General features: G+C 35.5%; 33 protein-coding genes, 3 long non-coding RNA genes, 2 other non-coding genes and 11 pseudogenes across 65 annotated transcripts; 28 read left to right on the top strand and 21 right to left on the bottom strand.

Annotated features, from left to right (window-relative positions):
* The first annotated feature begins 606 nt into the window (after nucleotides 1–606).
* Nucleotides 607–2736, top strand: LOC104718794 (uncharacterized). The gene is made up of 2 exons (XM_010436599.2): nucleotides 607–911; nucleotides 1542–2736. Exons 1-2 carry the CDS (start codon nucleotides 668–670, stop codon nucleotides 2612–2614), a joined length of 1317 nt encoding a protein of 438 aa, XP_010434901.1. The 5' UTR covers nucleotides 607–667; the 3' UTR covers nucleotides 2615–2736.
* Nucleotides 2737–6510: 3774 nt separating this feature from the next.
* Nucleotides 6511–7285, top strand: LOC147936045 (RING-H2 finger protein ATL17 pseudogene; annotated as a pseudogene). Its single transcript, XR_015568040.1, has one exon. The product of XR_015568040.1 is annotated as an RING-H2 finger protein ATL17 pseudogene (transcript).
* Nucleotides 7286–8331: 1046 nt separating this feature from the next.
* LOC147936044 (RING-H2 finger protein ATL17 pseudogene) lies at nucleotides 8332–9868 on the top strand (annotated as a pseudogene).
* Nucleotides 9869–10184: 316 nt separating this feature from the next.
* Nucleotides 10185–10946, top strand: LOC104720331 (RING-H2 finger protein ATL2 pseudogene; annotated as a pseudogene).
* Nucleotides 10947–12748: 1802 nt separating this feature from the next.
* LOC104720330 (RING-H2 finger protein ATL2 pseudogene) lies at nucleotides 12749–13556 on the top strand (annotated as a pseudogene).
* A 1087-nt stretch (nucleotides 13557–14643) lies between these two features.
* Nucleotides 14644–15348, top strand: LOC147936043 (RING-H2 finger protein ATL17 pseudogene; annotated as a pseudogene).
* Nucleotides 15349–18089: 2741 nt separating this feature from the next.
* On the bottom strand, nucleotides 18090–21235 carry LOC104718793 (putative pectinesterase/pectinesterase inhibitor 43). The gene is made up of 4 exons (XM_010436598.2): nucleotides 20215–21235; nucleotides 19265–19982; nucleotides 18715–19099; nucleotides 18090–18623 (listed from the first exon to the last, which is right to left on the bottom strand). Exons 1-4 carry the CDS (start codon nucleotides 20884–20886, stop codon nucleotides 18323–18325), a joined length of 2076 nt encoding a protein of 691 aa, XP_010434900.1. The 5' UTR covers nucleotides 20887–21235; the 3' UTR covers nucleotides 18090–18322.
* Nucleotides 21236–21904: 669 nt separating this feature from the next.
* Nucleotides 21905–22717, bottom strand: LOC104718792 (uncharacterized). Its single transcript, XM_010436597.3, has one exon. The coding sequence runs from the start codon at nucleotides 22617–22619 to the stop codon at nucleotides 22209–22211; it is 411 nt and encodes a 136-aa protein (XP_010434899.1). The 5' UTR covers nucleotides 22620–22717; the 3' UTR covers nucleotides 21905–22208.
* Nucleotides 22718–25937: 3220 nt separating this feature from the next.
* LOC104718791 (uncharacterized) lies at nucleotides 25938–26469 on the bottom strand. Its single transcript, XM_010436596.3, has one exon. It carries the CDS (start codon nucleotides 26367–26369, stop codon nucleotides 26097–26099), a length of 273 nt encoding a protein of 90 aa, XP_010434898.1. The 5' UTR covers nucleotides 26370–26469; the 3' UTR covers nucleotides 25938–26096.
* A 3591-nt stretch (nucleotides 26470–30060) lies between these two features.
* Nucleotides 30061–30775, top strand: LOC104718790 (uncharacterized). Its single transcript, XM_010436594.2, has one exon. The coding sequence runs from the start codon at nucleotides 30130–30132 to the stop codon at nucleotides 30367–30369; it is 240 nt and encodes a 79-aa protein (XP_010434896.1). The 5' UTR covers nucleotides 30061–30129; the 3' UTR covers nucleotides 30370–30775.
* Nucleotides 30776–32158: 1383 nt separating this feature from the next.
* LOC104718789 (uncharacterized) lies at nucleotides 32159–33238 on the top strand. Its single transcript, XR_756455.3, has 2 exons — nucleotides 32159–32356; nucleotides 32977–33238. It is a non-coding gene; the product is annotated as an uncharacterized LOC104718789 (long non-coding RNA).
* Nucleotides 33239–36008: 2770 nt separating this feature from the next.
* LOC147936042 (uncharacterized) lies at nucleotides 36009–36499 on the bottom strand. Its single transcript, XM_087468228.1, has 2 exons — nucleotides 36433–36499; nucleotides 36009–36321 (listed from the first exon to the last, which is right to left on the bottom strand). The coding sequence occupies exons 1-2, from the start codon at nucleotides 36497–36499 to the stop codon at nucleotides 36092–36094; spliced, it is 297 nt and encodes a 98-aa protein (XP_087324354.1). The 3' UTR covers nucleotides 36009–36091.
* An 11017-nt stretch (nucleotides 36500–47516) lies between these two features.
* LOC147936041 (large ribosomal subunit protein eL19z-like) lies at nucleotides 47517–48429 on the top strand. Its single transcript, XM_087468376.1, has 3 exons — nucleotides 47517–47580; nucleotides 47781–48022; nucleotides 48133–48429. Exons 1-3 carry the CDS (start codon nucleotides 47517–47519, stop codon nucleotides 48172–48174), a joined length of 348 nt encoding a protein of 115 aa, XP_087324502.1. The 3' UTR covers nucleotides 48175–48429.
* A 4922-nt stretch (nucleotides 48430–53351) lies between these two features.
* On the bottom strand, nucleotides 53352–54301 carry LOC147936040 (uncharacterized). The gene is made up of 2 exons (XM_087468567.1): nucleotides 53833–54301; nucleotides 53352–53692 (listed from the first exon to the last, which is right to left on the bottom strand). Exons 1-2 carry the CDS (start codon nucleotides 54299–54301, stop codon nucleotides 53352–53354), a joined length of 810 nt encoding a protein of 269 aa, XP_087324693.1.
* Nucleotides 54302–54542: 241 nt separating this feature from the next.
* LOC104720328 (uncharacterized) lies at nucleotides 54543–59446 on the bottom strand. Its single transcript, XM_087468566.1, has 11 exons — nucleotides 59238–59446; nucleotides 58448–58506; nucleotides 58205–58336; nucleotides 57951–58136; nucleotides 57650–57850; nucleotides 57475–57589; nucleotides 56357–57282; nucleotides 55897–56270; nucleotides 55731–55843; nucleotides 55150–55661; nucleotides 54543–54844 (listed from the first exon to the last, which is right to left on the bottom strand). Exons 1-11 carry the CDS (start codon nucleotides 59444–59446, stop codon nucleotides 54543–54545), a joined length of 3129 nt encoding a protein of 1042 aa, XP_087324692.1.
* An 872-nt stretch (nucleotides 59447–60318) lies between these two features.
* LOC104720327 (replication protein A 70 kDa DNA-binding subunit A-like) lies at nucleotides 60319–62597 on the bottom strand. The gene is made up of 10 exons (XM_087468565.1): nucleotides 62469–62597; nucleotides 62252–62363; nucleotides 62096–62158; nucleotides 61930–62026; nucleotides 61712–61836; nucleotides 61551–61635; nucleotides 61323–61458; nucleotides 61044–61139; nucleotides 60598–60666; nucleotides 60319–60504 (listed from the first exon to the last, which is right to left on the bottom strand). Exons 1-10 carry the CDS (start codon nucleotides 62595–62597, stop codon nucleotides 60319–60321), a joined length of 1098 nt encoding a protein of 365 aa, XP_087324691.1.
* A 22033-nt stretch (nucleotides 62598–84630) lies between these two features.
* On the top strand, nucleotides 84631–86546 carry LOC104718788 (TNF receptor-associated factor homolog 1a-like; annotated as a pseudogene). Its single transcript, XR_015568103.1, has 6 exons — nucleotides 84631–84694; nucleotides 85028–85093; nucleotides 85181–85260; nucleotides 85334–85458; nucleotides 85626–86159; nucleotides 86257–86546. The product of XR_015568103.1 is annotated as a TNF receptor-associated factor homolog 1a-like (transcript).
* An 878-nt stretch (nucleotides 86547–87424) lies between these two features.
* Nucleotides 87425–89749, top strand: LOC104718787 (uncharacterized; annotated as a pseudogene). The gene has a single exon (XR_015568983.1). The product of XR_015568983.1 is annotated as an uncharacterized LOC104718787 (transcript).
* On the top strand, nucleotides 89583–91656 carry LOC104718785 (uncharacterized). Its single transcript, XM_010436593.3, has 8 exons — nucleotides 89583–90099; nucleotides 90170–90300; nucleotides 90477–90554; nucleotides 90648–90692; nucleotides 90796–90840; nucleotides 90932–90983; nucleotides 91068–91164; nucleotides 91400–91656. Exons 1-8 carry the CDS (start codon nucleotides 89805–89807, stop codon nucleotides 91563–91565), a joined length of 909 nt encoding a protein of 302 aa, XP_010434895.1. The 5' UTR covers nucleotides 89583–89804; the 3' UTR covers nucleotides 91566–91656.
* A 616-nt stretch (nucleotides 91657–92272) lies between these two features.
* Nucleotides 92273–96645, bottom strand: LOC104718784 (uncharacterized). The gene is made up of 7 exons (XM_087470016.1): nucleotides 96067–96645; nucleotides 95443–95640; nucleotides 94707–94979; nucleotides 94175–94277; nucleotides 93905–94023; nucleotides 93316–93492; nucleotides 92273–93154 (listed from the first exon to the last, which is right to left on the bottom strand). The coding sequence occupies exons 1-7, from the start codon at nucleotides 96355–96357 to the stop codon at nucleotides 92393–92395; spliced, it is 1923 nt and encodes a 640-aa protein (XP_087326142.1). The 5' UTR covers nucleotides 96358–96645; the 3' UTR covers nucleotides 92273–92392.
* A 13495-nt stretch (nucleotides 96646–110140) lies between these two features.
* On the bottom strand, nucleotides 110141–114379 carry LOC104718782 (uncharacterized; annotated as a pseudogene). Its single transcript, XR_015569170.1, has 21 exons — nucleotides 114273–114379; nucleotides 114065–114138; nucleotides 113944–113994; nucleotides 113817–113852; nucleotides 113640–113707; nucleotides 113430–113547; nucleotides 113245–113336; nucleotides 113124–113147; nucleotides 112950–113016; nucleotides 112727–112776; nucleotides 112532–112646; nucleotides 112303–112389; nucleotides 112054–112121; nucleotides 111742–111978; nucleotides 111603–111626; nucleotides 111408–111495; nucleotides 111213–111280; nucleotides 111007–111124; nucleotides 110805–110896; nucleotides 110678–110701; nucleotides 110141–110574 (listed from the first exon to the last, which is right to left on the bottom strand). The product of XR_015569170.1 is annotated as an uncharacterized LOC104718782 (transcript).
* A 1606-nt stretch (nucleotides 114380–115985) lies between these two features.
* On the bottom strand, nucleotides 115986–117666 carry LOC147936039 (uncharacterized). 2 transcript variants are annotated; one of them, XM_087470203.1, is made up of 3 exons: nucleotides 117384–117666; nucleotides 116572–117269; nucleotides 115986–116463 (listed from the first exon to the last, which is right to left on the bottom strand). In XM_087470203.1, exons 1-3 carry the CDS (start codon nucleotides 117438–117440, stop codon nucleotides 116160–116162), a joined length of 1059 nt encoding a protein of 352 aa, XP_087326329.1. In that variant the 5' UTR covers nucleotides 117441–117666; the 3' UTR covers nucleotides 115986–116159. The 2 variants fall into 2 exon arrangements, with proteins under 2 accessions (XP_087326329.1, XP_087326330.1); XM_087470204.1 differs by having other exon boundaries at nucleotides 115986–116468; nucleotides 117384–117618.
* A 378-nt stretch (nucleotides 117667–118044) lies between these two features.
* On the bottom strand, nucleotides 118045–118662 carry LOC104720323 (glutathione S-transferase T3-like). Its single transcript, XM_087468564.1, has one exon. The coding sequence runs from the start codon at nucleotides 118660–118662 to the stop codon at nucleotides 118045–118047; it is 618 nt and encodes a 205-aa protein (XP_087324690.1).
* A 2239-nt stretch (nucleotides 118663–120901) lies between these two features.
* On the top strand, nucleotides 120902–122383 carry LOC104718779 (uncharacterized). The gene is made up of 2 exons (XR_015568015.1): nucleotides 120902–121110; nucleotides 121212–122383. It is a non-coding gene; the product is annotated as an uncharacterized LOC104718779 (transcript).
* Nucleotides 122384–123246: 863 nt separating this feature from the next.
* LOC147936038 (uncharacterized) lies at nucleotides 123247–124652 on the bottom strand. The gene is made up of 3 exons (XM_087468563.1): nucleotides 124646–124652; nucleotides 124148–124551; nucleotides 123247–124059 (listed from the first exon to the last, which is right to left on the bottom strand). The coding sequence occupies exons 1-3, from the start codon at nucleotides 124650–124652 to the stop codon at nucleotides 123247–123249; spliced, it is 1224 nt and encodes a 407-aa protein (XP_087324689.1).
* Nucleotides 124653–145179: 20527 nt separating this feature from the next.
* On the top strand, nucleotides 145180–153174 carry LOC104718778 (topless-related protein 2-like). Its single transcript, XM_087468405.1, has 25 exons — nucleotides 145180–145563; nucleotides 145650–145829; nucleotides 146042–146155; nucleotides 146248–146406; nucleotides 146865–147039; nucleotides 147141–147273; nucleotides 147507–147622; nucleotides 147942–148074; nucleotides 148169–148278; nucleotides 148492–148561; nucleotides 148640–148710; nucleotides 148792–148887; nucleotides 148986–149078; nucleotides 149272–149399; nucleotides 149675–149909; nucleotides 150026–150184; nucleotides 150273–150368; nucleotides 150703–150852; nucleotides 150954–151064; nucleotides 151202–151378; nucleotides 151555–151683; nucleotides 151871–151966; nucleotides 152053–152235; nucleotides 152509–152684; nucleotides 152784–153174. Exons 1-25 carry the CDS (start codon nucleotides 145484–145486, stop codon nucleotides 152989–152991), a joined length of 3378 nt encoding a protein of 1125 aa, XP_087324531.1. The 5' UTR covers nucleotides 145180–145483; the 3' UTR covers nucleotides 152992–153174.
* A 719-nt stretch (nucleotides 153175–153893) lies between these two features.
* LOC104718777 (putative disease resistance RPP8-like protein 2) lies at nucleotides 153894–156527 on the top strand (annotated as a pseudogene). Its single transcript, XR_015568174.1, has 3 exons — nucleotides 153894–154800; nucleotides 154896–155042; nucleotides 155246–156527. The product of XR_015568174.1 is annotated as a putative disease resistance RPP8-like protein 2 (transcript).
* LOC147936037 (uncharacterized) lies at nucleotides 154747–157127 on the bottom strand. Of its 3 annotated transcripts, XR_015568176.1 has the most exons (6): nucleotides 156990–157127; nucleotides 156587–156903; nucleotides 155913–156460; nucleotides 155638–155786; nucleotides 155440–155519; nucleotides 154747–155083 (listed from the first exon to the last, which is right to left on the bottom strand). It is a non-coding gene; the product is annotated as an uncharacterized LOC147936037 (long non-coding RNA). The 3 variants fall into 3 exon arrangements; XR_015568175.1 differs by lacking the exon at nucleotides 154747–155083 and having other exon boundaries at nucleotides 155435–155519; XR_015568177.1 differs by lacking the exons at nucleotides 154747–155083; nucleotides 155638–155786 and having other exon boundaries at nucleotides 155255–155519; nucleotides 155967–156460.
* Nucleotides 157128–157358: 231 nt separating this feature from the next.
* On the top strand, nucleotides 157359–160899 carry LOC104718776 (uncharacterized). 2 transcript variants are annotated; one of them, XM_087468407.1, is made up of 7 exons: nucleotides 158349–158775; nucleotides 159037–159248; nucleotides 159537–159597; nucleotides 159718–159946; nucleotides 160088–160173; nucleotides 160266–160357; nucleotides 160445–160899. In XM_087468407.1, exons 4-7 carry the CDS (start codon nucleotides 159758–159760, stop codon nucleotides 160687–160689), a joined length of 612 nt encoding a protein of 203 aa, XP_087324533.1. In that variant the 5' UTR covers nucleotides 158349–158775; nucleotides 159037–159248; nucleotides 159537–159597; nucleotides 159718–159757; the 3' UTR covers nucleotides 160690–160899. The 2 variants fall into 2 exon arrangements, with proteins under 2 accessions (XP_010434887.1, XP_087324533.1); XM_010436585.3 differs by lacking the exon at nucleotides 159537–159597 and having other exon boundaries at nucleotides 157359–158775.
* A 148-nt stretch (nucleotides 160900–161047) lies between these two features.
* TRNAT-AGU (transfer RNA threonine (anticodon AGU)) lies at nucleotides 161048–161121 on the top strand. The gene has a single exon. It is a non-coding gene; the product is annotated as a tRNA-Thr (tRNA).
* Nucleotides 161122–165468: 4347 nt separating this feature from the next.
* LOC104718774 (two-component response regulator ARR2) lies at nucleotides 165469–169178 on the top strand. Its single transcript, XM_010436584.2, has 6 exons — nucleotides 165469–166218; nucleotides 166689–166841; nucleotides 166933–167340; nucleotides 167431–167507; nucleotides 167591–168760; nucleotides 168860–169178. Exons 1-6 carry the CDS (start codon nucleotides 166074–166076, stop codon nucleotides 168926–168928), a joined length of 2022 nt encoding a protein of 673 aa, XP_010434886.1. The 5' UTR covers nucleotides 165469–166073; the 3' UTR covers nucleotides 168929–169178.
* A 168-nt stretch (nucleotides 169179–169346) lies between these two features.
* Nucleotides 169347–172516, bottom strand: LOC104718773 (COBRA-like protein 7). Its single transcript, XM_010436583.3, has 2 exons — nucleotides 171682–172516; nucleotides 169347–171050 (listed from the first exon to the last, which is right to left on the bottom strand). Exons 1-2 carry the CDS (start codon nucleotides 172244–172246, stop codon nucleotides 169624–169626), a joined length of 1992 nt encoding a protein of 663 aa, XP_010434885.2. The 5' UTR covers nucleotides 172247–172516; the 3' UTR covers nucleotides 169347–169623.
* A 1026-nt stretch (nucleotides 172517–173542) lies between these two features.
* LOC104718772 (L-arabinokinase) lies at nucleotides 173543–180994 on the top strand. The gene is made up of 29 exons (XM_010436582.3): nucleotides 173543–174311; nucleotides 174422–174529; nucleotides 174628–174696; nucleotides 174802–174885; nucleotides 175013–175089; nucleotides 175214–175280; nucleotides 175423–175480; nucleotides 175587–175654; nucleotides 175735–175797; nucleotides 176011–176064; nucleotides 176163–176265; nucleotides 176350–176459; nucleotides 176561–176680; nucleotides 176808–176864; nucleotides 177017–177192; nucleotides 177269–177437; nucleotides 177725–177808; nucleotides 178053–178178; nucleotides 178294–178424; nucleotides 178494–178575; nucleotides 178815–178902; nucleotides 179035–179078; nucleotides 179161–179256; nucleotides 179390–179466; nucleotides 179592–179792; nucleotides 179902–180067; nucleotides 180206–180277; nucleotides 180407–180607; nucleotides 180729–180994. Exons 1-29 carry the CDS (start codon nucleotides 174207–174209, stop codon nucleotides 180840–180842), a joined length of 2970 nt encoding a protein of 989 aa, XP_010434884.2. The 5' UTR covers nucleotides 173543–174206; the 3' UTR covers nucleotides 180843–180994.
* Nucleotides 180995–182403: 1409 nt separating this feature from the next.
* Nucleotides 182404–183432, top strand: LOC104718771 (uncharacterized). The gene has a single exon (XM_010436581.3). It carries the CDS (start codon nucleotides 182597–182599, stop codon nucleotides 183092–183094), a length of 498 nt encoding a protein of 165 aa, XP_010434883.1. The 5' UTR covers nucleotides 182404–182596; the 3' UTR covers nucleotides 183095–183432.
* A 1988-nt stretch (nucleotides 183433–185420) lies between these two features.
* On the bottom strand, nucleotides 185421–186957 carry LOC104718770 (GATA transcription factor 17). The gene is made up of 3 exons (XM_010436580.3): nucleotides 186705–186957; nucleotides 186446–186616; nucleotides 185421–186017 (listed from the first exon to the last, which is right to left on the bottom strand). Exons 2-3 carry the CDS (start codon nucleotides 186614–186616, stop codon nucleotides 185628–185630), a joined length of 561 nt encoding a protein of 186 aa, XP_010434882.1. The 5' UTR covers nucleotides 186705–186957; the 3' UTR covers nucleotides 185421–185627.
* Nucleotides 186958–187571: 614 nt separating this feature from the next.
* On the bottom strand, nucleotides 187572–192186 carry LOC104718769 (importin subunit alpha-2). 2 transcript variants are annotated; one of them, XM_087469408.1, is made up of 11 exons: nucleotides 191599–192186; nucleotides 191383–191479; nucleotides 191195–191286; nucleotides 190972–191103; nucleotides 190690–190875; nucleotides 190444–190607; nucleotides 190266–190344; nucleotides 189789–189917; nucleotides 189516–189643; nucleotides 189032–189406; nucleotides 187572–188143 (listed from the first exon to the last, which is right to left on the bottom strand). In XM_087469408.1, exons 1-10 carry the CDS (start codon nucleotides 191821–191823, stop codon nucleotides 189034–189036), a joined length of 1605 nt encoding a protein of 534 aa, XP_087325534.1. In that variant the 5' UTR covers nucleotides 191824–192186; the 3' UTR covers nucleotides 187572–188143; nucleotides 189032–189033. The 2 variants fall into 2 exon arrangements, with proteins under 2 accessions (XP_087325534.1, XP_010434881.2); XM_010436579.3 differs by lacking the exon at nucleotides 187572–188143 and adding an exon at nucleotides 188485–188879.
* Nucleotides 192183–196042, bottom strand: LOC104718768 (AMSH-like ubiquitin thioesterase 3). Its single transcript, XM_087469409.1, is given in 14 exon segments — nucleotides 192183–192644; nucleotides 192736–192798; nucleotides 192944–192998; nucleotides 193001–193018; nucleotides 193121–193183; nucleotides 193299–193388; nucleotides 193674–194001; nucleotides 194091–194137; nucleotides 194258–194363; nucleotides 194771–194865; nucleotides 194977–195171; nucleotides 195270–195345; nucleotides 195432–195496; nucleotides 195811–196042. Coding segments are annotated over 13 exon segments (1275 nt in total). The 5' UTR covers nucleotides 195910–196042; the 3' UTR covers nucleotides 192183–192644; nucleotides 192736–192760.
* A 2151-nt stretch (nucleotides 196043–198193) lies between these two features.
* LOC104789343 (uncharacterized protein At2g29880 pseudogene) lies at nucleotides 198194–199218 on the top strand (annotated as a pseudogene).
* Nucleotides 199219–207082: 7864 nt separating this feature from the next.
* Nucleotides 207083–209476, bottom strand: LOC104718767 (uncharacterized). Its single transcript, XM_010436576.2, has 7 exons — nucleotides 209218–209476; nucleotides 209005–209077; nucleotides 207945–208007; nucleotides 207793–207840; nucleotides 207609–207671; nucleotides 207446–207508; nucleotides 207083–207289 (listed from the first exon to the last, which is right to left on the bottom strand). The coding sequence occupies exons 2-7, from the start codon at nucleotides 209059–209061 to the stop codon at nucleotides 207272–207274; spliced, it is 312 nt and encodes a 103-aa protein (XP_010434878.1). The 5' UTR covers nucleotides 209062–209077; nucleotides 209218–209476; the 3' UTR covers nucleotides 207083–207271.
* Nucleotides 209477–211562: 2086 nt separating this feature from the next.
* Nucleotides 211563–212908, bottom strand: LOC104718763 (uncharacterized). 2 transcript variants are annotated; one of them, XR_015568634.1, is made up of 4 exons: nucleotides 212533–212908; nucleotides 212175–212429; nucleotides 211815–212089; nucleotides 211563–211726 (listed from the first exon to the last, which is right to left on the bottom strand). XR_015568634.1 is itself a non-coding variant. In XM_010436574.3 (3 exons), exons 1-2 carry the CDS (start codon nucleotides 212906–212908, stop codon nucleotides 211852–211854), a joined length of 954 nt encoding a protein of 317 aa, XP_010434876.2. In that variant the 3' UTR covers nucleotides 211563–211726; nucleotides 211815–211851. The 2 variants fall into 2 exon arrangements, 1 of the variants encoding a protein (XP_010434876.2); XM_010436574.3 differs by having other exon boundaries at nucleotides 211815–212429.
* On the bottom strand, nucleotides 212788–215448 carry LOC104720320 (replication protein A 70 kDa DNA-binding subunit D-like). The gene is made up of 10 exons (XM_087469407.1): nucleotides 215308–215448; nucleotides 214968–215232; nucleotides 214770–214866; nucleotides 214573–214697; nucleotides 214396–214480; nucleotides 214180–214309; nucleotides 213891–214084; nucleotides 213681–213804; nucleotides 213388–213600; nucleotides 212788–213297 (listed from the first exon to the last, which is right to left on the bottom strand). The coding sequence occupies exons 1-10, from the start codon at nucleotides 215446–215448 to the stop codon at nucleotides 212965–212967; spliced, it is 1707 nt and encodes a 568-aa protein (XP_087325533.1). The 3' UTR covers nucleotides 212788–212964.
* On the top strand, nucleotides 213981–216145 carry LOC147936036 (uncharacterized). Of its 6 annotated transcripts, none has more exons than XR_015568639.1 (6): nucleotides 213981–214123; nucleotides 214272–214345; nucleotides 214430–214469; nucleotides 214555–214676; nucleotides 215352–215456; nucleotides 215936–216145. It is a non-coding gene; the product is annotated as an uncharacterized LOC147936036 (long non-coding RNA). The 6 variants fall into 6 exon arrangements; XR_015568638.1 differs by having other exon boundaries at nucleotides 215673–216145; XR_015568636.1 differs by having other exon boundaries at nucleotides 214551–214676.
* A 10210-nt stretch (nucleotides 216146–226355) lies between these two features.
* LOC147936035 (calmodulin-binding transcription activator 5) lies at nucleotides 226356–231975 on the top strand. Of its 4 annotated transcripts, none has more exons than XM_087470103.1 (13): nucleotides 226356–226809; nucleotides 227330–227455; nucleotides 227582–227697; nucleotides 227803–227891; nucleotides 228010–228055; nucleotides 228232–228346; nucleotides 228460–228588; nucleotides 228727–228785; nucleotides 228868–229287; nucleotides 229682–230382; nucleotides 230480–231029; nucleotides 231137–231433; nucleotides 231566–231975. In XM_087470103.1, the coding sequence occupies exons 1-13, from the start codon at nucleotides 226746–226748 to the stop codon at nucleotides 231617–231619; spliced, it is 2766 nt and encodes a 921-aa protein (XP_087326229.1). In that variant the 5' UTR covers nucleotides 226356–226745; the 3' UTR covers nucleotides 231620–231975. The 4 variants fall into 4 exon arrangements, with proteins under 4 accessions (XP_087326229.1, XP_087326231.1, XP_087326230.1 ...); XM_087470105.1 differs by having other exon boundaries at nucleotides 226392–226809; nucleotides 228469–228588; XM_087470104.1 differs by having other exon boundaries at nucleotides 226438–226809; nucleotides 228730–228785.
* A 676-nt stretch (nucleotides 231976–232651) lies between these two features.
* On the top strand, nucleotides 232652–238271 carry LOC104723510 (calmodulin-binding transcription activator 5). 4 transcript variants are annotated; one of them, XM_087470098.1, is made up of 13 exons: nucleotides 232652–233105; nucleotides 233626–233751; nucleotides 233878–233993; nucleotides 234099–234187; nucleotides 234306–234351; nucleotides 234528–234642; nucleotides 234756–234884; nucleotides 235023–235081; nucleotides 235164–235583; nucleotides 235978–236678; nucleotides 236776–237325; nucleotides 237433–237729; nucleotides 237862–238271. In XM_087470098.1, exons 1-13 carry the CDS (start codon nucleotides 233042–233044, stop codon nucleotides 237913–237915), a joined length of 2766 nt encoding a protein of 921 aa, XP_087326224.1. In that variant the 5' UTR covers nucleotides 232652–233041; the 3' UTR covers nucleotides 237916–238271. The 4 variants fall into 4 exon arrangements, with proteins under 4 accessions (XP_087326224.1, XP_087326227.1, XP_087326226.1 ...); XM_087470101.1 differs by having other exon boundaries at nucleotides 232688–233105; nucleotides 234765–234884; XM_087470100.1 differs by having other exon boundaries at nucleotides 232734–233105; nucleotides 235026–235081.
* Nucleotides 238272–238947: 676 nt separating this feature from the next.
* LOC104718762 (calmodulin-binding transcription activator 5) lies at nucleotides 238948–244567 on the top strand. Of its 4 annotated transcripts, none has more exons than XM_010436573.3 (13): nucleotides 238948–239401; nucleotides 239922–240047; nucleotides 240174–240289; nucleotides 240395–240483; nucleotides 240602–240647; nucleotides 240824–240938; nucleotides 241052–241180; nucleotides 241319–241377; nucleotides 241460–241879; nucleotides 242274–242974; nucleotides 243072–243621; nucleotides 243729–244025; nucleotides 244158–244567. In XM_010436573.3, exons 1-13 carry the CDS (start codon nucleotides 239338–239340, stop codon nucleotides 244209–244211), a joined length of 2766 nt encoding a protein of 921 aa, XP_010434875.2. In that variant the 5' UTR covers nucleotides 238948–239337; the 3' UTR covers nucleotides 244212–244567. The 4 variants fall into 4 exon arrangements, with proteins under 4 accessions (XP_010434875.2, XP_087325530.1, XP_087325529.1 ...); XM_087469404.1 differs by having other exon boundaries at nucleotides 238984–239401; nucleotides 241061–241180; XM_087469403.1 differs by having other exon boundaries at nucleotides 239030–239401; nucleotides 241322–241377.
* An 817-nt stretch (nucleotides 244568–245384) lies between these two features.
* Nucleotides 245385–249319, bottom strand: LOC104718761 (dihydrolipoyl dehydrogenase 2, chloroplastic). Its single transcript, XM_010436569.3, has 15 exons — nucleotides 248837–249319; nucleotides 248421–248567; nucleotides 248164–248298; nucleotides 247965–248067; nucleotides 247726–247850; nucleotides 247424–247549; nucleotides 247256–247336; nucleotides 246919–246981; nucleotides 246731–246805; nucleotides 246570–246648; nucleotides 246328–246428; nucleotides 246128–246241; nucleotides 245930–246043; nucleotides 245775–245846; nucleotides 245385–245650 (listed from the first exon to the last, which is right to left on the bottom strand). Exons 1-15 carry the CDS (start codon nucleotides 249143–249145, stop codon nucleotides 245600–245602), a joined length of 1695 nt encoding a protein of 564 aa, XP_010434871.1. The 5' UTR covers nucleotides 249146–249319; the 3' UTR covers nucleotides 245385–245599.
* Nucleotides 249320–249515: 196 nt separating this feature from the next.
* Nucleotides 249516–250935, top strand: LOC104718760 (outer envelope pore protein 16-2, chloroplastic). Of its 2 annotated transcripts, none has more exons than XM_010436568.3 (7): nucleotides 249516–249704; nucleotides 249811–249862; nucleotides 249961–250026; nucleotides 250119–250147; nucleotides 250286–250319; nucleotides 250427–250497; nucleotides 250606–250935. In XM_010436568.3, exons 1-7 carry the CDS (start codon nucleotides 249582–249584, stop codon nucleotides 250750–250752), a joined length of 522 nt encoding a protein of 173 aa, XP_010434870.2. In that variant the 5' UTR covers nucleotides 249516–249581; the 3' UTR covers nucleotides 250753–250935. The 2 variants fall into 2 exon arrangements, with proteins under 2 accessions (XP_010434870.2, XP_010434869.2); XM_010436567.3 differs by having other exon boundaries at nucleotides 249518–249704; nucleotides 249955–250026.
* Nucleotides 250936–256517: 5582 nt separating this feature from the next.
* LOC104718758 (uncharacterized) lies at nucleotides 256518–259263 on the top strand. Of its 2 annotated transcripts, XM_087468487.1 has the most exons (6): nucleotides 256572–256703; nucleotides 256856–256951; nucleotides 257052–257725; nucleotides 257819–257944; nucleotides 258042–258421; nucleotides 258534–259263. In XM_087468487.1, the coding sequence occupies exons 3-6, from the start codon at nucleotides 257329–257331 to the stop codon at nucleotides 259053–259055; spliced, it is 1425 nt and encodes a 474-aa protein (XP_087324613.1). In that variant the 5' UTR covers nucleotides 256572–256703; nucleotides 256856–256951; nucleotides 257052–257328; the 3' UTR covers nucleotides 259056–259263. The 2 variants fall into 2 exon arrangements, with proteins under 2 accessions (XP_087324612.1, XP_087324613.1); XM_087468486.1 differs by having other exon boundaries at nucleotides 256518–256703; nucleotides 257052–257944.
* Nucleotides 259264–274292: 15029 nt separating this feature from the next.
* Nucleotides 274293–275128, top strand: LOC104720319 (transcription factor bHLH147 pseudogene; annotated as a pseudogene).
* The last annotated feature ends 4524 nt before the right edge of the window (nucleotides 275129–279652 follow it).

The raw sequence follows: 279652 nt of genomic DNA, 5'->3' as shown, positions 1-279652 counted from the left end.
ATTACAAGAATTTGAATTTTGAGTTTGACTCAGATTATATAGAATAATTATTTATCAGATTTCAGCAACTGTTATAAAATAACTAAAATGTATCACTTTGATATATTATAGACCCCCATGAGAAGTTCTGTCAACATAGCCTTTAAAAATATAAAGTAATAATTAACCCTTGAAGTTGAACCCTAAGTCTTGTTTTTATAAATCAATAGTTTATCAATCAATATTTTATGACAATATATATATATATATATATATATATATATATATATATATATATATATATATATTTTAATATATTATGAATTATGGAACTATTTTGGAGTTATATAATAAATGATGTTGTATTTTTGAATGCTGCTTAGTTAAACAAAGAATAAATTAGGTAGATAAATATTCTTAAGAAAATTTGGTGTACTTCCCTTTTTTATTCTTAAATTATTAGGTTAAAATACATGTAGTTAAGTTACAACAATTTATTCGTTGAGGAGTCTTTATCATCTATATTAGACAAGCATATTATTCTTTGAGTATCCTCTTCATGATAACAAAGAATAATGATGTCATATTCTTTATAAAAAGGTATACATTATCAAGAAGTTTTTTTATAGAACTTTGTAAAATAAAAAAATTTAGACAATACTAAAAGTAAAAGAAATTGTTGTCATTAATGGAGATACTCGACAAAATGTATACACTAATCCGCACACGTGGGTTAAAATGTGACGGTTGCAATCTTGGTAAAGATTACCATAGTGATGGTTATCGTTGCTTTCATTCTGGAGTATTCTTTCACAAAGAGTGTGCCAATTCCGACCTAGAGATTAACAACCTCTATCATCCCCAACATTCTTTGCATATCAAGGTGGTTGCTGAAAATGAAGATGTATATGGAGAATGCAAGGTTTGTAGAGGTAACTTGCCAAAATTGTACTACTATTGTTCAATATGTGATTTTTCCATCGATTTGTTATGTGCGAAAAAAGAAGTTATAATAACGATTGAGGATCTAAAGGCCCACGAACATTGTTTGTCTCTTGTTCCAAAGATGATTATATTTACTTGTCATCTATGTGGACTGCTTGATGACCGGTTCCCTTATGCATGTAAATTATGTGATTTGAACTTTCACAAAGAATGTGCAGAATCAACACCAGAGATTATCTATTCTTGTCATCCTAAACATATCCTTAAACGTCTCACACATGTTTCGAATTACACCAATGAAAACTGTTGTTTGTGTGAAAATAAACTTTATAACGTGTTTTATCACTGTTATATTTGCAATTTTAGCGTGGATATCAATTGTGCAAAGAGTCCACCACCTTTTATTCTTGTCCATCCTAAGGGTCATGAGCATTCACTCACTCTTATGCCGCAACGGAGTTTTGTTTGTAATGCTTGTGGAATAGAAGACAATCCAAATCCATATGTTTGTCTTCCTTGCAATTTCATGATCCATAAAAATTGTATTGATATGCCACGCGTTATAAAGATTAATCGTCATGATCACCGTTTATATTATAATAGTTTTCTGGATGTAGGAGATTGGAAATGTGGAGTGTGTCATAAAATGATGATATGGACATTTGGGGCTTATACTTGTTTGAAATGTCCAAATCTTGCTATTCATTTAAGATGTGCCACAAGGTTTGGGATTTGGGATGGAACTGAACTTGAAGGCATACCAGAACATATTTTAGAGGTTAAATCATATGAGCCGACCGAAGAAGGAACTATAACGCATTTCAGTCACGTAGATCATACTTTAAAGCTCAATGAGGAAAACAATACAAATGATAAATGCAGGTGGTGTAAAGCATGCTTATATCCCATATTTTTTAGCTCGTTCTATAGTTGCGTGAAATGTGATGATTACATCCTTCATAAAAAATGTGCTTTTCTCCCAAAGAAAAAGGTAGATTCTTTCTACAAGATGTCGATTACTCTAATCACAGTACCTAAATGGAATGATGGAATATTTGTTTGCAATGCTTGTCAATACGTTTTTCAAGGTTTTCGTTATGAAAGTGATGATGGTAATATTATTTTGGATGTGCGATGTGGTTCTATTGTAGATTCTTCTGTTCATGAAAGTCATCCGCTTCATTTGTTATACATAACCTACTCAACAGAAGACAAAATTTGTAATGGTTGTGGAGATAAGGCAACTATGGTATTAAGTTGTGAAGACTGTGGATATTTTTTAGATATTAAATGTTCTATTTTGCCAAAAATGGTCAAACACAAAAACGATAAAGATCATTTTCTATTTCTATGTTACGGAGAAAAAACAAGTGAGCGGTATTGGTGCGAGATATGCGAAGAAGAACTAGATCCAGGGAAATGGTTTTATTTATGTGAACATTGTGGCCTCACTTTTCATATAAAATGTACACTCGGAGATTTCATATGGATGAAACCGAAAGATGAGGATGATTCATCACGAGTTTTTGTGATCTCTAACAATCGTATAACTCGACCAATTTGTTACGTTTGTGATTCTCGCTGTCAATTCTCATCCATACTGCATTTTTTAGGAGAAATATTTTGTTCTGTAAGGTGCATTAAAAAGAAGTTTATGGATGAGTCTATGATTGAGCTTGCTAATGATTAAACTGAAGTGAATTTGCAGCAAACTCATCATTGATACTTTATTCCACCTCAAACACAAAACATGTAAAATTATATTTCTTATTTAAAAAAAAATATATTAATAAAAGATTTATTTTTACAATAGTTAATTTAAATAACTATTATCTTCTAACTTTGTACATTTTCTTTGTTAAAGTATATATTGTGCCTTATTTGTTATCATATATTTATCTTCATATTAGATCTAGAATATATATATTTAATTAATATATTTTGAGTATATCTACTTTAGTATTGCCAAGTTCGGGAACACGTCGTTGGCGATTACTTTCAGTGACAAACAAATATATAACAATGGTGGTAAAATACATAGGGAAATGAAAAGAAAAAACTGCCACCGGCGATGACTTTTGATGTTGCTGATTATGAAACACCATTGCTAGTTTTTTAGCGAATGATCTTTATTAAAGAAGCAAAACAGTAGCTAAAATTAATTAAAAGAGATGATTCACTTTTTTCTTTTATTTATTTATTATTTTTTTCAACCAAACATTAAACTAGAAAATAACTCCAAGATTGGTTGCCCAAACCGGAGGATAAGAGTTTACAAAAAAAGTCTCAGAAGATAAAGATTTCGAAGAACGAGTCAGACAATCTGCCCGTATGTTTGACGTCCGTGGAATCCTTGACAGCTGGAAGGATGGGAAGGATGGTCGGAGTACGTTGAAGTCGTCCAAAAGGTTGGAGAAAGCGGGCCATTCATCAGGAGACTGCACCATCGCCACTAATTCTGCGCAATCCGTCTCGAAGCTCTGACAATCAACCCCCGCCGTCAGTAAGAAATCCATCGCCCAAATCAAAACTTGAAACTCTGAATGTAGAGGGGAAGGACTGCAACGTTGACTCCGTGCTCCCAGTAGTTGCGTGGTATCCTCACTATTACAAAACCACCAGCCCAAACCTACTAGAGGATCTGACGCTTTCCAAGAACCATCAACCTGACACCAGGGTGAAGGATCCCGAGACTCCGCAGGCAGGGGATCTAGGGCAGCCAAATAGAAAGACTTAGCCTCTTCCCATAACAATCTATCATTGTCCGCCTGATTAATAACCTCGGTTGGTACTGCCTCACATCCCTGAAAAACCTTTTTATTTCTATCTTTCCAAATTGACCACACAATCCATGGTAAACGAAGACGTATATTCGGATCGTTCGCCTGAGATGACACCCGCCAAAATATAAAATCTAGATTCGTGTATATGCAACCAGAAGGAAAATCCCCAGAAGTTAAGTCAACGGAAGATAAATCCCAGATCCGACGGGAATGGGAACACTCAAATAGTGCGTGATTGATAGCCTCCACCTCCAAATCACAGCATTTACATAGAGTATCGCACCAAACACTCCGATAAGCAAATCGTTCCATCACTGAAAGAGAACTAGAGGCAATTTGCCAGAAAAAATGCTAAACCTTCGAGGAAATCTTCAGTTTCCAAGTCTGTGATCGTTCCATTCACTTTTTGCCTTTAGTTCTGTACTTTTGCAAGAAGTTGTCAGCGACACCTTTACGAACATAGCTATAAATAAAATTTTGATCATTCTTATTGAAGAAGAGAACGGAATCTTATTTTGAATTTTTAACAAAATTTAGTGTGTATGTGTATATATTATTATTGAAAGCTAAGTCTTAAAAAGCATAGAACAAAAAAAACAAAAAAAAATGTCTTAAAAAAAAGCTTGTGGGGAATAATCTTGTGAACCATGAAAATTAAGAGTTTTATTAGACATCAAATACACTAGTTTCCAAAGCTGGTAAACACGCAAATATGATGAAGCATCATTTTCTGATTCCATGTTGTGGACGAAACTAATGGTTATCTAAATAAACATGGCCGATTGAATCCAAGATTATGACCACATTATGATTATGGTTTTTAAGAATTCTAAAATAATTAAATGTTCATTCTAAATTTTATAGAATATAGAGAAAAAATAAGAATATGTTTCCTAACAGTTTTAGAACATGAGTAAATGTTAGAAAATGTATTCTAATTTTTGTAAAACAAAGAGAAAAATACAGAATATATATATTCCACATTTCATAAAAATTGGAATTTTAAACATCATCTAACAAATATAACATATAAATTTTTGTATAAGATGAAGAGTGTGTAGAAAACATAATCTAAATTTTGTAAAACAAGTACAGTGTATAGAATACACATTCTAAATTTTAGAAGGTATATTCTAAACTTCGTTGATGAAGTTTTATCCATCCAAAATGATAACCAAAAAATCAGATTTATGACATTACATGTATACTCATCTCTTTTATATCATTTTATATGAATTATTGTTAATTTCCTTTGATTTTTTAAAAAAAAATTAATATCAAGAGTAGTTTAGGAATAGTTGAAATTTATTCATAAAATGCATAGATAGACAATTTTTAAATATTTATCCTTATTTCAAAATTTTTCTCAAATTATTAGATTAATATTAACCAAGTTTTTTTATATAAGTTTTATTAGAAATCTAATCAAAGTAAAACAAACCAAACTAATCTCTCTTTTGATAATTATGCATCAGAGATATTCATTTGTTGGTACGAGAGAAGTTTATTTGATGGGCATGCGCTCCTAATTTTACACCTAAAAGCGCCAAGTGCAATGTGAAGGGCATGCGCTCCAGATTTTACATCTAAAAGCGCCAAGGTGCATGTTTTGCACCTAATCTCTTCTTGTTATGTATTCTTTTCCATTGTCAACTCTTAGCTTTTTTTTTTTTGTGTGACAGAAGTTTAGGTCTCGGGCATGCGCTCCCGATGTCTTACTAAAATAAGTGTGAATTTACTTAGATGTTCATTTATGTATCAAATTTCAGTTACGACTGCTACAAAATAATTAATATTCATATATAGATAATGATTTTTGTCAACATAGAGATAAAAAAAATTTGAACTATTAATTTTGACAACCCTAATTATTATGATGTACCTAAACATTAAAGCCTTGAACCTCAAGCTTTCTTTTTATCAATCAACAACTAAAATGATGGATTATGTATATTTTATTTTATATTTTTAGTTTTAAAATTAATTGAAACTTATATAAAAAATGATATTATATTTAAAAGTTTAAAATCCAAAACTTAATTAGGGTCTTCTAGAATGTAGCATCCTCAAAAAAAAATTCAATCAAACATGCACAAAATGAGTGAAGTAAATCAAAGGCTCCAACTAGTAACCAAAATTTAGGAAAAGAATGAGGAAGAATATGATATTCCTCTTCATTCCTCAAAATTTTTACCATTTACAAAGAATATTATTTCATCATCATTCTTCTACATTCCTCATAAAATGAGGAACACTAGACCAAAAATGTTCCTCCCCAAAATTGATAAGGAACAAATAGAACAAAAAAAAGAATTAATATTAAATTTCGTTTTTTATTTTAAAATAAATAAAAAATTATGTTTATTAATAATATTTTAATTTTAGAATACAATAATATTCATATTTTTCACAGTGTATTGGCAGAAAAATATACTTTATACAAAATTTCATATTAAATTAATTTGAAAGCTTTATTTGAAAATTGTATGAATAGTAAAATAAAATTAAAAAATGTGTATACCGTAAATAAAAACTAAAAATATTTTAAATTATATTTCATTTTAAAATCAAATGTAAAATTTATTTTATATACATTAAAAGTAGTATTAGTATTTTATTGACTGATTTATTTAATATTTAATATATTTTTAAAAATATTGTTATTATTTGGTTACCAGTTATTATTTTGTTCTTTCTCTGTATCTTTTCCTTTCATTCCTCAAAAATTGTTTATTCCGTTCCTCATTGTTCTTTTTATTCATTTTCCTTTTGTTCTTCTAATGGTTACCAGTAGAAGCCAAAGTTGGTGCCTTAAAAAAACGTGAAGTAAAGCACCCTCTCTCTCTCTCTCTCTCTCTCTCTCTCCATAACACCACCATAATCTTCCTTTACTTCTCTTCATTTACCCAACACTCCAAACTCCAAACCCAAAACAATGAGTTTTCGCAACCCGAATCTAGTGAGCACATCCAGTACCGATTCAGATCCTATGAGTTTTGTCATAAACAGTAAAATCATACTCACCGCCACAATCATAATCTTATTCATCGTCCTTTTTATGATCTTTCTTCACCATTACTCTCGCCGCTCCAATCTTAGTCGTCACGTCGCCGACCCTTCCACCAACGCCGTCGTCACCACTCCAGGTGGCCTTAACCCTTCTGTCATCAAATCTCTTCCTGAATTCACATTCTCTGCCGCAACCGCAGAAACCTCTATGGAATGTAGGGTTTGCCTTTCGGAGCTCGAGGATAACGAAACATGTCGGGTTTTGCCAAAATGCAATCATACGTTTCACATTGACTGTATTGATATGTGGTTTCATTCTCATTCCACATGTCCTCTCTGCCGATCACTCGTGGAGCCTTTCGCCAGAGGAGTTAAATCGATGGCAGAGGAAGTCTCGGTCTCCCGGTGAGGACCAAAGTTCGCGACCTTATTTATTGAACGTGTGTTTATTGTGATTGCCATATATATATCAATGGTATCAATTTATGTATGTTCTTTTTTTTTTTAAAAGTTTATTAGACTTTTTAGGAGTTTCAGATGCATGCAAATAAAAGAAAATACTTTCTCGATTTCTTCTAAAACATATTAATTACTCTAGTTACAAGATCTAGTTTTGACGCATTAAGCGTTTGCTTTGCTTGTCAACACATTTTTCAATGTCTCGTGTATAGAAGTGATAATTCATGGTTCTATCTACAAGGAGTTTTTTTGGTTGATTAGTAGTAATCAATTAGTATCTCCATCAAATTTTATCCATTAAAACAATTAAAAAACATATTTATGACATTATAAGTATCCTCGTCTATTTTTCATCATTGTTGTTAATTTCCTTTGATTTATTTTTAAAAATCTAATATATATAAGGGGTAGTTTAGGAATAGTTGACATTTACTCGTAAAATTCATAGATATACAAATGTTTAAATATTTATCCTTCTTTCCAACTTTTCCTCATATTATTAGATTAATAGTAACAAAGTTTTTTGATATAAGTTTTATTAAAAATCTAAGCAAAGTAAAACAAACCAAAATAATCTCTCTTTTGATAACTATGCATCATAGATATTCATTGGTTGGTGAGAGAAAAGTTTATATGAAGGGCATGCGTTCCGGATTTTACACCTAAAACCGCCATGGTGCTTGCTTTACACCTAATCTCTTCTTGTTTTGTATTCTTTTCTATTGTCAACTCTTAGCTTTTTTTTTTGGTGTGAGAGAATTTTAGGTGTCGGGCATGCGCTCCAGGTGTCTACTAAAATCAGTGTGAATTTACTTAGATGTTCATTTATGTATCAAATTTCAGTTATGATTGTTACAAAAGAAATAATATCTATATATAGATGATGATTTTTGTCAACAAAGACATAAAATTTTTGAACTATTAATTTTGACAACCTTAATTATTATGATGTACCTAATCATTAAAGCCTTGAACCTCAAGCTTTCTTTTTATCAATCAACAACTAAATGATGGATTATGTATATTTTATTTTATATTTTAGTTTTAAAATTAATTGAAACTTATATAAAAAATGATATTATAATTAAAATTTTAAAACCCAAAACTTAGTTAAGGTCTTCTAGAATGTAGCATCCGAAAAAAAATCAATCAAACATGCACAAAAAGAGTAAAGTAAGTCAACGTTTGTGTCTTAAAAAAACATGAAGTAAAACACCCTCTCCCTCTCTCTCACTCGCCATAAACCACCATCATCTTCCTTCAGTTCTCTTCATTAACCCAACACTCACAACATCAAATCCAAAACAATGAGTTTTTGCAACCCGAATCCAATGAGCACATCCAGTACCGATTCGGATCCTATATATGAGTTTTTTCATAAACAGCAACATCATACTCACCACCACAACCATTCACAGTGGCCTTAACCCTTCCGTCATCAAATCTCTTCCTGAATTTACATTCTCCGCCGCAACCGCACAAACCGCTATGGAATGTAGGGTTTGCCTCTCGAAGCTTGAGGATAATGAAAGATGTCGGGTTTTGCCAAACTGCAACCATTCGTTTCATATTGAATATATTGATATGTGGTTTCATTCTCATTCCACTTGTCCTCTTTTCCGATCATTTGTGGAGCCTTTCGTCGGAGGAGTTAAATCGATGGCAGAGGAAGTCACAGTCTCCCGGTGAAGACCGAAGTTCACGACCAGATTTGTTGAATGTGTCTTTATTGTGACTGCCACGTGGACGTATATCAATGGTACAAATTTATGTATGTTCTTTCTTTTTCTCAGTTTATTAGACTTTTTAGGAGTTTAAGATGCATGCAAGTAAAAGAAAGTACTTTCTCGATTTCTTCTAAAACATATTAATTACTCTAGTTACAAAATCTAGTTTTGACGCATTAAGAGTTTGCTTTGCTTGCCAACACATTTTTCAATGTCTCTTGTACAAAAGTGATAATTCATGGTTCTATCTACAAGGATTTTTTTTGGTTGATTAGTAGTAATCAATTAGTATCTCCTAAACAAGTAGATAGCACTTGTATGGATTTTTTCGATTGATTAGTAGTAATTAATTAGTATCTCCATCAAATTTTATCCATCAAAACGATTAAAAAAACATATTTATGACATTATAAGTATCCTCGTCCATTTTTCATCATTGCTGTTAATTTCCTTTAATTTATTTTTTAAAATCTAATATATATAAGGGGTAGTTCAGGAATAGTTGACATTTATTCGTAAAATGCATAGATAGATTAGTGTTTAAATATTTATCTTTATTTCCAAATTTTCCTCAAATTATTATATTAATAGTAACAAAGTTTTTTGATGTAAAAGTTTTACTAGAAATCTAAGCGAAGTAAAACAAATCAAACTAATCTCTATTTTGATAATTATGCATCATAGATATTCATTTGTTGGTGCGAAAAAATTTTATGTGAAGGGCATGCTCTCCAGATTTTACACCTTAAAGCGCCAAGGTGTATGCTTTGCACCTAATCTCTTCTTGTTTTGTAGTTTTTTCTACTGTCAACTCTTACCTTTTTTTTTGTTGTGAGAAAAATTTAGGTGTCGGGCATGCGCTCCGGGTGTCTTACTAATATCAATGTGAATTTATTTAGGTGTTCATTTATGTATCAAATTTCAGTTAAGGCTGTGACAAAATAAATAATATCCATGTATAGATAATGATTTTTGTCAACATAGACATAAAAATTTTGAACTATTAATTTTGACAACCCTAATTATTATGATGCACCTAAACATTAAAGTCTTGAACCTCAAGCTTTCTTTTTATCAATCAACAACTAAATTATGGATTACGTATATTTTATTTTCTATTTTCAGTTTTAAAATTTATTGAAACTTATGTAAAAAATGATGTTATAATTAAAATTTTAAAACCCAAAGCTTAATTAGGGTCTTCTAGAATGTAACATCCTCGAAAGAAAATCAATCAAACATGCACAAAATGAGTCAAGTAGGTCAACGTTTGTGTCTTTAAAAAACTTGAAGTAAAGCACCCACTCTCTCTCTCTCTCTAATTCGCCATAAAACCACCATCATCTTCCTTTACTTCTCTTCATTCACCCAACAATCCAAACCCCAAACCCAAAACAATGAGTTTTCGCAACCCGAATCCAGTGAGCACATCCAGTACCGATTCAGATCCTATGAGTTTTGTCATAAACAACAAAATCATACTCACTGCCACAATCATAATCTTATTCATTGTCCTTTTTATGATCTTTCTTCACCGTAACTCTCGCCGCTCCAATCTCAGTCGTCACGTCGCCGACCCTTCCACCACTGCCATAGTCACCATTCATTGTGGCCTTAACCCTACCGTCATCAAATCTCTTCCTGAATTCACATTCTCCGCCGCAACTGCACAAACCGCTATGGAATGTAGGGTTTGCCTCTCGGAGCTCGAGGATAACGAAACATGTCGGGTTTTGCCAAACTGCAACCATACGTTTCACATTGACTTTATTGATTTGTGGTTTCATTCTCATTCCACTTGTTCTCTCTGCCGATCACTCGTGGAGCCTTTCGGCGGAGGAGTTAAATCGATGGCAGAGGAAGTCTCGGTCTCCTGGTGAGGACCTAAGGTCACGACCTCATTTGTTGAATGTGTGTTTATTGTGACTTACATGTGGAAGTATATCAATGGTATAAATTTATGTATGTTCTTTCTTTTTTTCTCAGTTTATTAGACTTTTTAGGAGTTTAAGATCCATGCAAGTAAAAGAAAATATTTTCTCGATTTCTTCTAAAACATATTAATTACTCTACTTACGAGATCTAGTTTTGACGCATTAAGCGTTTGCTTTGCTTGTCAACACATTTTTCAATGTCTCTTGTACAGAAGTGATAATTCATGGTTCTATCTACAAGAATTTTTTTTGGTTGATTAGTATTAATCAATTAGTATCTCCTAAACAAGTAGATAGCACTCGAATGGATTTTTCGATTGATTATTAGTAATCAATTAGTATCTCTATCAAATTTTATCCATCAAAACGATTAAAAAAACATATTTATGACATTATAAGTATCCTCGTCTATTTTTCATCATTGTTGTTAATTTCTTTTGATTTATTTTTAAAAATCTAATATATATAAGAGGTATTTTAGGAATAGTTGACATTTTTTCGTAAAATGCATAGATAGACAAATGTTTAAATATTTCTCCTTATTTCCAAACTATCCTCAAATTATTAGATTAAGAGTAACAAAGTTTTTTGGATATAAGTTTTATTAGAAATCTAAGCAAAGTAAAAAAAACAAAACTAATCTTTCTTTTGAGAATTATGCATCAGAGATATTCATTTGTTGGTGCAAGAGAAGTTTATGTGAAGGGCATGCGCTCCAGATTTTACATCTAAAAGCGCCAAGGTGCATGTGTTTGCACCTAATCTCTTCTTGTTATGTATTCTTTTCCATTGTCAACTCTTAGCTTTTTTTTTTTGTGTGACAGAAGTTTAGGTCTCGGGCATGCGCTCCCGATGTCTTACTAAAATAAGTGTGAATTTACTTAGATGTTCATTTATGTATCAAATTTCAGTTACGACTGTTACAAAATAAATAATATTCATATATAGATAATGATTTTTGTCAACATAGAGATAAAAAAAATTTGAACTATTAATTTTGACAACCCTAATTATTATGATGTACCTAAACATTAAAGCCTTGAACCTCAAGCTTTCTTTTTATCAATCAACAACTAAAATGATGGATTATGTATATTTTATTTTATATTTTTAGTTTTAAAATTAATTGAAACTTATATAAAAAATGATATTATATTTAAAAGTTTAAAATCCAAAACTTAATTAGGGTCTTCTAGAATGTAGCATCCTCAAAAAAAAATTCAATCAAACATGCACAAAATGAGTGAAGTAAATCAAAGGCTCCAACTAGTAACCAAAATTTAGGAAAAGAATGAGGAAGAATATGATATTCCTCTTCATTCCTCAAAATTTTTACCATTTACAAAGAATATTATTTCATCATCATTCTTCTACATTCCTCATAAAATGAGGAACACTAGACCAAAAATGTTCCTCCCCAAAATTGATAAGGAACAAATAGAACAAAAAAAAGAATTAATATTAAATTTCGTTTTTTTATTTTAAAATAAATAAAAAATTATGTTTATTAATAATATTTTAATTTTAGAATACAATAATATTCATATTTTTCACAGTGTATTGGCAGAAAAATATACTTTATACAAAATTTCATATTAAATTAATTTGAAAGCTTTATTTGAAAATTGTATGAATAGTAAAATAAAATTAAAAAATGTGTATACCGTAAATAAAAACTAAAAATATTTTAAATTATATTTCATTTTAAAATCAAATGTAAAATTTATTTTATATACATTAAAAGTAGTATTAGTATTTTATTGACTGATTTATTTAATATTTAATATATTTTTAAAAATATTGTTATTATTTGGTTACCAGTTATTATTTTGTTCTTTCTCTGCATCTTTTCCTTTCATTCCTCAAAAATTGTTTATTCCGTTTCTCATTGTTCTTTTTATTCATTTTCCTTTTGTTCTTCTAATGGTTACCAGTAGAAGCCAAAGTTGGTGCCTTAAAAAAACGTGAAGTAAAGCACCCCCTCTCTCTCTCTCTCTCTCTCTCTCTCCATAACACCACCATAATCTTCCTTTACTTCTCTTCATTTACCCAACACTCCAAACTCCAAACCCAAAACAATGAGTTTTCGCAACCCGAATCTAGTGAGCACATCCAGTACCGATTCAGATCCTATGAGTTTTGTCATAAACAGTAAAATCATACTCACCGCCACAATCATAATCTTATTCATCTTTCTTTTTATGATCTTTCTTCACCATTACTCTCGCCGCTCCAATCTTAGTCGTCACGTCGCCGACCCTTCCACCAACGCCGTCGTCACCACTCACGGTGGCCTTAACCCTTCTGTCATCAAATCTCTTCCTGAATTCACATTCTCTGCCGCAACCGCAGAAACCTCTATGGAATGTAGGGTTTGCCTTTCGGAGCTTGAGGATAACGAAACATGTCGGGTTTTGCCAAAATGCAACCATACGTTTCACATTGACTGTATTGATATGTGGTTTCATTCTCATTCCACATGTCCTCTCTGCCGATCACTCGTGGAGCCTTTCGCCAGAGGAGTTAAATCGATGGCAGAGGAAGTCTCGGTCTCCCGGTGAGGACCAAAGTTCGCGACCTTATTTATTGAACGTGTGTTTATTGTGATTGCCATATATATATCAATGGTATCAATTTATGTATGTTCTTTATTTTTTTAAAGTTTATTAGACTTTTTAGGAGTTTCAGATGCATGCAAATAAAAGAAAATACTTTCTCGATTTCTTCTAAAACATATTAATTACTCTAGTTACAAGATCTAGTTTTGACGCATTAAGCGTTTGCTTTGCTTGTCAACACATTTTTCAATGTCTCGTGTATAGAAGTGATAATTCATGGTTCTATCTACAAGGAGTTTTTTTGGTTGATTAGTAGTAATCAATTAGTATCTCCATCAAATTTTATCCATTAAAACAATTAAAAAACATATTTATGACATTATAAGTATCCTCGTCTATTTTTCATCATTGTTGTTAATTTCCTTTGATTTATTTTTAAAAATCTAATATATATAAGGGGTAGTTTAGGAATAGTTGACATTTACTCGTAAAATTCATAGATATACAAATGTTTAAATATTTATCCTTCTTTCCAACTTTTCCTCATATTATTAGATTAATAGTAACAAAGTTTTTTGATATAAGTTTTATTAAAAATCTAAGCAAAGTAAAACAAACCAAAATAATCTCTCTTTTGATAACTATGCATCATAGATATTCATTGGTGGTGAGAGAAAAGTTTATATGAAGGGCATGCGTTCCGGATTTTACACCTAAAACCGCCATGGTGCTTGCTTTACACCTAATCTCTTCTTGTTTTGTATTCTTTTCTATTGTCAACTCTTAGCTTTTTTTTTTTGGTGTGAGAGAATTTTAGGTGTCGGGCATGCGCTCCAGGTGTCTACTAAAATCAGTGTGAATTTACTTAGATATTCATTTATGTATCAAATTTCAGTTACGATTGTTACAAAAGAAATAATATCTATATATAGATGATGATTTTTGTCAACAAAGACATAAAATTTTTGAACTATTAATTTTGACAACCTTAATTATTATGATGTACCTAATCATTAAAGCCTTGAACCTCAAGCTTTCTTTTTATCAATCAACAACTAAATGATGGATTATGTATATTTTATTTTATATTTTAGTTTTAAAATTAATTGAAACTTATATAAAAAATGATATTATAATTAAAATTTTAAAACCCAAAACTTAGTTAAGGTCTTCTAGAATGTAGCATCCGAAAAAAAATCAATCAAACATGCACAAAAAGAGTAAAGTAAGTCAACGTTTGTGTCTTTAAAAAACATGAAGTAAAACACCCTCTCCCTCTCTCTCACTCGCCATAAACCACCATCATCTTCCTTCAGTTCTCTTCATTAACCCAACACTCACAACATCAAATCCAAAACAATGAGTTTTTGCAACCCGAATCCAATGAGCATATCCAGTACCGGTTCGGATCCTATATATGAGTTTTTTCATAAACAGCAACATCATACTCACCACCACAACCATTCACAGTGGCCTTAACCCTTCCGTCATCAAATCTTTTCTTGAATTCACATTCTTCGCCACAACCGCACAAACTGCTATGGAATGTAGGGTTTGCCTTTCGGAGATCGAGGATAAAGAAACATGTTGCGTTTTGCCAAACTGCAACCATACGTTTCACATTGACTGTACTGATATGTGGTTTCATTCTCATTCCACTTGTCCTCTCTGCCGATCACTCGTGGAGCCTTTTGTCGGATGAGTTAAATCAATGGGGGAGGAAGTTGCGATCTCCCAGTGAAGATCGAAGTTCACTACCTAATTTCTTGAACGTGTGTTTATTTTGACTGCCACGTGTACGTGTATTAATGGTCTCAATTTATGTATGTTTTTTTCCTTCGTTTATTAGACTTTTAAGAGTTTAAGATGCATGCAAGTAAAAGAAAATACTTTTTCGATTTCTTCTAAAACATATTGATTACTCTAGTTACGAGATCTAGTTTTGACGCATTAAACGTTTGTTTTGCTTGTCAACACATTTTTCAATGTGTCGTGTACATTTGTGATAATGCATGGTTCTATCTACATAAATTAGTAGTAATCAATTAGTATCTCCTAAGCGCAATAACGGACCTAGGATGATATTTTACTCATGTCAAGCAGAACAATTTTTTTTTGATGAATCCAATTTTTTTTCTCATAACAAAAAAGAAATTTTTGAAATTTAGAGAGGTCAACTGACCCCCCCTTTCATGTGAATATGTCCGGTCCAGCCTAAGCGAGTAGATAAAACTTGTATCTAGTAGTAGTAGTATAACTTTCTAGATTTAATTAGAAAATAGACACTTTTTCATAGAATAATTTGTAAACTAGACACTTTATAAAATATATTTGTAAAATTAGCACTTTTATCTCTCTTCTCTAATACAACTCTCTATTAGAGAGACGTTTTAGTAAATTACCCATTTAACGTTTTGTGTAAACATAAATATCCCACAAAAAAGTATTTATACAATCATACATTTTTTCTTTCTTTTTCTTCTTTTCCTCATTAACTTTTTATCTTGATTTTGTTATTAATTTATACAAAATAATTATAGAAATTTCTCAAAATACTACAATTAAGTTTTTCCTAAAATAACACATTTTAATTATTATTTTTAAAAAGCCACATAAGTTTTATTTCCAAAAATATCAAAAACACAAAAAATTATTTTAATGGATGTAGAATTTTATTTATTTATCCTAGATGGTACATCAATCTCAGATGATACACTAAACTAATTTGGTACATCCCAACCTAGATGGTACACCAAACTCATATTGTATACCAAACCTAAATGGTACACCAAAATAACATTATTTGACACACTACAATATTTTAAATAAATTTTTAGAATTTTTTTAGGTTTGGGTTCTATATTTTACATTTAGCATATAGTTTTGAAAGGGTAGAGTTTAATATTTAGAGTGTAGGGTTTAATTTTGAAAATTTAATTAGATGGTACACCAAACCCAAATGGTACACAAAAACCAGATAGTACACTAAAACCAAATTGTACAACCAACCCAGATGATACACCAAAATAAAAGTATTTCACACGTTACAATTTTTAAATTAATATTTAGATTTTTTTTAATGTTTGGGTTCTCTAATTTATATTTAGGATATTGTTTTGAAGGTTAGTATTTAGAGTTTAGGAATTAATTTTAAAAATTGAATTTGGTACACCAAACTTGAATTGTAAACAAAACCCAAATGGTACAGTAAACCCAAATGGCACACCAAACTCATATGGTACACTAGAACCAGAAGATACACTAGAGTCACATAGTACACTAGCCCCAGATGGTACACTAAACGTAGATGTTATACTAGAATTAAATGGTACATCAGACCCAGATGGTACACCAGAGGCATATTGTACATCAAACCTATTGTACACTAAAACCAGATGGTACACCAAACATTGATTGTATACTAAACCCAGATGGTACCTTTAACCCAGATGATATATCAAACCTAAATGGTACACCAAAATAGTGTTATTTGACACATTACAATATTTTAAAATAATTTTTTGAAATATTTTTTTAGGTTTGGGTTTTAACCAAAAAAAAAAAATATTTGGGTTTTCTATTTTACACTTAATATATAATTTGAGGAGTATGGTTTTAGTATCTAGAATTTAGGGTTTAATCTGTTTTTAGAATTTTAGTGTGCTAAATTTGAAAATAAAATTTATTTGAAGAATTATCTTAATTTAAGTGGACCATGAAACATTAGCTTTTTGATCGAGTACCTTAAAATCAGGTACCACACACACAAAATTTCTAGAAGATAGATATCGTACATTGGATTTTTTTTATGTCATATTTCATCTCTTATTTCATCTAAAACTGAGATCACAAATAACACTATCTTTTTATGTTTTATGATACATGGTCATGGGTATATTGGTCTTTTTATTTGTTTTTATCTTATACTTTCTCGCACAAACACTCTATCTCACAAAGCTAAAAAATGCATATTCTTAAAATTTCTAACCAAAACTTTCTACTTTTCTTAATTAGAAATTTAGATATTTTCATTCAATAATTTGTAAAATAGTCACTTTATAGGATATATTTCTAAAATATGCACTTTTCTCTCTCTTCTCTAGTACAACTCTCTATAAGAGACATTTGAGTAAATGACCCATTTAATTTTTTGTGCAAACATAAATATCGCACAGAAAGTATTTATACAATCATACATGATAATAATGCATAGTTCTATCTACATGAAATAGTAGTAATCAGTTAGTATATCCTAAGCAATAATGGACCAAGGATGGTATTTTATCCAGATAAGCATAATAATGTTTTTTTGATGAATTCAAATTATTTTTCTCATGACAAACAAGAAATTTTTGAAATTTGGGGAGTTCATCTGACCCCTTTTCATGTGAATAGGTCCATCCAAGCGAGTAGATAACACTTTTCTTTAGTAGTAGAACTTTCTATATAAAAGTGTTAGTTATAATTGTGCTTGATTAATAAAATAAGAAAGAAACAGAGTTTGCGCTTAGAAAAGAAAAAATAAGTTTAACCAAACGTTTTTTGTTTGTGATAGACTTTGATCAACGAACGTTAGGGTTTGGTCAATCTAATGGTTTACAATAAAATTCCGAATTTTCAGTCGCCTAAACATTATTTTCTAGATCTATCGTGTCTACGTCGAAACACCACACGTGAAAGATTCACACAGTTTAATTTTATCCTTTGATTTGTAGCATCGAATAATTAATAAAATTAAAAAAAAAACATTTTCAATAAATACAAATATAAAAAGCACTATGTTTTTGTCACCTATATTATATACTTTCCCACCAAAAATACTATATAGAAATCTTGTTTCTCCAGATTTATATATATACACTACCAAACACAATTACACAAACCACTTTACCATAAGAAAGAGTGAGATGATATAATGACATGTATGCTCAGTTAGCATTGTACGGTATACGCGTTTGTGGGATCCATGTGTTGCCACGTAGGAAATTCCCTGGAGCGAACTCCCTTGCGGCTCTAGGAGAGATCCGTCGGATACCTCTCCACTTAACCCGGCGAGCTTGACCGGAACCACGACCTCTGTTACGGTACTCAGTGTAGTACAACGTGTTGAGTGCAAACGTCTCGTTCCATTTCAACCAACCTTCTGGGTCTATCACATCATCAATCTCTGTGTTCATTATGATTGTCCTCGAATACTCTTTCCATGGCCGTCCCAAAAATGCTCTGTTCCTGTATATACATATAGGTCCATATAAACAACGGTTCTTTAATTAAAATCATATATGGTTAAAGTACTTGACTAAATATTAATAATAGTTACTTGGCTTTGACGGGAAGATATGACGCATCACCGATTATACGACTATTGTGGATAACAATTCCAGTCGTCTCACGCCGGTCTTTTCGTCCTTGGGCTGTGACGATACATTGTTGGTTATCCATGGGACGGCGGATGACAAATACGCAGTTCTGAAAAACTGCCTTAGCATCACCAAAGACGAAATCAATGGTCCCTGAGATGCGGCAGTCACGGTAGAATTGACGATGGGTATGGACGTAAAGCGTGTCTTGGTAACCATTCATATGACAGTTGAAGAACAGGGCAAAATCCGCCGAAACTCGAAGTGCGACAGCTTGATGGCGTGCTGCTCCTGCCGTGTTCTCGAACCCTATGTCCTTTGCCATGAAATAGTCCCCATTCACCGCTTCAAACACCATCAAAAAGTTATATAAGAATCAACCCATTCACCTACTTACTACGGATTATATTTAAAACGAAAGTTTATAAACATTTTTGATAGTTTAGATTAGATCAATAATAGATAAATTATATTAACACCTATGTAAAATGTTAAATCTATATAATTTACCAACGGTGGCAGTGCGGAAGGTGCCAACTCGGTTTGGTAAGAAGGCAATGTCTCCAGTGATAATCGTCTTTGTTGGTCCGTCTCCGACAAACATGACGTTAAGCATTTTTTTGGTTACCTCTACTTTTTCCTTGTAGACACCTTGCTTTATGTGAATCACAAACTTCCTTTTGTTTTTCATTGGTACCATTGCCAATGCTTGTGCGATTGTCTTGAACTTACCACTCCCATCCTTTGCAACAACAACGTTCGCTCTGATACTATTACTAGGTCTACGTGCAAGAAGCCTCCGCGAATGAAGTGTCACCCACGGTGGGAACTCTCCTTCCTCTGATAAGTGTCGATCGTTTGAAGAATCAAATTTTCTAAGGTGATTTAGTTTTCGAAGAGGATCCAACGGTCGAATTAAGGAAGAATCTGAATTTTGAGGAGGACCTAATGGTAGACTCTCGGTAGAAGTTGATTTTTGAGAAGGAACCTCGGAAGTAGCCAATGGTTGATTCTCGGATGATGTCGATTTTTGAGGAGAAGTTTGGGAAGATTCCAACGGCCGAGTCTCGGAAGAATCTAACGGTCTGTTATTTGATGGTGGATTCTCAGAAGAGTCCATTGTTGCTGGAGTATTTTCAGAATCCAAACTTGGAGGCGGATCTTGGGAAGAACCCAACGATTCGTCATGCGAAGAACGCGAACCCAAAATGCCGAGTCTGCCCCTTGACTGTTGGAGACATAAAATCCAGTGTGTATCAGTATAACACATTCGTAGGAAAAATAAGTTAAAAGAAAGTTTCACTATAAAAGTTATAAAACCCAACTCTATATATATATTTTTTTTATTCAAAGTTTTTATTTATTAAAAATAAAATGTAACCGAAAAAAAACCATTGAACTAAAAGAATGATATTGGAAATAAAGGTTGTTATGATAAAGTGTGACGTGAATGTACGTACCCCAAGAAATGGAATTGGAATACGGAAAGCCTTCAATAAATTATCAAGATTTGAGGCAATCGCTAATCCATTGCTAGTGAGATGCTGCCCTTTCCTCAGGACTCTCTCCATCATCATGGCCGCTTCGCTATCGATCCCTTCAAATCCATCAATGCACGTCTGTTGGTATGTGATTGATCCGCTAAGCCACACACAAAGATCCTCAACGAAGTCTGGCAATCTAGTGAACAAAAATCCCCTAAATCTATCCCTTGTTTTTCGAAGATCATCAATTGCATCATCCATTAGCTCTCGACAAGTATTAAGCGCCTCCCTTGTGTGCATATCCGCATCCGCTCTTTTCTTTAGATCAATCAACCCCCTGTCGATTCCACTTCGAATCGACAAGATAGCAAGGTCGAACGCACCTCTTATTAGACTTCGGGGATCAGGCGACCTCACAGTTGCGAGACTCGATGTGCAATCTTCTTTGTAATCGGTGGAGGCACATATAATACTTACTGCAGTCTTTGTTATCACCAGCTTGCTTTCACGGTGAATCTCTTCTGTTTTTCTACTCGGGATGCTGCCATCATCGGCCTCAACACAAATGACCGTTGCTATAATGAGAACCGCGACGCCTAACACGACATACTTCTTCATCTTGTTTGAATAATTCCATCCATTACACATTCTTTCTTTTTTCCCGGAGATTTTTTTTGGGATTTTTTAGAATATCAATTGCCAAATCTGAGTTGGTTTCCAAGTCCTACTTATATGTGGAAGAAGGAAGGAAAGTTACATATTTACCGTTAAAAAAACATGAGGCAGTAATTAGATTCTCAAAGAGATTTGAAATTTGTTTCCAGTGGTTTTTGCTTTACTTGCGGGAAAATTAAAGCAACGGTTTATAGAATTTTACGTCTCCAACAGTCAAAGAACTTAATCATGAAAACATATTATTTTGTATGGTTCCAACTTCGAATCATAGAGCGGCTCTATGTTGGAACCATACAAAAAAAATAGTAAAATACAACGGTTTATAGGATCCATTTTACAAGAACTTAATCAACTTATATAGCAGATTCTTTCTTAATTTGCTAAACAAATAGGAAAAATGATTATTGACTATATTACTATTTTGAGGTTCCACAATACATTTTATATGTTGCATTGTTGCTATGTTCACCATTTTATCTTTTGCTGTCATTCTTTGTTTTATTACTATCGGATTGTATATATAATTTTATCAATATTTTTTTGTTTAAAATTAAAATGTTTCAAAGTATTTTGTTAAAAGGTCTTAAAACATTAATAAAAATATTTCGTTTATGTATATATACACTAATATTTAAAAATATTTCGTTTATGTATATATACACTAATATTTAAAAAATATTTTTAGCAAAAAAAATGTTTAGATATTCCCTTATACCATCTCCAATGGTTTTTCCTATTTTTTTTCTCTATAATAGAGATCTTTATAATAGATGTGAGTTTTACTCCAACCACCTCTATTCTCATATCTAAAATAGAGTTCCTCTATAAATAGAGTTCCTCTATAAATAGAGGAAAAAATAGCAATCTCTATTTTAGAAATGAAAATAAAAGTGGATTGAAGTAAAATTCACATCTATTGTAGAAGAAAAAAATAGAGGACCATTGGAGATGCTCTTACAAAAAGGTCAAATATTATAAGTCTCTTTGGAGCTTGTTTAAGCTTTTTTTAATACTTTCTTATTAATGCTTACAAAAAGTAGAGACACATTACACATATGTATACATGGCACGATTACATTTTACATTACATAAGCTTCAACATAAACTATTTCTAAATACATAACAGACACACACACACACACTTGGTTGTGATCAAAAGCTTATTCCAAGTCAAACCCGTTACAGCAAGCTTTAGCAACTGTGTCGGTCTGCACATTCCAAAGCAGAGATAAAAATTATCACACTTACTTACAAACTCACCATGCATCTTCAACATAACTTGAGGTTTACACCGCTTATTTACGAAATTGCTTTATAAGCACCCCTCCATAGAGTTGGGCAGCCTCGTCGCAGTTAATAACTCTTCCTTTCGGCCTCTCAAACTGGTCGGGATTGCCAACAAAAGGACGGGCACCACCGAAGTATTGAATATTAGCAGTGGGGTGAGAGACAACAGGTTCTTTCATAGTTGACTCAGGTGAGTACATATACATAGCTCGACTACAACTAATACTAGTACTAGTCGCCTCTTTTACGGTATAAACTTTTGGACCACTATATTTGTAAGCATTTTGGCTAAAACGAGAAGGGGAATCGTCTTTAGGATCATATGGTTTAGTGGTTTGTTTAGGGGACTTACCATACACCTTATCAATCATTTCAAAAGCCTTTTGAGCAATCCTTGTATTCCTATCGTTTTGAGCCATTAATTACCACTGAAGCACAAAGAAGAGAAGAGAGAAGTTTTGTAATTAGTGTATTATCCTCGTTTCTTTGGGTTTTTAGTTGATAAGGAGAAGAAGGCCAATGCCGTTTATATAGAACCAGTATATTCTTTATAACAAGATCATATCGTTACTTTTCTATCCACTTGTAGACTTGTAGTTTCTTATGAACACTCGTTTAATTTTTTATTTTTTGGTAAGAAAACACTCGTTTTCTTTTATTGTATCCAGTATTTAATATGAAGTTGTAAGTTCTGATATATTCCTTGTGAATAATATCGATCGATACGTGTAAGCATCACAAAAGATGGTATCAACTTTAAATAATTATTCATATCAAAGAATTTAAATAATCATTATTCCCTCAATAATGTGTAATGTATCTTCGTCAAAAGCCATGGGCGGTTTGACGGTCTGCCCTATCAGTTCCTTTCATTCCCATATATTTATATCAAAAATATATATGCAGATTAGTTAGGATAAAATTCACTAGAAATGTCAGGTTGAATCGAGAGACAATATCGTTATGGTCAGAGTCGTGCGGACGTGAGAGAAAAAGAAGCGGTCGCCTATGGCATCTATTTTTGATATAAATCATGGATATTTATTTAGGATAAAAGACCATATATAGTTTAGTGTCACAGAGATTAATCAAATTATATAATATAGGCTTGCAAGTTAACTTAGAACGTTAAAAATCTCAAAGTATAAAAGAGAGCTTAGAAATAAAATATGGACTTCTAGAATCAAATATCAAACATCGGCTTCTAATATGTTAATCATGAGATTAAAAAAACAGACACAGAAAGTTAGTTAATTAAGCAATTATATTAGGGCTACAAAGAGATTTGCTTAATTCTTGACTTTCATTTTTTGTCGTAACATCTTTCATTCCAAGATAATATAGTGACAAAGCTTTTCTTTCAACGTTCTCACCAAATCATTTCTTTTAAGTAAAAACTGATCATTTATCATTTTTTCATCATTTTTTTTTCTAAAATTGCAAGTAAACGAAGGTGTATGATTTTTTAGGCTTCTGGTTATGGTGTCGGTCACATCATTTACGTTTGTTTATATTGGTCACCATGCAAGTTTCAATTTTTTGTATAGGTACTTGTATATTAATTTAGTACGGATACATTAATTTAGTCTAGAATTTTTTATTTGAAAAGATACAGTAAAATCATTATAAACTAAAAATAATATAGAAACTAAAATATTTTTTAATTTATAATAACTATTAATTTATCAAATATCAATTTATATATATTTAACTGTAGTCTCCAAAGCTTTCGGATGCACGCTGTTGTCAAAACAAAAAAAAAAAAAGCTTTCGGATGCAATATTTCTCCGCACTTATAACCCTTTTTATATCCTCTGATATAGAGCTAATTACGAATACCTGATAAATGCTCTTTTCTAATTCAAACATATGAATAGCCTAGAGTATCATCTTTGAGAATCGACAGATTTGATATTTAATCTCTTATATATTAAAAGAGAAACATTCTCACACAAAATGTCAATGTGTCGCATTCACAGAATTCTGGACACTATTTCCTTTATTTGTTATCAGTTTTTTATAATATTTACATTTATATACCATTGTATTTTTCCAAAAATACAATTAACCCCTAAATTTTTTTTTTATTCTCTTTCTAACTTAATTATATCCTTTAATTACATTTTCATAAATCTTTAAGATAAATTTTAAAAACTCTTTGTTCATATGATATGATAATACAAGATTTATATTACAATAATTCTCACGGATTAAATTTTAATTATTATATACTACACAATTGAATTTTAGATTTCAAGTACCGATACATATAATAAATTTTGTGAATACAAATTACGTAAAAACATTTAATAATTATTTTATATCGCATTAGCGGATTGTTACCTAGTTTTAAGTAAAAGGAAAGCCTCATGAGTAACCACTCCCCACTGAAATTAGAAACTAAACCGATACAACAATCGAAATGATCTCCGCACCCAAAGGAGTAAAGTCATCTCTCACATCAATTCTCTTTGACGTTTCCAGATTGACCAGATATGCGAATCAGCACATCGGTCCAGTCTTAAACCGTCTCAAACCCTCATAAACATTTCTTATATTACTCGTCGAATATATAAATAATTATTTCATGTATAATTATTTAAAAGAAGAAAGGTGATCACTTTATTTTAGAAGCTTGGTTACAAGCAATTTTACAGGGTTTGTTTATATAAAGTTACATGTTCATCCTTATAGATGTTTTCCGGACCCCCAAATTTTTTTTTTTTTTTTTGGACCCCCAAATTAGATTATAGACTTATATGTTTAACCGGAATTGTTTGAATATATATCATCAATTCATCATCGATCACCCGTAGTGGATCAAGAAACGTTTTTTTTATTATAGATAATTAAAAGTAAATTGTCTTTGAATATAAATATATTTTTTTCTTGTAAAATAGAGTTGTTACTTTGTTGGAATTGCCTTTAACCAAATCAATCAGAGGAATTGCCTCTAACCAAACCGTTGTAATGTCTAACTTTGCAGCTTTTACATCGAAATTCGATTTCACTCTGTATTAACACACAGATTTGACTATATAAGTCGAGATTTGTGAATCTAAAAAAAAAAAAAATGCATTTGATCCATCCTAGTCATCTACGAAGACAACTTCTTAGATTTATGTTAAAATAAATTAAACTTTATGCATATGCGAGCCGGCCTGAAAGGAAGTAGTAGATTACACGCATTGGAGCCACACAAAAATGCAGCGATTTATGGCACTTACAGAACTCGATCAATTAAAATTGCAACACATTGGAATAAATAATTAATTCTCTATATTCATGGTTCCACAAGACCACAATACATTAATATTTAATATATTACTTTTTGCAGCATCGACTTATTTTTGCTTTCATTACCCTTTATTTTTTATTTCTGTTAATATTATATATATATATGAATAATTGCGTCAAATTTCATTATTAAAATGTCTTAAAACATAAAAGAGGTATATTTCTTTAATAGGGAATTCCTCTAGTATATATATATATATATATATATATATAGAAATTACCTCCAAAAAGGGTCGAATATTTTTTGTCTGCTTGACGTCTCTAAAAATATTAGGCCAGCTTGGTGCATATATGTCATGCTTATTCAAGTCTTTTGATACATGCTTATTTATTTTTACCAAAGATTCAAGACACGTACATATTTTTACAAAGAGTCAAGACACATATGTTTACATTATACAAGCTTCAACATATAGTACTTCTATAACAGACACAAACACTTGTTCGTGATCTAAAGCTTATTCTAACTCAAAACCGTTACAATAAGCTTTAGCATATGTGTTGGTCTGCACTTTTTTTCTAAAGCAGAAATAAAGATTACCACACTTATTTACAAACTCACCATGCATCTTCAAACATAACTTGTAAGTTTATACCGCTTATTTACGATTACGAAATTCCTTTACAAGCACCCCTCCATAGAGTCTGACCGCCTCGTCGCAGGTAATAGCCCGTCCTTTCTGCCTCTCAGACCGGTTGGGATTGCCAACAAAAGGACGGGCACCGCCAAAGGATTGAATATGCTCCGGGTAAGAAACAACAGGTTCTCTTATATTTGACTCAGGTGGGAATAGATAAGGAAGGTACGTATCGAGCATTTCAAAGCCCTTTTGAGCGACCCATCTATTCTTATCATTTTGAGCCATTGCCATCGAAGCTGAAAGAAGCGAAGAAACTTTAAAGGTGTTTTGTTTTAGTGTGTTATCTTTGTGTCTTTCGTTCTAGTGTGTGATTTGGGATAGATATCTCTTTAATCATTTATATAGCATGTGCAAATCGTCCCAATGCCCATACTCCTTTACAAATAGCTTTTCTTACTTTATTTAGTGAAATTGTGATTAAGAATTATCCACTTGTATATTTCCATATGAACACTCCTCTTCATTTTGTTTTATTCTATTTAATATAAAGTTCAAAGTCTGATATATTCCTTGTTGAAAATATGATACGTGTATCATCTCAAACATGGAATCAAATTTATTATTCCCTCACAAAGGTCATGAACGGTTTGACAGTCAGCCCGATCCTTTTTTTCTTTTTTCTTGGACAAATCATTTCATTCCATATATTAGATACTCATATAGTCATATTATAATCTTTTTCTGAAGTGGTTATTAAAATATTGTAACACAGTTTAACGAACCAATTCTGAGTAATATAATTTTATACAGTTTTTTTTTGTTTAACCATTTCAGAAAATGGATTATAACATTTTTTTTGTTTTTCGTTTAACAAAAAATAATTTTTAATATTTCAATTTTGAGTAAACAGACAAAAAATTCAGAATTGTATTTCAATTTTTGAGTAAACAAACAAAAAACAAAAACAATCGTATTTCAATTTTGTTTAAACACAAAAACTGTAAAACATTTCAGTTCTGAGTTAATTTTATAAAATTGTTAACCAAAAAAAATGTTACTTATTATAAAAATCAATAAATATGCATGTAGTTAGCATCAAATTCAATATTTGAACTCAATTGTGAAGACCATCGCCCTATACTTAATAGTTTTATTCCATATGTTGTCACTTGTCAGCAGTAAATAATTACATCATTTCGGTGTGAACTACGTCTCATACAGTCATACAAACCGAAGAAAATCAAAGTCTGTCAAATAGAAAAACACTATTTGCCTACTTTTAAAAAATCTAATATCTTTTTTTTCCAAAAAAAAAATCTATTTTATATATACAGAACCCACCAATTTGTGCTTAAAGCAATCAATGTTCAACAGAAAAAAAAACCTTCAAAACAGCTTTTGTAAAAATCTTCATGAAGCTAGACATAATGATATAACTGAATTTTTTTAATAACACTCACAACAACAAAGAAAAAACAAAATCTATTCAAAAATAGGTTAATGATAAGACTTTCCTTTTTATGTCAAGAACATGTAACTATTGAAAATAAATACTCTAGATGATCTGAAGACAAAGTTTCCCTATTATCACAAACCACTCAAACAATATGAAAAACAATTTGGCTAATTTTTTCTTTTTCTTTCCACCGTTTGTTTTACTGATTAAGTATAAGACATATATGAATGTCTTTTACTTTGAGTCAATCTTGTACCCTGTTATCAAAAAAAAAAAAAACAAAATGTCTTTTACTTTTCTTTCCTTTAATTGAGATCTTTATGATTGTTTACACGTGTGGGCTTAAATAAAATTTAGTCTTTTTCCAAAAAATTTAATTTTGTTTAATAAATGAATCTTTCCGCCTTTGTCTTAGAAAAAGTTTACAGTGATTCAAATATCTTGAATTATAAAATCGTTTTTTATTTTTTATTTATTTTATTTTTGTTTTTTTGTTAAAGCATAGATTTGGATTCGATCGGGACGAAGATTGATATCTTGCTCGAAGTTATATTATACAAGTTCTTCAACGAAAAAAAATAATATATTGTAAACTTCTTTTCTAGAGAGACTGATTCCTACAAAGTTAAGGGTCCAAGAATTTAACGTTGTTTAATAATGAATCTTTCATCCTTTTCCTGTTAAAAGTATATATATATATATATATATATATATATATATATATATATTCAAATATCTCAAATTATATAATTAAGTTTTAGATTCAGGAGGAAGATTTTTTTTTTGGTCGGAGGAAGATTGGTATCTTGTTAAAACTTATAAGTTCTGTATTAAAAAAAAAAAGATAATGCTATATACCAAGTTAAAAAAATCTTTTATAGAGAGACTGATTTCTTTTGAATTTAACAATGTATTCAAAAGCTATGGCTTTTTAAATTTAACAACTCACCGTCGTTCACTGGATCGTGGATATGATTTATTTGTAGTACATGACGAGTTTTGTGTCAGTTCGTTTACAGTCTATTGCTTTCAGATTCTTCCTTAAACCCTTGGTTTTGTTCATTTTCATTTTCGATGTATAGCTTCCAAGCTCTTATCATTCTCTGTCATAGCTTTCCTCCTATTTCCTTTTTTAAAACTTGTTTATAGATAAAACATCAAACACAAACTTTTTTTACATTCATGGTCAAAGCGATAAATTATGTGTTTTATAGGTTATGGTTTCGAAATTTTTCATCAATTTGATCATCTTTTTCAGGTGCGGCATCGAAACAATGGTTTTTTTTTTTTCCCTTGCAATAGAACTAGGTGGTCAGACGAATTATATAATTACAATTCTCACGATTTTTAAAAAAATATTATTCTTAAATCACACTCCTAAATATATCATACCATTGAATTTATTTGAAACCCAAATTTACTCACACATAAAGGTCCACCTCAAAAAAAAAAAAAAAATAAGGGTTTAAAAGCAAGAAAAATCAGATCTGGTAAAATTCTCCAACCCGGAATTAATTAAGTGAAATCATTGGTTTTATGAATTAATGTATAAATAAGAATTATATCCTTACAAAACATGGTTCATGATAATATCATTACGATAAGAATTATAATATCTAAAAACTGGCATCCTTGGATATATTCTGAGAACAAAAAGTCTATGAAAAGAGATAAAGAGGAATAATAATAGAGTAGAATACGATGCTAAAAGAGAAGAAATAATAGAGAATATAACGAATACCAAATCCTTACCGACTTTTCTCTTTTTCTCCAAGCAGTGTCGCTTTAACCTCCGGAAGCAGATCCCATATCCCTTCTCTCCCACGATTTCTCGAGATTTTTTTATACTCTAAGCATACATGATATGTTAATTGATACTTTACTTACGTACATTAAAATATACATACTTCCATTACACGTTATCATGCATATATGATATTTATATATTTTTTCCTCACAAATCATGTTAAAAGTCATAAATATATTGCTACCAGCTTGGTCTTGTCTTAGAAGAGTCTTCGTGGTTCTGGCCAGTACTATTTGTTTAGGCTTAAAGAAAAATCAAGATCTTGTTCTCTCCAACTCATATAATGTATATATATACCTAATGTTTCGCCGAATCCATCAAAACCAGTACCCTTAAAGATTTAGTGCGAAGGGCCGGGCTCTTTAAAATCCTATCTCAATCGACCAGCTACAAATCTGCCAAACTAATACGGACCAAACTAGCGTATTGCAACATTCCTAAGAAAACCATGTAAAATTATTTTGGTAATTTGATTTTCAATATGACTTAACTTTGAATTTTAAACTCTGACGAGTTTGTACATCTACTGATTAGATTTTCAAAATTCTCCATCAACACATCAATAAACAAATTCGAAGAATATTAAATTAAGTTGTAGTACAATTTTGTGAAAATCGTATTATTAATTTAATGTTAATATTATCATGTCCGAAAGACAATTACACCCTCAGGACTCTATCTATATAAAATCCACTAACTTTGTTGTTTTTTCTAACCACCCAAAACAACAAAATCAATACATTTCTTAATCTCTCTCTCTCTCTCTCTTACTTAGTCTTTCTACTACTATGGAACTTGCTCGAAAGGACCGGCATGCGATGATAGCAGGAGATGGGTTACAAAAGCACAACAGAAACACTTCCATGTCAAATCCTAATATTCCTTATCCTTGTAATACCAACCTCTCTTCTCTCTATACCCAAAATAGTTCTTACATCTACTACGGTCCACAAGTACGTACCGTCAAAGAGTCCATAACGTCTTCCACCAGTGCCACCTTTTTGGTATATCAATATTCAACGAGCTAGTTCAAGCAGCCGTTTTTGCGCAACTAAAAAATATGTTTCTTCTCTCTTGCTTAAACCAAACGCAAGCAATAAGCCTCAACGTTCTAGTTAAGGGATGAAGAAGTTAGTATGGCCAAAGATGTGAGGCTCTTTTACAGTTTTTTTTTTCTTTCTAAATTAGATATGGTGTTAGTGGATACAGACCGGTTCAAACTTTACTCCCGTGAGAGTTTTGTTGTAATAATATCAACTTGGATTTGTGTCTGTTTGTAACATGTGAAATGTACATACAGTAGAACCTCTATAAATTAATACTCGGTAAATTAATAACCTCTATAAATTAATAAATTTCTCCGGTTCCAAGTTGGGACTAGTGTAATTTTGGATACTATTCGATAAAATAATAAATTAATAATTTTTTTGAAAATCCCATGTAAAAATATGGTCTCATCAATATCATAAATTAATAATCAAATAAACTAGTATATATATATATCTAAGAAATATATATATATATATACATATATATATATACATATATATCTAAGAAATATATATATATATATATATATATCTAAGAAAATCTAGTGAAATATAAATCTATTGTTGTTTGTTTGTTCTTGAATTTGCATTCTTGTTGGAGAGCATCTCTAATATTTCTGACTGCATCAAAAACTTATGGTGTTGTCTTCTCAAATCTTATCCAAAAATTGTAGAGAGTTTTTGACGCGATAATTGCTTCCTTACGTGTAACTGGTTGTAAAGGTACCGTCGTATCTTTTTCAACTACATCATCACCTTGAAAAATAGTAGTAGCAATTTCTTCTAAACTCTGAAATTCTGATAAAAAATTCTCTTTATAAATTAATATTTTATTAATTTATCGGTAAATTAATAATTATTAATTTATCGATAAATTAAAACCTCTATAAATTAATAAAATTTCATGGTCCTGACCTTATTAATTTATAGAGGTTCTACTGTATGTAACCTGATCATTATATATTTATGTTTATATTTTAAATTAGTAAATTTTCGATTAGGTAGGAACCTAACAAAATTACCTACACAAATAAGGAAAAATTCCAGTAACAAAACTCACAAAGTATATATGTATATAACAATTTCCAAAATATACACGAACAATACAAGTTTTCTAAGGAACTATACAACTTTATGTGTACAGACAGTAGTCTAGTTGTATTTGTATACAAAAACTAGTGATCATACGTCTAACACTTGCAAGTTTACGACCGCTAATGACCGCTTATATTCTGTTAAAATGTTTGATGTGACATTACAGTTATTTTTTTAATGATAATTTTTTTAAATACTGTAGTAATTGATATTTAAATATAAAAGTTCAACATTCTCAGCGTATTTTCTTATGGCTCTAAAGAAGAAGAATCTTTATAGGCATAATTTGCTATCCGTTTACAGTGATGGAATGATGATGATATGATGAAAAGAGCCGTTTGGTATTGATGTCCATATCTGCTACAATTAAGATGTTTAGTTCGGTAGAAGAGGGCAGAAGTTCTCTTATTAAAATTGGTGCCAAGGTACAAAAGGGTCGGGCTACAAAAGACTTAACGAGCTGTTCTAATGACAAGCTAACAAACGACAAGCTTCGAGCTCGTCAATGTTTACAAGTTATAAGTGAGATCGTCCTATTCTTCCCTTTTTTCTCTTCGATACGGATATTGTAGGTCCGTATTTATAGGTAACTGTGTCGGTTCATCTCCGAAAGGACTATAATGCCCTCCCTTAGATTTGTTATTATTGGGCCCTTTCTTGGATTGGGCCTTTTGTGGGAGTGAACATCCACCCCCAACATTTGGGTCATGAAATTGGAAGAGTAAAGGCAAATAATCTCTTCTTTCATCCGTCTTGAGCATCATATAGACAAACAATGGTTACCAACTGCAAAGTCGGTGAACCTAATCGGCAATTTTGGGATTCCAAATTTGAGAGTTTAGTGAAACGCTGCTCTAATATGCTTCTCCTGGTACGATTCTACCTGTTTTCGTTTGTAGTTCTTGAAGAATTAGGGTTGTTTGATGTGATTAATATTAGGTTTATCTAAGTTAAGATTTGGTGTTAGGAAAATTAAAATTCTTCGAATCAATAAGCAGTCTCTTTCTTCGTTCATAGTCATGATTGAAACGATTTCTACCACAATTTCTTTGTTTTTGTTGGAAGATTGTATAACTTTTGGGTGTGTGTTAAGCTAAAGCTAAAGCCATCGTTTCTTTGTTTTTGTTAGCAGATTGTAAAAGTTTTGGTTGTGTATTACTGTCATATTTGAATTGAATTTGATATGGTTGTATGTTTGGATATGTTTTTGATCACAGTTTTGTGTTTGTTCTTGATCAATCTTCATGTCTGTTTCAGTTTCTATACTTTGGGTTTATCATTTAGTTTGTGTAACATGCTTCTGTAATCTGAGAAGATTAGTTGTATGTTTGTGTTCTTGAATGAGTGTATGTGTTCTAAAATGAGTTATGTTCTTTTAAACCATGAATCTTGAATCAGAGTTATGTATCAATGATTAACTTTGATAGCTTTGAGTTTAACTTTGAATTTTCAAGCTTTGTTGTGAGATTATGGTTTGCTGTTTTGCTGCAGATCAAAGGCGACAAAATTGGCTGATGCATATGGTTTGTGTTTATGTTTTCTGTTTCAATCAGTTTTGGCAAGTTGACAAGTAAAAGAAGATGATAAGTTGACTTGTAAAAGAAGATGGCATGAAGACAAGTTAAAGAAGGTGGCAAGTTGTATCTTCTTTTGGTTGATTTTGCTTTATTGTTCAGTTTGTTTAATTATGACAAGTTAAACAAATTTGAATTTTCCAAATAATATTTCAATTTTTTTAAGAAACTTTTTACCATTGAAGTTTTTCACTATTGGAGATGATCTTAACTTCTCTGAAGGAGGTATTTCACTATTAAAAATATAATTAAGAGAAAAGAAGAGAGAAATTAGAATAATGATCAGAACCGTTTTTGAAACTAGATCACTCACTAGAGACTCTTGGGGACATATGTGCATCTGTGTTTGGTTTCGTTTATTTTCTATTTAAAATTTAGTTCTTAATTATATCGAAAATATTAATATTTTAGTTCTCGTATACTGTTCGACACAAAAAGAAATTATCATATATTCTGAAGAGGTTCCGTTCTATTGTTCTAAAGTGATGGAGATGCTCTAAGGTTGTTATTTTATTTTTGACTTCGCAACATACATATTTTTTAGTCTAAGCTTCCATACTTGTATTAACTTTTACAGCATCCATTTTACAGAGATACTGTTTTGAGAAGCAAATGATATATACACTAGAAGAAAACAGCGCTTAAGCGACTACATTAGTCGCCTAGTATTTGTAATAATAAGAGTTATGACTAATTAGCGACTATATCATGTAGTCGTGACTCGAGAGTCGCTAATTGTTATAATCGTAAAATCAGTCACACTTTTGCGACTACTTTATGACTATATACGTGTTGTCACAGAGTACTCATCATGTAGTCGTAACTTATAGTGACTATTTTGCGACTATAGTGTGATTAAGAAACCTGGACAAATCCGTTGTTTAATGTGGTCGGGAAATAGTCGTATAACTTTTGCGACTAATTTATGACTATATACCTGTCGTCACAGAGTTGTCATAATTTAGTCGTAACTTATAGTGACTATTTTGCGACTATAGTGGGATTAAGAAACTGGACAAATCCGTTGGTTAATGTGGTCGGGAAATAGTCATATAAGTTTTGGTGATGTTTTGGTGACTAATGTTTTCAGAAATTGGATATAGAATATTCTAATTCTTCTTTGTTCAATTTCGACCATGTCAACCAAACCAAAAAAATGATTCTAATTTGCAAACCAAAAGCAACACATAATATGAAATACTAAAATACATTGTACTTGAAGAAGTTATTATATTTTCCAAAAGGAGTAGAACATAAACTTAAAGTTGCCATTGAGTTCTTCAAAAAAAAATATTTAATTAAGTAAGACATAGAGAAACGTATGAAGTTGAAGTTGGATCTTCTTGTTAAACAGGCTCTATGGTTGTCTCTTTAGCTGAATGGGCTGTCAAGAACTGCTAGAACCGTGGATCACATTCCCGCAGAAACTGCTCCACCAAGTCGAAATGGTCAATCTTGTCCTTCTGCCCAGCAATAACTTCGGATTGCTGAGCAATTTCTGCATCACACCTCAACATATGAGCAGCCTGCTCCTCTATCATGCGTTGAGCTTCCTTCAACTGTATGAGACAAAAACAGTATGATTTTAATTGCGTTTGCAAAAATATCACGATTGAGTTAATTTTTAGATGAAACAGGCAAATATACTAATTAGTACACATACTGTAGTATGCACATATATATATAATCCAACTAGAGATTTTTTTTAAATCAACTCACTTTGTAGATTTGAATATTTAGATACGTGCAAAATTAATTATCAAGTATAAGAGTCACAAACTTACACATATAAAAAAAAAAATTCGAGAGAAGTCACGCGAGTGAGATCCACGCTCGGCGATTTCTCTCTCCAAAAACTTCTTCTTCTTATCACAACCACTTGCTCCGTCGGAGGGGTTCTTCGTTGATTCCGGCGACGATGAGAACCCAGTGGCTCATGGTGCTTCATCCTAAACCGCTGCAACAACCAGGTAAAACTTTCATATCAAAATCAAGGGAGAAGTGGAGAGGAGAAGCTTCTGCGAGACACTGTCGGTGAGAGCTCCACCGCCGGGTGTAGCGACGCAGAACAGAAGAAGGAGATCCACGGCTAGAATGAATGGGGATGGTGGTTAGATCTGAAGACTTGAGATTCTAGAGGTTTCGTTGCGCCGTTGTTTGATGGGGGAAGTCGTCTGCGGCAAGGCGGAGCTAAGCCACCGTTGAAGGTTTCTAGATCTACTCCCTACCGCTATTTCCCTTTCATGACAAAGCTTGGATCTCCTCGACAAAGACAAGCTCGTTTATCTTCTTCCTCCTCAACTACGGCTCTACGGTGGCGGGATGGCAACAGATCTTGGATCACCATCTCCGTTCGACTCGCGGCGTTCAGGCACATTGGAGGTCCTGTTCTGGTGTGTATTCGCAACCTGTGGACGACGGCTCTGAATATGTTCTTCATTCAGAGATTAGGGTTTCCTGTAACCGGTTAAGGAAATCGGGTCGGTTTAGTTTTTGTAGTTTTGTCTGGTTTATTGTATTCGGTTTGGGCCTTAATGGAATTGTAATGAGCCTAAATCCGGAAATAGCACATTGGGCAATTATTTATATAAATTGAATACCCTTTTAACAAAAAAAAAAATATAAGAGTCACGATCGATATTTGTCGTTAACTCGTTTTTTACAACGATAACAAAAAGAACTTTTCTATTCTTGGTGTGTAGGACATGCATTATTGCGTGCTCATTGACGTGTTTCATTGCGCATGCCATACATGTTTTAATGTTTACATTATTACATTTAATAGAAAAGCATATCATATTATATTACACCACAACATTATAGTTTCAGCTTAGAGTAGTTTCAGCTTATATCACTTCATCTGAATACATAACAGACCCAACAGTTGGTAGTGATCTAAACCTTATTTAAGTAACAAACACTTATGTCTTGGTTTGTACTTTTTCCGAAGGCAGAAATATAAACTATCATACTTGTTATCACTTAGTATATTTCATCGATCTTTAGCTTGCATAGCTTGCGTTTTACCCCACTTAAGTACGAAACTCCTTTATAAGCACCCCTCCATAGCGCTGGACGGCCTCATCACAGCTAATAGCCCGTTCTTTCGGCCTCTCAAAGCGGTCAACATGACCAACAAAAGGACGGGCGCCACTGAAGAATTGAATACGATCCGTAGGATGATAAACAATCGATTTTACTATAGTTGACTCATTTGAAGATTGATATATGACTCGGCGAGCAGTAATAGTACTAGTTGACTCTATCACCGTATAAAATTTGGGACCAACATATTCGTAGGAATTTTGGTTAAACTGAATAGGAAACTCGTTTTCAGGAACATATGGTTTAGGGGTTATTTTTTGGGACTTACCATACACGTTATCGACTATTTCAAAAGCCTTTTGGGCGATTCTTGTATCCTTATCATTTTGAGCCATTGCCATCAAATAACAAACTAGAAGAGAAGAAAGTTGTATTTTTCTTTGTGTGTTATCTTTGATTGTTTGCTTTTAGCTTGTTTTGGTAAAGAAAGCTAATGGCCTCTTATATAGAAAAATTAGCAAACGAATATTCACTTTATTAGATTAGTAGTCTAGCAGCTCTGTTGACTTATCTTTTTGGAACTATCCCTTGACTTTGCACATGAATAGCCACTTTTGTAATGGTTAACTGAACTGAAACTGAAACTTGACATTACAAGGGGAGACTTTTGCCAGAGACATATATTGTTTTTGTAAAGGAAGACAAGAAGAGACAGTATATGTGGAACGAACATTGAGCTCCTTTGACCTAGAAAAAGAAATGAACATTGAATCTGTGTAGAGAATTAAGATAGTGTGTGGTGCGCGTTAGTGGGTGACACCAGTTTGCTTCTCATGCATGGTACAACAGATATATTGTTTAGTTTTGAAAATGATTTATAATTTATCATCGGTGGTGAATTTATAAGAATAATGTACGGTCCCATGTCTACATGTTGAAAAATAAATTGTAAAAGTTTTGAGGAATAAAGAGAATAGCATTCTTTCTCTCTTCTTTTCAAACATTGACACCAACTAAAGTCTATATAGATCAAGGAAAAACAATGTCGAGGAATAATAGAAGAGTTGAATGGGATGCTAAATGAGAAGAAACAATCGAGACCAAATCTTAAGAATGACGACCACTTGTCTTTTCTTCCAGTGCAGTACGTTAACCTTCCCAAAGCTGATTTCCTATGACTTCATATGCGTACTTACATTACACGTTTCATGCATATGTAGACTGTAGACATATATGTTCTACACAAGAATCTTGTTGAAAATGTAGAGTCAAAGTAGCAGAAAGAAGAGATACGGTTCCTGATCAATACATTAGGGCACAAATGTTTCCTCTCCCATCTATCTACTATCGCAATACATAAATTACGGAGAAAAATAAAACTATAACCTTCATTTTCTTACATATCCGCGCATGCTTTTGCAAAGGACACTCTTCTCCCTCCTCGTTTGAGTTTGTCTTAGCCGCCATTCCTAAGTCGACAAAGGAGACTCTGCCCTCTGACGCCATTGTTGCTATGGCTCACCGGCATCGGACTATGTCCTCTCTTTGATGTTCCGCTTCCCCCAGTCAAATCTAATTTTGTTCAGTTTAAGTGCTCGTTCAAACCGCATTTCCGGCTTCAAATCCAGCATTACTTCTGTCGTGGCCTGTCTTCTCCTTTCACTTCTGACATTATGCTACCAGGTTTTTAGGATCCACTTTGTCCACCAGATTCTCCTTCGGCGAATGCCCAAGCGTCACCATTTCTCTACCCGTCTCTGGGTCGCAAATTCCTTCGCTGAAACATCGGAGAACCCTTTTCTCCCAATCCGTGCTCGCCTCCTTTTGGTTGTGTCTTTGGCCATTTCTACTTCTCCGCAGGAGTCTGGATCTAAGAACTCCTCGGTGAGTTTCCGGAGAACCTTTCTCTCTCGACCCGCTGCCCACCTTCTTCTGGCAAGTCCTCAACCGCTTCTAACCTCCGACTTTAGTCCTTTGTTCTATTGAAGCTCCCCCTCACTTCTTATCCATCAATCTCATCTCCACCTCTCTTGCCAACCCGAAGAACCAGGAAAACCTGATGGTGTCAATTGATGCGTTCGTTGTCGTCCCTTTCACCAATCTCCATCGTGATGCAATTCCTCTCGGCTTCTTCTGCTTCTTCACTAAACAGAGCATCAGATATTTCTCCTGCTATTCCCTGCATGCATCATATACTTCTCCGACATGTCCATTTTGCATTCATTCTTTGTTTGGAATTTGCCCAAATTTGGCGGTATTTGCTCATTGGAATTTCCTCTAGCATCTTTGTAGGTTGCTTTCAGCCTAGAGCCCTTGGTGATGGCTCACAGTTCATTTTAGCTGCTCGTTTTGGCTTTTCCTTTTCAGCCACCACTCCCTTCCTCATTGTTTTAGCTGTTGGAGTCATTGCATTGGGGTTGCACATTTAAGCCTTTTATGTGAAGGATGTTCCACTGAGACTTCACCTTGTGTTATCGTCAACGGTTCAGTAATTTGGTGCTTTATCTCCATTACGTTTACAACTGATTTTAGGATCGCTTTTCTGCGCAAGTGGCAGTTTCAAGCTCAGCCATTAGAGCATTTCTATTGCTTGTTGTTCCACAAGACTCCTTTCCACTTATTGTTTCTCATGTTGCCAAGGTTGGAGGACTCCTTGACGGTGTTGTTTACCTGAGTGTTTGGATTCTATGTTTGGAGCTTGTAGCAGTATTGTCGTTAACTATTTTGCTTGGTTATTGGATTTGTCCGAGTGCGTCTATATGACAACCCGTCCCGTGGACCCCATTAGAGATCAATTGGTGACAGTTTGTCCTGTTGGAAGGTTGTTAAAGGGTAGGGACCAGGGTTCGAGGAATGCCTGGCGCACCATTAACCTACTGGTGGATTTGGATGTCCACAGTGAGGGGTTAGGATCGATGCCCTGCAGGGCCAGCTTGGGGCCTATGGAGGCAAGCTAGCGGTGGCTAGTGGGATCCACAAGACTGGTTGTCACAGTCTATCCCCAATGTAACCGTCTGATTTGAATGAAGATTTTGGTGCACAAAAAAAAACCTTCAGTCTGTCATGAAATTAGCAAATATTAAGATCATACAAAAATATTTCATAAATCATTTATAAATTCCCCCACTCCACCTAATGAATCTTTCACTAAAGATATCAATTATGTTATAAATAATAACGTAAATATATATGTATATATGTGTATATATGTAAGTGTATAAGGAACTATATAATTGTACAAAGAAAATGGAGGAGGAACGTGAGAGAGGAGAGAGTGGGGAAAAGCAACATTAACACATTTCTTATTCTTCTTCTTATTATGTCAACATCTTTCTCTCACACCTTATTCTCACTTACATGACCTTTATATATACTAGTGATAAGACTATGATCACTCATGCACTACACAAAGAAATAAAGACAAGTGTACATATGTGAAGGATAAGTGGTGAAGTGGTGAACAAGTGTTACACCAAGTAAAGGGATATGTGTTATTAAGATGGAAGACACATGTGGTGATGGATAATCACACTTATTTCATAACACTCCCCTTGAGTATCCATCACCAATAATGAGTTATGCACTGCCTTATTAAAAACCTTGTCACGGAAAAACCCATGACGAGGGAAAAAGAGTACAACGACATAAACTCCCCCTCGAAAAGACTTCAAAGACCTCGTAGATGATGCATTCCAATACCGTGAATATGCTTTCTCAATGTTGAAGTAAGAAATGATTTTGTAAATATACTTTGTAGTTTTCAACGAATAGTGATGCAATCTCCACCTTCATCATTGACATTCTCATTCGAAGTCGATCTTTTGCATGTTATTTGCTGCCTCGTTAAAAATCTTGTCATGGAAAAACCCAGTGGGATAAAAATCATGATAAGGGAAAAAGAGTGCAGCCACGCGAATCATCATATTCTCTCCCTTTGTAAGTAACTCTGCTACATCGTTACTTGAATTGATGGACTGTCTATCAACTTCTTTATCCTTCTCGAATTCTTGAGTGTAAGAGATGAATAGATCTTATCTTGTCGTTCTTGGTGTAGTTTCCTTTGATTTGGGCGATATATGCAAAGAGTCTTCAAACAGAGTTGTTTCCTTTCGATTGCTTCTTGTTAATGGGTCTCAACAAGCATTAACTAGTTGATGCTGATCGAACCCTCAGTTTCAAGTTCTTCCCTAACATGTTACAAGGCTCCCGTCTTCGGCAGCTAACTATTGGTTGACGTTCGGGCACCATCTGAGCCATTATGAATTCTCGATATGACATATGAAGCACAATTATTTTGGCATGACTTTAATAAGCGACGACCAAAGTCTATCACTAAAACGTCACGAAGTCGTTGTTTTGCTATATATCTTTATATAGACCTGATATAAATCTTCCATCTGAAATAACAACTAAACAAAGCTCTTTCTAAAATATATTAAACCCAAGTTAATCATACTTTTGCAATAGAAGATACGTTTCAACTCATCTCAAAATGTACTCATAGAGAATGAGTTATATGTTGTAAAGAGGTTAGTAGAAAATTCTATGCACAATTCATAAAATATATTAATGCTCGTCAGCATATATATATATATGATCTTATATAACTATATATATATATATATTTGACTTATATTAGAATTGATTATTATAGCATATATTTCGAAAGATGTTTACAAGATCTTTTCTTCCAAATAACCTTTAAGGGTTTTGATGATCATCAATGAGTTCTCGAGAACATAATTGTAATATCATATATTTTTCGGGATTAGCTCTTCAAGCATCCCATGAGGCATATTTCAAGTCATTCATATAGCATCCATTTTGTTTAATAAGGTATTTTAACAAAACAATGCGCGACACACCATTTTGTTATATATCATTATACCCTTTTGATGCTTGGACCACTAGTCCAAAAATTGCTCGTCTTTCATACAAGTTTAATATAGACTTGATTACTCTTTTATTGGCCAATATATATCTTTATACGCTCACAAAGCGGAGATTTATGATCCTCATTAATCACATTGCGCGATACAATAATTTTATTGTCGACATTATGTATTTGGTTTCATTTTTCCAGTAATGACATCGTTAATCGAGATCTCTTTAATCATTATATAAATGATTTTATTCAGGTACCTGATTTCGTTATTAACCATATCAATCGGTTTCTCTACTCCTCTTGAGGAGTATCTTTGCTCCTTCTCAGGAATATATGTGCTCCTATTTGGGAGTCTATTAGCTCTTCTTTAAAAGTCTATCTACTCCTCTTTAGGAGTTCATTTGCTCCTCTTTTGATAGTATAATTCTCTTTTTAATTTGCTCCTTTTTCTTTTCGAGGATTTTATTTATCTTAGGAACCAAAGTAGTCTATCATGTTTCTTATGTGTCATAGACTTATTATGTCATCCGTCATAGACATATTTTATTGGAGCATTTTTAGCTGGGATGTGAGATTTCTCAAAGCTACAAGTTCATATTCATTTATGTGAGGATAAATAATTATATGAAATCTCATTCATCAGCTTTTTGCATTTGATTTGCAAAATAAATTTTGAATAGCGGTCTTTTGAACTTTTGAACTTTCAAGTTCATATTCATTTGTTCAAAAATCCAAAAATATTCGATGATTTTCCCATAATGATGGAGAACTTTATCACCTAAAATGATGATATGCAAATCTTGCAATAGGCACATCTCTCATAAGATGGCTTTAACATTATTAGAGCGGAGACTCATCTCCCGCATCTATATATCTCATCCTCTGTGGATGATATTTTTATGAGTCGGTCGACACCATGTTGGTTGAGTGTTGGTCGACACCGACCTAGTGTCGGTCGACACCAGTGACGCGTTAGCGTCAGTCGACACCGACTTAGTGTCGGTCGACACCAGACTGAACCAAGTCTTGTTTTCCTGGTTTGTTGTGTTGTTTATGTTTTGGTTGTTGGCTTTAATAATAGAATCTCAGTTGCTTGTGTGTATAGCCCAGTGGATGGGAGGATGGCCTCATTGAGTGTTTATTAAATACTCATGCATCTCAATTTGTGTTTGCGGTGCAGGTAAAGGCAAGTGTGAACGTGGAATCAAGGCGATGAGGAGGAGGATGATCTAGGGTCTCATTTGTGTGTTGCTGGTTATGTGTTGGAACCTTGGTTAGAGTTATGATAGGTTGTTGGATAGAATGGTTAGGAATATTATTGTATTAAGGATATGTTGGTTTGGTATTGTTTGTACGTTTCCGCTGTGTAAGATGGTTATGGCTGGTTTAAATGATGTTTTGTGGTTTGGGTTGATTTAATTAAATAGTATGGGATGCTTAATTATATATATAGTATTTAAAAAAAAACGGGTCGGGTCGTTTCAATTTGGTATCAAAGCGTATATGGTTCTAGGATGGTCATGTGGATGTTGTGGAGCGGTTTAGGGATTTAATTGGTTGAATTGATCTCTATGTTGTTTGATACTTGATGTTGGGTGATGAAATTGATTATGAGTAGTTAGTCAATTTGCTTGTTGTATGGAGTCCTAGCATCATCCTCTTCGAGCCCTCAATAAGATTCCACGGTAAGATGTGTGTGTGCTCTGTGTGTGGTTTTGAATTGTGTGCTTAGCCTTCTGTTTTGTCAGTGCAGAGAGATGGTTAGAGAGGGTGCTGTTTCTGGTCGTGGTCGAAGGCGCGGACGTGGTCGTGGACGCGGACGTGGTCGTGGTAGGGATAGAGTTCCAGTTGTTAGTGAGACTGCGGACCAGAGTGTGACAGCAGAGGGTGTTGGTGAGTCGCAAGGTGTCCGGGGGGATTCCATGAGTGTGGCCGGAGGGGGCGGTGTTGATGCCCCAATAGCCGGTGATGTTAGGGCCCTAGGTGTGGGAGTCCCTGTGGGTGGAGTCCCGGGTGTCAACCTTGCGGGTTTGCTGGCACAGTTGTTAGAGCGGTTGCCACCAGTGGCACCGGCTCGGGCTCAGGTAGTGCCACCAGTGGTGGCGGAGAAGCGGCAGCCAGTGGCTGCGGATGTGCGGGTTCATTCTCATTATGTCAGTATGTTGAGGGAGATGAACAACATCGAAACTGAGCGGTTTTTGGGTGGTATTGATCCTACTGTTGCAGATGCATGGAGGACGTGAGTGGAACGTAACTTTCAGTCTCTCAGATGTCCTGAGGATTTTTGGTTGGACATAGGGGTCCACCACTTGATTGGCAATGCTCAGTTGTGGTTGAGATCAGTGGCTGCTAGGAGAGTGCAGAAGGAGATGTCTTGGGCTGAGTTCGTCGAGGAGTTCAACCGCAAGTATTTTCCTAGAGAGACATTGGACCGATTGGAGGTACAGTTTGTACAGTTATCTCAGGGGACTTGATCGGTGCGGGAGCTGGACTTGGAGTTTAGTCGGCTTCTAATGTATGGTGGTCGGGCAATGGAGTCTGAGGTGGCTCAGATTAGGAGGTTCATGAGGGCACTTCGTGAGGACTTGAGGGTCCACTACAGAGGGAGGAGTTATGCTACAAGGGCGGAGCTAGTGGAGATTGTAGCTGAGATAGAGGATGACTTGAGGGGGAAGACTGTGGTGGTTAGCCCTACCGTTCAAACATAGGAGACATTAGAGCCAAGCGTTCCGAGCAAGGGTAACAAGTCAGAACAAAAGCATAAGAGGGAGCGGGAGGAGACGTTGGTGACAAACCAAGGCGGTTAGAGATGCTACGGGTGCGGGAGCATTGATCACAGGTTGGCAAGATGCCCCAAGAGAAGCGGGACGCAAGAGAACATTCGAGTGTGCTTTTATTGCAAGGAGGTGGGACATATCAGGCCACATTGTCCAAGGTTGCAGCGGTTGACAGTGAGAGGGGTGCAGCCGAGGGAGGTGCTGGGCGCCAATCCCGGAGTTTAGTTTCTTTCTGTTTTCATTTTTTTTGTTAAGCTTTTGCGTTTTGGAATTGTAGACGTTTGTTGCATTTGAGAATTAATAAGATGCGTAATGGATGAATGTTTATTCGATTTGTAAATGGAGAGAAATTTCTGATATTGAAGTTTCTATAAGCAGAAAGTTTCCGAAAGAGGAAAGTTCTAAAAATGGAAGTTTTAGGGGAGATAGAAGTTGCCATTTTTAGCGGTTGCCAAACAAATAAAACGTTCTATGAATAGTTAGAACTTGTCTGTTTTTGAAAAGGGCGTGTGTAAACACCCGAATGGTTAAGATGTGTTAGAGTTGGCCTGATTAGTGGTCATGATGGTGTTGATATTCCAGTGAGGGAATATAGGGGTTGGTAGGACATGGTGATGTTTTACGCAAACCACAGAAGGTGGTTCCGGTCAGGAGATGCTTATAGACATTAGGACTTGTTTGCTCATGAGGAGATGATTAGTTCTCCTGGGGGAGATGATTAGTTCTCCGGAGGAGATGATTAGTTCTCCTGAGGGGATGATTAGTTTTCCTAGTGCACCGCGGGCTTGACGGGTTGCGACCGTGAGAGCGGCAGAGGAGATGATTAGTTCTCCTAGGGGATGATTAGTTCCCCGGAGGGGATGAGTAGTTCCCCTGGTACCAAGATCTCGAGGGTGACGATCCGAGAGTGAGACGGTATGGCTCGAGGACGACGGTCTGAGAGTGCAGGCGGTGTAGTTCGAAGGTTGCGACCTGAGAACGTATGAGTGAGAGAGCAAACAATGTCTAGGATGTGGGTATGAGCATAGTGGCTGGATGTAGACCTCGGTGGTCGGGATGGATCACGTCTTTTTTGTGTTGTGATGACTAGTGGAGTCAGGTCTGTGTGGACCGTTGAGTCACGTGGATGTGCGGGCTGTTGCGGCAGTCTCACAGAAAACTTTGGGCTGACAGTGTTCAGTCCGGTCGGATATTGTGCATGCCGTGGTGACGGTTGCACGGGGGTTCTTGGTGGAGGGACGATGTTGCGGGATTCGAGGATGAATCCTTATTGGTGGGGGAGAATTGTAACGCCCGCGAACCAATTTTTGGAATTTTGGTTAGGGTGTCGATCGACACCTCGATTTTAATCGTCCGGTTTGCGTGGTTGGTTTAAGAGAAGCCCTAAACTCGAGTTTAAAAGGGGAACTCGACTTATTTCGTCCTTTTAGCCGTTTTTGGACAGAGAAGAAGAGAGAAGAAGGAGAAAACGTTTTTGAGAGAGATTTGTGAGATCCTTTGTTGTTCTTGAGAGATCTATTGCTGTGGAGTGAGAATCTTCCTGCAAAAGAGGTGAGTGCTTGACCATGGCTGATCTAAGCCTGAGATCTCTGTTGTTTTGGCTGTTTCTTTGTGTTTGTGGTGTTTGCTTGTGTGGGTTGGTTGTTTTCATGTTCCCAAAGGTTCCTGAGAAGTTTGGAAGAGTTTGGGAGGGTTTGGCAGCGGTTTGGAACGGAGGTTCGTCATTCGACTTCGTGCAGATCGATTCTGCGAAGGTGGTGTTGATCGACACCGGTTGGTGTCGGTCGACACCATGTTGGTTGAGTGTTGGTCGACACCGACCTAGTGTCGGTCGACACCAGTGACGCGTTAGTGTCGGTCGACACCGACTTAGTGTCGGTCGACACCAGACTGAACCGAGTCTTGTTTTCCTGGTTTGTTGTGTTGTTTGTGTTTTGGTTGTTGGCTTTAATAATAGAATCTCAGTTGCTTGTGTGTATAGCCCAATAGATGGGAGGATGGCCTCACTGAGTGTTTATTAAATACTCATGCATCTCAATTTGTGTTTGCGGTGCAGGTAAAGACAAGTGTGAACGTGGAATCAAGGCGATGAGGAGGAGGATGATCTAGGGTCTCATTTGTGTGTTGTTGGTTATTTATGGTTATGTGTTGGAACCTTGGTTAGAGTTATGATGGGTTGTTGGATAGAATGGTTAGGAATGTTATTGTATTAAGGATATGTTGGTTTGGTATTGTTTGTACGTTTCCGCTGTGTAAGATGGTTATGGCTGGTTTAAATGATGTTTTGTGGTTTGGGTTGATTTCATTAAGTAGTATGTGATGCTTAATTATATATATAGTATTTTTTTTTTAAAAATGGGTCGGGTCGTTTCAATGCATATAACTAAATATTTTGTATCAGACACAATTAGTACATTATATCAAATATGTATCTTAGTAAGAATCATAAAAACAAAATAAAATTAACAAAATACAATTCAAAACAAAAACTGAATCAACATTATTTAAGATGTATTTGTTATGTTGTTATCTCATAAGTACTAATTTTACCTCATGTCATAATCAATTTTAAATGAGTGAAATTTATAAAATAAAAACATATATAAAAACATAGAGACATTCTCATCAAATAACTGAAGATTCATTCCTATAAATTATAATTTATTTCGAATTATCTTATGTTTTAACATATGCATTACAAAAATACATATGTTGAAATTATAAAATCAAATGTAAAAAAATATTACTAATATTCTTAAGAGAATTTTGTTAAAAATACCCTTTTTGGTATACCCCTTTTCAAAAATACTTTTTTTTGAACATTTTTATGTTTACACTCTTTTACACAATTACAACATGTTAAAATAATTTTTGGAATTTTTTTTAGGTTTGGATTCTCTCTTTTACATTTAGGATATAGTTTGAGGGATTAAAGTTTAGTATTTGAAATTTAGAGCCTAGAATTTAGTTGTTTTATACATTGGAAAGACGTATTTTTGAAAATAGACAACATGATAGGGTATTTTTTAAAAGTGACATAGGAAAAGCGATATTTTTGAAAATCTCCCTATTTTAAAATGAATTTTTTTAAGATGATACATATTAATATTTGAAAAAAAATTAAATTTAAATAAATTTCATCTTTAGACATTCAGTTTAGTAATCACATTACTATCTATTTCATCGTAAAAATATAATTCACTTCTTCATAGGTGAGATTACACATGTCAAATTTTATCAAGAACACACATATAATATAATTAGCAAACAATGGAAATATATTGATTTTGTTAGTTTTCCTTTTTGATTTAGAAAATAATTTTTTAAAAATATGAACAGGTAAAATTCTGTAGATATAATTAAGTTGTCCTACTACGTTTATAAAAAAAAAATTGACTGTGTGTCAACATCTGAATGATATAATTGACACTTGTCACGATCTTGTTAATTAGTAATTTTGTCATTGAACTTTATATAATAAGATATTATTTTTATATCATTTATCTATTAATAATTTATAAATAACAAACACGTTTTCAAATTATTATTCTTACATTTTAAACAATAATTTTTACATTACGAAAGACGTGAGTTCTAGCTAGCTTAGGGCTTTTATACATATTAAACAGGTCATGTAGTTTAGGCCCATGATGATAAAGAAATTAGGGGTATAATCTCATTATAAGTAGTTCATATTTTGTTTTCGCCGCTGATCTTGACGAAGAAGATAGGAGGTCACGGGGATAAGAAATGGTGTCGATCAAGTTCCACTCACGCTCTCGTGCGAAGAGAAAGTGTCGTCACCGTGGTTACAGTAAGTCTGAATGAAAATGTTGTATCAAAATTGTCTTTCGTAGGTCTTTTCATGTTGGTAATTTAGTGACCAGTGTATGTCCTCGGTACCACTGATTGAAGTCTCTTGGACTACTAATCTAGCTTGGTGATCCATTTGATAGTACTGTAATATTATGTTGAAGGGAATTATTTAGAAAGTATTTTATATTGGCTTTTCAGGTCAGAATACAATGGAGGCGATGGATCGAAAAGTGGAAATTTTAATGAGAATGCTGGAAATGTTAAAACGCTTGCTAAAAAAGTTATATCATGACGAGAAGATGGACAAACACGTGTACCATGTCATGTTCATGAAGGTGAAAGGAAAATTTTACAAGAACAAGCGTGTTCTTTTGGAAAGCATGCACAAGTTTAGCAGGGAGAGAAAGTTTGCTATAAGCTGTGAGAAGCCATTAGCTCAGGTAAGTAAATATAAAATCATGTTTTATCAAGTCTTTTATTTGGGCAAGTATTATTATTATTTGCTTTAATTAATTTTTTTTCGGTTGCTTATATTTTGAACACCTCATAGGAGCCTGAAGGAGAGAATGCTGCACCAGTATCAGCACCTTAACGAGCAGAGTAAGAAACCCATGCATCTTATTCCCATCTTTGTTAAGTAAAGAGGATGATCTCAACTAAAGAAGTAAAAGATCTCGAAATTTTGGTGTTGATGGGTTTCTTGGAACTCATTGTGAGCCCGAAAGAAAGTGCAATGTCTTCCTCTTCTTGATTCATCGTTTTGATTGGTCAAAGACCTCCAGAATATTCGTCTGCATCGCCTTCACAGGTTTTCTTTCTGGACAACATTCATCCTCAGCCGTTGAAGAAAGAACTATCTTTTACATTAGTCTTATATCTTGTCTTGAGTTCAGGGGAACCTATTCTTGTAGGAGTAAGATATTCCTTTATCTTTAATGATCTGTCCCAGGATTCCTTTTTCATGTTCTAGATCTGAATTAACATTTGTTTTGCGCCCAAGCACTTTTGTTATCTTTTGTGTTTCGTTCCTGAATAAGACACTATTGTCCCATCAATTTCACCATTTTACCTTCGTGAGCCTTTAAAGCAAGTGAAAATAGTTATTCGATGAATTGGGAACCGAATAACTATTTTGGACTAAGATTGTTTTGAATTTTGAGTTTCTAGTTTTCTTGTAGAAGTAATTAAAACCTCCTTTTATATTTTTCTTCAATGATCCGTCTAAGATTGTTTTATCATGTTTTGGTAATAACTTGGTTTAATTTAACCTAGCCCGTTTTATTAACAAGTGTTTTTACTGGATTTTTGAAAATTCATAGCGTAGCTTTACGGCAACCTGAACATATTTTTTTCTTTCTTTATAATATTTCTTACATCCTCATTCTTATAGAGTTAAATTTCTAAAATTATTTTCTTTTGTTAGAAGTTATATATTATTATGGACATAAGCAGTATATAAAGTAATTTTAACACACAAAAAAAAGTATATGTTAATTGTTTATACCTTTGTAATATTTCAATAAAATACAATAACCATATACAGTAAAACCTCTATAAATTAATAAACACTATAAATTAATAAATTTTGCTGGTCCCAAGTAAGGCCAGTGTAAAAATTAACAATATTCGATAAGATAATAAGATAATAATTTTTTCGAAATCTCCTTATAAAATATGGTCCCAATAATATCATAAATAATTATGTAAATTTATATATATATATATATATATATATACTGATATAATAGTGTATGTTTCTCCTAAAGCTCAATTCTATAGAACAATTGTAATGTTGTATTTTCAACCTATAATGATATCTCTAAAATATTTTATAACATGTCATACAAATAATTAAATTTAAAGTTTTAATTTTTAGATATGCATCATTTACAATTTGATAAATTGACAGATTATTAAAATAGGAGAATTGATATTATTATTCATAGATTTGAATTTATGTGTCTCATGTGTATAAGTCAATTTGTCTATAATATTTGTAATTTATTGTAAATAGTGCTTTCTAAATATTACAAGTTCAATTCCTAAACCATAAAATTTATAACATCCGAAAGTTTAATCTTATTTTGCTATAGTTGTTCCAATTCATAATTTTTTAAAAAATAAACAATTAAAAATATATCTATAAATTAATAATTATTAATTTACACTATAAAATAATAATTATTAATTTATAGATAAATTAATATCACTATAAATTAATAAAATGTCTTAGTCCCAACATTATTAATTTATAGAGGTTTTACTGTATAATGTGTTTGTGTGTATAACAACACTAGGATTTAACCGGAAACATCGCAAGACAATTCTTTTCTTTTTCATAATTATAATTTAATAAACTTAATTTGATATCTCTAAATATTCTGATATTAATGAGTTAACAAAAAAGTGAAATGATAATTTACATGTGATGTATTATCTAGTTAATAATATTTTAAATTCATATTAATATTGGTCCAAATCTGTCCACTATATAACCATGTCCAATGATATTTTAAACTTTTTATAATGTAAATGTTTAGAATATTAAATTTATTATATTTGATAGAAATAAATTGTTTGACTAAAGATCAAAATTAAATCACATACAAACTTTTTAAATTTGGATGTTTGTTACTGAACTAATCTAAAAGTTTAACCGATACTATGAGAGTTACCCGCACGCCTGTGCGGGCAGGAATTTAATAGAAAATCAATTCAATTTTTCTTTCTAAAATACTAAAATAGTTTTTTTTTCTTTTTTAATGTTTAAATTTTCTCAATTCCATTTTTTAAAATGGAAACAAAGAAAAGATCTCAATAAGATGTTTACTATAGTATTCTACATATATATTATCTTTATTAATATTTAAAGGCCCATTTTCATATTTTCAAGTATTTAATGAGCCTTATATATTCGTTATGATTAAATTTAATTAGAATAATATAGGAAAGGAGATCATTCTGATCCTTGAAATTAACGAACTAATGTCCTTTGTTTATTGTTTGGTCTATAAATATATGAACTAATGGTATTTGGTTGATTCTTTGATCTAAAAATATATGAACTAATGTTCTAATTGACTTCCTTTGTTTAGATCATTAAGATAATATAGAAAGCAACCCATATAAGGTTTTCTAGTAATTGGTCATACAAACATTCAACATATTATCAAGGTTTAGACCATTAGGATAATATAGAAAGCAACCCATATAAGGGTTTCTAGTATTTGGTCATACAAACATTCAACATATTATCAAGTTTGCATATACAAAAAATTTGAAAACTAATGTGCCTTCAGCTTACGTCCCTGTAGTTTCTCCTACATGCTCCATTACATGATTTATGTAATAACATCCAGAATATTCCGAGCTGAAGATATTGAAAACACATTCATAAGTTAAACCCTAGCATCATGATTCACTACTTGATATTAATGAATATTCAAAACTTACATGGCCTAGTGATGCTCAAGTCCTTCAAACTCCGGTTTATAAATATCTTGGAGGAGGCCAGTGTGTTTACAATACACGGTTTACCTAACGATGTTTTAAGTGGTATAAAAGTTTGGTAAATGATTATACCACATAGTGTTTAGCATTTGTTCAATCAAGCGAGTGTTATTAATAGTACATACCTTCATACTCTCCAACCTTCCAGAAACGCAGAACACAAAATACCGGTTCGGTTTGATATGTGAGATGGCATCCAGATGTATCCCATAAAGACATAAAACGGGTAGCACAGTCGCTTACTGCACGGCACTTGATCGTTTCATTCCTTCAAATGTTGATAGTCGAAACATTTTATGAAATAGTCAAACTCTAAATTTTACTAACATGATAGGTGAAATAAATGTATTTTACCTGCCATTTAATAGCGTGAAAACAACTTCATTATAATGATCTCTGTTGTCCTTCACAGCTACTACACATCCACAAACATCTATTGTGGCAAAAAGTCAAATTTTCCCCAATGAGATGAATGAACATTTCCAAAATCTATCATATACATACAACTATTTTGGTAAAAAGTTCTTTTTGTACTTTTCTATGGGAGGGACCAATACACAAAGTTCCAAATATCCTAAAAAGTCTCTAGATTCCTTAACACAAAGATTTTATAACTATATTAACAGAGTTTAAACATATATTTTATAACTATATTAAATGAATGTTTCCAAAACTATTTAACACTTACATATAACTATTTTAGTATTAAAGTTGAATTTGTATTTTTCTATGGAAGGGACCATTACAGAAAGTTCCAAATTTCCTAAAAAGACTCTAGATTTCTCAACACAAAGACATCAAAAACCTAAATTCACGGAGTTCAACTTAATAAATTTAAAACTAATTTAAGGAAAACGTACCAAAAGAAATGGGATGGTGGATTATTCCTCGGAAAATATCATCCAAATCTTCGAATCGGAAATAATTTTTGGAATTTACCGATTCCTTTAGGGTCATGGTTGTTTCATCCGTAAACTTGATTTGATAAGGATGATGGGTATTCCTCTCCTTGAGGGTTGGATTGATGATTTTGAAATTCCTAATATCATACCATTCATCCTCGTAGATGTACTTCCGGAGCTTGAGTAGTGTAGTTGGTATAAAGGCAACTTCAATTGTGTCACCTTTCCAAAATTGATTAACATTGTGTTAGAAAATTATGATTTAAGTACTGTTGTAAATCAAACATAAGTAGAATTCTTGTTCTATTAACTACTCTAACATTTTCGTCCACAAGAAGAAGAACCCGTTTTGTGAAGAATTCGTTGACATACCACGAATTTAAGACCTTGGCCAAGATACACCATCTCGTCCTGCCGGGATGAAGATTAGATATAGCATCGTACTTCATGATTTCCACAAATTAAGGTTTTCCTGTTTATCCTCTCTTAACAAAAACGAAAAGGGGATTGGATATTTGTAAGAATACAAACAGTCACGATTAAACGTTGCGTCTTATACGTGTTAGCGTGTCTTACCTTTTATCTAGACTGTTAAGTATTTTAATAATTATTATTGTATGTATAATAAAAGATCTAATAATGGTATTACTAACAATTTTATTTTTGAAAACAACATTGTTGAAACTAATAAAATGTAATGATGTGTAAAATTTAAAATAAGATGCCCTTAGAATAAGAGAATATTAGAATTTGGTTTTCTCGAAATTGAAAGTTTAAATCATAATGACATAACAATCCTATTATTTGGGATATGTTAGAGTTAAGCATTTTATAGGTAATATATAAACTTAAGATATATATATATATAACAGTTACATAATTTTAATCAACATTGTTGAAACTAATAAAATATGATATTTTCCTCTAGTCCTTCTTTTATAATATAGATAAGAGGATAATAAAGATATGATTTTTTTCAATGTGAAATTCTACACCCTTCTGACATAACATTCTTATCATTGGAGAGAAGTTAAATTAAAATATAGTTAAAAATGGGGCAAACAATGTTTTATAAATATAATTAAAACTAATTTATTTTAAGAGATAAAACAAAGTTCAAGTCTAACAATCCAAAAAAATAGTGCAGTTTCAAAACATAATTAGACAGTCTCAAATATCTCTTTGTAAACAACATTAAGTGTTTTATTCTGACACTTCCCATCTTTATCTGTAACTAACACCTTTAGCCCTTTTCTGGTTGTGACTCTAGAGAAGGCAACATAAAGCTGTCCATGTGCGAAAACCGGTTTCGGTAGAAACAATCCGACATGTTCTAGTGTTTGACCGTGACTCTTGTTTATAGTAATTGCAAACGCCACAATGACAAATCAGGTGGACTAACATACATCCTAGGGATAAGTACCCTATCACCAACCTTTTTTCCTGTCACGATTCTTGCTTCGATTACATGATTGGCCATCTGAGTAATAATTAGTCTCGTACCGTTACACAAACATCCCTTTGGATCTATATTCCTTAACAACATGACATGTGCTCCTATTTTCAACGTCAAAACATGGGTTGGCAATCCAGAAACCTGTATACTGTTTAAGAATTTTTGAGTGTAGATCATATCATCATGTCCGCTTGTGTCAGACGTTTCAATACTATCAGAGCTAAGATATTGTCTCTCTTCACCTGTGATCAACAAAAAGTAAAGAATTTTAGGTATGTTATAATAGACATTTTTAATAAAAAATTTTACTTCAATATCCATATTTTTAAATAAAAACTTTTTCTCCAATATCCATATTCCATATTTTATTTTATTTGCATACCTGGGAGCTTAGTAAGCATAAACTGATTTATCTTATCAACATCGTCATTCCTTGGACTTAGAATACCTCTTTCACTAAATAATTTTGGATCAGTCCTCGTTGCAAAACGTTCTCCATAAATCTCTTTAACTATTGCTTCAATAGGATTCCCACTTGTATTAATTAATAAATCATCAGGAATTTCAATCTCCACATCCCCACTATTTGACTCGTTGATTTTGCCATCCCCGATATCAAGAAGCCACTTTGAGAAAGTAGCAAGAGCACCCACGTCCATACTATTACTTGCCTTGCGAAGTCTCAAATTTTCGGTAAGTTTAAGAACTTTACAACTATTCAGAAGAACACATGAGTTTATAGATGCTAAAACTGTCGCCACTCTTCCTCCTTCGGTAATAACAAGTATTATTTGTCTAAAATCACCTCCTAACACTACTACTTTACCTCCAAATATCTGATCACACTTCATGATATCTCGCAAACTCCTATCCAAAGTTTCATAACAAAGCTTGTTCATCATTGGAGCCTCGTCCCATATTATGAGCTTTGCTTCTCTAATTAAATCAGCAAGATCAGATTCGGCATCGATCGAACACACAAAATATTCATTAATATTGATTGGAATACCAAATCTTGAATGAGCCATTCTACCACCTTCCAAAAGCAATGCAGCTATACCACTTGAAGCAACATTCAGAACAATATTACCTTTAGCTCTTATCAGCACCAAGAATAGTCCACATGAATGTTTTTCCAGTATCACCAAAACCACAGACAAAAAACATACCACCTTTGTCGTGATTTATAGAGTGAATGATTTCTTCATAAACACGTCTTTGCTCATCAGTTAGCATTGGTAACAACTTATCGTACAATTCCTGTTGTTTATGAGGCTTATATATTTTTTCATCTGCGATAAGCCTATTTACTCCTGTCTTCATGATACTATCATCTGGTTTAGGCATTTTCTCGAAGGCTGTAAGAGACGTCCCATTCGATCGCAACATTAGACCTACCACAGTAAGTTCTATTTCAGTTAAACATAAATTTTCTGTCTGAGCCCGTGTCAACATTAGACCTACCACAATAAGTTAAACACTTATTTATAATCTTGTCTTGCAGAAAAAAAATATTTTCGATTAAATTAAAATCATTTTGATATACCTTGATCATTTATGCTTCACTTTTCTTTAAACAAAATATCCTCGCACAAGATGTCCTTTGTTTTATTCCAAACTTCAAGAGGAACAGTTAAACTCTTTGTATGCAGTAGGATCGCAAATAATTTTTTAAAAAATTCCCCAAAACACCATTCACCTGCTTCATTTATAGCCGCAATGTATTCCTTATCGTCGTCTAGTAATCCCAATGCATAGCAAGCTTCCTGAAAATCCTTATAAAGAACACTGTTGACTGTTTTTAAATAGTCAAAGCTTGTTGGTCCTGGAATCTTATTAAGCAAAACTCTCAAGTAATAGGCTTGTCCTACAGATGGTGGTACGTATGTGATCCTGCCTATTGCAAAACTTTTCCGCTTCTCCGACCTTGGCTTCCAAAGTTTTTCTTTCTTATTCCACACAAATTTAGATGGAAATTCAGCATACGTGAGTTCTCTAGCTTGGGGATATATCTTGTTGCATTCCATCCAGCCCAAAAATTTAGAAGTTATGTTCATTGTACGGTGCAAGACATCTTCTATTGGATCATCCTGGTTGTAAATATCCAATTCTTGTCCTGGAAGATGAAACGGGAGCTTTTCTAAAGGTGTAGTACGATAACAAATCGGGAAAGCAAATATTCGCCAAGAGGCCTCACATGCAGATACGTATCTAAAAAGGCTTGAATTAGTTGGATAAAAAATATGAGAATGTTTGACAAATTGTATAAACAGTTATTACCTGCAATTGAAATACTTTTTGATTTCATTTTCTTGATCTTCTCCTCCTACGTTGGCTCTAACATAATCTGGACCTTTAGTGGTGTACTTGAACAAATACTTTACTGAACGTGTCTGATTGCACCACTCAACATTTATATGAGCACGAAAACGAAGAGACAAATCACGATTATAGGGAATAACATAACTATTATCGTATTGAAAGCCCCCTTTTCCACAACTCTCCCATCGTTTCGTCGTCTATATAGTGGATAACCAGCATCGTCGACAATAGTATTATCCATGTATGGCTTTGGGAAGAATTTAGTGCATTTTCCATTATTCATGCAGACACTATCTCTGTTCATAGGACCACAAGGACCATGAATCATCACATCAGAAACAACTTCGTATAAATACTTATCCACCTCTTTATCAGGAATTTCAGCGCTTATGAATTTATCAATGTCGTCTGTTGTACGTATCTTATTGTCTCGATGTAAAAACAGAATCATATGCGCATGAGGCAAACCCCTTTTCTGAAATTCTATTGTATACATAGCTGAAAAATATTAAATAAAAAAACATTAATATATTTACACTTTCCGGAAGACTGATTGAAATTATAATAAATATTATGAAACATACCAGAATTTACGATACCAAACGTTTTTTTCTTTGTCACTTGGTCCAATAATCTATCAAGTTTCATCTTGAAAACTCGGCTGCATATATCAGGTCTATCTTTTTTACTAAGTCGATGCCTTTGTAGATAACGATCTATTTCGTGCCATCTTGGGTTGCACGTAAAGGTTATGAAAAGATCAGGAAATCCATAATACTTGCAAGTAGCCATGGCATCTAGATAATGTTGCATCATATATCTCTTTCCACCTGTAAACGATGACGGAATAAAAATTCTCTTTCCGTGTTGTGCAAGATCTCCATGTCCTTTTTCAGCAGCTTCAGTTATCTTATCAACTCTTTCAGTTCGGAGATTGCTTTGGTTGATCCAAATGTAGTTCAACCTGTTTGATTCTATAATAGTGAATGCATCGACTAAAAACTGCTGGAATAATTTGCCTGCCATAAAAACAATCGAAGATTCTTCATATCTTTCAAATACTCTATATGCATAAAATTCTCTCATGGTGACCATTTTTCTTTTACGTCCACGGGTATCCACGAACCCTATATCGATGCCTAATCTGTAACCATCTTCACCATAAGGGAACAACACTGGGTATTGTAAAGACAAGTACGCGGGATAAAGTTCACTTATTCGCTGTAAATTTCCCGAACAACTTTCTATAACAATGTCACGTTTATTTACACCAGCCGTAAAGTCTCCGGGAATTAGAGCAGCAACCTCTTTGCTGGTAGGAAGATTATGAGTCCTTGCATCAGTGGTCCTCTCCGAAGGTACCATCAATCGCAAACCTTCGCTACTGTCCTCCATATTAAATCTTTCACGTGCCGATCTAAACGCCCTAACATGCGGGTTATGACTATCAATCGTCTTTTTTAAAAGCTCAACAATCTCACGTCTTAAATCTCCCACAGATCCAGATGTCCTATATTAATGCCAATTTTAAAAAATATAATAATTATGATTAGTAAATATAACAAATATTAAAGATATTTTACATACTTATAAAATATGACAAATATTTCTATACATATTTAACATTATTAATAATTACCTAAATGCGGAAATTCTATTAGATACTTCGTTATATACGTCATGTATATATAATTGAAAAAACATTGGTTCCTTGCCAGGTTCTGGTAAAATATCACCAATACGATGATAGTTTTCCCCGCACATCTGAAATAGATAAAGACCTCTACCATTATTTATGGAATGGTTAATTTTACCACCTAGAGATGTGAACGAAAACATCATGTTGTATGCTCATATGTTATCACGGAAGTTTTTACTTTGGTCGTCGTGATTATAAAACAACGATAGTAACGATTTAGGTGCAGTCTTCAACGTAGGAAGTATTACTTTGCCACAATGGCAACACAATGAAAAATCCGGCTTTGCCTTTTTAGTCCGTTTATTCACCCGTTCTTCATACCACATATATTCTCCACAATTTTCACATAAAAAATAAGGATCTCCATCATCATCATAACCTATACAAAATATTTGTTAATATTTTAAATATATATTAGTTAAAAAAATACATAATTACAAAACTATCATATAACCGTTCACATATGCATCGAGATATACCATTTTTTTGTAACTTAGCTTTTATGGGATGAAACCCAAGAAACATGTCAGATGTCGTATTGTTTTCATTTATCTCACATGAATTCTCATCAGTAGAGCTATCAGAATCGCTTTCATCGTTCATATCCGAATCAGTTGCGACGTAACATGCGAAATCTTCGTGTAGTCCTGGAAGAAGTAAATTCTCTGCAAATAGTTACATAGCATTTATTTATTTACAGAAATACTAATTAATTCCTTTCTGGACATATGACCTTTTTTCTTTCTTTTCGCCCTGTTAGACTTCAATATCTGCATTCTTTTCAACCTTGCCATCTTATGTGGATTAGGATACTGAATATTCAGTGCATTCGTAAAAGCAGGAAGAATTATCGTAGAACTAACACCTGATTTTCAATGTCATTGCGTACGATATTTTAGATTTGGATATAACATATCTCTTAATGTTAAAAATTGAGAATGTCGTTACGTTTTCTAGAGACAGCATGTGTCGATACATTCTTTCTTCGGTATGGTATCTTCGAAGGTCTCATTATGTGATGCCAAGAATTGCGATCTGCAAAAAAATAAACAAAACTACGATTAAGAATTCATATAATCGACTATTTATGATCCTTTTTGTTTATACCTTAATTTTCTTAGTCATTTAGTGAATATCGTTGGTAGGTCTGTTTATATAGGAAGATGGTACATATATATTCTCTAAACTAAAAATGTACTAATTATTGATATATATGAATATTAACTTATGTTTCTATATATCCTCTTAACTTTTTTTTTTAGGCAAAATAATTTGTTATTTATCTTTCTAATTACGTATACGGATATTTGATACAATTTTTTAAGTTTTACTTTCTTGAAGTTCATTAATATTTTATTTAATTATACTTCCATAATCCTACATATCAATTTCAGATTTAAATTTAAGCATTACTTTATTTATATACTATTGGTCTAATTAATATAACATATTTATAGTTACAAACAAATTATATAAACCTATTAAATTTAATTATTTATTAGCAACATTATATTATTAATATAGGTTTAGTTGTATTTACATATAGTAATCATTATTAAAAAGCTATTTCAATGTTTCACCGAAACAAAATATTGAGAAACTAATGAAAATGATAAAATCTCTTATAAAAATTCAATAACGGATTATAGTAACATCATGATCATAACTATTAAATAAAGTAGGTATTATTAAAAAATTAAAATATTAATTATAAAATGATCTTCAAAAGTTAATCCTTTGTCGTGTTAGATCTTTGAATCCATAACTTATTCTTCTCACACCATTTAGATCCAGAGGCACCCTTATCATATGCGTTAATTGTCTCGTTGATAGACATCATATTATATTCCATCCACGTATCAAATTTTGATTTCTCATTCTTTGATTTCAATATACCATCTTCACCGTCAACAAAGGAACTTTGAACGTTAAGATGCACCAATGAGTGTTCTTTGGAAGATCTTGATTCTTTCATGGTTTTTTTAGATTTTTTCGTTTTGGTTCCGGAATGCTATCCTCACAAAAGAAAATCAATTGTTCTGGTTGAAGTTGCGTACAAAGCGCATATTCATAAGCTCTTGAAATTTTCTTGGTAGATCGACGAACTCCAATTGAACGTTTCAATATGATTCTTCAAATATGCATTGAAAACATGTGAGTATGAAATTACAACGATTCAAAATATTGTAAAAAGCTTTAATTTTTCGCTACCTCTTACGTCAAGCAGCAAGAACTCTAGAGATGGCTTTTTTTTGTTCCGAGTTGACATGGTACAATAATAAGAATTATATATATATAACATGTAGAAGATAAGTTTTTAAACCCGAGAATATTGTGTTTCCTCAAACTTCATATTGAATTTTGTCAATATTCAAGTTCAACATTAAGTTATTAATTTAAATATACTTATTTAGATAAAAGTGAATGTTCATTTTCGTGAATTTTCGTAATGAATATTCAGGCTATTAACTTTTCCATTTATTTTATTGTAGTAACGTTCTTTTGAACTTAAAAAAAAAGAATTAAGTTTAACTTTTGGATCATTCTTGTCTTTAATTATAATAATAGTTACTTAATTATACTAAATATCAATATTTCCAAAACTATTGTATACCATGATTATTTTATTTATGTCAAATTATATATATAAATCTTTGTTTATTTATAACATTATACCAGTAGATGACTAAATAATTTCAAATCAGTATTAGAATGATAACATGTTTTAAAGTGACTGAAATGGTTTAAAAATTTTTAAATTTCTCTAAAAACATAATCCCATTGAAAGTATAAATAAATAAAAAGCAATAACAGAACGGAAAAATATTCTGAAGTGATGGAAATTGTTCAGTCTTTAGATTCAGTTTTGATATTTTTCCTTGTCTTCATGCTATGACCCCCGACCGACACAACATCGGTTTCTGTATGATCTCTCTTAGACGAAGCCAAACTCGATTCAGCTGGGGCGAATTGCAACTTATGATCATGCATATCCGAAGTAATATTTGAAAGTTCATTCCTTCCATAGAGTTTCTACAATTAAATTTTATACATTAAGATTAAAAAACATTTAAATGATATAATATTAATAATGGTATTATGGGTTTTTGTTTTTTTCTTTAGTACCTTGCCGAATTGAACAACCATGTCATCCTTTTCCCAAAACTTTTCAACAACATAAGCAGACTTGTCGTTCTTTAAATTATCGATTGTATCGAAATTTTAAACAACATAGTCTTCCCTACTAAGACCGAAAGAGATTCGGGAATAGCTGCAATATCCTCTTGACCATAGGTAGACACATGATTCAATATTTATTTATATATTTTTAAAACTAAACAGAGGTCAAATGTTATATTCTTACTTTTGAATTTTCCAAAGCCAGTTCTTCGGCTTTTTCCAATAAATAGTTGAGCAAGACCGTCAAAGAAGAGCAGTTTAATCTTTTGTGAACTTCCATAACCGACATGAAGTATGAGTTTATACCTTTCAAACAGTTTAACATAAATTAAAATGTATAAATAGTTCCAAATAACAAATCTTAAGAAACATTTTAACAATTCAAGAGATACTTTCTTGTAATCAACATCTGTAACATCAGCATCACAAACCCCACAACTATAAAGTAGTTCTTTTCCAGATTGAGATTCTAGTGGGTACGGCCGCACCTTCTTATTGCAAACTTTACAAGCAATATAATACCATTTAGGCAATACTTCAACAGAATAAATTGTGGCGATTGTCACACATGTTTGCGTATATAATGAATAAACCAAACGTTTGTTAACTTAAACAATTTTTCAAAACAATTCAAATTAGATGATATTAATTAAATCTTTACAAAAAATTACCTCAAGTGCATAAACGATTTGGTCCATAGTAGACTTCCCGTTAATAATAAAAAACTCCTCATATAATGTCACCTTTGATTTTTGGGGACTTGGTTCATCTTCAAGTTGTATTAAATCTATAGCATCAGTGGGCAACCTGTAAAGTTATGATAATAATAAGAACATATTTATAGCATGTATCGCCGAGTAATATAGAAGGGATATATATATATATATATATATATTTACTTTTTTCGGAACGCTTCCACTTCAGACATAACTGGATTTATCATAATATCGGTAGAGTTGAACGCATTGGAAATACTATAGTTCCCTGAAATTTTGATTTAATTGGCAATGTTAGATTTAATAATCATAAGTTCGAAGATTATAAGAAAGTCATAAATCACCTTTCCATTCCTTCAAGCATGCAAATCGTACTACACAAACGACAACAGTATCTTGATGTTCTTTTATCTGTGTATCAAAGGCCTTTGCAAGATCACCCCACACAGTGCAATTCAACCGGGTTCCACTATATTACGAATGTATGAATTAAGAATACATAATTAGACATTATATTCGAAAATAATTTTAACTATAAAGGGTATCTATTAAGGAATCATACGTCAACTCTTGCAGATCGAAACTCAATTTGACGTTATCCTTCCCTTTTGTTTTGACGCTGTCAAGATTTCCTACACCAACGATCTGACCAATAACATCTACCAAAAATACATATGAATTAATATTTTCCTTTAAATAAAATTTTAAATATGAATTTAACAACTCACCGACCAATACATTCTTGTCTAATTCTCCAGCCAATATAGAAGGAAAATTCTTAAAATATTTTTCTGGTACACGAATTGGGAATTCATCACATGATTTCACTATGGTGGTTCTATAAAAGACGTTTTAAAATCCCAAATAGCTTGTCTTATAACTACTATCATAATCTACTAAGTTGAATGTGTCAACTATCTTAGACTCGCCGACAGCAAGGTGATTCTGAAATCTGTTGACCAAACCATCTTCAATAGATGCATGTATCCTTGTACCCTATATATAAGGTTTAGAAGTTAGAAAGCTATTATCGAGATTTACTTAAAATATGATATAAATACTAATTAAACTCTACGTATAAATTATCTTATTAAATCTTACATCACTGTCAACGAAGACCATCTGTAGAGACTTGAATGACTTCCAAAGTCTTATGATACGGACTCTAATTTTGTAACGATCGAGCGCAGGGTTGAGATCGTCTAGCTGAACAAAGGGACGAACATTCATCTTTTTAGAAGTCATATCGAGTTGTGCATAAGAATTTTTTAACACATTAGCGTATCAATATATATAGAGATGTTTTACAACCGACTTAATTTTTTCATAGAATATTTACTTTATTTTTTTAAAAGATGATAATTACGAAGAATGTAAATATATCATATACAAATATTTTAAATATGTTTACTAAAGTAAAAAGTAAATGTTACATATTTATACTTCCATAATTTCAATGAAATATATAAAGTACTTATAAATTACTATATGTTGACATTCCAAATAAATATTTTTTTTGCATATTATAATAACTGACTCTATTTAAAATCATTTCGCAAATCGCTACATAAAAAACGTCTATAGGTCCGAATCATACGTTAAATTAGTTTGGACTGTATTTTAAAATAATTTATAAATTGAATTAATGTTATTCAAATTTAATATAACTCATTATCTTTTAAATCAAACATTAACCAGATATGTTTATCATTAGAAGAATTAAATACTCATAAAAGAATTTGATGCTTCTCAAAAGAATCCTCAACAGCAAGATGAATATAGGAGTCAAGTGCATCACTGTAATTTGGATAAGAAATAATTTTAATCAGTACTGTCCATATAAATCAACCATTAGACAAAAAAGTTAATATTGTTAACTACCTTAAGTCCACATCGAAACGATAGTACGTATCATCCAGAATTTTTATTCTGGTCACCCCATGATCAATGAGATTGTAACTAAATGTAAGTTTAGTTATAAACATATAATTTTTTATATATCCACATATTAATATATTTAATAAAAAATGGTCCATAATAAGAAATTGATTTACATGTATTTAACTGTGAACTTCTCTATAACTATGAACTTCTCTATAACATAAATTGGATTCTCCGCCATATTAAAAGACGGAACACCACAAGATGATGCCGGGATGGTAGCATGTCCAAAGGAAATAATATAATAAAAGTTTTTGATTTCTGTAGTATCTACTAAATAAATTAATTTTATATCAAATTAAAATCCAAATCCAAGATCACAATGTTTTAACGTATCATATATTAATATTAATTTTTATAAAACCATACAATTTTAAAACGAAAATTAAATTTCCATATCAGCAAAGGCATCTAATATCTGCGTGACTTGAGGACATGGAGGATTGATCATGACACTCGTACAATTGTGCACCGTGGTTGCCATCCATGTATCTAGATTTAGAATATTTTAATAATTAAATAACGTTTTTTAAAATAAATTAATTATAATAGTAACAGCAACAATTAATTCGAACCTTTATTACTCTCAAGCTTGGCAAAGCGTATCACGCATATGATATCACTGATCCAATGTATCCAATGATCATAGAATGCGTTCGCGTAGTCCTTTGGCAAACGACAGGATAAACGGTAACCCCTACAATTGTATTTCTTTGAGTATTTTTAAAATTAATGTGAATTAAAAACATAAATCTTATAACATTAGAACAACTTACTCAATCTTTTCTAGAACAACAAACAACTCATTCCATTCTTTGTATGGTGGGCCTTGTTCAAAGCTATTTCCAACCCTAAACACTCTTCCGATAAGGTCTGCAAATATTTCTCAAGAGTTAAAGTAATCAACCACTTCAAAATTATCTTACAATAAAACAATATATTGCTTCCCTTACCTACACAATAAGCGGAATCTAAATATCCACTTTTAATATCATTGAATGATACGAAAGAGTAAAATTGATCTGAAGACAAAGGAGGAATTTTCTTAAACCATGTCATGTCTCTCCAATGTATTCTAAAGCGATGATCAGTTGGCCTAAAAGCGTCATCAACATTGCTTAATGAGAAACTTGATAACATTATCTATTCACCTTCTTCCAAATCGTTTATAAAGATGTCACGATAAGGAGAACCCATCAATACATGAATTTTTGTACCCTACGTTAACATTATACATAAGTACGTAAAGATTAAAATAAATTTGAATGAACATTATATAATTTAAATTATACCTTCTCATCAACTACAATCAAGTCTGTTGATATGAAAAGAGGATGACGGCACTCAAACTTCCTCAGTATTTTTACGTTGATTTTAAACTCATGAATGAAGGGGTTTAGGTCGTCCACATCGAAATAATAGTCTCTCTTCCCGATCCTATTTTTTATAGCATTGGATAGAAGGTTAGCCATTTTTTTCTTTGAAAGACCTAGACTTAAACGAAACTTACTATTCTGACTTTTAAATGTATTTATATATACATAATACAGAATATATGTTTTTGAGAAAATTTACTTTTTAAGATATTTTCAAACTTCAAATATTTATCATTAGCAAAACTTAAATGGTAATTGTACAATTATCATCAAGTCCAAATATATTATATATATTTCCAGAACTTTAAATAATTTCCATAACCATTTAGGGATAATCGAATAATTAAGTAGTGTTTTTTCTTTTTCTGAATTCGATTTAAAACCTTTTTTTTTTTAAGATTATATTTCATTTTAAAGTTATATATTATATTCACAACTAATTTTGTAATTACCATATTTAGTTAATTTGTATATATTTGTACTATAATATAAAGAAATATTTAAATCATACTATAATAAAATTCATGATGATTAGTTGTTTAGTATAGTTTCGGAAATTATTAATTTTAATTTCAAAAAATCTTAATATTAATCAATCTATTAATAATAATATCTATGAGAATTTCTTTTAAAAAAAAATCATGTAAGATAATCACCAAATTTATAATATATTCTAATATAAATATATATAATTAAAATCCAAGATCAATATCATAAAGATTTAAAATTTAGCAAATTACACTTTAAAATCTTATAATTCAGTTCTCCATTTCGGAAAAGGAATCAAACATCTGCGTGACTTGAGGACACTTAGGATTGATCATGACCGTTGTACAATTATCCACAGTTGTTGCCATCCATGTCTCTACAATAACAGTATCTAATTAATTAACATATTTAATAATCTAGGCAATAATATTTTTTGAAACGTGAACGAATAATATGAACCTTTTTGAGTCTCAAGTTTGGCAAAACGTAACACACATATGATATCACAAACACAATGAATCCAATCATTGAAAAAGGCGTTCGCGTGGTCTTTTGATAAACGACATGACAATCGATCACCCCTAAAATTTTGCATCTTTTAGAATTAAAACATTAATAAGTATGATAATATTTAAATTTAAAATTTTTAAAATAGAATGACTTACTCAACATTTTCCAAAACAACAAACAACTCATTCCAATCTTAATATGGTGGACCTTCTTCAAAACGATTTCCAACAGTGTACACTCTTCCAATAATGTCTGATCATAGATTTTTCATTAGAAGATAAATTATTAGAAATAATTAAATTTTATAATATAGTTTTTTATCTCACAGACACAATAATCAGGGTCTAAAAATCCACTTTTGATGTCATTAAATGATACAAAAGAATAAAACTGCTTGGAAGACAAAGGATGAATTTTTCTAAACCATGTTTCGTCTCCCCAATGTATCATAAAACGATGATCAGTTACTCTTAAAATCCCATCAACAATGGTTAGTGAGAATCTTGATAACGTTATCCATTCACCTTCTTCAAGATCGTTTATAAAGATATCACGATAAGAGGGACGCATCATCACATGAATTTGTTTGCCCTACATATCCAAATATTTGTAAGCATCATAAGTTTAAACAAAATTTATAAAAAAATGCGATGTATACTGCAAATATACATTATCATCAACAACAATCAAGTCTTTTGATCTGAAAAAAGGATGACGGCACTAAAACTTCCTCAGTATTTTGACGTTAATTTTCCACTCATGAATGAAGGGGTTTAGGTCGTCAACATCGTAAAAATAGTCTCTCTTCCGGTATCTTTTTTTGATAGCATTGGATAAAAGGTTTTCCATATTCTCAAAAGGCGAAACCTACGATCCTGACTTCTAAATTATATAAACGTAAATATATATAATATAATATAGTTAATTTTTGGAATTTTTCATTTTACGATATCGTCAAAACTCCAAATTTCTTTATCATTTGATTAACTTAAATGGTATATATACATTTTCACTTATCACGGAATATATTATTAGATTTCCTATTACTTTCTAGAAAAACACGATTTAAATAATTTTAAAATATTTTTATAGATATTTCATTCAATGAATATGGAAACTATATCACCATGAATACTTATATCAAATATTTAAGTCCGGTTTTTGATTAAAAACTTTTATATATTTCTAATTAAATTTTGTATACACGTCAATATCTCTATTTTATAGTATCGTCTTAACGAAATCTTAGTTTTTAGAATAATAAATAAATATCCTACTAATTTCTGACAGATAATATATATATATTTTTTTAAAAAAATTTTAAACGCATAAGTTTAAACTCTAACATTGTTAACCATTAAAAGGAACATGAAGTTTATCCCAATCAATATTAGGAACAACACAATCTTTGATATCTTTCTCAATAACAACCCTAACATCTTCTAGCATGTTACGCTCTGCAATTAAGTCGATTCGCCCCTCCAAGATATCATTCATTAGCGAGATTTGAGCATCGACTGTCTCAAGTTGACATGTTAGGCCTATAGATTCTTCCTTTTTCTTGATATAATCTTTCAACATATCAAGTATCGCAGTGAAACGTCTCGTCGTTTCCTTTAGTACCACATCTCTCAATTTTTGGAATGCTTGTTTAACCTTCTCGATTGCTCCATCTTCCCATTCGAAATCTGACATGAGCCCTTTTCGTTTCCTAGAACTTCCACCTTCCATCACGATTTCTGCAAAAATATTTTTTGAAAAGGTTTAAACTTCCAAACCAAGAATTCAAGATACGAAAAATTTACTAACTATCGATTGAGATCTTACCAAAAGGATATGGATGATAATAGACGTTTTTTCCTTTGTTGAGATGGGATAACAAAAGGTCAGAAAATTATGAGGAGACGTAGAATGCTTAAATATTTGTTTAAAAGCGGCGAAGGCTTTCATATTGGCGTAACTTAAGGCCAGGCCCATCTAAATTAACCAATAATAACCTACAATTCTCTTTAATCTCAATTTAGAGTAAAATTATTTTTAAATAAACACAAACTTTTTAATATAGATGTATTAGTAAAATAGTGATATTAAATTTAACGTGTGGTGCAAAAAAATAAGAATAATTCCAAACATAATTTAAGACGAAAATTTCATGTTTAAAATTCTACAAATAATTATTTAAAAGTCTAAAACAACAATAGCAAAGTGAACATAATAACAAATATTGAGAAGTAGAACTATAGCCAGCAGCTCGAACCACAGTCTCAATCTTCATCTTCATTGTCTTCATCACTGGAATCGACGTCTAGCCAGCGCCTGTAAAATTTGAATAACTCAGATTTAGAATTCCCGTATAATTATGTTCATACTAAATTTATTCAATTTATTTTATTAATAAAATTACAGCATACCGCCAGTATTAAATCCATCAATTTCATCTTCAAGAATGACCTTCAAACATCGTAACTGAGATATCAAATATTGGATTCCTAGCAAAGTAGAATTTAAGTAAGAAAATGATAGTTTCAAGTGGTTTATAAGACTATTTAACAGTACCTTCGTAAACAGAGATCCTCCAAAACAGAAGAGTACACATGATTGGTTGATCAGCAAAGGTAGGGGAGGACATTATTTTTTTCCGTTTCTCAAGAAATGCAGAACAAACCGAACCAACAGCAACACACTCAATCTCTAGGCCACTTTGAAAAAAATTGATTGTTTATACGTTAAACAACCAGTAAATATATCAAAATTTGAGAATATCGAAAGTTTTGAATATTATCTTACTTGTGTTCAAGGATAGTGAATGTCACAACTTCATTTTCTGAAATGTACCCATTTTGATGTTCAAGAAAATCAATTGTATGAGGCTCGTTTAAGTGTTTTAGCATTCCCATGACATCTAACATAAAAAACGTAAATAAAGTCGACATCTTCAAAATAGAATATCATCACATAAAAACGTATTTATCAAGATTAGTTGAATATAAACACTTACCTACACAACGGTTCTTCTCGTCATGCGTCGAATTATTCATCCCCAATGCATCAAAAAAAAGGATAAAATTGTCAGTACTTCGCGGATATGTTGGGATCATTTTTGTTTTATCCTGGACCAGGTTCTGAAACGGATGGTTTGAGTTCCTGAATGATTGTTGACCTTCAATCACTAAAAATCCAGTAATCTCGTACCAGTCTCCGTCCTTGATTTTCCCATAGTATCTTGATACATAAAGATCCGCATTTATCTTGGTATCAATCCTATTTCACTGTAATAGAAACACAATTTAGCATTTAATTGTTTTATTTTTGTTGTATATCTCATTTGGTATTTGAAAATAATTACGGAAAATTGGGAAGAAGAAGAAAAATTACCCTCTCGTCTACCAAAATCAAACTTTGATAAAAAGGTTGTCCTTGAATAAAATGAGGTGGCCACTCTCTTAAAATTTTCACAGCAACTTCCGGGTTACGTAAGGTCGGATTCAGATCTTTTACGTATAGCACCATCCTGTTTGGGAATTGTTTCCTTTTTTCGAGTTTTTAGAAGCAAGAAGAAGTTTGAGAGAGAAGTTCAAATATTACAGTAAATGATATTTAGTTCAAATATTCATAAACTAAAGAAGATAAGGATTATAAGAATCAGATTTCTAGATTTGTGTGGATTTTATAAAAACTTGTGGTCTACACAGGGAAAGCTGCATGTGTCTTTGTTCGATAAGAATGATAAATGTTTTATTTTTAAAATAAAATACTTTATTTTTAAAAAATTAACTGGACAGTTGAAACTCTAAATTTCAAATTGCATGTCTATCTTGCATTTTTCAACTTGCATGCTAACATTTTTTTATCAACATGCATTGGCCTTTCGTATATTTGTTACGACTTTTGCTGAACTTTATTGGAAACTTCAAAGTCTTTGTCTTTACATTTTTTTCTAAGTATTTAATATGTAGATATTTTTATCAAGATAATGATAAAAGAATATTCTTATGGATAATTTAACCATAATTTGATATATGTAAAGAAATTTAAACTGTTATCTATTTAAATTAAAAAAAAATTAGAATCCATATATCATTTGAATATAAAAAAAATTAAAACCCCAGAAAATCCATAGTAAGCAAAAACAAATTAAGAAGTCGCCAGTCTTCTATTTGCGAGTCCTCTTCCCTGGTCTCCTATAATTTAGTTCATAGGTATACATGACAAAGATTATAAACGAATTTGTACAATGTTTTCATCTTATATATAACATGAACAGAGATGATAATCTTACAATTTCATCATTTTCGACTCATCTGGAATTTGCGGATTGAGTATTATTTTCGTACAAACTGTAGAAGATATACTTTTTTTTCCTGTAAAGTTAGAACAGAAATAATACTTTAATATTTGTTCAAAAATACTGAGCAATAAATATCATCAAATTAAATGTATACCTTGGAAAACTTCAATAACACCCCATCGAATAACACAAATTAAGTGATCACCCCGGTAAGATTTATAAGTATCGTAGAATTTTGCAGCCGATCTTTCGAATAACTCACACCTTATTATGGTTCCACTAAAATCCAAGAATTAAAACTTTATGCTTCAATATAATTCAAGATCATAATTTTGTATAATATATATATATATATATCTATAATAAGAGTATTTAAATTCACCTGAAATCACGTAGATCAAAAGATATTTTGTGGTTAATAGAGTTATCTTCTGCTCTGCTATTTATTGCAAAATTTTCTTCATAACTTTGCATCTCAACGTTATCTTCATCCTCATCTAAATCTTGGATATATCTATCCTCATTATGATCATCGTTATCACCATTATCTGAATGGTATTCGACCTCATCATCGGTTTCTTCATCAATATCATCATATTCTTCATCCATTACATCATAAGAAACATCATCTTCTTCGTCGCTTCCTTCTTGTATATAATCAGAATCGTCCTGATCTCCAACATTACTGTCGTCATCAGATTCTTCAAAGACTATACAATCTGTTCTGAGTGATCATGGTAAGATTCGTTTTTCTTTTTTTCTAAACCAAATTGAGTACAATACTTAAACAACTTACGAATATTGTCACTTTGTGATGCGTCATCAGATTTCTCATGATTTTCAGACTTATTTTTCTCATCATTTTTTTGTAATTTTCTGAAATTACAGCTGAATTTCCCAACATTGACAACCTTACCGATGACGTCTGTATAGAAATAGAGTTAGTTCAAATACAAATATGTACTAATAATAATTGAAATTAATTTTATAATATCTAAAAACACTCCTCACCCACTAAGTAATCTTCACATTGTGTACCATCATTAATGAGTTTTAAATCGACGAAATCATAGAAATCTTCCCCTCCAACAATTGAATTCTCTTTGATTGTGGTATTATACAAAATAACAATTTTGTAACGATGTTTGGTAGCTAAACATGAACCATTCTGCTCAACAACCTTAAAGTCTTCGAAATCGAGCCAATCACCAACGTTGAACTTGGAGACAAAACGATCATAAACATCTCCACGAAAAGAACATTGGACCTTTACACCCTAATAACACATAGTATTAATATTGTCACATAATGTGATTTTATATGTCAAAATAATATGCTCAACGCTTGCAATTCAAAACTTTCAGGTATAACTGCATATACGCTTTATTTTTGGAATACATAATGAGCTAATTATTAGAATAAAGTAAATACCTTAATATCAGATAAGACCATCTCCAAACATGGACCTTTTTCTTCCCACAAACACAAAACTTTCACACGTCTTTCCATTCATATTTCGATGAATTCAAACGCGAAACATCATCGAAAAGGCTATACCTAACCATAGTTTTCTGTTTTTTGTTTTCTTCGTTGTTTTAGGTTGAATGTCAAAAGAGTCGAATAGACGTATATATACATGTAATTTAATATATATTAGATATTTACTTTTTTTTTTATAAGTGATATATAAGAATATATGTTTACCATTTTTTAAAAAATATTTTGTATAGATCTCCAGACATAAATATCTTTATTACACTTCCATTTATTTTAGAGATAATAGTAGACTTCTTAATGTTTATCATTACGACTTTTAATGCGTATATATATTTTCCATTTTTACATTAATCGTGATATTAAACTTTATTCTGTTCTGTTTTGAATATGGAATACATCTTAAGTTTATCCACCCTGCTTGACATAACGTAAAATTAATAAATTTTAATATTCCATCAAAAAATAATAATTATTACATTTTAATAAATTCAGACTGAAAAAGTTATATATAAACCATTTTCACATACTTAATACGGGTTCTTGATTCGTTTACTTCTATCATTCATATATACAATTTCAGAATTTAAAATATACAATCTCACGATATATTGAAATTTATATAATATGCAAGAACTTCAGCTTTTGGTCGATTGTATTGCTACTAATGTAATTTCGGTACGCACATTTTCATTTTTAACATGTCTCATCTCATTTACTTTAAGAACGTCATTATAAACACTGTCAATTTTAAAATTAAGCTTTATAGGAATATTATTCTTTCATAAATTATTCATCCATATAAAACAATATACAGAAAACATCAATTATAAGATCTCAGAACATTCATCATATTATTCTCTAAAATATGTTCTTCTACTCGCTTCATGCCAGAAAATTTGCTATGACACCAATATTTTTCTTTCCATATGCATTCTGTTTTTAAATAACAAAATATGTTAGATTAGATATAATAAAATCTAATAAGAATATATTTTTGGTAATTACCGTGTATCTTAAATAAAAAGGAAACGACTTAGATTCTTTGCGATAAATTCCTTCTCTGCATATAATATCAAAGAATAGGGTAGAGTTAAAGATTTACGAATAAATGTTAGTATCATGTTTTATAAAAGGTTTAATATCAGGGTGACCTTTAGACACAAATTGTTACTGTGATAATACCAAACTAAGCAATTTTAACAAACGTTATAACATTATTTTATCAAAGAATCAGGGTTAATACTGCTGTTTTAATATAAACAACTACCGAGTAATAGTTGTAATACGTCGTATTGCTAACCCTGCATCTTTCACATGCTGAATAATTAATCAATCTAAATTATGCTATATCCGAGAAAATAAGATTAAGTAATTTTGAACATTAACATTTAGTTAAATTAAGTTTATACCATAGATTTTGGGATACTATTGCACCAATAATAACCTTTCTACAAAAAAAAAATAAAGTAACTTCAAAATATTAGTATGATTTCTAAATCAAAAGTATAATATTAATAATCTTTCTTATAAAATTTTAAACAATACCTGAGTTTCAGCATACGAACATTGGTGGATTCACCTAAATGAAAACATTCGATAGACTTTGCCACCTCTACCTATTGATTTATATTTAATTATTAGAGCCAGAAACACATGAATAAATGTCAATAAAGATGATAGAATAGTTTTCTATTACAATTACCAAACATCTTTCATTAATAGTAGCATCTTCCGAAATGTTCCTGTAACTATAAACATCAGTCTTTTAATTTAGCAGCATCAAGGTATAAAGGAAATTAGTTTAGGTATACAAAAAAATATATATATACACCTAATTTTCTTGTGTGGGCACATAAAACTAAGATCACGACCATCTACTAACTCACCTGAAACATAGGAATTAGTATAATTTGATTTACAAATATTTTAATAATTCAAGAAAATATACAATATTATTCAATTAGTAAAGAAACATTACACAAAGTTTTTGTGATGCTTGAACTTGCATTCCAAACAAATACTACAGAAAAAGGATATGAATAATTAGAACACGAATACGAATACAAAGATCCATATAAAAGATCATCAAGACTATAATACAAATATAAAGTCGAGAACATGAGAGTAATTTAGGGTTTCTTCTTATTTAAAGATTTCGAATTATGGAGAATGGTTAGGGATGTACCTATTTATATTAACGAATAACCTATATTTTTAGGGTTACAAAGAAGTCGTATAATTTGGTTGGGTTTTCTATTAAGCCCATTATTATTTCAGGTTTTATGGTTTTATAACTTATAGAAATCACGTTTTTGACGATTATATAGATTAGATAATTAAGAAAATTAATCTTTTTAATTTTTTTAATTAATCTAAAGAGTATAAAGGTCCAATTTTGAATCTCATTAATGGAAAATTAGTAATCTTAAGTCTGAGGATGAATGTAGTGCGTTTCAACAACTTAAATAGAGAATAAAAGCTTGTCCGAATTTTTTTTAAGGGTAAACAACGTCAATTTTTGTGAGAATGGTTGTGAGCCATTTCGACTTCTCCTTTAATATATTAGATGGAACGTTGAACACACAACCTTCTTTTTTTTTTGGTAGAACGAAGGAGGTTATACCTCCTTCAATTTATTCAACAAGAAAAAAAAAAGAAATTACACATGAACATGCCGTGGTCTCGTAATCCCACAAACATCCGCAAAGGCAAGCCGATCAACAGTTTCCGGCATAACATCAAAAGAGTGAAAACCTACACATAAAGAAAAAGCATATTTAGCTAAACCATCGGCAAGATAGTTAGCCTCTCTATGCACGTGAACAATGCGGACTAGCCAGTCCTTCAAAATGAAGTCATAGTACAATCATACCAGGAAAGACAATAGATGCAGATCACTGATCCCTGTCTGTAGAAACCTCACCACCATCTATGAATCTATCTCCAGCTCTAAGCGTGTGATCCCGCAATCCCACGCAATGCGGAGTCCATGATAAACGCCCCACAGCTCTGCTAAAGGCGTCGAGCAACTGCCAATGTTCAGAGCGAAACCCCCTCTCCAATGGCCACCCTCATCTCGCAACACCCCTCCGGCTGTCGCTAACCCAAGATGACATGACTGTTTGAGTAATACATGACTGTTTTTCAAAACTCGAATCTCGATAAATGCTGGAAAATAAATCTAGAGATTATTTCATTTTATGTATTATATGATGATTCAATAAAACTAAAAATTGTTAAATAAAGATGATAGAAAAATTATAAGCTTAAATCTTACCAAAAATTTCTAAATATTTATGATAAATTATTTCTATATTTTAGATTTACATCTCTATCAAATTTTTTCTTCTAATAAATAGTTATGCTTTGTCTTCGAAAATGAAACAATTATTTATTTCTGGTTGTGCACGAAACCGCTATAATTAATCTATAATTCACTCGAAACATTTAACGGAGAACTTAAGAAAAACAAAACTTGTTATGTTTCTGAACTTTTGAATTTAATTATGAGTTTGTTAGCCCATTTCACGGAAAAAATCAATTAATTAATCTGTTCTATATAATCATCATTTAGGATTATTAGATTCTCATGAAGCTGATCAGAAGTTTTTGAAATCATCGGCATAATTTTTTATAACTCGCCCATCATCTTTTTATCTTCAAGATCACATGTTGATTTCACGGAGATTGAATATCTTTTCAAACACCTTGAATTAGCAAGGATGTATCTCACAGGTTCCTTTTCTTTGTCTCTTCCTCCATATTCTCTCCATTCAAAGATTTCGAGATGAGTTAACATGCATGAAGGTTGCAGTCTAAGATCATCAAGTCAAGTCTTCTTCTGGTTTTGGCTTAAGTGTGGGAGACTCTCTAACCCATTTGAGGGTTCTCTACATTCAGGTGGTTAACCTGGATAACCGAGGATTTATTCTAATCCGGTTTAGGTTGTATGATCCGCTAAAGTTTTGCCACGCGTCTCCTTCCTCTCTTAGTTATTCACACGCTTCGCACGTGAGAAGGGTTGTTGCATCTTTATGTTTACAAAATCTTCTTCTTCCTCATTAGAATTGTTTTGTATCGTGTAGAGCTAGTGAGAGAGAGTTGTAAAGAGAAAAAGAGACAGAGATCGGTGTGATCTTGTAACAGTTGTGGTGAGCTCGAGTTTGAGCTGAGTTAGTGGATTCCAGAGATCAAACTCCGGCGAGACGTAGTTTAACCACATCGGTTAATCGAACTCATTAAATCGTGTGTGTGTTCTTTTTTGCTTTCACTCAATTCAATCTTAGATCAGATAAACAGAACTTAATTGGCGAATTCGTTTTCACAAATTGGTATCAGAGCAAGGTTTAGGCTTCACTTTTCAGATCTGATCAGGAGGATGACGAATACGAAACTCAAGGTGGCGGTGTTCGATGGATCCGGTGACTTCTCTCTTTGGAAGACGCGGATGATGGCTCGCGTAAGGATTCTAGGTCTCAAGGAAGTTTTGACGAAGCAAGAGTCGTTTGCTCCTCTAACAGAGGCAAAAGAAGCAGATCCGGATAAGAAAAAGAAACAGATCGAAGATGAAAAGTCAAGCAGAGAGCTGTGTGAGAAAACGTTAGATATCAACTTCCTTAACGTCGATGACAAGGTTCTAAGGAAGATCAATCAATTTAAGACAACATCTGAGGCATGGTTAATTCTCGAGCGACTGTATCTGGTAAAGTCTTTGCCTAATCGAGTGTACTTACAGCTCAAGGTTTACAACTATAGGATGAAAGACTCGAAGACTCTAGATGATAACATAGATGAGTTCTTGAAGATGATATCAGATCTGAATAATCTTCAGATTCAAGTTCCAGATGAGGTCCAAGCCATCTTGATCTTGAGTTATTTGCCAGAGAAATATGACATGCTGAAAGAGACATTGAAGTACGGATGTGATGGAATCAAGATGGAAGACCTCATCAGTGCTGCGAAGTCCAAAGAATTGGAGCTTCATGATGAATCTGGTGCTTCTAACCAGACAGGTGAAGGCTTGTATGTTCGGGGAAAGGGATTTACAAGGAGCTCAACGAGTCAGACAGATCAAGGCAACATTATTGGTGGATTGAGATTTGAATCCAGAGAAGGAAAGAAAGTTTGTTGGTTCTGTGGGAAGGAAGGACATTTCAAGAAACAGTGCTACAAATGGATTGAGAGGAACAAGAATAAAGGTCAGTCTGATGGTACTGGTGAAGCAGCGATGATCAAAGATGATGCAAAGGACCTTGTCGGCTTGGTGGCTTCTGAGGTTAATTTGATCATGGGAGAAATCACTCAAGATGAATGGATAATGGACATTGCTTGTTCTTTTCATATGACACCGATAAGGGAATTTTTCATCGAGTTGAAAGAAGTTTTCTACGGTAAAGTTCAAATGGCAAACAACACTCATTGTTAGGTAAAGGGAGTTAGTTCATTTAGATTTCAAAATTCAGATGTAACCACATTCTTACTTCATGAGGTTAGGTATATGTTTGACATCTCAAGGAACCTGATCTCGGTTGGCACACTCGAAGCAAAAGGATGCGAGTTCAGAGGTGGGAATGGAGTCATGAAGATTGTAAAGGGTGACACAGTTTTCATGAAGGGAGTAAGACGTCAATCTCTCTATATTTTTCAAGGCAGTGCAAGAGTTTCAGAAGCTTGTATTGTCGAGTCAAGGAAGGTTGTAAATGAGGACAAAGGAATTGCCAAAGCTTTGTTGTGGCATAGTAGACTGGGACATATCCGTCAAAAAGGTCTGCAGGTATTAGAGAAGATGGTATGTCTAGAGGGTTGTGGATCTACTAAGATAGGTTTCTGCGAGGATTGTGTTATCGTTAAAACACAAAAGGTCAGTTTTGGTCCTGCTCAACATGTTATTAAAGAAAAACTGGATTACATTAACTCAGATCTTTGGGGATCTCCCAATGTCTCAATGAGTTTAGGAAGGTATCAGTACTTCATTTCTTTCACTGATAATTTTTCGTGGAAGGTGTGGATATATTTTCTACGTTTCAAGGATGAGGCCTTCAAGAGTTTTGTTAACTGGAAGAAAATGGTTGAGACTCAATGAGAGAGAAAGGTTAAAAGGCTTCAAACAAATAATGGTCTTGAGTTCTGCAATCATTAGTTCGACAGTTTCTGCAAAGATGAGGGTATAGTGAGGCACATGACTTGTACTTACACTCCACATCAAAATGGAGTTGCAGAGAGGCTTAATCGAACAATTATGAACAAAGTGAGAAGTATGTTGAGTGAGAGTGGCCTTGGTCAAAGGTTTTGGGCCGAAGCAGCTGCAACATCGGTCTATTTGATAAACAGATCTCTTTCATTTTCCATTGACTTCAAAGTTCTTGAGGAGGTGTCGTCATCAGCAATGCCATCGTTAAATGGTCTGAGGAGGTTTGGTTGTTTGGCATACGTTCATTCTAGTGAGGGAAAGCTTGAGCCTCGAGCTAAGAAAGGAGTTTTTACTGGTTATCCAGAAGGAGTTAAAGGTTTTAAAGTTTGGCTTCTGGAAGATAAAAAGTGTATTGTCAGCAGGAACGTTGTGTTCAGAGAAGACGTCGTGTACAAAGAAATAAAATCTAGACAACAATCAAGTAATGAACAAATTCCTTTAGGTACTGTTGATGTTTCTAGTTTTGATTTTGCAGGTATAGACAGGGAAATTCAGAATTTTGTTCAAGGTGGAGTCATCACGGAGGCTTTGACTCAGTCTCAGCAGTCATCTGGTTCTCAGCTGATTCAGGAAGCCGGAGATCAAGGGAATCCTATTGTAGGGCTTAGCGGTTATATGTTGGCTCGAGATAGACCTAGGAGACAGATCAATCCTCCGGTCAGGTTTCGAGATTATGAGGTGGGAACAGAAGAAAAGGATCTTACGGCTTATGTTTGTTGTATAAAATAAGCTGGAGGAGGTTCAGAGCCTTCAAGCTTTGAGGAGCTGAAAATGAATCACTGGCTTGCAGTTAAGTGGGTTCTCAGGTACATTCAAGGTTCAGTTAGAACATGTTTGAACTTCAGCGGGAGAGGGGATTTCATAGTTACTGGCTACTGCGACTCAGACTATGCTGCTGATCTTGATCATAGGAGATCAATCTCTGGGATGGTTTTCACTATGGGAGGTAATGTTGTAAGTTGGAGATCGTCACTTTAGAAGGTTGTGGCTCGGTCGTCTACGGAGGCAGAGTATGTGGCATTGTCAGGAGCCGTAAAAGAAGCAGTTTGGTTGAAAGGATTGGCTGAAGAACTTGGTTTTCCACAGCAAACAGTTGAGGTTCACTGTGACTCTCAAAGTGCAATAGCACTTGCGAAGAATGATGTGTCTCATGAGCGAACCAAACATATCTCTATGAAGTATCATTTTATCAGGGATCTTATTTACAAAGGGGAGATTACAGTTATGAAGATTCCTACAGAGTACAATTCTGCGGACATTCTCACCAAGGTGTTACCTATTGCCAAGTTTCAGGAAGCATTACAAATGCTTCGGGTTACCAGAAACTAGTCTCGTCCTGCTGGACGTTAAACGGGTATCCGGGTTTTTGGATAAAAGGATCTTAACCAAGTGATTGATCTCAGACTAAGGTGTAGATTTGAAGGTTGTAGTCTAAGATCATCAAGTCAAGTCGTCTTCTGGTTTTGGCTTAAGTGTGGGAGACTCTCTAACCCATTTGGAGGGTTCTCTACAGTCATCTGGTTAAGCTGGATAAACCGAGGATTTATTCCAATACGGTTTAGGTTGTGTGATCCGCTAAAGTTTTGCCATGTGTCTCCTTCCTCTCTTAGTTATTCACACGCTTCGCACATGAGAAGGGTTGTTGCATCTTTATGTTTACAAACTCTTCTTCTTCCTCATTAGAGTTGTTTTGTATCGTGTAGAGCTAGTGAGAGAGAATTGTAAGGATTGTAAGGAGAGAAAGAGAGAGAGAGATCGGTGTGATCTTGTAACAGTTGTGGTGAGCTCGAGTTTGAGCTGAGCTAGTGAATTTTGGAGATCAAACTCCGGCGAGACGTAGATTAACCACATCAGTTAACCGAACTCGTTAAATCTTGCGTGTGTTCTTTCTTTCTTTCACTCAATTCAATCTTAGATCAGATCAACATATCTTAATCGGCGAATTCGTTTTCACAATGCATTTAGGAACTGAACACGTACGATTCCAAGAAAGTGGCAAATTCTCAATTTCATCGGTGTTCTTGTTAAGATACAAGAGAAAGATTAAAACATCTACTTAAATTTTAGTTCACCGGAAGTTGTATGCGCATGATTGAAATAATTAAGGGAACGAGTACGAACCCAGTCGATAAGAAGCAGTTTTAGTTTTGGAGAATTTTGAAGTAAAACCATAAGTGGTTCCAACCAGTTAAAATCATTTGGTTGTTGTATCCTACCCTCTACAAGCTGAGAGAATTTATTGGTGTTACAATACTTAACCTGCCATGAATATATAGAGTCACTACATAAGTGGTCGTTTGAAATATGACCACTAGAAACAAAAGTTATATTAAGAGAAATTAGCCCTGGGCATTCGGGTCCGCGGGTCGGATCCGGGTAGGAACCGATCGGATCCGGTTCTTTCGGTTACACAGATTTTTTATCCATTTAACAACCGTTAAGATTCGGTTCGGATATCGGTTCGGTTCCTCTCGGTTCCGGGTCGGTTCGGTTCTATAATTTGTGGAACCAAATCAGAACCGAAACTTGAATATTCAATCTTTGGTTGGGGTAAAATGGATCCATTTGTACCCGAATGTAGCAAAATACCCGAAAATGAAAACAAAAAGTTGAGACATCAAAGTTCAAACTTATTTCCTAACAACAAGAGACATCAAACACCAAACAAGAGACATCAAAGCTCAGACAACAAGAGCAAGACAAACAAAAACTTGAGACATCACACTCCAAAGTTCAGACATCAAACTATCAAAGAGAAAAGATCAAACTTGAAACTTGAATGCTACTTGAAACGAATGCTACTTGAAACCGTCCTTGTCTCCTTGGCTTGGCTCCTTGCGAGTTGAATTCATTTCAGGTTCAGGATATCATACTCTACATAACAAAACGGACATCAAACTTAACATTCAAACTTAAAATTCATCAAAGAGATGAGAGATCGAAAGTGTGTCATCAAAGAGACATCAAACTTAAAATTCATCAAAGAGATCAAAATTTGATTTGAAATTGGAACTCACTCTAGTACTCTACAGTCTTTGCAAGTTGAACTCAGGATCAAACTCTACATAACACAACAAAACAAAAGATCAATTTTCAGAAATAGAAAGTAAAAAGCACATTTGAGTTAAAAGAGTTTAATAGAAGATATTATTACCTCGCATGAGCTCATCTTGCAACTCCACATCCGCAAGCATTTGTTGGATTGTTATCACTCCCTTTTCATTGACATGAATCTCACATTTCATCCATTGCTCTGTGCACATCAAGACTTCAATCATGTAGTGGGTTAAGCAGCTTCTTTGTGGGTTTAATATCCTCCCACTAGTGCTAAATGCAGATTCCGATGCTACTGAAGACACTTGCATTGCAAGTATGTCTCTAGCAATAAGTGATAGAACCGGGAACTTTGGGCTATTGATCCTCCACCAAGATAACAAATCATACTCAGCACCATTTAGAAGGGTCGGATTCTCCACATTTTCTTTCAAATACAACTCCAGCTCATTTGATGAATCTTGAATTCCTAGTTCTTTAACCACCTCTTTGTAGATATTCTCCATGCTTTCATAACCAACGGTTCTCTCAAAATAATCACTTCCAACTTGCTCTTGAGACTGAGAAGTTGCTCTTTGGGACTGAGTAGATGTCTCTAATTCACCACTGCCACTTCTATTGACTAAAACACTATACTCTGCAAACATATCCTTAAGGATTTGCAAGACTGAATCATGAAGATGAGTAGCCTCAACACTATTCTTACCATAAAGTGTGTCAAAACAAAGCTGAGCAAACTTCATCTTCTTTCTTGGGTCGAATATACTTGCTACTATCAACAACTTATTCATTTCAACCTTCTCTCCAAAAGGATCCCAATACTTCTCTAATTTCTCTAACATAACCAATGCTTTCCATCTCAAATTTGCATCAGGACCAGTACTTGCAAATAGAGAAGTAATGTTTTTTATGATGGTAACCATCTCATTGTATATCTTGTGGGAGCACACAGAAGTTGAAGCTGATAGTACTAGTGTAGACTTGTAAAAGATGACAAGAAACTGAACCAACCTCTCAACTGCATCGAAATCCTTCTTGACTGATGGTCCAACCCTTTTTGTCCCATCCACTTTTTCCTCAAAGTAGCCATTATAGACTTTGTCTTCAGCTTGCATCTTTTCAAATGCCACCCTAAACCTCAAAGCTTGTTCTAACATTAGGTAAGTGGAGTTCCATCTGGTCTTGAAATCTAAAGGTATGCTTCCACTTTTAACTTTTGTTGTTTCCACTCGAAGATCAAATGCTTTCAATCTGTCTGTTGTACCTCTCAGAAAATGAATTCCATTCCTGATGGCAGCCACACTGTCATCTACCTCTTGCAGACCTTAGATGCAAATAATCAAATTCAATATATGAGTGGCACACCTTAGATGCAGATAATCACCCTTAAGAATAAATGCATCATTCCCATTAAGTTGTGTAAATGTTTCCTTGAATCTCCTTATTGCTGAACTGTTAGCAGTGGCATTGTCTACGGTGATACAAAAGATTTTCTTGATGTCCCACTCTTCCATACAATCCATAAGAACCTTGGAGATTGTTGAACCTTTATGATCCGGAACATTTTTGAAACCAATGATCAGCTTCTTTAACTCCCACCAAGCATCAATATAATGAGCAGTAATGACCATATATCTATTTCCAGTATATGGAGCCACCCAAATATCGGTTGTTAATGACAACCTCTGTTTATTCTCCTCAAGCACCTTCTTCATAGCTGCTTTCCTCTTAACAAACATCTCCACAAGATCTCTTGTTGCTGTTCTACGAGAGTGCGGCTTATACAACAGAACTTTGGCACAAAAGTGTCTCCAAGCTAAGCACTCTATGAAAGATAATGGCAGCTCAGCTAAAACCAACAACTCATTAGAAGCTTCCCGAAACACAAATTCAGACACTTTACTCAATCTAAGATCACCATTAACACCATCAGGACTAAACACATTCTGCTTTTTTCTGTATGAGCAGCTTGCCATACCTTGTATGACTTGCATGCAGTTAGTAAATGCTTAGATAAATTGGAGGTACCGGACTTGCTTGGACATTTCATTTGTTTCCCACAATAATGAAAATTGCATAAGTCATTATTGCCCTTCTGTTTAGTAAAGTGTTCCCAGACCCACGATGTCACTGCTTTCTTCTTTGTGTTAGAACCATCCTCAATACCTCCTTTACCATGTTTCCTCTTGTTGTTAGCTCCAGGAACAAAACTAGGTGAATCAACATCATCGTCTCTTTCACCATCATCTTCATCACTCAATGGAAACTGATCATTTGGTGGAGGAGGATCAAAAGACGCCATCTGCAGCATTAAGAAAAAATATTTAGCCATTGAACATGACAGCTTACAAACAAGACCAAAACATTGAACATTACAATTTACACCAACGAAATTGTAAAAATCAGATTAAATCTTACAAACCATACATCACAAACACTCTTACAAACCATACATCACAAACACTCTTACAAATATCAATACGTACCGTTGCTATGTTCAAAGCTAAATCGAAAAATATGAGAGAAGAGAGCATAAACTTGTCACCGGGGTAAGACATAATTAACTATTATACTTGCTTTCTCAACGCAATGTGTGTTTTCAATAGTGCAATAGTCTCCCGTATTATCATAGACGACGATTGTCTTTAGAGCAGGACAATCTATAAACAAAGACCCTCTAATATCTCCTCTACCATCATTCGTATCATACTCATACACTAATATCTCTAACGAAGATACATTCAAATTGAAAATATTCACGTTGTCTTCAAAATTTCGTTTCACATGTAGTTGCATCTTATAAGTTCGATATGCATTTTTCCAAATTGAGGGTAAATATACAACAAAAATAAAATTTCAATATATTTTTTAAAGGGAATTTATCACAAATGTATTTTGATTAATTAATAATATTATTTATTTCTATGTTTTTAAGATCGAGTTTTCATTACTTTTTGCATTAACGACCATCATAAGCCATCATCTATTGGTTGGACAGTTGGTTCCTCAATACAAATAGGGAACTAGAAGTTTATTGTTTTATCATTTTTTTCTTTTCCTCTTCGTTATTTTGTATTCTTATTCCCCCTATTCCTTTTTGTTCTTCAATGGATTACCAATTGAAGTACATGAGTTAAATATAATTTTTTATTTTGAGATTATTTATCTATTCATCTCTTTAATTATGGATATTTTTTTTTTCTAAAAAACATTTTATTAATAAAATTTAATTATCATTTTCACTATGATGCTACATGTTGCATTTTTAGAATAATTTATATCTATGAAAATGTATAATTAAGGAAAGTAACAGTCACAGTTTTTTAACAGTTTTTATTTTTGTTATGAATCAAATTTTAAAAGAAATATTCTCAAAATCATTATTATTTCACTACTTCTTTAATTTTCAATTTCATTTTCATATTTCGTTAACTAATTTGTTCATCAAACGAATTGGAAGATTTGTTTCTCGAGAAAAGATTTGTAGATCTTCTTTACCATAATTGTAGAATATATATATTTTATAGATCTTCTATAACTGATCTAAGAATTTTTACTCCGTGATATTAGCAATGTCTTCCTTTTTTTGTTGATTGTGTCAATATTAGCTACTTTGTATATCTTATTACAGTAGGGGGCGATTAAGCTTCTTTCTGCTCTGCTCTTCGTGTAAGTGTTTTTTTTCTACATTTTAAAGATTGACTTTTAGGGTTTACTTGTTATCGGATTTGGGAATTTTTGGTGTTACGGTTTGGTCCATAGAGTCGTACGTCTAATAATCTTATGGTTTTTATTATGTTTGCTTCATAAATCGATCTGTGCCATGTCTATAATATTATTGTAATAATTAAGGCTGTCATCCGTAAGATCTAAAATCCTACACTTAATCCTTATTTCCGTAGTTTGGAGGCGAGAGATATGTCCGAGATCACTAATGAAACTTCCGGAGAGGGCACTTTGACTAACAACATTCAAGATTATGGTTAGTATTTTCTTTTGGGCAAACCGGTTAGTATTAACATTCTTTGATTATACAAAGTATTTTCGTAGTGGATTTAAATAACTCGGAAATTGTTATATAATTCCTAGGATCAAGTCCCTCTAAACTATATGGGAAATTTACATGGAAGATTGAGAAATTTACACAAATCAATGAGCGAGAGATCCGTAGCAATGCTTTTGAAATTGGTGGACACAGTTGGTATGTGAAATGACATATTGATAATAATTAAGGTTGAAACTTTGTAAATTTTGTAAGCTTTTTTGTTTTCTTTATTATTTACCTATGACAGGTATTTGTTAGTTTATCCACGAGGGTGTGGTGTTACCAACCATCTCTCTCTCTTTCTATGTGTTGCAAACTACGAGAAACTTCATCCAGGTATAAATTTTATTGTTTGTTTTGTTTTATCTCTCTCGATTTGTAAACCTTTATCATCATCATTTAGGTTATAACATTTTGAGACAGGTTGGAGTCATTTAGCTCTGTTACTGTAGCTGTAAAGCATAAAAATCCAAAGAAAAATCCAAAGAAATCGAAGTCTTCAGGTTATTTTCTGTATCTATTAACTTTATTTGAATCAGTATGATAACGCAGACAAACTGAACACGTTCTTCGCAGATACGTTTCACCAGTTTTGGAAGAAAGAGCATGACTGGGGATGGAAACAGTTTATTGAGTTACCTAGATTACATGAGGGGTTCATAGATAAGTTTGGTGATCTTGTATTTAAAGCTCAAGTTCAAGTAATTAGGTAAATGCCAAGATTTAAATTATGATATCTCTTGAGTGATATATGTATCTAACAACATATTATTCCATGCATGCCACCATTAACATACAACCAATTTTTCTTAATTACTTGTAGAGAGTGTGTGAACCGACCCTTTCCTTGCATTAAAGGTCGGTATAGGAAGGAACTTGTTAGGGTTTATTTAAAATCTGTAGAGGAAAAGTTCCGGAGCTTTGTGGAAGAGAAAAGAAGCAAGTTTGTGAAGTTGTTTGACGACAGAAAGCGATGGAGGAGGTAATTTTTTTCATGTTTTTTCATGTAAGTTCGTTCTTCATCAAGAACGAACTTACATCCACTTTGGTGATGGATTTCTTGTTTTATGGGTTAAAGTCTCTTGAAGAGAATAAGAGCCATTTAGAACGACTTGTAAAAGTGGTTGTGAAATAATTGTTCCGCAGTAACCAAGTTGAGTCCGCTATGAAGAGTCTTGAAGAGTCCACTAAGAATGACAGAGAAAATGATGACAAAGAACTCGCTTTGAGCACTATTGATGAAGACGAAACTAAGACTGAGAGAACAACTGATGCCAAGAAGTTTCCAGCTGTAATTGCTAACGTGGAAAACGATATGTGTATTGTCAAAGAACCGATGTTACTTCTAAAGAGATTTGTTCTTGCGCCATTGCCTGAAATGGGTTCTCCAAACCTTGTGCAGGTTAGTTTTCAGCTCCTGTATAGCTCCAGAACTATTAGAAAAAATTACTTGTACATGTTGATAATATTTTTATTTTTCTTTTCAAAAATTTCTTTAGCTTAGGAGTGCTGCAACACAGCATGATATGGAGACCGATGAGAAGCAATTAGCTGATTTTGGTAGATGGGCCTTGGAAGTATTTGTTCTTGACCATATCTTCTGCAACAAAATTGAATTCGCATACGAAGACGCTCTTGCATTGGAAAGGCAAGAAGAGCTTATTCATGAAGAATAGCTTATAAACAAAGTCAACAAATGTTTTGTTGGGAAAAAAAAATGAATGAATTCTTTTTAAGTGTTTTTATTCATTTATTTGTAGAATGTTCTGGATTTTAAGACGTTTTAAGATAAGCTTTCTAGTTTTTAATTATGTGATAAAACCTAAGAAGAAAATGGTGGTTATGTTTTTTTTTCTCCTTAACTCGTTCGATTCTTATACATTGACTAGCATATAGATTCTGTCTTTAGTCCACTAGTGTATCGTTTTAACTTTCTAAGCAGGTTTAGTTTTAACTTTTAAGTATGTGCTGATATGGTTTAATATGATAGTTTAGTACTTTAGTTTTTCTGTAGTATTGTTCGTTACATTTTTGTTAATTAACAAAACTAAATCAATGGTATATCTAGTTATCTACTATGGGTTACACATTGGATGAGACATTTTGCTGAAATGTCACAATTACACTTGTTGCCTTTGGTCAAACAGGTTATAATACAGAAGTCAGTCTTGAAACAAAGTTTTGGCTTATTTTAGTCAGTCTTTTCTGTTGTTGATTAGTTTCAAACTTTCGATTAATGAAGAAGCATGAGAATTGAAAACTACAAAAAGAGCCCATAGTTTCTCTAGTTCAACCATAACTGAACTAGGACTAAAACACTCATCAGATTCAGGTCTAACCTTAAAAATCGTAAGTTAGTGCCTATGCATAGTTAGAAATTCATGGTTTTGGACCTTTTTGGTTCACTTTTGTCACTACTACTACTACAACTATAAAAGCTAAATTTATTGTTACATTATTCATTCTCTTTAAAGTCTTCGCTCACACGTCACAAACTGCAAATCACTGAAATGATTACTAAATTAATGAAAAGCTTTTGGGATATTTTAACATAAAACGAAATTATTTTCTTCTATTTATTTTATTAGTTTCTCCTTTTTGTTTTTTTCTCCCAGTTTTTAGTTACCAAATAATGGACATGTTCCATCTGTAGTCTGTACCAAGCACAAGCAACATTGCTTCCTTCATGCTTTGACCCTTAAAGTTCAAACGTTAACAAAAAAAAACAAAATTCTCCATTTCAATCTTCTTCTTCTCCAATGGGTTCAACATCCATTGATGAAGATCGCGTGGAAGAGAGAGAAGAACTCATGGTGTCTTACAGTGAGAACAACAGTCAACCTATGATTAAAAAAGCGCACTTTTTGAAACCATGTGTCACCTCCATTGAAGGTATGCTTCGTCCAGCTTCTTGTCCTGAGTTAAAGGCTTCGTCTTTGTGTGTTTCCTTTCGTGGGTGGAGGTTACCCAACAAAAAGTTTCAGTTTTGGGCTAAAAAAATGGCTGCTTTACACAAACCCACTTGGTTAAAATCTGGGATTTTTGAAGCAATCAAGGCATGAGGCATCCACTTACAAAATCCAGAAAAACCCGTCTTTGATTCTCTCCCTAGCTCAGAACTGGTGTCCTGAGACCAATACCTTTGTGTTCCCTTGGGGTGAAGCAACCATAACCCTCGAAGATGTCAATATGCTTCTGGGTTTTTCGGTTTTGGGTTCGTCTGTACTCGCTCCTCTTGAGAGCTCAGGGATGAGAGAAGCAGTGGAGAAACTGGAGGAACGAGAGGAGGAGAGTATGAGTCAGGATTCATGGATTTCAAGCTTTGTAGATGATAAAATGGAGCATGAAGCATTTCTAGTGTTGTGGCTTTCGAAATTTGTGTTTCCAGACAAGTTAGGCCGTTCGGTTAACAGTGATGTTTTCTCAATAGCTGTTCGTCTAGCAAGAGGTGAAAGGGTTGCTTTAGCTCCTGCGGTTCTCGCAAACCTATACCATGATTTGAGTCAAATCTGTGCTTTAGCCTCTACGAAAAACGTTTATCCCAATTCTCTGTTTAAGCTTGTCCAAGTATGGATATGGGAGAGGTTCAAGAGTATAAGACCAGAAGCTAAGGTGATACCTTGGGGGAGTAAACCAAGAATTGCTCAATGGAGCGGTCTGAAACAGATATTTGGGGATGAGGGACTGATTCTTTTTGATGGTAATTTTGATTGGCGTCCCTATACTGAACCTTAGGAGAATTGGAACCCACCTCGGTTTTACCTTGAAGATGCTAAGTGGGTGAGGATTGGTGAGAGTCTTGATGGTGATGACCATGATGAGTTTGTGTCGTTTGCTAGATGTGTGAGAGTTTCTAAGCTTGTTGGTATAGGTTTAGTAGAGAACTACTATCCAAACCGAGTAGCGATGCAATTCGGATTGGCGCAAGATCTTCCTGTTTTGGCTACTCATCACAGCAGAAACTCCACAAAAAAAGAAGCATGGGATGATTACAACACATCTCTTGATGGTTTAAGGCTATACATTCCTTCTCGTCTTGCCACAGCTTCAGTTACTGCAAGATACCGAGACTGGTGGACGAAATCTGTTTCAGAGAAGCGGAAAAAATCGACCGAAACTTTCAATGTAAGCAGTACAGTTGAACATTATGATGATAGTAATGATGATATACTTCTTAAGGTATTGCCATTGAGCCAAATCCTTCAGAAGCAGAAAGCCAAGCAGTGGCCAAACAAGAGACGCAAGCGAGCTTGTGAGGATGATGAGAGTTCTGATACAGAAGATGATGATAACATGACCATTGATCAGAGGGTCAAATCTATGAAGAAGTGTAGTGATCATGTAGAGAATACTGAAGGAGAAAGAAGTAGACTTGAAGTAGATAACAAGAATGTTTCAGGCCTTCCTCAAAAGCTTGCTTATGGAGATGAGACTGTAGCAACACAAGCAACAGAGCAAAAGAATGATGAAAAGAACTCCTCAAATCCTTCTGATGAAGATGTTGTTACTGATGCTGAAAGATTGAAGCAGAGAAAGGTAGCAACCATCGCTCAGAGGATCAACTATAGAAAGAAGTGGGCCAATATGGAGAATACTGAAGGAAAAGGAAGTAGACTTGGAGTGGATAAAAATGTTTCAGATCTTCCTGAAAAGCTTAATGATGAGACTGTAGCAACAAAGGAAACAGAGCAAAAGACTGAATCAGTAAGCAAAAACCTTTCAAAGCCTTCCAATGGAGCAGCAACTGAGAAGCAAGAAGATGATGAGGAGAGATTGAAGCAAAGAAAGCTTGCAATAGAGGAGCTAGCATTGAAGATGGAAGCTCGTATTTTGAAAGTAGAGAACACATTGGCCAAGATCAAACAATGGAAACTCGGAAGAACTCACACCAAAACTTCTGTTTCTGCTTAAGAATGGCTTCTATGCAAAAAAAAAAATGATAACTTTTGGTATTTTTAGTGGAATTAATCAAAAAAATTCGTAATTTTACTATTTTCACTAAAGCCACTTCACATTTCTTCTAGCGTCTTCGTCTTCTTCTTCTCCAATGACTGCTCTCTCACTCACACTCACATCGTTACCATTCTCCTATGCGTTTTCCTCGACCACGTGCAAATCACGTGCCTCTCCTCCACGTATCACCGCTGTATCGTTGTTGGATTCTACCCGAAGATCGGAGCTTCGACAAGATCGTCGGCGATCAATTGAAGCAGCCGTGTATGGTGACATCCGCAGTTCCGATTTGTCGCAGGTGATGGAACTGGAAGATGAATCTGATTTCGAGAAGCTTCTCTCATCGGATAATCGGATCTCCATAACAGGCTTCGGTTCTCTTCTCTCCGGTTAGTACACTTCCTTCCTTCGTTTTGGTGCATTCATTTGAATCATTCATTGATTTGGTTGCTTTAACAGAGAGAAGCGCGAGGAGTACATTCCCAGATTTGGAGAACTTCAGAATCGCGAAACTGCAAGGATTCAGAAGAGTTTTCGCACACTCCGCTCCGATCTTCTTCGAGCGTGGCATCGCGAATCCTGTAACTAAGGTTCTCATTCTCAAAATTGGTTCTGTATTGGGGAAAAAAGAAATGGAGAGCTACCTAGGAAACTGATTCTGAAACTTATGTGACATGAATCATAGATTGTAGATATTGATTTTGGGATTAGATATACAAAGACTCTTCTTCTTTAGGTACTGATGATTGTGATGAAATGAAACCAGGAGATTTCAAGTTTGAGTGTTGAGCCATGTGAAGGAGAGAGCCTTGTGGTTACTGTCTTTGAGATCAAAAGCTCTGAGGTATGTATACCTAAAGATAACTTAAGTGCTTCTCTCTTTTGTTACAAAGTAATATGTATTCTTCTTGACGGTTTTGATACACCAAACAAACAGATTCCGGCTTTTATACGAAGGGAGCTTGAATTCAGGTTTCTTGCTGTGAGTCACTAGTTCCTTTGTCTTCTCTTAATTCCAAGATATTTAGTGATAGATATGTCGTATTGTGTTTGACACTGCTAATACGTTTTCCTTACACATATAGGTTGTTCCTGAAACATTGGAAGGCAAACCTTACACCAATTCTGCGGTTCGTCTAGTTTAAACGAATCTTTGTTCTTAGTGACATTTCTTTTGTTTGTTTACTCTTTGCCAAGTCTGAGTTTTTAAGGCATGAACAGGTACTTTGTAGTCGATACAGTGATGAGGAGTTTCTCCAGATTAGATGCAAAGGTTGGTTAGGCCCTTCCAAGTCTATCTAAGTGTATCAAATTTTGAAGCTATTTTAGAATTTATTCATGTTTTGTTTTTCTGCAGGAGACAAAGAGATTTACTTTCAACATTATGGAAGATTCAACATCGAGAAGATATGGCGGGACGACATCTTACCTTGTCGTCTCTATCTAAGACACTGGTACACTCTCCTTACTTTATCTAACTTTTAAGCTAAATGATCAGTTTAACAGACCAGCAACCGTAACTTGTTTCAAATGAAAATGAGAGAAACATGTGTTGGCTCAAACAACAACTAATACTGTTTAACCAAAACTTAGTTCTTAAACTTTTGGTAGTTGGATAGAAATCTCATAGCTTTCCTCTATATTTGGATTTAAAAAATTTACACGTTGAAGATTCTCTTGTATTTGCAGTGTGTTGGCTGCTAAGAATCTTGGAGATGAAGCTTACAATAACTTTCTGGATCATACATTCTTGGGAGATCGAAAAACAACCATCAGAGAGTATTTAAGTACCACAGGGTCTGGTATCATGGAAGAAGAACCCCCGGAGGCTCTCAGGTCTAGATATGGAGGTTGATCAAAAACCAAAGATGTAAAGATGATTGTTATTCTGTCAAATTTGAAACTTTAAAAATAAATAAATAGACTGATAGGTGTTAATGTTTTAATATTGACAGCTTTAATTTAACTATTTTGACAAAAAAAAAAAAAAAACCTAAAATCCGAGATTAAAAGAAAAAAAAAAACATCAACAAACCCACATCGGAAGTTTTGAGAAAAAGGGTGTATCTTTGGGGCTATAAAAAGAAACGCGTTTTCTCATTTTATGTAACCCGTTTCTGTTAGAGGTGAAGGATGATCCGTCAATGATCGTTTAGAGACGGCGGATCGTGCCGGCACAGAATTTGACGAACATTATTAAAGGCGAGTGGGCCTTGCCTTACTTTGGTTGGGCCTGCCCGTCAATTTTTGGAAGCCTCGATCTCACAATCGAGGCTCTGCTGAAACCAAATTAATATAGAAACTTCACCTAACCGGATCAACCCAATGAAACTGAACCAGTCTGAACGACATTTCACATTTAATGTACCTTAATTATTTTCCATTTAGGCATTTACCATATTGCCATCAAATCGAACTGAAAACTGAGTCTAAACTATTAACTACTGTAATGGATCTTCATGAAACCAGTGCATATGCATCAAATTTAAGTGGAGGCTATTGTTTGAGAGTTAGATCAACACAATAAAGGTATGAAAAATGTTGAACAGTGAGCAATAAGGATAATCACAACCAAGAATTTTGTTATTCCATTAATATCTCTGTACATTTGAAGGAAACCAATGTAAACTCTGTGTATAAATATTTCTAATGTACAGATGACTTGATGAGGTGAGGGGAAGCTCATGAAGCGTGTGAATCACACTCGAGCTCAGTAATTAAGAGTTCCATCATCTTTTTATACATTGGCATATAATGATCATTTATCATTGTTCTCGATAGCCTAATCTTTCTATACAGTTCTCTTGGCGTCTCATATAACCTTACACGCTCCACTGTCGTCGTCGTCCCCACCACCATCACGTCATCACGTTCTGTTTCAGACTCTGTCTCAGTCACTGACACTATGTGCATTATCTTACCTGGCGGGTAAAACCGTTGGTCCTCTAACAAGTCCACTGAAGATGCTGAAACTGGACTCTGGTTCTGTCCTGTGGAGGAATCGCCCCCGCCCGTAATTACAGTCTCTTCCTCTGTTATCTCCTTTGCTGCTGCTGCTTCTTCCTCCATGGCTTCACTGTCTCTTTCGTTCTCCTGTCGAGTCAACTCTTTGTCCAGTTCATCCCATAGCTCGCCTTCTGTCACGTCTTCTTCTTCTTCATCTTCTTCTTCTGCATCCTCACGTTCTGATTCGCTGCTGCTTGATGAAGAACAATGGTCTGTTTTCTTGTGACCTTTACGATCTATCACTACGGTTTCTGCCAGTAAAGCTTCAGTGCTTCTTCTTTCGGGTATTAGAGCGGATGCTTCCGGCAAGTCTGTGACTTTAGAGTTAAGTTGGGAGCTAATAGCTCTACGGCGTGGTCCTATGCAAGACCATGATGAGAGAGTTGAACGGGTCTGCACAACGGCATGCGCTACATCTTGGGCACGCTTTAGCATAACCTGAACAATTTTTCACCATTAATCATTCATCAACATCATCATGAAAAAATAAATACTTGTTCACGAATCTATATATTTAGTTGTTCCACATACACACTTCACTCATAAAGCCGCAACCATTTTGGCTCATGATAATTGTATTGTTTTACAACAGATTTTACCTGAGTGCCGCTTGAGACAGGCCGCAAAATCGCCCCAGCACCAGCCACTTTTGCTTTTGCACTGGCTATAGAGGGCAAACGAGATCCTATAGCAGTTGCAGACCGATAAACAACACTAAGGACCCTGGTGTGTTCAACCTGATCACGCAGGTCATTTGACCATGAGGACGAGGTTACCTGCCACCAAATAGAAGAAAAAAAGGATCTTATCTGTATCAAAAATGAGCTTACATATACTATATACATTACGAGAAAATTTGAACCACGCTTGCAAAAGTGGATACAAACTAGAGAATCATGGCCGGGAAGAACCCACAGAAATCACGATTAAGTGCTGCGACCATTGATGCACTTGTGCCAAAAAGTGAAAATATCTACGGTGTCTGAAAAGTCTATTAATCATTTAGCAGGGGAAATATGATATCTCTATAGATATCTCTCGATGGCAGTACCTAGTTAAGCATGTTAGGTTTGACATACCATGGTTAGCAATATATTGTACCATTTCAGGACCACTTATTCCAATGGTGGAAAAGGATAAATTCCGTGATATTAGCATTCACATACATAGGAAAAGCAGGTCACATACCTCAGAACGAAGGTCATCGACTGAAGCAGCAGAGAATGTTGGGACTAGATCAGATCCATTGATAATAGTAGTAATGAAGTGCTTGCCTGATTCTGCTAAATCCCAAGTCATACAAGCAGCTGCAAGTTGTTCGATAAAAAGTTCAGTGCAAAGCATTGTAACAATCAAAACTAACTGCATATAACGAGTTTGGTGATTCAAAATTAAGAAACAGGAGCAGATGACATAAAAGACAAGCAAATACCACCATTACTCCTAAATTGGGTGTACCTGGTGCAAAAGTGAAGCAAGTAGCCGACGCAAACTCTTTTTGCTCCCGCAGAATATATGTTAGAAGTGACGCCGTCCCACCCCCAAGAGAATGACCTACGATCTGAAACAATATATGCTCCTTAGAAACGATACAGTAGAAAAGGACAACCTATTTCAACAGTGAAATTGTAAAGAACATTCTATAACACGGATGCTTATATGCATTGAAATTAGAACTTGAGTATTAGTTAAATAGACTCTGATGTTTGTACATTTTATCAGCTAAAATATGATTACTGTCAAAGATGCGGAGATCCTACATAATGTCCTGGAATGCAACTGGAAAGATCACTTCTGTCCACAAATGAAAGGTAGAAGGAAAAATATGATCTGAATTATGACATGACTAAATAACATACATTTTTTCTAAGTCATCTACACCTATCGGTAGTTAATCTAGTAGTCCTAACGAGACAAAGAATTAGTAAAAACAGAAGACCCAGTAGTAATCTGTAAATCAATAATGTATCGCTAAATACAGAGCATTTACCTGAACCTTGAAACTAGGATTCTCATCAAGGGCCTTGAGGAGGCAAGGAACACTAAGTTTAGCAATCCATCGAGCTGCAGCAACCATTCCACAATGTGCATAACCTAAAACTAAGTTACTTAGCCCACCATCATGCAAAACTGAATGATGGAAAGGGACCACTGCACCAGTTGCTGCCGTCAATGTATCTTTAATGCTATGAGTGCCACGGATCAATAGCAGGATACATTTTGATTTGCAATCTCGTATAATCGTGAAGGCAGGCTGCATAATCTGCAGGGTTCCCAAGATAAAATTGTTCATGGTTCCAGATATAAATGAAAACAGCAAAACAGACCTCAAAGGTATAAAAGATTCAACGAAACAAAACACTTGGCACTGAGCTCTTATCAAGCTACCACTTTTCTTTTAGTTTCCATTTGACCAGCAGGATAGACATTGAATCACATATACAATTCAACCGATAAAACTATTTGAAACAAGTTGGGTCCAATCTTTAGTAGAGGAACAGCACTGACAATCAATCATTATGGGGAATATATACTGTTATTAAAATATCGATGTGAGGCAAACTCTTGTTAGCCTCCCAATAAAACATATGTTCCTAAGAGAATCTATCCATAACGTATGAATAGATAGTGCTTCAAAAAAGAATTTCTAGTCCGGACAAGAAAGCATGTAGTCACTATAAACAAGCTACTCATGAAGGAAAATCACATTGATATGTATGACCTACCCCTGCTTTAGGCTTCTGAAGAAGGACATCTTCATGAGTATAACCGGCAGTCTCCAGAAACACGGGAAATGGCTTCTTGGAGAAAAGCATACAGAGGGTCAAAAATCTCAGTAGCTCTGTCAACTCCATGATAATATGTGGTCCTTTTAACTCTATACAATTACTTCCAGCATAAACACTAGCAGTTGAGAAGTTTCCCTGGAAAAACAAATAAAGGCAAACATACAATGTCACCAACTTAGCCACAAAATTGGCCAATGAACCTAAACTAATTACACTCTGCATTACAACAGCAAAACTACAGTTGAAGGATATAGATAGTGACGCATCACTACACACTAAGTCATTAGATTACAAGTCTATAAAATTTGTCCACATGCAAAATTATTAACCAACACCATCCCGGCACTAACATATTCGAATAGAGCTCAAATATGCCTTAATCAGGAAAGTAAACGAAATTGGATTCACAAAAATGTGAAAGAACAGTGAGGACATTTAATATATAAAAATCAATAAATAAAAAACAAATCTTTCAATTGAGCCCAAGAACATATCTATACGATATCAAGGTGGCTAATTTATGCATCCAATTCAGAGATACCAGTGAAAAAAAATTCAAACCTGTCTACGCATCAAATAGTTAATACCAAAAGCGAGATCGGCGATAGGCCATTTGCCCAGAGTCTCTGAATATGTAAAACGCAACGTCTCTGATAAAGTTGAAATAGTCTCAAGCCAAGTCGCCGGCGCTTGAGCCGGTCTCCTAACAATCCTCCTCCTTCCGGATCTCCCTGATTTACCCAATTCACCTCCTGGATCATCTTCCCCGTTTCTCGCCCACACGATCCGACGGCTCAGTAAGTATAGAATCACAACTGCTCCTGTCGCCGTCACCATTGCACCCGCCGCCATCTCCGATCCTCCTCCTCCTCCTCCTTAATCACCAAAACCGTTAAACAATCCAATTTCCACTCCTCCTTTAATCACAAAACCGTTCAACGATTCAGCGAATTCGAAAACGAGGACGCAGATTTCGAATTCTTGCAAGATAATTAAATCTCTTATAATGCATGAATCGAAGCTCCGATTTCTCCAATAACACAACCCGATTTGGGCATTGAGACAGAAGAGAATGAAATTGAGAAATCGTTATGATTTCAATCATTCATGATTTTTTTTTTTAAGGTTGAAATTTACGATAAAGGATATGAACGCGTCGGCATCTACCAAGATGAATCAGGGGTAGTCTCGTCATTTCAAGGATAAGTAGGTAACCATTTAAGGTTAAGGAATAATAATATATCGATTTGTTTCCTACTTAAAGCAATCGAATGATATACAGTAAAACCTCTATAAATTAAATTTATTTAGGTTTTTGTTTATCGATAAATTAATATTTATTTATAAAGAGATTTTTTCATAATTTTAAAAAAATTTCTATTACTATAAAAAATACTTTTGTTATTATTTACATTTTTAAAAAAGTTTTTTAATGTATAATATTGGTTGATGAATTTTAACTGCTTACTAAATTATCTAGGCAAAAATAATAAATATTAGAAGTTTAGAGTTTATAAGAATTGGTACTACTATCTTTATGGTAATGATAAAGTCGAAGAATATATTGCGGTACCTTTAAAACCAGTTACTAAATAAGCAATAATCGCATATAGACTTTTCACAACTTTTGGATGCGATTGTGAAGACAACAATAAAAAAGATTAGAGATGTATTCGAACAAGAATGCAAATTTAAGAATAGGCAAACAACAATAGAGTCATATTTCACTCGATTTTCTTAAATATATATGTATATATATATATATTTAGTTTATTTAATTATTAATTTATGATATTGATGAAACCATATTTTTACATAGAATTCCAAAAAAAAATAATATCTTATTATTTTATCGAAATGTGTCATTTTTTACAACGGTCCAATTCAAGACCGAAAAAATTTATTAATATATAGCAAAAATTAATTTAAAAAATATTAATTTATAGAGGTTCTATAGTATTACTACCACTCTAATCAGGATTGGCACGCTAAACTTATAGAGTTTAGGCTCCATACATACTAATCATAACTGAATTTATGGTAGAGGAAGATGAACCACGATTGCTTTCGAGTACACACAACTTGTGTTATCTTTGTATATTAACACAAGGTCCCTTTCTTTCACGACTTTACTTCACATTAATATTAACAACTAGACAATTTACAACAGAAACAAATGAAGAACTTTAGTCTTTTTTAAAACAATTAGACAATTTACGATTAAATAGAATGGATGTAGAAACAGAGCTCTATCCAAGTCTCCAAGATGAGTGATCTGTTCAAAAAATGGAACACCATAATTTTCTTTTCCATGTAATATTTAAGATAAATGTTTTGATTAATCTCATCGTTGTACACACTGTAACGAAATGCTTGATTCTATTGATAGGAGATATTACAATATATATAGGCTTTTACGTAAGGGTTTTGTTCATACTTAATTACATATGTATCCTTTAGTATATATGTACTCTCGATACGCCCCTTCAAGATTGAGGCAATTTCTTGACACCAATCTTGAAGTTCAACTCTGTAAAACGTGATGGCGGTAACGGCTTTGTGAGGGCATCTGCGAGTTGATTGACACCGGAAATATGAGCGACGCGAAGGAGTCCGGACCGGATGTACTCACGAACAAAATGAGAATCCAACGCAACATGTTTCATCTTAGAATGAAAAACAGGATTAGCACAAAGATATGTAGCTCCAATGTTGTCACAGTAGATCACAGGGGTCGTTGGTAGAGTGACACCTAGCTCGTGTAGCAGAGAACAGATCCATCTTAGTTTAGAAGATGTGTTCGCAACAGCTCTATACTCTGCTTCCGTTGACGATCGCGAAACACTCCTCTGCTTCTTTGACGACCAAGAGACAGGACTACCACCAAAATATACAATGTATGCATTCGTGGAAACATAGTTGGCCTTATCGCGACCCCAGTCGGCATCCGAGAAAGCATGTACAGTTAGTGGAGCATCACGTCGAAGAAAAATACCATGAGATGACGTCCCTGCAAGATAACGTAACACCCTCTTGACAGCTTGCCAGTGTTCATTAGTCGGTGCATGCATAAACTGAGATAGACGGTTCACAGGAAAGGCAATGTCAGGTCTGGTAAATGCAAGATATTGGAGGCTCCCAACAACCATGCGATATTGTTTTGCATCAGGTAGAGGAGTCCCCGAGTATACCGTCAGTTGAGAAAAGGAAGCCACTGGTGTGGGAACCGGTTTTGCGCCGAGCATATTTTTCTTGGTTAGCATATCAATGATATACCGTCGCCGCATCAAGTGGAGCCCGGTAGACGTCTGTGTAGCCTCGATACCCAAAAAATAACTTAATGGGCCGAGATCCTTTAAAGAGAAGCGAGCAGCAAGAGATGCATTGAAAGCAGTGACGAACGGTGGAGGACCATCAATCACTATGTCGTCTACATAGACCAATACATAGACATAGGAACCACCATTTTTGTAGATGAAGAGAGAGTTGTCACCGAGAGAGGTTTTGAAACCGGAATGGAGGAGAAACTGACGAAGCTCAGTGTACCAAGCCCGTGGAGCCTGTTTCAAGCCAAATAAGGCTTTACGCAGGCGACACACATGATGGGGGCGATCTTTGTCAACAAACCGAGGAGGTTGTGAAACATATACTTCCTCTTGCAAAGTGCCTTGCAAGAAAGCATTGTTGATATCAACCTGATGAATTGCCCAATTTTTCTTTACCGCAATCTCCAACACAAGACGAATCGTTGTTGATTTAATCACTGGACTAAACGTTTCCGAATAATCAACCCCATACTGCTGATGGAAACCACGGGCAACCAACAGAGCCTTATACCGATCAATGGATCCATCAGATTTGTTTTTAAGTGTGAAAATCCACTTACATGTAATGACATTTTGCTGTGCAGTCGGAGGTGTCAAATCCCATGAATGTTCCCTTAATTGAGCATTAATTTCTTCAATCATGGCATTCTGCCAGTTTGGATCGCCTCTGCCACCGTAGTCGGTATGACCAATGAGGAAGTGGCCAATATAGTGTATTTGGTATTTGGCTTAATAATGTTGTTTTTAGACCGCGTCTGCATAGCGTGCTGAACCGGTGGTGGAGGCGGAGCCGGTACCGGAACCTGGATAACAGGATCTGTAGACGGCGAACGAGACGACAGAGTCGTTGAGGGAAAAGGAGTTAACAGGCTTGATGGTGATGTTGTTGAGGTCATTGTTGTTGTTGTTGTTGGGCCTTATGGGCTTGATGGAGTGGACCCATGAAGTGGACCAGGTACATTCATAGAGTGAGACCCATCATGAACCCGTTTTGTGCGTGTCTCGTGATCAAGGTCGAGAGATGGAGAAGACGAACCTGATTGAGTTGAAAATTGTTCTGGTGATGAAGACGGAGGTGAAGGTGGTACCGTCGGTGATGGAGGGTGAGGATCATTGCACGGGAGCGGCTCATAATGAGCTGGAGTTGAAGAAGCCGGATTTGGCGACATCACCGGTATCATAGTTGACGGCGAGTGAACAACGGAGACCGGAGGAGACGATGATAACGGTTGGGTCACAGTGGCAAACGGAAAGCTTGTCTCAACAAACTGTACATGACGAGAGGTGTATACACGTCCAGTTGTAGCATCCAAACACAGGTAAGCGCTTTGAGTAAGCGAATAGCCTAGAAAGACACACGCCGTAGAGCGAGACTCGAGTTTATTGGTGCTATAGGGGCGAAGCCATGGATAGCAAACGCACCCAAAAACTCGGAGCTTGTTGTAGTTTGGTTGTGTTTGAAACAGCTTATGATACGCGGAATCACCGTTAATGACGTCTGTGGGCATACGGTTTATGATATATACCGCAGTCGCAAATGCATATGGCCAATAGCCACGAGGAACAGATGCATGCCCAAGCATAGCAAGACCCGTCTCCACGATGTGACGATGTTTCCTCTCCGAAATACCATTGTGTTCAGGCGTGTGAGGCGGTATAGTGACATGCGATATACCATGTAACGCCAAAAACAAGCGCAGAGCAAGGAACTCTCCTCCATTATCAGAATACAACGTGCGGATCCGCCTCTGGAACCTGTTCTCAACAAGAGCCTTGAAGGCAATGAAGACATCTTTGACTTAGGACTTGAGTTTTAGAGGGTATAGCCATGCGTATCTAGTGAAATGGTCAACAAGAACAAGATAGTTTTTGAAATTCTCGGTGGAGGTTATAGGAGATGACCAAACATCTGTGTAAATGTATTCAAGAGGTTGAGAGGAGGAAATAGTGTTTGTTGTAAATGGGAGTTTGTGACTTTTATTGATAAAACAATCAGAACATGATAATTGTTTTTGTGTGGAAGGAGAAATTTGTAAAGAAAACTTAGAAACAACAGCTTTTAAAATGGGAAAAGATGCATGCCCAAGTCGAAGATGCCAGGATGAGAGATCAGTTGCCGGAGAGGATGAGGCGGAGAAGACATTGATGGTATTGCGGTTAACCGGCCACTCATACAGCTCATTCTTAGTTTTGCCTTGGAGTAATTGCCTTGGAGTAGTTGCTCAGATCCTTCACCTGAAAATATGCCGGAAAGAAATGTACCGAAACCTTATTAGCAATACACAATCGATACACTAAAATAAGGTTTATGCGGATATCAGGAACATAAAGCACATCTTTCAAAGCAAGTAAACGAGAGGGTGTAGGGAGTAAAGCGGAACCCGTATGAGTGATCTTGCTTGATATGTCCCCAAGTTGGTTTCGCATAGGTAGATGACATAGGAGTCCATATCTGTGTAGTCGTGGACGCCTAAGAGAGGACGGATTGGATCTCTACGGAGATCGCACCAAGGAGACTAGCGACGATAATTTGGTCTTGACGTTGCTAAATATCGTACGCGGGATTTGGTGTGGTGATACCGGCACGGAGAATAGTGGAAGCAGGAGCCACCGAGGTACCATCGAGATAACCTCAAAGTCCATAACCGGCGAGCAACGCACAGATCTGACGACTCCACATCAGGAAGTTTGAATCAGTAAGCTTGGTAAGATTTGACATGTTAACGTTATGAAGCTGAGTTACATAGGCAGTGTTTATGACATCAGAGGAGGGTTCAGCCATGGTGACAAGAAACGTGAAGAAGAAAATGAAGAAGAGAAGAAACGAGAAAAAAAAAATTTAGGTCTAGGATTTTTACTGCTTTAATATCATGTAAGGAAATGCTCGATTCTATTGATAGAAGATATTACAACATATATAGGCTTTTACATAAGGATTTTGTTCATACTTAATTACATATGTATCTTTTAGTATATATGTACTCTCTATATATGTACTCTCTATACACACGACATAATCTAGGCAATACATTACTAGTGGAGGACATGCATGTAACTAGCTAGGGAGACACAGGAGGGTTGTATTTAAAATTTATTTCATTGTTTATACTTGACATTTTCTTGTTTTGACTTAAATTTAACTTTGGTTATAGTTTATCGAAGTTGTGTTAGTTATAGTAGGTTATGCTTTAGCCTTTAGGGGAAAGCTCAAAATCATCAAGAGCATCCGAACATTGGGTGTGAGCAAACCAATTATATTGGGTATGAATAGTGCTCTAGCTCCTTTCAGGCTGGCTCTGTCTTTGCGCATATGTTATCAAATGTAATAGTATATTTTAACATCATAAAATCTAAGAAGTTGTCGACAAAATAAAATAAATCAATCAATCTAACACCATGACTGGTTCAAACGCTGCGGTTGCGGTTGCGGTTGCGGTTGCGGAAGATTGTGGAAGCAGACGATTGCGGTTTCAAGCGTTATTAAGCGTTTTGAATGACTGGTTTAGCAGATTAAAATTAGTGCGTTTGCAGGAGGTTTACGACTGGTTGACCAGCGGGTGCAATAGCGGTTGGAACATAATAAATGTGATACCTAATATATAAATGTTTAAAAACACCAAAATTTTTATTAAACTTGATTTATAATTAAAATTTATTAAAATAATAATTATTCAAAAAAAAAGAAAATCATATTGAAATACTTATTCCTTTATGCATTTGGCTTTTCATCAAAAATTTAATCAAGTAATTTGATAAATGACAAAACATATGCTTTAGATCGTAGATCTTTTCTCTTTTTTTTTTAGAACGTGGGTCAGTAGTTGCAACGGTAGGAAAAGTCAAGTGAGAGTTTAGAAGAGTCACTGGTGTTTTGTTTTAATATTTTTCACAAATAATCTTATTCTTAAATTTCTGATGAAATATTATATTTATTTAGATTTTTTTGAACTTATGTGCGATGTGCCATTAAATTTACATTAAGTTTTCCGGATTATTGTTAATTGGAATATTATTTTCTTCTAATTGTTTCTTTTATAATCTCTGCAATCATATTTGTACTTCATTTTCTCTCATCCTTAATGAGTAAAATGGTTAGATAGAAAATATAACAAAAAAAATTTCATTATCATTGATTTCTTTTAAGTTTTTTTACACAAAAAAAAAAATTACAACCGCAATCGCCCGCAATCGCAAACGCTTGCAGGAAGCAACTTTTGGAATTCAGTGGTTGTTATCGGAATAATTTCCCTTGAATGGTTTCATTGATGTACATGGCATTATATAGCCAAAGTTGTTACATAGCTGTTCCACATATTATGGGATATACACAACAATATACAAGAGAGATAATCTGAACAGTTCAAACCAAATATCCTATATTCTATCACCCTCCCGCAGTTGAAACATCGGGTGCTCGGATGTTTAAGCTGGATCGAAACTCGTTGAATAGGAAGGATGGTAGTCACTTGGTGAATATGTCTACATATTGAAGTGCAGAAGGAACATGGAAGACTTTAACCTCTCATATAGCTACTTTCTCATGTACAAAGTGAATATCTAGCTCGATATGCTTTGTTCTTTGGTGTTGAACCGGATTGGTGGCTAAATAGACTGCACTGACATTGTCACAGTAGACCAACGAAGCTTTGTGAATTGGGAGGTGAAGGTCTCGCAACAAATTCCTTATCCAAGTGAGTTCTCCAACAGCATTTGCAACTCCTTTATACTCAGATTCCGAACTTGACCTTGAAACGGTTGGTTGTCGCTTAGCTGCCGACAAAACGAGATTTGGGCCAAGATAAACACAATATTTTGAAGTAGAGCGTCATGTGTCAGGACAACCGCCCCAGTCTGCGTCTGAATATGCTATCAGAGTGTCAATCTTACCGCGATACAACTGAAGACCATGAGCTGCTGTTCCTTGTAGGTATCGAATGATTCGTTTGAGAGCTGTCATGTGAGGAACTCTTGGATCGTGCATATGCAAGCATACCTGATGAACCGCATAAGCAATATCAGGCCTAGTGAATGTTAGATACTGAAGTGCACCAGCTAGACTGCGATATGTAGTTGGATCTGGGATAGGGTCACCAGCAGAAAGCTTTGACTGCATATCAACAGGTGTTGCACATGGTTTACATTCTACCATACCAGCCCTTTTGATGATATCCTTTGCATAAACATGCTGACTTAAGAAGATCCCTTGTTTGTTATAGTCCACCTTGATGCCTAGGAAGTGTCATAGCTTACCTAAATCAGACATTGGGAATTCTTCTTTTAGTTGCTCAATGATTTGATGCAGAAGATTTACTGAGCTGGCGGTCAACATTATATCATCGACATACAACAATATGTAAGCAACGTGAGTGCCTTTGCGGTACACAAACAAAGAGTTATCCGCCTTGCTCATGAGAAAGCCTATCTGATTTAGGAACTTTGTAAACCTCGCATTCCATGCTCTTAGAGCCTGTTTTAGGCCATAAATAGCTTTGTTCAGTTTGCAAACATGGTTGGGAAACTCCTTGCTAACAAATCCTGGTGGCTGGTGCATGTAAACTGTTTCTGTCAAGTCGCCTTGTAGGAACACATTCTTGACATCAAGTTGATGCATTGGCCAGTTTTTTGCAACTCCAACATCAAGGACAGCTCGTATAGTGGCTGGTTTGACAACTGGACTAAACGTTTCTGTATAATCAACACCATGTTCCTGCGATTTCCCATTATCTACCAATCTTGCTTTGTGGCGTGTTAGCAGTCCATCTGCATCATATTTGTGCCTGAAAAGCCACATAGATCGAACAATGTTGACCTTGGGAGGTCGAGGTACTAAATTCCAACTCTCCCGGATTCCAATTTAGATCCAGAAGAGCCTCCTTGTATCCTTTTGGAAGGGGTGATTTTGCTGGTGGTGAAGTGATTAGGGACAAAACATTTTTCTGTTTGGTTATCCCAGATTTTGAACGAGTTGTCATTGAGTGAGATGGAATGATAGGTACACTAGTGGGTGGGTTCTCAACTGTTGGAAGCAAATGGGCTGTTTGGAGTGGTGTTTGAAGGATTTGTTGAAACAGTGGGGAAGTATCATCAATCGCATCGAGGAAGTTGTAAGGAGATGCTTGAGATAAAAGTTTTTCTGCAGCTGGAAATATATCTTCATCAAAGTGGACATGACGAGATATGATGATTTTATTTGTTTTTAAATCAAGGCATCTATATCCTTTGTGTTGAGAGGGATAGCCCAGAAACAGGCATGGAGTTGATCTTGGAGATAACTTAGATAGGTTGGAATGATTCAAGTTTGGAAAACACAAGCACCCAAAGACACGCAGATGATCATATGTTGGTGATTTGTTGAAGAGAAGACTGTGTGGGATTTGATTTTGTATGGAAGATGAAGGAATGATATTTAAAATGTGAACAACGGCATGTAAAGCTTCTACCCAATAGTTTGGAGATAGGCGAGCCTGGAAAAGCATGGCACGAATAGCATTGTTCACCGCTCGTATCATTCTTTCAGATTTGCCATTTTGTTGTGAGGTGTGTGGGCAAGAGAAACGAACAGAAATACCATTATTGTCAAAAAAATCATTGAACAGAGTGTTTTTATATTCCCCCCCCCCCCCCCATTGTCACATTGGAAAAACTGAATTTGGCTCTGAAATTGAGTTTGGATAAATTTTGTGAAGTGTAAGAATTTTGAGAAAACATCACTCTTTTTGCGGATTGGATAAACCCATAAGTAGTGAGTGAAATCATCTAGGAAGAGAACATAGTACTTTATCCCACTGATGCTTGGAATGGGAGATGTCCAAACATCTGAATGCACTAGTTCAAACGGTTTGGTAACAAAAGACTTAGAAGTGTGAAATGGCAATTTTATTTGTTTCCCCAAATGACAAGGTTCACAAGAAGATGGAAGCTTGTTTTTATTACACTGAAGCAAAGAATTTGACAAAATGGAATGAAGACTAGCATTATTTGTGTGAGCCAAACGTTTATGCCAAAGATATGGAGTTGAGGCTAAAAGAGCTGAGGAAGAGGAATTGCTTTGATTGATGGTAGGAGGAAGTGAGTAATGGTCCCCTTTACTATCACATCGGAGCAGAGTCCTCAGAGTTTGAAGGTCCTTCACAGAAAAACCAAAAGGATCAAACTCAGCAGAACACCAATTATCTATGGTAAATTGACGAACCAAGATTAAATTTTTGAGTATTTGGGGAGTGACCAGGACATTTTTTAGTGCTAGGGGTCGGGAAAGGCTTTTTATGGTGGAAGAGCCGATACAAGTGACTGGAATTTTGGAACCATTATCCACCATGACTGATTGAGAGTTACTATGATTAAGCTTAGAGTGGAGATTACCTGAAGAAGATGACAAATGAGCCATCGACCCAGTATCCATGATCCATGGAGCACCATTGGGATCAACAAGTGTTTCCGTTGTGGGTGTTCCTAGTTGTATCTCCATTAAGTGAGCTTGAGGGTAAGCTGGTTGTGGAGGAGACGACATTGATGGTCTCATCGAGTTATGAGGGAAGGGAGACCAATTGCCAAAGTAATTGGGCCAGAAAGGATATGGGCCATGCCAATATGATGAAGTGGGCCAGTTGGGCAAGCTAGGTCGGAAGGTGTTGTTGTTGTTCTGTCTGTCGCCACCGCGATTGCGATAATTATGTTTGTTGCCTCTGTTGCCAGTGTAGCCTCTGTTATCAGTGTAGTTCTGGTGATGAGGTTGACGAGGTGTAGACGGTGCAGCAGCGACTGTGAGAGCAGTGGTTGAGGATGAGTGATCTTTGTGAGTTGCAGAGTGGCGGTGAGACTTCATAAGACGATTCTCTTCTAGTTCCAGCATGGATTTTGCCGTTTCAAATGATGGGAATGGATCTTTTTGTTTGATAACATTGATAATGTTATCAAATTTGTCATTCAGCCCATTGAGCAGGTATGTTACCATTGTTCTCTCGTTGAGTGGAGCATCAACGTTTGTAAGTAAATCTGCCAACGATTTGATCTTCTGGCAGTACTCTTTGATCGATCGATCTCCAATTTCTTGGTTGTGGAGTTCATTGTCAAGTTGAATAGCTTTGGCTTCCTTGTTGTTCCTGAATTGATTCTCCACACGTAGCCAAACATCGCGTGAAGATCCACCTGTTTTGAATGATGAGCGAAACAGGGGACGAGCAAGTGTGCCATAGATACAAAGCTTTACTAGTCCATCACGTTTGTACCAGGCTGCATCGTTAGCATTTGCTGGGAGAAAAGTGCTGTCTATGTGCCCAAGAACATCAAACGTGAGGCAATGAGTAAGAAACAATTCACGCCAGGCGTCGTAGCTGTGATCATCGAGATTTAGGATGAGGGGGATTTGAGATTTGATGTTGGTAACACCAAATGCACGTTCATGTGATTGATTTGCCATGGCCGCCATTGCTTTTTTTTTTAAGAAAAGAAAACGAAAAGAAAACAAGAAGAGATTTGACAGAGAAAAGAAGAAGATGACTGAAGCGGAAGGTGAAGGAAAAAAGGATCAGAAGCTACTGAACTCTGATACCATGTTATTAGGAGTGATTGGAAGCGGTTTGTGTGATTGGTTCCAATCGCTAGCAACCGCTACCATCCGCAAACGCATCATTTGCGGGAGGTAGCGAGAGAACCAGTCAACGTAAGAAGTTGTCTTCGTAGCTGAGTCAGCTGACTAGGGGAGCCATAGGTCAAATGTATTTTGATTTCCTGATTCCTCTTATTTTATTTGTCTTTCTTAAACCTAAATATCTTGCACTAGATTTTTTTTCGTTAATTAGTTAGATCCACAAATCTCGCCTATGTATAGTGAAAACGTTATAACGTTTTCTTTTTGGTACTCTCATGAATATCTATTCTTTCATATGGAAAAAAAAAAGGAAAAGTCTGAGCGATCTGATTAAATGTTTGAGACTTAACACTATTTTGAGCTTTAAGATTCGAAACTAGGGAGTAGAAACTAGAGATTAAATGTCGGTGATAGACAACTATTTAATCGCTTTCAAAATAAATAAAAAATTATCATTTTCGGTTGCGTATCCATGTCTCTTGATTCCATAGAGAAACCTTTTTTAATACAGATTTTTAGACTTTTTCTTCCATATAATTCATATTTACCATTAACCATGTATTTCCTATTCATGGTTGGCTTCTCTGTCACTTTTTCCATACTAACAATCCATTGTCTTACTGATCCTTAGGAACAATTGAGTGGTCATATCTATTTCTGTACCATTTTTGGGTTCATTCATTTCAAATGATTTAGGTAAGGTAAAGGTATAATAAGTAACTGATCATTCCTCAATTTTTTGGTTGTTTTGAGGGATTTCGTCTCTCCTTTTACCGGAATTAATATTTAGCAGGGATTAGAACTTTGATTTTGTCATTTGTTTGCAGGAGAAGAAAAGACCAAATGGAAACAACAACAAGGTTAGTCTTCTATTTCACACACAGTCAAATTCATATTCTTCTCTGTATGGCAAATTTTATAACCCTTTGTTTTTTATTTGTACTATGTACTTCTTTCCCAAATCATTCTTATAATTTGGTTTATTAGCTTATAATATAGATGTGTCATTCAATAGTTAAAAAAAAAAAAAAGTGTTTACCTCCAACGTTTATTGTCTTTCTGCGCTTGAATTATTTTTCATAGTAATTGCTTTTTTATTCTCTCACTCTAAAAAATTAGTTCCTGAATCAAATTGATCTCAAGCCAAGTTTTGGCTGCAACCATCTTAATATCCCATGCTATGTGTATATGTTTTCTAAAGTTGACGAGTGATTGTTTGTAACTATACTAAAAATGGTTTTTATATTTGTATCTAAGTTTGTTATGTTTTTTTTTTTCGTTATCAAGGTTTTTGTTATACTTTGATGGAACAGTGGAGGAAAAAAACAGGAGCATTACAAGTTTAAAATATGCTTTTAATTTGCTTCGATGGTATGTTGTATTTATATACATTATTTCTATTCGTTTTTACTTTGAACCTTGATGTATGCATTCTTAACTATATTAGTTAAATGATTTGTATTTTATTTTATCATATATGTTATGCTTTTGGTGAATTTAGAATAACAAGAGTTTTAAGAAAATTAATAGTGGAATACAGGAACAAAGAGAAGCAGAACCAAGATAAAAGACATCAATCTTAATTAATAAAAACAAGACATAACATGTAATATATTGGAAGGTAATAACTTAAGTGCAAAACCATTAATGTTGCAGTATAATCACTTAATCAGATTAATTTGGCAAAAAAAATTCAGTCCATTTTTTTTAATTCTATCACAATTTCGTTACCCGTGCATAGCATGGGCTCAATACTAGTAGCTCGATAATTTTGATTTGCAGATGTTTCTGATCGTAGCACTGTAGTCAAGCTTTTTGTTGGCTCTGTACCAAGGACAGCTATAGAAGAAGTGAGTTAATCTGGGATATTTATTTTAATTTGCTATCATTCAAAAGAGGGACATTAGTTTATTCTCTCCAACAACCTTACCAAATGATCTAAGTGGAGGTTGTCAGGGCATGTCTTATGACTTTGCTACGGATCTTATCATGTGCTTTGAACAGTGCCAGTTATTTCTTCAAGATTGTGGTTGTGTAGCTTGTACATTTGTTTTAGTAGTACCACTTGATGGTTAACAGGGGAAAAGTTGAACCTTAAAAACAGACAGCTTTTAAGTATCAGAGTTAATAAAGGCTGTTGTTTTGTAAAATATTTGATAGGAACCCGCGGTATACTGTGAGACTAAATTTTTATTTTTAAAAATTAAATGTTATTGCTTAGTAGACTTACTATATATATGGATAATATTTTGTATTTATACAATGATTATGTTTGAGTTTTACCGTTTTAAAATATATAAGCTATCATAGAGTTCATTAAGTATTAATTTTGTAGAAAAAAAATATATATATATATACATATATATATATATATATATATGAATTTTGAGTTAGTATTTAAATTACAAATTATATTGCTAAGTTATATATAAACAATATTTTTCATAATAATTACACTTTGAAAATAAAACGTAAAAAAACAGTCCTTTACAAGAATGGAATAAAAACACTACATACTTTAAGACAGATATTTTATTTCGATTTTGACATAAATCATATGGAAATATATATCTTCGTAATTGAATGTGGTGAGTAATCAGATGGAAGGAGATATCTCCTAAAATCTGTTTTGGAAAAATATTAAATCTAATCAATTAGTTTGTTTCTAAACATCGTTTTGTAAAAAATAAAGAGAAGCCGAGATCTCGGCTAAGAGATCTAACACTCGATAATTAAGTATTTGAATATATAGTTAATGTACAAATTTCCCTTAAAAGGTAAATCTTGGTTGTTAAACATTTATATTAGATATTAAATATGAAATAATAAATACAATGACATTTTTGTAAATAAATTGGAGCTCCAGGGTTTTTTCCATAAACTGCTGCAAAAATATATATATATATATATATATATATATATATATATATATATATATATATATAAGATGCAACGTCTAAAGATGCGGTTAGAGCCATTAGAGCACTGCACAATCAGATCACTCTTCTGGGGCTAATTACAAAGCGCTTCTACCATCACTCGTCACAGGAGAAGGAAGTCTTCTTACCGCAGAACTCAGCAGCTACCTCGGCTTTCTTCAGATTAGGTTTGGTCTCCAAATCAAGGCTTCCTCCTCGAAGTTTGTCTTCATACCTGTATATCAAAGACACTTGTGATCTCTCCATGTATACCAAAAACTTCACCCAATGTGCTCTTGATAATAAAACTAAAAAATGAAAATAGTTAAATCCCTTACCAAAGCTTCTCTACAAGGTCGTACCTAATTAACAAAAATAAATAGCTTTAATTATTCTGTAATGACATCAAAACTATAGCAATAATTAACTTAGACAAACAAATCTCCTTGTGAGAAATCAATTTACTTGGGTGGTAGAGGGTATGGAGCTGCTATCTCTGCCAGTTGAAGAGAAATCTTGAAGTAGCGCAAAGGTACACCCTTCTTCTTTTCAACAGCCTGCGGTAATAAAAGGTTAAATCAGAAACCGTACTTTCAAATAACTACTTGTATAATTTTCATCATAGGTATAATGACTATTTTTCATCATTATATTAAACTAATCTCACCTTCTCTGCTTCCTCAGCAGAAGCAAACTCAATAAACCCACAGCCTACATGCTCACCCATGTGGTCTACAAGAAGTCGAACACGAACAACTTCTCTAGCATCTTCGAAGAAACTGATGCTGTAAAAATAGAAGATATATTACTCACATATCAGACTATTAAAAAATTGCTCCGCAAACAAAAGTGGAAATTTAAGGTACTACTTACATATCTGATAACTTAGTGTGGCGAGAGAGACCGGAAGCAAAGAGCGTCTTCTTTGTTACGGCAAATGGCTGAATATAACCGCCAAGTGTGTTAGCACAACTTAAAAGTAGAAAAGGACTTAAATTCAAGTAGACTCATCGGAAGATGGCAACAGTTATGTTATCAAAGGGTAAGCTCATAATAAGAACAAGGTACCTCAACAAAATCGGGAGTTTCATCAAGTCCTTTCACTGCCCCGTTTTCTCCCATCAGAAGGCTTTCTTGTGTAAGGTAGTCTTCGTACCTGGAACATCAAAAACCCTAAGTGATCTCTCCATGTAGACCAAAAAATTCATCCAATATGCTCTAGGTAAGAAAAAAAAACTCAAGGGGCTAGTAAAAAACCCTTACCAAACATTGTAATCTATGCAATACCTAAGTAACAAAAACAATAGCGTTAGTCTTCTTTAATGGCATCAAAACTCTAGCAATAAGTTACAACCAGTACTGTTACATAAACAAATCTCCATAACATGGAAAATTAATTTACTTGGGTGGATGGTTTGGAGCATGAAACACTTCAAGAACAATCTTGCGATCATGCAAATATTCACCGTTCTTTTCCAGCGCCTACAGAATAAAACATCTAATCAGCAATACTTTCAAATAACTACTTGTCTATATTTCATCATTACTATAAAACTAGTCTCACCTTCTCTGCCTGCCATTGTTGTCTGCAATAAGTCGAACATGAACAACTTCTCCAACATCTTTGAAGAAACTGATGCTGCAAAAATGGAGGATATTAGTCAGTCATGAAAAACTTGCTCCATAGCGAAAGAGGAAATTAGGTGTTACTTACATATGTGATATATCAGTTTGGGGAGAGAAATGGGAGATAAAGATCGTTTTTTTTTCTACAGCAACTGCCTGAATTTAACAGCCAAGTTAAATTAGCAAGACTCCAAGGAGAAAAGGACTTGAATTGTAAAGAAACAAAAAGTAGCCTCATCAGTAGCAGAATAAGTCATATCTTTCGACTTTGTGGCAATAGTTGGTTGCGTTAGTAAACGCTAAGCTGACATGTGTTGAAGATAATAAGAGCAGGTACCTCAACATAATCAGGAATTTCATCATGTTCCCTCATCAGAAAAATCTTATGACCGTGCAAATATTCACCATTCTTCTTTTTCAGAGCCTACAATAAAAATGATTTAATCAGCTATAGTGCTTTCAAATAACCACTAGTCCTAAGCGTACACTAATTTTCAAATGACTACTTATATACTTTTCATTTTTATGTTTTTTTTTTCTCATCATTAATACAAAACAGCTCTCACCTTGTTTGCAAGGTAAGCAGAAACAAACTCAACAAATGCATAGCCCAAATGCTTGCCCTGGTTGTTCACAATAAGTCGAACACTAACAACTCCCATATATTTGAATAAACGTTTGCTGCAAAAGTGGAGGATAAAATATGAGCCACGAAAAACTTGCTCCGAGAAGGAAAGTGGAAATTTTAAAGTGTTACTTACATATCTGGTAATTTAGTGTTGGGAGAGAGATTGGCGACAATGAGTACTTTCTGAAATTAAAAGGCCAAGTGTGTTAGCACGACCCTAAGGAGAAGAGGATTTAAATTGCGTACAGAAGAAAAAAAAAAAAGTAGCCTCATCTAAAGATTCATCCCCAGAATAAATCATCTTAGGAATTTTGTGGGAAGAGTTGTGTTGTTTTGAAGATAATAAGAACATGTACCTCAACGTCATCAAATCCTACGTCTTCTTCTGTAAGAAGGCTTTCTCCTCGAATGTAGTTTTCAAACCTGGAATATCAAAAACATGACTAGCTAGTGATCACTCCATGTATACCAACAAAATCGACCCAATGATAACAAACTCATCAAGAGGCAAATAGTTAACAAACCCTTACCAAGAGTCGTATTCTATGCAATACCTACGTAACAAAAATAGCAGAGTTAGTCTTACTGCAATGGCATCAAAAACTCTAGCAGATAAGTGACAACCAGAGTTACAATAATAAATCAATTTACTTGGGCAGAAGGTATGTAGATCTCTTGAAATCAGCCATATAAAGTAAAATCTTATGACCTAGCAGATATTCATCACACTTCTTTTCCAGCGCCTAGAATATAAAAGATTTTTCTCAGTAAGCTTACTTGTTTTAAAATGACAACTTAAAATACATTTCTAATCATTACTACAAAACTAATCTCACCATCTTTACTTCGTTAGCAGAAGCAAGCTCGACAAAGGCATAGCGACAATGCTTGCCTTGGTGGCCTACTATAAGTCGAACATGAACAACGTCTCCAACATCACTGAAGAAAGAGATGCTGTAGTAAAATCGGAGGAGTATAAGTCATCACCAGTCATGCTTTGAGAAGGACAGTGGAAATTAAAGCCAATAGCACCTATACTTACTTACATATCTGGTATTTGTGCTTCGCGAGAGAGACGGCGAAGCAAGAGGGTATTATTTGTTACGGAAATTGCCTGAATTTATCAGACAAGTTGTCTTTGTTAACACGACAACCGACTGAAAGACTGAAAGGACTTAAAATTGCAATGATAACAATAAGTTGCCTTCATCTGAACAAGGTACCTCGGGAATGAGAATGCCATCATCCACTGTCGTCTCCTGTTAAATTGAGTAGACACTGAACATAAACTTTGTAGTACAATATAATATCTAACAAACAGTTTTTAAAAAAAAACTTCAAAAGTTATACCTTAACTGAGATTAAATTAGCCTGCTCAAGACTATCAGCCGTTGTCTCATCCTGTTACATACATAGAGCAGCTAGTGTAAAGAAAATTCAGAAGAGAAATCCGACCATCTTAGCTGGTTACCTTCTCGTCGGATGTTTCCTTATGTCTCTTCAAAATCGGTTTCTTCTCCAAATCATCTTCAAGGTTTCGCTTTCCTAAAATGAGAGGAAGGGCAGGAAAAAAAAAGAAAACAAAAACAAAAACTAGAGTTAAAATCAGCGAACAGCCAAGTATGTATGTGGGTTTAATGAAAAAAAAAACAGATAAGAGAGAGCCACAGAAAACAAACTAAATAAATTAGCTTTAGCGGCCGATTCCTTGCTAGAACTGGCCATGGATGGATGAATATGAAAAGAGCGACGGTCGTTTATTTTCCGGAAAGGGTTCAGAGCAGAGCAAGCGCCAAAAGTAAGTTAAATAACTAATAAACCCTAGAGATCTCATCTGTCTTATGTATTTATGAAAACAATAGTAGTCGTTTGGGCTGGGCTTTTGTTTGTTGGGTTTATTATGTGCACCATGACTTGTGTTTTGTTCACTCGCAATTAAAAAAAAAAACGAAGTAAATATGATTTGGTTTGGTTATGCTTTATTACTCTTAAAACTAGAAATTGAACCCGGACAACACCGCGGATGTATTTTTCTTGAGATAATATAAATATCTGGTTATCTTTTGTATTTTTTTTACGTTAAACGAGGCAGTAGCTCGAGGTACAGGGACAAAATATTTTCATATAAATCTTAAATCTATAAACTGATTAAGAATTATATTAATCTGGGTGTTGTAGTATAGGTGTATTATTTTCATGTAATTTTTTTAAAAATAAACCTAAACGTATTTACTTTGGAATGGAAAACACGTCCCGTTCCATCCCATCCCCTCACATTCCAACTCATCTCCTCTCGTCTCATCTCATCCCATCTTGTCTCGTCTTTTCTCGTTTCGTCTCGTATCCATCATAATTTTTCGTCCCGTATCCATCATAATATATAAACAAATAATTTATATATTTTAAAATCATTAATATATCATTGAAATAAAACGATCTAATAAGTCAGATTCGCGCGGATCATTTTAATACGTGACAAGTCAGATTCTCTTCAAATATTTACCATCGATTATCAAAATGAAATTAAATCTTGACCACTGATTTTTTCAATGGTTTTAATTTAAAACATGTATTTGATTAGAATATTTAATTACGGAAAACATAAACATCAGAATTAAATAAAGAACATGTTTAAATACATAATAAATCAAATCAAAATTTTTGATTCTTCATAAATATTTTAGGAAAAAACTAAAAAAAAACCAAGAAAACGAAATTGCAACTAAGATGTGTACATATTTTTCCTCACAGTTTTAGGAACAAATAAATAAATCTAGTTTAATTTTGAAAACAATTAACTAATTATAATTTAAAATAAAAATAAAATTACTTTAAAAGGTATTTTAAAATAGTAAAGTATTCATTATAGTCTTAATAATATAAATTTAATTAATATATAAGATATGAGAAATTACTAAAAATGAATTCAAATTTATTTTTATGGATATATAAAATATATCTAAAATCAAATTGTTTGTAAATACTCTCTACTACACAAGATATGCAAGAAATATCTTTTAAAAGATCTTATGTAACTAATATATTTTATATTTATGAAAATAAACTATTTCATGAATTACATTTGTTGTTTAACAAAAAGTATTAAAAATTCATTTTAAAAAAAAAAGAAGCAAAGAAATTTCAAGTTATATTTGTATATCTAAACAACACAACGCAACTCAACAACACATATATATAGTTAAATAAAAAAGACTATGGACCAATGCGTTGTAAATTGTCGTAGTTGTATTTTCGTTCTGTTGTAAATTATCGTTATAAGTGTGAAGTCGTTAAAGAAATGGACCAATGCGTTGCGTTTGTTAAATAAAATGGACGCAGAACCAGAGAGAGAGAGAGCTCTATCCAAGTATCCAAGAATAGATGAGTGAAAATGGAACACCATAATTTTCTTTTCCATGTAATATTTAAGATGGGATAACAACAAGGAATGTTTTGATTTCTCGTCCTTGTACACACTGACATAATCTAGGCAATACATAACTAGTGAAGGACATGCATGTAACTAGCTAGAGAGACATTGGAGGTATCCAATAAGGGAGGACAATTTATCCCGAGCAGAAAACTGGTGTAGACTTGGGTGTGAAGGAACGTGGGGTTATAGTGGCGATATCGTAAACACCGTAGCCTTCACCATACCCTTCACCGAGGAAATAGATGAAATTAGGTTTTAGGCCAGGGAATGAGCTGGCCTTGACACAAAAAGGCTCGTTATTGCCGAGGAATATGCAGAGATCACCAATGTCTTCTGTGTAAGACATGTTCATATCTTCCTCCTCTCTAAAAACCATGAACCGCTTTGTGCCGCCACAATTGAATGCTAAATACTTCATCGTAGGGCTTCCGACATACCTGCCCTATTGTCAAGCAGAGCCAAGTTAATATATAATATATCTGATTATCTAACAGCATATAGGAAACCGCGAAAAGGCAAACAGACAACTCGAACTTCGTACGTACCATTTGACTAGGAAACGTTGTCCCGAAGGAGACTCCACAAGCTCGTGTGACCTGTAACAGGAATCCAAAAGCTGCAACTCGGTTTGGGAAAACTGAGGAAGGTTATGAAATTTTAACTCATGGTACTGAGGCGTGGTGCCTGAGAGACCACCCCAAGACCACAAGTGGTGGCCACCAGAACTTGGCATGTAGAACCTTTGGTCCCTCTTGGAATACATCAATTTTGACTGCTCAAAATAATCGAATAATCCAGTAGACATAGCGAGGAGGAACCCCTTATGGGCTCTACCGGGCGTATATATACTCACCGGACGTCCCGTGTACTTGACAGCAATAATGCAGTCTTCCTCTTCAGGAGAAGAGGAGATTGCCACACCACTTACCAATTCAGTTTGAGAACCAATTACATTTGGCCGAGGAGGCAGAGGGATAATCTTGGGGTTTGATTTGGAGCTCGAGGGATAGTCACTGATTACAATGGAGTCAGGGGAGCTGAGATAAACGCCCCATCCATGGGAACTTCCCACCAGCCTAGACTTAAACAAATATTTGGGAAGTGGCTTATCAACGATGCTGGAATACTCTTCCTTGGCCGGGTCAAACATGACGAACTCTGTCAGTTGGGATTCTTCACTGGCTCGATGCAACAAGTAAGGGTTGGTGGTTGAGGCGGAGAACATCCGAAGGGTTTGGCATCTCTGGGGAACCATAAGAAGAAGTATACATCAGAAGACAAAACAGAGACAAAACAGAGAATTACACCCAAAAAAAAAAAACTAGAAACAGAGAGATAGAGATTAGAAGAGACTCACCAAAGCAAGTTTGCGGAGAGAGGGTTTGGAAGAGAGGCTGAGAAGCAGAGACGACATAGCTTCACTTTGATAATGAAGGAAATAAAAAGGGTTTTGGAGTTAGTCAACAATGAAGTCACTTCTTCACTTAGATCTTAGACCAAAGTAGTTGGCCACAAGAAAAAAGGGTTTTCAATAATGTCTCTTTCTCTGTTTCTCCAATTTTCTTTTTCCCTTATTGTATAATCTTGTAGACAAAGCAAAAGGAAAAGTCTAGTGATCAAATTTGTACACAAGATTCTTTACTATGCACTAAGAGCATGGGCATTGGTGTATACTTGGTTTTGGTCCCCCAAGTTTAATAATATTATTATGAGAGTTTCTTATTTTTAGTACGAGCATTGGTGTCTATTTGTATTTGGTCCCCCGAATAAATTAATAATATTTTCAAAATTTAGAAATTTTATTCAACTTAAAAACAAAAACAGAAAACATAAAACATAAAACATAAAAAGAAAAACAAACATTTTATTCAACTCATAGAAATTTTAAAATTAATCTTCATTATCTTATACTCAGCAAGACTCTTCGTGTTTGTGGACTGAGCATTGTTTCTTTTTGCCTTTGCAGCTTTGACCCCTGCTGGCCTATTCTCACAGTCCTCAACATTGCAGCTTGATGATTATGAACCTTCGGCAGCTGGTTTCCTCTTTGTTGCAAGCGTGTTAATAGCATTAAGGCTTAGCCATTTCTGCTCATTCTTTAACAGACACCAACAATGTTCAAGGTTAAACCTCTTCTTATGCTCAGCAAAGTAGATTTCATGTGCATTCTTTAGGATATCAATTTCCGAATGAGCAGAACTGTTCAGTCTCTCTGCAGCAGCCATTGCCGCACAAAACTTGTTAGTATGGTCATTTATCTTGTGCCAACGCTGCTTGCAATGTGTCACCATCATCTGTTCACCACTATTTCTAGCATGAGGAGTGTCAGCATAGTACCGGCTAATCCTCGTCCAGAAGCTTCCTCCCTTTTGTTGATTAGACACAATGGCATCATTTGAAGTGTTGAGCCATGCAGAGATCAGGACTTCATCATCAGCAGGTGCCCATGTCTTTCTCTCCTTGCGCTCCACTGGTGTATCTTGAGAAAGAGGTGGCACCTCAGAAGGTTGTGAGCTGTTCTGTCCAGACGGTTGATAACTTTCAAAAGAAAAGTTTTCATTTCTACCAACGGATTCTTGACTGTTAAGCAAGTTTAAGTAAGAAGAAGACTGATAATATGGATTCGTAGAATCCATATGAAAATACTTAGAGAATGAGTATATAATAGAAGGGATTAGCTAAGAGAATGAGTATGGAATAGAAGGGATTAGCTAAGAGAATGAGTATGGAATAGAAGGGATTAGCTAAGAGAATGAGTATAGAATAGAAGGGATTAGCTAAGAGAATGAGTATAGAAAATACTTAGAGAATGAGAGAGATTTATGATGGAAATAGAAAGAAGATGGTTGGGATTTAATAGGTAAAAAGGTAACTTGCAATAAGTTACAAAACATAATGAGCTAACAAACACAGTCTAATCACAATTTATGACAAGTACAATTCAAAAACAGCTATGAAGTACTCGTTAATGGCTCATTCAATTTAAAGGTGGCAAAAATGGATATGAAGAAGAAAGATACGAAGTTGGTATTATTTTAAGATGCACATGCTCTTACTCTATCTACACAATTGGTGTCTTTACTTACAAGTACATAGTACATCCTTAGTCACAATTCAATTTATGTAACTAATACGCATGAACAATGAACAAACCACACAAAAATGTCACCAACCAAGAAATCATAATCAAGAATCAAGCATATCAATTAACCAGACTATCTAACTACAGATTACTAGTCTCTTGCCCTAAACATTACACAGCTAGTTTGTATGAGTTACTACCATATCTTAATCTGAGGTAAAGGGATTCAACTTTTATGAGTTACAACTACTTTTGTTAAGTTACTACCGGAGAATAAACTTTTGCTAAATCGATAATCCTACACAAAAAGCTATGAACAAGCTATACACAGAGACTAACCCTGAAGCAAATCATATATATCTCAAATTGGAGGAAGAAGACATACCTTAAATTTCGCACAATTGAACCGCCGGACAAGCTTCGGGAGACACAGAAGTTGGAGATCGTCTTGCAATTGGTGGTCCTTCGTCGCCGTCAAGATGGAAGGGAGGATTCAAAAACTTCCTCTCGAGATTTCGTCCGGTCTTAACCCTACCCAAAGACGCCGGACAAGCTACGGAGGACACAAAATTTGGAGATAGGCGTGAAATCGGTGGAAAAGAGGAAGAAATCCACGAGAGAATTTCGTCGCCGTCGCCGTCGAGATGGAATGGAGAATTCGAAAAGCCCTCTCGAGATTTCGTCCCGTGTTAACCCTACCCAAAGACGCCGGACAAGCTACGGGAGACACAAAAGTTGGAGATAGGCTTGAAATCGGTGAAATCGGTGGAACAGAGGAAGACATCCACGAGGGAATTTCGTCGCCGTCGAGATAGAAGGGAGAACTCGAAAATTAATCTCTCCGGATTTCGTCGATTGTTAACCCTACCCAAACACCAACGCCAATCACAAACTTACACGTCTCCAAGTACACGGTAGAAAAACGTCGCGTTTAAGAGTCGTTTTTTGGGTTTTTGGGTTTTTGGCTTTTTTTTTCTTTTTTTAAAAAAAAACAAAAAACGGGGGACGGTTGAAAATAACGCCGATGCACATGCTCTAAGTATTAGTTTTCCTTTTTTCACACCATCTCAATTATTATCACATATTGAATACCCCACATTTATCATTTCTACCGCACCAACTACATCAAAATGTTTAAAATTTAAAAGTTTTATTATTTTAGTAAATTATTTATGTAAAGAAGAAAAAAAGACAAGTAAATAGTACAAAAATGAAAACTTGTTGTATAGTAGAAAATAAAAAGAATTACTTGTTTTGGTAAACAATTTCCGAATTAAAATCTTTCTGGCCCCTTCTGCTTCAATTTTATTTTGCATTACCCCCACTTATTCTAACTACCCCTTCTTTAATGAAAGGACTAAAATGCTCCTCTAACAATTTTTATAAGAAAATTGAACATCTAGTTGTACCAGTTGCACCCCACATATCCCCTAGTTGTACCAGTTGCACTGGTACACATAATGGGATTCGAACCCTGGGCGCACGCGCGTGCGCATGGAGCTCGCAACCACTAAGCTACTGTGTTTTTCGTTGAACACTTATTAATTTATTTATATTTAACCTTTAATAACTTTTATTAAGGGTAATATTGTCTTTTTACCATTGAAGGCTAAATAGAATGGAATTGGAAGAGAAGGGGCCAAATAGATTTTAGTCCACAATTTTCTCAAGACCACATCAAGATTATTTACTGTATGATATATATATATATATATCAAGACCACATCAAGAAATAAAAATCTTGTGTAGTTCAAATTTGATCACAAGATTTTTTTGTCACACAAGTTTATACGATAAGGGAAAAAGAAAAGAGAGAGAGAGAGACATTTGTATATTGAAAACCCTTTTTCTTGTAGCCAAACACTTTGATCTTAGATCTAAGCCAAGAAGGGACTTCGCTGTTTCTTTTTTTTGATTTTTCACATATCAACAAAACAAAGCTATGTCGTCTCTGCTTCTCAGCCTCTCTTCCAAGCCCTCTCTCCGCAAACTTGCTCAGCTGGTAAGTCTCTTCAATCTCTCTCTCTGTTTCTAGTTTTTTTTTTTTGGTATAATCTCTGTGTTCTGCTTCTGATTTCTACTTCTTTAATTCGCGTCCCCTAGAGATGTCACACCCATAGGATGTTCTCCTCCTCTAGCACCAACCCTTACTTGCTGTATTGTGTCACACATTATGGAAGTTCTTGGGATGATATTAATGTAACAAGCAATATCCACTATTTTGACCCGGTCAAGGAAGACGAAGTTATTGTCCGAGACAAGGTGTTACCAATGGAGTTGCGTAAAGGGTGTCTGGTCGGAATGTCCCATGGTTGGGGAGTTTTCAAGGCAGTGTGTGGTGATAATAGTTATAAAGCCATATATGTTACCGACTACTGGGTAAACCTATAGCTATCCAACAGCAAGCCATCACCAACGCCGCAATGAACTGTTCATCTGATCAAAGCAATGAATTTGCAGTGGCTGTCAAGTGTTTAGGGCCTATGATCAATTTCAATAGGCCTGGTGGCAAACACAGGGAATCAGGTTCGGTCGTCTTTAAAACTCTTTTCCAGTATTTTGATCAATCGAAGGTTATGTTTTCAAAGAGAGATGAAAAGTTCTACACTCCGAGTTTTGGAGGCCAGTTCTTGGTTTCCTGGGATTCTTTCTTCGAGGAAGACATGACCGGCTCTGAGTTGCAAGAGTTGCAGTTCTCCAACCTGCCTGAGTTCACCCAGTCCGAGTGGGAGCTGCTGGACTCATGTTCCAAGACTGTATACCTTGTGGAGTCTCCCTCAGGCCAACGTTTCCTGATCAAGTGGTACGCTCAGAACCACGAACCAGGCAATGGGATGGCATTCCTGTGTCGCGGAACAAAGCGTTTCATGGTGTTTAGACAGGAAGAAGAAACAGGGGTCATGTCTTACACAGAGGACATTGGAGACCTCTCCATATTCCTAGGCAATAATGAGCCCTTTTGTGTCAAGGCAAACCCTAACTCAATCTATTTTGCAGGCGATGGCTGTGGTGTCTACGATATTGCCACTAGAAAACCATGTTCCTTCTGTCCCAAGTCTCCCTCAGCCTTCTCGTTAGGATCACTCCTCCCTTACTGGATCCCTCCAATGTCTCTCTAGTTACAGTGTCCTTCACTAGTTATGCCTAGATTATGTTGTTGTCATTTCAAGTGGTCTGTACTAATCAAACTTATCATTTGTGGGAAAATTATGTGATCATGACATTGTAGGTGCTTGATATTGATTTTAAACGGTGTCACACAAGTTTGAGTTTCAGTATTGGAGAGAAGACCTTTTTTTTTTTTTTTTGTCAACAGATGTACCAAATTTTTCACTTTTGTTTTACATAAACCAATTTAGTAAACAACCCCAATTAAGCTAGTAGAGAAAGAAGAACACAACCACTGAACTAACATTAAGAAACTAAAGCATAGGCCCTCTGGTAAGTAGAGGAGATCGAGTTACCCTAGTTGCAGATTTGGACTTGTTAAGTTGCAGAGGAGAAAAACTCGACAGCCTTCTCAATCATTCAGGACTCAATCACTTGGGTAACAAGGTTGGGTGATGAAGAGATCGCAACAAGGCTGGATGAACAATGTTGAAATGATGGAGGAATTCAACCAGACGAAAGCTTTAGACGTCATTCGAGAGAGCACAAGCCTAGCAGCCCAACCAAAAGCGTCATATATGTCAGACGAGAGCGTCAGCTGCCGAAAGAGATCCAATGTTGGAGACAAGGCTGAAATTAATCTAATTCTTACCTTTGATCTGAAGAGATTATGAGAATTTCTTGATTCAAAAGAAAAAACAAAAAAAGTTATGTTGATGATCTGTACTTGTATATGAATCTTTGATTAACCCAATATAGAAACCAATATCCCTCAACTAATATGCCATAAGTACATAACTAATCTGTTTTTTAAAAAAAATTTGTGTTGCTAGCTAGCGTCCATGAGAAGTAAAATATATGTGCATCTAAATCACATATTAATTTTAATTACTTTATCTCCACAAATATTTTAGTAGACCATTACTATATACATTATACCGTATATTTTTTTTGGTTGGACTCGAAATCAATTTCATTTTTTATTTTTATTATTATTTTTTTATTTTGCCAACAAAGGTACAAAATTGGCTCAAACAAGCCAATGCGAAGGAATATTATTAACATAGGTAGCTAAATGTGGAACTGTGCGAACGCGTCGCGCAAGATTATCCGCTTTACCATTCTGAGAGCGCGGAATGTAGACTAATGTAAAGGAGGTAAACTCCTCTTTATCCGCCTGGATGTCCTCCAAATAAGGTGTAAAAACTGGCCACTCGGAAGGCAAAGACACCATCTTCACTAAGTCGGAGCAGTCGGTAAGGAAAACAATAGATTGGTTATCCGCTCTAATCATACATCGCATGGCCCAGACAAGGGCCTCAATCTCAGCATGAAGAGGGGTCATACTACGGCGAAGGTTGGCAGCTCCCATAGTGGGGACATCACCATAGGGCGACGTGCAGAACCACCCTCTTCCTGCATAACGGTTTGTTGCTTTCCAGAAACCATCTACAAAACAAATATAGTTCGACAAAGAACAAGGAGCACTGAAGCCCCTGCTTCCCCGGGGAACAACCTCACTAGGAAAAGTCGATGCGACCGACAAGTCCTCTGTTTGAACCAAAGCCCATGCTTTTTTCTCATCCTCCGCTAGTCGCAAGATCGCTAGGGGGTTGGAATCCAAATTACTAAAGAGTTTATCATTACACGCTTTCCATATATACCACAAGATCCAGGGAAAAAATTCCTGTGTCGGAACATTTGGAAAGCGCCAAAAAAGAGAGTCCATGTTTGTGAAGATTGAAGCCGATGGAAAAACACCCAGGACAGTCGGGAACTGCGACAAAGCCCAAACCTGTCTAGCAGGTGGACATTCAAAGAGGGTATGATTAATTGTCTCCTCCTGAAAGCCACAAAGACCACACATTGCATCACAACTCATACCACGTTTTTCGTAGATTAGCCGTAACCGCCACACAACCCGAGAGAACTTGCCACATAAAATGACGAAGTTTTGATGGGCACCTAATTTTCCAGACAAAGTCCTGAAGAGGTGTAATATCCGGGCCAAAAGCGTTTGGCCCAGAGGGAACCGTCTGATGAGAACGTAGATAATGATATCCTAATTTAACCGAATATGTACCAGACTTAGTAAGGTGCCATTCCGGCAAATCCGGTTTATCCGGTTGTCGCAACGGTAAGGCAGAAATTATAGCAACATCTTCCGGTAGAAATGTAGCCGTAAGCTGAGCCATATCCCAGGAATTAGAACTCCTGTCAATGAAATTTGCAACTCGGAGCAAAGGATCTAAAGACGATCCTGTGTTCAATGCTGGTCTCGGGGATTGAGCAGGGATCCAAGGGTCAGTCCATACAGAAATGGTAGTCCCGGATCCTACTCGTGTAATAAGTCCTTTATTAACCAGAGAGTGAGCAGAAACTATACTCCGCAACCCATAGGACGGCGAGTAAGACTTTTTAATTTGTGCTTGACATTTCTGATTTTTGGGTACATAAGGCCGGTCTGGGGCTAAAGACCATGAAGCTCATGCTTTACACATCACAATTTTTAAATACTCGGAGGGCATAGAATATTGAGAGTATGTTGTAGTCTGTTGCTCGAGCTCTCTTTTATTAAAGCGCAAGGTCTCTGGTTCGAATCCTGGGGTACCTTATTATATATATATATTTTAAAAAAAATTATCCCTTTTAAGTACCTAGTTACAAGAAAGTTCGGCCGGCCCTTGGTAAATGTTTAACTTTGATTATAGTTAGATTCTTGATTTTGTGCTTTAGGGATTATGTGTAGTCAGATATTCAAAAAAATTTAGTGGGTGTACGTAAACTGTATGAGCAACCCGAGCTAATTAAAGATATTTGCATGGAAACTGAAAAACCAACATTGTGTACATGTTGAACTTAATTTGCTATATTTTGGTAAGGAAATTGAGTACATTTTAAATTGTCCAAGAAAATTGAATTCGCGTGAATATAAAACCATTTCGTACTTTTAAAATTTATATGTTGCTTCTGATGATAAGTAAAAAAATTGCTTCTAAAGTTTATCTATTAATCAAGGGAAAACCTCATTTAGGTGGCTCAAAAGAGGAAGTAAATAATACATATGCATCTAAATCACATGTAAAATTAAATTAATGTTTCTCCACAAAACTGTAGTATTTCTTAAGACTTGGACAAATTAACTATTACAATTATATATTCAGACTATACTCGTTCTTTTCTTTTTTTGGGTTGGATTTAGAATTTATTTTTTTGTTTACACTTGACATTTTCTTGTTTTGGCTTAAAAAGTTTAACGTTGGTAATAGTTTCTCGAATTTGTGTTAGTAATAGTAGCTAGGTTATCCTGCAGCCTGCAGGGCCGGGGTAATATTTTTTACCTAGTTAGAGGATGGTATAAGCTCAAAATTATTAAGAGCATCCGAACATTGGGTGTGAGCAAACCAAAGATATATTGGGTTGTAACAGTGCTCTAGCTCCTTTCAGGCTGGCTCTGTCTCTGCGCGTATGTAATAGTATACTTTAACATCATCATAAAATCTAAGAAGTTGTCTTCGTAGTTGTCCTTTATAACGTTTTCTTTTTGGTTAAAAGCAAGTTCTCTACTGAATATATATATAAATTCTTTCATAATAATGGATAGAAGGAAAAGTCTGAGCGATCTGATTAAATGTTTGAGACTTAACACCATTTTCAGCTTTAAGATTCGAAACTAGAAACCATGCCTCACATTCATCATCTCACTGTTTCACATTATTGCAGCACTGATAACATTGTGGTCCATTTCTTTCAGTATCCGTATATCTATGATATATATATATATATATATATATATATATATATATTTTCCGCTTGAGTATTTTTGTTTGCTTATTATTTGTTTCGGGGATCGGTTCTTTTGGTCCTTCAATATGAACACATTTCGGAAATATATATGCAATAAATAATACTGAACCTTATATGAATTTAGTATATATATGTATGATGTATGATTTGAGTGCTTAACCAATGTCTTTAGGAACTAAACAAAATTCGAATCAATGAGTTATGTCAACCAAACAGAAACAAACAAATTTCTATCAAAGTTGACATTAACTGATGTTAGTAACAACAAGCCATTTTACACGACACTAGTAGGTACAAATCATTAATAGAGCTGTCAGCAAGTCAATAAATCTAAACATAATACTTATTGTTTAGTCTACTAATATACTCGTAATGAAATAATCTTTACTGTACAATGAATTGTAATTATAAGTATCGTTTTATTAATATTTTTATTTTTAGTTAACCTCAAAATTCAAACTGAGTGATATAAGGAAGAAACGAGATGTTAAACATCCACTTTGATATATATGTGCGTGGATGAAATATTAGATAAATACCGCCTTACGCTACAGGACAGATTTTTAAGTTTATTTTGTTTGATATAATTATGAGTAGTTAAATTTTTAAATATTTTATTTGTATTTGTTCATTTTAGTAATTTTACTTATAATCATATTTTTAAATTGTAAAATTTCAGATATTTTTCATTCCAAGAAGGATGGTGTTCCTCTGATGCTCTCCCTAGAGGATTCATACTCGCCTGAAACCGTTGCCAACGGTTTTTGTTGTGCCTATAACACATACTTCGAGCGATGCGGCTCGTATTCCCTATCCCGGATATTGTTATGTTGATCATTCAATGACTGCAGATGTCGTTTCCTAAGATGTGTCCGAACTTTGTTCGACACGTCATTGGTCTCTACGTCCAAGGATGCAAGGTAGGGCTCGACCTGGGGGTTGACGATATCCTTAAGCTGTGTCAGATCAAACACAACTTGGGATTCTAGGGAACGTTCTACATGTCCTCGCGTCAAGACCGAGAGATGATCAAGGGGATCCCTGGAAAAGACGACAGGTGGCGAGAAAAAAATTTCTATTTCCGCATAACTCCCGCTTCAGTGGGACGGTTCAAGTTCTCCCGCCTCCCGACGCAGTGGGCCGTTTGTGTGGGTCAGAAAGACCACCGACCTTTATAGATCCAACTCGTAGTTCGATTTGCAAATGTATATCCACGATAATGAGTCGAGTCCTTACATTGCTTTTTGTTTTTTTTTAAATTGCAGACTCTGGTGACCATCTGAACACTCTGTCAACGCAAGCATTAGCTGATAGGTTACAGGAAGGAAAAATCAGGTGGAAATCGTTCACGCGAGCTCGCATCATCGCAGCACTCAACGCCCCGATCGCTCCGGCCTTAGCCCCACCCAAAAATCTGAATCCGCTGATTCCCGCTGATCAGCCTAAGATCGGTGCTGCCGCACAATTTCCCGCTCATCCAGGTGCGGGAACTTACTATTATTTCTTTACTATTATATATTTTTTTAGCAAGTTTATTAGTCCGCTTTTTAGGCAAATTTTGCCCTTTCATGTCGTGCTAACTTGCAACTGTATGGTGCTTGAACAGACGCTCCTGTCCTATTACAATCTTCCAGTTCATCGCCGACCTACGTGCAGCTCATCATGACGAGGAAACCAACACTCCGCAAACTGCGAGAACAATCTCAACCTTCCCACCAAGTTCGCGCTGGTGACGTGGATGCCGCTTTGGCTTCCGCCCTTCAGGCTGTTCATCCTGACCCTGCTTGGTCCGAGAGTGAGGAAGTGAACCAGGCCCTTGCGACCCAGCGGGGCCTTCAGGACCATCCTGACCCTGCTTGCAGTCCACCCACAGCGAGCCCCCGCCACTCCCAAAAAGAGCTCGCACTAAAGCACCCCGAGCCGGGGAAGACAAGGGACGCGAGAGCCGAGGAAGCCGTCCTGCGAGCCACCGTGTTGAGCCACCTGCGCAGGACCCTGCAGTATTTGGGAAAGACTCGTCGACAAGCCGCCCGTTCCACTGTAAGTTCACTCACTCTCGTGACTCCCCGGCGGTGGAGGATCATCTTGGAATGGCGACTCTCTTCAGACATCTGAAGACCGCCAATTGCCAGGTTCCGCTGGTCAAGGACCTCGCTGACAAGATGCCTACGTCGAGGCGATGGCATCACATGCATTGGTTGGTCAACTTCAGGATTTTTATGATGAACTTTTTTTTTTCTTCTTCTCTATGTCTCCTCGTTCCCTTTGTTTGACACGAGTCCTGAATTGCAGGCCGTAGCTGCTAACAACAAATTGGTGGCCCTCTATGAGCGGAGGCTGAAAGACGTCCCATAGGCCGCTGAACTAGAGAACACTACGCAGGTGGTCCACAAGATTACGACGCCCAGGAGAGGGACGCGGGCGCCGATGGCAAAGCTGCCTTATTGGAATGCGAAGTCGCCTCCTTAAAAGCTTCTGAGGAGACATGGTCGAGGCTGAGGCTGACCTTGCTTCGGCCAGGGCTGCTCAGGCCAAAGCCACCTAGGATCGCGAGCGGTTGTTGAAAGAGAACCGGTGGTTGAAGGAAAAGATCGTGGGGACCAAACAACAACATGCCGAGGCGATTCGAGGGGCGGTTTACGATGCCAAGATCAAGTTAGCTCAGGACTACCGGGTGATCCTGGATTCTATCAAGAGTAAGTGGAAGCGGAAGAACGAAAAATCAGACGTGGACGGTGATCTGGTGGAAATCGAGTAACTATAACAACAGTGGAAAACAAACTGCGGATTCTGGGTACTCAGAAGGTGGTACTCGCCATTCTTCCCTTGTGGTATCGGACTTCTCGGTGAGCAAGCTTGACCTTCCCAAGATTTCGGAGGACTCGGTTGCCCCGATGGAGGTTGATGCCAGAACTGGAGTCCCTCGGGGTCTGGATGAACATAGGAGCAACGTTGGTGGGTTGACGAACTCGAGAGCTGAAGCGGAGGGTGAAGACAAGTGATCGTTGTTTAAATATCCCATTCTTTTGTTGTTCTCCTTTATTTCCCCTTTCCTTTTCAGACTTTGTTTGGTTTTCCCGAGAGGGTTGTTATCCAAGACTTGTTACTTTGCCTGGGAAGGCCTTTGAATCCTTGAATATATTTTTTGTTTTCTTTTTATTGCCCTCTTTTGTTTTAAAGAAAGGGTCAAAATCTTTGATTTGAGTGAGGTTCGCTTTCGTGAGCTAAAGTACGTCGGACATGACCCGTGGGGTTTTCTTCTCTTTTTCTTTTGTTTTAGAAGGCAAGCTATTTGATAGTGATGTGTGTAGGTGTTAGAGTAGGAAGGTTTTGGTAGACTTGCGTGGGGTCGATTGTAGCTTCCTGTTGGGACCTCAGGGGGTCGTTGTAAGGGATACTCGGAGTCGAGGTTACATAGTGAGAGGTTTCCTCATTTCTTTTTTTTTTTTGTTTATATTTGTGTTGTTTATTATTTATCGAGTAGATTTCGGTGGGATGATCCCACTGGTAAGAAAGTTACGATATGAGGGGAGAGATTAAGAAGCTGGTTGCGCTCGTGAGCTGAGCTGCCTACGTACCCTATAAAGGGATCAAGCCAAATCGTAGTTCAGTTGTTGAAGGTACTTAGTGAAAGTACTTCTTTAAATTCATGACATTCCAGGGCCAAAGCTCAGGTTTGCTGTTGCTCTTGTCCTCGAGGCAATATACACCGTTGCGAACAACTTTGGTAATCTGGTAGGAACCTTCCCACTTGGTCCCCATCTTCCTAGCATTTTTCTCCTTTTTGTGATCGAACACTCTACGGAGCACTCTATCTCCTACGACGAAGTGTCATGGCCTGACCTTGGAATTGTAAAACTAAGCTATGGCATTTTTGTAATTTTGAGGTTATCGTGCAGGGCTTCGTTATTTGCGCTCTTGTTTTCGGGATAGACAGCTCGACGGATACTTTCGACGGAAATTTTGGTCGTTACCGTATACTAGGGAAAAAGCAGTTTCGTCGGTGCAACCTCGAGGGGTGGATCTGGTGGCCCAAAGAACACCAGCGAGTTGGGTGTCCCAGCCGGATTTGGGGGCACCCAAGCGTCGTTTAAGTCCGTGCAAGATTAATTTATTGGCCGCCTCGGCCTGCCTGTTGCCTTGTGGGTAACAAGGTGTTGACGGGGTGAGGCGTATACCCCAATCGTCGTAAAACTTTTGTTCCGCAGGGGACGTTAGATTGGTACCGTTATCCGTTACGATTTCGTAGGGGATGCCGTGGCGGGACACCACGTTTTTCCTTAGGAAATCCTTCATGTGGATAAGGGGCAGAGACCAAGCTCATTAGTAAAATAATCAGTGACGACAAGCACGTTAGTCAAGCATCGTCTGCCTGACTGCTCGAGAGGGCCGATAGCATCCATCGACCACCGCATGAATGGATAAGGGGCAGAGACCACGCTCATCCACTCCGCGGGCTGATTTATAATGGGTGCATGACGCTGACACCTGTCACATTTTTTGGCGTGTGTGTCGTCGTCTGCGAGCATGCTTGGCTAGAAATACCCTTGGCGTTTTATTCGGAGAGCCAGCGAGCGGCCTCCGAAATGATTGCCGCAAGGTCCCTCATGGGCTTCAGTCATAATGTTCCGGATCTCTTCCCCTGAACGCACTTGAGGTATGGTCCTGACAATCAACGCTTGTATAGCTTTTCCCCGATTAGGCAAAACCTCGCACTATGGGCCTTGAGCTTGTGTGCTTGCCATCAATCCTCGGGGGCGGTTCCGTTTGTGATGTATTCGCGAATTGGGATTCGCCAATCCAACTTGGGTTCTTCGTCATGTTCGTCACCCGAGCCGTGCTCTTGCAAGAGTTCATCGTCCAGGACGGGTTCTTGTTCAGGCTTTACCATGTTAGGGAGATACCTTTCCCTGATCTGATTGACCCCGAGGGTTTTGACGGGGATGAAAATACTAGGCTCGTCTATACCTTCTATGGGTATAATCCGTCTGATGGTTGGGTTAGAGGTAGAGGCAAGCGCAGCGAAGGCGTCGGCTGCGGAGTTCTATCCTCGAGGAATTTTGGTGAGCTCGAACAAGGTGAACTGCTCAGTTAATGAGCGGACGACTTGGAGGTATGCGTCCATTCATTCGTTGTTTGCTTCGTAGCTACCGTTGAATTGGCTAGTGATGAGTTGCGAGTCACTGTAGGGGGTAAGCTCCTTGGCTCCTACGCCTAATGCTAACGGAGCCCAACGGAAGGATTGCTCTATGATCTTGCTGGTGGGGGAGATGAGTCGAACTCCGAACCCGCACCCTTGTCTTGTCGCGTCCGAGTATAACGACCACTTTTGGGGACGATTGTCGGTACGATCGTTATTGGTGGTTAGTTCGATCATGAAATCCGCGATTTGGCTAGTCTGCCGGATTGACTAGGACCGTGGAGAATCGTCCGGATCTGCTGGGACGTTATCACCACGATCGTGTGGGACTGGAAGTAAGGGTGTAACTTTGGAGCTAGCAATCACGACCGCCAGGGCCAATTTTTCCATTGGGGGATACCGTGTTTCGGCGTCCACCAATGTTTTGCTGACGTAATAAATCGACTTTTGTTCTCCGTCACGTTCTCGTACTAGTACCCCCTGACCGCGGCAGTGGATACGGCGACATAGAGGAAGAGGTGCTCTCCATCCACTGGTTTGGAGAGGAAGGGGGCTCGGTTAGATATTTTTTAAGCTCCTGAAATGCTTTCTCACATTTGTCATCCCATTCGAACTTTCGGTTGCCTTTCAACATCTGGTAAAACGGAAGGGAGCGGTCGATAGATCGTGCGATGAAGCAATTCTGTGAGGCTATTCTCCCGTTAGCCTTTGAACTTCTGGAGCCATTTTTGGGAAGGCATTTCGAGGAAATTAGCAATCTGCTTAGCATTGGCTTCGATCCCCCGTTCGGTGACCAAGTATCCTAAAAATTTGCCGCACGCGACGCCGAACGTGCACTTAGTGGAATTAAACTTTATCCCGTACTGGTTCAGGATCTTGAAACATTTTACGAGTTAGGACACATGGTCTTGCTCGCGTGTTGAATTGACGAGCTTGTCGTCAATATAAACTTCCATTTATTTCCCGAGGTGGTTGGCGAACATTTTATTGACCAGTCGCTGGTAGATTGCATCCGCGTTTTTAACCCAAAAGGCATTACTTTATAACAGTAATTGCCTCGGTCTGTTATGAAAGCAGTCTTTTCTTGGTCAGCGGGGTCCATCAGAATAAGGTGTCCATAAAGGACAAGGTCTCGTGTCCCGTGGTGGCCTTAACGAGCCGATCGATATGCGGGAGGGGGTAGTTGTCCTTTGGGCATGTCTTATTGAGGTATTTAAAGTCAATACATATTTGTTATTTCCCGTTTTTCTTTTTAACCACCATGGGGTTGGCGAGCCATTTGGCGTATTAGACTTCCCGGATCGATACTATTTTCAGTAAACGATCCACCTCGTCGTTCACCGCTTTGGCCCTTTCAAGGCCGAGCTTGTGGCGCTTCTGTTTTACTGGTTTGAAGGTAGGATCGACGTTGAGATGGTGGGACGTGACGCCGATGTCGATACCCCGTATGTCGGCAGAGGACCAGGCGAATTTGTCACGGTTTTGTTCTAGAAATCTGACGAGCTTTCTCCTCGTGTCGGGGTTTAGGTCGGCCTCGATTCCTACAAATCGGTCGGAATATCCTTCCACGATGGATACCTGGTCGACCAGGATTATGAGTGGTCTGCGGACTATGGGTCCTTTTGACCCAGCAAATGACGAGATTCGAGCTCATCGTTAATCATTAATTGCTATTTGTCGGACCTCTTAATCAGGTCGTAGCCGCCCATGTATCATTTTCTGGAGGTGTGTTGACTGCCATACATAGTCGTGTTTCCATTGCGAGAAGGAAACTTAACGCATTGATGGTATGTCGATGGGACTGCTTTCATCCCGTGCAGCCATGGTCTGCCGAGGAAATCGTTGAAGGGTGCTGGTCGGTTGATGACAACGAAGTCCACTAGACGTCGCACCCCCCCCCCCGAGCTTCTACTATTAGCTTGACGGTCCCTTTGGCGAGTGTAGTGTCGCCGACAGATCCTGTTAGAGGGGTTTTAGCTCCCTTCAATATGGAGTCGGGGTAACCCATCTGTTCAAAAGCATCGTAGAACAGGAGGTCAACTAATCTCCTAGTATCGATCATTATTCTTGAAAGTTTGCATCCTCTGACATCCAGGCGTACAACTAAAGCGTCGTCGTGCAGTTTATCAAGGTCGGTCGTTTTGCTTTCCAAGAAAGTGATTTCGTGGTCGGGCTCAGTTAGGGTTTTCGTTCTCGGTGATAGTTCTCGAATTTTTGTTGGTATGCTTTGTTCGAGTTGACAGAGTCACGAGACAAGAAGGATCCTCCTGAGATGTGAGATTCAAGTTCTCGGTGATAGTTTTCGTTCTTGGTGATAGTTCTCGACCATGTGGATCGATTTTTTTTTAAGCTTTGTGAGATTCGAGGTTGACAGCTCCGATAAAGGGTGAGCCCTTTAAAAACCAGGTCGATACGCTTTTTTGAGGCTGGAGAGGGGGAAGAGGCCTCAGCCTCCTCGGTTCTCTCGCGCTTTAGGGCGGAGTCTTTTGCGATCGCACTCCCCTCTCTGGTTTTTTCACGCTCTTTTTCGAAGGCGCCCCACCCTTCTGCATTCCTTGGTGGAATGACCTCGTACCTTGTGGTATTTACAGAACTTCTCGGGATCGAAACTTTGACCTTTAGCCTTGGATCCTGAGTCGACCGCAAAGGCGTGGAGGTTAGGTTTGGTGGGTTCCCTCCGAATGTTCTTTTGGGGAGGAACGAAGGACCCCTTTGCCGATTTGTGGAGTTTGGCCATGGCGGCTTGTTCCTCCTCGGCTCTGGAAAAGAAGATGGATCTGTGAAGTGCGTCGTCAAGGGATGAGGTTGTCACACCGTGAGTTCTTCTTGGAACTTCCATGTATACCATAGGCCGGGTCGGAGGGCCCCCAAGGCGACCTCGTCATTGAGGTTGGCTATTGTGGCTTTGGTTTCCTTGAACCGAGTGACGTACTCGCAGAGTGGCTCATCCTTTCCTTGGACCAAAAGCCACAGATCGGATTCTGTTACCTTGGCCTAGAAGAAGACCGAGTACTACTTTAGGAAAGTTGCGGCAAGTTGGTCAAAACTATTGATGGAGTACGACTCGAGACTAGCGAACCACTCTAGAGCGGACCTGACAAGGTTTTCTGGGAAGTAATGGAAATAGCCGGCCTCGCACTTGTCATCGGTGAGGTAAGCCTTAGTTATCGCTAATCGGAATGAACAGAGATGTGCTCCTGGATCAGACGTATTCAGGTAGGTGAAGTTTACCGACGTCCCTCAGGCGGACCTTCGCAATCCGATCGCTGAATGGGGTTCGTCTTGTCTTTGCAATATTGTGGTCTGTGTCCGGGGTTACGCTAGTGGCTAGATGGACCCCCGAACGGATCTGGGCCAATTCTGCGTTTGTCTTATTCATGTAATCCGCGAGGAAACGGGCGCTTACTTCATGCTCGCCCGGGGGACCGGGGAGGGGAATGATGTTCGCTGCCAGGGGGCCATTCCATTCGGAAGGTCCTCCGTGAACACGAGGTTCGTGTCGATCGGAAGGTCCTCCGTGAACACGAGGTTCGTGTCGATCGGAGGGTTTCTGGGTGCGCCAAGGGCGTTAAGCCCAAGCAATTGCGAATTACCATACCCCGCCAGAGGGGGGTGAACGGGTCGTGTGCTCGCGTTGTCGCTGTATCCGGTAGTGTCGGGAGCGTTGAGCTGGACCGAGGGTGCAAATACTGGTAACGCTCTGATCCCGGGTGGCGTGACCTGGGCTGTCGTGAAATCTAGACGAGTTTAAGATAATGCTTCCGCCGTGGGGTCCGTTGGGGCGACGCTGGGTGGACGCATACCCCCTGGGACGTGTCGGGGTTCCCTCGGAGCGTGATTACCTGCTCGTGTTGCTCAATTCTGCTCATCAGGGCTCGCTTTGTTGCGTCCTGGTTTTGGGTTTTGTTAATCAGGACCGCGAGCATCCCTCGTATTTCTGCGAGGTCGGTTGTGCCGGGGGCTGTTGTCACCGGCGGCGATGTCGGGGTTTGCCCGGTTCTGGTCATCCCGTTGGTTTCGGGGCGGGTCCATAAACAATTTCCTAAAAGTCGCAAAAGAAATTAAAAATTGGAATCAAGTTTCATGTTTGATTTTTTAATCAGGATGTTTTTAAATTAATTAGGTTTTTTTTATCCTTATCAAGATCTTTCTTGTTCTTGGGATTGGTTCCTGCTTCTCAAGGGGAGCGCGGGGCCTATAGGCGTGACCATAGAGGATCTTCCCTGGGAAGAGCTCCCGAGACCCAAGATGGAAACGGGTTCTTGGTGGACGGTATTTGAACCACCGGAGGAACCTTGGTCATTCGAATGGGGTGCTCGAGCTCGGATCGGATTTGGGATCTCTCCCCGTAGATAGGGGGTCGCTAGCGACGGTTTCAAGGTGTATTGGCGTCAGCGAGTTACCGCCAGTCGCGTTACGACCGTCAGGAGATGCCCTTAGAGTGTGGTTGGTAATGATTTCTGGGATGATTGTGTTAGATGGATCCATTTCGTCTTAATCCTTTCGGTTGCAATCGATTTTTGAGAATAGAAAGACCTATGTGCCCACAGACGGCGCCAAATTGTTGACCGGAAAAACAAGAATTTAATAATTTGATTGAATCAAGAAGAACTTTGGGGCTGGTTTTTGCTATAAATCGATGAACAACGAGTATGACGAACTGGATTTGCTTTCTCTATTTCTTAGTCAATTTAGGGTTATAAAAGATGATCCTACTCTAACTAGATGCGTCCATTATAAAGCCTAAGGACATCGTTTGAATGATGCCCTGGTTTTCCTCCTTCGATCTCGCCCTCTCGCTCTGAGATCCTCTCTTCGTTCGACTCGGAACCCACTTCAAGACGCGCTCTTCCTGGGCCTCCCACGGGCCCATGTTTAATGCTTTACAATAAACTCCAAATGGGCTTTCCCACTTGGGCCCAGGTCCGGCGAAACCCAACGCCAACACCATCCCATTTTTTTTTAATAATAAAAACAATATATAATTAAGCATCCCATACTACTTAATTAAACCAACACAACCACAACTCATATTATGCACAGCGGAAACATACAAAAATAATACCAAACCAAGATATCATTAATACGATAATATTCCTAACCATTCTATCCAACAACCTGACAAGACTCTAACCAACATCACACAAATGAGATCCTAGATCATCCTCCTCCTCATCGCGATGATTCCACGCTATACATTCATTACTTTCACCTCAAACACAATGAGATGCGTGAGTATTACCAAATATACCCAGTGAGGCGATCCTCCCATCTACGAGCTATACACATAAGCAAATCAAGAGTACAACCACAACTAAAACATAACAAACCAGTCATTGAACACAACACTCATTAACACATTCACCACACCTACACATCAATCACACAAAACAAGTTATACAACCCACTCGCTTAGATAAGCTCATGTTCACGCACTCACCTTTTCCACCTGATTATAACAAATATGACAAGTTGAGACTCCCCTAACGTCTGCAACAGCCCAGAAACACCCTACAACAAACCACACAACCAAAAACGACTTTATAGCAAAACTGGACAGAAACATCATAAAATAACATTCTCAAATACAAAACCCTAAACTCATAACCAACCGTTAACTATCAAATCCCTCCGGTGAAAGTCTAGTCTTAGACGTCACGAAGCTTCCCACTAAATTTCAGCACGATCAGATCTCAGGTTAAACCGCAATCGATCCCAAAACACCTGTTGGTCTCAATCCGCGACTGAGACGAAACGCCCCACGCCAATAACTCATCGATTTTAAATCCAAATCCACTTCTGTAAAAGGAGAATGACGATGAAAGGCTTGGCAATAACTCTACCAAATTTTGTTACCTTTAAGTACAATTTGATATGTCGAAACCGTTTCCTCCCAAACCCTAACGATTCTGCTCCTTTGCCTAACACACCAAAATCTAACCTCCCTTCCTCACACCTCTTCTCCACAAACAAGTTCTCTTTTTCCTCTCTACAAAAACGACCACACCCCGAAAAGAGAGTAGAGAAGCGTGAGTTATAGAGAAATTTAGGGTTTCTTGGTTTAATTTAATTAAACCAGAATTTATCTAAACCGATACTAAATCGATTCCACCAAATTTCTGATATAAAAACCCAATATTCATATTTTTCAGGACACGGGCGTTACACCATAGAAGAAATTCGATTTTGAATTTTCTGATCTTGCCATAGTGAGTTGTGACTTAAAAGACGTACCAAAGAATGAAAATTGCAGTGAACTTGCAAATATGAATCAATAAGCATAGAAAGGACATTGAAATCTTAAAGAAATTATTTTGAAGAATTAATTCTCTGTTTTCAAGTCATCGCAAAACTCTACTTCAACATCAGCACGGTTTCCATCTTCCTCTTTAAAGTCTTCAGCCGTGAAGTCTTTTCTGGTTTCCATTATCATGGTTACCATCTTCCTCTTCGAATTTTTTTCTCGGTTTCCATTCTCATGGTTACCATCTTTCTCTCCAGTAGGTTTGTACCCAATATCATCACAACCATCATCGCCAACCACCTTACAATCATCTCCACTTACAACATCACACTCTTCTAAGGGAACAAACTCACCAATATACTTAATAATTGCAGTACCTACACCAATAGCCAATTCAGGATCTGTCAAATCGAGAGTAATCGACTTGGGAGAAATTAAACAATGACCCGTAGACTCATGAGCAGATGATTCGCCAGCATTATTAGGGTTCTTCGATGTGGGACGACGCGTGGAAAGCTTCTTTTTCGGAGTCATCAATTGAATTCAAAGAAGACAGAAATCACAAATTAGGTCTAAGGATTATAATTTGGGGATTTTGTGGAAATCAGAATTGATTATGTTTTAGTTAGGGAAGAAACGACGTCGTTTTACTACTGATGGAATCTCTTAATTAGTTAATTAACCAGTGTTATTTCTAAGTTTGAACATTTAACATTGTGCATAGTAGAGGATTGCCAACAAGACAATCACTTTCCAGAAGTCACCCATTCTAAAACAACTCTATCATAAGCACGTTTAATTGTGGACTTCTCTCAGGACCACTGACCAAAAAAATCATTGCATCTTGGTGATATAGGTGGTCAATACAATTCTTTTAAACGTCTATGCAAACCATGGTGTCATAATTTACCCCCACTAGCAGATCGCAACATCCTCGTTGCACGCCAATACTGTCATCCCCGTAGATAGGGGCCTTCTTGACTCAACACTCATCTGGGTTCGGCTCTGATACCACTTGTAACGCCCCACCGCCACCTCTTAATAGGCTCTATGTCCATCCTTTCTTAGTGGACCCACGTTCATTCTCGTCAAACAGATTGTCGAATATCGGTAGGTCAACTAAGAGAGGTGAACCCATAGATCGGAAATAAATATGGGCTCACTAAGAGGTGGCGGTCGGGGTGTTAGAAAACCCAATTATGCAATTTCAAGTATGTGAATGTTTAATTTCAGGTTTATTTGTTAATTTTCACCTGACCCGCCAACTTTTCATTCCTAATTTACCCTTATTGAAACACAAATCTTAACTAACTTTGAATGACATTTAGTAAGAAAATAAGAAAACTAAAGCTAGTTTCATATTTGTAAATTTTTTATGTTTTAGTCTGATTAAAATGAGAGAGAAACATGATAAAGAAAAAAAAACTATAGATATATATATATATAACCGGTATATAGAATACTAAGAAATCTATAAATATTGGGGATTAGTCACAATATTTCTCAACCTATCCGCAAACAACCAAGCTTTTGTTCCTCGCTTTAACATGTAACTTTAACCTGATCTCATGCTTACTCTCATATACGTTTATTTGCATCTTGTTTTTTTCTTATTGTAAAAGTAGTAGTATCTCCACATACACTTAATCCATCAGTGGTAGCACATTTTGCACCAATCTTCAAAGTCTGCGATCTATACAACTTAATGTTGTATCTAATCTTCAGAAAATACCTCAATATAACTATCTAACTCATCTCGCCAACTAAATGTTTTTCCCAACTCGGGCAACACTTCAGCATCTTCAGCTTCGACATGATCATCACCTTGGCCATTATCTTCGTCTTCACTTTGAACAAAGGATCTGGAATCTTCCCGCCATCAAAGATATCATCTCCACTATCGTATGTCTAGTCTTTCTCATCTCTCTCACCCTCTCCAAACTTTGTTTTGAAGTCATCGCAAAACTCTACTTCTACATTAGCACGGTTTCCATTTTTATCTTTAAAGTCTTCAGGCGTGAAGTCTTTTCTAGTTTCCATTTTCATGGTTACCATCTTCCTCTTCGAAGTCTTTTCCCGGTTTCCATTCTCATGGTTACCATATTTCTCTCCAGTAGGTTTGTACCTAATATCATCACAACCTTCATCGCCAACTACCTCACAATCATCTCCACTTACAACATCACACTCTTCTAAGGGAACAAGCTCACCAATATACGTAATAATTGTTGTACCTACACCAATAGCCAATTCAGGATCTGTCAAATCGAGAGCAGTCGAATTGGGATAAATTAAACCATGACCAGTAGACTCGTGAGCAGACGATTCGCCAGCATTATCAGGCTTCTTCCGTGTGGGACGACGCGTAGAAATCTTCTTTTTCGGAGTCATCAATTGAATTCAAAGAAGACAGAAATCACAAATTAGGTCTAGAGATTATAATTTGGAGATTTTGAGGAAATCAGAATTGAATATGTTTTAGTTAGGAAAGAAACGTCGTCGTTTTACTATTGACGAATCTCTTAATTAGTTAATTAACCTGTGTTGTTTTTTCGTTTGGCCATTTAACATTGTGCATCGTAGAGGTATGCCAACAAGACTTTATAATTTAATTAGAATTAATAAAAATCTTTCTACTAGATAAAAAAATCATATTTGAAATCAATTAAAATGTAAATTTGATGATTAAAATGACATTGAATCACATGATATATTTAATTAATTTTCTCGACGAAATTCTAGTATTACGTAAGACTTGGACTAATTAATCAGTGCAGACACTAATCACTAATCAGACAATAGTTGATCTTTTCTTTTTTGTTGGATTTCAGAATCTCTTTCAAGGGCGCCCTCTATTTCAATATTTATTTTTGACATTTTCTAGTTTTGGGCTTTGGGTAGAAGTTTAACTTCGGTAATAATTTAGATGCTCGAGTTTGTCTTAGTAGGTTATGCTTCACGAATTTTAAGAGTTATGTAGTTACAGATTGTGGTATGAGTCAAAATTTAGTGGGCGTGACTTGTGAGCAAAACAAAGAGATATTTGCATGGAAATTGAAAACCAACATGCATGTACCTGTTAAAGTTATTTCACTATTTTGGTAAGGAAATTGAGTACATTTTAAAATATGCAAAATAATTGAGTACACGTGAAATATAAAATCATTTCGTAATTTGAAAATTAATGTTGCTCCCATGGACCCATGGTTAATGAGTAAAAAATATATGCTTCTAATAGACGACCGGTTTAGCGATTTGTTCATTACAAACACAATATAAAGCACAAGTCACATGACCAGTAAAAATATGCCACATAGGATTTGTTCATAATTTTAAAATTAGAAAAAATTAAGATTTTCTGTTAAAAAAACAAAAATACGTAAATTCCTCATATTATTTATTTTTCTACATATTTTAAAAAATAAAATAAAATAAAAAATCATAAAATCCCTAAATTTTCTCATACACTACACCACAATCTTTTAAACCGTTTTATCCTCTTCTACAAAATGAAAATTCTATTTCACGTTGGACTCAAATTCTCAATCTTTTTCTGGCATTTGCTTTCTCTGCCTTTCCACTAATTTTTTTTTACATCATATACATCGATTATAAATTGTATGAGAAAAATTGTAGTTGATCCAAGCTTATTGACTTATTTTCCTCTTTATTTCAGATTCATGGTTGGAGATTACTCTACATTTTAAGATTCAAGAACAAAACCAGATAAAGCTCACTATGTACAATCCATGTCAGTTTCCATCTACTCTCCTGCTGTCTGTATCTCTAAAATTTGTCTATTGTATAAGAAGAGCTGTAAGTATTTTTTGTTTTTTATTATAAAACTCATTTCCATGTTATCTTTTATTTATTTTATTATTTTTGTGCAAACCATGTTATCCTTTAGTATGGTACTAATTCAAAGAGACTGATTTATTATTGTCTCAAACACTGCACTAAATTAATGTTTTCTTATCATTCTTAGAAGTCATGTTCATCAGAGTTTTACATTTTTGGTTAAGTCTTAACAGTTTGATTTTACAAACAAAAAGTATTTCAATAATATAAAACCAGTGATACATGCATGTTCCCATGGACGGGTCATAATACTAGTTTTTTATAACTATTGATATAGTAAAACCATAGGTTTATTTTTGATTGAAGATTTAGGCGAGATGAATGTGATTGATTATATATATGGTCTGGTTTAGCGACTGCAATGTCTTTTATGTTTCTAGAACAACTGAACAATTATCCAAATTCAAACCGACAACCTTTACCAAAATCATTATATTAACTCATTTAAGTAAGTGCTTGATTTTTTATTATAGCTGGTCGGCTGGTCCCAACAAGTTTTGTTCTTCTCAACTTTTTTAGCTGCTTGTTGTTTTACCCTCAAACTATATGTTTCCTCAGTTTTCTTACGAGATAAAAACCCAAATGTAATCATTCGTCGTTATCAAGAAGAGGCGGACCCAGCTTAGCACAGCCAGAAAGAAGCATTACATTTACACCAATAGTGTCCCTTTCGTTGACATAGAGATAAAAAAAGATTAAACCATTTGTATTTAGTCCATCACTTGTGAAATTGCATATAGTTTGTCGGTACTGTCTTTTCTCATATTAATTGTTTTTTTTTAATATGTCCCTTTGTTATATCAGAATACGGGTTTTACGAAAACTCTGTTTTCAAATTAGTGTCCCAGTTTTTTCTTTGTTATAAGGTCAATTAGATTGTGAGTAACTTAAAAACAAAAGAAAAACTCACAAAAACAATTGCACCTTGATTAGCAGTGTTATTGTGTTAATATACAGGCGACTCAATTCCTACCAAAAAAATATATATATACAGGCGACTCAACTAGAACCCATACAAACTACTAAAAAATTTTTTTTTAAGAAACCCAGAAATCTTACACAACATTATTTATATATTTTCTTCCAAGCTTCAACATTATTTACATAAAAATTTAATGTTTCTTTGGTAAAAAAAGTTTGTCTAATAGTTTGTTTAATATGTCTGCAAGCAGATGCTATCTATAAAGCATACACTATTTTAAAATTGATGTATCCACTTCATTTTTTTGGCTAAATAAATGATGACTTTCCACAACAGTTTAAATGATCCCATGTTAAAAGAAAAAGCTTTATAGAAAATATTAAATATATCTTTAATCACATGGCCAAATCTATATAAAAGTACTTTGGGGGAAATCCAAATCAAGTCAGGTTTTCTACATAATTATAGTTTACACAAAAGGTTAACTACTAAATACTCAAAATTTAGAGATTTATTCGCAAAATTATGTAATAAGAAAATTAGAAAGATTTTTCTAAAAAAAAAACCACACCTGTTTTTAACAAAGTTCACATTATTTTTATGATGATATGCTATTGAAAATACGTACAGACTACAGTAACATTTATTTCCTCCCAATTTTACAGTCCTAATTTTTTTTTACAAATAATGTTAGTTAAATTTACTTATAAAGAAAATTAACCTACAATTAACTCAGGAAATTTACTTTTTGTTTTATGTTTGACATTTCTTCAATACGTTGTTTTGTGGCCCAATAATAACAACAACAAATGGATAATGCACTAATAATATAATTAGTGTGGTTAGTGCTGTCCTGCCTATATGTTTAATTACACCAACTTGATCAGTTGTCCCTGTCAAATGAGAAGCACTTGCTCGCTGCGATATCTGTCGCTTTCGTGTTTTCAATGGGTATACTTCTCACGATATCTCAAGTTTCTTCAACATTTTGAGCTTTTTTCTCCGATATTATGTAACTTCTGGCGAAATTAATAGTCCACATCATTTTCACCCAAAAAGGCAACAACATGTTGCGAACGTCACCTCAATCTGTTAAATGTAGTTGAATTTCATATCTCAATTCCGTGCAATTCAAATGGGCCAGAATATCCCTGCAAATTCCTTAACTGAAACAAAACCGGACCATTTTATTTGGTTATCAAACAATACTACCGAAATTAACCAAATTATCAATCGATTCAGTTCGGTTCGATTCATTTGAAATTCTACTAATTCAAACTGATTTTTCTTGGAGATTTTGGTTGAAATCAGGTAAACCAGTTTAATTCGATAAAATCGGTTAATTCAGTTTGGGTTAGTATCTATTTTGGTTTAATTTAGGTATATTCTTTTATTTTATTAAATAAACTGAAATTTTCAATAACCGATCGGTTTGGCGAACTGGATCGAATGTAGTTCAAAATTCCTCCTAATTGAAGCAATTGTTAAACTGATCTTTGAACCAAAAACCGATTTGGTTTGGACTAATCGGTTAGAGTATATATAAACTGCATGCCTAGAATTTACTACAAAATTAACACAATTATGTTTGATAAAAATAAATACAAAATAATTATTAATTTTAATAAATTTAACTGAATAATTCTTTTTGTCAACTAAAAAGGTTATACAATTTTATTTTTCTTTAAAATTAAAAATGTTCTTATAACTCTTTCATATTAAGATTATGTTAAGCTTTTAAGATTGAAATTTATCAGTTCTTTTTATTCGGATTCTAAAATTTTTTTAAGTTAGAAAATTATTTCTAATTAATTTTTTGTATTTTTTTATCACGAAAGTTAAATTATGACTTTCTAATATCAATATAACCAAAAATTGCATTTGCAAACATCTTTTTTTTTTTCCTTTCAATGTATAGACCCTTTGTCATTATTATTGATCTCTTTTTAAAATACTACTAGGCTAAGAACCAGTTGTTAACTGATTAGCATTTAACTCATATAAAGATTTTTAAATATTGTATCCATCATGGTAACTCTTAGAAGAATAAGATTCACACTTATTTGTATAGGGATTGAAACGGACACGTCAAAGTAATTATAGAAACAAATTTGATCTAATGAAGTTAAAGTACATAATCCTCCTTAAATACAAAAGATTGTCGATGTTTTGGACTCATCGCGATGATATTCATGTAAGGACTCGTGCTCATATGTAAATACTATTTGAAAAGTAATTACAGACATAAATAAATGTAACTGACCAAAGAGTAAAATAAATCAACATTTAAAACCACATAAAGTAAAGTTTGTGTATCTTAGAATAGAAGAAGATATGGTATATTTATACATTTGAATTTAACTGAATTATTTTTATATAATTTTGGAAATCTTTCATAAAAATTGGACACATTATCCAAATTTTAATTATCGGAACCATCAATTAACATATGTTAAACTTTTTTTATAAATTTTTCTTTTTTAACAAAATTAAAACGTTTTAAAACATATTTACGTATACTGAATTATGTATCTAGAAAAAAATATTTTTTTCCTTTTTTGTTCTTAAGCTAAAAAGAAAATTAACCCAAAAGAAGAAAAAATAATATTACAAAAATAAGTAAGAAAATATTATATTACGTACTATGAAAATCTTGCCAAAAAGAGAAGCTGAGTATATTGCGTAAATTAAAGAAATATGTTTTCAAAATTATTACTTTTTATATACAGTAAATTGGTAGCAAATAAACTGTATCACTGAAATTATCTTTTTAGAAAAAAAAACACTCTGGAGTCTGGATAAAATTAAATTCGGTCCATTCCAACTTGGGTGTGCTGAGCTGTATTGGATAAACGCCAAAGGAGGAGCGGGTCCGACAAACGAGGTTATCACCTTATACTGATAAGAAGGTCTACGTATCACAAATAACCTAACCTACTTATCAAATCACAGTCGGTGTGATAAAAACCCTGCAAAAACGCATCGAAGAAAGTGGAGAACAAGTCACACTTTTTTCTTTTAAATAAAAAAAAAAAAAAGGAAAATTTTTTAAATTTGAATTTACATAAAAAATTTTAATTGATTAATTTTTTGTTCTGGGTCAGCTTTCCTTCTTTAGTTTCGAGAGACGCGAAGAAATCGAACACACACACACACACAAACCCTAGAAAAACCATTTTTTTTTTTTATAAAGAAACAAAAACAAAAAAAAAAACTTGAAAACCACCGATCTGGGAAATTAGCGTAACCGTCCCTCTCTCTCTCTCACCATTACCCAGATCTCACTTGATTGAATAATGTCATCTCTAAGCAGAGAGTTAGTTTTCTTGATTCTCCAGTTCTTAGATGAAGAAAAGTTCAAAGAATCTGTTCACAAGTAAGTTTTGTTTTTTTGTATTCTCGGTTATTTTGGTTTGTTTTATAGGTTGTGAATTTTGATTTTGGTGTGTGTGTGTTTGTAAGGCTTGAGCAGGAGTCGGGGTACTTTTTCAATTTGAAGTACTTTGAAGAGAAAGCTATGCTTGGGGAGTGGGATGAAGTCGAGAAGTATCTTTCTGGTTTCACTAAGGTTGATGATAACCGTTACTCTATGAAAATTTTCTTCGAAATCAGGAAGCAAAAGTATCTCGAAGCGCTAGATCGGTAATTTTTTTATCACAATTTAGGGAATTTTTGGTTAGCTGAATTTGGATAATCACCTAACCAGAGTTTTTTTTGGTCTTGTCTTATTGGTTTGTCTGGTCTAAAGACAAAAAAATTTGATGATTATTTTTGTGGTTGAGTATGTTTTTTTTTTTTTTTTTGTTGAGTGTGGTCTTTGCGTTTATCTTTATACATTTTTGTTTTGTTTTCAGACAAGATAGGGCAAAAGCTGTTGAGATATTAGCAAAGGACTTGAAAGTTTTTGCTACCTTTAACGAGGAGCTTTACAAGGAAATCACTCAGCTTCTTACTCTGGAGAATTTTAGGTAATTGTGTATTTTTGATAGTTTTGAAGTTCAAGGGTTGTGTCGTCAATGGCAGCCATATGGAGTTGAAATGTGGTGTTTTTGCTTTCTAGGGAGAATGAACAGTTATCGAAATACGGTGATACCAAATCAGCTAGGGGTATTATGCTTGGGGAGTTGAGGAAATTGATTGAGGCTAATCCTCTGTTTAGAGAGAAGCTTGCTTTACCCACTTTCAAGGCTTCACGCCTGCGAACCTTGATCAATCAAAGGTCACCCCCCTTATTTTGATGTGCTTGTTGTATCTTTATTTTACAAAGATAATAGCTTTATATAATCATAAACAAGTGGATGTCACTAAAAGTTAGATTGTTCCACTGTGTTTTTTATGTATAGGATGATCACCTTATGTGCCAAATTGTTTGTGTATTTTTGATGTTTAAAATAGTTTAAGTTGGTAACCACGCCACTATTTTAGTGATTTGCAAAAGTGGCACTTGGAGGACTATGATATCAACCTCTGTTATCAGTTACTTTTCTTTATTTTCAAGCACCTAGAATGGAAAACTGTCATTGGAGTCGATATAAAATGTGTCTGTTTTGTTATGCTTGTCGAGTGCAATGGCTGATACCAGTTTATCTAGCCTATTTTCTGAACCAGCTAGTGAACTACAGGTGTCATATTAGTCATTTTCGTCATCTAAGGTATGATGCTTTTGGTAATTTGCAGCTTGAATTGGCAACATCAGCTATGTAAAAACCCAAGGCCTAATCCAGACATCAAAACGTTGTTCACTGATCACACTTGCTCACCACAAAATGGAGCCCGTGCACCCACTCCTGTACTTCCAGTTGGTGCTGTTGCAAAGCCTTCAACGTATGCTCCTCTTGGGGTACATGGTGGAGTACGATCACATACCATACAATCCAGTTATTTTTACATATTCAAGAACTTTATAAGACATTTGAGAGATGGACTTAATTTATGAAACCATATTCTGTACAGCCTTTCCAGCCTACGTCTGCTCCCGCTCCTAACGCAAATGCTTTAGCTGGATGGATGGCAAACCCAAATCCATCTTCGTCAGTTACTGGTGGTGTTGTGGCCTCTTCCCCATTTCATATGCAGCCAAATCAAGGTAGTTTTTGTTACTCCAATGTTTAGGCGACTTGTAACATACTGCTGCTTATGAGTTATGATGTTCTGAGTTAATATTTGGTCATGATTAATACAGTATAGAGAACATTTTTCATGGTTCAAAGGATTGTAATCTTGTTTTTTGTATTTGTCATATCAGGTATTGGAAAGTTAATTTTAAAAGTTTATTCCTAGTTCTGAATTCTGAATTCTTGTTGCTGTATTTCATGGCAGTTGCTATGCTAAAACATCCTCGGCCATCCTCAAACTCCCTTGGAATGATGGATTATCAAAGTGCTGATCACGAGCAACTTATGAAACGTTTACGGTCTGGACCAACTGGTGATGAGGTGATTATTTTTCTTATGGTTGATCATTTACTTGATGTATTTTTACTTTCCATTATATTAATTTAGTGTTGAAAATTCTTTGACAGTCCAATTTTGGCTGTCAGATTTTCATATTAATTCATTATTATCAGAGGACTAAATATAAGTTTGCATAATTTGTAATTACTTGTAATCATTAAGATTGGCGATAGTACGTATCTGATGCATGCCTCATGATTTTAGCAGATTGTGCATTTCCCAGTACGAAAAGAAAACTCTCTTGTTTTGCATATCTGTATGTATGACATCGAGTATATGGCTTGTAATTCTTATGTTCCAGGTCACATATCCTGCTCATTCTCAGTCTGCCGTCTCACTTGATGACCTCCCTCGAAATGTAGTGAGTACAATGCGCCAAGGGTCAGTAGTGACAAGCATGGATTTTCACCCTTCCCATCACACGTTGCTCACTGGTTAGTCTAATGCCACCATGTAGAGACTAACAGAGTTGAGCACTTGAGCTTTGTTTGGCTCATGTTTCAAGTTATAACTGTTTGTTACTTTTAGTTGGTTGTACCAGCGGTGAAGTCACCTTGTGGGAAGTTGGATCTAGGGAGAAGGTTGTCACAGAGCCTTTCAAGATATGGAATATGGGAGCTTGTTCTGTGAACTTCCAGGTTGGTCTTTCACCTTTTCTCATCGCTTTTCTTTTCATATATTATCAATTGGATCGTATACTTATGATGAAACTAAACTGTGGACAACGTAAGAAGCTTTGTTTCTGATACATGCTTCAGTGATTTATGTTCTGTTCTGTGAAAAGAAGCTTTAAGCAATGCACCATCAGCCTTTTATATGATGATGACATCTTCACCTTGTCAATTTCCCAGGGTTCTATTGTCAAGGACCCATCAATATCTGTTAGTCGTGTATCATGGAGTCCAGATGGAAATTTGATTGGTACGCTATTTGAAGATCATCAAACATATCTTTTTTCAATTGGATACAATGTTTGAATCTGATTCTTTTCATGTACAGGGGTTGCGTTTACTAAACATCTGATCCATATATATGCTTACCAAGGGTCTGAATTACGTCAACACCTAGAGGCATGCCTATTCCCTTTTCTATAGTTTAACATTTTTATGGAATCTGCAAAAAGTGAATAAATAGTTTGTTTCTGCCTATAGATGGATGCTCATGTTGGCTGTGTGAATGACTTGGCCTTCGCCCACCCAAATAAGCAACTTTGTATCGTGACTTGTGGGGATGATAAAGTTATAAAGGTAATTAAGCAAATTCAAAACAGTGAAAAATTTGAGGCTGTTATGTGCCTTTTCTATGGCTCCCCTATATAGCTGTCTGACAGATACTTTATGAGTAGGTCTGGGATTTGAGTGGGAAGAAACTTTATACCTTTGAAGGGCACGAGGCACCAGTTTACTCCATCTGCCCTCACCAGAAAGAAAACATCCAGGTACAGCCATCTCTTGTCGATAAGTCTGAAGAAAGGGTTTTTTTTTCCATTGGTTATAGCAATCTAGTTCCATTTTGGCTGCATGGGAGGTTAACTATCATCTTTCGGAGTGGATTCTCTATGGGTGTAAATTAAGAGTGAAACTTTTTCCGTCTTACTTGTTTCTTAATTATTTTTCTTTTCCTTCACGCAGTTTATATTCTCAACTGCTCTTGATGGTAAGATCAAGGCTTGGCTCTATGATAATGTGGGCTCAAGAGTTGACTATGATGCACCAGGACAGTGGTGTACAACTATGCTCTATAGTGCTGATGGTAGCAGGTAATTCTAATTCTTTCTTGCTCGAAGAGCAAGAACTTGAACATGAAATAAATATAGGAAAACCCTTGATATGTGGTCTGGTTCTGAAAACTATAGAAAAGACTCAATTGACGTGGCTCATATAAGACAGCTAAATCATATGAAAAAGTAACAAACTTGCGTAATTTTCATTGGTGGAAGATTTTTATATAAGAATTTAGTTAGTTATCAGATTAATGGGTCGTCTGCTGCAAGTTGTGGCCATAGTAAATGTTTAAAGTTCCCCATTGTTTCAGATTATTTTCTTGTGGTACAAGTAAAGACGGAGATTCTTTCCTGGTTGAGTGGAATGAAAGTGAAGGTGCCATAAAGAGGACATATTTGGGCTTTAGAAAGAAAGCTTCAGGGGTTGTTCAGTTTGATACAACACGCAACCGATTCTTGGCCGTTGGTGAAGATAACCAATTAAAATTCTGGGATATGGACAATAATAATCTCTTAACAACTGTCGAGGCTGATGGAGGACTCCCGGTATGATATACAACTATTGCTCTTGACTACTTGTATATAAATATCTTCTCGTTTTCCTTTTTATGGTTGCATATGTTATGATTGTTCCTTACCGTGCTATGTACTGCCTATATCAGAGCCTTCCCCGATTGAGATTCAACAAGGAAGGGAACCTTCTTGCTGTTACTACAGCTGATAACGGATTCAAAATTCTTGCTAATGGGGACGGTCTGAGGACCTTAAGGGTCATGGAAGCTCGTTCTTTCGAAGTATCCAGAGCATCGACTGAGATGAAGGTTAATATTAATTCTCGTTTTTCTTGAAAAAAATTCTTGTCAGACCTTTTGTCTAGTAGAATTTACAATTTTTACTCTCGATAATCAGGTATCCTCATCTGCAATGGTTACAAATATTGGCCCAGCTATTGGTAAAATGGACCAAATGGATATTGGCTCTCCTACAAGGCCAACCCCTATTCCTGTATGTTTTTCGATATTTCGGCTTTACATTATTTATAATCTTTCAGCAATAGATGAATAAATAGGACAGTTAGAGCCATGTATGGGTAGCAACATATTATATTGGCTTAATTCTTCAGTACAATCCATCCTTAGGCACCAATGGCATCACTCAAATTTACAGATTTATCAAAATCCTTAATCCATGTAATTAATCAACAGCTAAAATTATTGATCTGGGATATTAGAACCGTGGCCAAACTGAAAAATGTATCTTGTTTTGTATAGTTCATAAGTTTTTCTGAACATACAAATTCCGGCGTTTTCCTCAAACTTTGTTGTTATTATGTGTACAGAACGGAGTTGATGCAATGTCAAGAACTATGGAGAAGCCAAGAAACATGGAGTCTGTTGAAAAGTCCAAACCTTCGGAGCTCATGGAAATTGTAGATCCGGCTCAGTGCCGACAAGTGACCATGCGAGATAGCAAGGATTCTGTTAGCAAGGTTTGCTATTTATTTCCTTTATAAATTTATTCATATTCAGCTGGGGACTTCCATTGTGTATTACAACAACGGGGATTATATTTGCCATTTTCATGTTCAAGGTTGCTCGGCTTCTTTATACAAATTCGGGTGTTGGCGTTTTAGCTCTTGGAACTAATGGTGTCCAGAGACTATGGAAGTGGAGCCGCAGCGAGCAAAATCCAACTGGAAAGGTAATACAAACTTAACTTCTACTCCTCACTCAGTTTGATATCTGTATATATTACATGTATGCATATAAGTATGTGTGCTTGGATCACTTCTATGTTCTCCCTTCCAAGTCGTTGAGATTGTAATTTTTCTTTTAAAGGCTACCGCTAGTGTCAGCCCACAGCATTGGCAACCTAACAGTGGTCTCTTAATGACAAATGATGTTCCGGAGAATCCTGAGGGAACTGTTCCGTGCATAGCCCTTTCAAAGAATGACTCGTACGTAATGTCTGCTTGTGGTGGAAAGGTTTCACTGTTTAATATGATGACATTTAAGGTAAGCTTCTTTATCTATTTTTTCACCCTGTGCTCAGACAATTACGTCTTTATCAGTGATGCCACATCTCGGCTTGTAGTGGAAGTAGTATCTTTTTAATAAAAAAACTTGTGCAACAGCAAAAACTGATATATGTCAAATATGTGAACTTACTGGCATTTTCACTTTGTTCACAGGTGATGACTACTTTCATGCCACCGCCTCCTGCTTCAACGTTCCTTGCATTTCATCCTCAAGATAATAACATTATTGCAATTGGGATGGAGGATTCTACTATTCATATCTACAACGTCAGGGTAGATGAGGTAATTAATTCATTTGAGATCTTGATTACTGATTTTTGTAAAGACAAGATATCCATATTGCACTTTTTATTTAGTTTTGTATATAAAGCTTGTGTTGAGCTAACTGCTATAATATATCTTTTGCACTGAGTTCTTTTTTTTGTTAGCTTTGGAGAATTGGTAATAGAATCTCTCTTTTAATCTACAGGTGAAAACAAAGTTGAAAGGCCACCAAAAGCACATCACTGGTTTAGCATTCTCTGCCGCTCTAAATATTCTAGTTTCATCTGGTGCTGATGCACAGGTATGCTAAGCTTTTAAATTTCTTGGTACTGCTATTGAGCTTTCACCAAACTTGGTTGTAACTGTATGGACCTCTCTATGCTATAGCTGTTCTTTTGGAGTGCTGACTCATGGGAGAAGAAGAAATCTTCAGCTATCCCACTACCAGCTGGAAAGTTACCAGTAGGTGACACTCGTGTCCAGTTCCACAACGACCAGGTCCATTTACTGGTTTCTCATGAGACACAGATAGCCATATATGACGGTTCAAAGATGGATTGCATTCAGAAGGTACAAAAATAATGTTTCACTAATACTAGATTACCAGTGAAGTGTATTTAAAGTATATCTTCCTATTTAATGCACACATATGCTTCTAGTATCCTGTCCAATAGTTCTACGTCATCCTATTTAATTTAAAGTTGATATTTTTCTCTTGTGATTGCATTTTAGTGGCATTATTTGACATGATTGTCTCATTTTCGCCCTACTTGAATCACATAAAAATAGACAAGGCTTATTTCTCATTTTTGTTATTTTTTGTTGTTGTCTCTTATGATGCAGTGGGTGCCACAAGAATCGCTATCATCACCCATAACCTGCGCATCTTACTCTTGCAACAGCCAACTGGTTTACGCATCATTTGCGGATGGAAACATCGGAGTCTTCGATGCTGAATACTTGAGACTCAGATGTCGCATTGCCCCATCAGCCTACATGCCACAACCCACACAAAACAGGTTAGTTAACCTTAAAAAGTCTTATTACACATGAACCTGCAACTACTTGAAGCTGTCTAATCGTCCTGACAAAAATTTGTTTCTCTTTCTGCAAATTAGTGCTCCAATCATGCCACTGGTAATTACTGCTCACCCGCAAGAACCGAACCAAATAGCTGTAGGACTCTCTGATGGGTCGGTAAAAGTTCTCGAAACCCCAGAACCTTTTAGAAGATGGGGCGTTGCAGAGAAAGCAGGGACGGAAAATGGACGGCCTTCAAGTGCGTCGGTGGCTAATAACTCTGGTTCAGATCAGATTCAAAGGTAGAAAAAAAGGAAGAAAAAAATGACAGATAAAGTTAGTTGGGTTTCTTCTTTGTTACTGTAAATCTGTTATAGCTGCTTTGGTCTTTTGTGTTGGGACAAGTAAAACGCTTTAGACTAAAATCCAGAAGAATTCAGTAGCTGTGGTTTCGTTTTGTTAGTTTTTTAATGAATGCATCTTGTCAAAGTTTCCATTAGTTGTCATGTCAGAGACGGAGACAAGAATATTGGTTGATCTGATATTATCGAAAGTGCGCAGATTCCACAAGATTTAGAGGTCTATGCTTTTGAACTAATTTAATCATCGTGCTCTGATACACTTGTCACATGAGATAAAACACAAATTGACAGGAATTCTGAAAATAAAATGAGATGATAACATTAGCACCTGATACAATATTTGAAAATTCCCACGATATACCCTTTCTACGAAGTACGAACACACCATCAACTCACCCAAACCTACTGTTTCTCAGACAAGAGGTAAATAATGTTATCTTCTTTCTTCTTACTTTTTTTTGAAAATTTTAATGATGTCATCTTATTAATTTCTTCTTATTTTTCTGCTTGTTATGCGTTGATTCGTATCTTCTATCTTGTTTTGGTGACTTGAATCTGCTTCAAGATTTATTTCTGAATGATCACGAGTCTGTTTTACGAATTTGGTTAGTTTTTAGTTGTCAACCCCAAACTTGAATCATAGTTATGGGTTTCTGTAATTGTCTTTTAAGAAAAGTGTCGTTTGGTGTTCGGATATAATCAAATATCATATTTAACTTCAAGGATGATTGATGCCACACTAGAACTGTCCATATTCAATTGGGCTTTAGATCATTTCTATAAGAATGTTCCACTTTGTGATTGTGTGGTTCCTGGCTTCTTGTAATGATCCCTCATCGGTGATTGTTGACTTCTGTGTTCTTATGGTGGAGCAGGAGAGAAGTTATGGCTGAAGGAGTTATCTTGTTTGGAATTGAGAAGCTGTGGGATCTTGTGAGTCGAGAATCTGAGCAGTTCCAAGGAGTTCATGAGCAAGTTTCTGAACTAAAACGTCAGCTGGGAAGGTTACAGTCTTTGTTGAAAGATGCAGATGCCAAGAAACATGAAAGTGAAAGGGTGAGAAACTTTCTGGAAGATATCAAAGACATTGTTTATGACGCCGAAAATATAATCGAAACCTTTCTTATGAAAGAAGGGAGAAGAAAAGAAAAAGGGATCAAGAAGCGTGTCACCAAACTTGCTTCCATCTTAGTGGATCATCGGAAGATAGTGTCAAATATCAAAGGAATAACTAAGAGGATCTCTGATGTGATTACATCAATGCAGAGTTTTGGAATACTACAGATAATTGAGTGCGGGCGTTCATTGTCCCTTGAGGATAAACAAAGAGAAATCCGACATACATATCCTAACAATTCTGAAAACGATCTTGTGGGGATGGATCAGAGTGTTGAAGATTTGGTTGCTGAATTGGTGGGAAATGATAACATTCAAGTGGTTTCTATATCCGGGATGGGGGGTATTGGTAAAACCACTCTGGCTAGACAAGTTTTTCATCATGACAGAGTACGGCGTCATTTTGACGGATTCGCATGGATCTGTGTTTCGCAACAGTTTACACAGAAGCATGTTTGGCAAAGAATCTTGCAAGATCTTAGACCAGATGATGGAGATATTTTAGAGATGGATGAGTTTACACGTCAGGGTAAACTCTTTCAGTTGTTGGAGACTGACAAATATTTGATTGTCCTAGATGATATATGGAAAGCAGAAGACTGGGATCGAATAAAAGAAGTGTTTCCACAGAAAAGAGGTGACTTCTTATCAAATAAATGCAGTGTTTTCTCTGTACACATTCAGTCATAACTGCATGTAATTTCCCTATCGTTAATCAGAAATATTTTGCAGGTTGGAAGATGATACTTACTTCCCGCAATGAAAGTGTTGGTTTACATGCAGATCCGACATGCTTTTCCTTTAGGCCTAACATCCTTACTCCTGAACAAAGTTGGACTGTATGCCAAAGACTAGCATTTCCTAGGAGAGGCGAAGCAGGTACACTTCAAGATGTTGTCCATTGTTCATTTTTTTTTTTCCTGTTGAGCAGAATTATTAAGATGTTTATATCAACAATCCTCTAGACTAGTTGACTAAAATATCTCCTACACGGCCAGTTCTCTTAGGAAGTGATGTAATTAGGCAATATCTTTATTTTAAGGCTCAAAACTTGAAAGATAATACTTTGTGATGATATGCAGAATACATGGTTGATGAAGAGCTTGAAATCATGGGTAATGAAATGGTAACCTATTGTGGAGGACTACCGTTAGCTGTTAAAGTGTTGGGAGGATTGTTAGCTACGAAACATACAGTTCTCGAATGGAAAAGAGTACATGAGAATATTGGACTTCATATCATAGGAGGATCTGGCTTAAATTTCAATTCGGTTTACCGAGTATTGTCTTTGAGCTATGAAGATTTGCCAATGGGCTTAAAGCATTGCTTCCTTTACTTCGCCCATTTCCCTGAAGCCTACAAGATAGATGTGGAGACATTGTTTAATTACTGGGCTGCAGAAGGAGTTGTAATGATCGATCGAGGAACCATTAGAAGAGTTAGTGAGAAGAAATATGGTTATTCCTGAAAGAACCTATTTGACTTCGAGGATTGAGTCTTATCATATGCATGACATCATGAGAGGAGTTTGTTTATCTAAAGCCGAAGAAGAGAACTTTCTACAAATCGTCAAAGTCCCTACATCTACCTCTACCATCAGTGGTCAATCTTCTCGCAGACTCGCTGTGCATAGTAGTAAGGCATTTGAAATGATGGGACATGAAAAAACTAAGAGAGTTAGATCTCTTTTGTACTTCAAGACCAAGGAAGAAGCTCTGATACAATCATTTCTAGACTTTAGGAGTTTACCATTTCTCAGGGTGTTGGATCTTTCTAGAGCCAAGTTTCAAGGAGGGAAGTTACCTTCCAGCATTGGAGAGCTTATCCACTTGAGATTCCTGAGCTTATACAGGGCTGGAGTATCTTATTAACCTTCTCCTATGCGGAATCTGAAGCTTATGCTCTATTTGAATTTAGGTGTCCATGGGGTTTCAGTTCATGTGCCAAATGTTTTGAAAGAGCTGCGAGAATTAAGGTACCTTATCTTACCTTTTCTAATGGATGTTAAAACAAAATTGGAACTGGGTGATCTGGTGAACCTGGAGACCTTGAGCGGTTACTCACTAGAGAACAGTAGTGTGAAGGACCTTCGTGGTATGACTAATCTCAGAACTCTCACTATCCATTCCCTTGATGGTTGTGCTTTAGAAACTTTGTCTTCATCTCTATGTAAATCGAGAGAACTCGAGCAGCTTTCATTGTACGAGGTCATGCATGATGGCCATAACGAAGGGAAACTTGTTCTTGATGACATCGTACTACAACAACCCAGAACTTTGATCTCTTTGTAGATATCCCTGAACAAATGTTTTTCAATCTATTTCAACCCGAATAAAAACTTCTCGATCTACTTCCCTGTATACCGGAAATTAAACGATTTATGAATTAAATCAATAGAAAACCACTTAAAACCGGTACGATACCAATTTTAAAACCAGAGTAAGCAACTTCTTCTCCGTTGATGGCTTCTCCACTCGTCTCCAACACTTTTTCTTCACAGCAGCTCTCACAGGCTCAACAAAAATACATGTATTTTTAAGAAGCACTCCAAAACCCATATTTATTCCCCAAAATCAAACGTTCCCCCATAAACTGAGACCCGCAGCTTGAATTTTGGATATGGGCAAACGAGGCTTGACAAAAATATAAGGCTTTCATTGAATGGAGAGTTGCAAATGACAAACAAGGGTTTATGTGCATAAAGCAGGAGTGTCGGCTCCATTTGTGAGAGACTCAAAGCCTGTAAATTTAAGAAATGTTGAAACTCCCAAGTCTTCTACCAGGAACAATATATAAGAAATTCCAATTGAGAAATAAAAGTCCAACCCTATGGCTTCAATTCAATCTAGCAGGTTGCGCAGAAGAATCTACTTCAGGTCCCTTTGAAAATTTGTGAAATTTCATCCGACTCTAAGGTTTTTTCTTTGGATAAGAGCTTGTATTCTATGGCTTCAATAAACCGTCGATTGCTCTTTGAGGATATCCGGTGTCGATCCCGACATCACCATTAAGATTGTGTTTCTGAAGATTTTTAGAAATAGCATAAGAAGGCCGAGAATCGTGGCTGATTTGAGAAGAAAGAGGAGAAATACATGTTGGAAGAGGAGTTCCTCCAGAATCAGGGATCGTCATGCCTCGTGAGGAGGCCAAAACCAGAAAACTGTGAACGACGAGAAGAGCCTGCGGCGGCGAAGGTTTTTTTTAATTGTTTTTCTTGGATCTGGCTCGATTAGTTTGTAATCTGGTTTAAATTAGGTTTAATCCGGTTAATTGGATTTGTTAGTTGGTTAAGTAAATAGTAAACCAATAGTATACCGTATAAACCCAGATTAAGGGAGAAATTGATGAAATTTTTGATTTCGGGGAGTTTTAACAATAGAACTTTCAACTTAGGTAGAGAAACATTTGTTTAGGCATATCTAGGAAGATGTTAAAGTTCCGGGGTTAGTTCTAGTACAATATTATAGTTATGAGAGGGAAATAGGAAGTGGATCCGATACGGTCGGTATTAGATTTATGTGGTTTACAGTTATTTTAGTTTAGAGAAAACTACATTTAACAGACAGAAACAGTAAAGACAAAACAATCAAACCATCATTATAGAATGGATATATCATGAATGAGTGGATCCATTAGAAAGGTTAAGGTTGTTGATAAAGACAAAACCATCAAACCTAAAATTAAGATCATTATAGAGTTTTGTTCCATCATTATGGTTAAGATTTTCCAATCTGTTCATATCTCTAAAGTAAAGTGTTTCCGTTGAGTTGAACAAAATATATATATATATATTTATATATATATTTCCTTTGTTTCACTTGAATCTATTCTCAACATTAACACAAAATCAAACTCAAAATGACCGCCAAAGAGATGAAAACACAACTGAAAAAATGTTTTTATTTTTGATTTTGATGAAGATACAAACTGAAATTGAATTAATTTTATATAACAAAAGAATGTTCTTATATTTTCTCTATTTCCTTTTTTTTATTATTAGTATAGATTGTTTTTGGTTTATGAATTTGTTATAATGGAAGGTATGAATTTATTCATTTGATTAAATACTGTAAATAACAAAAAGCATCTTTGACTGCTCTTTCTCAATTAAATCACTAACCCAAAAAAATCTAAAACCCTAAAACATAAATAATAAACATAATATTAAGTCACACAGAAGACGAAGAAACGAAGAAGAAGAAGAAGAAGACCAAACGCTAATCAAATAATCCTCATCAATCATCATCATCATCCCCAACTACTCCATCGCCGGCGCCTGAACAAAATGTCGACTACCCGTAGGATCCGCGGCGAGAATCGGTTTTACAACCCTCCTCCGATGAGAAAACTTCAACAGGAGCGTGAGAAGAAGCGACTTGAAGCCGAGGAGGAGGAGAAGAAGAAGTTGAACGCTAAGGAGAAGATTCTCGATCGCCAGATTAAGTCCAAGGATAAGGAAGTTAAGAAACCCGACGAGTGCTCTACCTCCGATTCCTCTCTTGTACCAGGTCGGGTCTCCTCCTCCTCCACCACCACCACCGGCACTTCCTCCAATTTGGGCCGGTTTATCGAGTGCACCACTCCCGTTGTCTCTACGCAATACTTGCCTCTGGTAATTTTACTTCTTGAGGTTTATTCGATATTTCAATTGGATTTTGGGAAGTTTCACAATCCAATTTCAAATTCCTTTTTGCATTGCACATTTTAGCAATTGAAGATCGTTCTTTTGGGAACGATTATGCTCTTATTGGATTTAGGGTTATTGGATAGACTTTAGAGAATCTAGACTCACAAAGTATATGATGCTTAATTAAGAAGAGATGTTGTTGTTGTTGTTGTTGTTGTACTTACTTATAGTTTCTGTTTTCTTCAGAGAAGCATTAAAGGGTGGAGAACCCGGGAACCAGAGCACTGTCCTTACTTCTTGCTTAATGATTTGTGGGATTCGTTTGAGGAGTGGAGTGCCTATGGTGTTGGGGTTCCCCTTCTCTTAAATGGGATTGATTCCGTTGTTCAGTATTATGTTCCTTATCTCTCTGGAATTCAGCTTTATGAAGACCCATCTAGAGTTTCAACAAGTAAGAGGTGAGTTTCATATCATTTTGCGTATGTTTTATTTGTCTCCTTATCAACCATTATTAGGAGAGTTATCTGGTTCTTTGCTATTGAAGAGCTGAACTGATATTTATATCAGTTTAGTTTTTTTGGTATATATTCTGTAATGAAGCCACATCTTTCTTGGGTTGTTCTTAATCTTCGGATGAACGTTATTTAAGATGATCAGAAAACCAATTCTTAGACGTTCTCTGCTACTTAACCTAGAGATATACATTTGGATGACTAAAACACAACTTACATGCTCTCAAATACTAGTCAGTGGTCTGCATTATGAAGATCAGCGAATCATGGGAACGCTGTAGGAACTAGAGTTCAAGTATGTAATGGTGTTGAATATTACAAATTTGTCTGGTCTCTTGGGCTTTCTCCTTAATTTCCAATTTTTTTTTTCTGCCATTTAGATAAAACCGTTGTTTTGGTGTATGTTCTTTAACAGGAGGCCTGGTGAAGAAAGTGATGGTGACTCGCCTAGAGACATGAGTAGCGATGGCAGTAATGACTGTAGAGAGCTTTCTCAGACTTTATACAGAGCCTCTTTGGAAGAGAAACCTTGCATAGGTTCATCGAGTGATGAGAGTGAGGCCAGCAGTATCTCTCCTGGTGACCTTGTCTTTGAGTATCTTGAAGCTGCTATGCCATTTGGCCGTGAACCATTGACTGACAAGGTAAGCTTATTATGTCTGCATATAACATGTATCAAAACAGGCTCGACCTCTATTAACATGTTACACTCACATAGTGTTCAGTTTATAGCCAGCGAAATTTTTCTGTTCTATCTCATGATAATGTTAACCTTACTATTGCAGATCTCAAACCTGTCATCACAATTTCCAGCACTCAGAACATACAGGAGTTGTGACCTATCACCTTCGAGTTGGGTCTCTGTAGCTTGGTACTGCATCTAACCTGTCCTTTCCCACATTTTTATGAGTTTATTTTCCCAGATCGCTCTCTCAATTCTTTTATCTTCCCACTTTCTTGAAGGTACCCAATATACCGAATACCATTAGGTCAATCGTTACAAAACCTGGACGCTTGCTTTTTAACATTCCACTCCTTATCAACACCCTGTCGAGGTAAGTCATCTCTGCATATATAAATCATAGTCTGGCTTATTACAAAACATTCCGAATCACACTGTTATAAATTATTTTTGTAAAAAGGTTCAAGCAATGAGGAAGGTCGAAGCTCAAGCAAATCGGTTGCGTCATCGAAGCTTCCATTGCCGACTTTTGGTCTAGCTTTCTACAAGTTTAAGCTGTCGGTGTGGAGCCCAGAGAGTGACGCTGACGAGAACCAGAGAGTCGGGACGCTGCTACAAGCAGCTGAAGAGTGGCTCAGGCGGTTGAAGGTGATCCTACCAGACTTTAGACACTTCATAATGCATAGTGGTTCCGCGTGGAGATGATATTTAATAGTCGTTTCCTAAAACTATAAATAACGAGAGTGATATATAGCAAAAGTGAAGCATCTTTCAGCAACTTTTGTTTGTTTTTTTTTTTGAAGGGGAAAATGAGAATCTGTATAGACACTGATCGTAAATTTGTGTTTTATTACCGTGGAAACTTGCTATGTAATGGACATAGTTTGGAAGAAAAAGAAAAAAGAGTTTATCTAAGAGAGATTTTTTTGCTATATGATTGATTGTTATAATTTTTTTTACTTCTGCTGTTCCTGTGTTGTATTTGTAACTGTACTGGTGTGGTTAAATTAGAGATATTTGATATGAAGGCTTTTAAATTTCTAGGAAATAAGGGGAGCAAGAAGCTCTCGTAGCTCAGTTGGTTAGAGCACCCGTTTAGTAAGCGGGAGGTCTTGAGTTCAACTCTCAACGAGAGCATCTTATTTATAATTTTGTTTTGTCACTTCAGTCAACATTTTGATATTTTTTGTTTGGTTATGTTTTGTCTCGACTCTTTGAAGGAGTTGCGTATATTGTTTCACGTTAACGTACGGCCTCTTTTCTTCGGACAGTCCATGACACCTCACGCCAAAAATAAACATTTTTGTTGTTTACTATACTATTATTATCCCTCATTTTGATCACATTTAGAGTATTTATACACAAGTTATCTTGCTTCACTTAATTATATACTAATCGCCAACAAATTGTGTTCATTATTGTTTAACCTATTCATTTTCGTTCTACTAAATCATAGGGTGGACCAATTCAATTACTATGCATAGTAGATGTGTTATAAGAGAGCAGAGTTCGAATTCAATTATTTCAAAAATTATAACACGTTTTAACCGCTCATTCACGTGGATATTTTTATGAATGACTCAACTCAAATAAATATCTATGAGAGAGTTGAGGTCGATAATTGGAAATAACGTCAAAATCCAAAAAAGTTGGGTCAAAGAATGGTTTCAATTGGCTAAAGAGGTGGCTGGTTTCACATGCTGACACTTAATTTTTTTCATTTTTTATAATTCTTATCCACTTCTTACCATCGATTCGACACGTTGCATCCCGGGGAAGCTCCTCCGCAAAATTGACACTACAACTACTTAAAAATTTGTGGTTACTAACTTTTTTTTTTTTTTCTTTTTTTTTTTTTTTTTTTTATTAAATTTGGGTTTATCTTCGTTTCTAATTAAAAACTAATTGGCAAATTTAATGATAATTTTATCAAATTTCAGATGTGGGACTTAGATTGTATTCCAACAACTTAGAGTTCTAAAAAAAAAAAACTAGTATATACGAAGAATTCAGAATAAATTTCGCTTCACAGGTTTATCAGAACGATACCAAAAAAAAAAAGACAATTAAGATTTTGATAACCGAGCATGGAGAATATTCTTAACTAGTTAAAGTATCTGGCTACGAATGATATCAACTCTTAAACTTGCAGAGCGTAAGAGTTTATTTAACATTCAAGATTACAATTGTATAGTACTTATGAAATTATTTTTCTTGTCTACTTGAGAAATTAAACCTTTATATTAATGTTTTCGAAACCAAAACTTTAACCATCGTTTCTTTTAACACAAATTCAAATATTATGACAAAAAAATAGTATATTATTTTTAGGAATAACGATCTACATAATCCATAATCTAAATATCTAACTATCACGATAAACCTTACATTATTTTTTGAAATGAACCTTAATATAATAATGTTGCAACAAATATATCACTTAAAGTTAATCTAAATTTTTGAAACCGTTGGTACAATTAAGTCATCTATAGTTTATTTGCTTTTTTTACACTAGATCTATCTATAGTTTAATTTAGATAATGTAATTTTTTGCTTATGGATGTAAACTTAGGCTTTGAATGGTTATAGCTTTTAAAATGGTTTTTGGTTTTAGTTTTCCCAAAAATCCATTTTTTAACCTTAAGATTTTGAAAAAAGTGGGGTTTCCTAAAAAAATATAGGGAACATAGATTCTAACTTGTTAATAAAATCCAAAATTCCATTTCAATAGATTTATAGAAATTTACTCTACAAACAAAGTCATCAAGATGTTGTGACTTAAATCGTCCATTTGTAATTTACTGATTTCATCTGTAGAATTCAAGAACTTTTGTATGTGTACGTGTACTATATATGGAGGATATGGTATAAAAATATTTCTTACGCATAATCAAAGTGGTTAACTTTATCTTTTGTGACTTATAAAATCGTTTTTGAAAGGCTTTCTATAATTTAAACATTTTCCCTGCTTGCATACAATTTGAAACATGTTCATTTTATGCTACCAGCTTGTATTCCAATAAGTAGGGATAACTTATTAAAAAATGTAACTAAATATTTTACATAGTACTTGTGGTTAAAGAAAAGGGTCGATGAGTAAGTGTCATAGTGGAGAGCAAACATTGAGGAGGAGATCCACCAGTATCACTTACCAAAGTGCGTTGCTGCCACTTTTCCCAATACTATTGGACAGAGGTTACACAAATGTCATATATGTATCTCTTTTTTTTTTTTTGTCAACTATATGTATCTCTTAGGTTCCATTATTAATACCTTTCGACCATGCAAGTGGCAATGCAATTGTGAACCTCTTTTTGTTTTGCTTCCTTTTTCTTTTCGTTTGCTTAATAAATAAATAAAACAAATCAGGTGATGTTCCATAACATTTGACCACTAAACATTTGGTATAATCGAACACAACAATTGTTTCTATTTTACAAATATAATACCTAAACGTTCAGTTACTCGGTTTTAGCCATAATTTTTATTCTATTACATGGCCGGCCGGCTCGGTGTCATCTCAAAATGTTATCCCAACCATCATCGAGCGGAAGAGTTAATAACTTAATATCATATATATGACTTTATCCGTAAAGCCTCTAAGGAGGAGTGTGACCCTGAATCAAGTCACTTAGTTAGATTTTTGGTTTTATCTCCTATACTTGCTACTTTTATTTTTGTTAAACGATTAACACCTATTGGAGTTAAACTAATATTTTCGTTTAACGATTTAAGTTTACGAGCGAATTAATACGCACATACGTACGTAAATATATTCTGTATACACATATACTACAAGTTGTGATGTGTGTGTATACAACTATACAGCATATTGTTGTTAGAAAATGCGTTGCCTTTTGTTAATCATATGCTTGAATGTGCGTTGATGTATTATTATTCTATTTATTTAAGAAAGCATATATTATATGTATTTTAGCCCATTAATTTAATTAAGGGATACATGTAGGTCATAGACTCATATAAGATGTAGAAGGCATGGTTTATATTTTATTATAGTTTCCAAATTAAGTCGAAATAGAATCAAATTATTGGGAGGATATAGTATTGTCCTTAATTCTTTTAGGGTTTCTTGGTTAAAATAGAATAGTAACAAATTATAAGATGATGATGGAAGAAAATAAATGAAAAGCAATATATATATATATATATATAACAGTATAAAGTGAAAAAAAACTACATGGAGAACAAAAATAACAGTATAATTTGTTAAGCTTAGCTAGGCTTTTTTTTTAATAAAATGAGTTATGTTTTCATGAATGAGCTGGATCCGCGCACCATGGGGGGTCTCTGGACCCGTTTTTTTTCTTTTCTCTTCTCAATTATTAGAAGTTCCGTACCCAGTAGTTTAGAATAATATAAGATCAACCCCACATAGTTTGATATCTTTACAAAACAACCCATGTTTTAAGCTATACGGATACGGAAGCGACATTATCACTTAATTCTTCTTCAATATAGTGAGTAAATTTCACTTGAAAACATGTACGTGCTGTATTAACATCGAATTGTTAATCCTATTAACTGTGCTGTGTAAACTTTTCTTGCAACAAACTGTGTTTAGGCATGTGTTCTTCATAAGATATACAAAAAGAATCTGAAAATACATGTTTTCATGATAATTACTATGGAAAACTTTAGAAAATAGTAAAAGTGTAGTTTATACCTACTATACATAAACAATAAAAAGATTTACAAACTATTTTTCAAAATACTATAGTTGAAAGGATGTTGTAAATTATCTTCTTTTGTTTAGTAACTAAACTTTTAAATTACAAAAAATTAGTTATTTAATAAGGTAAAAAAAAGTTTACTACCAAATTTAATTTACAATGCATAAAATCATAAATGATGTTCATTGAAAAGATACCTCGACAACTATGAGTGATCCAAAAAAATCCTTACATATATATGTCACTTTTCCTTATTTTTGGACGTATCGAGAATAGTTTGATGATCTCAATTATGCCTGAAATTTTACCATTTCTAGTTCTCATTTCTCATCTTCTTCATGTCTATGGCAAAGACTCTCTCACTCATCTCACATTTATTGTATATATATATATATATATATATATATATATATATTTATATAGCTCGTACTTGTTGAAACATTTTCATATATGTCTTGAAATATAAAAAATAAAAGTGTAAGAATGGATTATAGTAATTTTTTTTGAAAAAAAAAACTAAGAAGCATAGACAATTACAAAGTTAATATAGTGAAATTCGAATATACTTCTTATATAAAATTAAAAAATAGTTTCTACAAACAAAAAGATTAAAAATAAAAAAAAAAAAGATCGAAAAGAAATCTAAGCATAGATAGAAACAAAAACTGTGTGTGTTTGTGTAGTAAACTAGTAATAAACTTGACAAGAGTTTTGGAAGAAGAGGTTTCCTTGGTCATATAGCAATTTCGAAAAGGGGGATTCAAAAGTAAACAAGATAAAGTACATGGTCTCTATCTGGAGAAGTGCAAAACATCAAGGACACATCTCCCCTCTGCACCCACGTACATACACAGACATGTATGTATTGTAAACTATATAATATAATAATACTACTGTATAAAACAGTTTCATATTTTTCAGATTTAAATTAAAAAAAAAAATTAGCAGAACTTACTTAAAAAAAAAAAAAAAAAAAAAACAGTAACAGAGAAATCGAGCTTCAATTCAAGCTTCAGAGACACAAAGAAGAGCCTTCTCCTTCCTCTTCTTCTTCAACTCTCACATCTCATCATCAACCCCATAACTAAACCTTTCCACTTAATTTTGTTTTTAATTTCATTTTACCGCAAAAATTCTCATTTTTTTTTATTATAATCAAAATCTCATCATCTTGGTATCAAGATTTTGTTTTTTTTTTTTTTTTTCTTTTTGTTTGTTGGGTTTGATTTGTTGTTGTTATCTCCAATTCTTCTTCTTCGAATTAAACCACTATCAATTCCTTTTTTTTGTTATATCTCTCTCTCTCTCTATCTAATAAGGCATATATTCTCTCTCTCTCTCTCTCTGTTTCAATCTCTTGATCTTTGTTCTCTCTGGACTAGAGAGAAGATAGAGAGAATGATAAATTCGGGTCACGGAAGAGGACCCGATTCGGGTTCCAATTCTGACCCGTTTCCGGCGGGTCTTCGAGTTCTTGTCGTTGATGATGATCCAACTTGTCTCATGATCTTAGAGAGGATGCTCATGACTTGTCTCTACAGAGGTAAATAAATGCAAACAAGGAAATAAATCTCTTTTTTATTATTCAAAGTTTCCAAATTTGATGAAATTTTTATTTCTGTTTGTGGTTAATTATGGTTTCTTCTTTTGGTTGACTATGTGCAAATATAGAAGAGATCACAAGAGCTTTTGGGGAATTTGACTAGAAATTTCATTGACTGTTGAATATGATTCACTGTTAGATTCATATATAAATAGCTTAGTCCTCTCTGTTCTGTTCTCATATCATCATTTGTGATCTGTTTTTTTAGATTCTGATCTTATTTTCAAGAAGAGTGTGATTCAGATTCTTTAAATTTTTGTTATCTGTATTAAAAAAAAAAAAATCTAAGAGATCCTTCTGATTTAGTATGAGATTCTGGTATTTTTGTTTTGATTGTGTTCTTTCATATTTTTTTTTTTTTTTTTTTGATGCTTTAGTTTGACTAAGTGTTTTTACTCTGATTCTGTCAGTAACTAAATGCAACAGAGCTGAGCTCGCATTGTCACTGCTCCGGAAGAACAAGAATGGTTTTGATATTGTCATCAGTGATGTTCATATGCCTGACATGGATGGTTTCAAGCTCCTTGAGCACGTTGGTTTAGAGATGGATTTACCTGTTATCAGTACGTTTGTTTTGTTTGATCCTGTCTCCTCCTTTTTTATCATTTGCTCTGACTGTTCCCTTTGAGATCTAAAATCTTTGGTTATTATTAGTGATGTCTGCGGATGATTCAAAGAGCGTTGTGTTGAAAGGAGTGACTCACGGTGCGGTCGATTACCTAATTAAGCCAGTACGTATTGAGGCTTTGAAGAATATATGGCAACATGTGGTGCGGAAAAAGCGGAACGAGTGGAATGTTTCTGAACATTCAGGAGGAAGTATTGAAGATACTGGCGGCGACAGAGACAGGCAGCAGCCGAGGGAGGATGCTGACAACAATTCTTCTTCCGTTAATGAAGGGAACTGGAGGAGCTCTAGCTCGAGAAAGCGGAAGGAAGAGGAAGTAGATGATCAAGGGGATGACAAAGAGGACACTTCGAGTTTGAAGAAACCACGCGTGGTTTGGTCCGTTGAATTGCATCAGCAGTTTGTCGCTGCCGTGAATCAGCTTGGCGTTGACAGTAAGTGAAAGACTTGTTTGCTTATGTCTTTGTGTGTGTTAATGTTAGTTTTCTTGTCTAATCTTTTACCATCCTCGGCATCTAATGCAGAAGCGGTTCCTAAGAAGATCTTAGAGATGATGAATGTACCTGGCTTGACGCGAGAAAACGTAGCCAGTCACCTCCAGGTAGAGATGTGTGACTGAATATAGTATTACATTTTTCCGTTGTTGATGTGTTCTAACACTGGTGAGACATTGTGGATTTGCAGAAGTACCGGATATATCTAAGACGGCTTGGAGGAGTATCGCAGCACCAAGGAAATATGAACCATTCGTTTATGACTGGCCAAGATCCGAGTTTTGGTCCTCTTTCTTCGTTGAATGGATTCGATCTTCAAGCTCTAGCTGTTGTAGGGCAGCTTCCTGCTCAGAGCCTCGCACAGCTTCAAGCAGCTGGCCTTGGGCGGTCTTCACTCATTAAACCCGGGATGTCGAGTTCTCCCCTTGTAGATCAGAGAAGCATCTTTAACTTTGAAAATCCTAAAGTAAGATTTGGAGATGGACATGGACAGACCATAAACAATGGTAATAAGCAGATGAGTTTGCTTCACGGTGTCCCAACAGGTATGGAACCAAAACAATTTGCAGGTAGTCACATGCGCGTACAGCAACAAATCACTGGTGTTCGTCCAGGACAGAATGTTCAGAGCAGTGGAATGGTGTTGTCTGTAGCCGACCATCTACCCCGAGGAGGGCCATCAATGCTATCATCCCTCGGGCAACAACAACCGATGTTTTCAACCAGCGTTTCAAGGAGAAGCGATCTCACTGGTGCGGTTAGAAACAGTATCCCTGAGACTAACAACAGAGTGGTACCAGCTACCCACTCGGTCTTCAACAACTTCCCCGCAGATCTACCTCAAAACAACTTCCCATTGGCAAGTGCCCCGGGGATATCAATTCCAGTGTCAGCTTCTTACCAAGAAGAGGTCAACAGCTCTGATGCGAAAGGCGGTTCATCAGCTGCTACTGCAGGGTTTGGTAACCCGTGCTACGACATGTTTAACAATTTTTCGCAGCAGCAACAACAGCACCACAACAACAAACTGAATGACTGGGATCTACGGAATATTGGATTGGCCTTTTCCCATCAGGACACAGCATCAGCCTCTGCAGCTTTCTCTACTTCGGAAGCGTACTCTTCGTCTTCCTCACTGAGAAAAAGGCGGGAAACGGACGCAACAGTGGTGACCGCGCATGGACAGAATCAGCAACCACCAAGCCGGAGTCTAAATCATCTGAACCATGTTTTTATGGATGGTGGTTCGGTCAGAGTTAAGTCAGAGAGAGTGGCGGAGACAGTGACCTGTCCTCCCGCAACCACATTGTTTAACGAGCAATATCATCAAGAAGATCTCATGAGCGCACTTCTCAAACAGGTTTGATTCCTACTCGAAAATTCAAAACTACACAGTACTAGTAACAGACATGAACATCATCAGTGTCACTTCTGTTCATTTCCCTTGGCATAAATGCAGGAAGGCATTCCATCGGTTGATAACGAGTTCGATTTTGACGGATATTCCATCGATAATATTCCAGTCTGACCTCAGAAACTCAGACTAGACTGCAAGATTCTTTGTTACAAAAGCTCTACCGAATGAAGATAATCGAAGGGGGAAAATTGAACGGATCATGTGTTGTATCTTTAGATGTTATCATGTGTTGTATCTTTAGATGAAATCATGTGTTGTATCTTTAGATGATAATCTGCAGGAAATTCAAAAGCCAGATTATAGAAGACAATAATTGTCATCTTTTTTAATGTTAGGAGTAATGTCAATTTCGTTTGAGTTATTTTGTTTCGATCAACGAACAAATCCACAAAACTGAGTCAGTCTTGGCTAGCTTTGCTATTTACCCTGTTTTGGCCAATGTTGCTATTAATTCAGTCTTGATCAGATTTGCTACATGCATTTCAACAAACTGGATGGTTCTGTCATTTGTAAGGTTTTATGAGTACCATTTTGGAAGATTAGGAATTAGTAAATGGCCGAGAAAGTGTAACATATAGTATACATACTGATTAGTAATTACTGGAAAACTCTAATTTGAAAACAATACAAGAATGGTAACATATCTTCATAGCACCTATATAAAGATTCTTCCAACACTCATCACAGGTTGAAAAAAAGAATCGATTGACTCTCCATCCAGAAACTACGGAACTGACCGGTTTTCGAGTTAACCGGGGATGAATCACGAAAATGTATCGCCAACCCCACGGGAGGTTTCAGTGTGTTTACGCCCGCAGAAGCAAGAGCGCCAAAACAGGTAATACCAAGAGTAAAGCAGAGATGTGTATCCGGTGTTGACTGCTTCTCATTGGGAGTATGGTTGGGAGAGAGCACTCCTCGCCGTTGAAGAACACTTTGCGTGGGAAGCCATCCCCGCCAGGGACATTGATCCCAGGAGTCAGTTTCTTGGTGAAGGAAAGAACAGACTGTTGTTTCCCGGGAATCCGAGGGTTCTTCAACGGATTCTCCCCGTCTCTTTCTCCGACGAGATAGTTTAATCCAGGAAGACCCTCCATGAAAATAGTGTTGTTCTCCCCGTTGATACCAAGTGTAGTTGCATTGAATGAGTAGGCTTTCTCGAAACCAGGGGCAGCGTTTTTCATCTGAATTGCAGTAAACCAATCTACAAAGTCTGTTTCACCCCAGTTGAAGACTGTGACCCGAGCTGTCCATCCCCCTCTATAATCTGTAGCCAAATGCCAATTAATGCTAACTCCACAGTTATCCCCACAAGGCATTGGGTTTGGCACAGGCCGATGTTTTAGATAAGCCCAAGCGAGAGTGAGTTCAGTTCTGTTCTCAAATGGAACCAGAAGAGCTTGCTGGGGTAGAAGAAGAGACGGGGCTGTTGCGCTGCAAGTTCGAGCCGCTTTGTTGTTGGAACATCCGCAAGCACAAGTCTTGCATGGAACGATCGAGTCGTTGAAGTATGCGGAGAATGACACGCAGCATCTAGGACTCGCATCTTTTGGTTGAGTGATGTTGCAGACCACCTGCCAGCTCGCAAAAGCAGTCTTGTTTGAGGGCAACCCACTGGGATCAGCGAACTGGCTCGGGCTAACCCGAACAGGAGGGCCACATTTGTAATCCGGGTTCAGAGTACCGTTGATTCTCCAGTTCTGAGGCGGTGATAGAGCAGAGATGTTGAGATCCGGAGGCATTTTGTACACCTGCATCTGGAAAGCTGAGCTCGACTTGCTAGGATCCATTGACAGTGGTAGAATCGTCCCATTTCTGCAGCAAAATGGGATAAGACCGAACGTCGAATCATTGTATTTCGTAGGAGGGAGATCTATGATGGTTGGCCGTCTTGCACAGCTTAACACGTTAGAAAAATCAAGATCTTGATAGTACTTCGCTTGTGGACCATCAACACAATGTGATGAATCAACAATACTCGGGTAAGCTCCTTTCATGGTGTAGATAAACTCATCCCTCATCCAGTCAAAACTCAGTTTCCAGTTATCTAACCGACCAAGCGGGCTATGGTTCTCCATCGTGACTTGTGCCATATAATTCGATGAATATGATCTGACCACATCGTACATGATAGTAAGGTCTCCATCTTGTCGGGGAAGGTACTTATTATCAATGATGTCTGTGTTATCATAGTTTGGGTCCGGCGTGCAACATACTTGCAGAACATTTTTACCTGGTCAAAACAGAGAGAACACACACAAAATTCAAGCACACCACAACGAAAGCAACAGTCAAAAAGAAAAATACCATGATTATCTACATAAGCAAACACATACATAGCCAAAATTACTTAAGCTTTTACACGGCACAACACAAGATAGATTCCTAGAAACTTATCTACTAGACTTTCCTTTTCTTACCAACAGAATCATATTTAGAAATGTGATGAAAGTGGATCGAATCATAATAAACTAGTTATTATGTTACTTCTACAGAAGATCTTAAGGCAAGTACCTCATAATCCTGACCAATCACAAAGAACCAAATGTGCTGCTAAGAATTCAATTATTAGACTCCTCCATTTGACTAATTCAAAACGTTAGGTGTAAAAAGAGAAGCTACCACGTAACAAACATAAGACTCTCTATCCACGAGTGAGCACATGGGACTTAAAACAATATGATTGCTTCTGGAGTTTGACTATCTCTACTAATATATAAAAATTCAATTATAGGGATCTACACTAGATACTTCATACTTTAACATAGCAAAACCAATATCAGTAAAACAAAACTCCTAAATATAGCAAAATTCAAAGATTTAAAAGAGACTATAAAATCTCAGACATTGGGGAAAAAAATCACCTTTTTGAGTAGGTTTAGGACACTTCCATCCATCAGTAGCGAGAGAGATGTTCTTAGGAAGCGGAACATTCGGCGGGGCAACTCCGAACTGAGTACCAACGAGCTCAACACGAGCTTGCATCTGAGTGACATCACCCGCAGTCTGAATAGCCGATTTCAAATCCGACGAAGGGTAACCAGCGAACACGGTGCCGTTTTCGACGCTCAGTGGTAAGCTCGAGCCGTCGGAGAGCACAGCGTTCGAAGCTGACACGAGGATCTCTCGGTGCGCGAATTTGACGAAGACACGCCAAGATTTGAGCTCGTCGCGGCCGTGGTTGAGCACGGTTATCACAGATTCGAACCGGTAGGGTTGGTTCGTGGTGTCGTTGGGAGGGATCTTGGATCCTTTAGTGTGAGTGTAGGAAACGAATACGCCGTTGCATAGATCCGAATCTGAGGGTGGTGATGGTGGCGGATTAGTAGTGGTGGCGTTGGATTGAGATGATGTTAGAGGGATTGATACGATGAGAAGTGAGAGGAGAAGGAGAAGGAAGTGAGGAGTGAAGTTGGGAGTTGAATCCATTGGAAATGGAAACCCTAAATCTATGACTATGAGGGAACCCAAAGAGAAGAGAAGACAAGGTTTTGAATTTGAATTTGAATTTGAGATGAGAGGAGGACTAGGAAGAGAAAAATGGAAGCTTTTTGATTTTTTTTTGAAAGAGATGATGAATAAAAATGATAAAAAAGCGACCGCGTTGTTGTTAGTGCAAGGCTGTAGTAATGAAACAAAAATGTATGTCTGTATTATTGGAAATTCAAATTCTTCTCATGAGCCTTCTTTGTTGGCTTTTTTTTTTTTGGATAGTTGGCAAATCTAAGAAACTTTTTAGAGACCAAAATTCTTATTTTTTAAAAATAATATTTGGATATCATTTTTCTAAAATACATAACAAACCCAATTTTATATGTTTTGTAAATGTTCTTTTGTTTAGCATAATTTTTTTTAAAAAAACCTGTAAAAAAACCGTAAATGAATTCAATTTTTTTTTTTTCTTAGAGATTTTTGATATATTTATTTTATAGATATCATAAAAGTGAAAGACTCGATTGATTATAATATTTATGCCAAGTGGATAGTTGTGTTTTCAAATTAAAGTGTTGGGACTATGCATGGTTTAGGATCTCTCATGTAGTGTAAATAACCTTTCACCTGAAATTTTTTTACATGACAACATGGTGTTCAATGCATAACATCACAACATGGTGTTCAATGCATAATATGTTGCATATCCCCGTAAAAGGGGTAATCCTTCCTGAAGGCAATTTATTTGGTAATCTCTTGAAACGACCGATTGAACAAAACTTGTTGACCGATTGTATTTGTTGGGCAAATTGAGTTTTGGTCGTCAACAAAACTTGTTGTTAGTTGGCTAAAATAATGCAGGCAAAAGGAGTCATCACATTTTGCGTAAAAGTAACTTTAAAACAAATACGAAGGCCCAATATAAACGAAACAGCCCAATATAAACGAAATAGCCCAAAACCGAAATAATACGTAAACTTCTGGCTACATCACTTTTGAGTTAGTAACCAAGTTACCAACTAACAACAATACATCCGTTAAGGGTTTGCTCTCGTCTTAAGCTTAACTCTTTTTTTCGGACAAACAACTAAGAAGACCAGAGAGGCAAAGAGACAAATCATATGCACCGTCAGAAAGGTAAAAAGTCACAGATATCATATGCACCGTCAGAAAGGTAAAAAGGTAATGACGATGGACCTTATCTGCTGGTAACCGCTACTCCTACAACTTGGTAGTCAATTCTCACCTTTTCCTATAATAAACTCAACTCTGCCGCTACAAAGTCATAATAATGCTGTCTTTTTTACTATATTTAGAACCGAAATTATTATATTACAACGATGTAAAACGAAAAAAAAAATGTAGAGAACTACTAACTTAAAAGTAGAGTAACGAGGATGAGATCGATCATGTTGATGATATATATTTATTTGAGGATAAGATCAATTGTAGTTATACGTCCAAATCGACAAAAACTCCTCTATTTGTGTTTCTTCTTGTTCTACAGAGTTTCAGATAAGAGAAAACACACCATACTTTTTTCAATATGCAAATCCTACTTTGCAATTTTTAGTTTATATATATACTAGTTTTGGAATTTATATATCTATTTTTATCCATAAATTAAATCTTTTAGACACGAAATCCGTTTTATCCTTTTCTCTCGAATTGCGAGAGAGCTATTACGTAACCACCCTTCCTTCTTCCTATCAAACTAGAATTTTAATATTTATAACGATTTTAAGGTGGAAAAAAATCTGTAAATTAATTTCGTGTTTAATTTTAAGATTTTATGAACAAAATTACAAAAAAAAAAAAAAAAAAAAAAAGGAGATTTATTAAGAGACTCTCTTCTTCTTCTTCTTCTTGTTATTCCTTGAACAATTCGGATCGCATCAGTCCAGTAATCGGATCGTGTCCTCTCAGAGATTTACCCTGAAGAAGAAGAAGAAGAAGAATGAGGATTGATGAGAACGAAGGTGTCTCTGCTTCAAGCAAGCACTTAGTCTTCGCTTACTACGTCACTGGACATGGCTTCGGCCACGCTACTCGCGTCGTCGAGGTTCACTTCTTCTCCCTTCGCCCCTCTCTCTCTGCATCGGTCCTTCATCTCTTGTTTATGCGTTCGATCGTTCGTTTGTGGGTTAATTTTGGTGGCATTTCGTTTTTCAGGTTGCCCGTCACCTGATCGCGGCGGGGCACGATGTTCATGTCGTCACCGGAGCGCCTGATTTCGTCTTCACATCCGAAATCCAGTCACCGAGGCTCAAAATTCGCAAGGTGGCCATGATTTTTGATTCCTTTTGTCTTTTTTTTTTTTTTTTTTAATACTCAATTGGTTAACTCGGATCAAAGATATAATGAATTGTTGTTTTTAGGTTCTTTTGGATTGTGGTGCTGTGCAAGCTGATGCATTGACCGTTGATCGTCTTGCCTCGTTAGAAAAGGTCTTTTACTTTTTAGAATTTTTCATATGATTCATGTCCATGTTGGTCTTCCCTTTTGAATGTATTTTATTAACATTTTGGATGATGGTGTGTGTGTTTAATTAGTATGTCGAAACAGCTGTTGTTCCTCGAGCTGAAATATTGAAAACAGAAGTGGAGTGGCTTCATTCCATCAAAGCTGATTTTGTGGTATTTTTTTTTTAATTGGTTCATAGAAGAATCTCTGCACTTTTATCAAAAATGCCTACATCAAGACTCTTGCTTTCTACTCTTATCATTTTCATACCAAGAGATAAAAACTTTTGTTAACCAACAGGTGTCTGATGTTGTCCCTGTCGCATGCCGTGCAGCGGCTGATGCTGGGATACGATCTGTCTGCGTTACCAATTTCAGGTGAAATTTTTGTGCTCTAGTTCTTGTTACTTTCACCTTACTTATCTTTAGAGGAAGAAATTTATAGTAACAAAAAAAATGTTCAATTTTATTAAAACTTTGTGTTTCTTTATGTTACTTTAAGCTGGGATTTTATCTATGCTGAGTACGTGATGGCTGCTGGATATCACCATCGTTCCATCGTGTGGCAGGTAGAATTCTCTCTACTAAGTTGTACATCGATTATTAGCGTGTAGGAGATGATAAATACTCAATCTTTGTTTATTGGGACGTAACTTGTAGTTATTACTGAATATACTAATTTGTGGTTAATACTTTTCTTCCCTGCCATAGATAGCTGAAGATTATTCTCATTGCGAGTTCCTAATTCGCCTCCCAGGGTATTGTCCAAGTATGCAACATTTCTAATTTCAATTGTTTTAGTTTCATTTTCTTTTCATTTCTTTCTAGTGTATTCTGCTCATCTGCCTTAACTTTATTTCCTTGTTATCTCGTAGTGCCTGCGTTTCGTGATGTCATCGATGTACCGTTAGTTGTGAGGAGACTTCACAAAACTCGCAAGGAGGTCTGTCAGCAACATTTCATTGACCTTGTATTTCAGTGGCACAAATACTCCAAATAACATCTAATGTCCCTTTTGATCAGGTGAGGAAAGAACTAGGCATTGCTGAAGATGTGAATGTTGTCATACTCAATTTTGGAGGACAGGTATGGCTGTCTGCTCTGCTCTTCCATTTGATAATTTCATGATTTTTTAAAAATATTTCTCCAAACTAATGCACTGATTTGATGTTTAATATGTATTTACATTGTTGCTCGTCTATCATGCATAATATATCTTTGAGACAGCTCATTGGTCATGTCTGCGTCCCTGTGACCAAGTTCTCATTTGCAGCTATGTTGTCTTTTTCTCATGTGCAGCCCTCTGGGTGGAACTTGAAGGAAACATCACTACCGACTGGCTGGCTGTGTCTGGTATCTCTTAACTTTTACCCTGCGTCTGTTTTATGTATAGTTACGCTCAAGTTGAGGATCTTATGCTGCCGATTAAACTTGCCAATATGTTTGTTCAGGTTTGTGGCGCATCCGAGACCCTGGAGCTTCCACCAAATTTTGTAAAGCTTGCTAAGGATGCTTATACGCCTGATATTATAGCTGCATCTGACTGTATGCTTGGTTAGTATGTTACCTGCTTAAGAAATTGTCAATGAGATTAGATGGCTAGTGGCGTTTCTATAATAGCTTTGTCCATGGTTTCAGGGAAAATTGGTTATGGCACTGTCAGTGAAGCCTTATCGTACAAGGTGCCGTTTGTCTTTGTACGCAGAGATTACTTCAATGAAGAACCTTTTCTGAGAAATATGCTCGAGGTTCAACCAAATTCGTATTTGATTTTTGATTTTCTTGTCCTTAACAGTTTATAAATGTGGATCGTGTGTTCAGATTCTCTTGTCAAATTTTTCTTCTGCAGTTTTATCAATGTGGTGTTGAGATGATCAGGAGAGACCTATTAATGGGCCAATGGAAGCCATATCTTGAACGTGCAGTTAGCTTGAAACCTTGCTACGAAGGTGGCATCAATGGTGGTGAGGTAGATACTCTATCTTGTTTTCATTTATCTCTTAAATTTTAAGATTTTGAAAATGTATCAATCCCTTGCCTGAAAATCCATACTCCTGTGTACTAACTTCTCTTTTTGCATACTGGTGCAATGATAGATTGCAGCTCACATCCTACAAGAAACAGCCATTGGAAGACATTGTGCATCCAATAAGGTAAATCTCATATTGTTTAACATGAACAATCGAGATTTTATAAGATTTCCGAAATACTGTGCCATCAAAAGTACTTTGTGTTTGTGATCATTCCATATCTTATCAGAAATCTTCTTTCAAAAAATTATGTTGGAGTTTTCTGTATGTTACAGTTAAGTGGTGCAAGAAGATTACGTGATGCCATAATCCTGGGGTATCAGCTACAGAGGGTCCCTGGAAGGGACATTGCTATTCCAGAGTGGTATTCAAGGGCTGAAAATGAACTAGGTCAATCTGCTGGATCATCACCTACTGTTCAAGCGAACGAGAACAACTCATTGGTGGAGTCGTAAGTATTTTGGTTTTGTCACTCTAGCTATTTTCTAATTTTGTGTTTCTTCCTTATCTCTTAACTTCTCTTGCAGGTGTACCGATGATTTTGATATCCTTCAAGGTGATGTTCAAGGTCTTTCAGATACATGGACATTTCTGAAGAGTTTAGCCATGCTAGATGATTTTCATGATTCTGCAAAGAGTATGGAGAAGAAAACCATGCGTGAACGAAAAGCTGCTGGTGGGCTCTTCAACTGGGAGGTAATCTATTTTTCCTGTAGCTCCAATGAGTATTCTACTAACAGGAGATAGAAGAATACTAATGACTTGGGTTCATGCCTAATACCTTGCAAAAATAAACTTACAACGCCTCCAAAAGGATGGTTTTATTGTAAGTGTTTTTGGAAGTCACAGTTAGATGGTGGGATCATTTCTTTTAATTGGTGCAAGCATCTTTTTTAAGGAACATTTTTGTTATCAGGCTAAGTTAGTCTCTTATAACTCTGATTTGAGTTGTTATATGTTGATAAACCTTTGTGCTTTTGCAGGAAGAAATCTTTGTTGCCAGAGCACCTGGAAGATTAGATGTGATGGGTGGAATTGCTGACTATTCAGGAAGCCTGGTCTTGCAGGTCAAAATTCTGTACTCTTGGTTTTGCGGGTCACTTGTGTCTGATTCTCTTTTTCGTTTGTTATCTACTGCCAAGGAATAAATTTGCGGTAGTTCAACTTATTGAGCGTTTATCTAAGTCTACACACAAAACATCATTCTGTCGTATATAGTAATTGTAAACTCCCATGTGTTCCTCCTTGCCAGAGTATACTCTATTTTGATTGACCACAACATTTACCTTATCTATATTCTTACAACTTCAGATGCCAATAAGGGAAGCTTGCCATGTAGCTGTTCAAAGAAACCATCCTGGAAAACATAGACTGTGGAAACATGCGCAAGCCCGACAGCAAGCTAAGGGACAAGTACCAACACCAGTTCTGCAAATTGTAAGTATGAGTATGTGAATGAAGTCCCTGTATGCACATTATGAATCGGGTTGTCCTAGCTTAAGATTTTTCCTTGTGGTCCTGCTGAAATTGCCTTGAATCTTTGTGTGTTTAGGTCTCATATGGATCAGAGATCAGTAATCGTGCCCCTACTTTTGACATGGATTTGTCTGACTTTATGGATGGAGATGAACCAATTTCTTATGAAAAAGCAAGGAAGTTCTTTGCTCAGGATCCAGCACAAAAGTGAGTCTTTCTTCTTTTGTTTGAACTACTTTAATGTTTCTTTATTAACAAGGTAATAAAATCTTCCAGGTGGGCAGCATATGTTGCTGGGACAATCTTGGTATTGATGACAGAACTTGGTGTGCGTTTTGAGGATAGCCTCAGCTTCCTGGTGCGGATTTTTCCATTCTTTTGTTAAAATTTATCATCCCTTGCTGCAGATTCCCTCCTGATACAGTTTTGTTTCTTTGTGATTTTTAGTTTTGTTGGTAAAATTTGTTTGCCCTATTCTTTGTTCTGATGTACATACTTAAGTTTAACATGTTCTAGGAGTGACATTATCAAAACAGAAAAGGAATAAATGCAATTGAAGATGCATGTCAAGAGTTTACTGATTATTTGTTTTCTTAGGTTTCTTCTGCTGTGCCTGAAGGTAAAGGTGTCTCTTCATCTGCTGCTGTGGAGGTGGCAAGCATGTCCGCAATAGCTGCTGCCCATGGTAATTCACTTTTATGTGTTGTGTCATAAATGAGAATTTTATGATCAAGACCATGGGTGAAAAACATGGAAATTTTGATTCTACGTATCTTACTTTTGTCTATTTTAACAATTGTTTGATATAAATATGCAGGACTGAGTATCGATCCGCGAGATCTTGCTATACTCTGCCAAAAGGTTTCATGTTCAGCATTGTACTGGCTCCTTTCCTGACGTTGTGCAATGTTTTGGTTTCTAATTCTCTTATGTTGCCTGCTAGGTGGAGAATCACATTGTTGGAGCTCCATGTGGTGTTATGGATCAGATGACTTCATCCTGTGGGGAAGCCAACAAACTGTTGGCCATGATCTGCCAAGTAGGTCTTAGTAACGCCTAAGCTAGAAGTAAAAAAGATCATGATTCTTTTTTGTAGCACATATGATATCTCCTTTTCTTTCTGGAGATAATATAAGGTCTGATCTACTCCTTTTTTAAAAACAATCATGTAGCCTGCAGAAGTAGTTGGGCTTGTTGAGATTCCCAACCATGTCAGATTTTGGGGAATTGATTCCGGAATTCGGCACAGGTAACTTCTAGATAAACATCTTACTATGTGTCCTTTTACTCAATAGATTTTGGATTCCCTTAAGCTTTCATATCTCATCACTCAACGCATCTCATTAATATTGAATAATTGGCTTCATCTTGCAGCGTTGGAGGTGCAGACTATGGGTCAGTCAGAGTTGGTGCCTACATGGGGAGAAAGATGATAAAGTCAATGGCATCTTCTATTCTGTCACAATCAGTGTCAAGTGCTAATGGAGGCAACTCGGATGAACTAGAGGATGAAGGGATTGACTTACTTGAGATGGAAGCTTCTTTAGACTACTTGTGCAACTTATCGCCTCACAGGTGAGAATAGAAGTGGTTGAAACCGTCCATGTTCTTAGTAAAAGCATTTTGTAATTCACACACCAGCATAATATCAGGCTAATCCTCGTCGCTCTGGTTACTGTTACAGATATGAAGCCCGTTATGCAGATAAGGTTCCAGATACCATGCTGGGTCAGACATTCATTGAGGAATACATGGATCATGATGATCCAGTCACAGTGATTGATGGAAAACGGTCTTACAGTGTTAAAGCTCCTGCCAGACACCCTATATACGAAAACTTCCGGGTCAAGGTCCGTTTCTTTTGATTTGTAACAGCCTACATAAAAAATCTTCTCATCTTGTGTTTTTGAATCCTTTTCTGGTTGGTTAATATCTATGCTTTAGCCTATATAATAATCCATACGAATGTGAAATGCTTCTTGTTGTAGACTTTTAAAGCTCTATTGACTTCTGCAACATCAGAGGAGCAACTTACTGCTCTTGGGGGACTTCTTTATCAGGTATTATTACTTCAAACTACCAAATTTTGTCTATTCTAAATGTGAGAAGAAATTCAGACAAGGACTTGTTGAGTTTCTTGATTTAACATGCATGTTGATGCTCTTTTACCATACTTTTGGTTGGTTCAGTGTCACTATAGCTACAGCGCGTGCGGACTAGGATCGGATGGAACTAACCGGCTGGTGCAGTTGGTACAAGGGATGCAGCATAACAAGTCTAAATCCGAGGATGGAACTTTGTATGGAGCCAAAATCACGGGCGGCGGCTCAGGTGGAACAGTCTGCGTCATAGGCCGTAACTCATTGCGCAGCAGCCAACAGATTCTCGAGGTATGTATACTATATATATACTGATATACACCACCTCTAGGTTCCACCAAGTTGTTAGTAAGGAACTTACAGTTTGTATATATATAAAAGGCCTAATAATGGTGTTGGTGGTGAATGTTAGATTCAGCAGAGATACAAAGCTGCGACAGGGTATTTGCCACTGATATTCGAAGGTTCGTCACCAGGAGCTGGCAAGTTTGGTTACCTCCGAATCCGACGTCGTATCTCTCTCTGATTCCATTCAACGTCTCCTTAATTTGATAAAATTTGATAAACTTATTTATTTATTCCTTATATTGCTACGTTTCATTAAATCTCACAAATAAGTAGGTCGTCGTTGTTCTCCACTTTCAAAATAATAATAAAATCTTCGTTTGTTTAGATAAATGATAGTATGATTCTACCCTATATATAATACACAAACGTAATTTTGAACAAATACTATCTTATGCAAAAGAAAACAATTACTCTTCACTTTCACTTCTGTTAATCTGAAATATGTTTAATGTGTTTGCATACATACAGTAGTTCTCTATTTACTTCAAGATTTGTGTGTGTGTGTGTGTGAAACTGAGTAAGCAGTAAATACGCTTAAAGCAAGTGGAAGAGTGGGGCTTAGGGGAAGGTTCGGGGTAGTGTTGTAGTAGTATCACACACACACAGTACCCGAGAAGCTTATTTAGTATTGCTCATTTCATGTGCCTTTAATTGCTTTACATACCCCCTTTTTTTTTCCTTTGCCTTTATAATTTATTATAAAAAGTTCGTAAATTCCTATTTCAAATGATGCGACTTGCGAGACTGCAAGTAGTGTGCCTCATTGATAATTTATTAGTCCGTTTACAAGGTTCAAATCTGACGAATCATTAACTCACAAATGAAGTCAGAAGGAGTAAAAATGAATCGTAGTCTCGTTTCTTTACAAGAAACATATATAAAAAGGATTAGAGAGAGATCCGAACAAATATGAAAAAGGCACACTTAAACTTAAAGGAGTTACTACTGATAAACGAGCCGACATGCACGTGCCCTCGCGTTCTCATCGGATCCTATGAGCCTTCTTTCATCTAACCGTCTTCATTTGTCCACGTGCATGCTCTGCACTCGCCCCGTTTCATCATTAGGGAAATGACTACATAGTTCAATAAAACCCACCCACCGTGCAAAAATGAATATATACGGTCGAAATGTCAAACGTACGAAGTTACGAAACATCCAAAATATCTGTATACATATGCAGTACGTAATTACGCAACTATTTTTCTTATATCGTTTGAGCACAATTTTTGTATCACGGGCGTCATTATTTTTTCTTGCTTTGTAATTCGATGAACAAGATTTTCTTTAATACTAGAAAATAGTATGGCTTCCGTCAGATCATATATAGTATTATAGTATGGCTTCCGTCAAATCATATATAGTATTATAGAATATATATCGTAGCTTTCAGATTTTCAAACTTTGGTAAAAGTAAAACTGGTATTGATTTTTCTTTTTTTGACATCAGTAAAAGTGGTATTGATTTACTACTGTTTTGAATGTGTATTTCAAAAATACCAAATATATCTTAACCTTAATTTCTCTCTATAGTTTGGATCTTCTCCGTGACTTTTTAAAGATATACTAAATGGAGTTCACACGTTATAAAAACCAGGCATGTGATTTTGTGTATACATATATATTTACATATAGTTTAATTTAAAAATTTGTAAATGACGTATATATTTATAGAGTTTTTTTTTTTTTTTTGGTTACAAATGGTGAAAAATAAAAGATAGTGTTGGGACACAATCTAACACGTTCCACTGATTCACTCTAAAAAGAGACACCAAACAAAAACACTTGTGCTTAGCTTCATACTTCTTGAGTTCTTTCTTTGTCCTCTTCCCCTCTTCCCTTCTTTTCTTCTTTCTTCTTTCTTCTTTCTTCATTCTTCCTCAAATTCACTCAGATTCTCTCACCAGACACAAACTCCAGATTCATCCGACAATGGAAACTTTCAGAACATTCCATCTTTTTCTTTTTCTCTTCTTCACATTCATCACTACTACACTGACGTCACCATCTCAGATCGCAGACTGTACAATGTGCACTTCTTGTGACAACCCTTGTCAACCAAACCCTTCTCCTCCACCGCCTTCAAACCCATCTCCGCCGCCTCCATCCCCCACCACCACAGCCTGTCCTCCACCTCCGAGCTCCAGTGGTGGTGGTGGCGGTCCATACTACTACTACCCACCTCCTTCTCAATCAGGATCCTACCGTCCACCACCATCTTCCTCCGGTGGTGGCTACGTTTATCCACCCCCTAAAAGCGGAGGAAACTACCCTTTCACTCCTCCTCCAAACCCTATTGTTCCGTACTTTCCATTTTACTACTACAACCCTCCGCCGCAATCTGTTATGTCCGGATCCGATGCAAGAAACAGATTCACTTACGGATCCACTCTTGTCTTAATCTTCACTTGTTTTGTATTAATAAAATGATAATAGTACCCCGATTAACGAAGATGAGATACGTAGAGGAGGTCGAAGTAGCTTATATATAATATCACAAGATTTTCCTCAGATCCTTTCAGAGAAGAAGAAGAAGGTAGAGATTGAAGACTATGCATGAGAGAGAGATCTTCACACTACAATATTGAAACGATGACATTATTGTTTCTTCTATATTTTTACTACTTTTTTTGTTTTGCTTTGTACAAGTAGAAAATAATAGTATAAATGTACTACTACTACTTCTATCTTTTAACAAATTTTGTGTTTAATGAATGTAACTCTTTCGTTAAAAGTTCAATAGTAATAATAATAAAAATTTGAATAAATGGGTTTTAATTTATTTTCTAGTACTTCAAAATTCCAATCTCAACAAACTTAGTTACGCAATAGTTTGGTTTAAAACGACAAAATAAAAAGCATCATTTTCTTATAAATAGTATAGATATAAAATACCTGTCGTATAACATTTACTATATCATCATACAAGGTTACATATTACTTCATGACTATAATAAAGACGAAACTTTGAAGATATGATGTAGAGGAGGAGGATCATGAGCCACACACACACACACACACACAGAGGTAGTGAGTAACCCAGTCGAGGCTATATTTTGGTCCTACTTTCTTTTTTTGATATAGGGAAAAGCCCAAAACTTCTATAGGTGCTTTTGGGCCTACACGCTCGTCGACGTCGAGCATCCGATGTTGTTAAGTTGATGTTTCAGTTTTACGACAACATTAATTATGTTTTGTTTTAAAAACCAGCGTAACATATTCCGACAACGAAATTTGGTGGATTAGAGCGATTGAAACAAAGATAAATGTGTTAATAATAAATGATCAGAAACGGAAATATAAACATAATGCTTTTTGTCCTATCTTGGTTTTTTTTTTTGGTTTAAATTGTCCTATCTTGGTTGCTACACTCTTTTGGAGTCAGACAAGAGATTTGAGTTAGGTTTAGTTGATTGTATCACCAATGGCTACTGTTGAGTTAGGTTTCTTTCACACAATTTGGACACGACTCAAATCTAAGCGAACTCATCCAATATTGAACTACAAAAACTTAAGCGAACTCATCCAATACCAAACTTTCGTTAATATGGATGTAATCGCACTAAAACGCTAACAACAACTATTTTCAAAATTTATTGGAGACGACTTGACCTTCTACATGTACAAGAGACTCCTAAAGATAAATCATTACATGCTCAGGCTGTCCAAATATATAAAGAACTTCACATTCCCTTATTTGACCAAAAATCAAGCAATAAAGATCATATCAATCAAGTCTTCTTCTATTGGTTTCTCATTTTAAGTTGATTTATTTTCTTAATCATTGTTTAAAATGAGGTAGGTACAAACCTATAAAAACTAAATCTTATTTTATTGTTTGTACACACACACATTTCGTTAAATCAGAAACTCCTTTTAAGTACGTCTTATTTTAATTTGAAACTCCTTTTAAATTACTTGGAGAATTTTTTAGCTTGGTTAACATTAATTAGGATCAATGTCTTTTAATCTATGTGAACATGTATTCGCGGATTCTAGTCTTACAATCATTGTCTTTCAACATGTTCACATTTGGTGGTCTATTTGCATGCAAGTGTACACAGAATCCTCTAGTTGATACTACTTGATAGTGTTTTAACGCCTCTTCATAATCACATAAAACTTCTCGTAGCCGCAAAATCTTAATCTATAAAATGCTATTGACTATGAGAATACATGAAAGTTGAATAAAAATCGATTTTAGAGTTTCTGGGAGCCAGAAAAATGTTTTATAAACTATTTTATATTGTATTGTAAAATGAAAATAGTGGGACATACAAATCGAAAAAAGAATCGAAAGAAAATGAGAAGAGAGGCGCAATTGTCTCAATCACCGACTCTTTTTATTTTATTTTTAGGTTATATAATCAAAATGTGATTTTTAATATTCATTTCATTCAACGAAAAGCCCAAAAGACATGAGCTGTTTATAGCTGTCTGTCTTGCTTCTGAGATCACGCGCTTCTAGATCGCGTGAACAACAGCTGTAATTTATTTTGGGGAAAAGGTTATTAACAAAATGTTTAAATTCACATTATTGTAATATTTATAACTTGTTGAAAAAGAAGAAAAATCATGATAATTACTGACAAAAATATCCTTAATTTCACATTTTTAGAACTAAAACAGAACATTTTAAGGTACTTTTAAAGTAGAAAATTGAAAGATTATGCACGAGAAAAATAGAGATTACATATCTCATTCAACAGCTTTTGTAGAAATTAACGGTAGTAACTAATAATCAACTAGACCAGAGTTTAAACGAATAATTAAATTAGTAAGATGCATATTATAACATTAGCTTACCTAAAAACAATATCGACTGAATTACATATACTTATGTGATCTAATTAGGATTAATAAAACCTCTCTTCATCATTTCCCTACTAATAACTTATTTTCCCCTAAATCTCTTCTCCTTCCTCAACCATTCAGACAAAAAAAGAGAGTTAAGAAACTAATCTTAACCACAAGAAAGAGTCATGAGAAGTACTGCGGCTCGTTCCTCTTCTCCAAGTTTCCTCCACAGCCTCTTCTTCTCCACCGCCGATCTCTTCATCGCCGGAACTTTAAACCCCAAATCCAAAAATCTACTAACCCTTTTCACATTCTTCTTGCTATTGCTGTTGTTGTTGTTGTTGTTGGTGGTGTTACTGCTACTGTAATTCTCAGCATTTGTTTTGATGATCCTAGCCTTGACATTTCCTGGTTCACCTTTGCCGATCTTGACATTTCGATTCTCAAGGTTGAGATTGTTACTACTTTTGTTCTTGATCCTGTTATCCTTTTGTCTAATTCCAAGAGCTGCTTGTCTCTTCTTCCTGCTCTTGATCCCACACGCATTACACAATGACTGCAAGCAAAGTAAAAAACCATGATCAGACCAGAGACCAAGCAGATCTAAAGTTAAAGAGCATATGACGGCATCATCATAAACAGTTTTGAACAAAAACTTAACCTAGTACTAATTTACCCTCTGATCAGCAGGTCATAAGACTCCAAGCACAGAATCAAAACAAAACATAGGGATCATCTAGCTATGTTCTTCTTCTATGATCTTTAGACCAACACAATCCTCACCTACCTAAATAACCTTACCTACCACATGATCACATCAATGCGCCAAAACCGACTAGCAAACAGTTAGCTAAGAACAAAAGATCCCATATTTGAGAGTACTTAAGGTACCCATTAGACTAGATCTAACACATGAGACCCCCACCCCCAAAGATTTGATTTTTAGGGTTTCAAAAAAACAGAGATCATGATCTCAATACTTACTTTAGGTCCAGCAGGGCCACCACGCCAAAGAGGAGTCCTGCTAGTTCCACAATCAACGCAAGTCTTCTTCGTATCACCTCCGCTTCCACTGCTACTACAGTTCCCGTTGTCTACATCGGACGAATCTCCCGCCGATTCGAGCTTCGTCTTTGTTTCTTCTGTCATTGACATCTATAACACAAAACAGAAAAGTTTAGTAAACGTGATCAACAACTACAAGTAAGTAAGAATAAGGATCAAAATGATCAAGTAAACTCACATTGATCCACGAGAAGCAAAGGTTGAGAATAATAGAGAACCTCTCTTCAAGCTTAAGCTGAAGAAACAGAGGAAATGAGAGAGTAAGAGAGCGATCAGAGACCCTCGGATGGCTCTGTGTGAAGCCTATAGAGACAGAGAGAGAGAGAGAGAGAGAGAGAGAGAGACAGAGAGAGAGAGAGAGTGAAGATGATGATAAGGAAGAAAGAGAGAGAGAGACGCCGCAGAGGAGTAACGGATAAAACAAACGGAGAGGCTTTTTATAATAAAGGAGGAGGCGGGGACTAATAAACCCTAGATTTCTATTTCTTATTTACTCTTTTACCCTCGAGCGGGGCTTTTTATTACTCTCTGACCACCCGCCAAAAAACATAAAACAACCACAAACTGAAAAAAAGAAGAGGGAAACTTTTTTTTACAGCTTTGTTTATTTACCAATTAAATGAGTAATGACAACAATCCAAGGAGGGATTTTTGGTATCTATCTTCTTGGTACCAAAATTTGAATTTTTTTCAAAAGCTGGCGCACAAAATGTTACTTGAATTGCTTGTTTCTGTTTTAGTAGTTCGATTGTATGCCACGTTGAGTTTCTTAAATTGGGCTTAGAGCATGCATGCACTTTTTTTTTACTCGCTGTCTTTTAGATATTTTGTGTAAACTTATCACAATTTATCAAGAATTATGTGAATTTTTATTTAAAATTTTTAAAAATTGTTGTTATGTTTTTAAATTAACACTCTTTAAACCTTGTGTTATCGATTTTGTGTATCGAGATATTTTTGGTTCAAAGTAACCTACGTACTAAAACATTAAGATTTTTTTATATATTTGAAAACCCTACTTGAAATTGACGATAACCATTAATAGTAGGCCTGCGAATTTGAACCGAACCGATTTGTCCGAACCGAACCGAACCGAAATTTGGGTAAATCGGTTCGGTTTCTATTAATTAAGTATACTGTTCGGAAAGATTTTAATTAGACTCGATTAACCGAGATTTTCGTTTTGGTTCGCTTGAACCGAACGGTTAACCGAAAAAAGAAAACCTTAAAGGTAGTCGTCGTTGCCTCTTTTCATTCTTTGATTTTTCTTCATTTCTTCTTCTTCAATTCACCATCTTTATTATCTTCGATTCATTATCATCTGTCCTCTTCTTTTTCGATTCATCATCATCTTCCTCAGTTATGATTTTTCTTCCATATATTATCATCTTCATCATCTTTTCTTTTGTGTTGCCTATTCTTCTTCTCGATCCATCATCTTCTTCCTTTTCACGATTCATCATCATCATCATCACCTTCTTCCTTATCTTGATTCATCATCATCATCATCTTCTTATTTTCCTCATCCTTATTCTTTGACTTCGATACTGCAATCTTCGGCTTCTGAGATCTCGCCGCCGTTGCCTCCACAGCTCTACTCGTGGTCGTAAAGTTTTCCTTCTCTCAAAACAAATCTCAGATTTTTTTATTTTTATTTTTGTGTTAATGGGCCATTTTTTTGCAAGCCCAACGATCAAAAACATCTTTAACCCAAAACTAATAAACCGAATTAACCAAATTGCAAAAACCGAAATAACCATCACCGAATCAAACCGAACCAAAATCTTAGTCAGTTTAATTCGGAACAGCATCGATTTATGGACATATGTTTTTAATATGGATACGCGTGCATATGCAGACCATACCCCAAAATGACCTGGACCGCACTACAACAGATTAAAAAAACACAAATAAAAGAGACAAACCAATTGGGCTTTTATGTCACCCACAAGACCAAATGAAGTTTGACCAACTTTTTTATGTTTGACTTTGCAGTGTTGTTTAGTACAAAATGTAACAAAAACCCAGAGAGGACACACATTTCTCATCACACTTTTTAAAAAACTTATAAACCCTTCTCCCAAATTTTCCCTTATAAAAAAATAAATTACCCTTTGATGACTCCTACCCAACTCCCCCCACAACAAAGCTTATTTCATGACTCAAACCCACCAACCACTGACACAGAATCTGACCAGACCAGGCCAGACTTCAGGCACCCCCCATCTGACTTTTACACAGAAGACCAGACTCTCTAATAAGACCCTTTTCAACCAGTGCCCCCCCCCCCCCCCCCCCCCCCAAAACTCTTTAATAAGCTGCTTCGACTCTTCAGACTCATCATGCTCAGCTCCTGTTGAAACAAAACCAGACTCACAGATTTTACACAAGCAAGACACAAAGCCACAGATTTACTTTACTCTGGCTTCCTAGTCTAGGCTTCAAATGCTCAGACATCTGGACAGGACTAAATAGTTCCCAAGTTATGAGTTTTCTTTTTTTTACCTTCACTTGAAGTTGAATCCACCTGGTGGTATGGCTGCATCAGTACCTCCAAACTGGAAGCCTTGTGCAGCGGCATCACCTGATGGTAAAGTTTCATCCTCCTCTTCCAACCAGTATGTTTCAAGAATCTTCACTGCCTTTTCATAGATTTCGCTGTTGTCATGACTCTGCAGATTCTCAATCTTTTCTAATCCCTCAGCATCATCGATCAACTGTGCATAAAAGTTTACATCCCCGGTATTTCCTGTGACCTTTTCAGCTTCCCCGACTTTCAGTATGTTCTCCAATCCTTCCAGACATACAGTGATGATCCTTGGATCAGGGCACACCAAAAGATCACACAGTGGTTTCACAACTCCCTGTTCCACCATGTACCTTAAAACACAAAAGGGAGGAATATAATTGACCGTTCGAAAGAGAGCAAGCAAAGATTTCAAAGGTGGTGAGATCAACAAAAGATGGGCCTAATATCGGATAATCTTACTTGATTTGATCAGGAGAACCACCTGAAGTGGCATTTGATACTGCCCATGCAGCTTCTTTCTTTATATCAAACTCCGCATTTTGAAGCAGATTGACAAGAGGGCAAATCAAACCAGCTTCACATACAGCCTGCATTACCAAAAGAATATTTAGCGAGCATAAAACACACAAAACAACTTTTTCAAACAACAAAAGGCTTCTGAAACATGGGATCGATCGACAGTCTTAGAAACTGATAAGCTGAACAAAAACAACAATTTCAGAAAATGTTCACCTGAATTTGGTCCCTGTTTCCAGCTGTGATATTTGAGATTGTCCAGCAAGCTTCCTTCTTTATGCTCTTCTTATGATTGTGAGTCAGAAGGCTCAAAAGGCTAAGGAGTGCACCATGACTAATTACACACTGCAAAAAAATAATTTCATCAGCTCAAAACCAACCAAAGAAAGAGATATAAGTGAGAAATAGTAAAAGTTTGAGATTTTTGATAGCATTTTACATCTAGAAATAACTAGGGTAACTGGGGAAAACAAAATCTACGAATAAACACAAATCCCATTCCAGATATCACCAAAAATTCGCAAGGCAATCATATTTGATCAGAAGCTACGTAATAACTTATGACAACCAAATGTCATATCAACAAGTTCAGATTCAGCTTTCTAAGCCATTGGTGTTTCATTCTTCCCATCAACATTGGACTATGTATCCTGGATAATAGGAATGAATAACACTGTAAAAGAACAAACATACCTGTGTTTGCAGATCATCTCCAGTGACAATGTTACCAATAGTACGAAGCGCAGGAATAAGCACAGATGGTGATGGATGCCTGCAACAAAATAAAATTTGATAATATTCATTAACAGTTAGAAAATAACATTCATTATACAAACAAAGAAACAATGAACTCTTGGCAATTGAAACTCACTGGAGAAGCTCGACGAGTCGTGGAACAACACCTGCCTCAATGACGGATTGGATCTTGTCATTTGTGCCATCGGAAAGGTAAGAGAGAGCCCAGCACGCATCCGTTAACACTTCCTCATCAGTCGAATGAATCAGGCGTTCAAGGGCTGGAAGTGCTGGACGGACCTGTTATTAAGAGATGACAGATATTAAAAAGAAAAATTCCTTGATCTTTGGGAAGCGATTGAGAGTGGAATAAGGGACAAACCTGGTCAAAGGGAGGCTGTGGCTTTCCCCTACAGAAGTTTGAGAGGGTCCAAGTAGCATTTCTCAGCATTGAGAGCTTAGCATGCTCATTCAACTGAGAGAGCAATGGTATCAAAGCTCCCTGGCCAAGGACAAGATCTCTGCACCGTGGAGAATCACCAGCAACATTTCCTAATGCCCAAACAGCCTTACACATGAACAGATCAAGAAAATAAAGTTTAGAACATGCTTGCTCCCGAAAACAAACAAAAGCGTGAGAAGAGACCATAGACGCATATCTTACCTGCTCACGGACATCATCACTTTGAGAAGCCAACAGTTGAACAAAAATCGGAACAGCACCATGTTCAATGACCACCTTTGTATTCTCTGAAGTCCCAGAAGCAATGTTTGTCAATGCCCAGGCAGCCTCAAACTGAAACCACACACACACAGACACAGTATTCAGTACCAGATGATAATTCTAGCAAATATGACAAGACGGATACATAACGGATCCACCGAACCTGAAGCTGTGGATAATCCTCTCTGGTGAGAAACTCCACAAAACGAGGCACAACACCAGCATCAATAACCTCTTCAATTGGAGGACTACGCTCTGCCGAAGTTCAAAACCATCGATTCATTTCAAGAAATTGCCAAATCGAATACAAACATATAAAAAAGAACCACATGCAAATATAGCAAAATTTACCAATAGAAAGCAATTTCCTGAACTGAGTAGTGGCTTCGAGCTGTAAGCCTCTATCCTCAGACAACACACCTCCAACCATAGAAGGCAAACTCTCCAACTTTACCAAAAAAAAAAAACCAAAATCAAAAATCGAAATCGATCTAATCAGTTACAATCAGAGAGAACAAACACAGTACAAATCCTCAAAATCAATTCCAGATCCCTACAAGTATTTACCTTCTTCTCAACAGTAGATGAAGCAGGAACAGAAGAAGGAGCGAATTGAGGTAACTGATTAGCTTGAAGACCTTCGCGACGCTTCTTCTGTAAGCTTTCCTCACGCTTACTCTTACGGATCTCAACCATGTTGTCCTCTCTCCTCCGTCGTCCTTCTTCAGCATCAACCGCCACTTTGTAGCGGTTCCGACGAACCTCAGTCTTAGCGTTAGGTCTCAGAGACATGGTGGTGGTGGTTGTGGTGGATACTGCTAAATCTCTCCTCTTCTTTCTTGTTGCTTCGTGCAGGTGAATGAAATGAAACGCCAAGGCGTGTGGAGAGAGTATATATATATAAATATCAAAAAGTGTATGTATAGGAATCGGCGGATAGATAGAGGATAAACCCTAGACGAAGTAGAGGGGAACGAGAAAAGAGGAAAAAAAAAGAGCCACAGAGAATTTGAAGTGAGAGTTTCGTTGGCTTTTACAAACACATTTTGGTAAAAATCTGTAAGAAATTTTTAGATTCGCCGTTTACTTTTTGAGTTGACTTGTTTATTCGTTATAGTTAATTTTAAAAGTGATACCATAAGAAATTACAGTTTTGGCAAATTTGACTATATGTGAAATGAAGTGGTACATACGAATGTTCAGGTATATTTGTTTTAGATAATAAAACACAATCATCGTCACTCAAGAAGGTTCAGCCAAGTTTTAAGAAGATACTACACATATTTATATATGTACGGCTGAGACGTTCTGATTTCTGAGGTGTTTTTATAAATGTTAAAGACTCTTTGAGGAAAAATAAAACATGGTGATGAGGGTTGTTGGTTTTAGCGGAGGTCAAGGACTTCGTATTTGAGTTTGGCGTTGAGGAAGACGTGTGAGCAATGTTCGTAGATTGGGTTACCGTCTTCTGATTCTTCGTGCGGGTGGAAGCCTCGTTGTTGGCAGTTACGGATCACGGATACGCCTGATGGATCTGAGAGATGGAATATTCCGTGAGGTGTTGATTCGTCTGTTGGTGCCATCACAATTGCAACTGCCTCCGGTAGCATTATCTGGGACAATAGATATAGATTAACGGTCTGAGTATAGCCGCAACATAAGTTGTTAACATTTATGATAATTGAATGGGGGAGATTGTTATACCTGATACGAGTAGTGTGTGTGGAGATCAACTGATGACATGAAGCAAGTTTGTGTAGGATGTGTCTGAAACCAAAATGTAATTAGCCAGAAGAATCGAAAAGCTTATCAACTAGTGGATATTATATGGATTCAGAACTGTTCCGAGTAGCTTTGTGGTAAGTCACCATCCGGAAATGGAAGATCTTTTCATTAGGGTGAGAGAACTTACATGAATCCAACCCAAGGGAAATAGAGAGAGCCTGTCCTGTACTTCGAATATTTCTTCTTCGTTTAGTGTTTGGCACTGACATTAACAAATGAAGATGGACCAAGTGTGAGAAGAATCCCAGGGAGAGTTGAAAAAATCGTTATTGATGTCAATGGTTAAGAAAAATGAAGAACATACAGAATCTGAGGTAGACTCCTGCTTTGGGATTATGAGAGTGGTGATATGAAAAACCCTGTTTTTCTGCAAAAAGGGAAACAAACAGAATATATAAGTGATGACGAGATGGTTTCAGACTTTCAGCTGATCATGAAGTTTGAATAATATAATATACATGCAAATGTTTCCATCAACGTACCAGAGAGCCAGCAAGTACTCCACAAGTTTCTAAATTCCTTTCTGTGTTTGACCGAGCTAGCCTTAGGAAATCATCCATTATGCGCACCGGCTCCAGAAATTTTAAATACAGGGAGACGCGACATTAGTAAAAAAACCAAAAAGATTAATATTTCCTGCACCAATTCTAGCAAGCTCTTCATAAGATGTAATGAACATAAATCTAATACTTTAATATAAAGCATATATTCCAACACATACTATTCAAATATTCCACGGAATAGTTCAGGGTTTATCAATGGGCTATCGTCTCAGAATTTTCTATTTTGCACTCACAAAAAACTATGGAATTGATGGGAATTGCACACAAAAAAAAGAAGAGATAGCTGGAACTTACAACATGCAAATGCTGATAAGTATTACTGCCGTCTTTTGCTTCTAGAGAAGGAATTGCTGGTCCTGGTCTAGGATCAGCAACTCTAGATGGGCAAATTTGGGCTAGCTCTTGATGCACTTGGGCAAGCACAGGAGGAGGGGAAGGTTGCTTCATACCAACAAACTGAAAGGGGTCTTCAGTTGCGTCACTAATAAACTGGGAATTTACTGCCTCAGAATGACGCTGCCATCGACCATCATCTAAGGAGAGTACAGAGTTTAGCGTTGCAATCTCTTGAGAATCACCATTAAGTGATGCTGCTGAACCGCTCAGTCCAGTGTCAATCAAACTGTAGAAACCCTTGGAGTAAGTTATGAATAGCCATGAATTCAAAAAGTAATACTACAAAAGGCAACTTATCAAATGCTAAGTACTTACCCTGAATTTTCAGCAGAACCCCAGTCGGTATTACTCGGATATTGAACCTGTCATTCCATACAAAATAACATTTTCCTTAGCTCCTTAAGATCTAAAAGATTAAAACTGGACTGGACCACGAAGAGAAAGAAAGAGTGAGAAAATGTGGGGAGGATAACAATGATTACCTTTATCTCCGACTTGGGTGCAACCCACTGACTTTTTAGACCATTTGGACCTAGAAATGAATGTCTAGACAAGGTTGCTTGGTTTGGAGGCAGAAAATCAAATGATCTGCAGGTACAGGAGCATAGTTAGAATCTCAATGATCATTGTGGGTTAATATGGACAAGCACTTGAGTCTCATATACCTATTTCTTGTTTCGATACTTTGAAACTAAAGACAACTCTACAAAACTCAACAACAAATATCTTCAAACATGATTCCATGAACAGAAAAGCCAAACAGCATTAGCAGTTTAGTACATCAGATTGGCAATTTTCCTGGTAAGAAATGACCTAAACAGATTTTATGGTGATCACAGAAACAGACAGAGCTAAAGCAAGGAAACCAGTGACTTATATGGGATCGCATATCCCTATTTCTCAGGGTTTCCAAATGCTCAGAGAACTTACGGTGTTGAATTCCTATTAAAGAGAATTACTGACAAGTGACAACTATACTAAGGGGAGATACTCACAGCTTCTGGAATTGCTGATCAATCTGTGTACGATTTGAAGATGAAGTTAGATTATTGTTATACGTCCAGGATGGTTGAGATGTCGGTAAGGCTGCCTGTATCCAGGAAAGAAAGAAAATTAAAGGAAATGCTGGTAAGAAAGCACAAGAGTTGAAGTTCTTTTGGGAACATGGATTATATCAAGATGCAACTGCCAAGTCTTAGACCTTGTTAATATCAGGACTGGAGTATGATGAAGCTTTGTGGGAAGGAGGCCATTCAACAGCATCTGAACTATATGATACAATCGGGAGATCATTTCCAACCCGGTGGGATTCATCCTCGGCTCTGTTTAGCTTATCCACTAGCCGGTTAAATTCCGGTTTCAGAGACTCGAGCTCATTGATTACAGCACGCAACCTCTGTTGTACAAAAGAAAAAGAAACCACATCTGAGGACACTACTATGTATGGTATACACCAAACAACATTTTTGAAAGGATAAAACAGAAATACCTGACCTTCCTACTCCCAAGTCTTTCTTGTGGAAGCCATGCCTGGTAATCTCGATGGAAAGGAATCGTTTCAGAAATCAAACTGCAGAAGAAAAAAGGACACAAAACTTGTAACCTCTTGGATAAAATACAAATGAATACTTAAAAGTGATACTTTTTTCTCCTCACCTTGAATATCTAAGAAGCATGATATACAAATCCACAACATTCTTCTCATCGCGATATATGCTGGCCTGAAGCAATGTTCAAAAACATGTTAAAATCTTCTCAGAGATGTGAACCATCAAAAACCACACAACAGGCCAATGAATTCAACTGCTTTATTACAAGTAGCTAAATCATACAATTGGAAGTAGCCGATTAGGTTTACTACGATAACTAGAAATCCAACACTGTTCTGTTCCAATAAACTCCAAAAAAAATCTCTAATTGATAAACTAAACTCTCAAATCGATCACTTCCTAAACTAGCGGTACGAAAATCAAATACTAGAAACGCTTCATATTAATTTTTGAGATTGAGATTCGTTGCGATATCGGGAACTGACCTGTCGGAGGAGATTATCGGCGATGCGGTAGTAATTACGGAGAGGAATACGATTATCCACCTCAATCTTACGAGCAACCTTATTCAGATCAATCTTCATCTTCACCGTATCATCCGAGTTTCAAATCGCTGAGAGAGATCGAACGGATCAATGGCGCTGAGGAAAACGTAAAAGAGTAGTCGGAGAGGAATCAAAAACTGTGTCGTTTTAAGAAACCAACTAATGTCGACATGATTACCAAACCAAAGTTTACTTTAAAAATCAGAGTCTTAGGGGTATAATTGGAATTAGCTAAATGGAATGTAACCTCTAAAATTACTTTCAGTTTTTTTTTTACGCAAAAATTGCTTTTAGGGGTGTTATTCAATCTTGAATTTTAATGGAGTTAGATGTATTTCAAAATTCAGCGTTATTCTATCAGGTATTTTAGAAAATACAAGAAAATTTATTGTTATTGGATTTAACATTTGTTGGATGATTTTAAAGCACTTGTAAAATTGTTGTTATTCTATTTCTAATAAATTTTGTTTTACCTTAGATTTTAATGTATTTTACATCCAAAACATGAATAAAGACAATTCTAACAATTTTTAAGTATTCTATCTTTCTTCTCATAAGTATCTCTCCCGATGAAATCAATAACATTCGGTGACTTCGTCATCGTCATTGTCGTTGTCGTCCTCATCGTCGTTGTCGTCATCGTCGTCGTCGTCATCGTCGTCGTCGTCATCGTCGTTGTCGTTGTCGTTGTCGTTGTCGTTGTCGTTGTCGTTGAAACCAAGTGCATGTCTTTAGATGCAGAGGAAGCTATGTTTCAAATATCACTAAAAGCAGCAGAGCAACAGAGGAAGCTATGTTTCAACTGTGATTGTGTTGTGACAATCTGGCTCTGGCTCTCGAAGTAACTGTGATTGTGTTGTGACAATTTTGTTACCGTCTAACCGAAGATAGAACTTGACCAGTAATCTGGCTCTCCTCATGTTCTTAGTAAACACCAACACTACTTAGTAAACACCAACGATTTTCATCCTACTCCTGGATTAGTAAACCAACACTAACCCATCATCAAGCTATCCTCATGCTCTGCAAATTGTCTCTAAAAATGTAGAAACTACTCCTATATATAGTCTTCCAAAGTGATGTTACAGAAGCTACTACCATCACTTTATCCAATCATCATTGAAGCTTTAGTGTCCTCTTCTCCAGCCACGGTAACTGTCCCGACTACTCCCCCAAATTCGGTTTCATTGGTAAATGAGATTGTGAGGGATAGTATCTTAAGTAGTAAGCAATCAATTTGCTGCCTTCGACCTGGGAGTATATGGTAACGAGATGGATGATGAATCCTCTCAAAGGACCCAGGGAGGAAGGACAATCAAGCCTACTCAAAGAGCCCAAGAAATGCAATGGACTACGGTAGGTGGGTGTGGTATGTTGATTGCACATCACGTTGGACCAAAGGCTTAGAGATTATGAGGAGTAAAAATAAGCTATGAGTTCTTCTTCTAGCTTGGTGAGCTTAGCCAACGTTGGTTAAAAGAAGCCATAAAGTTGGAAGAGCTTAAGCTGAAGAAGTACGAAGCTCGAGAATTTGCAGAATATGAAGGAAAATTTTGACAAAAACAAATGGAAAAACACTGAATTTCATTTTGATTTTTATTTAATTAAAACTAAATGCTACTTGAAAAAAATTTGAATTGATCATATCAAATCATAAAATATCTTGAGCTTAATTAAAATCTTAAATTTTGTAACAAATAGTTGACCACCGTATTTGATAAAAATATTATATAATATATGCATTTTTTTTTAGATTCTCTGTTTTGATTACAAACGATCTTGCTGCTCTCTATCCTTCCACTTGTTGAACCTTCTTCACTATCTTGATGCCACTAAATTAGCTAACCTCATTCCACTCGTTGAACCTGGTGCCACTAACTTAGCCAACCTCATTCCACTAACTAAATCCTCTTAACGAAATTGGTGCCACTAAACTAGACAACTTCTTTAGAAGTTTATATAACACCGTAAGAGAAAAGAAGATGAAAAAAATAGGTGCGCCACTGCAGTCTTAAGTAATTGTTCTCGTATATCTTTTTTTTTTAAGTTACTAATCTATGGCAATTTTCTATCACACTTTGATACAGTTGCTTTTTCCTGTGTGTCTTGTAGGTTACACTGCTATCTTGTTCAGCCTCATTGGGTTTCACGTGTAAGTTCGTCTTTTGTATTTTTCTGAGATTATTAGTTATCATACATAATCTATACGTATTCTTAAATGATACTTGATATTAAAGTTTATAGGTTCTTAGAATTTATGTTTACATTTGATAAATGTTATTTTACTAGATGTATAATGGGATGTCATTTTACTAGAAGCATAATGGGAGATCCACAACCACAAGGAAAGAAAAAAGGACCATATGAAACGTGGAATGCACGAGAAACAAAAATGTTGATCAGACTCCTCACAGAGGGTATCAACCAAGGTTGGCGTGATACAAGTGGTTGTATAAGCAAGATGACAGTGGAGAAAAAGATTCTGCCTGCTTTGAATTCTGCACTTCAGTGTGAGAAAACTTATAACAACTATCAAAGTAAATGGAAGAATTTGAAAAATCGCTATAATAGCATGCTAGAGCTGATTCGGTTTAGTTCTGGATTTGGGTGGGATCCCGTAACTAAAAAGTTTACAGCTCCTAACCATGTGTGGGATGATTACGAAAAGGTAACTGAGTTTTTAAAGTTTTATAATAGTTTATTTTATTAATTAGTAATATTATATATTTTTCTTTATAGGCACATCCAAGACAAAAAAGCATGCGTGATGAAACATTTGAAGACTATGAAGATTTACAGCTAATATTTGATGTTGGATTAGCGACGGGAAAAAATGCTGTTGGCTTAGGAGATGATACTGACGCGCAAACTTTTGGAGTTAAAGATAATGCACCATGCGAATTATATTCAAGTCTCTTTGGACATTTAGATGGATCTCAAGCATCAGGTTCGAGAGATTCAAGTATGCCACAAAGCAAGGGGGGCCAGAGAGATAAACAAAATCCTAAAAAAAGAGCTAAAAGTGGAGATGGTGAAGACTCTGGTAATTCGAATCCAAGCATGGATAGTATCCGTATGGAAAAGGCGTTCACTGAAATGATTGAGGTAAGCAATCAAGTTGTTAGCTTGATACAACAACGAGAGGAAAGACAACAAAGAGAAGCCAGCTCCAGAGAAGCTGAGAAGAAAAAGAACAATTTATGGGAAGCTATTAAAGAAATTTCTGATTTGGAGGAAAATGTTCGTTATGATACATTGAATGAAATTCTAAAGTCGGGGATGAAAGAAGTGTTCATCAGCATGTCTATCGAAGAACGTTTGTGTTGGATAAGACGCAATGTGTATTGATGTTTTTTTTTGGTTGGTAGAAAACTTATGTTTTCTTTGTTTTTTTGTATTATTTCCTTTTTTCCTAAAAATTGTTTGCTTCATTTGAAATCTACATTTTTTTTTTTTTTAAATTATTGGGTAAATCTGTTCTCAATGAGCTTGAATCGGTATTATAGATCACTGTAAATCTTTAACTGAGGATCAAGGTAATTTCCAGAACTTTGCATGCTCACACGAAAAAATAACAAAAAGGAAAAGACATGTTCCAATGTTAAATGGTGATTCCATTAATCTTATGTGTGGCTCACAGTAAGATTCCCACTTTGGTTATAACTACTGTTTAAAATAGTACGAGGACTTAAGAAAAGAAGAGATCTAATAGACTTTCAAACTTTGAGCCACATGTAACTTATAAATAACTCACACCTTCATAATTTAATGTCGATCGTTTGATAACGTAGCTGCCTTTTATACCGTAGTCAAGCTACTTTAATACTATACATTAATGTTAATTTTCATTTTTATCATTATATTATTAAATCGATTTTATTGAACTGGTCAAGTTGTATCTTACTTGAGTTTACCTCAAATATTTACTCTAGATTTTCTCCAACAAATATTCAACATAGATTTATTATATTCTATTTTCTGTTTTGATTACAAAATATATTTTCAGAAGTCTATATTACGTCAAATGGAAAAAACCAGATCATCTTTATCAGAAGTTTCATCTTCCTTCTCCTCTGAAATTGGCTTCTCATCGACTTTAGTTTTTTCCTTCGACTGTTTCACATGTAAGTTCGTTTTCTGCAGTTTTTTTGAAACTCTTAATTACTTAAATAAATAAAAATATTTCATACATGACTAATACAAACTATTTGTTTCCTGTACAAAGGTTGTCGGACGAAGAAGAAATCGAAATTGCAAGAGAGCAACTCGAGGATGAAGATTTGGATACAAAGATAATGCATTTGTTGGTGACGTTAATAGGGTTAGCACAAGTCTTCATTGCACATCAATATTTAAAACAGAAAGATTACATCGAGTATCCAATCCGACGACCTATCACAAGAATTGGATACGATTATATGTGCAATGTGTTACGAGAAGATAATGATCATTTTCGGGAGTTATATCGTATGTTTCCAGACGTGTTTCTGAAGCTATGTCAGCTTATACGAGATATGACGCATTTAAAAGATACAAGATTCATCTGTGTTGAAGAAATGGTTGCCACCTTTCTAATCACTGTTGGCCACAATTCAAGGTATGGTCACACTAGAGATAGTTTTGGAAGATCAAAATTTGCTACAAGTACAAATTTTCATAAGGTTTTAAAGGCAATAAATACAATTGCTCCGAGTTTGATGGCCAAGCCTAACCTTATGGTAGCTTCAAAAATAAGAGAGAGTACAAGATTTTATCCTTATTTCAAGGTATGTATATGTAGTCTATATTTCTTTCTTTTTTTTGTTTACTATTGTGTTCTTTAAAACTAATATCTCAGTCCTATTTTTTCTTTTAGAATTGTTTGGGAGCAATTGATGGTACACACATACCTGCTATGGTATCTAACAATATAGCTCCAAGCTACCATAATCGAAAAGGAGTAATATCGCAGAATGTATTGGTTGTTTGCAACTTTAATATGGAATTCATATACGTTCTCAGTGGATGGGAAGGTTCAGCACACTATTCAAAAGTATTATATGATGCTTTAACAAGAAGGACTAATAGATTTGTGGTTCCACAAGGTAATTCTTATATTTTATGATAAACTAATAATTTTACTTACCATATGATAAGCTAATAACTACATGTTATAAATTTTCTCTCAGAAAAATTTTACTTAGCTGATTGTGCATTTGCGAATAGACGCAATTTTTTGGCTCCTTTTCGAGCTACTAAGTATCACCTCCAAGATTTTACTGGCCAAGGTTGCGATCCGGAAACTCCTCCGTTTTTCGAGCTACGAAGTATCACATCGTCATTCATCTTTACGAAACGTGATTGAGCGAATTTTTGGAGTTTTCAAATCACGGTTTACTATATTTAAAACTGCTCCTCCGTTTTCTTATAAAACACAGACAGAATTAGTGTTGGCTTGTGCAGCCTTACACAATTTTTTTCGCAAGCATTGTCAGATGAATTTCCTGTACTTGAAGAAGAATTTGGAGTTATTGATGAAGAAAACATGGAAGACAACACTCCCTTAGATGGTTCTCAAAATAATGAAGTTTTTGAAATACAAGATCAAGAAAGAGAAACTGCTAATATATGGAGAGAAGCAATGGCTCAGCAAATGTGGAGGGATGCAACTAGCTAGTAATGAAAGCTAGAAGTGAGAATAATGATTTATGCAGTTTAAGTATATATTTTATTATGGATTTACTTTTTAATGTAAGGTTTTAATAATTTTGTTAGTTTAATTTTATATTTTAACAGTTGCAAAATTATTCAAAACACAAAAAGTAACCATGAGTAACGTAAAATTATTAAAACCAAATTAAAACGTTCATTACTAGCTAATATATGGAAAAACATGTTTTTGATAAGGTAACGTAATGTTTTAATTTGGTTTCCACTTACACCACAATTTATGGATAAGTAATATTTTTTTATTTACCTTCAAAAAAAAAAAAAAAAGTCCACTAGTAAATGACTTTCAAATCCATCAGTTATGCTTTTCAAATCCACTTATAATGACATCAAATCTTTGTCTAATGCATTAGGAAACCATTGAACTTTAAAATCCACTAATAATTCAAATCCATTAAAAACCTCCATCCAATAACATCCCCTTAATTTGCTTGGACCAACTGATCAGATTTATGTATATGTTTTACAAGTTACAATCCATAATTAATTTAGATTTTTATTTAAGTCAAATCCTTTATACTATAAATTACAAGTCACTTGGCCAATTAAATTTTGCCACATCAGATTTTAGTTTTTTCTATTTAAAAAAATGAACAAAAACAAAAGACCATCTATGAACTTATATAAAAATCATAATTAATATAAGTTTAAGAGATAATCTATGAATATGAACAAAAGTTTAAATATATTTAATAAGCTATATTTAGTATCAAGCTAGTTTAAGGATAATAAATATTATTAAGACCATCATTGAATATCACTAGAAAACTGATGCATCCTTGAATATGAATACTCTACCAACAGTTACATATAAGCCAAACACTTTTAGGAATTCTACGTCTACCATTACCAATTATTAGACTTCATTGCTTTCTACACTTTCTTTGTAAAAAATCATTTTCAAAACTTACTGTACGTACAAGAAGATTAAATACTGCAAGGCTATTTTTCCAACGTTATTAAAACATCACTTTAATATTAACATGATGTCATATTCTTTGATTGGTCCGGTTACTTTTCTAAATTGTAATTTTTTTTTGAAGTGAAGTTAATTGTTAAGGTTTAAAAATTATGAATCAAAGTTTTTTATGATTGCTTTCATTATTATAAATTTCCGGTTAGCAAAAAGTAGATGATTACCATACAAGAGACAAGTAACCTCTACATAAAAAAATATATTTGTAGGTGAAGTTATGATCAATAATAATATTCATTGCTTTCTACACTTTTGTTGTTAAACTTCTTTTTCATTTTCAAAATTTACTGTAGGAAAATTAAATGCTACAAGAGGAAGTAAACTCTACATAAATATTCCCAAGATTTTTGGATCAAGGGTAACTTACTCAAACTGGAGTGTATGATACATAGTGTGTATTTTTAAAAGGAAATGACACAGATCCCACTTCAATGCTTTCTCTACACTTTTTTTTTGGAATTAGCTAAATGGAATGATTTTAAGTAATCTCTAAATTTCTTTTATTTTCTTGACCAACTGATCAGATTATGGTAGCGAATGACAGCAGTTAAGCGGGACGAAATTCGAATGTTGCGGGACGGATCAAACAAAATACACCAATCACACAAATATCACATATTTGCACAAAAAACACACTAACACAATATCTTATTAGGAAAAATGTCATTTAAACCATGAACTTTCAAATATTGGCTATTTAAACCATGAACTTTCTTTTTTGGCTTGGTCAATGAAATTTCATGTTTAAAAAAGCTAGTCAACAAAAGTTGATGTTTTAAATGGCTTACAATAAAGTTCATGGTTTAAATGGCCAAAATTTGAAAGTTCATGGTTTAAATGGCCAAAATTTGAAAGTTCATAGTTTAAACGACAGTTTTCCCTATCTTATTATATAAACTTTAGTTTTCAAAATTAGTAATTCATATAATCGCGACATGTGTCAAATATATCAATAATATTTTGACATGTGTGAAAATAAATTTTATATAATAATTATAGGAAAATTAAGAAATCCGAAAAATAAAATGATTACAAATAATATTTTTGAAATGTATATAAAACCAAAAGTAATCTATTATATCACTAATTCTAATAGGAAAGTTATCTATTAATTTACTAATTTCAATAGGAAAATATGTGCATTTAATAAGGAAAATATTTGCAATTTAAATGCAGTTGTTATTTATTATAATCATATAGTAAAAATAAATTTATACAGAAAAGTGATTAAAGTATAAAAAGGTTTCATGTGTTAAAATTAGTGATTAACATAATATAAGAAAAATAAGATAATCAAAATAAGAAACTAATGTAACTTTCTTAAGTTTTTCAATCGGTGAATGATTTGATAACATATTCAATATTATGTTATTATATAAACTTTGGTTTTCAAAGTGAGTAACTCATGTGATCGCGGCACGTGTCAATTTTAACAATTAAAGATTTTGTTATGTGTTATACAAAAACTTTGTTTTAACATATTTGTAAATTATAAGAAATTAAAAAATTAAAAAATTTAATAAATATGGAGTGTGTGAACTCTAAATCCTGTTTTAGAAAAATGAAATAAAATTAATATTTTGAGTACAATTTAAAATTTCACATATTTTTCTTATATTCACGTTAATACGCGGGCCTAATTTAGTAACTAATAATATTTAAGTAAAATCTCGTAATATATACATAACAAAAATATATAGATTTTGGTTGTTTTTCTCTACAGAAAGCGGTGTGGTCTACCCGCATCAAATTAGAAGAGGGTAAAACTGTTTAAAGTACGGTTTTTATATTTTTTTTTTTGTAAAAAAAATCTTTAATATATGGGTAGATATACACATATATATATATAATATACTTCTTTACATAAACATATAATTTTTTTTATTTTACTTGATTTAAAATATATATGTCAAATAATTAAATTTTTCCTTCTAATAAATTGGGTTTTTAAAGTTCATAAATGCATGAAAATGTTTTTCTTAAGCCCAAAACAAATAATAATTTACAACTATATAAAATATTAATATATTCATCTATAATTTGTAATATGCACTATTTGTTGTTTTTATCATCTTTCAATAATTTATTATGTATAATTTATTTTTTCTAACCGCACTTGTCCCGCAAATATATTTTTCCCGCACAAACCGCAATTAAACCGTACCGCACTATTAAATTGTTTATCACGCACAACCAAATCCGTTGTCACCATTCGGACCTTATATGTATATGTTTGCAAGTTACAAACCCATAATTAAAACCACATCTGAATTCTGATTTTTTAAGTCAAATCCTTTATACTGTAAATTACAAGTCAAATGAAATATGAGCGTTATTACTGTTCAATGCGTTTTTCAGTTTTTCTTTCAAAAATTGAACCGCACTTTGAACTTTTATTTTTTTATGAACAAAGTAAAAAACGCACCGCATCTTAAAAAAGTTAAGTTGATTGGTGAACTCAAATCACATCCATAACAAACCGTCCCACTTTTTACAAATACGCCACTCCCATTCACTACCTAAGTTGATTGGTGAACTGAAATCACATCCATAAGAAACCGTCCCACTTTTTACAAATACGCCGCTCCCATTCACTACCTAAGAGGGTAAGTGGTGACATAGAGAAAAGCAGAATTGACAAAAGAAAAAAGAAAAAAAACGCATGTGGGTCACCAATCAACAGACTAAGGGGGGTGTATTCAAACCATGATTTTGGGGAATTTGATAGGATTTAGGAAATTTAGAATTTTGATAGATTTTAGGGAAGTTCATATGATTTTCTGTAAAATTCTTTCAAATCCCACCTAAAACCATGAGATTTAGATTTATGTATTTTTAACTAAACAAATCCTCCATAATCCTAAAAATTATTAAAATCCTAATCCACAAAACTGTTTTGAATAACAGTGGATTTTAAAGTAGATTTTTAAATCATCAGTTCAATAACAGTGAATTTTAATGGATTTTAAAGTAGATTTTTAAATCATCAGTTCAATAACAGTAGATTTTAATAGACTTTTTAAAATCCATGATTGAATAACATAGAATTCGTAAATTTTACACAAATCACTTAAAATGTCAAGTTGAATACACCCCCTTAAATAATTTTTGGCGTCTTCCCTTTAAAACAAAAAAAAAATTGCGTATTTAAAGCAAATTATACACATGGACCGCCTTTCATTGTGGAATAATGTTTTAAGGAGCGGTCGGCTTGAATTACGTTGTACATATCTTTATTTTGATTATTTAATTAAGTTATATATATAAGTGTAATATACATCTTTTTAAATTACATATATCTCTCTTTAATTAAGCTATATATAAGTTTATAACTAAATTATGATTTTAAAATCACATTTAAGCTATATATAAGCTATGTAATATACCGCATGATAAACTTTTATTTTTATTTTTTATTCATGTACTATTTTATTATTGGTCGTTTACTTTTGAGATTTTTTTAGATTCGTCCTTTACTTTTGAGTTGACTTCTTTATTCGTATTTCTTACAGTTTAAACAAAAGAACCGAAGTCAAATTTCATGACTTCATTTTGCAGTCCTCTTCTTATCCAATGAGCTTGATATCGCTACTTGATAGCTCGTTGTTGTACTGTTCCAACATCTCTAAGATAAATAATGTCCATGCACTTCACGATCATTCTCTTTAACGTAGATATTCATCATCTCCTTCAAACACGAAAAAATTGTCCAAGAAATATGCTTAATTTATCATGTGCGTCTCTTTCATTAATTGTTCCTCGAAACTCTTGAATCTTATCTCTAACATCTTCATCGGACAAGATGTGAGCAAACGACCTTTGTCCTCCCGAGACAAAGTATCAAATATATATGGCCACTATCTTTGTATATGATTGGCAAATGAGCTTTTTTACACCTCTAACCAATCATCATGATCTGGTTACAACTAGCTCGAGCCTCGAGATCCTCTTCCATTAAACAGACGGGCATATGAGCATCAAAGAGGTTTTTTTGTCATATTTCCTACTAGATTGTCCGGCACATAATAACCATCATACATAAAGGAAATGAGACTCGGTGTATCAAATGACAAAATGCTTATTGAATGGGAAGATATCGTTAATGTCTTGAGGGTTGCACTTGACAAGGTCACATCCGCATCGTTAATGTCATTGTTGATAGCTCACATGACTAATTAATTCCTCAAGGAGATGACACGAATAAGAATTTCAAACTTATCAACAAACGAGTAGAATGAGGCCATTGTTGGGCCATACATGCCCATGTAGAATGAGGTTATGTTTGTTAAGCAGTAAGCTAAGATAGGTTAGTGGAAACACAATCACTAGCTAATGGAGTGCAGGTATAAATATGGTTGTATTAGGCTTAACCCAAAACAGATAACTATATATGAAGACAATTAAAGAGTTATAATTTAAAACTTAAATGATCATTGATTTGTACTTTCTAGGTTACTGGTTTTCAACTTTTGTGTGGTGTTGTCTCATTTATGCTGTGAATGGTTATGGAACAAACAAGAAAAGAAAGAAAAGAAACAGCAACAATTGTCTGCGATATTTATTGAAACGACAAGTATTTTATGAACCAAGAGTGAAAAAAAAACCGAACAACTTTTGCATACAAGTTTTAATGGAAACATGAAACACGTGAGTAGGCAGGCTCACTACCAAACCAATCACGTTCCAGTTCCACATCAAAACCCTTTTCCTTGTACCCTAAAAGCTCGACTCTGTCTGCAATTATTAAAACAATTTTTATAAATATCTGTTCTAAAAAAATTGCATTTACATTTACTCAAATGATAAAATGAAGAAAACACATTAGTTGTCGAAAAAAAAAACACATAAGGATTTGTTAAGTGAGTAATTAAAATCAACTTATTTTCTCACCAAACTCTCATGACCAGATGCACATGTGGGTCTTCTAGGGGGAAGTTGCTTGCGAGGCGTTCTCTGAAAATAAATTACAACGGAACAAAACTTCGTTGAATAACTAAGAGTATTAACCAAATGCAATTACTGCTCTAAGTAGATTTAATTAAGCATTATTTACCTGTAATTTGGGTCTTAGATTTTCTATTGCCGCTATTGTTCTCTCATCTATACTTGCTTCTTGCTGTGGAAATATCAATTAGATAGTAAAAACCATTACAAGAATGCTTTCAACATGTCAAAAAGATTGAAATATGAATGTTTAAATTACAGTTAGATATATTGCATAAATTGATAATATATACCTTGTGCAAAGCCCAATCTGCTGAATCAAAGAAAGCGCGTTTGTAGTCCTGCGTTGATTTTTAAGTTTGTTAAGCAATAATTAACAACAACTAACGATCATACGAATAAATATGAAAATAAGTGGGTTACTTAAAAGTTAAAGATGATTCACCTTAGAGATAAGAGGCTTTTTCTTTGGCACAAGTCCTCCGTATTTATTTGCACCAGTGGTACACTAATGACAAACACCAAAACAAATCGGAAAGTTCAATAATTTAAGTCTATAGCTTTAATTAGAAGAGGCAAAAAAAGAATGAGTCATTCATGAAACGCCTACCGACAATTCTTTAACCGGAAAACAAATTTCTATACCAGTGCTTCGTAATACCGATTGGTTAACAAAAAGGGTTTAATTTACTAAACCGATTATTTCGATTGTTGTTAAAAAAAAACAATCGGACAGAAAACATAATGGAAATGCATCAGACCAAAACGAAATCGACATTTTTCATATGGACCGGATCAAACCGGATAGAGGACAGGTGTCATCACACGTACTACGTGGCAATTCAGTAAACCGTTGATTTTGCCAAGGGGGTTTCTAAAAGTTGAATATGAGCTTATAGTTTACGACCGTCCGTTACATTAAAATATCTTATCATAAGATTTTATGTAAGGGAAACAATTCCTACCAGAAATATCTTGCATCCGACAAATTAAAAAAGTTCGACCATTCATTAAAAAATGTCGTAAAATTAACGTATTTAGTTTTTTTAATTTTGACTAGAAAATGTGAAACAATGTTTGAAATGTAGAAGAAAGATGAAAAGAAACGTGTACGCCGTCGTTAAAATTTGCCGACGATTAGGTTTGGTAATTTACCACACACAATAAATAAAAAAATGTTTTGACTTGTTGACTTACTAATCCGACCCTAATAATTATCAAATTAATTTAGACTTGTAGTCAAAACTTTTTCTTAAAACATATTTTAAAAAAATGGAATAAACATTTAATTATATTTGATACAATTCAATACCATATTTTTTTAAGAGTGATTCTGAACCGTATATTCATTTTCATCAAAACGTTAATATCTTATCTACCTTACATAAAATAAAAATTACCTAAAACATTGCACCACCAATCCATGGCTTAAAAAAAATCAAGAAATCAGAGAATAAAAAAAAAAAAAAAAATCGCCGAATAAAAATGAGATATAATAAAATTACCTCTTGTTGTTGCTGAGAAAATAAGAAATCATCGGCTCTGTTGTAATCCGTCGCCATTTCTTCTGTCAAATTCCTAATTCGGTTCCGATCAAATTAATTTACAGAACAAAACAATCAATTGAAGTAAAATAATCAAAATTAAAACTGCATTTTAGAATTAATCTAAGTTATAAAAGAAGATAATTAGGTTGAGAGAGAAAGAGAGAGAGAGACCTTAGTTAGAGAGGTTCAGAGAGGAGAAGGATGAGGAAGACGAAATTAAAAAAAGACGGTGAGATGATGATAGAGAATAAGAAGAATATGCGTTTTAGCAAACTTATATATATATACACACATATGCTGTACACACGTGCGTAGTAGTTAGGCACATAGGCTAAGCGCAACATACACGTGTGTGAGAGCTTCTTAGATATTTTTATTATCTCATTTTTTTGGTGGTAAAAATTACTATGAAATTAATATTATTATACTTATCTCATTTAGTAAGACTTTGGTATATATATAGTCTCTTGTATAGACAGATGGACATTTTTTTTTTTCTAATGTTAGAAAACTTGTATCCATATCCATTATTATTAAAAGGGTAATAAATTATATTTTGAAATTTAGATCAAATTGAATTTAATATGATATATTTACATTGTCAAGCAATTTAATAATATTTTATCATGGAAAATATCATCGAAATGGGTCCAGAAATCTTTTTTTTTTTTTTATTTTGTAAATAAGAAAACACGTGGATGGAGTTTTGAAATCAATATTGAAATACTAGATTAGCATGTAAATTAATCTAGTTTTATATGCTCTCATTTTACATTTTCTGGTTGGGTTGATATATAGATGTATATTGTTTCCACGGTATGTGCGTGTTTGATGTTCTTTCTCTAAGCTTTGCCAAACAAGTGGGAATTACATACATGCATATCAGTCTAACTCCGAAGATTGAGTCAAAGAATGATAATATATGGAGACTGTAGTTTCTGTTATTTGCAATATATATAAGATTGTATCTAAAGTTATAGATTGAAGTCATCTCCTAGAACCTGTGTCTCGATCGATCTCAATAGTATTTTGGGATTCACTGATCTGACTCCCTTTTCTCTATTATCTAATATTTTGCGAATTTGTTTTTTAGGGTGTAACAAAGTCAAGGAAGAAAAGATTAGTTGTATAGAACTCAAATACCTCCATGCCGTTAAGACATCACTAATATAGGTTGGTCCATCTCGCACATGTTCAACCGACAGGTGTTTTATATATATGGGTCATTGTCTTAATGACATTATACAAATCTTAAATACAATAGAATACCATGAGCATGTAATATTTCTTTATGCTTTCTATGTATATATATACAATGTAATATTTGATATTTCTTCTCACCAACATTATGGTGGCTTTGGAACCGTGAGAATTTTTAAAAAAGATTTAGACAACTATACACTTTAAAGAGATTAATAAATTAAGTATTTCAACATATATAAATTCTTAATTAACAATATTATAAATTGGAAAAAGAATGCTGATTAAGAACAAAGGTAGTACAAGTTAACACCAGACCACTCACAGATGATATACGATCAACGTCATTTTCAAAACATGAAATGATTCTATCATAAGAAAGCTAATGAAATGTACAATCCTTCAAAACTAGTTTCCTTTCTACAAAAATAACTAGACAATGTATATATATAATGCGTCTAACCATATAAACAATTAATCGACATATATGTCTTACTTTATAACTGACATTATATCATACAATTTTTTTTTTAAAAGATAATTAGTACTTGAGATAGTAAAATCTACAAGGACTATCAAAATTCCTACTGAAGTTAGAAATTTTGTTAAATGTGAACAGTTGTTTCTATGTTTACAAGCAATGAACTAATTAAGATTTATTGTGGAACCTTTTTTTAAAAGAACATTTTTAGAGAGGAGTCTACTGGAAAAATATTTAAGGTTTCACCTCCTCTCCTTTCAGCAAATCAGAATCTAATTTTATTTTAAAAAAAAATTAAAAAGCAAAACAAATTAAGCAACCAAATTCTATATACTTTTAATTAAGAAAAATTAAATATTAGTTTGATTTAGATTTTACAATTAAACGAGGTTATATATCGGTTTGAGTTTACAAATAAGATGGTTAGGGTTTAGATTTTACAATTAAAACGAAATTATATGTCGGTTTGAGTTTACAAATGAGGTGATTAGGATTTAGATTTTACAATTATATAATGAAATTAGTTTAGGTTTACAAATGAAGTGATTATAGTTTAGATTTTACAGTTAGATTTGCGTTTAAAAATGAGGTGGTTAGAGTTTAGATTTTACAATTAGAACAAAATTATATTTCGGTTTGGATTTACAAATGAGGTGGTTAGAGTTTAGATTTTATAATGATGTACACAAATTTTGTTTCATTATTTTATAATAAAGTGAATAAAGAGGTGCACCCCTAAGAGCATTTACAACGGGCGAACTCTTTCTGTTACTCACAGAAAAAAAAGATAATAATATTTTATTCTATAACTAATAGAAAGATGATATGTATAGAATTAAGTCAGAATGAAGTAGTTTCATTCTTATTCCAAAAGTTTCCAATTTCTGGCATAAGAATACAAAGAAAAATAAAAAGTTTTCTAGGCATGAGTTACGATGGTAACTAACAATAAATTGTTCAACTTAATATCCTTCAGCTAACTCCTTCCAAATTAGCCATCTACAAAAAATATCAATATTTATTTCACCATCCATAAACTTCTTATGGTACAATATTGTGGAGTTCTGAAATGAAAGAGGTTACATACCTTCGAACTCCTTCAGATTTGGGTAATTATAGCAAAATTATTCCAAATTCTGAAACACCTCTTTGAAAACCACATTAGTGGTCTGTCTTTCTATCTTGCCTTCTTTGTTGAGAATCAAAATCTTCAATCCCTTCTTAGAAGTAACCCTAGATAAAGCAACATATAGCTGACCATGGGAGAACACAGGTTTTGGCAAATAAAGTCCCACCTTCTCTAGCGATTGGCCTTGACTTTTATTTATAGTCATGGCGAATGCAACAGAAAGTGGAAACTGTCTGCGACGCATTTTGAAAGGCAACTTGGTATTTGATGGAGTCAAATCAATTTTAGGAATCAAAACAATATCACCTGCTCTATCACCTGTGATTACTCTCGCTTCCACAACATGATTAGCCATCTGTGTTATTTGAAGTCTTGTTCCATTACATAGCCCACCCTTATGATCAATGTTACGAAGCAGCATAACTGGAGCTCCAATTTTCAGCCGCAAATTATGATGAGGCAACCCAGATATCTTGATGCTATTTAAGAAATCAGGTGTAATCACAGGATTGGAAAGTGAATCTGAATCAGTAGGATCAATGCTATCAGCACTCAAATACAGTCTCTCCTCAGCTGTCATTAATTAGAATACGAAACTGAGTTAGAACACAATCAATATTTAACAACAGTAGATGATATAATAACATATAATGAAGTTGTGTATAAGAACACTTACTTTCTAGCATCTCTAGCATATATTGATTGATTGTGTTCACATCATCGTTTGTTGGTGCTAAAATGGCTCTTCTCTGAAAGAATTTGGAATTTTCTTCATCTTTCCAAGTTGCTGGATTGCCATAAATCTCCATGCTAATTGCATGTATTGGATTCTCTGCTTCTGTCATAAGAAATTCATTGGGAATATCAATGATAGCCTCACCATCATTAGGTATAGAAATCCTACCATCTCCAACAGCTAATAGCCAATCTGAAAACTCTTCGATGTCCTTAGCTTCAGTAACACTCAAATCATTGGAGAGCAGACGCATGTTCTTAGTTAACTTTAGGACTTTACAATGATCCCAAAGATAAGAAGCATTAAGCGATGACATAACAATTTAAGAAAAGTGCAGAAAACATAAACCACCATCGGGACAACTTGTTGGTCTTACTTCTTTTCAACCTTGATTTGAACCCCCTTGATTTGAACCCCCTTGATGTCAACCACCTTTCCAACATTAGTATCTTTCATCTTGCACATAGGGGTCTCCATAGTCTTAGAAGCCTCAATACCCTCTTCCATTTCCTTCTCTCCAAACTCAAGTGTTGACACCTTTAAATCAAACTTCTTGATTGGGCCTCCTACTACATTGGATTCAGCACACACCTTCTTTGAAGAGGATGATTGTCCAGGTGTATCAGAATTGGATGTGTAGACACGTTTAGAGGAGGGAGTAGTTGATTCAGAAGTCTCCTGACTATAAGTCAAAGCAAGGTGTGCCTAGCCACATTTATGTGAGAAAGAGTTAGTATCTTTGCTTGTAAGACAAATGGGTCACTTTAGGTAATTAAATCTGCATAATACTCTTACCTGATCACCGGAGATAATTGAAGATGGGTTCACAATTTCATTTGATTCCTCAGTGATTTGCTCGGCTAAAAGTCCGTCTTTGGGAAGGATTTTGGTTACCATGTAGGAATCCTTTCCATCCCAAATGTTTTCTCGTTCCACACAAACCAGGAAAACAAATGTTTTCCCAATGACGTTCTTGATAGCGTCAGACAAATCTTCAGGATTTGTGATCTGAAAGCGAGAATCACATAGCATTTAATTAAAAAGTAGTGTAAACTGAATGTTTATAGATCTATGAACACGTTGATTACCTCATCCAATGAACCACCAAGAATAGCAGTTGCAGATTCTCCAATAACCTCAGAAGCAATGCTGTCAAATAATAGGAATTTGGACTCTCCAGTATTGTCCATGACTTTAACGTAAATCATGTATCTGCAATGCCATTCACAGAAGAAATTGTAGACTAAAATCTAGAAAGTTTAAATATATTTTAACGGTTTATCTGTTTGCAATCTTACCTTGCAATGACATTGGTCACAGGTGACCTGCAAACATCATACCAAAACTTTGGTTTTTGTGGCTTACTCTCAAATTGGTAAAATCCAGTGCGTATATGGGTCACTTTTTTATTGCAGGCACGACAACTAAAATAATACCAAGCCCAGTCGGTATCAATTGCGTAGATGGTGCTCATTACTCTTACTTTCCCGATCTGAAATTAGTGATATAGCATTCAAATACCATTCCTTAGGTTGGTCGTTTGTTCATATGTAAATGATATTTTTTAGAAAGAATATATATACCAACCTCAACTGAATCGATAAGTTCCGCAATGGTTTTCCTTGAATACTGACTGGTGTCTTCTGATGTGACAACCACAATCTCCAACTTTGGGACAGATTCACGGAAAGCGAGAGACAGACCATCATTTGGAAGGCTGTATGATATAAGATGCAAAGTGTTATATAGATCGGTAAAAGTTTTATCATATATCAGTTTTATTCTTATGATAGAAGTACATACGATTTGATGAAATTATCAACTTCTATCCAAGCAGGGTTGATATGCACTTGTGATGCATCATAGGAATTAGATAGGTATCTACTACCTGTTACATATTTGTTCTTAATATTTGATATAAAGCCAAATATATTTTGATATATATTTGTTTTATTTAGGAAGATGCATGCCGAATATTACCTTTGTATGTTTTCACTTTAACAAACCGGAGGATGCAAACCACAATGACACCATTTGATGCATGGCAGCCTCCAAAAACTTTGTCAGCGAATGAGCCCCGCAAGGTACACGATAGCCTCTCGTCTCTGTCAATAAAAATCAGCTTTTAGTTCATGTTTTTTTGAATTGAAGCTTAGAATTAGGCAGATTAATGTAACCTTTCATCCTGCATCTCAAACACGAGTTTATGCGTTGGCTTGTTGTTAACTTCAACTGTCTCCATATCACCAATGTTCACCACTTGACCGATCACGTCTGATAATGTTGTATCACAAATAGAAACCATAAGAGGACTTTAATGTTTTGAAATCATAGATACTTTAAGAATATAATAAGAAAAAAACAATGAAATTTACCAATCAACATGTTAGTGTTAAGGTCTGGATCCTCAACTCTTGTAAACTTTGTCAAGCTTAGGAAGTTTGAGTCGGACTTAGGATCACTAACAGCAACATAGGTCCCGTTGACAAAATTGAGTTTGTACAAATGAGTGGTAGGACGAAACTGACCAACTGCATGAGTGATTGAGAAGGTCTCGATGAACCTCCATGAGCCAATGGTTAGGTGGTTGACGTAACGGTTGACCAAGTCTTTTTTCACGGACCCGTGTATTTTCATTCCCTATAATATATAATATAAAGTAGTGAGGGCAGAAGAAGTTATGAAAAGAATAGACTAAATGGAAATGATACTCACAGTCTCGTCAGCCAAAATGAGTTCAAGTGTTTCTCCTGTGGCAGCTGTATACTGGCGCCAATTATGAAGGACTTTGACCTGGATTCTCCATGCAGTCTTGTACAGACGAATGTCGCGGAGGAAAGCAAAAGTAGACGCCATTGTTTTAGGTATTAGCTTTGTTTGTTTGATTCGATGATTGGTGAGATTGTGTTTATATAGTCTGCAATTGGGGATTGTTATGATTGCGTATAAAGAAGGCTGAATATACGGGTTTGTCTATCGTTGGGAAGTTTAGATTTTTTTGGTGATAGAATTAAGCAATATGATTGAAGATTGATATGAAAATAATATAGATTGATATAGATTGGTTGTTGAATTTGCAGGAAATTAGGCGTTGAAGTCGAAGGGAGTTAAGAGATAATATAGTTTCCATCTTTTCGGCCAGAAACTTATTAATTTTCTTATTAATTTTTATTTTTTTTATTTATATTAATTAGAATGGCATTCTAAATACCTTTGAACTCCAAGGCTTCTACTCAAAATTGCTGTGAAGTTTAGATTTTTTTGGTGATAGAATTAAGCGATATGATTGAAGATTGATATGAAAATAATATAGATTGATACAGATTGGTTGTTGAATTTGCAGGAAATTAGGCGTTGAAGTGAAGGGAGTTAAGAGATAATATAGTTTCCATCTTTTCGGCCAGAAACTTATTAATTTTCTTATTAACACAGCATTTGTTTATTTTTTTATTTATATTAATTAGAATGGCATTCTCTGTAAATACTTTTGAACTCTAAGGCTTCTTCTCAAAAATGCTGTGAAATTAATAATATAGATTAAGTGATTGAAAAATAATGTTTTGGACAAATGTTGTTTGTTTATGTATTTGATAAAATCACATGCTTTTTGAATTCAAAGTCCTCTGCAAATTTTGTGGTCTTCTGCAAATTTTGTAAAAGAAGAAAGGAATGTACGCAACACTTGAATTATCAAATCAACGAATATGTGCTTGTTGTGCAAAGATAAAATCAGTTACAAAATTAAACAACAAAAAAGCACATCTTCTATATAAATTAATTTTTAATTCTTAAGACCTCATATTTTGAGATCACCAGTGATGAGGCAAAAAATACAATCTTAATAGAGATTTAATATGAAACTTAATACTAAATTATATTTAAGACACCCTTGCAAGGTTTACCAATGTGAATGCCCTTAGATTTCATGCATAACTTTGTCTGAGTTACTAGCTTCTCATGACGGAATATTCTCATGTTCAACCTAATGGATCGAGTAATTTTTTTCCAAACCAAGAGAGAGATATCGATATGGTAAAGATTTATTTGACGTATATATATGTCAGACGTATACAACAAGTAATAATGATCATTCAATATACGTACTATTAAATTATAAATCTCTAGCAAGATTCATACATGCATCAAACAAATTAAACATTTTAAATGTTAGGCGGCCAAAATTTCTCCGTTAAATGAAAAATTCACAATTACCATCAACTACGAACACATGTGTACTAATATTCCCTTTTGCCCTGTTGGGTAGACTTACATTTTCTTTTCTAAATATTGGAAATTATCAAACTCTCCATAAATTTTAATTTTCCAATTTCTTTACTATGCCTTAACAGCAGCACAGGGATAAAGAATTATCGTAGTAAGGGCTTTTGACAATCTCACAGCAAACAATAAAAAGGAAAGAAGAAAAACTTGTTTAACCAAAGAATCGTTCACAATGTCTGTAGCACGCTTTGCTATACTTTGCATAATTTTCGTTTCCCTCTTTGGTGTGCCTGAATGTAAGTATCTTTATAAGTTTTGCTTTTGCTCATAATTACTACGTACCATCTTTATATTATAATGTCTAATCACTGTTTGTTTTTTAGGTAGAAACGTGGAGGCTATCGAAGATAACAAGATAAGCCTACGTAACATAACGTGTTACCGAGGAATATGCACCGATATACACTACTGCTTTTGCTGCATTGCAAGTCCCAGCAACTGTTACGGTGACAAAGACGGATGTGTGAGTGAATGCACCAAGCTTTACGGCCCGCCAATAAACATGACCGGAAACACAAATGGAGCAAGTAAAGAATTAGGGCTACCAATTTTGTCTAGTTTTCTTATTGCAGTTTCTTATTTTGTTTTTTAGGATAGTTATTTAGATCTTAAATGTTACCAAATTTTTGTTTTTTTTAATCGCACCACTTAATCCCCTCCATAGATTTTACGAGATTTTAAGAGCGTTTTGCTATCTTAATGATAACCAGTGCAGCTTTATTTACTTTTTTTTTTGCTTTTCCAATAATAATTATGTTATGAAAACTGATTATATGACTCGAACACTTCAATAAAAGTGAGATATACGTTCTAATTCTTTTATTTTGTCGTTTTAAATACAATTCGGCTCTAAGAACTAAGAAGTAAGAAAATAATCGTGGATGTGTTACTTCTCCCGTCAGGCCTCCTCTAACTTCCTCTGCTAAAGACTTCTTAAAACTGTGAACAACTCATCATCCACGGCAGCATTCGCGCTAGGAACCTATTTCGAGCATATAAAACAAACTGAAAACGAGTTTTAGAGCTTCTTCTATATTTCATCCGATTACACCCAATTATGGTAACTAAAGTTTTTTTTGTCTGGTTATCATACTTTGCTATCCTTTGCATCATCTTTCTAAATATGCATGTTGGGGTATCAGCTGTCCAATCATAGACTTTCATTTTTTTCTCTATATATTGAAAAGTATCTAACTCTCCGTAGATTTAAATTTTCCATTTTCTTTCTGACACCTAATTATGTCAATGATATGATCAGATATGATATGATACTCTAGAATATATGATATCTACATATTAGGAATGTACAGTTATTGCTCAACCTAGAGGTTGCACCTCGTCTCTTGTATATAAACATCACTATGTATTACTGTGAATATATCAAGCATTCTATTCATAATATGGTATCAAGAGCCATATAATTATTTTTTCGGCCGCCACCCTCTCCTCTGTTTTTTTTATTCATTCTTTCGTCTTCTTTCTTCTTCTCCTTTACTCTGTTCTCTGTCTTATCTTCTCAATGGCCACCAACGATGAAATCGTTGATCTGTCCCAATCTCTCCTCAATCTTAATATGGGAAACATCACTAAGCTCACCTCCATGAACATGGAGTCTTCAAGTTCACTCCCTGCTTGATGGTCATGACCTTGCTGGTCATGTCGATGGTTCAATTGTTCCCCCCGCTCCCACTATCACCACCGCTGGTCGTAAAACACCCAATCCTATTTACGCGAAGTGGCATCGCCATGATAAGCTTGTTTACAGTGGACTCCTTGGCACGCTTTCTCCATCTGTTCAGCCTCTTGTCTCTAAATCCAAAACTGCGGCAGAGATGTGGAAAATTGTCACCGACACTTATGCCAAACCAAGTCGAGCCCATGTTCAACAAATTCGTATCCAACTACAGCAGCTGTCCAAAGGCGACAAATCAATCGATGACTACATGCAGCTTCTCACCACCAGGTTTGATCAACTTGATCTCCTTGGGAAACCAATAGATCATGATGAACATATTGATGTCATTCTCAAAGGTTTACCTGAAGACTATAATTCTGTGGTTGATCAAGTCGAAGGTCGTGAGACTTCTCCATCTCTCAGTGAAAATCATGAGAAACTTCTTAACAACGAAGCCAAACTCCTTGCTCTCTCTGCCTTGAGTTCTGCTATTCTTCCTGCTTCGGCCAATCTTGCGACTTCCCGCAATAACTCCTTCCAAGGTCGCTCCAACCGTGGTCGCAACAACTCGTGGAACCAATCCTGCCAGTTCGCTTATCAGCCAGCAACTCACAGTGCCAACTCTGTGGTGTGTTTGGTCACAGTGCCAAACGGTGTTCCCAGCTCCAACGCCATGCGTATCCACAACAAGGTCTCCTACCGTCTCCTCGTCCTTGGCATCCAAGAGCCAACTTGGTTTGTGCACCTCCTCGTTCTCCATATCCCTGGCTCATGGATAGCGGTGCTACACACCACATGACCAGTCATCTCAACAATCTGGCTATTCATTAACCCTACAATGGTGATGATGGTGTTCTCATTGGTGATGGCACTAGACTTCCAATAACGCACACTGGTTCACTTACCCTCCCCTCCTCCTCTCGCAACCTTACTCTAAATCGTGTTCTTTGTGTCCCCAACATTAAAAAGAAACTTATCTCAGTTTACCGCTTATGTAATGCTAACCAAGTTTCTGTTCATTTCTGCCCTGTATCTTTTCAGGTGAAGGATCTCAGCTCGGGGGTCCTGTCAATCCAAGGCAAGACTAGGGACGGACTCTATGAGTGGCCAGCCTCACCCTCTATTTTCTCTGCTTTCTTTGCTTCCACATCCACCAAACCAACTTTGGTTGATTGGCACTCTCGCCTTGGTCATCATTCTCTTCCCATTCTGAAAAATGTACTTTCAAATAATGCCTTACCATATACACAATATGTACCTCTTTCTTCTTTATGTTCCGATTGTGAAATAAATAAAACACACAAACTTCCCTTCTCCACATCTACCATACACTCCATAAGACCCCTCCAAAATATCTTCACCGACTTATGGTCGTCACCAATACAATCTGTTGATGGCTATAAATACTACCTCGTTCTTATTGACCACTATAGTCGCTACACATGGTTGTATCCTCTAAAATTAAAATCTCAAGTTCGTGATACCTTTATTGTCTTCAAAGCGCTTGTTGAGAATCGGTTTCAGACAAAGATTGGAACACTCTTCTCTGACAATGGTGGTGAGTTTGTTGCCCTCCGTTCATTCCTCGTCACTGCTGGTATCTCTCATCTTACCTCTCCGCCTCATACTCCGGAGCACAATGGCATTTTTGAGCGGAAACATCGTCATCTCATGGAAACAGCTCTATTGATGCTCACTCATGCCAAAATGCTGAAGTCATACTGGACTTATGCTATTGCCACAACCACATATCTCATAAACCGTTTACCAACTCCAGTTCTGAACATGACGTCTCCATATCACATACTCTTCGGTGAGACTCCCAACTTTGCTAAACTAAGGACATTCAGCTGTCTTTGTTTTCCCTGGTTGCGACCATACACCTCGCACAAATTAGAAGATCGCTCCACTCCTTGTGTTCTCCTTGGTTACTCACAAAATCAAAGCGCCTATCTTTGTCTTCAACCTACCTCTGGTCGAATCTATGTCTCCCGCCATGTTCAGTTCGACGAATCTCAGTTCCCCTTCCATCGTTCCTTATCACCATCACCGTCAAACACCACAACAGCCTCTCCATCTAAATTCTCTTCACTAACCTCCATGACTCCTTTCACTATCGTTCCTTTTACTTCACCTCCTGCCACCATAGAGACTTCTTTGTCGCCACTAGTCTAGCCAACGGAGCCGGGATCCTTGCCTGCACATTCTCACCGGATTATGCACTCGACCTCCTCGTCGGGAACAACTGTGAGATCCACAGAACCCTCATCACCAGAAACGACGCCGTCGTAAGAACAATATAACCAAACCCAAAATCAAATCCAATTACTCTGCAGCTCTTTCTTCCTCCATCCCACCTGAAACCCAAACCGTGAACCAGTCGTTAAAGGATCTCCGCTGGCGTGGTGCCATGTCCCATGAGATTGATTCCTTTGCGATTCATCGAACATTTGATTTAGTTCCACCTCGACCTAACTACAATGTTATCGGTTGTAAGTGGATTTTCAAAAAGAAGTTTAATCCTAATGGTTCTCTTAACAGGTGCAAAGCACGCCTCGTTGCCAAGGGGTATGATCAACAACTTAGGCGAGACTACACTGACACGTTCAGTCTGGTGATCAAAGCCACCACACTTCGTCTCGTTCTTGATGTTGCAGTCTCAAATCTTGGCCGATACAACAACTTGATGTCAACAATGCTTTCCTCCAAGGAACACTTGACGAAGAAGTATACATGGAGCAACCACCATGATTTGTTGATGCTGATAAACCTGACTATGTCTGTAAACTTCGTAAAGCAATCTATGGTCTCAAACAGGCTTCCCAGGCATGGTACACTGAACTGCGAACCTTCCTTCTCAGTCTTGTTTTCAAAAACTCTTTAGCAGATACATCACTCTTTGTTCTTCGTCAAGGTTCGTCATTTGTATATCTCCTTCTCTATGTCAATGACATCTTAATCACCGGTAATAGCAAGGTTAATGTTCGTCGGATTCTTGATCTCCAGCGGAACATTTCTTAGTTAAAGATCCAGGGGACTAAAATTATTTTCTTGGCTTAGAGGCTCACCGAACTTCTGCAGGACTACATCTCTCACAACGTAAGTATATCTTGGACATCCTGCACCGGTATAATATGATGAATGCTAAACCAGTGGCCACTCCAATGGCCACATCTCCGAAGTTGACTCTCGCCATGGGTACTCCTCTCTCCGACCCGACCGTATACCACAAACTTGTTGGCAGTCTTCAGTATCTTGCCTTCACCAGGTTAGACATTGCTTTTGCCGTTAACCGACTCTCACAGTTTATGCACCGTTCGACGGAAGCTCACTGGCAGGCTGCAAAGCGTGTCTTACGCTACCTTGTTGAAACCACCACTCATGGAATCTTCTTCTCGTCTCGTAATCAACTGAACCTCCATGCCTTTTCTGATGCCGACTGGGCTGGAGACACTGACGACTATGTTTTAACCAACGCTTACATTGTTTACCTCCGCTCTCATCCGATATCCTGGTCGGCAAAGAAGCAAACGGGAGTAGCTCGCTCCTCCACAGAGGCGGAGTACAGAGCCGTTGCAAATACCGTTGCAGAAATTCGGTGGATTTGTAATGTCTTAACCGAACTTAGGATACTTATACCTTCTCCGCCAGTGGTATATTGCAACAATGTGGGTGCAACGTCCCTCTGTGCCAACCCTGTCTTTTACTCAAAAATGAAACACATTGCTATTGATTATCATTTCATTCGTAGTCATATTCAGCAAGGAGCTCTTCGAGTTGCACATGTTAACACCAAAGATCAATTGGCTGATGCACTTACAAAGCCACTAAATCGTTCTCGGTTCATTGATCTTCGTAACAAAATTGGCGTGGTCAAGACCCCTTCATCTTGAGGGGGCGTGTCAGTGATATGATCAGATATGATATGATACTCTAAAATATATAATATCTACATATTAGAAATGTACATTTATTGCTTAACCTAGAGGTTGCACCTCGTTTCTTGTATATAAACATCACTATGTATTACTGTGAATATATCAAGCATTTTATTCACAACAAATTATTATAATTAGTGAATTTTTACATTTCAGTGAGAATAGAGATTCACGTTTTTATGCTGCCTTAAAGAATTTAGAAACAAAAGAGCTTAAAATTTTTAGGCGGCTCCCAATTTAATTTATGCCGGTTTACGTGAAAACTCATTTTCCTCTTAAGAGCCTATTAATTAATCCAGGTTAAAACCAAACCTTCTCTCCCACTTGGAAGACTTAAGTGAAAACCAAAATCCTCTTTTTCCTCATAGAGTGTTGCCCAAACTGATGTATTACTTGACAAACTGGAAAGGATTATATAATGTGCTAAAGTTACAAAATTTGTTGGTTAAAAAGTTATGATCTAGACGATTTATAAATTGTTTCAATCTTTTATTCATATTTGCTAATCAGCTATTATTAGTTCCTTATTTTATTTTCAGAACTATATATATTTGTACTACTTGTTAAATCATGTCCATGCTTATTATGACTAGTAATCAGACGGGAAGGTTCCGTAAGGAGAGATCCAACCAATTCTTAGTAAATGTTTGGGATATATATATGGAAAGTGGTTGGAACCATAGGTAAACAAGACTTGCCCAAAGCCCCAAACTAATAGAGATACAAAGAGAACCTTACCAAAGGACGTCAAGAATCATAAAGTTAATGAATTAGACCGGCTATCTTATTATCGAAAAGTCAAGGATCAGAGTATCAGGCAGTTAAGGCTATTGAGATAATTATTGGTGGTTTGATTACAGGAAACAATCAAATAATTATCAAGTGGTTATCACTTGGTTATCTATTTTAAGCAAGGTATGTAATTTTGATCTAAGGACATATTATGTTGCCGAGGAAAATAAAAGAAATGTCGAAGATCAACTAGCTTTATTGAAGATATCAGTTTTGGGATGAGACAATAAATCAATGATCAAAGGGGGTCAGATGCAAAATAAACAATGTTCAATGGTATTGGCGTTCGAGATCGTGCCAAATTAAATGAAGAATGGTTGTAAGAAGAAATTAGAAGTATGTATATACTTAACATTTCTTCTCACCAACATTATGGTGGCTTTGGAACCGTGAGAGTTTTTTAAAAAGGTTTAGAAAAATATACACTTTAAAGAGATGAATAAATTAAGTATCTCAACATATATAAATTCTTAATTAACAATATTTTAAATTGGAAAAAGAATGCTAACTAAGAACAAAGGTAGTACAAGTTAACACCGGACCACTCACAGATGATATACGATCAACGTCACTTTCAAAACATGAAATGATTATATCATAAAAAAGCTAATGAAATGTACAATCCTTCATACACCAATATTAGTTCGTCCTAGCCGCTTTCTTTCTCTCTAGCACAATCTTCGAGATATCTCTTTTTGGCAGTGTCGAATCCGATCGGTGCCGCTGGGAAACTGCATCTCTGTTCTCTTGTCCACTATTCCTACCTAAGCTTGTTCTCTACCTGTTTCTACGGCAAATCCACCGGAGGTTCACCGATGCCTGAATCAGCTACTCCGACCATGGTTTAGCTTCATCATTTCCCTCCCTCTCCGTCTCATCCGGTGGGTTTTCTCGGTGAGTCGATTCTCGCAAGTTCCCAGCCATTCATCGCCAAATTTGAGATCCCAGAACATACTGCTAGTCTTTTGTCTCGTCTCTCTCACCAACTCCCCTTGGAGTTAACCCTAACAACTCTCTGCTCCTTGGATCTAGAATCCCCACCAAGTGTTTTACGTGGCTGCGTTTGGAAAGGAGCTCTGTTTTGACGCTGGAGTTGTGCAAGATATTGACGACGAACCATTACCCAAACCTTGTGCTTCAAAAACCCAGGTTTGTTCCAAATCTTTCTTTGTCTATCCATAGCATATCTCTGTGTCGATCCATGGTATCAATTGTCCAAAGACTGCAATTTGAACCTAATCAACCATTGTTGCTTTGTTGCTACAAAGTATTTTTACAAACTCTGTCATTAGAATCATCTAGAGACACTATCTATGATTGTTAAAGGATGAAGAGGACCTGCATTATGACCTGGTTCCTATGGTAATAATGGTCTAAAGTAGTGTAATTCTATGGTATTTCCTTAAAAAAGAAATCATACTCGAGAAATATTCAATTATATACTTTTATGGAAAGTATGAATTTTTTTTATGTTGAAGTGATATGAGACGTTTACAAATTGAGTAAATAGTTACATTACTTTTAACAACCGAAGTTTAATGTTTGATGAGATATGTTAATATTAACTAAAAATTTATATCACTTTAAAAATAATGTAAAAAATAAAAAATTCGTAAACATAGGTTATTTAAGTGATATAAATTAATAATTTTGTATTAATATTAATATATCAGGTTGCGTCACTTTTAATAAATCAATATCATATATGGCAATCTTCAAAATTTTCAATACGAGCCTAATTTTGACGGTCCAAAGCCATGTTCAAAACAAGTCAAAAAGTCATTACAAAGTTGAGTCGAAAGTGCTACATCAATGTATTACAATACTTTTACATATTAGTACTGTATTGTGTCAAACAAGTTGGGGATGGTTACGGTGAATCTTCTTGAAAAAGAGCAATAGTATTATTTTTATATATAATGCCACTTTGTAGGAAAACTCTTTATCTCCCTTTGCTCCCTTTTTTTGTCGCCAAGTGAACTGATGGATGTTTCTCGCCTTTGCTTCAATTATTCTCGAGAAAGAACATTTTATTTATTGTAACAAATCTTGTAAATCACAAAGGTCTGAAAAAATTATTAGTTAATCAGCGAAAGCATATAAAAAAAATACAAGCATGGAATATAGAAGTCGGCAATGGTCAAACATTAGCTTAACTCGTAAGTCTAATCAATTTGGATAAATGGTGTCTAATCTTAGCAAACCGTAATTATTTGGGGCGGGGGGGGGGGGGGGGGGGGAGAAATTAGTCCATATTTTCCTTTACCAAATTTAAGAATTTTGTATTTTCTTCTAAACTGCTGTAAACAAAATTTTAGTCGAGATTCCAGTGATAAAAACGCGAAAAACTAAAAAACATAATCTCAAAATCGAAAAAATGATGTATTCTTTAGTTTCTTTTCAAAGATAATAATTTTAAAAAATTTATTTATATATTTCGTAAAAAAATATGGACCGTCCGATTAAATGTCTTTTTTTTTAAGATATATATTTTTGGCTTCTTCTCTCGGACCAGAGTCCTCCTAATGTACTGTACGTATCTTTAATTAATTGTCAACTAATAAAAAGGATAAGTTCATTAGATGGGATCCACTGGTTACTTAAACCAATAGAATCGTGCCACGTCATTACTGTGTATAAGTTCGTCAGTCGCGGAAATGATAAAATGGTTCACATTTAACTTTTTTTTGTAGGGATGCTATTTTTTTCACGTTAGGGAAATGGTTTTATTCACTTTGGCCTGCTTTTTAATAAGTTTTGACATCTACCCATGGATTTTTCAATTTTGTCAATTTGGTACCTAATGAGATTAATATATTGTTTCAATATACATCTGATGTGCCTATCTTCTTATGTTGAAATATAGTGAATTTAGACGGTTAAAATAAAAACTTTTTAATTTGACAAAGCTATTTTGAGTAATCAATATTTTTTTGATTAATTATATGCATTGTTCACTAAAAAATTTAATCAATGAAATTTTTAGCGTTTATCTGAAATGTTTCAGTGCTCAATTACCTAGAAAAATAGCCTTTTTCGAGTTACCTCAAAAGAATCTACTCGTTGATGTTGTGTATGATATATGTATGGGAAAATACAGTCAATTTTGTTTTGGACGGGTGTAATTTATGAATTTAGAAACACAAAGTCTTATCGTTAAAAAAATAAATAGAAGACATTTTTTTTTGTTTTTGTTTTATGCGAGTTAACGCATATACTACTAGTTCCATTGAATCGTCAACACATTAGATTAGAGATAAAATTTTATCTTTTAACAACTTTTCTCTCTTACCAATTTTTTTTTTTAATAGCTCGTTGATTTTTTTTGTTTTTTTTTTTCCTCTCTCTTTCTCTCTTTCATCGTTTTGCTAATTTCTCAATTTCTGAGTTTGTTTACACACTCTCTCCATCGACTTGTAATTTCACTTTCTTAGGGTTCATCGGAGGAGGATCATCGGAAAACGGAGATGGCCGGCGTTGGTTCCGGCAAGCTCATCGGATCGGAGATTCATGGATTCCATACTTTGCAAGGTTTCTTCTTCTTCTCTTTGCTGATTCAATCAATGTAAATCTTGTTCTTTTTTTACTGTTTCTTTTTTGGTTCTTTTAATTCGCACGCACGGACATGGTTTGGTCTGGGTTTTGATTGTCCGATTCCATTTTCGCCTGGGGTTTTTATAGTTCATTTTTTAATATATTCCTCCGAATGCTCTTTTGATTCGTCGTGAAGCTGTTGAACTAAAATTTGCAAGATAGTTGTAGAATTGAGGAGGCTCCTTGTGTTGTTGATTTTAATTACGAAGTCATGGACATTTTTAGGAGAATCAAATGGGATAGAGCAAACTTTTTGATACCGAATGAATCAAAGCCCAGAGACTTTTCTCTACATGCCATGTTCTTGTTTTAATGAAATGGTTGAGGAGAATGTCATCAGTGTATACTTCTCCGGTTTTGATTGTCAATATGGAAAACAAAATTAGATGCATACATGAGTTCCTTCTCAAATGATTCCTTGTCTGAGTATTGATAGTTTTGGATTTGTGTGTTGCAGATCTGGATATACAAACTATGTTGGATGAAGCATACACTAGGTGGCTCCGTCCAAACGAGATCCATGCTCTCCTTTGTAATCATAAATCCTTCACCATCAACGTCAAACCAGTGAATTTGCCCAAAAGTATTCTTTTTTCTTTCTTTCTTTTCCCTCCTCATAGTTCAAGTTTTCTTCTTCTAAGATTTAATCAGAGATGCTTTCAAACTCTTAATCTGTCAAATTTTGTTGAACTATGGTCATATTTGGCAGGTGGTACGATTGTGTTGTTCGACCGTAAGATGTTGAGGAACTTTAGAAAGGATGGTCATAACTGGAAAAAGAAGAAGGATGGAAAAACAATTAAGGAAGCTCATGAACATCTAAAAGTGAGTTTCCTTTGACTTCATGTGCCTGTGTTTTTTCCCCTCCATAGCTAATATATAAGTATGTTCCTTTGTGATCTCTGAATATTATTATTCTTCCTTCTCCAGGTGGGTAACGAGGAAAGGATTCATGTTTACTACGCCCATGGCAATGATAACCCTACATTTGTGCGAAGGTGTTACTGGTTGTTGGATAAGTATGTCTCAACAAAAGATTATTCATTTGGTTTCTGAAGAAATAGTTTGGATGCCTTCTTTCCCTCTGCTTTGTTTCTGAAGGTTATGAAATTAAATCACCTCTTCTTGTAATGGCAGGTCTCAGGAGCACATAGTTCTTGTCCACTACCGCGAGACACATGAGGTTTGTTTTCTACCTGTCCCCAGCTTCTTTATCATTTTTTATTTTCATTTTTTTGTGGTTATAGATTACGATGATGTATCTTTGTTGTCGGATAGAGTACAGCCTTCCTTTGGCAGATTTTAGTTATAAAAGATAAATATCTGTTTGCTGCTCTCTGAGTAATTTTGGTTAAACAGGCTCAGGCAGCTCCAGCAACACCTGGAAACTCCTATTCAAGTTCGATCTCTGACCTATCACCAAAACTTGTGGCTGAAGATATCAATTCTGGTGTCCGTAATACTTGTAATACAGGTGAGAATGTGTCTCTTCATGATTTTGAGTTGTTACGATTTGGCGTATATTAAAATATGCTCTTCATTTGGAGATTTTAGAAGGAGAAAAAATTAATCACACTCTTTTTTAAGGGTTTGAAGTGCGCAGCAACAGTCTGGGTTCTAGAAATCATGAGATTAGGCTTCATGAGATCAACACGCTTGATTGGGATGAGCTTCTAGTACCAGCAGATATCAGCAACCAGTCTCATCCAACAGAAGGTACTTATGTTACTTGAGCTTATCTTATAAAACTTCCCATCCTTGACAAAAAGAATATCTGACTCTTGTAATAAAAAAATGCAATGAGATGATGCTAAAATACTTAACTTTTTCATTTTATTTGTTCTCTGTTTGTAGAAGATATGTTATACTTCACAGAGCAGCTCCAAACTGCACCTAGGGGATCTACAAAGCTAGTGAGTAAATGGAATTTTCCAACCTGCAAGTGGCTTTAGCTGTTTTTATGTTAACCATCTTGTCATCTTGTTCATTGTGCAGGGATATCATCTTGCAGGCTACAACGGATCAGTAGATATACCATCATACCCCGGTCTCGAAGATCCTGTTTACCAAAATAATAACTCATGTGGTGCAGGAGAATTTTCTAATCAGCATGTGCACTGTGGAGTAGAGTCAAATCTACAGAGTAGGGATTCCAGTGCTACGGTTGCTGATCAACCAGGTGATGCTATGCTTAATAATGGTTTTGGAAGTCAGGATAGTTTTGGAAGGTGGGTGAACAACTTCATTAGTGACTCTCCTGGTTCCGTGGATGATCCTTCCCTTGAAGCTGTATATACACCTGGGCAGGAATCTTCTACTACTGCTGTATTTCATTCCCACTCTAACATACCGGAGCAAGTATTCAACATAACTGATGTTTCACCTGCCTGGGCCTTTTCGACAGAGAAAACAAAGGTTTGTATACCATTTTTTCTAGTATACCTTCTTGTTATTTTATGCTGAAGGAAAAGAAAATAGTTTCACTCCTTAGACTTTGGTTTAAAAAGAAGAGGGTAATAAATTATCAAGAAAATAACTCAAAGTCTGCATATTAATAAAATAAGTGTGTGTCTCACTTTACTGCGTGTGTATTTGTTAAAATCTTATGCATCTCTTTTGCTAATTATGAGTAGTATGTTTGTAGTATGAAATTGTGTATAGTGTGATTCACAATATGAAACTTAGATAGGTAAAGCATAACATTGTCAGACTGTCTCTACTTCATATTGCGTATTAAATCTACGTGTTAAGATCGAGTAAACATTTCTAGCTGAAAAATACTGACCTTTTTAGTCGTTAATTTTTGCAGATTCTTGTAACTGGGTTCTTTCACGACAGCTTTCAACATTTTGGAAGATCAAATCTCTTCTGCATATGTGGAGAGTTACGTGTCCCCGCAGAATTTCTCCAGTTGGGGGTTTACCGTTGCTTTCTTCCCCCTCAATCTCCGGGGGTGGTGAACCTGTATCTGAGTGTCGATGGAAACAAACCAATCAGCCAATTGTTCAGCTTCGAACACCGCTCGGTTCCAGTTATTGAAAAAGCTATCCCTCAAGACGACCAGCTATACAAATGGGAAGAATTTGAGTTCCAAGTCAGACTTGCTCATCTTCTGTTCACTTCTTCTAACAAAATCAGCGTTTTAACAAGTAAAATCTCACCTGATAATCTGCTAGAGGCTAAGAAACTCGCCAGCAGGACTTCCCATCTCTTAAACAGTTGGGCGTATTTAATGAAGTCAATCCAGGCGAATGAGGTGCCGTTTGATCAAGCGAGGGACCATCTCTTTGAGCTTACTCTGAAAAATAGGCTGAAAGAGTGGCTTTTGGAGAAGGTCATCGAGAACCGCAACACTAAGGAATATGACTCTAAAGGCCTTGGAGTGATCCACCTCTGTGCCGTCCTAGGATACACTTGGTCGATCCTTCTCTTCTCCTGGGCAAATATATCGTTGGATTTCCGTGATAAGCATGGTTGGACTGCTCTTCATTGGGCAGCATACTATGGAAGGTAAAACTAACTTGCATCTTTTAAGTAATAGGAGATTTGCTAATCTTGTTTCCGTTTTATTTAATTTACTTCTTTACCAAGTTTTTTTTTTGTAAAGGGAGAAAATGGTGGCTGCTCTTCTGTCTGCTGGGGCAAGGCCAAACCTGGTGACAGACCCGACTAAGGAATTCCTCGGCGGCTGCACGGCGGCTGATTTGGCACAGCAGAAAGGTTATGAAGGTTTAGCAGCTTTTCTTGCTGAGAAATGTCTTGTAGCACAGTTTAAGGACATGCAAATGGCTGGAAACATCACTGGCAACCTTGAAACCATCAAGGCAGAGCAGGCGTCGAACCTAGGGAATTCCAATGAAGATGAGCAGAGCCTGAAAGACACTCTGGCGGCGTACAGAACCGCTGCAGAAGCGGCAGCGCGGATTCAGGGAGCGTTCAGGGAGCACGAGCTGAAAGTTAGGTCAAGCGCAGTTAGGTTTGCTAGCAAGGAAGAAGAAGCCAAAAACATAATAGCCGCGATGAAGATTCAGCACGCGTTTCGCAATTTTGAGGTTCGTAGGAAGATTGCTGCCGCTGCTCGGATTCAGTACAGGTTCCAAACATGGAAAATGAGACGGGAGTTTCTGAACATGCGGAAAAAGGCAATTAGGATCCAGGTACTAACAAAAGCCGATCTATATACCGTCTTTAAGAAAAGAGATAAACGATTCTCTGCGAACTTATAAAACTGCTCTGTGGTTTTAAATATGGAAATGTTTTGCAGGCTGCGTTTAGAGGGTTCCAAGTAAGAAGGCAGTACCAGAAAATAACATGGTCGGTGGGAGTTCTTGAGAAGGCGATTCTGAGGTGGAGACTGAAGAGAAAAGGCTTCAGAGGGCTTCAGGTTAGCCAACCTGAGGAGAAGGAAGGGGGTGAGGAGGTGGAGGATTTCTACAAGACAAGCCAGAAACAAGCAGAGGAACGGCTCGAGAGGTCAGTGGTTAAAGTCCAGGCCATGTTCCGGTCCAAGAAGGCTCAGCAAGATTACAGAAGGATGAAACTGGCTCATGAAGAAGCTCAGGTGAAAATCACTTTTACTTCTTTCTGTTTTCTTTAACTCAATTCAAATATATTCGTAACGGATTAAAACACCGTATCACATATAAGGTTTGATGATTGATAAACGTATGTCAAAATTTTAAACGTGACACAGCTGGAGTATGATGGGATGCAAGAACTTGATCAAATGGCTATGGAGGAGAGCTGAATGCAACAACAATGAAGAGGAGGTGGGTGCAGTGTGGTGGAACTGTAAATTTGTGTAAATGACGAGGGGCAATTTCGACCTTATAGAAGCTGTTTTCAAAAAAGTTTCAAAGGGTATTATGGTAAATCAAGCCTGGAGCTGGGAGATCTTCCATAGAGCGTCTTGTCGTTAGTAATTTTCTTTTGTTTTGGGGGATTGTGAAGTAGTAAGTCTTGTATTGCTGCTGTGTTCTGTGACATTTTATGAGAGTTGACGCTAAAAAGCTAAAACGTTTTTTAGATTGTCTTTTAAATTCTCTCCTTCTTACTGTTTTCTATCTTGGATTTTCTGACTTATAATAAAATATATTTCAATTATGTGTCTGTTTTTTTTTTCTTTTTTCTTTTTTTTGTCTGAAGGATTTCATTGATATTCAACGAGAGAAAGATATTACAAAGTCTCTAAAGGATATCAATCCTTCCACAAGATTAAGCCGGTAAATACAAACTCACTTGCGAAGACTAAGACCAAAAGAGGTCAAACAAAGGAGAAAAAATCCGAGCATGTGAAATACACTACATTCACTCAATTACTTCCCGAATCAAGATCTAGAACTCCAAAATTAAGATAAACAAAACCTAAACCTTTGATAAATTAAAATAATTCTGAGACAAGAAAACCACACAAGCGGATAAAAATACAAGATTCACTTTGGCCTGCTTTTTAATAAGTTTTGACATCTACCCATGGATTTTTCAATTTTGTCAATTTGGTACCTAATGAGATTAATATATTGTTTCAATATACATCTGATGTGCCTATCTTCTTATGTTGAAATATAGTGAATTTAGACGGTTAAAATAAAAACTTTTTAATTTGACAAAGCTATTTTGAGTAATCAATATTTTTTTGATTAATTATATGCATTGTTCACTAAAAAATTTAATCAATGAAATTTTTAGCGTTTATCTGAAATGTTTCAGTGCTCAATTACCTAGAAAAATAGCCTTTTTCGAGTTACCTCAAAAGAATCTACTCGTTGATGTTGTGTATGATATATGTATGGGAAAATACAGTCAATTTTGTTTTGGACGGGTGTAATTTATGAATTTAGAAACACAAAGTCTTATCGTTAAAAAAATAAATAGAAGACATTTTTTTTTGTTTTTGTTTTATGCGAGTTAACGCATATACTACTAGTTCCATTGAATCGTCAACACATTAGATTAGAGATAAAATTTTATCTTTTAACAACTTTTCTCTCTTACCAATTTTTTTTTTTAATAGCTCGTTGATTTTTTTTGTTTTTTTTTTTCCTCTCTCTTTCTCTCTTTCATCGTTTTGCTAATTTCTCAATTTCTGAGTTTGTTTACACACTCTCTCCATCGACTTGTAATTTCACTTTCTTAGGGTTCATCGGAGGAGGATCATCGGAAAACGGAGATGGCCGGCGTTGGTTCCGGCAAGCTCATCGGATCGGAGATTCATGGATTCCATACTTTGCAAGGTTTCTTCTTCTTCTCTTTGCTGATTCAATCAATGTAAATCTTGTTCTTTTTTTACTGTTTCTTTTTTGGTTCTTTTAATTCGCACGCACGGACATGGTTTGGTCTGGGTTTTGATTGTCCGATTCCATTTTCGCCTGGGGTTTTTATAGTTCATTTTTTAATATATTCCTCCGAATGCTCTTTTGATTCGTCGTGAAGCTGTTGAACTAAAATTTGCAAGATAGTTGTAGAATTGAGGAGGCTCCTTGTGTTGTTGATTTTAATTACGAAGTCATGGACATTTTTAGGAGAATCAAATGGGATAGAGCAAACTTTTTGATACCGAATGAATCAAAGCCCAGAGACTTTTCTCTACATGCCATGTTCTTGTTTTAATGAAATGGTTGAGGAGAATGTCATCAGTGTATACTTCTCCGGTTTTGATTGTCAATATGGAAAACAAAATTAGATGCATACATGAGTTCCTTCTCAAATGATTCCTTGTCTGAGTATTGATAGTTTTGGATTTGTGTGTTGCAGATCTGGATATACAAACTATGTTGGATGAAGCATACACTAGGTGGCTCCGTCCAAACGAGATCCATGCTCTCCTTTGTAATCATAAATCCTTCACCATCAACGTCAAACCAGTGAATTTGCCCAAAAGTATTCTTTTTTCTTTCTTTCTTTTCCCTCCTCATAGTTCAAGTTTTCTTCTTCTAAGATTTAATCAGAGATGCTTTCAAACTCTTAATCTGTCAAATTTTGTTGAACTATGGTCATATTTGGCAGGTGGTACGATTGTGTTGTTCGACCGTAAGATGTTGAGGAACTTTAGAAAGGATGGTCATAACTGGAAAAAGAAGAAGGATGGAAAAACAATTAAGGAAGCTCATGAACATCTAAAAGTGAGTTTCCTTTGACTTCATGTGCCTGTGTTTTTTCCCCTCCATAGCTAATATATAAGTATGTTCCTTTGTGATCTCTGAATATTATTATTCTTCCTTCTCCAGGTGGGTAACGAGGAAAGGATTCATGTTTACTACGCCCATGGCAATGATAACCCTACATTTGTGCGAAGGTGTTACTGGTTGTTGGATAAGTATGTCTCAACAAAAGATTATTCATTTGGTTTCTGAAGAAATAGTTTGGATGCCTTCTTTCCCTCTGCTTTGTTTCTGAAGGTTATGAAATTAAATCACCTCTTCTTGTAATGGCAGGTCTCAGGAGCACATAGTTCTTGTCCACTACCGCGAGACACATGAGGTTTGTTTTCTACCTGTCCCCAGCTTCTTTATCATTTTTTATTTTCATTTTTTTGTGGTTATAGATTACGATGATGTATCTTTGTTGTCGGATAGAGTACAGCCTTCCTTTGGCAGATTTTAGTTATAAAAGATAAATATCTGTTTGCTGCTCTCTGAGTAATTTTGGTTAAACAGGCTCAGGCAGCTCCAGCAACACCTGGAAACTCCTATTCAAGTTCGATCTCTGACCTATCACCAAAACTTGTGGCTGAAGATATCAATTCTGGTGTCCGTAATACTTGTAATACAGGTGAGAATGTGTCTCTTCATGATTTTGAGTTGTTACGATTTGGCGTATATTAAAATATGCTCTTCATTTGGAGATTTTAGAAGGAGAAAAAATTAATCACACTCTTTTTTAAGGGTTTGAAGTGCGCAGCAACAGTCTGGGTTCTAGAAATCATGAGATTAGGCTTCATGAGATCAACACGCTTGATTGGGATGAGCTTCTAGTACCAGCAGATATCAGCAACCAGTCTCATCCAACAGAAGGTACTTATGTTACTTGAGCTTATCTTATAAAACTTCCCATCCTTGACAAAAAGAATATCTGACTCTTGTAATAAAAAAATGCAATGAGATGATGCTAAAATACTTAACTTTTTCATTTTATTTGTTCTCTGTTTGTAGAAGATATGTTATACTTCACAGAGCAGCTCCAAACTGCACCTAGGGGATCTACAAAGCTAGTGAGTAAATGGAATTTTCCAACCTGCAAGTGGCTTTAGCTGTTTTTATGTTAACCATCTTGTCATCTTGTTCATTGTGCAGGGATATCATCTTGCAGGCTACAACGGATCAGTAGATATACCATCATACCCCGGTCTCGAAGATCCTGTTTACCAAAATAATAACTCATGTGGTGCAGGAGAATTTTCTAATCAGCATGTGCACTGTGGAGTAGAGTCAAATCTACAGAGTAGGGATTCCAGTGCTACGGTTGCTGATCAACCAGGTGATGCTATGCTTAATAATGGTTTTGGAAGTCAGGATAGTTTTGGAAGGTGGGTGAACAACTTCATTAGTGACTCTCCTGGTTCCGTGGATGATCCTTCCCTTGAAGCTGTATATACACCTGGGCAGGAATCTTCTACTACTGCTGTATTTCATTCCCACTCTAACATACCGGAGCAAGTATTCAACATAACTGATGTTTCACCTGCCTGGGCCTTTTCGACAGAGAAAACAAAGGTTTGTATACCATTTTTTCTAGTATACCTTCTTGTTATTTTATGCTGAAGGAAAAGAAAATAGTTTCACTCCTTAGACTTTGGTTTAAAAAGAAGAGGGTAATAAATTATCAAGAAAATAACTCAAAGTCTGCATATTAATAAAATAAGTGTGTGTCTCACTTTACTGCGTGTGTATTTGTTAAAATCTTATGCATCTCTTTTGCTAATTATGAGTAGTATGTTTGTAGTATGAAATTGTGTATAGTGTGATTCACAATATGAAACTTAGATAGGTAAAGCATAACATTGTCAGACTGTCTCTACTTCATATTGCGTATTAAATCTACGTGTTAAGATCGAGTAAACATTTCTAGCTGAAAAATACTGACCTTTTTAGTCGTTAATTTTTGCAGATTCTTGTAACTGGGTTCTTTCACGACAGCTTTCAACATTTTGGAAGATCAAATCTCTTCTGCATATGTGGAGAGTTACGTGTCCCCGCAGAATTTCTCCAGTTGGGGGTTTACCGTTGCTTTCTTCCCCCTCAATCTCCGGGGGTGGTGAACCTGTATCTGAGTGTCGATGGAAACAAACCAATCAGCCAATTGTTCAGCTTCGAACACCGCTCGGTTCCAGTTATTGAAAAAGCTATCCCTCAAGACGACCAGCTATACAAATGGGAAGAATTTGAGTTCCAAGTCAGACTTGCTCATCTTCTGTTCACTTCTTCTAACAAAATCAGCGTTTTAACAAGTAAAATCTCACCTGATAATCTGCTAGAGGCTAAGAAACTCGCCAGCAGGACTTCCCATCTCTTAAACAGTTGGGCGTATTTAATGAAGTCAATCCAGGCGAATGAGGTGCCGTTTGATCAAGCGAGGGACCATCTCTTTGAGCTTACTCTGAAAAATAGGCTGAAAGAGTGGCTTTTGGAGAAGGTCATCGAGAACCGCAACACTAAGGAATATGACTCTAAAGGCCTTGGAGTGATCCACCTCTGTGCCGTCCTAGGATACACTTGGTCGATCCTTCTCTTCTCCTGGGCAAATATATCGTTGGATTTCCGTGATAAGCATGGTTGGACTGCTCTTCATTGGGCAGCATACTATGGAAGGTAAAACTAACTTGCATCTTTTAAGTAATAGGAGATTTGCTAATCTTGTTTCCGTTTTATTTAATTTACTTCTTTACCAAGTTTTTTTTTTGTAAAGGGAGAAAATGGTGGCTGCTCTTCTGTCTGCTGGGGCAAGGCCAAACCTGGTGACAGACCCGACTAAGGAATTCCTCGGCGGCTGCACGGCGGCTGATTTGGCACAGCAGAAAGGTTATGAAGGTTTAGCAGCTTTTCTTGCTGAGAAATGTCTTGTAGCACAGTTTAAGGACATGCAAATGGCTGGAAACATCACTGGCAACCTTGAAACCATCAAGGCAGAGCAGGCGTCGAACCTAGGGAATTCCAATGAAGATGAGCAGAGCCTGAAAGACACTCTGGCGGCGTACAGAACCGCTGCAGAAGCGGCAGCGCGGATTCAGGGAGCGTTCAGGGAGCACGAGCTGAAAGTTAGGTCAAGCGCAGTTAGGTTTGCTAGCAAGGAAGAAGAAGCCAAAAACATAATAGCCGCGATGAAGATTCAGCACGCGTTTCGCAATTTTGAGGTTCGTAGGAAGATTGCTGCCGCTGCTCGGATTCAGTACAGGTTCCAAACATGGAAAATGAGACGGGAGTTTCTGAACATGCGGAAAAAGGCAATTAGGATCCAGGTACTAACAAAAGCCGATCTATATACCGTCTTTAAGAAAAGAGATAAACGATTCTCTGCGAACTTATAAAACTGCTCTGTGGTTTTAAATATGGAAATGTTTTGCAGGCTGCGTTTAGAGGGTTCCAAGTAAGAAGGCAGTACCAGAAAATAACATGGTCGGTGGGAGTTCTTGAGAAGGCGATTCTGAGGTGGAGACTGAAGAGAAAAGGCTTCAGAGGGCTTCAGGTTAGCCAACCTGAGGAGAAGGAAGGGGGTGAGGAGGTGGAGGATTTCTACAAGACAAGCCAGAAACAAGCAGAGGAACGGCTCGAGAGGTCAGTGGTTAAAGTCCAGGCCATGTTCCGGTCCAAGAAGGCTCAGCAAGATTACAGAAGGATGAAACTGGCTCATGAAGAAGCTCAGGTGAAAATCACTTTTACTTCTTTCTGTTTTCTTTAACTCAATTCAAATATATTCGTAACGGATTAAAACACCGTATCACATATAAGGTTTGATGATTGATAAACGTATGTCAAAATTTTAAACGTGACACAGCTGGAGTATGATGGGATGCAAGAACTTGATCAAATGGCTATGGAGGAGAGCTGAATGCAACAACAATGAAGAGGAGGTGGGTGCAGTGTGGTGGAACTGTAAATTTGTGTAAATGACGAGGGGCAATTTCGACCTTATAGAAGCTGTTTTCAAAAAAGTTTCAAAGGGTATTATGGTAAATCAAGCCTGGAGCTGGGAGATCTTCCATAGAGCGTCTTGTCGTTAGTAATTTTCTTTTGTTTTGGGGGATTGTGAAGTAGTAAGTCTTGTATTGCTGCTGTGTTCTGTGACATTTTATGAGAGTTGACGCTAAAAAGCTAAAACGTTTTTTAGATTGTCTTTTAAATTCTCTCCTTCTTACTGTTTTCTATCTTGGATTTTCTGACTTATAATAAAATATATTTCAATTATGTGTCTGTTTTTTTTTTCTTTTTTCTTTTTTTTGTCTGAAGGATTTCATTGATATTCAACGAGAGAAAGATATTACAAAGTCTCTAAAGGATATCAATCCTTCCACAAGATTAAGCCGGTAAATACAAACTCACTTGCGAAGACTAAGACCAAAAGAGGTCAAACAAAGGAGAAAAAATCCGAGCATGTGAAATACACTACATTCACTCAATTACTTCCCGAATCAAGATCTAGAACTCCAAAATTAAGATAAACAAAACCTAAACCTTTGATAAATTAAAATAATTCTGAGACAAGAAAACCACACAAGCGGATAAAAATACAAGATTCACTTTGGCCTGCTTTTTAATAAGTTTTGACATCTACCCATGGATTTTTCAATTTTGTCAATTTGGTACCTAATGAGATTAATATATTGTTTCAATATACATCTGATGTGCCTATCTTCTTATGTTGAAATATAGTGAATTTAGACGGTTAAAATAAAAACTTTTTAATTTGACAAAGCTATTTTGAGTAATCAATATTTTTTTGATTAATTATATGCATTGTTCACTAAAAAATTTAATCAATGAAATTTTTAGCGTTTATCTGAAATGTTTCAGTGCTCAATTACCTAGAAAAATAGCCTTTTTCGAGTTACCTCAAAAGAATCTACTCGTTGATGTTGTGTATGATATATGTATGGGAAAATACAGTCAATTTTGTTTTGGACGGGTGTAATTTATGAATTTAGAAACACAAAGTCTTATCGTTAAAAAAATAAATAGAAGACATTTTTTTTTGTTTTTGTTTTATGCGAGTTAACGCATATACTACTAGTTCCATTGAATCGTCAACACATTAGATTAGAGATAAAATTTTATCTTTTAACAACTTTTCTCTCTTACCAATTTTTTTTTTTAATAGCTCGTTGATTTTTTTTGTTTTTTTTTTTCCTCTCTCTTTCTCTCTTTCATCGTTTTGCTAATTTCTCAATTTCTGAGTTTGTTTACACACTCTCTCCATCGACTTGTAATTTCACTTTCTTAGGGTTCATCGGAGGAGGATCATCGGAAAACGGAGATGGCCGGCGTTGGTTCCGGCAAGCTCATCGGATCGGAGATTCATGGATTCCATACTTTGCAAGGTTTCTTCTTCTTCTCTTTGCTGATTCAATCAATGTAAATCTTGTTCTTTTTTTACTGTTTCTTTTTTGGTTCTTTTAATTCGCACGCACGGACATGGTTTGGTCTGGGTTTTGATTGTCCGATTCCATTTTCGCCTGGGGTTTTTATAGTTCATTTTTTAATATATTCCTCCGAATGCTCTTTTGATTCGTCGTGAAGCTGTTGAACTAAAATTTGCAAGATAGTTGTAGAATTGAGGAGGCTCCTTGTGTTGTTGATTTTAATTACGAAGTCATGGACATTTTTAGGAGAATCAAATGGGATAGAGCAAACTTTTTGATACCGAATGAATCAAAGCCCAGAGACTTTTCTCTACATGCCATGTTCTTGTTTTAATGAAATGGTTGAGGAGAATGTCATCAGTGTATACTTCTCCGGTTTTGATTGTCAATATGGAAAACAAAATTAGATGCATACATGAGTTCCTTCTCAAATGATTCCTTGTCTGAGTATTGATAGTTTTGGATTTGTGTGTTGCAGATCTGGATATACAAACTATGTTGGATGAAGCATACACTAGGTGGCTCCGTCCAAACGAGATCCATGCTCTCCTTTGTAATCATAAATCCTTCACCATCAACGTCAAACCAGTGAATTTGCCCAAAAGTATTCTTTTTTCTTTCTTTCTTTTCCCTCCTCATAGTTCAAGTTTTCTTCTTCTAAGATTTAATCAGAGATGCTTTCAAACTCTTAATCTGTCAAATTTTGTTGAACTATGGTCATATTTGGCAGGTGGTACGATTGTGTTGTTCGACCGTAAGATGTTGAGGAACTTTAGAAAGGATGGTCATAACTGGAAAAAGAAGAAGGATGGAAAAACAATTAAGGAAGCTCATGAACATCTAAAAGTGAGTTTCCTTTGACTTCATGTGCCTGTGTTTTTTCCCCTCCATAGCTAATATATAAGTATGTTCCTTTGTGATCTCTGAATATTATTATTCTTCCTTCTCCAGGTGGGTAACGAGGAAAGGATTCATGTTTACTACGCCCATGGCAATGATAACCCTACATTTGTGCGAAGGTGTTACTGGTTGTTGGATAAGTATGTCTCAACAAAAGATTATTCATTTGGTTTCTGAAGAAATAGTTTGGATGCCTTCTTTCCCTCTGCTTTGTTTCTGAAGGTTATGAAATTAAATCACCTCTTCTTGTAATGGCAGGTCTCAGGAGCACATAGTTCTTGTCCACTACCGCGAGACACATGAGGTTTGTTTTCTACCTGTCCCCAGCTTCTTTATCATTTTTTATTTTCATTTTTTTGTGGTTATAGATTACGATGATGTATCTTTGTTGTCGGATAGAGTACAGCCTTCCTTTGGCAGATTTTAGTTATAAAAGATAAATATCTGTTTGCTGCTCTCTGAGTAATTTTGGTTAAACAGGCTCAGGCAGCTCCAGCAACACCTGGAAACTCCTATTCAAGTTCGATCTCTGACCTATCACCAAAACTTGTGGCTGAAGATATCAATTCTGGTGTCCGTAATACTTGTAATACAGGTGAGAATGTGTCTCTTCATGATTTTGAGTTGTTACGATTTGGCGTATATTAAAATATGCTCTTCATTTGGAGATTTTAGAAGGAGAAAAAATTAATCACACTCTTTTTTAAGGGTTTGAAGTGCGCAGCAACAGTCTGGGTTCTAGAAATCATGAGATTAGGCTTCATGAGATCAACACGCTTGATTGGGATGAGCTTCTAGTACCAGCAGATATCAGCAACCAGTCTCATCCAACAGAAGGTACTTATGTTACTTGAGCTTATCTTATAAAACTTCCCATCCTTGACAAAAAGAATATCTGACTCTTGTAATAAAAAAATGCAATGAGATGATGCTAAAATACTTAACTTTTTCATTTTATTTGTTCTCTGTTTGTAGAAGATATGTTATACTTCACAGAGCAGCTCCAAACTGCACCTAGGGGATCTACAAAGCTAGTGAGTAAATGGAATTTTCCAACCTGCAAGTGGCTTTAGCTGTTTTTATGTTAACCATCTTGTCATCTTGTTCATTGTGCAGGGATATCATCTTGCAGGCTACAACGGATCAGTAGATATACCATCATACCCCGGTCTCGAAGATCCTGTTTACCAAAATAATAACTCATGTGGTGCAGGAGAATTTTCTAATCAGCATGTGCACTGTGGAGTAGAGTCAAATCTACAGAGTAGGGATTCCAGTGCTACGGTTGCTGATCAACCAGGTGATGCTATGCTTAATAATGGTTTTGGAAGTCAGGATAGTTTTGGAAGGTGGGTGAACAACTTCATTAGTGACTCTCCTGGTTCCGTGGATGATCCTTCCCTTGAAGCTGTATATACACCTGGGCAGGAATCTTCTACTACTGCTGTATTTCATTCCCACTCTAACATACCGGAGCAAGTATTCAACATAACTGATGTTTCACCTGCCTGGGCCTTTTCGACAGAGAAAACAAAGGTTTGTATACCATTTTTTCTAGTATACCTTCTTGTTATTTTATGCTGAAGGAAAAGAAAATAGTTTCACTCCTTAGACTTTGGTTTAAAAAGAAGAGGGTAATAAATTATCAAGAAAATAACTCAAAGTCTGCATATTAATAAAATAAGTGTGTGTCTCACTTTACTGCGTGTGTATTTGTTAAAATCTTATGCATCTCTTTTGCTAATTATGAGTAGTATGTTTGTAGTATGAAATTGTGTATAGTGTGATTCACAATATGAAACTTAGATAGGTAAAGCATAACATTGTCAGACTGTCTCTACTTCATATTGCGTATTAAATCTACGTGTTAAGATCGAGTAAACATTTCTAGCTGAAAAATACTGACCTTTTTAGTCGTTAATTTTTGCAGATTCTTGTAACTGGGTTCTTTCACGACAGCTTTCAACATTTTGGAAGATCAAATCTCTTCTGCATATGTGGAGAGTTACGTGTCCCCGCAGAATTTCTCCAGTTGGGGGTTTACCGTTGCTTTCTTCCCCCTCAATCTCCGGGGGTGGTGAACCTGTATCTGAGTGTCGATGGAAACAAACCAATCAGCCAATTGTTCAGCTTCGAACACCGCTCGGTTCCAGTTATTGAAAAAGCTATCCCTCAAGACGACCAGCTATACAAATGGGAAGAATTTGAGTTCCAAGTCAGACTTGCTCATCTTCTGTTCACTTCTTCTAACAAAATCAGCGTTTTAACAAGTAAAATCTCACCTGATAATCTGCTAGAGGCTAAGAAACTCGCCAGCAGGACTTCCCATCTCTTAAACAGTTGGGCGTATTTAATGAAGTCAATCCAGGCGAATGAGGTGCCGTTTGATCAAGCGAGGGACCATCTCTTTGAGCTTACTCTGAAAAATAGGCTGAAAGAGTGGCTTTTGGAGAAGGTCATCGAGAACCGCAACACTAAGGAATATGACTCTAAAGGCCTTGGAGTGATCCACCTCTGTGCCGTCCTAGGATACACTTGGTCGATCCTTCTCTTCTCCTGGGCAAATATATCGTTGGATTTCCGTGATAAGCATGGTTGGACTGCTCTTCATTGGGCAGCATACTATGGAAGGTAAAACTAACTTGCATCTTTTAAGTAATAGGAGATTTGCTAATCTTGTTTCCGTTTTATTTAATTTACTTCTTTACCAAGTTTTTTTTTTGTAAAGGGAGAAAATGGTGGCTGCTCTTCTGTCTGCTGGGGCAAGGCCAAACCTGGTGACAGACCCGACTAAGGAATTCCTCGGCGGCTGCACGGCGGCTGATTTGGCACAGCAGAAAGGTTATGAAGGTTTAGCAGCTTTTCTTGCTGAGAAATGTCTTGTAGCACAGTTTAAGGACATGCAAATGGCTGGAAACATCACTGGCAACCTTGAAACCATCAAGGCAGAGCAGGCGTCGAACCTAGGGAATTCCAATGAAGATGAGCAGAGCCTGAAAGACACTCTGGCGGCGTACAGAACCGCTGCAGAAGCGGCAGCGCGGATTCAGGGAGCGTTCAGGGAGCACGAGCTGAAAGTTAGGTCAAGCGCAGTTAGGTTTGCTAGCAAGGAAGAAGAAGCCAAAAACATAATAGCCGCGATGAAGATTCAGCACGCGTTTCGCAATTTTGAGGTTCGTAGGAAGATTGCTGCCGCTGCTCGGATTCAGTACAGGTTCCAAACATGGAAAATGAGACGGGAGTTTCTGAACATGCGGAAAAAGGCAATTAGGATCCAGGTACTAACAAAAGCCGATCTATATACCGTCTTTAAGAAAAGAGATAAACGATTCTCTGCGAACTTATAAAACTGCTCTGTGGTTTTAAATATGGAAATGTTTTGCAGGCTGCGTTTAGAGGGTTCCAAGTAAGAAGGCAGTACCAGAAAATAACATGGTCGGTGGGAGTTCTTGAGAAGGCGATTCTGAGGTGGAGACTGAAGAGAAAAGGCTTCAGAGGGCTTCAGGTTAGCCAACCTGAGGAGAAGGAAGGGGGTGAGGAGGTGGAGGATTTCTACAAGACAAGCCAGAAACAAGCAGAGGAACGGCTCGAGAGGTCAGTGGTTAAAGTCCAGGCCATGTTCCGGTCCAAGAAGGCTCAGCAAGATTACAGAAGGATGAAACTGGCTCATGAAGAAGCTCAGGTGAAAATCACTTTTACTTCTTTCTGTTTTCTTTAACTCAATTCAAATATATTCGTAACGGATTAAAACACCGTATCACATATAAGGTTTGATGATTGATAAACGTATGTCAAAATTTTAAACGTGACACAGCTGGAGTATGATGGGATGCAAGAACTTGATCAAATGGCTATGGAGGAGAGCTGAATGCAACAACAATGAAGAGGAGGTGGGTGCAGTGTGGTGGAACTGTAAATTTGTGTAAATGACGAGGGGCAATTTCGACCTTATAGAAGCTGTTTTCAAAAAAGTTTCAAAGGGTATTATGGTAAATCAAGCCTGGAGCTGGGAGATCTTCCATAGAGCGTCTTGTCGTTAGTAATTTTCTTTTGTTTTGGGGGATTGTGAAGTAGTAAGTCTTGTATTGCTGCTGTGTTCTGTGACATTTTATGAGAGTTGACGCTAAAAAGCTAAAACGTTTTTTAGATTGTCTTTTAAATTCTCTCCTTCTTACTGTTTTCTATCTTGGATTTTCTGACTTATAATAAAATATATTTCAATTATGTGTCTGTTTTTTTTTTCTTTTTTCTTTTTTTTGTCTGAAGGATTTCATTGATATTCAACGAGAGAAAGATATTACAAAGTCTCTAAAGGATATCAATCCTTCCACAAGATTAAGCCGGTAAATACAAACTCACTTGCGAAGACTAAGACCAAAAGAGGTCAAACAAAGGAGAAAAAATCCGAGCATGTGAAATACACTACATTCACTCAATTACTTCCCGAATCAAGATCTAGAACTCCAAAATTAAGATAAACAAAACCTAAACCTTTGATAAATTAAAATAATTCTGAGACAAGAAAACCACACAAGCGGATAAAAATACAAGATTCTCCTTAACCACAAATTAAAACCGAATGGAGATGTCGTGCGTCCCTTTTTATGATGCTCCGATGAGAAGCTTCAGAAGCGGTGAGACAGATCCAAAACCAAAAAATATAGGAGGAAGGAGATCTAGATCTACGATGGTGAAATTCTTCATCTGAGACAGAAAAGAACTGGTTGACGGCTGCCTCTGCCGTAAAAGGGGACGGCCAAATCTGTAGCTGAGCTTGACGGAAAAACAAAGACAAGCAACGAGAGCCCTAAAGGCGAAAAGGTTTAAGTTTCATAATCTAGATCTCAAAAAGCCAAATCTGATGCTGTTGGAATAAAATAAAGATATGGATGAGCCGAAAATTAAGATAAAACAACACTAAAAGAAGAGAACCCCAGCTCCGGTGCTAAAGAAGCCACCGGAGCCGGTTAAACCTAGGCGGCCGCTGGTGAGTTCTAGAGAGAAGGGAGAGCGATTGTTTATTTTTTAAGAGGAGAGAGAATGAATGTGATTCCACATGTTTAGTGAATTATGCGTCTGTCACAATCTGTTTCTTTTGTTCTTAATTCTAAGATACAATTTAAAGAACAACATGAAACAAATATACGGGATGAAATGTGAGACTCAATCTTTGTCCGTCGTTGAATATTGGTAAAGTACAAATGTCTTCTTCCACAAAACTTTTGTTACAGGATGCTTTCAAACTTTTTATTTTGTTTATACAGCAACTTTTACACTTTGTGCTGTTACTGAAGCTGGACTGTCAACCTGGAATATAGATAAATAGGAGTTGGTTGCTTCTATATCGAGATTTGATGTCTATAGATTAGAGAATGTGTTGTCAAAAAAAAAAAAAAGATTAGAGAATGCAGATTTAGATTCTTGTATTTACCTTGGCTGCTTTAAATAGTTCATCAACAACTTCGGACAGCGTCGGATGTGCATGAACAGCAAGTTTTATTTCCTGCATTGTCATCACCAAACAAAAAAATCACAATCTAAACACCAGTGATCAAAATCACAGCCAGGCCGCAGAGAAACCATTACCTGAATGCGTGTTCCTAAAGCAATCGCGTTAGATGCTTCATGGATAAGATCCGCAGCATGCAGCCCAAAGATATGTACTCCAAGGATTTCACCATTGTCAGGTCTGTATATCATCTGTGCACATAAAAGGCGTGTTCAGATATCTTCTCAGTAACTCGAAGACTGTAAACAACTTTCGATTTAGTTTCTTCTCTTTACCTTAGCAAGTCCTTCTCCTTCATTTTCGGCTAGGGCCTTTGTGTTTGCCTTGAAACTTGTTTTTGCAATACTTACTTTGAATCCCTCTTTCTCAGCTTTTTCTCTTGCTTGAGGCTGAAATTGAAAGATATCCAACATTAAAGGTTACGGTTATACACCTTATTTTCAAGCACCAATCCACTAAGGGTGTCTAGGATTACCTCTGTCAATCCCACCATGCTGATTTCAGGATGAGTAAAACAAGCAGCTGGGATGCTAAGATGATTAAGCACATGATCTGTACCTGTGACTTGCTCCACCACTAACCAACACAAGTAGATGCACAGAGTTTAATAAGTGGCCAATCAAACATATTAAATTGGAAACGAGGGCAAAACACAGTAAAGTGTAAAAGAGGGCAAAACACAGATGCATTGATAGTGGAAACTTAATTATCATTTACCAGAAATTCCTTGAGCACTGGCTGCATGAGCGAGCATCAATTTACCATTGGCATCACCAATGCAGTACAAGTGTGGAACCTATCAACCAAGAGTGACTCCGTACATAAAATATAAATTTGACTGCTAAAAAATAAGGTGTACATATGAAATTATCACTAACCAGCTTTCCATTTCCATCGATAACACGCATTCGCTCATCAACTGGTATAAAACCTCTCTGTGTCTCAACATTGATCTGTGTGGAAAACATAGCTTTAATGTTATTTCTTTCACAACATAATAAGCTCCTCGATGGAGCAAAATGAAAAATAGTATTCATAAAGGATGCCTTTTAATGTCGATTCATACATTTTCTAGGCCAAGTCCAGTGGTGAATGGAGCTCTACCAGTAGCAATTAGAGCAGCGTCCACCTTGAAAAAGGAACATAAGGTCACACTTCCAGTGCAGATTAAAAGCACAAAACTAAAAGTTCCAATTGTGATGGAAATCAAAGACGTTTCTGTTCATTTTCTTTTTGGCAATCCCTGGCTAAGCAACGCAAGTATGCATGTCTTAATTTATAGACTTCCCACGTGGTAATAGTAAAAGCGTCACAACATTGTGGTAAGAAGCAGAATAAGCATCACATAACTGGACAATAATTCTCTTTTGTAGGATTTCAGATACTGCACAACATTTTCTTACCTCCAAAGTATCTTTGGGTTCCTTGGTTTTGGCATCAATAAGCTCAATCATCACGGGTTTTCCATCCTTTGCTGGAGTGATCTGTAAGGAAGAGTTAAAAGAAAAAAAATTCCATAAATTCTCAGTATAAGGATGAAATCTAACTTAGAATGAGTCAAAAAGGCTTACTTTGCTTGCAAACACTCCAGTATGACAGTCAATCTTTCTTGGGTTAATCAGAACCCTTTGAGCCAGCTTACTGATCTCAGGATCAAATCCAGGCATCAGCTGATCCAGCGCCTCAATAAAAGTTACCTGCAAAAAGAGTAATCTTGAGACTTCCTGGGGGTTGTAGTGCATTGCAACGCAGAACATAGCAATAGAAATACCAATAGAGCAGAATCATAAGAGCCTTTTGTTACTATTGAAAGAAACAAAAACCTCACATTATTATACCAATGCAAATCATTAATACAAAATCAACAATTTACCTCACTTCCAAGGGCCGTGTAAACGTCACTGAACTCAAGTCCAATATAACCACTTCCTACTATCACAATCCAGTCAGGAACGGACTCCAATTTCAATGCATGGTCACTTGTGATAACAGTCTTTCCTGCATCACAAAATATAAGGAAATATTAACTATTTGCTATATCAAAAGAGATGAAAAGTTTTGGTTTTTGAGGCTTCTCCCCTAGCTTATACATGTTTAAAACAAAATACATACCATCAACTTCAATTCCTTTCGGGACAAACGGTACAGATCCAGTTGCAATGATGATATCTTTTCCGGTGATAATATTGTCACCATATTTAACCTTTTGTGGGCCCTGCACAAGTGCCAAAAAGACTGATTAGCATCAGGATCACCAAATAACAAAGACGTATCATGTGAGTTAGTCAACCAAAGACAATGACATACTGACCAGAACAGCGCCAAACCCTGTCAATATGTCAACACCAAGTGCCTTCATAGAATTGGTGAGATTATTCCTAATTTTGGTAGCCAGGTTACTTGCATGGTCAGCCACACCCTGACGGTCATAACCGGCAGCAGAAACCTATTATCCAGGGGAGACAATGGAGCTAGAGTCAAGGCAAGGGAGATAATACTTGCTTCACAATTGTTAGAGATCAAACTTGAGCGATTACGAATTGCATTTGACAGCAGTATATACTATACCTGCAGACCAAAGGCCTTCATGTGATGTTCGTTCTGGAGTTCCCGCATCCTACCACTAACAGCAAGGAGAGCTTTGGAAGGCACACAGCCTCTGTTAACGCAAGTCCCTCCAACAACATCTCCTTCAATGATGGCAGTTTTGAGTCCCTATACAACGTTAGCAAAACAACAATTCACCTGATGAGATCATGAGCACTAGAAAGAAAACACAGTAATTAGATAGTAAGTCATCCTATCAAGCAAATTTCCAAATTTTTCCGGCTCAATTGAGAAAGAGTGTACCAGAAATGTTAGTAAGAGCATCAAATTCGCATGTCCAAGAACAATCATGCTAAGAACGATCTGATTCGTGTTCTGACATTAAAGGCAATTTGAATCAGAAATTGGCAAATCATAATCCTAATTAGAAAGCAGACCTTCTCAACGGCGTGTAATGCAGCTCCATGGCCGCCAACTCCAGCTCCGATGATGATCAAATCATAATCGAACGATTTCGACGGAGCTCCATTTCCAGCTGATGCGGAGATTTCGATCCTCCTACTCTGAATTTGAAAACGGCACGAGTTCAATTGCTTCGACGGAGAGAAACCAAACGCTTCTCGCCGGAGTCCACAGAACCGGAGATTCCTCGGCGTAAAGGAAGGAGCTGCGTTGGACGAACAAAGCGGACGGTTCGCTAAAGGAAGAGATGCCTGTGAGAAGGAAAGAGAGAGAACTGATTGCATTGTGTTAGATAGAGAACGTGAGTGAGAGATCTGTAGAGAGAGAGGAGTGACGGAGATGACAAGTAGTGGAAGTCTCTCACTCCGACGAGCAGAGGCGGAGATATCAAAGCGGAGAAGACACGTGGCACGTTTCTCGTCTTTAAACCGGAGATTTCAAAATTCCCGGTTTATAATAATATCTACCGGTTCATTGGACCTTGATTTTAATTTCTCGGTCTGTCTGACGTTGATCTTGTGAGTGCCACGTGGGGAAGGAGAACGTTGAACAGTTCAAACGGCAGACTCCGACACGTGTGGAGGAACAGAACACGTGTCGAAAAAACTCTGTTCAGTTCCACATACTTCTCCTTACTTTTTGTCGAAGAGAGAAGTATTAACAGATAAAAAAAGATAGAGAAAGCAAGAAAGAGAAAGTGAAGAAAAGGGGAAAAAAAAAATGGAGAAGGGTGGAGGAAGAATAGTAATGGATGAGATAAGAAGCTTTGAGAAGGCACACTTGTTCGATCTTGGTCATCCTCTTCTCAACCGTATCGCTGATTCCTTCGTCAAAGCCGCCGGTGTAAGTTTTCGTTTCATATCTTTCCGTTTTTCCGATAGTATATTTATGTTACGTTACGTTACGTGCGTACTTAACACATATAGCTTAACATGGATTAATTATGAAGGTGGGAGCTTTACAAGCCGTGTCGAGGGAAGCTTACTTTACGGTGGTTGAGGGTAAGAACTACTCCGACGAGTTTCTTTTGTTCCTTATAATTTATGCGTAACAAAATTATGTAATATATATGAGTCAAAATTAATAAAAATAGGGGCAGGGTTTGACTCGAACAACGTCGGTCCACCGTCCGAGAACAAGAAACATAGGTTCCCTAATCTCAGAGGTCCGTTTTGTTTGTATCGTATGTGGTTTCTGATCTTATGTAATCAGCGTTAATGTTATGATAGTGATATTTATCGTTGTTATTATTATCAGGGGAAAGCAGCAAATCTCTTGATGCACTGGTGAGTTTATTAACCTTTTATATATAATCGTCAAATGTTCATCTAGACGTGGGCTAGTGTATCCATACGAGTTGCAAACATGACACGTTAGGTCTCTTGTTAGTTTACTGAACATGTTTGAATTTGGTTGGCCTCTAGGTGAAGAACACAGGAAAAGAGTCTCTCCAATGGGGTGAGTTTATTATATATACGTATATTTTTAATTAAATTAATGTTTCAAGATTTAACGTCGGAAGGAGATTTTAAGGTTTAATTTGGATATTGATGTTGGAATTGTAGGGCTAGCAGCTGGGTTGTACTCAGGTATCACTTACGGTATGAAGGAGGTTCGTGGAGGAGCTCATGATTGGGTTAGTCAAATTGATTTATTTGTATCATTTTGTTTCATCAATGATTAACATGTTCTTTAATTATGTTGTGGTAATCATATGTATGTATATATGTAATGTATATCACAGAGGAACAGCGCGGTGGCTGGAGCATTGACAGGAGCGGCAATGGCTATGACGACCTCGGATAGGACAAGCCATGAGCAAGTGGTTCAGTCTGCTCTTACCGGAGCAGCCATTTCTACAGCTGCTAATCTCCTTTCTAGAGTTTTCTAGATGATTTTCATTAGAAGCTTTTAATTACAAGGGTTGTTTTTATTTTGTATCAGTTATGTCTGTTTTAGAAGAAGAAAAAAAAACAAATTCTCTAGTGGTCTACTAAGACTTTTTGTTTTGAAAGTTGAAACTCCAAAAGCCAGAGATCACTTCTCCATCCTTCAAGAATATTACTTTGGAATCTATCTTTCTGTCCAAGATGATCTTATCCAATTTGAATAAAAATTCGGGTCCTGTGAGACTAGACAAGAACCCGGCCGTGAGGGTGAGGCCGCAATAGATCGTTGGAAGTATTTGCTCGCTTATTTATGACTGAATGACATTTTGTATGGAAGTGAAAATATTTTCTTCTCTGCTCCCGATTGAGAAATGTCTTAAAATGTAAAAATAGAAAAATGGTCAGTTTAAAGTTTTTCAAATCTTTGTCCGGTTCACAAAAGGCTTGGATTATCTATCTAATTACTGAAAAATTTAAAGTTAGGTGGCGCATATATTCTCTAATCAACTTTGATGCATCTTTAAATGTACTACTCTATATTTTTGTTAGTACATTAAAGAAAATATAAACATTCTTTTTTTTTTTTTGTTTTGGAAAAAGGTTTCAACACCCAACATAATATATGAATTGAGTAAAAGACTCCCCATGTAATATGAACTAACATGTTAACAACTGGCAAGAATCCCCATTTTGAAGCTTCAAGAATCTCCATTTTGGTTTACATGCAAAATCCAGGAAACTTTTAATTCCTAATATGTAATCTTGCGATAAACGTGTTTATTTTATCCATGATTTATCCATCAAAACCTCAAAGAACGATTTGAATTATTTGTAAGTTTTAGAAAATCACAAAACTAACAAAACTTCAAAACTTTTAGAATCTAGAAATAAATCTACGCATGTACACGACACATCCCAAACTCAAACCAAATCGATATATTAACAACTAAGTATTAGTAGAGTTTTTCACTAAATTTAGAAATAAGGAATGTGGTCGTGGAGTCGATGACCCATACAGTGCCGGTCAATATATATATATTAATCCTTTGCAATCAGCAGATGTATTTTGTAAATTTTTTAATTAAGTGTTCATCACCCGCGTGATTAGGAGGCAAATTCACCCAAGTTAGATTTTATCATGTTGTTTGCATAATAAGAACTTTAAAATTAAGAACAGTAAAGAACGTTTGTGTTTTACTTAGCAAAACAAAATTACATAAAATAAACCTAGAAAAAATTAAGAAGATTAATAAACACACCAAAAGCTAATCATAGAATCAAAGTCGGAAAAACACTTAGGGGGTATATTCAACTTGACATTTTAAGTGATTTGTGTGAAATTTACAAATCCTATGTTATTCAATCATGAATTTTAAAAAGTCTATTAAAATTCACTGTTATTAAACTGATAATTTAAAAATCTACTTTAAAATCCACTTTTATTAAACTGATGATTTAAAAATCTACTTTAAAATCCACTGTTGTTCAAAACAATTTTGTGGATTTGGATTTTAATGATTTTTAGGATTCTAGAGAACTTGAGAGGATTTGTTTAGTTAAAAATACATAAATCCAAATCTCATGGTTTTAGATGGGTTTTGAAAGAATTTTACAGAAAATCATATCAACTTCCCTAAAATCTATCAAAATTCTAAATTTTCTAAATCCCATCAAATTCTCCAAAATCATGGTATACATTATGATTAAGGATCTTGTGTTGAAAACTCCAGAAGAAAAAAGATGGTAGCTGGTATCGATTAGGTTTAATTTTAGATTGATTTGTCGATGGTGATACAATTTGTGTTGATTTTGATACAATTAAGGATCTAATTAAGGATCAGTTTAAGGGTCGATGTTGATACAATTAAGGGTCTAATTCGTGTTGATTTTTTTTTACGTTCACACAAATTTATTAATTCTATAAATATAATATAATTTAGCATCAGTATTTTATTGATGTAAATTTTATATCATTTTAAAAAGTGATTTAACCAAAGATAAATAATTACATCAATTATCTAAATGATATAAAAATATATTTTATATCACTTTTAATAAAGTAATACAATCTAATAGAAACTGAATCAATTTTAAATAACTAATTAAAATTAGATAATTATAATGTCAATTGACATAATTGTTGCTAATCATATATATTTGCATCACTTGAAAATAAGTAATTTAAAATTGCTTCATTTAGTTTTGTGATACAATATACCTGCTTTTTTGTAGTGAAGGTATATAACTACTAGAAAAAAAAAATCCATTGGTTATATGGTGCATTTAAGTATACAAGTAATTATATGTTCTAATATGAGTATTTCATACATTAAGCTGTTGATAACTATAAAATCATCCTATTGATTTGGTGGTTTATATTTGAACTATGAGAAAACAAACAACCACAAAAATGCTTATTTTTTTCATAACATATGCACAAAATTTCTACAAAATAGCAAACATATATAACATAGTCAAATTCCCAAGCCTAACTATAAAGATTGTATAGATTAATTGAGTTTTAGTAAAATAATTTTATGCATAATACTATAAATTGTGACAACTACGCTAAAATGATAAATTGACTAAATCTTTAAGTTTTAATTCAAATTTTGGATAAGATTTGGAATTTTTTTAATAGAGAGCAAAAAGATAACTGAAAATTTGTTATGCCTGTTTATTACTTTAATGTTATAAAATTATACACAAAACTAATGCCTTTGTCGGATATAAAATTAATGTTTTAAAAGTAATTTGTCTAAAATCATGGAATTGGATGAGAGTGTTTGGCCAAAGCTAATGGAAGGTCTCGCCAGCCGTGGATCTATTGCGAATTAGGGAGTTTTGAAGAATTTGACCAGGTCGTCAAGCCTTCACGAACAGGATGATCATCCAAAAAGTGGCATGTGTTGCTCATAACCAATCCTTTCAAGGCATTTTTCAAAAAACATTGGCTGTTTGTCGTACTTGTCAGCTTCATATGTAGTCCTATTAATTGTCACTTCATCGCCGCCACATTTTATATGGAGACCGGAGGAAACTTCAAGAAAACAGAGTATTGAATTAGCATTCACCAAGAATTGTCCTATTATAAATAATCTAATTTATTAGTTTTAACCCATGAAATAATTATTTTTACATTTTTTATTAGCATGTTAGTAATCATTAAAAAAAATTAATTGTTTCATATCAAACAATATAACTATTATTGAATATTAGAGTTTTTAAAGGAATAAAGATATTTTACATATAAATATAAAAATTGTTTTAGGAAATTATAAACCAAATTTTTAGAGATAATTATGGAATCTAATTGATTTTTTTTTGTTTGTAAACTTTTAGAGATTAATTTTGTAAATAAGTATAACTTAAAGGGTAGAACTTCAAATGTTTTTCAAAAATGTTAATATAGATAAATTTTGTTTTTATGTAATTTTTTAGGAATTAATTTTGTAAATAAGTATAACTTAAAAGGTATAATACCAAATTTACTTCAAAAATGTTAATATAAACTAGTATATAACCCGCGATACACCGCAGAACTATATTTTTAAAATTTTAAATATTTAAAATACATGCATTATATTTGTTTGTTATTTTACAGTTGTTTTATTAATTTTAAATTATATACCTATAAATTATAGGGCAATTGACAAAAATAGCACACATTTAAGTTTTTGTTCCAAAACTAGCACATACATTCAAATATTCCAAATTTAGCACAAATTTGTATATCATTAAAAATAAAATGTTAATAAATTAAAACAATAATCTCTCTCACATCTGAAACAAAATCGTGACTTTGTAACCACCATGTTCTCTCTTACTCCTCCGTCTCCGTCGATTCCAAAACCAAATGCAAACGGTGTACCATCGACGAACCCAATCAGATCTGAATCGGAGATGAGTCATCGTCGGTCGGTGTATCATCGTCGGTCAATCAACGGTGGTATCACGTTCACGTATCAGATTCATGATTCTTCTTCTTCCCTGATCATCTTCTTCGTCTTCGTGTCACTGTTCATCATCTGGTATTCTTAGTGTAAGCTTTATATCATTTTCACTTGCTATTCTTCTTTTATTGTAGAAATTGTAAGCATTGTAACTTTTATATATATGTGATTTTGAATTTTTTTTCCAAATCCCTAAAAACCTAAATCATCATATTCTTATCAATTTAGTTAGGCTAGTATTTGAGGACATAAACAAACCAGAACTTGAGATGATTCAGTGTTGGCTTTATTATGTGTGTATGATTTGCAGTTTGTAATTTTTATGTGTGTGTGATTAGGATTTTTGATTATGGAAGTCTTTATCTTTCTTACTTGAATTTGTTGCAGAAATTAAAGAATCAAATTATTGTTGACTGCAAAATAATTTATATTACTCTAATTGACTTGGTCGTTTTAGTTTTGTAAGAACAAGTTTATTGTAAGTATATTTGCGACGAGTCTTGAAATTGGATGTTCTTGTTGCTTATTGAGATGGTCTTGGAGCTGAGTTAGGCCTAACATGCACCATCAATTAAGCTTCTATATTTGTGTTGTTAGATTTATATACTACCTCATGATAAATTTAAAGTGTGTTTGCCACAAGATTTGAACATTGCCCATAATACAACATTTTTAAAAAAGAACTCAGTTGTCTTATCTCTTATGTATAATATGTTTTCATCCTTATTGATTGTTGCTTGTGTATTGTTTATTGTTTGTTGCTTGTGTATTGATGTGTTTCTTAGTTACATTTGAAAATTCAGGAAGAATTGTTGCAAATTCAGAAAGACTTTCCTGAAACATATTCCATGTTTTCATTTTTATTGCAGGAAATGGGGATTGATCATTGCTTGTTGGAGTTTATCTTATACTTCTCTCAATTGGGGAGATAAGAGTATGTAATTCAAAATTTGCTTTATTTAGCTTCTGATTACAAGGTAGTAGTGTTTGGGCAAAAATAACGTTTAAAGACTACGGAAACAAGAAACAGATGTCGAACAGTTCTCTTTATTGATCAAAGTCTCGAGCTCAAATACAAGAATTCAAGGCACATCGAATCAATCTATAAACCCTAGCCGCGTTCTAGAGTTGAGTCGTGTGTCTTGTGTTTTTAGGTCTCTTGCTTCGTCTCTTGATGCCCCCTCTTGTGGAGGCCTCTCTCCTTTATATAGAGATCTCTCAACCCTAATCCCTTAGGATATGTCTTGGGCTCCTCGAGTCTATCTATGATAGGGTCGGTCACAAGACTCTTGGCCCACTAGTAAAGTTGGTCGCTAGACTCTTGGTCCATTAACAGATCTAGTCATGTGATTTTTGGCCCATTGATGAAAGCAGTCGAGAGATTCTCGGTCTCGTGATAGAGTCAGTCACGAGATTCTTGGTTCACTGAACCAATCAGGAAGACTATCCTTTTATAAGATAAATTCATATGTACATTGACTTTATCCAACAAAATATGCGTTGACTTTATCAATTATATTTATTTATTTATGATGATAAAATTATGCCCAACAGTTTGCCCCCACTCTCTATTTTCTTAGTAAGAATTTAGAGAGTTGTATACATATATTATTTTACCGAATGCATAAATAAGACTAACAGTTGGAATATTAATAAAAGAAAGATGCTCCTAAGACTAAACGTAAGTACACAAATATATTGCTAATGCTAAGCATAAAGTACATCAACTACTAGGAAATATGTGGGTCCAAAAATGCTTTTTTTTTTAGCAGATAGATATTTTAGCTAAATGCTCTACCCATGCATTTCTACATACGCTACAATCTTTTTATTAATTTCGCTTGATTAAAGTGAAGAATCAAAATTGGGTTGTAAACGTACCTGGGCTTTAGGGAGGCCTAATAAATAGAAGGGAATTTTTTTGGCCACTTACCTTCCCTCTATCCCGCTCGACTCCCACTTGCAGCCCTAGCGAGCGCATTCATTGTCGACTTCCCAAGGTGAGAAAATTTTTCTCTTGTAAATCTTTGTTTCCTTTCGGTTTTCACAGTGCTGGTAATTTACCAGCAATTTTAGAGCAATTTTAGTTGTTCTTTGGAACACTGTGACTTTAATAACCATTTTCATTGGCCATTTCTGTGTTATTGCACAGATCCAAAAATAGTAAGGTTCATTCCGTTTTTGTTGGCATTTGTCGAGACTCTGGTCGTTTCTCTCCACTTCCATGTGTCTCGATTTCTACTTACAGGTAGTGTATCTTGTCCTCTTTCTATTTATTTTGTATCATATATTTTTTTGCAATTCTTCCCAACATTTTGCTCTCGTTCGTTCAACATTTGCTGGTGAAGAGCTGAGATAATGGGAGATTTTCACGGCGTACTCTAGACCGTTGTCGTGTCGTTTGAGTTCGGTTCAGGGTGTTCCCTTGCTCACATTATGTTAGGCCAATCAAGAGAAATCATAGAAATTCATGTTGGGGACTTAGATGGTGATGAGCCAAATGTTAGGCTGCTCCAAAACAATGTCGCGTCAGTCTTGTCCGAGGAAGACATCAGTAGAATTTAACGGCTTTACAGTTTATCATATGACGTGGTTCTAAGATGTCCTTTGCCATCTGAGCGTGCCATGGATGCTCGTCTTAACGAGGTCGTCGTCTACGAAGCGAATTTCGCATCAGGATTTCGAGGAGTCATTCCTTCTCTGATCGCCAAAATGGCCAACGAGTTCTCTATTTCTCCTGGTCAGTTTTCTCTGTTAGCTTGGAGAGTGCTGATGGCAACTCAAGCCTTTGGAGAGTCTCACTCCCTTGACATAGGAGCGAATGAGGTATTGTACGCTTACTACTTCAATCCTCTAGTAGACGATATTGGTAGATACTCTATACACTCACGTCGTCCTGATCGGTTGGTGTTTGATGTCGGGTTATTTGAGAAACGGAGGCTTGAATTGTCTTGGCCACAGAAATACTTGTATATGAGGGTTGGTTACAATCCAGGATTTCCCACTGATTGGTTTGATGCTGGTGGGTTCGCGAATGACGACTTCATATGTGCCCCGATTTATAACCACTTACTCGTTCCCTTACTCGTTTGGCTCTCCCTCTATATTTTTGCAGACATTCGCGCAAAAAGTCGTGAAGAAGGCAAAGAAATAATCTCCAAAGTGCTATTATACAATCCCAAGTACCGCTCCATTGCCTTCCTCACGAGTTCTTTTGTACTTGAGCATTGTAGCTTTTGGGGTAAGAGATTTGTGTTCGTCTTTGTCGAAATAACTTTGACACTAAATACATAGGTGCATCTTCATATACACACCTATTTCTTTGTTTGTTTTTGCAGGATTCGACATGTCGAATGGCCAGCGTCTTCCCATACCTGACAGCTTCGCGTCATTCTTGGCTGCTCACGGAAAACTAACTGAGGCAATCCAAACAAATGAAGACTCTTCCAACGAGATGGAGTGTGTTGAAGTTTCTGTGGCCAACAAACGCAAGGCCCCTCAGGCGATCCCAACACCATCATTTCCTAGGCGAGCGAGACTGGCTCATGGCAACACTGCCTCCACCGTCACGGTCCCTTGTCAGGAGATTCTAACAAGCACTGACTCTTCTTCGGTTATTGAGCAGCTGAAAAACAAAGTTTTTTCCCATGATTTTGATTCTCTGGATGCCGACGGCACTGCTGCCCTTGCCAATGGAGTTTATAACGACCTTCTCAAGGTATTGAAATCTTGACTTTGTAATAGGCTTGTGTTATTGTTGCGTGATGACGTAGGTGTTGCACACTTGTGTCTTTAGATGTGGTGAACCTCCTTGCTTTCTCCAATTTCAGGTCATGTCATCATTCCACCTTGTTGAAAGGAAACTCTCATCCACCATCGTTGAAGTTGCACATGAGCGTCTAAAGGTGGATAGCCTCCAACAGCGACTCGACCATGAAAAGAAAGAGTCTCGTTCTCTTGTGGTCTCCAAAGACGAGACGATTAGTTGTCTAGAAGGTGAAGTGAAAGAACGTGACTTGATGATTTGTGGCCTTCAAACTGATGCGACGAAATCGATGAGAGAGAAAGAGTTGTTGTTGCAAGAGATTGAAACCCTCAAGAAACGGATTGATTATATGAAGAATGAGCATGACTTTTTCATGAATGGGGCAGCCATCATTGCTCACTGGGAAGCTCTAGGCGAATGCCTTCTTTCAGATCGCAAAGAGTGGAATTTAGCTGATGCAGATATGCAGTACGTGCATGTGATGGAGGCCCAAGAAAAGTTTAAAGGACTGCCTCTTCCTACTTTTGAGGTTTCTCTTGTTGCCATCGCTGAGAATTCTTGCGAACCTTCTCCTACTCAGCCATGAACGCCTTTTCCCTATGCACCTCACTCTCTATCCCTTTTGTTGTGACCACATAATACTCATATTATTATTATTACTGTTTTGGGCGGTCACGCGGCTATAGAGGGTGTTATATATCATGCGTGTATGCTTTGACATTGTGAACGTCGCGACTTAGGCTCCTCGGTATTTTATAATTAGAAGACTTTCGTATAAGACTTTCTGATTATCATGTCGAATCTTACTTCTTATTGAATCCTTTATGACTAGCATTGTACTGCAGCACGTCGTATGCTCATGACATTTTATATCATGTGATGTTACGTGCTCAAGAGATCATTCCTGTCACATGCTCAATAGCGCGTGCTACTATTTGCGTCATGTGTGACTGTCGCTATTCATGTCGCGTGCTCATGGCGTGAGTCTCGTGCTTTCGACAATCGCCTTGTTGCTCATGCATCCAATCGTTGGTTTTTGCTCATCACGGTTAGCAAGTTAACTTTTGGAATTACAACACACTTTTGGGTCTCGTGCTCATGACACATTTTATTGTCTTGTGCTCGTGACACATTGTATTGTCTTATGCTCGTGACAGTCCATCGCGTGTTCCGTAACTGTCACATGTTCTTCTCTTTAACAAGCAATGTTTGTTACACTCTCCATGTTTTGTGCTCATGACATATTATCTATGTCTCGTTCTCATGACATATTTTATGTCTCATGCTCGTAGCACACTCTATATCTCGTGCTCGTGACCCTTCTTATGTCTTGTGCTCGTGACACTTTTAGTCTCGTGCTCGTGACACAAATAAATCTCGTGTTCGTGATACGTTTAAATCTCGTGCTCGTAACACACTTTATGTCCCGTACTCGTGACACAAATAAATCTCGTGGTCGTGACACGTTTAAATCTCGTGCTCGTAGCACACTCTATGTCCCGTGCTCGTGACCCTTCTTATATCTCGTGCTCGTGACACTTTAAGTCTCGTGCTCATGACACAAATAAATCTCGTGTTCGTGACACGTTTAAATCTCCTGCTCGTAACACAATCTATGTCTCGTGCTCGTGAACCTTCTTATGTCTCGTGCTCATGACACTTTAAGTCTCGTGCTCGTGACACAAATAAATCTCGTTATCGTGACACGTTTAAATCTCGTGCTCGTAACACACTTTATGTCTGGTGCTCGTGACACAAATAAATCTCGTGTTCGTGACACGTTTAAATCTCGTGCTCGTAGCACACTCTATGTCCCGTGCTCCTGGCCCTTCTTATATCTCGTGCTTGTGACACTTTAAGTCTCATGCTCGTGACACAAATAAATCTCGTGTTCGTGACACGTTTAAATCTCGTGCTCGTAACATAATCTATGTCTCGTGCTCGTGACCCTTCTTATGTCTCGTGCTCGTGACACTTTAAGTCTCGTGCTCGTGACACAAATAAATCTCGTGTTCGTGGCACATTTAAATCTCGTGCTCTGAACATAATCTATGTCTCGTGCTCGTGACCCTTTTTATGTCTCGTGCTCGTGACACTTTAAGTCTCGTGCTCGTGACACTTTTTATGTCTGGTGCTCGTGACACGTTTGCGTGATAGTAACATCCTCACAACAAGACTTGCTTTGTAGAATGAAAAATCAATTTTATTGGACGTGTAGTGTTAATCTTCGGTAAAACCAAAAAGACCAAAAATAAATAATTAAAAACCAAGAAACCAAAGCACTAAAAGTTGTATTTCTTCAAATGCAGGGCATTCCAGCTATTGGGTTGATTTTTTCCTTCACTGCTTTGCAACTTATAGGCTCCTGACCCACGAACTTCAATGATTTTGTAAGGACCTTCCCAAGTGGGACCGAGTTTCCCAGCTCCTTGTTCCCTTGTATTTTGAAAAGTACGTCGCAAGACCCAGTCTCCTACTTGAAATGTTCGTGTCCTGACATTTTTGTTGTAGCTCCTAGCGACTTCCTGTTGATAACACCAATTATTGGCTTTCGCTGCTTCTCGTTTCTCGTCTAGTAGGTCGAGTCCGAGACTCATCAACTCTTCATTTTCCTGCAATTTAGGGTGTTCGGTTCGTGCCGTTTTCACGCCTACTTCACAAGGTACTACTGCTTCCATCCCATACACAAGTGAAAACGGTGTTTCTCCGATCGAGGACTTAGTAGCGGTGTGATAAGCCCACAACACGCCTGGAAGCTCTTCTACCCAACTTCCTTTAGATTTCTCTAGGCGTTTCTTCAGCAGTTTCACAATTGTTTTGTTTGACGATTCTGCTTGACCATTAGATTGCGGGTGCCTTGGTTTTGCAAAGCTTAATTTTATGCCCCAATCGTCGCAAAAATCCTTAACCTTGTTACATGCAAATTGGGGTCTATTGTCAGTGAAAATTTCATGAGGCACCCCAAATTTGCATATAACATTCTTCCATATAAAGCTACTGATTTCTTGCGCTCTGACCTGGCTGAACGCCTCTGCTTCTACCCACTTTGTAAAGTAGTCAGTCACTGCCAATAGAAAAACTTTCTGAGCAGGTGCTGTTGGCAGTTTCCCGACTATGTCCATTCCCCACTTCATGAATGGCCATGGAGAACTGATTGTCTTTAAATTTTCCCGTGGCAGTTTTGAGACATTAGCAAACCTTTGACATTTGTCACAGTCACGAACGAATCGTACAACATCCTCGTTCATTGTCATCCAGTATTATCCAGCTCTCTTGGCTCTTAACACTAGACTTCGCGCGCCTGAGTGATTTCCGCATTCTCCTAAGTGTAGTTCGACCAAGACTGTCTGAGCTTCACTCGCCGTAATACACTTCAAATAAGGTCCAGAGAATGATCTACGGTACAATTGTCCTTCATTGAGAATATATCGTGCAGCTTGCTGTTTGATCTTTCTGCATTCAGCGCGATCCAGTGGTAACACGGCGTCTCGGAGATAGTCGAGTATCGAGGTCGTCCAGTTCGGTGTTTCGCTCGTCGTCATGACACAGGACTCCTGCTTTTCTATATCTTGTTTAGTCGCCGGCCACTGTAAAATCAGTAGTGGTACATAAACTGAAGTGTCAGTTTTGAGTGCGGATCCAAGGTTACATCTGCATGATTGTTCTCCTCTCTTGGGATTTAACTAATCTTGCAGCTACTAAACGTTTTGATAAGCTCCTTCACTACACTCAAGTATCTAGACATACTAGAATCCTTGGCTTGGTAATCCCCTTGGGTTTGATTGACGACTAGTTATGAGTCGCTAAACACTTCTATGTTTTGAGCTCTGAGTTCTCGAGCCAACGTTAGTCCTGCTATCAATGCCTCGTACTCTGCTTCATTGTTAGTAGCTCGGAAGTTGCATCTGACTGCTCTCGAAGCTGTATCGCCTGTTGGAGACATAAGAACTAGGCCGAGACCAGTTCCTCTAATGTTGCTAGAACCATCGACATAGAGCTTCCATTCCCCATTTCTTGTCTCATCCTTAAGCGTTTGCACTTCTTCTTTCACTTATGGGATCATGCTTGGTGCGAATTCAGCGACAAAATCGGCTAATTCTTGCGATTTTATGGCTGTGGTCGGTCTATAAATGATGTCATACTCTCCAAGTTTGACTGCCCATTTAGCCAATCTCCCTGATACCTCTGGCTTATGGAGCACCGATTTTATAGGAGACGAAGTTACTAACAAGATAGGATGGGCTTGGAAGTAAGGACGTAGCTTTCTTGCCGCTGTTATCAATGCAAGCGCTAATTTCTCTAGGTGATTGTACCTTGTTTCGGCTTCTAAAAGAGACTTGCTCACATAGTATACCGGATATTGTTTGCTTCCTTCTTCGCGTACGAGGACTCCACTGACTGCATGTTCTGATACAGCAAGATACAACAACAACACTTCAGTGCTTCCTCACACTTGTCGTCCCATATAAAGTCCTTTGGCTTTGGCTTTTGTAAGGCAGCAAAGAACGGATGAGATCTATCAGAAAGTCTCGAGATAAATCTGCTGAGGGCAGCCATCCTTCCAGTGAGCTTCTGCACTTCATTCACGTTTCTTGGAGGAGCAATGCTCTGAATTGCTCTGATTTGGTCTGGATTAGCTTCTATTCCTCGAAATGTGACAATGTAACCAAGGAACTTGCCTGAACTAACACCAAACGAACACTTCGAAGGGTTTAGCTTCATGTTGTATTTGCGTAGTGTAGTGAAGGCTTGATGCAGGTGTACTATGTGGTCTTCTGCCACCAACGACTTCACCAACATATCGTCGATATAAACCTCCATATTTTGACCGATTTGGCTAGCAAACATCATGTTCACTAGTCTTTGGTAGGTGGAGCCAGCGTTTTTTAAACCGAACAGCATCACTTTGTAGCAGTATATGCCTCGTGTAGTCATGAATGCCGTCTTCTCTTGGTCGTCTGGATGTGTTAGAATCTGATTGTAGCCACTAAAGGCATCTATAAAGCTCATCAGTTGGTGTCCAGCGGTAGCATCTACGAGCTTGTCGATGTGAGGTAGCGGGAATGGGTCTTTAGGACATGCCTTGTTTAGATCAGTATAATCTATACAGACTTGCCACTTCCCGTTTTTCTTTTGAACGACTACCACAATGGCTAGCCAATCCGGATACTTCACTTCACGTATGAACCCTGCATCCAAGAGATTTTGGACCTCTTTGTTAATTATCGAATCACGCTCAGGTGCAAACTTCCTTCGCTTTTGTCTGACTGGTGTATGATCCGGATCTACTTCTAGACGATGCATGATGACGTCTAGAGCAACCCCAAGCATGTCGGCGTGCGTCCAAGCGAAGCTGTCGGCGTTTGATCAAAGAAAGTCGATAAGTCTCTTTCGTATATCAACTGACAGTTTTGAGCCTACGTTCACCCGTTTGTCGGGATCGTTATCTAGTAGCGGCACCTCGTCCAGTTGCTCAACCGTGGCTCTTCGCCGTGTGGCATCAGCGGTGGCTTCTGTAATTGCTATAATTGTTGGCCATTCCCTTTCAAAGTAGTTTGATAACACGAGCGTGAACTTTCTTGTTCCCCTACTATCTCTTTCACTCCCCATGGGGTGGGAAATTTGATAGTCTGGTGCAGAGTCGATGGAATTGCTCCCTTGTCGTGAATCCAAGGGCATCCCATAATAGCATTGTAAGCTGAAGAACAATCTACTACCAAAAATTTGGTGTGCTTGTTAACTCTTTCAGCGTACACTGGAAGTGTCACTTCCCCAATACTTTGCTTGACCTCACCGCTGAACCCCACCAATGGAATAGATTATCGTGTTAGTCCTCCTTCGTCGAGACCCAGCTCCTTATATGGTTGCATATAAAGGATGTTGGTTGAGCTTCCATTGTCGATTAATATCCTCTTCATCAAACAGTTAGCCACCGTCAGCTGTATGACTAATGCATCATGATGCGGAGTTGGTACGCTGCTCTAATCAGTCGTAAAAGTTATGATGTATGATGGTGTATCGCCTTGTGTAATGTGTCCTCTGCTTTGAGAGTTCTTGACAGCTCTAGTATTTCTTTTCGCAGTTGAGTGAGTTATTCCACTTATCTCTGATCCTCCAGAGATAACATTAATGACTTGATCATGTTTTGGGGGTGAAGCCAGACCACTTGTAATTGCTTTTTGCTTATTTTTCTCGCCATCCAGCCGGTTACGGGTTTTGTCGGATAGGTATTCTCTCAAGTGACCTTTTTTCAGCAGCTCGTTCACTTCCATCCTTACCGTGATGCAGGCTTCTGTTCTGTGACCGTGATCATTGTGAAACTCACACCACTTCGAGGTGTCACGCCTATTGTCAGGCGCTTTCATCTTTGGAGGCCATCTCACAGTTCCACCCATCTCTTTCAATACACCGACTAAGTGTGTATGCGAGATCGAGAGGTTACTAATATCCGGCCATGTCGTTTATTTAGGTTTTCTGTCGTCAGCTCCACTCAATGGTCGATGCATGTTCTTCCTTTCACTCTTCACGTTTTCATCACGAGGTCTTTGGTAAGGCTTATCGTCCCTACTTGTTCTCTCGTTTCTCACCACACGAGAATCAGATCGTGGTGAACGTCGCTGGCGATAAGCTGAGTCTTCTTCCCAATTTATCTGTGCCCATGCACGTGAAAGCACGTCTTCCATTGTTCTGCACTGATACTTCGTAAGCTCCTTGTACAAGTCGCCGTCTGGAAGCAAGCCTCTTTTAAATGCGGAGATAGCGGTTGACGTGTTGCAACTGGGTATCGATACTTTTTCTTTGTTAAACCGTCCCACATAGGCACGCAACGGCTTGTCTCTCTTTTGCCGTACCTCCTAAAGGTCATCCGCTGTCTTCTCCAGGTTCCTGCTGCTAGGAAATTGCTCAACGAAGAGATCTGTCAACGATGCAAACGAGTTTATTGAGCCGTTTGGTAAGTTGATAAACCACTGAAGCGCAGCTCCCGTAAGGCTTGAGCCAAATCCTTTGCACATAGTAGCCTCTCTGCAATCTCTCTGGATAGCCGTCGTGAACATCCGTTGTTTGTATTGTGCTATGTGGTCATCCGGGTCGGATGTTCCATTATACATCTTCATTGTTGGTAACATGAACTTTCTCGGCATCTCAGTGAGCGCAATTTCGTCAGAAAAAGGTGTATCAGCATACGAGTGCAAGTTGCTTTTCCGGATCGGTGGAGCCACTCCTGGCAGTCGTTCAATCATAGCTTCTACTGCACCCAAACGTTTTGCAATCATAGCTTCCAAGTAAGTGGCTTCCGCTGACTTGGTGTATGGCTCATGTTCGATTCCTGTCATGCGCTGTGCGTTGACAACTTCTTGTTGATCCAAATTTTCTTCACGGGTTAGGTTTTCACACGCCTGCCTTGTGTCAGGGTTTCCTCCGCCGCTCTCTTCCTGACGAGGAGTTTCTAGTCGTCCGTCTTCAGTCGCGGTCGTCGTTCGAGTAGCTGCAGGAGTTGAGTTAAGGTCTTGAAACCGATTTACTTGTACGCCATGAAATCTTGAGCTTGCTTCAGTAAAAATTCTTCCTGCTGTCATCAGCGAGGCATTCTCCTCTCGTAGCCTAGCGTTATCAGCCTCGATTTGTGTCAGATTTTGTACTGTCTCGTTCATCTTGGCAGTCAAGGCTTCCAGCTGAACGGCAACAGTCGCTTCGACATTGGTCGTGTCACTTCTGTTTCCTGTCATCTCACATAGATTACTTTGCCCCTCCTTCTAGCGCCAACTGTTTGGGCAAAAATAATCGATTCGTTTAAAGACTACAGAAACAAGAAACAGATGTCGAACAGTTCTCTTTATTGATCAAAGTCTCGAGCTCGAATACAAGAATTCAAGGCACAACGAATCAATCTATAAATCCTAGCCGCGTTCTAGAGTTGAGTCGTGTGTCTTGTTTTTTTAGGTCTCTTGCTTTGTCTCTTGATGCCCCCTCTCGTGGAGGCCTCTCTCCTTTATATAGAGATCTCTCAACCCTAATCCCTTAGGATATGTCTTGGGCTCGTCGAGTCTATCTATGATAGGGTCGGTCACAAGACTCTTGGCCCACTAGTAAAGTCGGTCGCTAGACTCTTGGTCCATTAACAGATCTAGTCATGTGACTTTTGGCCCATTGATGAAACCAGTTGCGAGATTCTCGGTCTCGTGATAGAGTTAGTCACAAGATTCTTGGTTCACTGAACCAATCAGGAAGACTATCCTTTTATAAGATAAATTCATATGTATGTTGACTTTATCCAACAAAATATGCGTTGACTTTATAAATTATATTTATTTATTTATGATGATAAAATTATGCCCAACAAGTAGCAGTATTGCAGTAGCTGTGGAATTGTTCTCATAATCAGTGCATCTAATGCAATACATAATGTTCTTGAATTTCAGGAAGACCGTCATGAAAAGAAAAAAGAGCATTAGGAAGGAGTCATTGACGTTTAGGAAGAACTCCTTGAAATTTTGGAAGAATTCATTGACATTTAGGAAGATCTTCCTAAGACATCATGTTGGATATTTCTATTTGCTACCTTTATTCTAAAACACCAATATGTGCACATAATCAAATCATTATACATCACTAATAAAGTAATATGTGATACAATAAAGCAAAACACATATAAAGAGATTTAAAAACACATTTTTAAAAAATTTAGGAATGATTTCATAGCTTTTAGGAAGATGTTCTTGAATTTTAGGAAGGACAGTAATATTTATGAAGCAAAACTTAAAGTTTGTGATAGCCTTCATAAAATATTTTTTGGAAGACACAAATTCAAATTATTACTCTTATATATCTTATATATATATATAGATAAAATATCAGAATGTGTACAAAATAAAATCAAATATACCTCATTAAATGGAGTAATATGTGATACACTCATTTCTTTAGATTTAGGAAGGATTTCATAGTGTTTAGGAAAACTTCATTGATATTTTGGAAGCTTTTCCTAAATATTCAGAAATCCCATTAATGGTGATGACCAAACTAGATGATCATACTCCGCCTCATCAGCACTACTAGTCAACTCGATAACAGATGAAGTATAAGCCGAAGACATCGAAATGATGAAATTTTTACTCTTTACCAACAACTTTGTTCCCAATGACATTATATCAAACACTTGATATGCAACTACTTTGGTATCCAAATAAGAGAGAATATAACTCAAATACACATTTCAGCTTCAAGAATACCCATGTTTTTCTACTTCATTCACAATTAAGATTCCAATACCAACCAATTTAAGCCACCACTCATAATCAGATTTCATTCATTACCCAACAATTTCCAGCAGTTCAAATTTCATTCAATAACCAACAATTCCAATACCCAACATTTCATTCACTTGAAGACAAAGTCCAAAGATCTGAGTGGAGGATAAGCTTCAAGTTCTTGTTCACTTCCTTCATCCAACACGACATCTCCGCTTCTACTCTCTCTTTTACATTCAAAAGCTCTGGTGGTGGTCTCAGAAGTAAGAACAAAAATCTGTGATTCTTATTAATTAGTATCGATGAGTGGTGGTGGCAATCTCGTCAACGGTGTTTGTCGTTGCTTTTTTCATCGTTGTCCTTCTTTTTATTATTCTTCCAATAACCATCACAATCCTCGACGACAGTAACAACGATGGAGCTACAAATAAAAATGTGAATCCAATTGGTGATTAGAATCTTAAAATTTGAGATCAAAATTGATACACAGAGAAAAAGAAAAATAAGAAGAAGAAGAAGAAGAAGAAGAAGATGTAGAAGCTTTGCCACCACAAGCTTTGCTTTCACGGGAAGATCCATCTTCATCGGGAAGCTCCGCCTTCACCAGAAGCTTCGTCGGAACATAAGCAATAAGATCGTAATATTAATAAATTAATAAATTAATGCAAAAATAATCATTTATTTTGTTTTTGAGATAATAATTCACTAATGCTACTTTTGGAATATTTGAGGATGTATGCTAACTTTGGAAGAAAAACTTAGATTAGTGCTAGTTTAGGGTATTTCTCTAAATTATATTTGTTTATTGGATTTTAATGTTCATATATGATTTTAAGTAAAATGGTTAAGTTTTTTTTAATATAAATGTTACTGTGTTATCTAAGTTTTGACCCGCTGTACACCGCTTGAGTGTTTTTTTTTTATGTAGAATAATATAGAGATATGTGAAAAGTAATAGTTATTTTATGTGTTTAATGTATATAAAATTTAATTATTTTTATTTTTAATTTATCGATTAAAATTCATTGTTATAAAAGTAAACAGATCATGTTATTGTGCAGTGCATATATATCTTATTATATAAAGTTGGATTTTGAAAGTTAGCAATTAATAAGATTTTTACATATGTCAAGTTATTAATCTGAGATTTTGACATGTGTAAAAGTTAATATTTAATAGAAGAAATTTGAGATAATGACAAAAACAAATAAAATCTGGTTAAACAATATTAAAAATATAAAAAGATAATTATAAAAAAATTACAAAATTTAAAAAGTCTTTTAAAAAAATAATTTGAAGGAGATTATATATTTCATAAAATTCGAAATTATAACATTACTAGACAAGGGTCCGCACATCATGCGGGTTTAAAAATTGTTGAAGAAAATAAATCCTAAACCTTAAACTGTTTTTTGAAAATATATAAAGAAATTTTATTTCCTAGAGTAAATATATAAATAATTTAAAATAGAGAATATTTAAATTTTCCTTCATATATTTATTAGTGATCTACATCTTGGATTTGTAAGGACACACAAGAAGACGTACGGAGCATATGTAAAGAACAAGATAAATTCAGAGATGGAGAAATTGATCATTAGAGAGGTTGAGGAAACAATATAAAGCAATAAAGGTACTGATATGTTATCGTGAAATGTACTTGCACAAGTTCGCTCTATTTTGTACACTAATTTACCAAAGATTTGGGCAAGATTATCGGTAGTATCTAATAACAGGGTTGTTAAACACTGTTTGATTTTTTTATGAATTAATTGTGTATTGTTTTGAATATAAGAATCCATGATCTCTTAGTTAAATTTTTCTCCTCCAATGGTAGGTTCTAATTTTGGGTCTCTTATTTTTTAAAATATTGTTTTTTGAAATTTTAAAAATTTAAATAGAATATTAGTGGTATTAGAATATCAAGGATTACATTTATATGAGGAAAAAATCAATGTAATTTAGTATTCTACTACATAACATTTACAAGAAATTTACAACATATTGTAAAAGAAGAAAGAGAAAAAACTAAAGTTGTTGATTCTGGTTAAGCATTCTCAATAATCCAATAATCCACAAACAAAGCAGCCATGTCTCTCTCAACTTCTTTTCTTCACACAAAATATAAATCAACCAAGTGTAGCTTATCGGACGAGGCCAGAAATCAAGAGCAGCCATGTCTTTAACCTCTTGTATTCCCAAAAGCTTCATGGCAACACAATAGAATTGAAGCGATTCCAGATAATGAGAAGAACTTACCAGCAAAAAGAAGGAACTCTGAAACTGGTTTTAGGGTTGAATTTGGCGTAAGAGAACTGGATTTTTGAACTTGCAGAGAAGAAGTGAAGACGGATGCAGGAGAATGTAGTGACGAGAGAGGAGAGACTGTAGTAAATGCAATCCACAGGGCAAATCTTTGTAGAGAAGACGATTTGAAAATTTACAGAGTAAGAAGAGTGTAAAAGACAAAGGAGACTCTCCCTATAGTGGATTACAAATCTTCAGGAGCATAATATAAGGTTGTGTAGCATAACGAAGACAGTTACAGAGTAATATTGTCCGTCTCAGTAATCAAAAACAAATCTTCAAAGAGACAAACAACTCTCAAAAATGCAAACAGAGGAAAAGCTCAAATTCAGAACAATAACTTTACCAATCAGCTAAGATTAAACAAGCGTCTGTGACATCAAGCTGATGAAAATCAATCTTGAGACCTTTTCTTGGTCCCTCAAGGATTTAACTGCTTTATGGCCAGCATCCACGTTTCTGGCTGTAAGAACAACAATCAATCCATGACCTGCAAGCTGCCTTGCAATCTCAAGTCCAATTCCAACCGGTCACCACTGCTACATTTTCACAAGACCACCACCTAAAAAATCACAAGTCACAAAAATCAAGAAGATGGTTTCAAAGGTATAGACTTTAATTTCAGTTTCTCCAAAGTATATATTCTCTAAAGTAATATTTTTCTCTCGCCCAACGATACGCCGACACGTAGCGCCCCTTAAACCAAGTTTCAGTCTCTTATATAAGGGAAGATCTTACATTTTATTTTTAATTATAATTAATTTTTTTGCACCAAAACTCTAAAAACTCAGCTATGAACCCCCCAATGGGGAATGTCTAACTCTAAAAACTCAGTTATGAACCCCTCAATGGGGAAGGTCTAAGACCATCCCGAGCAGAACAACAATGTTAAAGGGTTACTTTAATATATATATATATATATATATATATTATTTTAATTAAATTAATATATTTATTATAAGTAACCATTAGCGGAACGACACCTGTCAGTTCTGTCTGAGAATCGATCCTTCCCCAAGCAATCTGAGTATCGCTTCTCTCTATTCTTCTTCTCTCTCATTTCTAAATTAATTTTTTATTGATAAGTTTTTTGATGAGCACTTCCCAGTGGAGGTGCCCTAAGACCATCATTACTGATAGTTACTCATACTGATACTCTTATTAAAAAATTAATAAAAATAAAAGAGAGAAGAGGTAAGAAGGAGAAACGATTCTTCCTAAAGAAATTTGAAAAACGATACTCTTAACATATAGCACAGGTGTCACTTATTTAATGGAACAAATATTAAAAAATAAATAAAAAAAGAAAATTTGTAATAAAGATAATTTTTTTTTTTTGAGTAACGATACACGGTTACTCTCCAGTAATGATGCTCTAAAGGGATTGGTTATTTACCTTACAGAAATAGTATGACCTGAAGTAGGAGAATCATTCAGAAGGGATTTCAGGTACACAAGTTGAAATCAGATCATATGTTGAATCAACCGCAATATAACGGTGTTGAGATGGAGTAGTATAACATGAAGAAATTGGCGGTAACAGGCGCACAAATTTCGTCATACGATCCCTATATATCTCCTATTTTTGTTTTTATTTTATTATAGCTGTGAAGATTCTGTATGAAAATCATATAGCTGTAGATTTATCTTCCATTGATCTGAAAATTATACATAGTTCCTCTAGAATTCCATAGCCAATTTTTGTTTGCTCTGTTTCTGTTTATCTGACTGTTTTTCTTTGAAACTCTTATCTATTTAACTGAATCAAAGCTAGAGTGGTGACATGCATTATGAATAAGAGGAAAGAGAGAAGGGAACACAATGAAACACGTATTGTTCTTTGGATCCTTGAATTGTAAACACATATTCTTAGATTATTTTCTAACTTATTTATTTATTTTGGTGTATATTCTATGCTAACGGATATTCCAATAAGCAGCAACACAATTCCAAGTTGTAGTCATTCAGTAGACACCGAGAACGATATATTCTGTCACCATAGATTCCCAAGTTGTGCTTCATCATCTAATTCACCAAACGCATTTTAACAGTTCTGAAGGTAACAAATATTTTAGTTTAGACTCCCAACCTTATATGAAACTAAATTTTCTTACCTTTTACAGTACGTATGACCAATTGACCATGGTGATGCAACAAATATTTATGAGTATTGCAATGCTTTCATGTGGTATGATGAACGTGTTGGCAAAAGATGCAGATGACCACATCCGATAAAGCTTAACGAAGCTTACTCTGCTACTTTATCGCTTCCGTTTTCAATCAGTCACTTCAAACTCCCTCTCATCTCACCGTATGGATAATTCATTCCTATGTCTTTTGTTTGCATGTAATCGTTATAGTATCTGATAAAAGAGTTATGAAAGATATGATACATATTCTCTTGCATTGTATTTTCCAATTATTTGAAAATGTTCTGATTATAGATTATACCAAAAGAAAATTTAGTTTCTATCAAAAGTTAATAATTTGATAGATAAAATGAACTTTGAACTATTATAAATTAAATATAATTATATGTAAAGATAATAACAATATTTTTTTCCTTTTATTTGATGTAAATAAAGCAAATCAATGCACGAGCGTACGCATGGGCTGTAATACTAGTATAGATATATAGATATATATATAGTGTTTAAAAGAGAATAACAATTAATTTAGCCGATATAATTTAGGAAAACTATATTATCACCTTCAATAAATGTAGAAAATATTAAATGGAAACTATTAATTAAGCCGAAATAATTTAGGGAGACTAACAGATTTTTTCTCTAAAGATCTATTAAAATAGGTTTGAAAATTTTTATGAGATTAAAAATTTAATGTGTAGAGTTGTTTGTGGAAAAATCGAAATGTATAGATGTTGTCCAGCTATTTGTGGCAATAAACGTATCAAATTAGGTAGATTTAAATAGTTCCATTAATTAAGTTTTTACGAAATATTATTTTAGGAAAATTGTGAGGGGTTAATGTTGTAAATAAAACATATTAAATAAGCAAAACTTGAAGGCTTAAACAAAAATGTACTTCAAAAATAATAATAATATAGATGTCACACACATTTCTAAAACGTATAAAACATGGACACAAACAATTGAGAGCCACACACATTTTAGCGGGCAGAAAAATAAAATGTACGTAATCGGACACTCAAATATCATAATGTGTAACAAAAAGATGGTAAAAAGCAATAAAGTTCTACTACCATTTTACTAGTCTAGAAATCGTGGATTTTGGATCGAATAAACCAAACCCAAACCAAACATATAAGATATTCTACTATTTTTTTTCTTTATTCTCAAATAAGAAAATAAAATCAGTATGTATTATTATAAAATTTAAAATTTAAACCATTCTTTTATAAATTCAAATCGACATATAATTTCGTTCTAATTGTAAAATATAAACTCTAACTATCTAATCTATAAACCCAAACCAACATATAATTTCGTTCTAATTGTAAAATCTAAACTCTAACCACCTCATTTGTAAACCCAAACCAACATATAATTTTGTTCTAATTATAAAATCTAAACCCTAACCAAGTCGTTTGTAAATCCAAACCGACATATAGTTTCGTTTTATTTGTAAACCCAAACCGATATATAACCTCGTTTAATTGTAAAATCTAAACCCTAATTCTCATTTATAAACCCAAACCGATATATAACCTCGTTTAATTGTAAAATCTAAATTAAACCAATATTTAATTTTCCTGAAATAAAAGTATACAAAATTAGTTTCATTAATTTGTTTTTTTAATTTAATTTTGATTTATTTTTTAAATGAAATATTAAATATAATATTTTGATTTGTTGAGAGGGAAGAGGGTGAATACAAAGTACCTAAATATTTTCCTAACAACAATTAGTTTAGCAAATTACTAGTTTTATTTTATTTTAAGTCAACATTAATGATGGTAATATTTATATTAGTATAAGAAATTTTCTCTAGAGATATGAAGAGTGGAGATCACATGGATAGGAGAAGAAAAGGATAATCTAAAAATAGAATCCCATTACCTTTCCTTTTTGCTTAATAAAAAAAGGATTCTTCTTCCTCCATCCACATAATAATACAATAATCCTCTCTTTGTTGACGTTCTCCTCCTCCTCCTCCTCTTAATGTAATTAAATACATTAATCACTTTTTAATCTCTTATCTTTATCACTAACACATCTTTAATCTTGTTTTTTTTTTTTTTTTGTTCTCTTTGCAGTTTCAGTTTGGTTTCTTGATTTTTTATGTAACTGATTAACACATGGAGTCTGATTTCTCCGGTGACGAATCCAGCCACTGTTGTTTACGATCAATTACGACGTAAACGTAATAAGAAGAAACCTTCTTCACCGCAACCACAACCACCGTCTCAATCATCTGTTGAGAAATGGAGATCGGAGAAGGAACAACAAATCTACTCTACTAATATCATTCAATCTTTAAGGGAGCTCCGGATTAGCTCAGCCGCCAAGTCGTCGTCGTCTCCGTCTCCTCGCGGCGGTGGTGGTGTAGCCATACGAGACGCAGCTTATAGATCATTGGCGGCTATGGCGAGAGGATGAACACTGTGGAGCAGAGCTATATTGTCTAAAGCCGTGAAGCTCAAGTTCAGGAAACAGAGCCGGTCAAGAGATTCAATAACCACCAGGAATGTTAGTAACCGGTTAAGGAGAAAAAGAGCGACGGTTATGAGGTTGAAAGGGAAAGGTTTGCCAGCTGTACAGAGGAGGGTGAAGCTGCTCAGCCGGTTAATTCCCGGTTGCCGGAAACAACCGTTACCTGTGGTTTTGGAAGAAACCACCGATTATATTGCAGCCATGGAGATGCAGATTCGAGCTTTGAATGCATTGATCTCCGCCGTTGCGCCGCCACCTCCTCCACCGCCGGAGACAGGTCATGATGGGGATGAGACACACATGCTCGGTTAGCTTGGCCCAGCTGTCTTTTTCTGATTTTTTTAAAACATTTATTTTTTGTTATTTCATCATAGTTATTTTTTTTTTGCCATTTTATTATTATGAGTTTTATGTATGTAATGATTCAACATTCTCTACATATTAATGCATATCCATCCTTTTTTCTTGAATCACTCTGGAAACAAAACACAAGAATGGTGAGAAGGGATGTTGTTGAATATTAAATGGAAGAATTTGTAATGTTTGTACTGAGGTAAGCTTCGATTTGTTGTTATGTAACATTTATATTATTATGACGTTTTTGGTTGGTATTGAAACTGAAGTTTATCGGCTGTTATAAAGTTGTGTTATACAGTACTCCATCACACAAATTAAAAAAATCATTAAATTTTCTATTTTGGTTTTTATTATATTTTTTTATTTTTTTTACTGATCAGAACATTAAAACAGTTAAAACTAGAAAAGTGTAATTTTTACCAAATATTCGCAATGAAAATCCAAAATAATAACTATTATAAAATAAAAATTTAACTTTAAAATGACAACTAATAAAAAAACGGAAATAATAGTTACTATGAGTCTATATAAATAGAGATTAGCTAGGGTATACAACAGTAATAATTGGCAATATTTACTTTCAATAAACCTATTTAGTGCATAACCTATTTTTCAATTAGTTGTCACTTATACGGCTGTTTACAAAGCCAATTATTTGCTTTTTTTTTTAAAGGTTTGGGTTCAAAAGTTTTGGCTCAATTCAAAATATATAACAATAAGATGAATAACAAAATTATGTAAATATAATAAATATATAATATAATTAATTAATATTATACATATATATCTATTCATCTACTATACTATTATTAGTTGAGATTCTTGAGAAGTCAGTTTTTAAAATAACAGTATAATTGTAGAAGATCAATTAAGCCCAGAAAAATTAGACTAAGGAAGAGTATGATTGTGTTTTGACTTTCGAAATAATTGAATATAATATTTAATTAGAAGATATCCTCATAGAAATCAAAATATTTTTTCAGTATCTCTTAGCATTTCAAATGGAAATATGTATTTATTTACAAATTCTTAACTTTGAGAGATGAATTAATATGAACTTACATGTTGACAAGTGGCAAGACATCCCATTTTAAAGGTATAGAACCACTCAAGTTCCTAGCGAGAAAACCAAAAAAAATCTATTGGTTATATGGTGCATTTAAGTAGAAATGTCATTATATGTTCTAATACAAGTATTTCATACATTAAGCTGTTAATAACTATAAAACCATCCTATTTCATACATTAAGTATTTCATATTTGAATTATGAGAAAGACAAACAACCACAAAAATGCTCAAATTTTTCATAACATAAGCACAAAATTTCTACAAAATAGCACACATATATAACATAGTCAGATTTCCAAACCTAACTATAATAAATGTATAAATTAATTGATTTTTAATAAAATAATTTTATGCATAATACTATAAATTGTGACAACTACATTAAAATGATAAGTTCAAATTTTTGGATGAGGTTTGAAATTTTTTATTAGAGAGCAAAAAGGTAACTGAAAAAATTATTATGGTTGTTTATTACTTTAATGTTTTAAAATCATACACAAAACTAATGACTTTGCGGTTATAAAATTATACACAAAACTAATGACTTTTCGTATAAAAATTGTTTTGTCTGTATATAATTAATCACAAATAACGTTATTGATAATGGAATTACGAAATATGTGGACAACCCATGAGAGATTGTGTAATACATCAAAATATCTATATTAACATTTTTGAAGTATATTTTGTGTTATGCCCATTTAGTTTTATTTATTTAAAAAGTTATTTACAACATTAACCCCTAAAAAATTTCAAAAACTAACATTACTCAAGATTTTGTTTCCTAAATATTTTACATTTTATTTCCATTAAAAAAATAACAACAATCAATATGGAAATAGAAACTATCATATATTTAACCATACATTATGTTGTGTTTTGAAAATATTCTATATCTGAACCCTTCGTAAACAAAGAAAAAAATAATTTGATTCCCATTTTGTTTTCCAAAATCTGTGAGCTTTAATTTTTAACGTAAGAAAAACTTCCATTGAAAATTATTTAAATATTATAATTAACATATATAAACTTAATAAAAATTTTAATTATTACGAATATGTAAAATTAAAAAAAATTCTAAAATACTTTATAATGTGGTTATATAATAGATGAGTTATAAAGAAAACATGTTGAAAATTAATAAAATATTATTAAATTTGTGTTAACACGGGTTAAGTTCTCATTTAATTATTTATCAACACTACTAATATTAGAATATTTGACATAAATTCAAGTTGATTTAACTAAGATTGTATAAAATAATTAAATCATTAGGAAAAATGTGACTTAACCACAGCGTATAATTACTGATTATGTATTTAGATCCCTTATTTTTTTGTTATAATAATTAAAAATCAAAATAGAATCTCATACACTAAATAAAACAAACTAAATATAACAAACAAATGACCATGACCTGTATTACGGATTAAAAATAATATAAATATTTAGCCGCACAACAACTAGAAAATTTAGTTATTTCTCTATTTACAAAACATTTAATATTAAACAAATAAATACAACATAAAATATTAATTATATATCTGTGGTGTACCGCGGGTTAAAATCTAATTAAATTAATAAATAAAGATTCAGGTCCAATCATGTCGCTTATCATTCTGAAAATAATATTGGGCTGAGTCAATAAACCTTACTCTCAATAAATATGATAAACACTACACATATAGACTATGAGATGAGCTATTGACACAACTAAGCTATTAACATAGGTATAGGCCCAGATAATCCACTTGCATAAAGAACCCTGCTGCACACATACATCATCATTAGCATAGCAGTTAAAAGTTAACTAAAACAACAAATAGTGTAATCTGTAAAAGAAGATCTTACAAACTCTCAAGCTTTGTCCAGTTCTCAATTAAATTTAGAAGGTTTCCTCTAAACTGATTGTCACTTATACTGCTGTTGATAAAACCAATTTTAAACATTAGTATCACAAGGTAAATATTTATAACTTATTTAAACGAGGAGATACTTACAAAACCCTCATGATGGTCATTTTTGAGAATATAGATGAAATATTTCCCCTGAATTTGTTTGAGTTCATAAAGCTGAGAAAATCAAACAAGAAGGGTGAGTATTTAATTTGCAAACCTGATATCCGAGTGAGTATATTTAATTCCTAAGACACGTGAACAATTAACATGCAAATGATTCACTTTTACTGTATCGAATTTCTTATGGTTACATTTTTTAGATTTATTCCCTAAAAGAATTATTCTTACATTATTAGTTTTTTTAAATTTTTAGTGTTATTAAATTTAACCCGTAAGTTTTTAGTGTTTTTAGATTTAACCCGTGAAAAAATTATATAACATGCGACGTGGATTAAATTATATTATAAAAGAAAAAAATTTGGTTCACCAAGAATTGTCTTATTATAAATACTCTAATTTATTAGATCTAAGCGGTGGAATAATTATTCTCACATTTTTTATCAACATATTAGTAATCATTAAAAAGTTTAATTGTTTCATATCAAAGAATATAGTTATTATTGAATATTAGAGTTTTTAAAGAAAAAGAAGATATTTTGTATATAAATATGAAAATTGTTTTAGGAAATTATAAACCAAATGTTTGGAGATAATTTAGGAATCTAATTGTTTTTTTTTGTGTAATTTTTTAGGAATTAATTTTGTAAATAAGTATAATTTAAAGGATAGAACACCAAATGTATTTCAATGTAGAAAAATTTTGTTAAATTTTTAGAGATTAAATTTGTAAATAAGTATAGCTTAAACACTAAAACACCAAATGTACTGTTAACATAAATATCGATTGCCAAAGATATGTGATAATAAATGCACAAATAATTGAGAGCCACATACATTTTAGTGGTTATATATATACCCAAAATCTGATGAGTCGTTGGTTGACTCATATGTTGTTATCTCTAAACTATGTATTCCTACTACAGTAAAACTTCTATAAACTAATAATGTTTAAAATATGAGTTACATATATGACTCATATTTTTAATTGTTTAAAGTTTTTAAAATTATGAATTGGGACAATTTTAGCAAAATAAGATTAAAATTTATATTTTATAAATTTTGTGGTCTTGGAATTGAATTTGTTATATCTAGAAACATTATTAACAAAAAATTACAAATACTCTTGATAAATTGATTAAATTCACTTATACACATGATATTAGTCAATTCATTTGGGTCTATTCGTTTTGTTGTGGCAGGTAACTGCGGCAAGGCGCTACGGCGTACGCTGCTTATAATTTTTGATATCGATTAGATGCGGCGATCAAAGATGTTGCGTTTGCCGCATCCGCCTGCGTCGACGAAACGAACACGCCCGGAGTCGATATCTCCGGTGATGGATCAAACCTCGGTTGTTTACGATCAATCACGGGGTAAACGTAATAAATAAAAACCTTCTTCGCCGCAACCACCGTCTCAATCATCGGTGCAGAAATGGAGATCGGAGAAGCAACAACAGATCTACTCTACTAATATCATTAAATCTTTAAGGGAGCTTCGGATTAGCTCAGCCGCCAATTCGTCGTCCTTTACGTCTCCTCGCGGCGGAG

This window comes from Camelina sativa, chromosome 10 (assembly GCF_030686135.1).
Source record: "Camelina sativa cultivar CO46 ecotype springtype chromosome 10, ASM3068613v1".
Classification (NCBI taxonomy): Eukaryota; Viridiplantae; Streptophyta; class Magnoliopsida; order Brassicales; family Brassicaceae; genus Camelina; species Camelina sativa.
The sequence above is the reverse complement of the archived record's forward strand: the minus strand, read 5'-3'. Positions and strand labels throughout refer to the sequence as shown.

Coding starts and splice junctions, on each gene's coding strand:
- LOC104718791 (XM_010436596.3), bottom strand. CDS start 26,369: ATGGCAATGGCTCAAAATGATAAGAATAGATGGGTCGCTCAAAAGGGC.
- LOC104718772 (XM_010436582.3), top strand. CDS start 174,207: ATGAGGATTGATGAGAACGAAGGTGTCTCTGCTTCAAGCAAGCACTTA. Junction 174,886..175,012: donor CCATCAAAGCTGATTTTGTG/GTATTTTTTTTT, acceptor GTTAACCAACAG/GTGTCTGATGTTGTCCCTGT. Junction 175,090..175,213: donor GTCTGCGTTACCAATTTCAG/GTGAAATTTTTG, acceptor TGTTACTTTAAG/CTGGGATTTTATCTATGCTG.
- LOC147936041 (XM_087468376.1), top strand. CDS start 47,517: ATGGTGTCGATCAAGTTCCACTCACGCTCTCGTGCGAAGAGAAAGTGT. Junction 47,581..47,780: donor GTGTCGTCACCGTGGTTACA/GTAAGTCTGAAT, acceptor TTGGCTTTTCAG/GTCAGAATACAATGGAGGCG. Junction 48,023..48,132: donor GTGAGAAGCCATTAGCTCAG/GTAAGTAAATAT, acceptor AACACCTCATAG/GAGCCTGAAGGAGAGAATGC.
- LOC104718778 (XM_087468405.1), top strand. CDS start 145,484: ATGTCATCTCTAAGCAGAGAGTTAGTTTTCTTGATTCTCCAGTTCTTA. Junction 148,279..148,491: donor CTTGTTCTGTGAACTTCCAG/GTTGGTCTTTCA, acceptor TCAATTTCCCAG/GGTTCTATTGTCAAGGACCC. Junction 151,684..151,870: donor ACAACGTCAGGGTAGATGAG/GTAATTAATTCA, acceptor TTTAATCTACAG/GTGAAAACAAAGTTGAAAGG.
- LOC147936038 (XM_087468563.1), bottom strand. Junction 124,060..124,147: donor TTCGTCATTTTATGTGGCAA/GTTCTCTCGGGT, acceptor TGTGGCTTTCAG/GAGGAGACAATTAATCATAC.
- LOC104718763 (XM_010436574.3), bottom strand. CDS start 212,908: ATGTCATCGCTTAATGCTTCTTATCTTTGGGATCATTGTAAAGTCCTA. Junction 212,430..212,532: donor TATGCTAGAGATGCTAGAAA/GTAAGTGTTCTT, acceptor AATTAATGACAG/CTGAGGAGAGACTGTATTTG.
- LOC104718785 (XM_010436593.3), top strand. CDS start 89,805: ATGACTGCTCTCTCACTCACACTCACATCGTTACCATTCTCCTATGCG. Junction 90,841..90,931: donor AACCTTACACCAATTCTGCG/GTTCGTCTAGTT, acceptor AGGCATGAACAG/GTACTTTGTAGTCGATACAG. Junction 90,984..91,067: donor TCTCCAGATTAGATGCAAAG/GTTGGTTAGGCC, acceptor GTTTTTCTGCAG/GAGACAAAGAGATTTACTTT.
- LOC104720320 (XM_087469407.1), bottom strand. CDS start 215,448: ATGGCGTCTACTTTTGCTTTCCTCCGCGACATTCGTCTGTACAAGACT. Junction 214,698..214,769: donor TTTGAGATGCAGGATGAAAG/GTTACATTAATC, acceptor TTTTATTGACAG/AGACGAGAGGCTATCGTGTA. Junction 214,481..214,572: donor TAAAGTGAAAACATACAAAG/GTAATATTCGGC, acceptor AATATGTAACAG/GTAGTAGATACCTATCTAAT.
- LOC104718758 (XM_087468486.1), top strand. CDS start 257,329: ATGGATGCTCGTCTTAACGAGGTCGTCGTCTACGAAGCGAATTTCGCA. Junction 257,945..258,041: donor TGAGCATTGTAGCTTTTGGG/GTAAGAGATTTG, acceptor TTGTTTTTGCAG/GATTCGACATGTCGAATGGC. Junction 258,422..258,533: donor TTTATAACGACCTTCTCAAG/GTATTGAAATCT, acceptor CTCCAATTTCAG/GTCATGTCATCATTCCACCT.
- LOC104718793 (XM_010436598.2), bottom strand. CDS start 20,886: ATGTGTAATGGATGGAATTATTCAAACAAGATGAAGAAGTATGTCGTG. Junction 19,100..19,264: donor CTTCCGCACTGCCACCGTTG/GTAAATTATATA, acceptor TGGTGTTTGAAG/CGGTGAATGGGGACTATTTC. Junction 18,624..18,714: donor TATCTTCCCGTCAAAGCCAA/GTAACTATTATT, acceptor ATGTATATACAG/GAACAGAGCATTTTTGGGAC.
- LOC104718794 (XM_010436599.2), top strand. CDS start 668: ATGGAGATACTCGACAAAATGTATACACTAATCCGCACACGTGGGTTA. Junction 912..1,541: donor AGAATGCAAGGTTTGTAGAG/GTAACTTGCCAA, acceptor TTCTGGATGTAG/GAGATTGGAAATGTGGAGTG.
- LOC147936035 (XM_087470103.1), top strand. CDS start 226,746: ATGGCCGGCGTTGGTTCCGGCAAGCTCATCGGATCGGAGATTCATGGA. Junction 228,347..228,459: donor CCGTAATACTTGTAATACAG/GTGAGAATGTGT, acceptor CTCTTTTTTAAG/GGTTTGAAGTGCGCAGCAAC. Junction 229,288..229,681: donor TTTCGACAGAGAAAACAAAG/GTTTGTATACCA, acceptor TAATTTTTGCAG/ATTCTTGTAACTGGGTTCTT.
- LOC104718762 (XM_010436573.3), top strand. CDS start 239,338: ATGGCCGGCGTTGGTTCCGGCAAGCTCATCGGATCGGAGATTCATGGA. Junction 240,048..240,173: donor ACCAGTGAATTTGCCCAAAA/GTATTCTTTTTT, acceptor CATATTTGGCAG/GTGGTACGATTGTGTTGTTC. Junction 240,484..240,601: donor TGTTACTGGTTGTTGGATAA/GTATGTCTCAAC, acceptor TTGTAATGGCAG/GTCTCAGGAGCACATAGTTC.
- LOC104718771 (XM_010436581.3), top strand. CDS start 182,597: ATGGAAACTTTCAGAACATTCCATCTTTTTCTTTTTCTCTTCTTCACA.
- LOC104718770 (XM_010436580.3), bottom strand. CDS start 186,616: ATGTCAATGACAGAAGAAACAAAGACGAAGCTCGAATCGGCGGGAGAT. Junction 186,018..186,445: donor GTGGCCCTGCTGGACCTAAA/GTAAGTATTGAG, acceptor CTTTGCTTGCAG/TCATTGTGTAATGCGTGTGG.
- LOC104720328 (XM_087468566.1), bottom strand. CDS start 59,446: ATGAAAGAATCAAGATCTTCCAAAGAACACTCATTGGTGCATCTTAAC. Junction 56,271..56,356: donor GTTTGGTATCGTAAATTCTG/GTATGTTTCATA, acceptor AATATTTTTCAG/CTATGTATACAATAGAATTT. Junction 55,662..55,730: donor AAAAAGTATTTCAATTGCAG/GTAATAACTGTT, acceptor AAGCCTTTTTAG/ATACGTATCTGCATGTGAGG.
- LOC147936042 (XM_087468228.1), bottom strand. CDS start 36,499: ATGGCTCAAAATGATAAGGATACAAGAATCGCCCAAAAGGCTTTTGAA. Junction 36,322..36,432: donor AATAGTCGATAACGTGTATG/GTAAGTCCCAAA, acceptor ATACGGTGATAG/AGTCAACTAGTACTATTACT.
- LOC147936040 (XM_087468567.1), bottom strand. CDS start 54,301: ATGAAGTGTGATCAGATATTTGGAGGTAAAGTAGTAGTGTTAGGAGGT. Junction 53,693..53,832: donor TATGCTTACTAAGCTCCCAG/GTATGCAAATAA, acceptor TGTTGATCACAG/GTGAAGAGAGACAATATCTT.
- LOC104718761 (XM_010436569.3), bottom strand. CDS start 249,145: ATGCAATCAGTTCTCTCTCTTTCCTTCTCACAGGCATCTCTTCCTTTA. Junction 248,299..248,420: donor TGAAGGCCTTTGGTCTGCAG/GTATAGTATATA, acceptor CCTGGATAATAG/GTTTCTGCTGCCGGTTATGA. Junction 246,982..247,255: donor AACCCAAAGATACTTTGGAG/GTAAGAAAATGT, acceptor TCCTTTTTCAAG/GTGGACGCTGCTCTAATTGC.
- LOC147936039 (XM_087470203.1), bottom strand. CDS start 117,440: ATGTCGTCTCTGCTTCTCAGCCTCTCTTCCAAACCCTCTCTCCGCAAA. Junction 117,270..117,383: donor CTCTCCGCAAACTTGCTTTG/GTGAGTCTCTTC, acceptor ATGGTTCCCCAG/AGATGCCAAACCCTTCGGAT. Junction 116,464..116,571: donor CAACGTTTCCTAGTCAAATG/GTACGTACGAAG, acceptor ACAATAGGGCAG/GTATGTCGGAAGCCCTACGA.
- LOC104718769 (XM_087469408.1), bottom strand. CDS start 191,823: ATGTCTCTGAGACCTAACGCTAAGACTGAGGTTCGTCGGAACCGCTAC. Junction 191,287..191,382: donor CAGGAAATTGCTTTCTATTG/GTAAATTTTGCT, acceptor GAACTTCGGCAG/AGCGTAGTCCTCCAATTGAA. Junction 189,644..189,788: donor GAAACAGGGACCAAATTCAG/GTGAACATTTTC, acceptor TTGGTAATGCAG/GCTGTATGTGAAGCTGGTTT.
- LOC104718773 (XM_010436583.3), bottom strand. CDS start 172,246: ATGGATTCAACTCCCAACTTCACTCCTCACTTCCTTCTCCTTCTCCTC. Junction 171,051..171,681: donor TCCTAAACCTACTCAAAAAG/GTGATTTTTTTC, acceptor TGTTTTGACCAG/GTAAAAATGTTCTGCAAGTA.
- LOC104720327 (XM_087468565.1), bottom strand. CDS start 62,597: ATGAATGTTCGTCCCTTTGTTCAGCTAGACGATCTCAACCCTGCGCTC. Junction 62,364..62,468: donor TGGTCTTCGTTGACAGTGAT/GTAAGATTTAAT, acceptor CCTTATATATAG/GGTACAAGGATACATGCATC. Junction 61,636..61,711: donor ATGCTTGAAGGAATGGAAAG/GTGATTTATGAC, acceptor TCAAAATTTCAG/GGAACTATAGTATTTCCAAT.
- LOC104718767 (XM_010436576.2), bottom strand. CDS start 209,061: ATGGCGACGGATTACAACAGAGCCGATGATTTCTTATTTTCTCAGCAA. Junction 208,008..209,004: donor TTTCTCAGCAACAACAAGAG/GTAATTTTATTA, acceptor GTTTGTCATTAG/TGTACCACTGGTGCAAATAA. Junction 207,672..207,792: donor CAGATTGGGCTTTGCACAAG/GTATATATTATC, acceptor ATATTTCCACAG/CAAGAAGCAAGTATAGATGA.
- LOC104723510 (XM_087470098.1), top strand. CDS start 233,042: ATGGCCGGCGTTGGTTCCGGCAAGCTCATCGGATCGGAGATTCATGGA. Junction 234,643..234,755: donor CCGTAATACTTGTAATACAG/GTGAGAATGTGT, acceptor CTCTTTTTTAAG/GGTTTGAAGTGCGCAGCAAC. Junction 237,326..237,432: donor AAAAGGCAATTAGGATCCAG/GTACTAACAAAA, acceptor AATGTTTTGCAG/GCTGCGTTTAGAGGGTTCCA.
- LOC104718790 (XM_010436594.2), top strand. CDS start 30,130: ATGGAACTTGCTCGAAAGGACCGGCATGCGATGATAGCAGGAGATGGG.
- LOC104718792 (XM_010436597.3), bottom strand. CDS start 22,619: ATGGCTCAAAACGATAGGAATACAAGGATTGCTCAAAAGGCTTTTGAA.
- LOC104720323 (XM_087468564.1), bottom strand. CDS start 118,662: ATGGATTCTACGAATCCATATTATCAGTCTTCTTCTTACTTAAACTTG.
- LOC104718776 (XM_010436585.3), top strand. CDS start 158,449: ATGTCGACTACCCGTAGGATCCGCGGCGAGAATCGGTTTTACAACCCT. Junction 159,249..159,717: donor AGAGTTTCAACAAGTAAGAG/GTGAGTTTCATA, acceptor GTTCTTTAACAG/GAGGCCTGGTGAAGAAAGTG. Junction 160,358..160,444: donor CTTATCAACACCCTGTCGAG/GTAAGTCATCTC, acceptor TTTTGTAAAAAG/GTTCAAGCAATGAGGAAGGT.
- LOC104718774 (XM_010436584.2), top strand. CDS start 166,074: ATGATAAATTCGGGTCACGGAAGAGGACCCGATTCGGGTTCCAATTCT. Junction 167,508..167,590: donor ACGTAGCCAGTCACCTCCAG/GTAGAGATGTGT, acceptor GTGGATTTGCAG/AAGTACCGGATATATCTAAG. Junction 168,761..168,859: donor TGAGCGCACTTCTCAAACAG/GTTTGATTCCTA, acceptor GCATAAATGCAG/GAAGGCATTCCATCGGTTGA.
- LOC104718784 (XM_087470016.1), bottom strand. CDS start 96,357: ATGGCGGCGGGTGCAATGGTGACGGCGACAGGAGCAGTTGTGATTCTA. Junction 94,024..94,174: donor TTGCTTCACTTTTGCACCAG/GTACACCCAATT, acceptor AACAACTTGCAG/CTGCTTGTATGACTTGGGAT. Junction 93,493..93,904: donor TCGATGACCTTCGTTCTGAG/GTATGTGACCTG, acceptor ATTTGGTGGCAG/GTAACCTCGTCCTCATGGTC.
- LOC104718760 (XM_010436567.3), top strand. CDS start 249,582: ATGGAGAAGGGTGGAGGAAGAATAGTAATGGATGAGATAAGAAGCTTT. Junction 249,863..249,954: donor TTACTTTACGGTGGTTGAGG/GTAAGAACTACT, acceptor TAATAAAAATAG/GGGCAGGGTTTGACTCGAAC. Junction 250,148..250,285: donor GCAAATCTCTTGATGCACTG/GTGAGTTTATTA, acceptor GTTGGCCTCTAG/GTGAAGAACACAGGAAAAGA.